The sequence below is a fragment of the Oncorhynchus clarkii genome, chromosome 22 (genome assembly GCF_045791955.1).
Source record: "Oncorhynchus clarkii lewisi isolate Uvic-CL-2024 chromosome 22, UVic_Ocla_1.0, whole genome shotgun sequence".
Lineage (NCBI taxonomy): Eukaryota > Metazoa > Chordata > Actinopteri > Salmoniformes > Salmonidae > Oncorhynchus > Oncorhynchus clarkii.
In genome coordinates this window covers 32,975,254-33,222,183 of record NC_092168.1, presented here as the reverse complement: position 1 = coordinate 33,222,183, position 246,930 = coordinate 32,975,254, and the positions used below count along the sequence as shown (strand labels likewise).

Genomic DNA, 246,930 nt, shown 5'->3' with positions numbered 1-246,930 from the left:
GCTGCTGGCTCAGTGGAGCTCTCTGCGAAACTCCGTGGATTAATCAGGCCTAGAAAACCCAACTCACTCAAACAGGCTCCCTAACAACTTTGCTACGTCCAAATGCCTCGCATTTTGACAATACGAATACGTTTGAAGCTATACCGTGTTTTTAATGTTGTTATCTAGTTCTGCCGAGGTGAGCTCGGTGTTCCCGATCACCGCTACTTCCTTGGGTCCGGAGTCTGCCATCATATCTTCCTGAGTTGTGTGTTGTTGTCAGGGGTATAGCAGCCAGACATAACCTCGCATGCGCACTTTTAACCCTTTTATTTTCCCAACATCAACCAGAGATCTGTGACGAGATGCTAATGTACCCACCCTAACTATGGGAGTCGTTGTGCCAACGGTGGGAAGGCAGGCGACAAGCTTTGGTCCAAATTAAGACCAGATTTTGGACAGATTTTGGCGAAAGTGAATCCTCTCGCTTCATCGCTTCCTCTCTGCCTCAACTCACCTGAGTGTCACGAGAAACATCAGCTGCTGTCCGCCCTGTCCCGTGTCCTTAGCAAAATACATCATCAACTGGAAATACTGGCATTATAACAGTCATGTCAATATTTGACAACAACCAAAATAACAATCACACAAACATTGTGTTATTATATCGGTTTATTACAGAATGATATATAAGCTAAAACCCCTTTATAAGCCATTTGTAAGGTGTTAGCAAAATAACAATATGTTGCATCATAATGCACAGTGAACGTGTAAATTAGGCTGTTATTGCTAGCTCAAAGTGAATAGAATATAATAACTTTTCCCGGAATAGTCTTCGGCTGTGAGACAATAAATAGCCTAACGTTGCACAATAAATGAAACACAGCAAAACACACATGGCAGATATAAAGACAGGGCTGAAGCCTACAACATCTAAACACAAAGACAATTGCACCCTCAATTTTCAAGAATGATCGTTCTGAGCTATTATTGTTATTACTATTTATATTATCCTACTACACATCCCATTTCACCCTGTCACCCCACATTCTACAGATTTTGGATCCGATATTTATCAAGTTCAATTCCTGGGCGGGTCCCTTAACACAGCTGGATGAAAAACATCTGGATCTGCCTACACGGAACTCCAGCCAAAAGCCCCAAGCCCAACCAGTTGTTTCACTGAATACAGCTTCAATAAGTTCACTACTCACATTCTCAAATACATAGAAAGATACAGTTCGACCACGACGTTTTGACCGGGTTTACATTTTTATGTTAAGATTATGGGGTGCTGGAGATTCTCGGCAGTGAATATTGTTCTTCTGTCTTTCTGTAAGTATTTTTTTATTCGTTACTCACTCCGTATTCACTTTTAAGTGTTCAGTGTCCATTGTTTCTTCAATTTCGTGAAGTTGTGAAGGGGGAGGAGGATCAAATGTTTATTCAAAGGAGGATCTGGCGGTGTAAAACAGACTCTCAAAATTACTCTATTTCTGAAATATGACAAGAATACGTTTCTTCAGTGGAAAAGTGACATAGGTGTTATTTTCTCAATATCAGATATGTGATGGAATAGCGGATTTAATGATAATAAACTGTCACGTTATATATTATTTCTTCCTTTCCCTTTGTTCATTTGTTTAAATCTATTTTTGTATTTACCTTAGCTATGCGATTCATTAAACCAGTAGTTTTACAACATGTAACATAGCATTTGTATGTGCTTTAGCAGTTACTGTCCAACTAAAGGATTTCCTGGCAGTCAACTAAACTAAATCAATAGGAATAGTCCTCGGGAACCTCTGGAGGCACATAATCAAATTGAAATGACTGCATTGTAAAACCATGATCCAAGTCATCCAATCTGGTGAAAAACATTTATGACACTTTGACAGTCATTTAGCTATGCCTGTTTGAATTATTATCAGCAGACTTTGAATGTTTAATAGAATTTCACTTGAAATCATGTATTGTTTACTTCGATGTTCAAAGGTTTGCCAATATTAACAGAATCTGAAGTAAACTAAACTAACATTTGTCTCAAACAATTTCCCGCAATAATTTCAGATTTTATTTGAATATGAAGTCAATAAGCTATAACAACAACTCACAAACATTAGGGTTATTTTATTTAAGGACATAAAAATAAACAACCCTGGCTTGATCACTACATCAATGTAACTGTGACACGTTTATTAGACCCGGTCTCAGTAGTTGTGATAGTGAAAAGATACAATAGAACTGTGATGTGATGCGACCACATCAAAAAATGGTACTGCTGCCATCTGTAATGAAAATTTCCAAACAGGAAATTGATTCTGAGACTCAATTATCCCTGCTGCATGCAAATAGGGGCACTTCTCCTCAAGGAATACAAGATTGGAAGCACTGATATAGATTGAGGAGGAGTTTGTAGCTCAAGTACACTCTGTAGGCATTGTTACTGTAGAAGAAGTGGGGAAACTCCTCACTTGACCCATTTTCAGTGTGTCCTTTTGAGGACTTAAAAAGTTGCACAATTACTGCTTACAAGTGATATTGAGAAATCAAAGGGACAAGATGTTGAGGAGGTGTTCGGAGGTCATGTAGCCTACTGTAAGTACTATAGAGGTAATGGTGTTCTACTCGCATCTTATGAAGATTACTCCTGGGCTATATAAGCAACTTAAAACTCATTGATATTCATGATACAGAACTTAGTAAGAGTTGAGCAAGTCTTCTTGTGAATGATGTAACTTCTCACATGACCTATTTTCAGGGTTTGCCTTCTTGGGGACATAAGTTGCATATTTACAAGTGATATTCAGTGATATGGAGGGAGCAAAGTGACACAGAGCACAATGAGTGCCATGACATGATGAGCTTTGTGTTGTGTTCTCTAGCCTGACCTTCCATCATCCCACATCAGCCCACAATGACAAGATTGTGATGACATAAGCAGGCAAAAATAAGATGCAAAAATGCCCCTTCTTCTCCTCCTACCCCCTCCTCCTTCTCTATGTGCCCAGCTTGCGATGGCCACTGGGGACACAAACGGACCCCTGTGTGTTCTGTTAGCCTCTGTATGTGTCCCAAATGGCACCCTATTCCGTATATAGTGCACAACATTTGACCAGAGCGCCATACACCCTGTTCAAAAGCAGTGCACTACATAGTGAATAGGGTGTCATTTAGGACACAAATATTTTTCTACTTTGGTTGGCAAGGGTGGCATTGCACTCATGGAGGAGCAAAGAACGATTCAACCGATTCACAACAGATACAGTGGCTTTTCATTGTTGAGTATGAGAAAAAAGCCTGTAGCTATAACAAGAGAGAATACTATGCCGCCAATTTTACCTCTGGCCACTCCTCTTAATTTAGTGGCTTATTCTCATCCTTTGACTAACCTTTAGGTTACAATAAGATGATTCACTTGGAATCATCTTATGTACAATGCACTCAGAAAGTATTCAGACACCTTTACTTTTTTGTTACGTTACAGCCTTATTCTGGCCTTCTAGGCAGAGTTCCTCTATCCAGTGTTCTTTTGTCCATCTTAATATTTTCTTTTTATTGGCCAGTCTGAGATATGGATTTTTCTTTGCAACTCTGCCTAGAAGGCCAGCATCCTGCCTCTTCACTGTTGACGTTGAGACTGGTGTTTTGCGGCTACTATTTCATGAAGCTGCCAGTTGAGGACTTGTGAGGCGTCTGTGTCTCAAACTAGACATCCTAATATACTTGTCCTCTTGCTCATTTGTGCACCGGGGCCTCCCACTCCTCTTTCTATTCTGGTTAGCGACAGTTTGCGCTGTTCTGTGAAAGGAGTAGTACACAGCGCTGTACGAGATCTTCAGTTTCTTGGATATTTCTCTCATGGAATAGCCTTCATTTCTCAGAACAAGATTAGACTGACGAGTTTCAGAAGAAAGTGCTTTGTTTCTGGCCATTTTGAGCCTGTAATCAAACCCATAAATGCTGATGCTCCATAAATGCTGATGCTCCATAAATGCTGATGCTCAACTAGTCTAAAGAAGGCCCGTTTTATTGCTTCTTTAATCAGTTTTCAGCTGTGCTAACATAATTGCAAAAGGGTTTTCTAATTATAAATTAGCCTTTTAAAATGATAAACTTGGATTAGCTAACACAACGTGCATTGGAACACAGGAGTGGTGGTTGCTGATAATGGGCCTCTGCACGCCTATGTAGATATTCCATTAAAAAAAAAAAAATCAGCCAGTTCCAGCTACAATAGTCATTAACAACATTAACAATGTCTACACTGTATTTCTGATCAATTTGATATTATTTTAATGGACAACAAAATGTGCTTTTCTTTCAAAAACAAGGACATTTCTAAGTGACCACAAACTTTTGAATGGTTGTGTATATTTCTTACATAAGTATTCAGATCCTTTACACAGTACTTTGTTGAAGCACCTTTGGCAGTGATTACAGCCTTGAGTCGTCTTGGGTATGATGCTACAAGCTTGGCACTACTAGGGAGCTTCTCCCATTTTTCTCTGAAAATCCTCCCAAGCTCTGTCAGGTTGGATGTTCGATGATGTTCGATCAGGTTCAAGTCCGGGCTCTGGCTGAGCCACTCAGGACATTCAAAGACTTATTCCGAAGCCACTCCTGCATTGTATTGGCTGTGTGCTTCCTTTTTGAAGTTGAACGTTTGCCCCAATCTGAGGTCCTAAGCACTCTGGAGAAGGTTTTCATCAAGGATCTCTCTGTACTTTGCGCCATTGATCTTTCCCTCAATCCTGACTAGTCTCCTAGTTCCTGCCGCTGAAAAACATCCGCACAGCATGATGCTGCCACCACCATGCTTCATCGTAGAGATGGTGCCAGGTTTCCTCCAGACGCGATTCTGGGCATTCAGGCCAAATAGTTCAATCTTCGTTTCATTAGACCAGATAATCTTGTTTCTCATGGTCTGGGAGTCCATTAGGTGCCTTTTGGCAAACTCCAAGCGGGCTGTCATGTGCCTTTTACTGAGGAGTGGCTTCCATCTGGCCACTCTACCATAAAGGCCTGATTGGTGGAGTGCTGCAGAGATGGTTGTCCTTTTTGAAGGTTCTTCCACCTCCACAAAGGAACTCTGGAGCTCTATCAGAGTCACCTCCCTGACCAAGGCCCTTCTCCTCCAATTGCTCAGTTTGGCCGGGGGGGCAGCTCTAGGAAGAGTCTTGGTGGTTCCAAACTTCTTCCATTTAAGAGTGATGCACTGTCAACTGTGGGACCTCATATAGACATGTGTGTGCCTTTCCAAATCGTGTCCAATCAATTAAATTTAGCACAGTGGACTCCAATCAAGTTGTAGAAACAGCTCAAGTATGATCAATGGAAACAGGATGCACCTGAGCTCAATTTTGAGTCTCAAAGCAAAGGGTCTGAATGCTTATGTAAATAAGTTATTTCTGTTGTTTTTTAATACATTTGCAAAAATGTCTAAAAACTTGTTTTTGCTCTTTCATTATGGGGGTTTTGTGTGTAGATTGATGAGGGAAAAAAATATGTTATACATTTTAGAATAAGGCTGTAATGTAACAAAAAGTGGAAAAATCAAGGGTTCTGAATACTTTCTGAAGGCACTGTATCTAATGCAATCTTCATATCTCATGTTCTTTTAATGTTATGAATATTGACACATTGATTGTGTTATGCTTAAGGTCCAGCTTTAAGACTGGACTAAATCACATCATTTGATTGTTAGAACTAATATCTGGTTGTGTAAAGTTTATTTACATTTGTTAAAACATTTCTTTTGTCATTTAGTAGGCGCTCTTATCCAGAGCGCCTTACAGGAGCAATTAGGGTTAAGTGTCTTACTCAAAGGCACGTCAACAGATTTTTCACCTAGTCGGCTTGGGGATTCAAACCAACGACCTTTCGGTTACTGGCCCAAAGCTCTTAACCACTAGATTTTTTATTTATTTAACCTTTATTTAACTAGGCAAGTCAGTTAAGAACAAATTCTTATTTACAATGATGGCCTACCAAAAGTCAAAGGCCTCCTGTGGGGACGAGGGCTTGGGATTAAAAATACTAAATAAATACAATATAAATATAGGACAAAACACACATCACAACAAGAGAGACAACACAACACTACATAAAGAGAGACCATAGACAACAACATAGCAAAGCAGCAACACATGACAACACTGCATGGTAGCAAAACAACACAACAACAACATGGTAGCAGCACAAAACATGGTACAAACATTATTAGGCACAAACAACAGCACAAAGGGCAAGACGGTAGAGACAACAATACATCACACAAAGCAGTCAGTAAGAGTGTCCATGATTGAGTCTTTAAATGAAGAGATTGAGATTAAACTGTCCAGTTTGAGTGTTTGTTGCAGCTTGTTCCAGTCGCTAGCTGCAGCAAATTGGAAACAGGAGCGACCCAGAAATGTGTGTGCTTTTGGGACCTGGGTGTGGAGGATGAGGGCTGCAGTAGAGATCTCAGATAGGGGGGAGTGAGGCCTAAGATGGTTTTATAAATAAGCATCAATCAGTGGGTCTTGCGACAGATACACAGAGATGACCAGTTTACAGAGGAGTATAGAGGTCAGTGATGTGTCCTATAAGGAGCATTGGTGGCAAATCTGATGGCCGAATGGTAAAGAACATCTAGCCGCGCAAGAGCACCCTTACCTACCAATCTATAAATTATGTCTCTGTAATCTAGCGTGGGTAGGATGGTCATCTGAATCAGAGTTAGTTTGGCAGCTGGGGTGAAAGAGGAGCGATTACGATAAAGGAAACCCTATTTATTGTTTAAGACTAGGCGGGATCGCTCAAAGGGATATATGTGCAGTAGCCCTAGGTCATTTAATTGTGCTCTTGTCTATTTAATCAGGAAATGCTTTCCTTTTGAGTCCTGTGGAGTGGGATTTCAGCATGCTGCATTAATAATGGGGAGATTGGTTGGTGTGGAACGGGCCAACTAATGGCCTGGTTTGGTTACTTTGCTCGATGTGAGGCTCAGTGAGTCTGTCTGTGTTTCCTTAAAACCCACATTATTTATTTGAGAGGGAAATATACATGTATTACAGTATGTACTTGATCTTTTTAGAAACATTAACCTTTCAAGCTCTTCCACTGTGTTGGTGTTTTTTGTGTGGTGAGTATAGTCAGTGTAGTTATAAAAATAGAATCACAGATCCTACCAATTACGATCTACCCATTTTAGACCAACTTGTATTGGGATGCCATCGTAGTGATTCTATTTCTATGGGTAAGCTGATAGGGAACCAGGGAGAGTTAGTTGAGACTTGAGGCTGAAACTGAAAACCAAATAAATGCAGCCAACATCCCTGGGCCTCCCGGTTTTAAGCATGCAGCAGAGCGGTTGGATTTCCCATAAGACACAAAGGGGCCGAGCTTCAAACTTGGCTCAGGCGAAACTTCTGGCTTCAATTTATTTCTGGAGCAGTCACTGCTGATTTTAATTAGTTGAACGTTTGTGGAGGGTGCTTTTTTTTGTTGCTTACCCAGCCTTTTTAGTTGTATTTTTTTCTCTATTTTCTCCCCCCTCTCTTCCTTAGTCTTTGTGTGTGTGTGTGTGTGTGTGTGTGTGTGTGTGTGTGTGTGTGTGTGTGTGTGTGTGTGTGTGTGTGTGTGTGTGTGTGTGTGTGTGTGTGTGTGTGTGTGTGTGTGTGTGTGTGTGTGTGTGTATTTTGATGGTTGGCATTGGCCAACATCTGGAAGCCTTTGTGTAATATGTGTACAGCCTCTTTTAATGTTTGCGTAGTTTTGTTAGATCACCATCCCTCCCGGAGTAATAAAAATCCCTCATCTGGCTTGAATCAGCCATTAATATTGTTGTTATGTGGAAACACAAGCAGGGAGGGAACGGCAGATAAGATGTGTGGGAAGAAACACTCACTATGCCTTCTAGAGCCTGTGTCAAACCACAGCACCACAGCCAAGCCATGCCTGAGCCAAATACATATTCACTGTGTTTCATTTACAATCAAAAACGTATTTGAAAAAGGTTTGGAATCTATTATATACTTTGTACATAAGCAAAAATGTATAATAAAACATAAATATTTTGAATAAGAACCAGTTACTAGTAAAGCTTCCCTGTACGTCAATTGTCTCTACCAAGAGGTCTGGACCGTTATGGCAGAGGAATGGGAATGCTCTACTCTGGCTGTTCATGTTAGACCCACTGCTGGCGGGGAATAAATCATGCATTTCAGTGTCATGCAATTTGGTTTGGAAGCACCCTCATACGCCTACAGTATGAGGCACAGAGTCAAATTGGGCCAATGTCTGCAGACCTTCACACATTATGGATATCCTATCCCAGCCCTTTGCTTATCTAGATAAACCAGGGGTGCGTCCCAAATGGAATCCTATTCCATTTATAGTGCACTACTTTTGTCAGGTTTTGATCAGGACCCATAGGGCTGTGGTCAAAAGTAGTGCATTATCCAGATAATAGGGTGTCATTTGGGATGCACCCCAGAGCTGTGCCTGCTACCTATCTGATGTGGCTTGTCACAATAAAAAGTGTGTGCTCTAAAATGCAGAACATTTGGCAGATCGGTGTGATAACGATATGGTTTTGGAGATATATCAAAACTTGATTTGAAAGTAAACTTTGTCTTCTGAAGAATGTTGTGAAAACCTGTTTAGCCTTGGTTTATAGTCACAGAGCCATGTAAAGTTGTATAGCCTGGCCCTTTGGTTCTGTTTTGTGCCAGCAATTCTATACAGAGCCAGAACTGCTTTCCTCTGATTATTGTGCGTGTGTGTATGTGCTTGCCTGCGCATGTGTATGCACTTACATGCGTGCATGTGTGTGTATTCCACAGGCCTTCCCATCCTCTCCTTCACACACATCAAGACCAGCCTGTGTAAGTGGTGTGACTACTCCAGCCCTATCTGTGAGGACAGTGTGTGTTACACCAACTGTTCCCTCTCCTCCTTCTGTAATCTGAGTGAAGAGATCTGCGTTGCTATATGGTAAGTGTGCAGGTTTCCTAAATTCAAGTTTATTTGAAATAGGCTATATAAAGAATGAGCCTCTCACATTAAAAGCAGCAAGGGCCTCCCGGGTGGCGCAGTGGTTAAGGGCGCTGTACTGCAGCGCCAGCTGTGCCATCAGAGTCCTGGGTTCGCGCCCAGGCTCTGTCGTAACCGGCCGCGACCGGGAGGTCCGTGGGGCGACGCACAATTGGCCTAGCGTCGCCCGGGTTAGGGAGGGCTTGGTCGGTAGGGGTGTCCTTGTCTCATCGCGCACCAGCGACTCCTGTGGCGGGCTGGGCGCAGTGTACGCTAGCCAAGGTGGCCAGGTGCACGGTGTTTCCTCCGGCGCATTGGTGCGGCTGGCTTCCGGGTTGGATGTGCGCTGTGTTAAAGAAGCAGCGACTTGGTTGGTTGTGTATCGGAGGACGCATGACTTTCAACCTTCGTCTCTCCTGAGCCCGTACGGGAGTTGTAGCGATGAGACAAGATAGTAGCTACTACAACAATTGGATACTACAAAATTGGGGAGAAAAAGGGGTAAAATTCAAAAAAAAAAAAAAAAAAAAAAAAAAAAGCAGCAAGAACGTTATAGACAAATACATACAGATATACATACAACAACTAGTAATGTTGATCTGGTTTAGCTTATAAGGGCGGCAGGTAGCCTAGTGGTTAGAGTGTTGGGCCAGTAACTGAAAGGTTGCTGGGTCGAATCCCTGAGTTGACAAGGTAAATGTTTGTTGTTCTCCCCCTGAACATGGCAGTTAACCCACTGTTCCCCGGTAGGCTGTCATTGTAAATAAGAATTTGTTCTTAACTGGCTTGCCTAGTTAAATTTAGAAAAAAACATATAGCTTCCCATTCAAGGTATAGTATATTTATACAATAAGGCCTGAGGAGGTGTGGAATATGGCCAATATCCCACAGCTAAGGGCTGTTCTTATGCAACGTGGAGTGCCTACATACAGCCCTTAGCAGTGGTATATTGGTCATATACCACAATCACCCGAGGTGCCTTATTGCTTTTGTAAATGGTTACCAACGTAATTGGAGCAGTAAAAATACATTTTTCGTCAAACCTGTGATATACGGTCTGATATACCACAGCTGTCAGCCAATCAACATTCAGGGCTCGAACCACCCAGTTTGCTTTCCTATGTTTGCAATGAAGCGGACAAAGTCAATTGTGTCTCTATTTGATTGCTACTCTCAGTCTGGTATGCTGGAACCTGGTGGTCAAACCTCTACAGTAATAAATAAATAGTTTCCTATGGGCCCTGGTCAAAAGTAGTTCATGTTTTAGGGTGTGCATACTTGGTCTTAGTTCCTGCCCTCATAGCCCCTCCTAGCCCAGGGTGGTTGTTTCTGTAAAGTCTATTGGGTGCTCCAATGGCACCCTATGGTCACTGGTCAACAGTAGTGCACTACATAGAGAATATGGTGCCATTTGGGATGCATACGGATTGAAAGAGACTGGTGTTATTGAGACTGGTGTTGTTGGCAGGCAGGATACAAAGCAGATTGGATTGACCATTTGTAAAATAAAAACTTCCAGTCCACTCGAACAAATCATGCATAACAATTCCACACAAAACCACAAAAGTAAAAAGGCAACTTCCAGACCCATTTTCCTATTCTAAAATAGTTCAGCCATTTCCGTTTACTAGTTTTATAAATAACTTTTGTGTGTGTGTGTGTGCCTGCATGTGTGTGTGCCTGCGCGTATGTGTGGGCCTGCACACGTGTGTGTCCGTCTGCCTGCTCACCTGCCTGCCTCTCTGCCTGTCTGCTTGCCTGTGTTTGTGGGTTTCCATGTGACCCAGGCGGAAGGACAACCAGAGTACGAGTGTGAAGACGTTATGCCACCAGCCCCAGCAGCCCCTGGAGAACATCATGTTGTCTAACTACTCCTCCAACGAGTGTGTGATGACTCCTCATCCTTCTGAGGACGGGGTCCTGTTCGTCTGTGGCTGCCTGGGAGAACACGAGTGCAACGATAAGCTCATATTCGACAAGGGCTCCAATGGTAAGAAGTATTTTTTTTTTACCCTGGAACCAGGCGTGGTGTACATGGTGCAACCAGGCATTTCTTACATTGAAAAGTATTTTATTAGGATTATTTAAGTATTTGACGATTAATTAGGATTATTTACAATTTAGTCTATCAATAAAAAGAGGAGAAACATGTATAATGTACAGTGCCTTCAGAAAGTGTTCATACCCCTTGACTTATTCCACATTTTGTAACAGCCTGAATTAAAGATGGATTAAATGTGATAATGTTTTCACCCATCTACACACAATTCCCCATAATGACAAAGTGAAAACATGTTTTTAGAAATGTTTGCAAATTTGTTGAAAATTAAATACAGAAATATCTTATTCACATACAGTACCAGTCAAACATTTGGACACACTTACTCATTCAAGGGTTTTTGTTCATTTTTTCTATTTTGTACATTGTAGAATAATAGCGAAGACATCAAAACTATGAACTAACAAATATGGAATCATGTAGTAACCAAAAAAAAAAGTGTTAAACAAATCAAAATATATATTTATATTTATATATATATTATATTTTTCAAAGTAGCCACCCTCTGCCTTGATGACAGCTGTGCACACTCTTGGCATTCTCTCAACCAGCTTCATGAAGTAGTCACCTGGATTGCATTTCAATTAACAGGTGTGCCTGGTTAAACGTTATTTTGTGGAATTTCTTTCCTCCTTAATGCTTTTGAGACAATCAGTTGTATTGTGACAAAGTAGGGGTGGTATACAGAATATAGTCCTATTTGGTAAAAGACCAAGTCCATATTTTGTATATATTTTATTTATTTCACCAGCCTAGATAAAGCAAGCAGTGCGACAAAAGCAACAACACAGAGTTACACATAAACAAACGCACAGTCAATAACACAATAGAAAGATATATGTACAGTTATGTGCAAATGTAGAAGAGTAGGGAGGTAAGGCAATACGTAGGCCATAGAGGCAAAATAATTACAATTTAGCATTAACACTGGAGTGATAGATGTGCAGATGATGATGTGCAAGTAGAGATACTGGGGTGTAAAAGAGCAAGAGGATAAATAACAATATGGGTATGAGATAGCAGGGTGAGCTATTTACAGATTGGCTGTGTACAGGTACAGTGATCGGTAAGCTGCTCTGACAGCTGATGCTTAAAGTTAGAGAGGGAGATATAAGACTCCAGCTTCAGTGATTTTTGCAATTCGTTACAGTCATTGGCAGCAGAGAACTGGAAGGAAAGGTGACCAAAGGACGTGTTGGCTTTGGGGATGACCAGTGAAATATGGAGCGCGGGCAACGGGTGGGTGTTGCTATGGTGACCTGTGAGCTGAGATAAGGTGGGGCTTTACCTAGCAAAGACTTATAGATGACCTGGAGCCAGTGGGTTTGGCGACGAATATGTAGTGAGGGCCAGCCAACGAGAGCATACAGGTCACAGTGGTGGGTAGAATATGGGGCTTTGGTGACAAAACAGATGGCACTGTGATAGACTACATCCAGTTTGCTGAGTTTAGTGCTGGAGGCTATTTTGTAAATGACATCGCTGAAGTCGAGGATAGGTAGGATAGTCAGTTTTACGAGGGTATGTTTGGAAGCATGAGTGAAGGAGGCTTTGCTGCGAAAAAGGAAGCCGATTTTAGATTTAATTTTGGATCGGAGATGCTTAATGTGATTCTAGAAGGAGAATTTACAGTCTAACCAGACACCTAGGTATTTGTAGTTGTCCACATATTCTGAGTCAGAACCGTCCAGAGTAGTGATGCTATTCGGGCAGGCGGGTGGAGGCAGCAATCGGTTAAAGAGCATGCATTTAGTTTTACTAGCATTTAAAAGCAGTTGGAGGCCACGGAAGTAGAGTTGTATGGCATTGAAGCTCGTTTGGAGGGTTGTTGTCCAAAGAAGGCACCCCATAGATACTGCAGAGGTCCGGACAACATGCCCTCCAATTTGACACACTGAAATCTATCTGAGAAGTAGTTGGTGAACCAGGCGAGGCAGTCATTTGAGAAGCCAAGGCTATTGAGTCTGCCGATAAGAATGAGGTGATTGACAGAGTCGATGCCTTGTCCAGGTCGATGAAGACGGCTGCACAGTACTGTCTTTTATCGATGGCGGTTATGATATTGTTTAGGACCTTGAGCATGGCTAAGGTGCACCCATGACTAGCTCGGAAACCAGATTGCATAGTGGAGAAGGTACGGTGTGATTTCGAAATGGTCGGTGATCTCTTTGTTAACTTGGCGTTCGAAGATTTTAGAAAGACAGGGTAGGATGGATATAGGTCTATAACAGTTTGAGTCTAGAGTGTCTCCCCCTTTGAAGAAGGAGATGACCGCGGCAGCTTTCCAATCTTTGGGGATCTCAGATGATGCAAAAGAGAGGTTAAACAGGCTGGTTGCAACAATTTTGGCGGATCATTTTAAAAAGAGAGGGTCCAGATTGTCTAGCCCAGCTCATATGTAGGGATCCAGATTTTGCAGCTCTTTCAGAACATCAGTTGTCTGGATTTGGGCGAAGGAGAAGTGTGTGTGGGGGGGGGGTGGGGGGGGGGCTTGGACAAGTTGCTGCAGGGGGTGCTGAGCTGTTGGCTGGGGTAGGGGTAGCCAGGTCGAAAGCATGGCCAGCCGTAGAAAAATGCTTATTGAAATTATCGATTATCATAGATAATAATAATTTTTAAAAGTAGAAGCTCAAATAGTTTTGGATAGTATGACAGAACTCTGCAGGCTATCTTTTTTTTTTTTTAGTTTAGTTTATTTTTACAGGGACAGTGCACATTAATCATCGTTTCAGTAAAAGTGCCGGTTTTAGCCAGCCGGCTAATTTTCAACCGCAGTCCCTGGGCAGGTTATTAAAAACAATTACAATATAGACAATAGCAGCATAGAACAAGCAAGACATAGCAACATAGGACAAGCAAGACATAGCATACAGACAGAGCAACATAGGACTAGCAAGACGTAGCATACAGACAGAGCAACATAAAACAAAAAGCAGCAAGACAAAATTCATAAAAGCAACAAAGTGTTTCCACACCTCACAAGCTACAGACAACAGACAACATGGAAAGCGGCAACACACAGCTAGGGACCATGTTCACAAATCTGATTGACCTTTAGCCATGTCTTCAAGCATTTTGTGAAAGTGTGATATGTGGTGCAGTTATGTGTGTCTGATGGCAGTGTATTCCAGACATGGGAAGCTCTCACAGAGAATGCAGATTTACTAAAGGTGCTTTTCCTTAGGGGAACTATACAGTCACCTCTCATGGCAGACCTTGTGGATCTGCTGCCATATGTCTGGGTTTTCTGTTTAACAAAAATATTGAGTGGAGGGGGAGCCAGGCCATTAAGGATCTTGAATACAAGACATGCGTCGGTGTATTGCACAAGATTTTCCCAACTCAAGAGCTCATGCTTTCTAAGGATGTGACAATGATGATGGCTATTGGGCTTCCTATCAAGCACTTTGAGAGCCTGTTTGTAGACAGACTGAATAGGTTTTAATGTTGTACAGCAAGCTTGGGCCCAACTAGTCAAGCAGTATGTTAAGTGGGGGAGTATCATAGATTTGAAGTACAGTTTTGCTACCTCTGTAGTCAAACAATTTCGTATAAATCGGAAATTAGCTAGGTTGAGTTTGGTTATTTGAATTACCTTTTTCACATGCTTTTTAAAAGAGAGGTTGGAATCAAGTATGATGCCAAGGTACTTAAAATCGGATACCACCTGGAGCTTCTCCCCTGACACATAGACATCTGGCTCAGTAGCATCTGTTGCCCTCTTTGTGAAGAACATGCAAACAGTTTTTTTCACATTGAGATGCAAACACGAGTCACTGAGCCACTTTGTAATCTGGACCATTACAGTAGTGAGTTCTTGTGCAGCTTGTTGTTTGCTCTTTGCATGCACATATATCACTGTATCATCTGCATACATTTGAACTTCAGACCCAGTACAGACAGAAGGCAGATCATTAATGTACAGGCTGAACAGGAGGGGCCCCAGTATTGACCCTTGGGGCACGCCCACATCATAGCTACGAGTGGGCGACAGCTCATTGCTCACTCTGACACACTGAGTTCTGCCTTCAAGGTATGATTTCATCCATCTCAAGGCATCAGGGGAAAAGTTGAACTTGGACAATTTTGTGATGAGAATCTCATGGTTAACAGTATCAAAAGCCTTCCTTAGGTCCAGAAACACAGCCCCAACAGCACCCCCTTTGTCCATCTTGGACTTCACATTTTCCAGAAGAAAGCAGTTGGCCGTTTCTGTGGAGTGTTTCGCTCTGAAGCCAAACTGCATGGAGTGTAATGTGAAGGGGCTGTTGTTGAGGTGGGCAATCAGTTGTTCTGCTACACACTTTTCAACAACCTTTGACACCACAGGTAGTATACTAATGGGCCTGTAGTTACTCACGTCAGCAGGGTCGCCTGATTTAAAGATGGCCGTTATTATGGCCGACTTCCATACCCTTGGAAACACACCGAGACCAATAGATGTGTTGGTGACCTTAGTAATGGGGCCAATGAGTGACTCTTTGTAGTTTTTAAGAAAGGTTGAGTCCATCCCAAACACATCTTTGGCTTTAGAGTTCTTTAGTGAGCTAATCACCTTGTTCACCTTTGACTCAGAAACCTCCCTTATGATGAAGACAGGTTGAGTGTCATTCACTAGCACTGAGCCCAAGAAACAAGTGGAGGGGTTCTGTGTCAGTACCCTGACAGAGTCAATAAAGTAGGAATTGAAGGCTATTGCTATTTCGACTGCATCCTGTGTTAGATTGTTATTCACCATGATTTCTAGTCTTTTTGCAGTGTTACTATGGTCTTTCCCTGTTAACTTTTTTAGATTCTCCCATATCAATTTAGAATTTCCCTTTGCTTCACCAATTATGTTAATAAAAAAGTTTGCCTTGGCCTGTCTGATTTCTTTCATCACCTTATTTCTCAACATGGTAAACCTACATCTGTCATGCTCTAATTTAGATTTTAGGGCTATTTTTAGAGCATAATCTCGTTCTTTCATCAATTTCCAGATTTCTCCATTTAGCCAAGGAAGAGTGCTCTTTTGGCCAGGTTTGGATTTGATTTTCTTTAGGAAGCCATTTATTGTAGTCTGGATTGTGGATAGAAAAACCTGACTATCAGCTTCCATCTCTGCAGTAGATTGCAACTCCTCCCCCTTTGGTAGTTATATCATGTCGGAAAATGTTATAGTTAGGGATGGAAATTTCTGGATTTTTGGTGGCCTTCCAAAGCCAGGATTCAGACACGGCTAGGACATCCGGGTTGGCAGAGTGTGCTAAAGCAGTGAATAAAACAAACTTCGGGAGGAGGCTTCTAATGTTAACATGCATGAAACCAAGGCTTTTACGGTTACAGAAGTCAACAAATGAGAATGCCTGGGGAATGGGAGTGGTGCTGGGGGCTAGAGGGCCTGGGTTAGACTCTACATCACCAGAGGAACAGAGGAGGAGTAGGATAAGGGTATGGCTAAAGGCTATAAAAACTGGTAATCTCGTGCGTTCGGAACAGATAGTAAAATGAGCAGATTTCTGGGCATGGTAGAATAGATGAAAGAATAGAGGCACCAGTTTAGCCAGGTGAGGTGACCGCATGTATGGGGGGGGCTAGAGGCTCTACTGTAAAATAAGACAATAATCACAGAGACAAAGACAATATTATGGCAAGAACAGCTCAACAAGCAAAGAGAACTGACAGTCCATCATTACTTTAAGACATGAAGGTCAGTCCATCCGGAAAATGTCAAGAAATCTGGAATGTTTCTTCAGGCACATTCGCAAAAACCAATAAGCGCTATGATGAAACTGGCTCTCATGAGGACCGCCACAGGAAAGGAAGACCACAGAGTTACCTCTGCTGCAGAGGATACATTTATTAGAGTTACAAGCCTCAGAAATTGCAGCCCAAATAATTGCTTCAGAGAGTTCAAGTTACAGACACATCTCAACATCAACTGTTCAGAAGAGACTGCATGAATCAGTTCTTTTTGGTCTATTTGCTGCAAAGAAACCACTTCTAAAGGACACCAATAATAAGAAGAGACTTGCTTGGGCCAAGTAACATAAGTAAGGGACATTAGACCAGTGTAAATCTGTCCATTTGTTTGAGTCCAAATTTGAGATTTTTGGTTCCAACCGCTGTCTTTGCGAGATGCAAAGTAGGTGAACGGATGATCTCCGCATGTGTGGTTCCCACCACGAAGCATGGAGGAGGAAGTGTGATGGTGTGGGGGTGCCTTGCTGTTGACACTGTCTATGATTTATTTAGAATTTAAGGCACACTTAACCAGCATGGCTATCACAGCATTCTGCAGCGATATGCCACCCCTTGTGGTTTGTGCTTAGTGGGACTATAATTTGTTTTTCAACAGGACAATGACCCACAAATTAACGTTTAAAAAGGCACACCTGTTAATTGAAATGCATTCCAGGTGACTAACTCATGAAACTGGTTGAGAGAATGCCAAGAGTGTGCGAAGCTGTCATCAAGGCAAAGGGTGGCTTTTTTTTAAGAATCTAAAATCTAAAATATATTTTGATTTGTCTAACACTTTTTTGGTCACTACATGATTCCATATGTTTTAGTTCATGGTTTTGATGTCTTCACTATTATTCTACAATGTAGAAAATAGTCAAAATAAAGAGAAACCCTTGAATGAGTAAGTGTGTCCAAACTTTTGACTGGTACTGTAAGTATTCACACCCCTGAATCAATACAATGTAGAAGCACTTTGGTGGTGATTACAGCTTTGAGCCATCTTATGTATCAGCTTTGCACATCTGGATTTGAGGATTTTCTCCCAATCTTCCTTGAAGATTTTCTGGAGCTCTGTTAAATTAGATGGGGAGCGGCGGTGAACAGCAATCTTCAAGTATTTCCACAGATTTTCAATGGGATTCAAGTTTGGGCTTTGGCTGGACCATCATGGACTTGCACATTCTTGTTCCAAAGCCATTCCAGCATTGCTTTGGCTGTATGCTTGGGGTCCAGTCTAAGGTCGTTTGCATTCTGAAGCAGGTTCTCATCAAGGAGTTGCCTGTATTTGGCTCCATTCATTGTTCCCTCATCCTTACCAGTGTCCCTGCCGCTGAAAAGCATCCCCATAGCATGATACTGCCACATCCATGCTTCACGGTAGGGATGGCATTAGACAGGTGATGAGCTGTGTCTGGCTTTCTCCAGACATAGCTCCTCATTCAGGCCAAAGTGTTACATTTGTCTCATCAGACCACAGAATGTTTTGCTCTGAGTCTTTCACGTGCCTTTTTGCAAACTCCAGGCATACTGTCATGTGCCTTTTTCTCAGGAGTGGATTCCATTTGGCCACTCTCCTATAAAGTCTAGATTGGTGAAATGCTCTAGAGACTTTTGTCCTTCTGGCAGGCTCTGTCATATCAGCTAAGGAACTCTGTTGTTCTGTCAGAGTAGTCATTGGGTTCTTGGTCACCTCCTTGACCAAGGTCCTTCTTGCCTGGTTGCTACGTTTGGTCAGACGGCCAGCTCTATGCAGAGTGGGTAGTTATATATTTTTTTACATTTCCCAGTGATGGAGACCATTGTGCTTTTGGAAACTTCACTATTATTGAACTTGTTTTATACCCTTCCCCAGATATATGCCACATCACAATCCTAACTCGGAGATCTACGGACAGTTCCTTGGACTTCATGGTATAATTTCTGCTTTGACATCCACTGTCAACTTTGGGACCCTAAATAGACAGGTGTGTTCTTTTCTAAATCTTGTCCAAACAATTGAATTGGCCACAGGTGGACTCCAATCAAGTTGTAGTGACATCTCAAGGAAGATCAAAGGAAATTGGATGCACCTGAGCTCAATTTTGAGTGTCATAGCAAAGGGGTGTGAATACTTATGTAAATGAGATATTTCTGCATTTAATTTTCAATAAATTTGCACAATTAAAAAAAAACATGTTTTCGCTTCATCATTATAGGATATTGTGTGTAGATGGGTGAGAGAAAAAATATATATTTAATCAATTTTGAATTCAGGCTGTTAAACAACAAGATGTGGAATAAGTCAAGGGGTATGAATACTTTCTGAAGGCACTTTAAATACTACAAAATGTAGTAGTAGTAGTAATGTTGTATACTTACCTATGATCAGATTCCATGTTGTCTTCACTGTGTTTTTAACTGTGTCCTCAGGTTTTTCCAAGCTCAAGAGTAAAGATGTGATCCCAGTGGTAGTGATCAGCCTGGTCCCTCCCTTCTTAGTGGCTATCATTGCTTCCATGGCTTTCTACCTGTACCGTACCAAACAGCCCAGCAAGCAGCCCAAAGACTGGGCTCCCAAACGCACACACTACAAGGTGGGTGGAACACTGAAAAATATAATAGCTTTCAATTGGTTATTGTGTGTCCCAACTGGCACCCAACAACATAGTGCACTCCTTTTGACCAGAGCCCATAGGTCCCTGGTCAAAAGTAATGCACTATATAGGGAATAGGGTGCTATTTGGGACACAACCATAACCAACTGGAAGCAATTTATAAAAAGCTGTCAACTAAAATCCCCTATTGGATGGGTTGCTAAAGGCGACTTGATACATAACTACAAATATAGTTAATTCATTCATTCATTCACCAGGCCTTAGACATCCCGGAGGGACTTAGTGGGGACGTCATCACCAGTGGTGAGGACTGCCATGGCAAGCGGTCAGCCATCAATGGCGACACCACCTCTGACATGTGTCCTGTCCCGGCCTATAACTTCAACCACAACATGGAGCAGCTGCCTATCCAGCTGGAAGCCTTGGTGGGGAAGGGTCGCTTCGCTGAGGTGTGGCGGGCCAAGCTCCACCACCAGGCCGCGGGTTCTCTGTACGAGACAGTGGCAGTGAAGGTTCTTACCTCTCCCCTGTTTTGTTTTCCTTCTCCCTAAATGGCACCATATTCCCTATGTAACACACTTCTTTTGACCAGGGCCCATTGGCCTCTGGTCAAAAGTAGTACACTGTGTAGGAAGTAGGTTGTAATTAGGTACACAACATTTGTTTTCCCTCTCCCATTTAAAAAATAAATACTATTCTGTAAAGTGTTCTGGATGAATGAATACCTTGTTGTCCATTTAGGGGAAATTTGTCTATACACAAAAACACAAGACATACAACACTTCACTTATGTGCAACACATATCAAAGGACAAACTTCAGACAGACATACACTGTAGATGAATACTGTAAGTGTGGGTTTGCTTTATAGTCCGTCTGTGTTTAGGAATCTGATGCTGTTTGGAAAAAATGATTTGCGTTCCCGGTTTGTTCTGCAGAGTGGGGTTTTGAGTGTTGGCCGGACTGTACCATTTTATATTGGTCGTTCAGAGGGTGTGTGATGTCTTTATTGATGTGATTTTCATGTGATATAACACTTTGAATACATTTTGATTTGATATTTGATTTGAAGATCTTCCCGTCTGTGGAGTACGTGTCCTGGAGTAAGGAGAGGGCCATTTTCTCTGACGCCAACCTGGAGCACGACAATGTGGTTAAATTCCTGACAGCAGAGGAGCGAGGGCCCTCCGGCTCCCCTCAGAGGCAGTACTGGCTGGTCATGGCCTATCACAGCCTTGGGAACCTGCAGGTATGTTTATCTTTGTCAGTGGTGTAAAGTCCTTAAGTAAAAATACCTTAAACTACTACTTAAGTTGTTTTTTAGGGTATCTGTACATTACTTTACTATTTATATTTTTTATAGGGGGTACATATATTTTAGATATTTTCTACTTTACTCCACTACATTCCTAAAGAAAATCATGTACCATACATTTCCCCTGACACCCAAAAGTACTGGTTACAGATTGAATGCTTAGCAGGACAGAAAAATTGTCCATTTCACACACTTATCAAGAGAACATCCCTGGTCATCCCTCCTGCCTCTGATCTGGCGGACTCACTAAACACAAATGCTTAGTTTGTAAATTATGTGTGAGTGTTGGAGTGTGCCCCTGGCTAGCCGTAAATGTAAAAAATGAGAAAATCGTGCTGTCTGGTGTCAGGGAAAAGTTACATACTTACCTGATTTGTTTGATATTAATAGTAAACGGTTATATTTTAAATTAAGAATAAGACTGGCCTGCTAATACTGAGTTTTATGGTGTCTACTCTAGCTTCCTGCAGTTAGTCTGGGCGTCTGGTTAAGGAAATGGGTTTTACTAGGGATAGCATTAGCTCACAATAAGTTGGTGATAAAAATCTAAAAGCTGGCATTCTATAGACAAGATGTGGTGTGTGTGACCCGAGATAGCCTGGAAGAATTTAGAATGATGCCTCATTGTCTCATCTTCCTGGCATTTGTGAAACTAAGCCGGGTTGGAAGTAAAACAACATCCTGTGCAGATAACCTGGAGGTGGACCAAGGTGGCTTATGGGAACGGTAGAAATGACTGACTGAGCATTTAGGTCCTATATAAGATCTCTGTTTTTTCATTATCAGTTAAGCTCTTGGCAACACAACTTAGTGTGCGGTCAACGGTTTCATTATTGCAATAATTAATCGGTGTTGAATAAATATGATTGTTTGAATAATTGTCCAAGTCTCTCTCAGTAGTGAAATTTCCACTACACTGTTTTTTTTTTTATATAAGGAATTTCAAATTATTTATACTTTTACTTTTGATACTTATATTTTAGCAATTACATGTACTTTTGATACTTAAGTAGATTTAAAACCAAATACTTTTAGACTTTTACTCAAGTAGTATTTTACTGGGTGACTTTCACTTTTACTTGAGTCATTTTCTATTAAGGTATCTTTACTTTTACTCAAGTTTGACAATTGGGTACTTGTTCCACCGCTGGTCTTTGTTGTGGTTATTGCTTAGTTGATTGAGGCCAGGATCCAATCGAAGTGACGTGGTCAACAAGCGTATTGCATTTGACTTCTAAAAGTAATTTACGCTTAAGCCGATATCCGCAGCGTTTGCCACGAATGTGATCTCTGTGAACGTTGGAAAAATTGCCTTTAAAAGGCTAAAGGGCGACTTGACACAAAAATAGATTTCATTTATTCATCCATCCATTCATTTCAGGACTTCCTGGCGGGCCACGTGTTGAGCTGGGCTGAGCTTTGTGCTATGGCTGGGTCAGTGGCTCAAGGATTGGCCCACCTTCATAGTGATACCACCCCCTGTGGGATCCCCAAGGTGCCTGTGGCCCACCGCGATCTGAAGAGCAGCAACATCGTGGTGAAGAGCAGAAGAGAGTGTGCCCTCTGTGACTTTGGTCTGGCTCTGAGGCTGGACCTCTCCCTCACCGTGGATGACTTTGCCAACAGTGGCCAGGTAAGGTGGAACAGGTGTAATGTTCATTGTAGTCGCTAAGGGAACGAGGTATCAGTGTTCTACTCTAGCTACAGCAACTATAAAGTAGGCCTGCATGCTGCCTTCTGACACAACTACTGTATCTGTGAAAATTCTTACAGAAAATAACAATATATTAAATTGTAGAGTCCTGGTTGAATGCCACCTTAAATAAAAACTATGCTATATGAATGAAATTGTATTATAACGCGGTGCTAAAACCAAAATGATGTTTAATGTACAGATGTAGGATCTTAAAGTAAGCCAATTTGTTACAACAGGATAATAATCCTGTAGCAACAGGACATTTGAACTATTATGTGAATTATAAATAATGGACATTTCTGTCGGGGTTGATACATTTTTCAAATGGGAAAATCAAGTCTGAAATTTCACAGAGGAAATTACAAACTTCAGAAGCATTTTTAAACCTCAAATAAACTACACGTTTAAAATGTCCTGCATTGTAGGACAGTTCTCCTGCAACAGGGTGATCAAATTTATATCTACATCTGTAATGTCCCTTTCCCTTGTTGTCCAGGTGGGGACAGCTCGCTACATGGCCCCTGAGGTGTTGGAGTCTAGGGTGAATCTGGAGGATCTGGAGGCCTTTAAACAGATGGATGTCTACTCCATGGCCCTGGTCCTCTGGGAAATGGTTTCCCGCTGCGAAGTCATAGGGGGTACATTAAGCTATTCTACTACGGTGATTCGGGGTAAACGTTTGTAACTCAGACTTTGATCAAAGTAACATAGACTGTGTAGAATATATGATAAATAACAAAGCGTTTACAGTGTTTCCTATATTTTCATAGAGGTGAAGAGTTATGAGCCGCCCTTTGGCTCTAAGGTGTGTGACCAGCCGTGTGTGGACAGCATGAGGGACCTGGTCCTGAGGGACAGGGGCAGACCTGAGATACCCACCAGCTGGACAACACATCAGGTACACTGTGTTGTGTGTGCATGGTGAGGGAACTGGGAAGTCAGCACTCCTCTGCCCATTGAGGCCGGTATTAAATACGAGCGCTCTCGTTGATAATGCGGCTGTTGAAGGAAATGTTACCGTCTTTCCAATTGAGCTGCAGATGTCGGCTCAATTGGAACTGACGTTTAAATATGAAGCGTGCTATAGCGAGGTTTCCAATTGAATCCCGGTCTGCATGATAACCTATGATAACAGTTTACAATCACATCAACTATAATTCACATTGGTTGTCAACAGGTTTGGGGTAAATTATATTCCAATTCACCCAATACAGGAAGTAAACTAATGGAAGTAATATATTACTTCCATCAGTTTACTTCCTGTATAGTACCCATCAAAACACCAGTCTCAACATCAACAGTGAAGAGGCGACTCCGGGATGCTGGCCATCTTGGCAGAGTTCCTCTGTCCAGTGTCTGTGTTCTTTTGCCCATCTTAATCTTTCAACTGGAAAATTATACATTTGGATAACACAACGTGCCATTGGAACACCCGGAGTGATGGTTGCTATGTATATATATAAATATATCTATATATATATATATATATACTACCGTTCAAAAGTTTGGGGTCACAGAAATGTCCTTGTTTTTGAAAGAAAAGCTATTTTTTGTCCATTAAAATAACATCAAATTGCTCAGAAATACAGTGTCCACATTACTAATGCTGTAAATGACCATTGTAGCTGGAAACGGCAGATTTTTAATGGAATATCTACATAGGCGTACAGAGGCCCATTATCAGCAACCATCACTCTGGTGTTCCAATGGCACGTTGTGTTAGCTAATCTAAATGTATAATTTTAAAAGGCTAATTGATCATTAGAAAACCCTTTTGCAATTATGTTAATAACACAGCTGAAAACTGTTGTGCTGATTAAAGAAGCAATAAAACTGTCCTTCTTTAGACTTGTTGAGTATCTGGAGCATCAGCATTTGTGGGTTCGATTACAGGCTCAAAATGGCCAGAAACAAAGCATTTTCTTCTGAAACTCGTCAGCAAAAACACCCGTCTCAACGTCACCAGTAAAGAGGCGACTGCAGGATGCTGGCCTTCTAGGCAGAGTTGCAAAAAAAAGCCATATCTCAGACTGGCCAAAAAAAAGATTAAGATGGGCAAAAGAACACAGACACTGGACAGAGGAACTCTGCCTAGATGGCCAGCATCCCGGAGTCGCCTCTTCACTGTTGATGTTGAGACTGGTGTTTTGATGGGTACTATTTAATGAAGCTGGCAGTTGAGGACTTGTGAGGCATCTGTTTTTCAAACTAGACACTCAAATGTACTTTTCCTCTTGCTCAGTTGTGCCACGAGGCCTCCCACTCCTCTTTCTATTCTGGTTAGCGACAGTTTGCGCTGTTCTGTGAAGGGAGTAGTACACAGTGTTGTACGAGATCTTCAGTTTCTTGGATATTTCTCTCATGGAATAGCCTTTATTTCTCAGAACAAGACTGATGAGTTTCAGAAAAGTTCTTCTGTTTCTCGCCATTTTGAGCCTGTAATCGAACCCACAAATGCTGATGCTCCAGATACTTAACTAGTCTAAAGACCAGTTTTATTCAGAACAACAGTTTTCAGCTGTGCTAACATAATTGCAAAAGGGTTTTCTAATGATTAATTTGTCTATTAAAATGATAAACTTGGATTAGCTAACACAACGTGCCATTAGAACACAGGACTGATGGTTGCCGATAATGGGCCTCTGTACACCTATGTAGATATTCCATTCAAAATCAGCCGTTTCCAGCTACAATAGTCATTTACAACATTAAACATTGTCTACACTGTATTTCTGATCAATTTGATGTTATTTTAATGGACAAATGTGCTTTTCTTTCAAAAACAAGGACATTTCTATGTGAAAACAAACTTTTGAACGGTTGTGTATATATATATTTTTAAAACGTTCTGTATTGACTAAATAGCCAATGAATCAAACCTTCCTGGTCCAACTCTTCCCTACTGTAGGGTATGGATCTTCTGTGTGCCACCATCAATGAGTGTTGGGACCACGACCCAGAGGCCAGGCTCACAGCCCACTGTGTGGTGGAGCGCTTTGGAAGTCTAGAAGAAGAGATGGAGCAGAAGGGGTTAGACACTATCAACAGCCAGAACAACCATCAGGGTCCTCCCTCTGGCGTCTTCCCTGACTGTGACGTGGACCCTTTGACCCCTGAAACAGACACAGAGGGACCCTCATCCCTGGGCCACTGACCGAGATAATATAAGGATCACCAGAAAGAAACATTTCTATATGTAGATTGATGGCACTCTACCCTAACAACAAAAGAAAAGGGACACATTTTTGTATGATATATTGTTTAATTTGAAGGAGCTGGTCTCCTGTTTGAATTGTGTAATATAGCCTTTATGAAGTGTCTTACGAATGCACTTATGAACTTGTGACACTGAAGAGTTCTTTCTGCCCCTTGGAAAGTTTTGTGCACAGGATTCAGGGAAGAGAGCAAACTGGCATACCACTAATTATCATACCAATTTAACGTGTACATTTGACCAATAACTAAAAAAGCAGATCAGTTTCTAAATCTGAAGTACATAAATCCTGTAGTGAATGCTGACATGTATGCGTCACTAATGGCACCCTGTTCCTTACTACTGTTGACCAGAGCCCTATTGCTCTGCTATATACAGGGACTAGGGTGCTGTTTGGGAGGCAACAATGGTTGTTATTTGCTACAGTACAGACAGCACTATATTTTGTGACAATCTCCATTGGTGTTCCAGCTATTCAAATTGGTCCTCTTTCCTATTGGAGAGAATTTACCTTACAAGAATGATTCCTTACCACATGTTTTCTTCTTCTCAAATGAACTGTTCCATTGCCTTCTTACAGTGTGTAGCCTCAAAAGCCCTATTTATACCTGCCGCTTACATGCGTTCTTCGTCCTGATCTTCTCCAGTCTTGCCAGTTTACACTTACAAGATCTGATCAAAATCAGTAAACAACAAGTCTTTTAATAATCTACACGTCTAAAAATGTGGGCACAATCTAAATGAGTCAACATTAGGACAAAGGGCGCATGTTAAAACCAGGTATGAAGTGGCTAAAGAGCAGTGTGGTCCTCGTCCTGCCAGTATGTGTCCCAAATGCCACTATAGACTGGTCAAAAGTAGTGCACTATATAGGGATTAGGGTGCCATTTGTGATGCACAACTAGAGTTATCTCAGAGCTGACAGGTTTGCATTTTTCTTAACCACAAGCTGCGACTGTGAATGGTGAATGTTATATAGACTAGGGACCACAACACACAAACTAGCATGGAGAAATTTTCTTTTTAAGATGAAAGAAAGCCAAAGAGCATTTAATGATTCCTTTGAACTAATAGCTGCACACATACACACGTTTGGGGTCACTTAGAAATGTCCTTGTTTTTGAAAGAAAAGCTATTTTTTGTACATTAAAATAACATCAAATTGATCAGAATTACAGTGTAGACGTTGGTAATGTTGTAAATGACTATTGTAGCTGGAAAAGGCAGATTTGTAATGGAATATCTATATAGGCCCATTATCAGCAACCATCACTCCTGTGTTCCAATGCACGTTGTGTTAGCTAATCCAAGTTTATCATTTTATAGGCTAATTGATCATTAGAAAACCCATTTGCAATCATGTTAGCACAGCTGAAAACAATTGTGCTGTTTAAAAAAGCAATAAAACGGGCCTTCTTTAGACTAGTTGAGTATCTGGAGCATCAGCATTTGTGGGTTCGATTACAAGCTCAAAATGTCCAGGAACAACGTACTTTATTCTGAAATTCATCAGTCTATTCTTGTTCTGAGAAATGAAGGCTATTCTATGAGAGAAATTGCCCAGAAACTGAAGATCTTACATAACTCTGTGTATTACTCCCTTCACAGAACAGCACAAACTGTCTCAAACCAGCATAGAAAGAGGAGTGGGAGGCCCCGGTGCACAACTGAGCAAGAGAACAAGTACATTAGAGTGTCTAGTTTGAGAAACAGATGCCTCACAAGTCCTCAAATGGCAGCGTCATTAAATAGTACCCGCAAAACACTAGTCTCAACGTCAACAGTGAAGAGCCGACTCCGGGATGCTGGCCTGCTTCACTGTTGACGTTGAGACTGGTGTTTTGCGGGTACTATTTAATGAAACTGCCAATTGAGGACTTGTGAGGCATCTGTTTCTCAAACTAGACACTCCAACGTACTTGTCCTCTTACTCAATTGTGCACCGGGGACTCCCACTCCTCTTTCTATTCTGGCTAGAGACAGTTTGCACTGTTCTGTGAAGGGAGTACTACACAGCATTGTTCGAAATATTCAATTTCTTGGCAATTTCTCTCATGGAATAGCCTTCATTTCTCAGAACAAGACTGACGAGTTTCAGAAGAAAGTGCTTTGTTTCTGGACAATTTGAGCCTGTAATCAAACCCACAAATGCTGATGCTCCAGATACTCAACTAGTCTAAAGAAGGCCGTTTCATTCTTTAATCAGAACAACCGTTTTCAGATGTGCTAACATGATTGCAAAAGGGTTTTCTAATGATCAATTAGCCTTATAAAATGATAAACTTGGATTAGCTAACACAACGTGTCATTGGAACACCGGAGTGATGATTGCTGATAATGGGCCTCTGAACGCCTATGTAGATATTCCATTAAAAATCTGCCTTTTCCAGCTACAATAGTAATTTACAACACTAACAATGTCTGCACTGAATTTCTGATCAATTTGATGTTATTTTAATGGACAAAAGAAAATAGCTTTTATTTAAAAAACAAGGACATTTCTAAGTGACCCCAAACCTTCAACGGTAATGTATGTATGTATGTATGTATGTATGTATATATATATATATATATATATATATATATATATATATATATATATATATATATAAAATGTAAAGCTATTGCATACAACTGCATTGATTGTCAAGATGTTTTTATGTGAAGTAGTTGCTGCCTTCATCCATTTACTAAGACAAAATTGTATTTGTTTCAGTCAAATCCTATGTGTGACCATTAATAAGGAGGGTATGACCTATTTTAATGTACAACATTGAACTCACAGTGAGAGGGACTGCTGTCCCAGACAGCCTGGTATGAGATTCTTAGATCTACACCAATTCAATAATTCAATGACTCTCTTGCTTCAAAGGTAACATTAAAGTCTTCCATCACACTAACCATGCGGACTCAATAAACAGGAGTTGGTGTAGATTCTATTAAGCCATTAAGATCAGAAGACTTTCCTCTGAGAAGCAAATGTTTGGGAAAGCAGCTCTCTTATTGTGAGGCATGACACGGACGTCCTCTTCAAATCATGAGCTGGGTCGTGTTCAATAGGTACAAAATGGAAGAAAATGGATTGAAATGTGAAAATACTATCTTAGACTTGTCCAATAAGAAGGGCTTGTTTTTGCTTTCCGTTCAAAAACGTTTTGCTACGGTGTGACTTAATGAACACAACCCAGTTTAACCCTCTTCCCTCGGAATGGTCAAGTTTGGGGATGCACAGAGTAAGAACAAGGCCTGCCTTAACTATATGGCTTTATGTGTCTAACCATGATCTATGCAGATGTTATTTGACTTCTGATAAATGACCACAGATAAATACCAAATGATTGTGAACTGGTTCCACTATCTAACATGTCGCCTATTTGTCTTATAAAATAGTTTGTATCAATCTTTTATTTTCTTCCCATTTGTGATTAAAAAAAACAGTCAAACAGTCAAACTGTCATAAAAACACACATGAAAAAGAACAAACATTCCACTGTCAAGCGGCTTTATTGGTGTGTTGTTCCGGATCCCTTATTTTAAGAGGTTGACATTGTACACGTGTCACAATATTTCAGCAAGGTGCGCAGTATAAGGCCAGGATTCAATCCGATTGTGCTTGGTCAGCTATGCGCCATTTAAAGGCCGATTGAACCAACATATGCAGCATTAACCGTGAATACGAACCTGGGAACATTGCCTATAAAAGGTGCATTGCTGACAAAGTGTGATCAGATTGAATCCTGGCCCCAGAGAGCAGCAATAGTAGGCTGTATGGTGTATCAAGAACTAATGACATGAACAGATGTACGAATACATAAAAGTTTCAGTCATCATTTCTTCTGATTGTTTTAGTTTTGTTGATTCAATTGACAAAGCAGCCCTTTTAGTGAGAAATAAAACACTACAGTAATAAAACATACAATATATTTGATGAGTTAAGTTAACAGGATTTTTTTGCAATCTTTTAATTATGTACAATAGAAAACCTTACATTTCTGGATAGAAATATCTTTGGTCACTGTAAATTAAGCAAAGATTTCAGGTATGTGCATGTTCTTCCTCTTTGTAGTGTTTCAAACAAACATACATTTCTTCATGTTGAGAAAAATTAAATATCATATAAATGTCCTTTTTTTCAAATTCGCTCACACTGACCATCAGAAAACTGCCACCAAGTGAGCTGTAAAACACACCCATCTTTTTTTCAGCTTGGGAAAAATCAACACATTTTCTACACACATATTATACAATTGACTCTCGTACAAGGCTAAACATGATCATAAATAAAAGCACTGTCGTCCTTCACTTCGCTCTTGAATGTAACAAAAAACTAAAGGACAGAAAACAAAAACAAACAAGACATTCTAATGCAGACAACTGCATGGGTACAAACAACAAAAACGGAATAATCTAACGTCTTTTCCCTAAAAACGATTAAACTATCCCCTTAGGCAGCATTCTAGTAGTCATCTCAATTAACAGATAGACCAACATCTCCACTCTTAGCCAATCCACCTCATCAACACATTACTTTTGTTCCTTATCACGAGAAAATACAAATGTTCCCATAATTGATGTAGGCCCTGTTTGCAACCATACAGAAAACCTTTCCCCCCCCCCAGCATGCTCAACTGAAGGTTGTTTTTTTGGAATTGTTTTTAATATCGGTCTTTGCATGTACATTGAATGATTGATTAATCTTTTGCTACACAAAGATAAATAACACATTTTCTAAACTAATCCAAATCATTTAGTTAGATTTATTGCACCCTTTACTAAAATAGTTGTTCTAGTTTAAATGGCTTAGGTATGCTCCTCACACTGTTCCTAACCCTGGCAGTCATTATGAATGGGTGAATAATGTAATTGTTGGATATCAAATAGGAATTACAACTCTCTTTGCAAGCCAGCATGAGGTTAATTGCAGGTAGGGTTGCAAAATGTTAGTAAATTTCCAAAATTTTTCAGAAATCCCGGTTGGAAGACTCGTGAAAATCCTTCAACCAGGAGTTTTGGGGAATTTACCGTCATTTTGCAATTCTACTTGCAGGACTGATTTGGCCTTTAAACCATGAGTTTCAGGCGCTTGCATTAGGGTAAAGCTAGGCCTCAAAATAAGGCCTTATGAGATATGTAATGCATTGTCATAGAGTTTAATTATAATGATAACATGCGCCTATTAACCCACTTGGTGAAGGACACAGGACTGAAAATGAACGATTTCAACAACCATGTCTCTGTCACTAACAAATCTAGTCATGGGTGGTAATGCCACAATTCACTCGAAAAGGCAAGAAACACTGGAAAATAATATTGGAGGCAAGGTTTTTTTCGGGGCGTTACTTAACATTTTCAAGCTGATACAACTCAAGTCTGGACACCCTACAGGATCACAGTGTTTGAGTAATGACTACAAAATCACTAAGTAACTGTACTTGGATATATTAATTGCAAGAGGTTTCCTCAAAAGATTTGAAGTAATGACAGCACATTGGGCTTTACAGTGTACATAGGACCATAGACCATATAAAACAGCATGTCAGTGGCATTTCTTTAACTGTAGTGCAATAAGGTATTTAGTTCATACTCCTGTGTAGACTGTACTGATTACTGTTTGTTGCTTTTAGGCTATGTTAAACTACACCTATAATAGACATGGCAAGGATTTGTTTGTCCTGCCATCTTGTAATCTCTTGTGATTGTTTTGATACCATTTTCAATGTACTGTATGTCAAAATCCAGCCTCTGGCACATAAAATAAATCAAAAATGTAAGATTGCCAAATTGTTTCATACCAAATATATGCTCAAATGAATTAGTCATTATTCTGTATAGTGCTTAAAGAAGAGGGACAATCGAAAGCTGCTAATTGTGTTGTATTTATAAAAGCCATACCCTGCACCATAAAACTTACAAGAATCAAGTTAAAAAGCAAAATGAACTGATGTTACTTCACTTTACTAATCAAGATATGTTGTATTGTCCAGTGCATTTAAGGAATAGAAGAACATTAACATTTGGTAATAGTATACCATATCAACTGAAATAAGACAAAACAAACGTGAAAAATAACAGTCACTCGAGTCATTACAGTGGGCTTACACCAGAGGCAATGAAATGCTACAGGTATAATACCATCATATAGTACTTGTTTGTTATCCCTTTAACTTTAAATTGAATATACAACTGTACGTAATATTGTATAACGGCATGTACAGTGTAAGTACTATATAATTGCATTACTAAATCCAACTATTCCATTATAGTTACTATGGAATAATGCCCTGACCAACTTTGAACCTAAGAGAGTATTTGAAACTGAGAAGTCCCTATTCACTTCAGCAGGTCTACATTATGGCTATTCACAATTAGTTTTTCCACATGGACAGACACACAACATTTACAGTAGGGATCAAGGAGAATTCAACATAATCTCTAGCTCGTCACAGGGGATTTAAAGGCATTAAACGTCATAATAAATTGAACAAAAACATATCTTTACTTTAAATATTCATATTCACTGAGACAATCAATCTTGTTCCCTCCATCACCAGTAAGATGTTCTTTTTTTAGATAATATATTAGTCCTTACTAAAATACATAATTATGAAAATCATCATAAAAGTTAACTACAATCTACATCAAGCATTGTCACTACTAGACCTCCTGTCACTTTACTGTACTGTGAAATAGTCTTAGAGGCATCTTCATTTCAGTCACATCGCATCTACAAAATCATCAACATCTAATATCTCCCCCCCAAAAAAATTAACTGAGGCAAAAAGGTTTAGAGCACCTTGATGTTATCCTCACAAATAATCCTGATAGGTATCAGTCTGGTGGTTTCTTAAATTAACTTAGTGATCACTGTTTTACAGCCTGTGTTCGTAATGGCTGCTCAGTGAAACGACCTGTCCTGATCTGTCATAGACACTTGATAAAAAACTTGAATGAGCAAGCATTCCTCCATGAACTGGCCTCTGTAAAATGGTATAGAATCAGCTTGATCCCCTCTGTCGAAGACGCTTTAATCTTTTTTTATATTTTCAGTGGTATTGTTAAACAAACCCCCATTAAGAAAATTACAATTAAAAACAGGTTCAGCCCCTGGTTCGACCATGATCTTGCAGAGTTACTCCACCTCAAGAACTGCATTTGGCGAAAGGCTCAACACACGCATACTCAGGCTGACCGGCTCTGGTTCAGGCAAATGAGAAAGAAGTGCACTCAAGCTATCTGGAAGGCCAAAGTTTGTTACTTCAAGGAGCAGTTCTCTCTCTATGGGTCTAACTCCAAGAAGTTCTGGAAAATGGTTAAAGACCTGGAGAATAAACCCTCCTCCTCACAGCTGCCCATGTCCCTTAAAGTTGATGATGTGGTTGTTACTGACAAGAAGCACATGGCTGAGCTCTTTAACCACCACTTCATTAAGTCAGGATTCCTATTAGCCCAAGCCATGCCTCCTTGCCCGTCCAACATTTCCTCATCTCCCACCCCTTCTAATGCGACTATCCCCGATGCTTCTCCCTCTTTTCCCCCCGCCCCGCAACAAAGTTTCTCCCTGCAGGCAGTCACTGAGTCCGAGGTGCTAAAGGAGCTCCTGAAACTTGACCCCAAAAAAACATCTGGGTCAGATGGTTTAGACCATTTCTTCTTTAAGGTTTCTGCCCATATCATCGCCAAGCCTGTTTCTCCTTTCTGGGGAGGTTCCCATTGCTTGGAAGGCAGCCAAGGTTCGTCCTTTACTTAAAGGGGGAGATCAAGCTGATCCTAACTGTTATAGGCCTATTTCTATTTTGCTTTGTTTATAGAAAATGTTGGAAAAACGTGTCAATAATTAATGGACTAGCTTTCTTGATGTCTATAGTATTCTCTCAGGTATGCAATCTGGTTTCCGCTCAGGTTATTGATGTGTCACTGCACCCTTAAAAGGTATTTAATGATGTCACTATTGCGCTTGACTCTAAGCAATGTTGTGCTGCTATTTTTATTGACTTGGACAAAGCTTTTGATACGGTAGACCATTCCATTCTTGTGGGCCGGATAAGGAGTATCGGTGTCTCTGAGGGGTCTTTGGCCTGGTTTGTTAACTACCTCAGAGTGAGGTGTATAAAGTCAGAAAATCTGCTGTCTCAGCCACTGCCTGTCACCAAGGGAGTAGCCCAAGGCTCAATCCTAAGCCCCACGTTCTTCTCAATTTACATCAACAACATAGCTCAGGCAGTAGGAAGCTCTCTCATCCATTTATACGCAGATGATACAGCCTTATACTAAGCTGGCCCCTTCCTAGATTTTGTGTCAAATGCTCTACAACAAAGCTTTTTTAGTGTCCAACAAGCTTTCTCTACCGTTAACCTTGTTCTGAACACCTTCAAAACAAAGGTCATGTGGTTTGGTAAGAAGTATGCCCCTCTCCCCACAGGTGTGATTACTACCCCTGAGGGTTTAGAGCTTGAGGTAGTCACCTCATAAAAATACTTGGGAGTATGGCTAGACAGTACACTGTCCTTCTCTCAGCACATTTCAAAGCTGCAGGCTAAAGTTAAATCTAGACTTGGTTTCCTCTCCTCTTTCACCCCAGCTGCCAAACTAACCCTGATTCAGATGACCATCCTACCCATGCTAGATTACGGAGACATAATTTATAGATCGGCAGCTAAGGGTACTCTCAAGTGGCTAGATGTTCTTTACCATTCGGCCATCAGATTTGCCACCAAAGCTCCTTATAAGACACATCGCTGCACCCTATACTCCTCTGTAAACTGGTCATCTCTGTATACCCATCGCAAGACCCACTGGTTGATGCTTATTTATAAAACCCTTTAGGCCTCACTCCCCCTATCTGAGATATCTACTGCAGCCCTCATCCTCCATATACAACATCCGTTCTGCCAGTCACATTCTGTTAAAGGTCCCAAAAGCACACACATCCCTGGGTCGCTCGTCTTTTCAGTTTGCTGCAGCTAGGTACTGGAACGAGCTGCAACAAACACTCAAACTGGACAGCTTTATCTCAATCTCTAAATTTAAAAACTCAATCATGAACACTCTTACTGACAGTTGTGGCTGCTTTGCGTGATTTATTGTGGTCTCTACGTTCTTGCCCTTTGTGCTGTTGTCTGTGCCCAATAATGTTTGTACCATGTTTTGTGCTGCTACCATGTTGTGTTGCTACCATGTTGTTGTTATGTGTCGCTACCATGCTGTTTTGTCATGTGTTGCTGCCTTGCTATGTTGTTGTCTAAGGTCTCTCTTTATGTAGTGTTGTCTCTCTTGTCGTGATGTGTGTTTTGTCCTATATATATATATTTTTTTATGAATCCCAGCCCCCGTCCCCGCAGGAGGCCTTTTGCCTTTTGGTAGGCCGCCATTATAAATAAGAATATGTTCTTAACTGACTTGCCTAGTTAAATAAAATAAAACTTAAAAATCCCACTAGATATGGAGCTTTCACCAGGAAAGAACTACACGTTAACAACAATCTGCTGTAAAAATGAATTGAAATACTGCATTGTTACATTGAATAGTGTTGAATCACTGGACATGTCATAAAATGTTAACTGAAAAAGGGCTTGATGAAAATGTAGGTGATTCATATAATGTAAGGTCTGAGAATGTTGCAAACCTTGCACGACAACACTAGGAAACTGAACATCCTCATTTTACAGTTCTGGTGAGGGGAATAAAGTATTCATTTTAGAATAGGTGGTAATTCATAAAGAAGCACTGGCACCTCACCATGATCAGCTAGCTACTCTTGAGGTATGGCTTCTTCTGATTTTGCTTACAGCTTACTGGCATCTCCTCCATTAATTTGATAAAGAAAAAGTGCAATCAATGGCTTCTTTTCCCCCTTTTCTGATAGTAGCCTGTACTTGGCACACACCTTCCCAGTATTCTGATGGTACTGTCTGGAGTACAGCGGCCCTAAAAGGGCAAAGTAGTGTGTCAGGAGGACATCGAGAACCTAAACTCTTGAGTTCTCCCTGTGTGCATCCCAAATGGCAACCTATTCCCTTTATAGTGCACTATTGGCACCCTATTCCCTTTAAATAGGATGCCACTTGGGACTGTCTTAATGTGCCACAAACCGTGCCATGACTGGGATTGGAGACTGTTCAGAGAGAGGAGAGAAAAAACGTATAGAGAACATTAAGACTTTCCAACTGTAATTTCAATGCCTTTCCTATCCTCAGACTTTCAAAGGACAAAGGTTAGTATTGTTTTCATTGATTATATCTAGCAATTTCATGAACAGTCATTGACAATGGGCCACTGTCTTGTCTGTTTCAAAACTAACATTAAAAGAAGTTCTAGGTTGTAGAAATGTGTTTAAACTAGACAGATAAGGTATTGTGGTTCAAATCCTTCTTTCAGGCATTTATAATACATAGACATTTTTCACTGCATTTTGTTTTAAGAATCAACATAACATTTGTTCAAAAGTATCACACATTTCCCTGACTTTGATGGGGCTAATGTGATTGTTTCCTAAACAACAGTCCTGACGTTTCCTTGATGATTTTCCAAGGATCAAATCCTATTCCCTATAGAGCACTACTTTAGGCCTGGGTAGATACACAGCCCCAGGCAGAGAACCTTTCAGCCAGTCAGTCAGCCACCCACCCACCTACCTAGCCAGTCAGTCAGTCAGTCAGCCACCCACCCACCTACCCAGCCAGTCAGTCAGTCAGCCACCCACCCAACCAGTCAATAGGTCCATCACAAGTAGTGCACCATGTAGGGAATAGGGTGTCATCTGGGCCTCAGCCTCAGGCAAAGAAACTTTCAATCAGTCAGTCAGTCAGTCAGCCAGCCAGCCACCCGCCCAGCCCATCAACAGTAGTGCACTATGTAGGGAATAGGGTGTCATCTGGTCCACTGCCCCAGGCACAGAACCTTGCAGTCAGTAAGTCAGTCACCCAACCAGTCAGTCAGTCACACAGTCAGTCAGTCAGTTCCGCACACACAGGATAAATCCAGCTAGCAGAGGGATGAGGTTTAACAATAGAAGCCACAGAGTTACCACTAAGCTGGAGGAACTGGAGCACGGGTCTGGAAGAGAGGCAAAACACTTCCTTAATACCAAAAGGTTTATATAATGTATCTAGTTATATAAAGTATATATGTGTGCGCATGAATATGGAAGGTAGGAAAGACAGGCAGGGGAACTCACCAATAGGAACTCTCCTGGTACTATTGAGGGGAGGCAGCTGTTGTGGTAGAGGGCAGGCGCTACAGAAGTCTGAGCAGGCAGGACAGACGAGAACCCCGTTGTAGACCCAGTCATTAACACGCACACTAACTCTCAGCAGCTGACCGGTATGCACACACTGAAACTCAGTATCCTGCACCCATACTGTCAGACCCTGGGTAGAGCAAGACATCTGGAAACAACCACAATATAACATTTAATTATTTGTTTTTTGTATGGGTCACTTTAAATATCTGCCTGTCACACATTTATAACAGGGTTACCTATTTGTTAACCCAAAACACATAAATTAGACTGAGAATTTGTGATTCTGTAAGATCATGTGATAAAAGGATGAGACTTAAAGGTGGTAAACATTATTAAGAAGACTCCCACAGTACATAGCTTGCAAAATATGGAAAAGTGACTAAACATAGATTGCAGAGATGCTGAAATGGAGATATCTATTTAATTTTTCTGCATTACCTTATAACAGCCACTTCCCCAGTCAGGGTAGGTCATGCGCCTGGTACACTGCTCCATGATGAAGGATGTCTTCTGGTACAAACAAACAGAGTCTGGACCATACTGCTCAGCGCCATAGTTCCTCCACCAATCTGGAAGCAGTGTCAGGTAACCTACTTGTAAGTAGGGTTGCAAAATGAAGGAACATTTCCCAGAAACACAATTTTCAGGTTTTCCATAAATCCCAGTTGGAAGATTCCCAGAATTAGGAGGGAATAAGCAGAGAGGGAAAATGGAACACTCCAACAGGGAATCATCCAACTGGGAATCCTCTAGCTGGGATTTCTGGAAAACCTGGGAATGTTGTGAATGTTTCCGGAATTTTGCAGACCTTCTAGTGAGTGAACAGTCTCAGAGTACATTGTCCAAGGCCCAGCCGGGTCTGAGGCACCAAGAGGCAAGAACAATGCAAGAAGGAAATGGATATTACCGGGTTGGTTCTCCTGGACCCTGCAGTAGGAGTTGCGTTGGTACTCTCCACTCAGGTGCCAGCTGAATTCCTGGCTGAAGGGACAGTAGTCAGCGATCTCCACGGCTCCACCGTAGGAGGCAATGTCCCTCACAGAGACATCAGGGATATGGTCAAAGTACTGCAGGAGGGGAAGTGGACAAGATTTACTATATGGGGTGTACTATGCAGGTCCCAAGTGGTCAACAACATCTTAAATAAAGACCATTTTAAATGTGTGTTTTGTTTGGTTTTGTTGCCTTTTTTTGTCATATAGGTACAAACTATGCTTGGGTGCAAGTGTTAAGTAAATCGTTGTGTCATACACTTGCAATATTTATGTTTGTCTTCTAATCCTCTGTAGTGGTCCAATAGGTTTCTGACACAGACTCTTGCTAGCATCATGTGGTTATCACTGGGTGTATTGTCATAGCCTCGATTTCTAGAGTTTGTGACTTTGAAGGATGGCATTGTGAGACTAGTATTTTACCTGGTAGTCCAGGGGTATGTCCTGAGGGTACTTCTGCAGGTTGCAGACAGCCACAGCCAGCTGGTCCTGCCTGCAGGTTAGCTGGAGGGGTGTGGCACGCACCGTGTCACAGTAAGGGGTCACCACTTTACGACTGAAAAACAATAACACACCGAGGGTTGGATCAGGTAGAGCCACAGTTTGTAATTTAAATGTTTTTATTGTGTTTACATTTTTTTTTTAAATACAGTTTGTTACAATTTCTAATAGAGTTTCTAAGGCTTGATGTTTGTGTTGACAGAAATGTTGACATATGAGACAGGGTGCATTGTCTGGTGCTACTTTAAATTTGTTTAGGGGCATGCCATGTGCCTAGACATTTAGATGTTTCAGCCTGTTGTGTACAATAAGAAACCTTAACTCTGATTAGACACCTTCTTACCTCTGACGTTGCCTTTCAATCCAGAATTTACAGCTTTTCATCACAAAGTCACAGCCCAGGCCCTTGCCCCAGTCCAGCCTCTCTGCCATGCTGTAGTTGGCTCTGTACCAACTACATAGGAGACAAAGATGACCCGAACACATTGTACATCAAGTCAGGTAAACTCTTAAACTTCAATACAAATCATGTGGCAAAGTCAACAACTTTCAATCACGCCAATGCTCAAGAAAAAAGAGCCAAGTTGTTTAATAGTGAAAGCTCTTGAAATTACATAAAATGTAAAAGTCATTATTTTCTTGTATTCCATATATTTTCTGGAAACAGTCAGCAACCTTACCCTGTGTCTTCCATGATGGCCAAGGTGATCCTAGAAAACACTCTGTTTTGTGTGTGCGATCCAGTCATTGCTTCGTTCTGTTATCAATACAAACAGGAGAATCATCAAAGTATCATATATAGATTAATAATGAACCTATATGAGCATATAAATGCTGACGATGAGTAGTGAACTATAGATAAATAAGAAATACAGAATTCACAATAGTTATACAGACTATGAAACTGAGTGAAAGGGTATGGTGTGGTTAGGTCTATATCAGGAATTCCATTACAGACATCCGTTCTACTAGGCTGAGTAAAGATACACCACAAACGTAGGCTACACATATTGTACAGAAAGGAATCATTTCAGATAACAATAAAAACTAAGCACAGTACAATGCCACCAATCTTCAGCCCTCCTTTTACCTCTAGTAGCCTCTTCTCCCAGTGGTTCAGCTCAGTACCCATCCCTCCCTGGTTCTCCAGCTCCATACCCTCCAGAATGGGACAGCCAAAGTGTCTCCTCGCTTCCTCCTGCCAACACACGCAGGGATACAGGACATAAACATGAACCACATTACAGGACAGTACAGGGCAGCGCAGCACAACATAACAAAATAGCACAACACCACACAGAACAGCCCAGCATAGCCACTACAAAAGGGACATACTGTATCTACCCATGACAAATGCATGTAAATACATAATTCAATGGTGAGGAGGTTAAAACGAGGATTCTTACCACAACACGCGGCGTCACTAGAAGATGCACTTCATGACGGACCATCACTCCACCACGGATGTCCCATAATCGAGTCACTCTACGTATCACAGCATCACTCCATTGATACAGGCCTAAACTATAATAGAAAGCAAAAATAGTCTTAAATGTTAACAAAATGAGTGAGAAAATACAATGCACAACAGAAAAACAATTACAATATCATCTAAGCCTACTGGTTATTACAAACAGCACGATTATAAAAACAAGTCTGACAGCAGAGGAAAATGATCAAGTATACATACCTCTCGTTGAATGCTGGTAGTCCACTTGCAAACCGAGGTGTCAATGGCTTGCCATTATAATCATGATAAAACGCAAACAGCCCTGCTGAAAAACCCTTTTGGACAGATACGTAAAGATTACATTACTCAATCAATAATGCAATCTGTGTTGGACAGGTTTGATTGATTATCGTATTTATTTAGTAATTCATGACAAGCTTTGCCCCAATAGGAATATAAAGTAGATTCCAATGCACCCACCAAGGCATGTATGATTTCGTGTTTGACGGTTGACAGCATGCTCTCAAACTCCTGAGGTTGGGTGGATATCATATTGGGGCACAGGTTGGCATATCCAGCAATGGGCCTGAAAAGGTAAAGAGAGTGAAACTGACATTCATATGATATCATTGGGTTAAAATACCTATTCAGGGGCCAATAACTACCATGTCACCTACAGACCCAATCACTACCTACGGCAATCTGAAATATCCTAAAATGCTGCCATTCTAAAATATATTCTAAGGGTGTATATAACCAGGTGTGTATACACAGTAGGGGTGCAATGGTTCCCCAAACCCACTGTTCAGTTTCTGTACTGCAGGAACATTAAATGCTATTTACAATGTTCAGCATTCACAATGTTCCTTGCATTGTCTATTGTGACCAAATTGTGATGTTGACTCTGATGCTGCGTTTGTAACCATGTGGAAGGTGGGAATTGACCAGTTATGAATTCGTAAATACTACTTGGATTCATTTGCGTGATTTCAACTCGTTGAGAAACGCTGATTGGCTAATGGCCAACAAGCTGTGGCAACGAAAAAACTAAAAGTACAGCTGTCATACTTATAAAACAAATTATAGAGTTAAAAAACAACATTAATAGATTTCTTCTTTTAAATAATGCTTTCTTGTTGCATGTACAGTAATGGCTGAAAATGCTGTTAGAGGACATTTCCTTAGTAGGTGACGTCAGAGGTTACCATGTGGGAGAAGTGGGTGCTCAGGGTGATAGACAAGTTTTCCACTAGTAATTACCAGTTTGAGGGCCGATCAAGTGGATTTTCCCAGTTGTATGTGGTAAATTCCCACTAGGATACGAACGCACCATGACACTGCCTCTTTCAGTGCCAGATGCGCACTTATAAACGGGGGCGTGTCTGTAGCGTGGTACAGCTTCCACTCCGGGGTAATGTGATTGGCCAATTAATTGAAAACTTCAGCTTTGATTGGCTTACATAAAGCGGTTACTACCCGTGTTCTGAAATGGGTGCACTGTCACGAAGTGCTGAAAGAAACCCCTTATTACCAACTACCGAAAATGGGCGTAGATCCGCGACTTTAAACAAAAATATTAACATGGCCTACCTACCGCTCTTGTAATGTCTTTGGCCTGGTCAGAATCAGCTGCCAAGGGCTGCTTGAATGCAGGGGAGACTACGTGTTGTTTCTTTGCATTACCATCTTGCTCCGGTATACTGGGGTGATGTCGGCAAAAATGTGTCAACATATCAGAGGTGTTGGCAGCTGGATATGCTGTTGTCGTTTAGAGTTGGGACATATTGTTAACATTTTATCCACAACTCTCTGTCCATCGCCGTTGTAATCTACTTGGAAGCAAAAATGTTTCCAAACTGGAGATATAAATGGACGACAACTAAACTACATGGAATTGCTTTAATAAGGTCAAGGATAATTTAGCTATTTGATTTGGAATTTTAAGACCCCTTGACGCATCAAAAACATATACAGTACCAGTCAAAAGTTTGGACACACCTACTCATTCAAGGGTTCTCTTTATTTTTACTGTTTGCTACATTGTAGAATAATAGTGAAGACAAAACAATGAAATAACACATATGGAATCATGTAGTAACCATAAAAAAGTTAAATATATTTTATATTCTTCAAAGTAGCCACCCTTTGCCTTGATGACAGCTTTGCACACCTAGCATTCTCGCAACCAGAGGCATGAGGCAGTCACTTGGAATGCATTTCAAGTAACAGGTGTGCCTTGTAACCTCTTACAGCTACCCCCCTACTTTTTTCAATTTCCGCCTGAAGACAAATCTAACTGCCTATAGCTCAGGCCCAGGACCAAGGATATGCATATTCTTGGTTTCATTTGAAAGAAAACACTCTGAAGTTTGTGTAAATGTGAATTGAATGTAGGAGAATATAACGCAATAGATCTGGTTTATATAATTCAATGAAAAAAACATACGTTTTTTCATTTTTTATTGTTGTATCATCATCTTTAAAATGAACAAGACAAAACAAACATTGAGATAGGATGATGGGGACAATTTCAGTGAAACACATAAGAGGGCAACAGTACTTGTGCAAAGTCAGAATGATAACTTCCAAAATGAGTGTGCTACATGACATTTATCATGAAGTCACCCAGGTGTCCCACACAAGTAGCCCAAATGCACCCAAGTGCATACACTTTATACATTTTGTTATACATTTTGAATGGAATAACTATATACAAAATACCAAAATGGTATTTTGCAAAGAACACAGCCGCCCCGTGCTGTGCCCCCCTGAGGCACATCCACCAAAATTTAGAAAAAAACATGAACAAAAATATATATATATTTACAAAATAACACTTTCAATATTTGGAAGACCCTCAGTCCTCTACACAATATTGTGCTGCTCATTGTTGTGGGCCTGCCCTCCCCTCAACAGCCTCAAATAGGCTATTTCATGTGGGGGTGGGGTGGGGCGGCAGACACACGCATCTCACATTTCATTACATAACATTTTTATATATTGCTACATTTTTTTTTTTTAAATCACAAATAATATTTGATATTATTAATTTCAAATAACGACATTAGCATGAGAAGAACTTACCAGTCCAAAACGATGTCCTCTCCGTTCACAAAATATTCCTCCATTTGGGAATCGCTAAATGAATCGTCCTCCAACAATCTCTCTGTCTCACTTTCCCGATCAATTTCTTCTAAAATTGTGTGTACATCTGTATATCTAGACTTAGATTTAGCTTTCCCTGACTTAGTCGCCATACTGATTGATATATAAACAGCTGAAGATGCGCTTTACCAAAACACCACTGTGCGTAACATGCATGGCTCCTTCCGGTATGAATCTTCAATGGCGAATGACCCTCTTATGCCGGAGTTTACAACATGGGTTGGTCTTCCAACCGATAAACATTACATATGGCCATTTACCTCAGCTCATTGGCTATCTACCCAGCTAGATTTCAAGACAATCAGTGGTCATTGGATTAAAATACAGTCAATCAACGAAACAGCGGTCATATCATTGGTGCACAATGATGTCATTACTTGTCTTCGCGGGACGCGAAATGACCCATCAGGTTTGGTTGTGTTGCAATGAAATCAAACATGTTGATTGCAATGAAACCAAACATGACTGGAAAAGTCACGTTCTGTGTGTGTATTTACATCGAATGTGTCGTCGAAAATGGAATGAGACGGAATTCATGACACAAGCGGTTCGCAAAATGTTTCGTGTTAGGCTATAAAAATTTATTTTATCAAACAAAAAGACCATTCATTGTGTAACAATGAGCATTGGGATTGCAAACAGAGGAAGATCGTCAAAGGTAAACAATTTATTTTATTGCAGTTTATGTTTTTGTTACGCCTGTGCTGGTTGAAATAGTTGTTTTTTTATGGGGCTCTATCCTCAGATAATCACATTATATTATTTCGCAGTAGATCCTTTTTAAAATCTGACAAAGCAGTTGGATTAGCAAGATTCTAGGCTTTCGAAACATGAGACACTTGTATTTTCATGAATGTTTAATATGACTATTTATGTAGCGATCACCGTATTTTGTCGAATTTCATTCCGCTAACGGGTTTGGTGCGCAGAGAGGTTAAAAAGTTAATTTGGGGATTTTTTTTCCTTCTTAATGCGTTTGAGCCAATCAATTGTGATGTCGTGATGTGACTAATTAAACGTAGTAGGTAATTATTCGATAAACAGCAGTAATCACATTAATGATCCTCAATTAAATCATGAAACAATTAACTTGGAATTTGGGGCCCCATGGGAAAAGTTGTTTACCGAGTTACTATCTCCCAACTTAAACTCTAAAGATTACCAAAATAGCTCCTCTTACATCAATAAGTCAATTATTATTTCCTCATATCAGTCTTATTCTGAACATCGTTGACCATGTAAAATCTGCACAAACGCTAACTTAAGTGATGAATCAGCGATACACTAATTGGCTTAAATATTTTCTTTACTAACTAACTAAATCACTAACTAAATACATAAAAACACATACACGGTTTGGAAACTACGCTCACAGTAGTCAGAATATTTAGCCCCATAACAACCACTCATTCAGATTTGAAATGCAACATATATTTACGCATAGATGTCTCTCTTTTGAAACCACTCAATCAGTCTATGGCGAGTAGTTCGATGTCAGTTTCTGGATGTCCACCAGAAGTCACAATGTCCTTAGTTGTATTCCAGTTTGTCTTGGAGTGTTCGTTAGAATAGATACATCAGAGGTGTACCACCCGGTGGTGATGGGGATCGATTCTTCTCTCCAGTCTTTGGTCAATTGTCCTAGACTACTTTACATGCAGAGCTGCAGACGGTGCATGTTTTGGTCTAGTCTATCTTCTTCACTCGTCGAGAATTTCAGAGGGTCTTACCATTTTCTGGTCTTGGAGATTTAACCATTTCAACGTGTGGATCATGTCCTCACATTCTCTGGTCAGTATTTAACGTCCTTTTAAGCACTCTGGCCTTGGACGGCGTTCCGTCCTGTTGACACAATGTCTGTGTTCACGTTGGTGTGGTTACTAACTGAGCCCAGGTTTATACGAAAAGCCATCTCATTAAGAAGGCTAAAATCACATTTCTATATTTTCAAAAGTATTCATAATTTATTTTATACAACATTTAGATGTAAACCTGATAAATAGCATGTGTACACTTTCAGAGTCACAGTTATCTTGTTACATAGTCTTTCTGATCATTTTAACGACATCACAAAATATACATTAATTTTGAATATTCCAGCCCTCGTCATCCCCAACGTTTGAATGTTGAAACATATTGTCCCAGTGTCTGTTCGTTAATGTTGAAGTTTTGGCAAGAGTCTCAAGACACAGCACATTCCTCTGTTCAATACAGCAAGGCAAGAGAGAGACACTTTACGACCGGGGTTAAGTCATAAAACCATCCCAACTCCCCCCTTCCTCTCTAGTGGGAGAGAAGGGGGGGGGGGGGGGTCTGGCAATCTGTGCCAAGCTGATCTGGCGCCTTTGATCCTCACCAAGCTAGAGAGAGAGTCATGACAGTGATGTGTAGGGGTCGTACACATAAGTTAGCCCTATTTCGTAAAAGACCAAGTCAATATTACGTCAAGAACAGCTTAAATTAGCAAAGAGAAACAACAGTCCATCATTACTTTAAGACATGAAGGTCAGTCAATCCGGAAAAAGTCAAGAATTCTTCAAGTGCAGTCGCAAAAACCATCAAGCGCTATGATGAATCTAGCTCTCATGAGGACCGCCTCAGGAAAGGAAGACCCAGCGTTACCTCTGCAGAGACTGTTATAGTTTTGGCAAGTCGGTTAGGACATCTACTTTGTGCATGACACAAGTCATTTTTCCAACAATTGTTTACAAATTATTTCACTGTATCACAATTCCAGTGGGTCAGAAGTTTACGTACACTAAGTTGACTGTGCCTTTAAACAGCTCGGAAAATTCCAGAAAATGATGTCATGGCTTTAGAAGCTTCTGATAGGCTAATTGACATAATTTGAGTCAATTGGAAGTGTACATGTGGATGTACTATCAGGCCTACCTTCAAACGCAGTGCCTCTTTGCTTGACATTATGGAATATCAAAAGAATTCAGACAAGACCTCAGAAAAAAATTGTAGACCTCCACAAGTCTGGTTCATCCTTGGAAGCAATTTCCAAACGCCTGAAGGTACCACGTTCATCTGTACAAACAATAGTACGCAGCCATCCGCTCAGGAAGGAGACGCCTTCTATCTCCTAGAGATGAACATAATTTGGTGCGAAAAGTGCAAATCAATCCCAGAACAACAGCAAAGGACCTTGTGAAGATGCTGTTGGAAACAGATACAAAAGTATCTATATCCACAGTAAAACGAGTCCTATATCGACATGACCTGAAAGGCCGCTCAGCAAGGAAGAAGCTCCTGCTCCAAAACCACCATAAAAAAAAGCCAGACTACAGTTTGCAACTGCACATGGGGACAAAGATCGTACTTTTTTGGAGAAATGTCCTCTGGTCTGATGAAACAAAAATAGAACTGTTGGGCCATAATGACCATGGTTATATTTTGAGGAAAAGGGGAACGCTTGCAAGCCGAAGAACACCATCCCAACTGTGAAGCACGGGGGTATCATCATGTTGTGGGGATGCTTTGCTGCAGGAGGGACTGGTGCACTTCACAAAATAGATGGCGGCATGAGGGAGGAAAATTTTGTGGATATAATGAAGCAACATCTCAAGACATCAGTCAGGAAGTTAAATCTTGGTCGCAAATGGCTCTTCCAAATGGACAATGACTCCAAGCATACTTCCAAAGTTGTGGCAAAATGGCTTAAGGACAACAAAGTCAAGGTATTGGAATGGCCATCACATAGCCCTGACCTCACGCCTATAGAAAACGTGCGGGCAGAACTGAAAAAGCATGTGTGAGCAAGGAGGCCTACAAACCTGACTCAGTTACACCAGCTCTGTCAGGAGGAATGGGCCAAAATTCACTCAACTTATTGTGGGAAGCTTGTGGAAGGCTACCTGAAACATTTGACCCAAGTTAAACAATTTAAAAGGTAATGCTACCAAATACTAATTGAGTGTATGTAATCTTCTGACCCACTGGGAATGTGATGAAAGAAATAAAAGCTGAAATAAATCAATCATTCTCTCTACTATTATTCTGACATTTCACAGTCTTAAAATAAAGTGGTGATCCTAGCTGACCTAAGACAGGGCATTTTAATTAGGATTAAATAACAGAAATAGTGAAAAACTAAATGCATTTGGCTAAGGTTTATGTAAACTTATATGTAAACTTCCGACTTCAACTGTATTTCCATATGTGTTATTTCAAGTTCTGATGTCTTCACTGTTATTCCACAACGTATACAGTGGTAAAAATAAAGAAAAACTCTTGAATGAGTAGGTGTACAAACTTTTGACTGGTACTGCATTTAAACTCCGCATAAAAGAAACGTCCTCTCACTGTCAACTGCTTTTATTTTCAGCAAACTTAACATGTGTAAATATTTGTATGAACATAACAAGATTCAACAGACATGAACAAGTTCCACAGACATGTGACGAGCAGAAATTGAATAACGTGTCCCTGAAAAAAAGAGGGGGGAGACACAAAATCAAAAGTAAGTCAGTATCCTGTGTGGCCACCAGCTGCATTAAGTACTGCAGTGCATCTCCTTATGGACTGCACCAGATTTGCCAGTTCTTGCTTTGAGATGTTATCCCACTTCCACAAAGGCACCTGCAAGTTCCCAGACATTTCTGGGGGGGAATGGCCCTAGCCCTCACCCTCCGATCCAACAGGTCCCAGACGTGCTCAATGGGATTGAGATCCGGGCTCTTCGCTGGCCATGGCAGAACACTGACATTCCTGTCTTGCAGGAACGAGCAGTATGGCTGGTGGCATTGTCATGCTGGAGGGTCATGTCAGGATGAGCCTGCAGGAAGGGTACCACATGAGGGAGGAAGATGTCTTCCCTGTAACGCACAGAGTTGAGATTGCCTGCAATGACCACAAGCTCAGTCCGATGATGCTGTGACACACCGCCCCAGACCATACGGACCCTCCACCTCCAAATCGATCCCGCTCCGGAGTACAGGCCTCGGTGTAACGCTCATTCCTTCAACGATGAATGCAAATCCGACCATCACCACTGGTGAGAGAAAACCGCGACTTGTCAGTGAAGAGCACTTTTTGCCAGTCCTGTCTGGTCCAGAGATGGTGAGTTTGTGCCCATAGGCGACGTAGTTGCCGGTGATGTCTGGTGAGGACCTGCCTTACAACAAGCCTACAAGCCCTCAGTCCAGCTTCTCTCAGCCTATTGCAGACAGTCTGCACACTGATGGAGGGATTGTGTGTTCCTGGTGTAACTCAGGCAGTTGTTGTTGCCATCCTGTACCTGTCCAGCTGGTGTGATGTTCGGATGTACTGATCCTGTGCAGGTGTTGTTACACGTGGTCTGCTACTGCGAGGACGAACAGCTGTCCATCCTGTAGTGCTGTCTTGGGAGTCTCACAGTATGGACATTGCCATTTATTGCCCTGGCCACATCTGCATGCCTCCTTGCAGAATGTTCACGCATATGAGCAGGGACCCTGGGCATCTTTCTTTTGGTGTTTTTCCAGAGTCAGTAGAAAGGCCTCTTTGGTGTCCTAAGTTTTCATAACTGTGACCTTAAATGCCTACCGTCTGTAAGCTGTTAGTGTCTTAACGACCGTTCCACAGGTGCATGTTCAGCATACAACAGGTGTAGGTAGACCTTACAGTGAAATGTTTACTTACAGGCTCTAACCAATAGTGTGAAAAAAGGTGTATGTGTGGGTGTGTAGGTAAGTAAAGAAATAAAACAACAGTAAAAAGACATGAAAATAACAGTAGCAAGACTATATACAGACACTGGTTTGTCAGGTTTATTGAGGTAGTATGTACATGTAGGTATGGTTAAAGTGACTATGCATATATGATGAAAAGAGAGTAGCAGTAGTGTAAAAAGAGGGGTTGGCGGGTGGTGGGACACAACGCAGGTAGGCCGGTAAGCCAATGTGCGGGAGCACTGGTTGGTTGGGCCAATTGAGGTAGTATGTACAGTTAAATTGATTATGATAAACAGAGAGTAGGGGGAAGCACACAATGCAAATAGTCCGGGAGTCTTATGGCTTGTAGGTAAAAACTGTTAAGAAGCCTTTTTGTCCTAGACTTGGCACTCCGGTACCGCTTGCCATGCGGTAGTAGAGAGAACGGTCTATGACTGGGGTGGCTGGGGTATTTGACAATTGTTAGGGCCTTCATCTGGTCCTGGATGGCAGGCAGCTTTGCCCCAGTGATGTAGTGGGCCGTAAGCACTACCCTCTGAAGTACCTTGCGGTCGGAGGCCAAGCAATTGCAGTACCAGGTAGTGATGCAACCGGTCAGGATGCGCTCGATGTTGCAACTGTAGAAACTTTTGAGGATCTCAGGACCTATGCCAAATCTTTTTAGTTTCCTGAGGGGAAATAAGCTTTGTCGTGCCCTCTTCATGACTGTCTTGATGGGTTTGGACCATTATAGTTTGTTGTTGATGTAGACACCAAGGAGCTTGAAGCTCTCAACCTGCTCCACTACAGCCCAGTCGATGAGAATGGGGGCATGCTCGGTGCTCCTTTTCCTGTAGTCCACAATCATCTCCTTAGCCTTGGTTACGTTGAGGGACAGGTTGTTATTCTGGCACCACCCGGCCAGGTCTCTGACCTCCTCCCTATAGGCTGTCTCGTCGTTGTCGGTGATCAGGCCTACCACTGTTGTGTCGTCTGCAAACTTAATGTTAATGATGGTGTTGGAGTCGTGCCTGGCCATGCAGTCGGGAGTGAACAGGTAGTACAGGAGGTGACTGAGCACGCACCCCTGGGGAGCTCCAGTATTGACGATCAGCGTGGCAGATGTGTTGCTACCTAACCTATCCTTACCACCTGACGACCCGTCAGGAAGTCCAGGATCCAGTTGCAGAGGTAGGTGTTTAGTCCCAGGTTCCTTAGCTTAATGATGAGCTTTGAGGGTACTATGGTGTTGAACGCTGAGCTGTAGTTAATGAATAGCAATCTCACACAAGTGTTCCTTTTGTCCAGGTGGGAAAGAGCAGTGTGGAGTGCAATAGAGTTTGCATCATCTGTGGATCTGTTTGGGCGGTATGCAAATTGGAGTGGGTCTAGGGTTTCTGGGATAATGGTATTGATGTGAGCCATTACCAGCCTTTCAAAGCACTTCATGGCTATGGACATGAATTCTACAGGTCTGTAGTCATTTAGGCAGGTTGCCTTTGTGTTCTTAGGCACAGGGACTATGGTGGTCTGCTTGAAACATGTTGGTATTACAGACTCAATCAGGGACATGTTGAAAATGTCAGTGAAGACACCTGCCAGTTGGTCAGCACATGCCCGGAGCACACGTCCTGGTAATCCGTCTGGCCCCACAGCCTTGTGTATGTTGACATGTTTAAAGGTCTTACGTCGGCTATGGAGAGCCTCAGTGTTGCTTGCCTCGAAGCGAGAATAGAAGTGATTTAGCTTGTCTGGTAGGCTCGTGTCACTGGGCAGCTCGCAGCTGTGCTTCCCTTTGTAGTCTGTAATAGTTTGCAAGCCCTGCAACATCCGACGAGCGTCAGAGCTGGTGTAGTATGATTCAATCTTAGCCCTGTATTGACGCTTTGCCTGTTTGATGGTTCGTCGCAGGGCATAGCGGGATTTCTTGTAAGCGTCCGGGTTAGAGTCCCGCACCTTGAAACGGCAGCTCTACCCTTTAGCTCAGTGCGAATGTTGCCTGTAATCCATGGCTTCTGGTTGGGGTATGTACGTACAGTCACTGTGGGGACGACGTCCTCGATGCACTTATTGATAAAGCCAGTGACTGATGTGGTGTATTCCTCAATGTCATCGGAAGAATCCCGGAAAATGTTCCAGTCTGTGATAGCAAAACAGTCCTATAGTTTAGCATCTTCATTGAACAAGCAGAGGAGATTTTCATCAAGGATCTCTGTACTTTGCTTGGTTCATCTTTCCCTCAATCCTGACTAGTCTCACAGTCCCTGCTCCTGAAAAAAAAATCTCTGCAGCATGATGCTGCCACCACCATGTTTCACCGTAGGGATGGTGCCAGGTTTCCTCCAGACGTGACACTTGGCATTCAGGCCAAACAGTTCAATCTTGGTTTCATCAGACCAGAGAATCTTGTTTCTCATAGTCAGAGTCCTTTAGGTAAACTCCAAGCGGGTTGTCTGTCATGCTTTTTACTGAGGAGTGGCTTCAGTCTGGCCACTCTACCATAAAGGCCTGATTGATGGAGTGCTGCAGAGATAGTTGTCCTTCAGGAAGGTTCTCCCATCTCCACAGAGGACCTCCAGACCTGTTTTTGCTTTGTCATTATTGCGTATTGTGAAAATGTAATACATTTTAGAATAAGGCTGTAACGTAACAGAATGTCAACAAGTCAATGGGTCTGAATAGGGCACTGTATATGTGAGAGATATCAGAAAGATCTAGGAAACATATTTGACATGTATTTAACCCCTTATTTTTTGTCACTAAAACAGTCTCTATTAATAATTGTATATATTTTTTTGACTGGTACCGGGGGACCTTCAGACGAGTCTTGTGAGCGTCCTAGAGCAAAGCAAGAGTCTCACCTTTACACAGAGGGGTCATACTAGTGTGTAGCCCAAACTGTTGGCACACCACACACAGAAGTTGGCAGATCGGCTGCAGCGACTTCAGACGAGTCCCAAGACACTTGTGGGGTTGTAGAGCAAAACGTGTTCGTGAGAGCCATCTTTCCATAGAGGGGTCATAATAGTTTGTAGACCAAACCGTTCGGACGCTACAGACGATATTTGGGATGTCTCATGATCTGACAAACACTGCTCTTTCAAAGGTGGATGCAAAAAAAGCTGATATCTCTAGTTTAAACTGACAGATTGTTATGGGGATTTTTATTATGCTAATTTGATTTCTGCAGCCTTTGGAGTTAATGTATTTATTCAGGTTCACATTGTGTACCGAACTGAGGTCCCTGTACCGAACAGTTGGGGAACGAATACATGCACCGTTACATACATAAGCATTTCGCTACACTCGCAATAACATCTGCTAACCATGTGTATGTGGCCAATAAAATTTGATTTGACATTCCTAATAAAGATGTACCGTTACACCCCTAATAAAAGGTGTATAGGGTTGCAGGCTTACCTGTCCAGCTCAGACTCCAGCTGACAGTATGCAGCATAGGCCACAATGTTCTCCTGTCCACAGCGTTCTGTAGTCACCCCGCTGACGTAGAGGACAAAATCAGCCCCGTCCACCCCCTTCCCGTCCGGAGCTCCTGCCGAGCCACACGACCTCCCGGTCTCGCTGCACACCTTGCATTGCTGGAAATCCGATACACAGAATACCATTTTTATTTCATTTGAGTTATTTAACCTTTATTTAAACAGGAAAGTCACATTGTGACCCAGGTCTCCTTTACAGGTGAGCCCTGAATCTACAAGTAAAACTTGAAATACCTTGCATTATTGAAAATCACATGGACATAATAATAATAACATCGTCAAAGTACAGTACTTAAGACCAACATCAGCCAACCTTTCTATAGGCCTACCAGTTGAGCATATTTTTTAAAATACATGTTTAATTGATAGGGATAGGTGGAATAAGCAGGGAGAGAGCGGGAAGACCGTGTGAAGAACGGAATTGGATCCCATGCAGGCATGTGCGTCGAGGGCGGTTTCTTATCATTCCATTTAACCTTGGTTAGTCTCATTGAGATAATGTCTTTTGAAGAAAGACCTGTTCAACATAGCAGCAGAACGCAATAATAGCAAGTCAGATGAAAAGATATCCTGTAGAGGAAACCCAGTTGAGCATGTAAGCATAGGTTTTAACTATTAATTTCTTCAGGCCAAGTCAAATAAAACTATTTAAAGTGATTAAATGTACTGTATGTCTAAAAGAATGTCACTGGTTAAAAAGGCCAAGCTTAAAAGGTGAGTAACAAGCAATAGAGGTCGTCCTTTGCGCTCAGTTGGAAGAGATTGGCCCATGTAACGCCAGGGTAGTGTGTTCGATTCCCGGGACCACCCATACATAAAATGTAAGCACACGACTAAGTCGCTTTGGATTAAAGTGACTACTAAAATAAATACAGTGGCAATAAAAAGTATGTGAACCCTTCAGAAATACCTGGATTTACACATAAATTAGTCACAAAATTACATTTGATCTTCATCTAAGTCTCAACAAACAAACCCAGTCTGCTTAAACTAATAACACACAAATTCATGTATTTGTCTTGTCTATATTGAATACATAATTTAAACATTCACAGTGTAGGTTGGAAAAAGTATGTGAACCCCAAGGCTAATGACCTCTCCAAAAGCTCATTGGAGTCAGGTAACCGGGAGTACAATCATTGAGACAAGATTGGAGATGTTGGCAAGAGCTGCCCTGCTCTATAAAAATAAATAAAAAAAAGATTAAGAATTGTTGACTTGCATGAAGCTGGAAAGGGTTACAAAAGTATCTCTAAAAGCCTGGATGTTCATCAGTCCACGGTAAGACAAATGGTCTATAAATGAAGAAAGTTCAGCACTGTTGCAACTCTCTCTAGGAGTGGCCGTCCTGCAAAGATGACTGCAAGAGCACAACGCAGAATGCTCAATAAGGTAAAGAAGAATCTTACAGTGTCAGCTAGACAAAGAAATCTCTGGAACATGCTAACATCTCTGTTGACGAATCAACTATATTCAGCAAAAAAATAAATGTTCCTTTTCAAGACCCTGTCTTTCAAAGATAAGTTATTTGTATTTTAACAAATTAACAGATCTTCAATGTAAAGGGTTTAGACACTGTTTCACATGCTTGTTCAATGAATCATAAACAATTAATGAACATGCACCTCGTTACGACACTAACAGCTTACAGGCAATTAAGGCCACAGTTATGAAAACTTAGGACACTAAAAAGGCCTTTCTACAGACTCTGAAAAACACCAAAAGAAAGATGCCCAGGGTCCCTGCTCATCTGTGTGAACGTGCCTTGGACATGCTGCAAGGAGGCATGAGGACTGCAGATGTATGTGGCCAGGGCAATAAATTGCAATGTCTGTACTGTGAGACGCTTAAGACAGCACTACAGGGTGACAGGACAGACAGCTGATCGCCCTCGCCGTAGCAGACCACGTGTTACAACACCTGCACAGGATCGGTACATCCGAACAGCACACCTGCGGATGGCAGGTACAGGATGGCAACAACTGCCCGAGTTACACCAGGAACACACAATCCCTCCATCAGTGCTCAGACTGTCCGCAATTGGCTGAGAGAGGCTGGACTGAGGGCTTGTAGGCTTGTTGTAAGGCAGGTCTTCACCAGACATCACCTGCAACAACGTCACCTATGGGCACAAACCCACCATCACTGGACCAGACAGGACTGGCAAAAAGTGCTCTTCAATGACGAGTCACGGTTGTGTCTCAGCAGGGGTGATGGTTGGATTCGTGTTTATCGTCGAAGGAATGAGCGTTACACAGAGATCTCTAATCTTGAGCGGGATTGATTTGGAGGTGGAGGGTCACAGCATCATTGGACTGAGCTTGTTGTCATTGCAGGGAATCTCAACGCAGTGTTACAGGGAAGACATCCTCCTCCCTCATGTGGTACTCTTCCTGCAGGCTCATCCTGACATGACCCTCCAGCATGAAAATGCCACCAGCCACACTGCTCGTTCTGTGCGTGATTTCCTGCAAGACAGGAATGTCAGTGTTCTGCCATGGCCAGCAAAGAGCCCGGATCTCAATCCCATTGAGCACCTGGGACCTGTTGGATCAGAGGGTGAGGGCTAGGGCCATTCCCCCAGAAATGTCTGGAAACTTGCAGGTGCTTTGGTGGAAGACTGGGGTAACTTCTCACAGCAAGAACTGGCAAATCTTGTGCAGTCCATGAGGAGGAGATGCACTGTAGTACTTAATGCAGCTGGCGGCCACACCAGATACTGACTGTTACTTTTGATTTTGACCTCCTCTTTGTTCAGGGCCACATTATTCCATTTCTGTTAGTCACATGTCTGTGGAACTTGTTCAGTTTATGTCTCAGTTGTTGAATCTTGTCATGTTCATACAAATATTTACACATGTTAAGTTTGCTGAAAATAAATGCAGTTGACAGTGAGAAGATGTTTATTTTTTGCTGAGTTTATATAAAAAACACTAAGCAAGAATGGTGTTCATGGGAGGACACCATGGACGACGCCCATGAACGAAGCCACTGCCGTCCAAAGAAAACATTGCTGCACATCTGAAGTTCGCAAAAGTGCACCTGGATGTTCCACAGCGCTACTGACAAAGTATTCTGTGGACAGATTAAACTAAAGTGGAGTTGTTTGGAAGGAACACACAACACTGTGTGTGAAGAAAAAAAAAGGCACAGCACACCAACATCAAAACCTCACCCCAACTGTAAAGTATGGTGAAGGGAGCATCATGGTTCAGGGCTGCTTTGCTGCCTCAGGGCCTGGACAGCTTGCTATCAGACGGAAAAATGTATTCCCTAGTTTATAAAGACATTTAGCAGGAGAATGTAAGGCTATCTGTCCGCCAATTGAAGCTCAACAGAAGTTGGGTGATGCAACAGGACAATGACCCAAAACACAGAAATAAATCAACAGAATGGCTTCAACAGAAGAAAATACGCCTTGAGTCCTGACCTCAACCCGATTGAGATGCTGTGGCATTTATGCAGGAGTCCAGGTAATTCCAAAGGGTTCACATACTTTTTCTTGCTATTGTATATTATATTAGTTAAGACAAAAGCTCCTGGAGAGCGGTTTAAATAAATGCGTGCCTCAAATGACCCTTGACTCTGAAGGGCTAATCATGTTTGAGGCTGTCAGGTCAGTGAGTACGCACTCCAACCTAAGCCGTATCATAATCCATATTTTGCTGAACTGGCGTAGGATGCATTAGCTAATCCCATAACTCCAGAATGGTCCAGGGGTGCCCTGGTGGACAACGTATGAGTTATTTTTTAAATGTATTTTTTAAATGTATTTTTTAATAACCCACCCACCCTCTTCGGGGAAGACAAATATTTGTTGTTACAGCTTTTTTGCAACATATACATCAATTGTACATATCACACTTTACATATACTGTACATTTTATACTGTACATACTTGATACTTTTACATACAGCAATCATATTACAATAATACATTACCGAATATGAGCTCTTTATTCCTACCCCTCAGCCACTCTCAGCCCATCCCACCTATCATCCGTAGACCTCCCTCATTTGGTTTCCATGTGCCATATATTTTTCAATTATGCTGTTAAATTCTACATTCAATTTGGAACCTTTTTAAATCACAGTATCCACAGATTGTGAGCTAAAGATGAAAAAAATGTCTATGAGTATTATTATTATTATATTATTGATTGACTGACTATGGCTTTCCAAATCGCCCAAGACTGTTATTTTTAAGGTTCATTTTAAGTGAATGTTTAAGTGAATATATTTTAGATTAGAAACACAAAAGAACTGTCAATCTCCCTCGGCCTGGGGCTCCATGCAAGATCTCACCTCGTGGAGTTGCAATGATCATGAGAACGGTGAGGAATCAACCCAGAACTACACGGGAGGATCTTGTCAATGATCTCAAGGCAGCTGGGACCATAGTCACCAAAAAAATAATTGGTAACACACTACGCTGTGAAGAACTGAAATCCTGCAGCGTTCTTGATGTTCTTGTTGGATCTGGCTCTTAATAGCTAACATTTCGATGGCCTTAATAAATAGATATGGAGACACCGAACCGCCCTGTTTTACTCCTCTTAACAGCTCAATACTTTGAGAAGTAACCATTATTTACTATTTTACACCTGGGGTTGCTGTACATAACTTTAACTCATTGTACGAGATTCACCGAAATTAAAGTAGTCCAAGCATTTATGTATAAATTCTAGTCGTACTTTATCAAACGCCTTTTCAAAATCTGCTATGAAGACCAGGCCTGGCATCTTTGATGTTTCACAATGTTCAATTGTTTCAAGTAATTGTCGTATATTATCTCCAATATATTGTCCATGTAAAAAACCTGTCTGATCAGGATGAACAATATCTGGTAAAACCTTTATTTTATGTGCGTATGAGTTGTCCATTTTCATCAATAATAATTCACCACCAGAAATCACAAGGTAATAACGGCGACCAATAACAGTAACCAACACTGACTAAATAGGATGGTTGATAGACTAGTTATTAGTAATACCTACTCTATCAACCAACCTACCTGGTCACTACACCTCAGTGGCGTAGACAGACCTGCAGATGATGCTCAGGAACAATGACGGGTCCACACTTTGTGATGTCTGCACATGATCCCTGGCAGTAGCGGTGAGGGTCATCTTTCTTCCTCAGATACTGATTGGTCACACATTGTCTGAACAGGAACAGACAATTTTATAATGCAAGAGAAAGATGCTGACCCTCTGATCGAGCCTTGTTTAAGGTCTATTCAATAAAATAGATTATCTTGAACATCTTAAAATGCTACACACCCCAATTGAATTACAAACGTGAAAATATAGTATTTTCTTCTTGAGATTAGAACATGTTATTGGACTGTGTTGGAGGGTGATGGGAGGTGAGCTCTCTACCTGCTGAGTAGTATAGGCCCTGATTTCCGGCGAACCTGAAAAACCTTCTGTAAATAATCAATTGCTTGTGGAAAAAGTTTATCCTGTAGAAAACAAAAAGGGAGTACCTATGATACCAGCAGCCAGCTAGGATACACAAAACATAATATTAGCCTGGTGCAACAAAACTTAAAGGTAAGATTATCATGTAGATGTGATAAACATGACACACATATATACACACACACACACACACACACACACACACACACACAGTTGAAGTCGGAAGTTTACATACACTTAGGTTGGAGTCATAAAAATTTGTTTTTCAACCACACCACAAATTTATTTTCAACAAATTATAGTTTTGGCAAGTTGGTTACGACATCTACTTTGTGCATGACACAAGTCATTTTTCCAACAATTGTTAATAACAGACAGATTATTTCACTGTATCACAATTCCAGTGGGTCTGAAGTTTACATACACTATGTTGACTGTGCCTTTAAACAGCTTTGAAAATTCCAGAAAATTGTCATGGATTTAGAAGCTTCTGATAGGCTAATTGACAGTCAATTGGAGGTGTACCTGTGGATGTATTTCAAGGCCTACCTTCAAACTAAGTGCCTCTTTGCTTGACATCATAGGAAAATCAAAAGAAATCGGCCAAGACCTCAGAAAAAAAAATTGTAGACCTCCACAAGTCTGGTTCATCCTTGGGAGCAATTTCCAAACGCCTGAAGGTACCACGTTCATCTGTACAAACAATAGTACGTAAGTATAAACACCATGGGACCACGCAGCCTTCATAACGCTGCCGAAGGAGGCGCGCTTTGTTTCCTAGAGATTAATGTAATTTGGTGCAAAAAGTGAAAATCAATTCCAGAACAACAGCAAAGGACCTTGTGTTGGAAACAGATACAAAAGATACAATAGTCAACCCGTAAAATAAAGTGATTATCCTAACTGACCTAAGACAGGGAATTTTTACTAGGACTTAATGTCTTAATTGTGAAAAACTGAGTTTAAATGCTTTTGGCTAAGGTGTATGTAAACTTCAGACTTAAACTACACACACACCTGCATGTCAACAGGAAAGAGCTCTGACCTCATTCACACCAACATACCTTCACAAGTCTTCTTTTATCTGAGGTTAACCTTTGGAAAAAGACATAACATGTATACAATAACATTGAGATCAGCTTACGGTAAGGCCAGGAACACACTTATAAACTCTGAGAATAGTAGGACAGAAATAAACTTACTTGTCCACACTTGAATCATAAATTATTTTTATCTTTAATTGTTGATCAGAGCTTCTTTTGGTTAATCTTTCCGACTTCAGATATACTTTATGGACAACCTACAAGAAGAAGCATTGTTGAAAGCAAAGCAGCTACTGTATTATCATCAGTGGTGTAAAGTACTAAAGTACAAAATACAAGTAGTTTTTGGGGGTATCTGTACTCGTTACATTTTGAATACTTAGCAGGACAGGAAAATTGCTTAATTCACACACTTATCAATAGAACATCCCTGGTCGTCCTTCACCAGGCATGCTTTGTTTGTAAATGATGTCGGAGTGTTGGAGCATGCCCCTGGCTATCCGTAAATAAAAAAAACTTTTTTTTAAATGATGCCGTCTGGTTTGCTTTATAAGGAATTTGAAATGTATACTTTTACTTTTAATACTAAATTATATTTAAACCCAAAATACTTTTAGACTTTTACTCAAGTAGCATTTTACTGGTTGACTTTCACTTTTACTTGAGTAATTTTATATTAAGGTATCTTTATTTTCTCTCAAGGTTTAGTATCTACTTTTATGACAATTGGGTACTGATTATCATGTAGAAACACCTTGAGATGAGTGAACCACATGATTAGCATCGTTTTTTTTCATGTAAAGAATACATTTAAGTGCATGCATTAAATGAAACGCTTAATAATTTGAGAGGAAATAGCTAAAATGTTAAGATAATCGACACGGAACGCCCCTATTGACATTGCTCGAGAGCCCTCCTTGGTTAATTGATTCCTTACGACAAAATAGCGATAAAGACACTTACCTCCGACAGAGATGGGACTTGATGTTTACACGTATGACAATGCACAAACAAAAATAGAAGTGAGAAGGTGAAAATACGTCTCAGTGACCCAAACAGCTTCCAAAAGCGTCTCAGCTCCGTCGCCATCATATGTCCAGCGACAGTCGTGATTCAAATCCTGTTTCATTCATCGCTATCTACATAATCACAACTCACATAGATAACTATGCCGCTCCACCACTATGTTATTGATAGGTATGTATCTTATTACTCCTCATTAAGACGGCGAAACCCACTTTACTCGTGTGTTACTTGCTAGCTTTAGCCTTTAGGTTAGCCAAAGATCACTGTTCTATCTGTGACCCTGCTTACATCGCCACTTCCGGGTCGTCAGATTTTTCTGAAAAAAAGCTTCACAACAAAAGTCTTCTATCTGAGCAATACAAGGGCTGCATGCTAAACGGTAAACAATAGTTCTAACCACACCGGTAATGTATCCAAGAATGTCCATGTCATGTGTAAAAATGGAACAAAAAAGGTCCACGAAATGTTATATATTTTCTTAACTTTTCATTGACATATTACATAGTGTGGACATTCAGTGCACTGAGTCAGACAGACATAATATAAATTAGGATGTGAATTTGATTTAATTTTATTCCACAGTAATTCCACATTTAATTTTAAATGGACGGTAGGGGCTTTTTCATTTGTTTTGAGTATTTTTTGGTGTTTTATTGGGATCCCCATTGCAAAAGCAGCAGCTACTCTTCCTGGGGTCCACACAAAACATGAAACATGACATATTACAGAACATGACAACAGACAACAGCTCAAGGACAGAACCACATACTACATGGGGGTGCTTCTTGCAGGAGGGTAGTCACAGAGCAGATGCAGTGGGATGTTTGTTCTGTCCACAACACCAAGAGTGTGTTCATGGAATTGAATAGGAAAACAATCAGATTAGACAAAACATTGTGAAAAAACAGGGGTGTAGCTCAAATGGCACCATATTCCCTATATTGCACTACTTTTGACTAGAGCCCTATGGGGCAGTAGTCCTAGTGTCACAACACCTAGGGACCCTGATCAAAAGTAGTACACTATAGGAAATAGGGTAACATTTGGGATGCAGTCATGGACACTTTTCCAAATGTAGCCTAAGCATGTAAGACGTACTAAAACATCAGTGCATGTTTACCTGAGCCATAACATCAATCCAGTCAGAGCCACTGTAGACGAACAGCATGCGAGTATCTCTCCTCAGGATCATAACATTTTCAGATCTTAACTCCGACATCTCGCTCTCACCATTCACAATGTAAATCTATTGTTCAATTAATAAAAAGGTTAAAAAATGTATTCAATGGAAGGTTCAAAGAGGTTAAAAAATGGATCAAATGATTAAGATGTTTGATATCACCCAAACATCATGATGTTATTCAAGCATAGAACGATTCTTATTATACACTTACAGATACTGCCTTATCAGCATTATATCTTCCTGTGCCAGGGATTGGCTTGAAGGAATTTGCTGAAGAACAATTACAAAAGGCAGAAGGTCCTTTATGCCCTTTCTCCCCTCTGTGTCCTTGAATAACATATACTAGAAGAAAACACAAGAACGTTTTTTAATCATATCAATAGCTGTTGACATAATATATCGTAATACATCATTTATACTCAGAATAATGTATATATAGTGCCGTGAAAAGTATTTGCCCCATTTCTAATTTTCTCTGCTTTTGCATATTTTTTATACTGAATGTTATCAGATCTTTAACCAAAATCTAATATTAGATAAAGGGAACCTGAGTAAACAAATAGCACAACAATTACATACTTATTTCATTTATTTCATAAACAAAGTTATGCAACACCCAATCCCAAAGCAGTTCTACATGCAAGAGTGGGCCAAAATTCCTCCACAGCGATGTGAGAGACTGATCAACAACTACAGGAAGCATTTGGTGACACAACTAGTTATTGAGTGTAAGGGGGAAATTGCTTTTTCACATAGGGGAATTGGGTGTTGCATAACTTTGCTAATTAAATATATCAAATAAGTATATCTTTTGGGTAATTTTAAACTCAGGTTCCCTTTATCTAAATTTAGGTTTTGGTTGAAGATCTGATAACATTCAGTATAAAAAAATATGCAAAAATAGAGAAAATCGGAAAGGGGGCAAATGCTTTTCACGGCACTGTAGGCCTACATAATAATGTATTGATATACACTGAGTATACCAAACATTTGGAACACCTTCCTAATATTGAGTTGCAGTCTCTGTCACGGGAAAGAACAGGTGTTCTTAATGTTTTGTACATTCAGCATACATACGATACATGATATCAATAATATACTTAACCTTCCCCTGGAGCACCAGTTTTTCCTGTTGTGCCCTGTTTGCCCACAACTCCATGATATCCAGTTAACCCATGCGGTCCACGACGACCTTTTATTCCCTAAATACAATATGGAGTAGTGCAGAACAACATCAAAGGAAGTTTGTTTAGTCTAACCTTTTGAAAATGAAAGATAGTTAATCATTATTGCCAAATTCATTATTTTCAGAAAAAAGTGCAGGCTACAGAGACAGCAGAGACACTTTACCATTGTCCCTCTATGCCCGGGACTTCCACTAGGTCCATCCAGTCCTCGTAATCCAGTGTATGCTTTTAGTCCTCGGTCACCCTAAACCATTAAGTATACAACTATATAATCAAAAACGTAACCATTAAAATTGAAATATTTTGGCCACAAAATGCTTCTTCAATTAGACATTTTCAATGATTGCTGTTCATTGGCATTTCTCCAAATCCAGGTTTGCTGGCTAAGGGGTTTGTTTCAGCATCTTTAGTCTTTAATGTAAGAGAATGCTGGCTATTCATTCACCTTCTGTCCATGGAGACCAGGCTTTCCAGTGGAACCCTGTTAAATAACACACAAGTTGAGGGTTGAGTGAAAGTACATGTGACGTTCCAATTGGGATTGAAACTTGATTGACAACTTACCTTTCCACCTTTTTGTCCCGGGTCACCTTTCAGTCCCTTCTCGCCCTGTTTATATCATAAACATCACATTTTCACATGTAATTTTAGTTTACTTGGTGCTAGACATACACTATTATTGTGTTAAGTATATTATTTGTGAAACTATGAATTATTAAAGCAGTAAAAGCTTACTTTTGAACCAGTGCGTCCTTGAGGACCCTGTAAAAACACAAATGTACATTTGTTGTAAAAGCAGTGTGAAATATACTGGTAGAACACAGCATTAGTTATTATGTGGATAATTTACCTCATGTGTTCCAGGTCTGCCAATGTCACCGAATAAACCACGCCAGCCTCTGTCCCCCTTCTCTCCCTAGCGATGAGTAAAGACAGACTAAAACTTATTTTGGATGTAGCACTCTCTATACCGATCCATTATTCAAACTACAGCTTATATACCAGAAAGGGAGCCCAATTGCATTTGAGATTGTGTCACTGACCTTTTGGCCTATGAGTCCTATCACACCAGGGGAGCCATGGGTTCCCTCTTCTCCCTTTTGACCGCGTCGACCCTGCAAGACAATGTCCAGTCACATAACTGTCCCACTACTGAGTGTGTCTTTCTGATGCGTTCCAGTGTCATTATAAAAAGTCTCATATAAATCCTATGTATTATTTTGTATTATAATGTATATATTCATACCATCTGACCCTTTGGTCCTTTGCAGCCCTTTAAAGAGAAACCGTGGAAATTAACTGCATAAATAATAACTTAATAAAAATGATAATTATTATTATCAGTTACAGTATATAGAAATCAAGCGAGTACTACCTTTTCACCCTTTGGTCCCCTGAGATATTCCGTTATATCAACCTGAAACAACAGTCAGCAAGAACATATGACAGACATCTAACTTGCATCTTACACTGTAAACCAACATAGTCTGAATTGTTTATGTGCTGTTTGCTATGTCCATTACCAGTAGGGTAGATGTCCGTGTCGATGGAGGAAACGGAGGAGGAGGAGGAGGAGGAGACAGAAATATTTTGCATTTCGGAACCAACCAGATATTCTTCTTACCTGAATAAGTGAATAAGGTGAGAAAAATAATCAAGTGAACAAGGTAAGCCCCTTTTTTATTTTCTCTCTTTTGAAGAAGTTATTCATCTCATAGTTCCTTATTTGTCTCAGTCCAGCATATTTTTATCGTCTTTTTATATTGAAAACACTACCAACAATCACTACAAACCTGATCGGAAGGATGGTGTAGCTTCTGTGATTATGACAGTACAGCCAATGATAAGATGGAGTATAAAAGCACATTGCTTTGGCATGTTACCTCAAGATCTGAAAGCAAACACTTGCCAGTTAGTTGCAAGTCAACTCGTCAATATGACTACTGTATATCATACGCTGTGGGGCAAAGCCCAACCTTAATAAGGCTAGTTTTCCTGATATCTAGCCTCCAATAACTTGTAGCATAGCCATTAGCCAGCTATTCAGAGCATCAACACAGGAGTGCTGCCAAAGACTGCGAAACCCCCCTACATCATCAACATAGCCTAAGATTTATATCTTAGAACTACTTTCAAATGTAAATATTTCCATACATTTTTTAAAATAACATCTACTGAATGTCTTACCTCTCTGTAAGCTCTGTTCCCGCTGTAGCAATACTGTTGCTTCTCTGATAGTCCTGATTGCAGGGGCCAATACTGTAGTTGGATCTCAAATTGCAAGCTTGCACCATATATCCACTTATCTCAATAAGAATGGAAGTGCAACTCTGGCAGTAGTTGAGTAAAAATAATTAAATAATGAGTAATACTGTTGCAGTGCCAAAGAGATGCAGTTTTTTAGCCTTCAGTTCATCGGGCTAAATTCTCAGAATCTCAAAATGTGTCAGGTTGATGCATTTGCTACATGGCTGATATGGTGGAACAATTGTAATTTATGATTTTTTATTAACTTTTTCTTTTAAAAAACGACATCTCTTATAGTAGATACTATTCCTGCATCTGCATCATCTGCATATGCAATCTGCAGTTCCTACATCCATTTTGACTGTTAAATTAAAAATATATAGCCATTGATTCTTGAAGAATAGAACTTGTACATGTCTTGTGATTGTAGTTCATCTGTCATACCCCATCAGAACCCAAAATACAAGCTTATTTTACTCCAATGTTTGTAAACAATGTCAAATCAAATCAAATCAAATTTATTTATATAGCCCTTCGTACATCAGCTGATATCTCAAAGTGCTGTACAGAAACCCAGCCTAAAACTCATATATCATATATCCTAAAACTCCCTAGAAAGGCCAAAACCTAGGAAGAAACCTAGAGAGGAACCAGGCTATGTGGGGTGGCCAGTCCTCTTCTGGCTGTGCCGGGTGGAGATTATAACAGAACATGGCCAAGATGTTCAAATGTTCATAAATGACCAGCATGGTCGAATAATAGTAAGGCAGAACAGTTGAAACTGGAGCAGCAGCACGGTCAACATAAACATACAATGTATAGCTTCAAAACATGGTTAAAACTATAATTTTGATCTCATAGATGGTCAGTCCTTGCATCCATACTGTAGCTCTTGTTTATGAATTTGAGAGTGGTAACAGCAATTAACCAAAAAAAGTGGTGGGGTGCCAGCTTTGTTATTATTTGAATTGTGGATTGCCCCTTTAACCTGGGTATTGGTCCGTCTGTGTTCAGACAGAGTGCAGCTGATATTTGGCTCAAAGCCCAGCAGGCTGTAAGGTCACTGAAGTTGTGTATGTATGACACAATCAATCACAGTTGTATATGATATTGACCTTTACACCTGGCTACCTTCAGATGTCATGTCATGCTGTGTTGAAGGAATACTGCAACTAAAAACTATCTTTAAGTATTTTATCCATTAGTCCACTGTTAATACAATCCCCCCAAATAATTAATGTCAGCAATCAAGTTTTCAAGATAAAGCAATGTCAGTGGAGATTTTTTTGGTGTTGATATATCATATGTCGCAAAACGCATCATTGAAAGGTTTTTAATTCTTAGTTCTTGGTTTATAGACCAGAGTTAGACCTACACCTGGATTGATTTAAACTGGGTCTGTGAATAAATTCATTAGACCTTAATTTATAGATTTCACATGACTGGGAATACAGATGTGCATCTGTTGGTCACAGATACCGTGGATCAGGAAATTAGTCTGTATCTGGTGTAACCACCATTTGCCTCATACAGCGTCACACATCTCCTTTGCATAGAGTTGATCAGGCTGTTGATTGTGGTCTATGGAATGTTGCCCCACTCCTCTTCAATGGCTGTGTTCGATATTGTTAAATATTGGTGGAAACTGGAACACGCTGTCATACATATCAATCCAGCGCATCCCAAACATGCTCAATGCGTGACATATCTGGTGAGTATACAGGCCTTGGAAGAACTGGAACATTTTAAGCTTCTTTGGTTGTGCAAACCCAGTTTCATCAGTGTCCGTCTAGCCTCTGGAAGCAACGTTAGCACAATAACTGTTCCGGGAGCTTCATGAAATGGGCCAGGCAGCCACACACAAGCTTAATGCACAATGCCAAGTGTCGACTGGAGTGGTGTAAATCTCACCTCCATTGGACTTTGGGGCAGTGGAAATGGGTTCTCTGGAGGGATGAATCACTCTTCACCATCTGGCAGTCTGACGGACAAATCTGGGTTTGGCGGATGCCAAGAGAATTCTACCTGCCCTAATGCATAGCGCCAACTGTAAAGTTTGGTGGAGGAGGAATAATGGTCTGGGGCTGTTTTTCATGGTTTTGGGCTAGGCCCCTTAGTTCCAGTGAAGGGAAATCTTAATGCTACAGCATACATGACATTCTAGACGATTCTGTGCTTCCAACTTTGTGGCAACAGTTTGGTGAAGGCCCTTTCCTGTTTCAGCATGACAATGCCCCCATGCAGCCGTCTGTGACCAGGAGACCCATGGGGGCGGCGCACAATTGGCCCAGCGTCGTCCGGGTTAGGGGAAGGCTTGGTAGGCCGGGATTTCCTTGTCCCATCGCGCTCTAGTGATTCTGGGCCTGGCGCATGCACACTGACACGGTCGCCAGGTGTACGGTGTTTCCTCCGACTCATTGGTGCGGCTGACTTCCGTGTTGAGCAGGAATTGTGTCAAGAAGCAGTGCGGCTTGGCTGGGTCGTGTTTCGGAGGACGCACAGCTCTCGACCTTCGCCTCTTGCAGCGATAGGACAAGACTGTAACGACCAATTGGATACCACGAAATTGAGGAGAAAAAGGGATCAAACATGAAAAGCTAAATAAATAAATGGTTTGTTGAGATCATTGTGGAAGAACAGGACAGACCTGCACAGAGCTCTGACCTCAACCCCATCGAGCACCTTTGAGATGATTTGGAACGCCGACTGTGTGCCAGGCCTAATCATCCAACATCAGTGCCTGACCTCACTAATGCTCTTGTGGTTGAATGAAAGCAAGTCCCTGCAGCAATGTTCCAACATCTAGTAGAAAGCCTTCCCAGAAGAGTAGAGGCTGTTATAGTAGCAAAGGGGGGACCAACTCCATATTAATGCCCATGATTTTGGAATGAGATGATCAACATACTTTTGGTCATATAGTGTATGTAGGCCTACAAAATGTTGATGAACCCTGTTATAGACTTTCAAAATAACAAACAGCCTAAGCTATATAACTTTGACAAAGCGTGGAACAATATGTACTCCAGCCTAAGCTCTCCTGAAATGAGCTACCTAAACAGGTTAATATTCTGTACTGTTCTGTAATATTCTGTATAATCAAATTGTGACTTGTGACTGTGGTATCCATTTAGTTCTTATTTTCCCCTCTACATTAGTGGCTATGTGTTGCATGTGAAAGTGAAGTAAATCATTGATAAGGAAAGGAAACTGAACATCAATACAAGGTTATTGAGATGAATAAAGAAACAGAGTTGTTCACTAGTGCTGAAATCATGCTTTATTAAATCAGTCAAATAAAACTCAAGGAGGATGAATATAGTAGTAATTCTACATCAATAGACTCAGTTAAATCAAAGTGCAGGGCATTATTATTCATGCTTGTTGCTTTCTTTGTTTCACGGTAGATGGTATCACCATGGTACATTCACTTGATGGTTACCCTGACTACTGGCAAGGTGAAATTCTAAAACTAAAACACACTCACACACACAAAATATTACCTAACAATCCTCCAAGAGGTGGCACTGTTTCTGCAACGAAGTACTTGAATTTACTTTTAATGGCCAGGTGATGTTACGTTTTAAAAAGCCAATTCAACTGTCCATTGCCAGAAACAGAGCACATAAAAATAGAGCTCAAAGTGCAGGCCGCTCGCACTTTTAGCATGTCATTAAAATGGTGGGTATGACATAGTCAGTCTGAACACAAGACCTAGTTGTGCTACTTACATGAGGGTTTATGCAAACAGCACTCAGGGTCTTATGATCATGTTACAATTCATATGAGTATTTGTAATATTGCACGCACAGATGCACGGTGCATAACATTGTCTTTCTCTGATTTAGTATAAACTTCAACAGGGAACCTCTCTACCTGTTGAGGAAATCTTAAGACTTCAACTTTTTGTTGAGGCACGGAGTTTAGTTTCAGGTTTTTCAGGGTATTCGTTTCATGTGAAACTTTCTCCTGTTAAACATTTAGTTCCTTTTGTTTCAGTTAATATTGTCATAAATAACAATTCATACATTTTCCATAACCGTTAAATTCGGCTATATACATTATGTACATGTCACAGAAAAGTGGTTCAAAAATCCTAGTCATAATTATCCAATATGGCACATTTTATAACAACTTTAGACTTTAGTCTAGTTTGGCATAAATTTATGTCAAGTTTGGTATAAAAATAGTTCATATTTACAAGAACAGAAATCCAGGTCTTTATCAAGTAAAGATTATTTTTGCTAATTCAATAAATAAAAAGGTACTGGAGGAGGGAAAATGGGGGATAGAAATTATATGTTTACGTGTTGTTGTTTTTTACATTGATCGAATATGAATGTTGACAGTTGCCATGGTAGATCCAAGCTTGTTGGACAGTTTGAGGGTGTACGCTCCGGCATCGTCTTCCTTCACACAGGGGATTACAAGGGTGGTGAGGTCCTCCGTGGTCTCGATGTGGAACCGGTCACTGTCTTCATCACACTGTTTCCCTGTGCGGGTCCACTCAATCTCAGGTGTTGGGTCTCCAGAGAAAGCACAGGACACGCTCAAAGGCCTTCCTGGCTCAATGCTGACATCCTCTGGGAGAAATTCGATTTTGGGAGCTACAGGGCAATGAGAAAAAAATAAATAGGAATTAATTAAGGTGTCCACTTCTTATTGAAAGCAGAGGAACAACATACGATAGTCACTCAGACTATACTACTAATACCACTACTAGATGTATAGGTAAGGGTAATTCATCTCACCTTTACCAACACCATGAGTAAGAGCAGTCATTGAGGATCCATGAGTTGACATTGAACTAGCATGACTTGACGTTATTTCACTTGACATTTTCATCATACTGCTGGAGCTCATGGATACCATTGATTCAGATGTCATGGCGGACATGCTAGCAGCAGACATGCTTTCAAATTGTCTTTGGAAAGAACCTTCATGTGTCATTGATGCTCCAGCCATATGGACTGATGTGGCTGAGAAACTGTCACTGTGCAAGCTGGCAGCAGCAGCTCTTTGCTCCATTATAACCATTTTGGCAGGTTCTTCAACAAGAGCTGTGAGAATAACGCAAATGATGAGGTACATGGCTAAATGGTAATTTCTCGATGGAGATACTCAAATCCATCTGTGTATATTTCTATATGAATATAAACAAAATGGCGTGTCCATTTTGTTAACATTCTATGGAAAATACTGGTAAGGAAAATTAAAGATTAGTCTTTAATTTAAGCTATTAGTACAATTTTGAGACTCAAGTTTCATTTTTCAAAAAAACTTGGGAAGCTTTGCATTATCACACTGTACTGTAAGCTGTTAATTAAACAATGGATTGATGAAGCAATGACAACTTACTGATGACGTTGAGAGATGATGTTGCAGAGCACTGTCCATATTTGTTTTCGGCTTTGATGGTGTATTTGCCGCTGTCTGCAACTGTGGCCTCAATAATCTCCAGAGTGTATACATTTTTGGAACGGCTCAGTTTTGTGTTTGAGGTCATAGATACCTGTACCGAGAGAGCCAAAAGAATAACATATTCGTTTCTGTTTTGTATTAATCAAGTACCTATTCAAGTGATGTTTGTAACCTGACTTGCTTTGTCTGATTGCCCCGGATTGGATGAATACAGTTCTGTCGTATTAAATGTAATTTAATTGAAGAAATGAAATCAAACATTATTTACAAAATCATTGGTAGTCTACTCACCATTATGTTGTCCTTAAACCACTCAATTTCAGGGGCAGGCTCTCCTGCAATCTCACATGTGAACTTGACGTTCTGTCCTTCATTGACATTCTGAGAGCGTGGCTGCACAAGGAATGATGGTGCATCTGATCGTGCTTCAGTGACAGTAGTGTTGAACTGGCACTTGACAAGGCCATGTTCGGTTTTGGCTTCACATGTGATGACCCCCTGCTCGTATTGGCTGACCTTTTTGATGGTCATAGTATGGTTGTTTCCAGACACACCATATCTGTAGTCCTCTGAGTTGGCCAGTTCCATTCCGTTCAGGATCCATCTGATATCTGAAGCTCTGGGGATGTTGGCTCTCAGGGTGAGAGACTGGCCTTCAGTCATGGCCATCTGAGTATGGGATGCCTTGATTTCTGTGTAAGACTCAACCTCTCCGTAGACAATTTCCTTTTTAATAACTTGCTCTGAAATTTCTGTTTTTGTTGCAAGTGCTTTGGATTTGTTTGAGGCTAAGACAGAGAAAAAGAGATACATTGATTAGATATTAGGCCATATGCAGAATTATAAGGTTTATAGATACTGGACTTATCAAGAGATAAGTTGATTGAATAAATAATATAAACATAACAATATCACCAGAACCGGGCCTTAATTATGATAAATAATTCCTACATTGGCAGATAACTTAGCGGTTAGAGCATTGGGCCAGTTACCGAAATGTTTCTGGTTCAAATACCGAAGCCGACAAGGTAATAAATCTGTCAATGTGCCCTTAAGCCAGGCACTTAAACATAATTTACTCCAGGAGCGCTGTACTACTATGACCGACGCTATGTGACAATAAAACATTTATTTATATATATATATATATATATATATATATATATATTAGTATAGAGTATGCATACCTTGAATAGAGACAATGCAGCTTGTGGATGATGACCCAGCACTATTGGTGACTGTGCATTTGTAAACTCCACTGTCAGAGGCCTCAGATTCATAGATTTCAAGGTGTGTCGAATCATGCTCTTCATGAATTTCATATTTTCCACCGTGAATGAGAGTCTGCAAATGAAAAAGAAAGAAAGAAAGTAAAAAAGCATATATTTTAACCTATATTTAATACCTTTGAAATGTCTATTCAAGTGTGACTATTAAATCAAATGTGACTAAATACCTTTCCATCCTTCATCCATGAGATCTCAGCTTTAGGATCTCTAGTCATTTTCACTGTCAGCTTGACGATGGAATCTGCAGATGCGGTCATGTCCTGAAGACCAGATGAGATGGAGGGCTTGGTTTTGAGGGCGACTTTCTCAGTGGGTGACTTCGGTGTAGGGCTGGTAGGGGACTTAACTCTCTTTGGAGAGCTGATTGATTCAGGAGACTTCATCCTTGGTGGAGACGTGACTGGACTAGGGGAATGCATTGGAGGCTCTTCGTATGAGTATGTCACTGTAGAAGAGACCTCCTCTTTGGCTTCCGATCGGCGGATGGTTAGACTGAAGTGCGCCTCTTGGCTGCCCTCAGAGTTTTCCACCATGATTGAGTAGCTGCCTTCATCTGACATCTCAACAGAGGTGATTTCAAAAGTAGACTTGTACTGTTCTGTAGTGACATGGTGGCGAACAGATGATCCGATAATTTGTCCCTCACGCATCCAGGTTACAGTTGCCACTGGTTCACCGTCAACATCACATGCAAATCTTGCAGTCTCTCCCTCATTTAAGGTGAGGGACTGTGGTTTTGTTAGGATAGATGCGGGTAGAGTAGTCTTCTTTCCTTTAAATGTGCTGGACTCCTCCATGTGTGTTTCGTGTGTTTCAACAGTCTTCACCGTCTTGGAGGATATTTGGTAAGCACCTATCTTGGTTGCCACAGGAAGAGCTGGGGGTTCCTCGTCTTCGCGAGGTGCCATATAGCTAGAATACTCTCCCATGCCTGCGACATCCAGAGTGGCATAGTCTGAGCATTCTCCCACTGCATTAGTACAGACAACACGGTAAGTGCCACTGTCCTCTGTGGTGCAGTCAAGAATTTGAAGATACAGAACTCCGCTCAGGTTGGATATACGGTACCTCCTGCTCTCGGTTATCAGTTGTCCGTTATGGTACCACTTCACCTCAGCGGTTGGCTTTGATTGGACGTTCAGTGTAAATTTGGTGTGCTGACCGTATGGCACACGATGGGAACGCATCCTCACAGTGACTCGTGGGGTATGATCGAGGCTGAAGGGCTGCATACTTACAACCTCCTTCCTTTCTACTGATGTCCGCTCGGATCTCAGAACGGCTTTTCTTGACTCATATCTTGCCAGGTGGTCAACTTTTGCCAACTGTACAGTCTCCACCTTGGATCTGGAGGCTGATCTGACAGTAGCAAGAGGACTAGGGGAACGCGGACGGGTTCTTTCGGGGGTGGGTGACCTTCTCCCCTCAGTTTTAGTTGCTATATATGTTGACACATGGGAAGTTGTAGTTCTGTCTTTCTTCACGGTTCTAGTTTTTTCTTCAAACTCCATGTGTTTCAGTTCACTCTTGTAACCGGTTATTCTTTGAGTCGTTTTCACATTTCTCAGCATCTCTCGATCCTCCCTCTCCTCCAACACTCTCTGGTTTTGTCTTGGCGGTCGGAATGTAGCCTTGTCATGGCGCAGGCGAAGGTCAACATAGCTTGGACCAGCCTCATACTTAGAAGGAATACGATAGTTTTCATATAATGGAACCTCTTCACCCTCACCCACACCTTCATAGACTGTGCGTCTTGGTGATGTGTGGCGCAGTGCACCTAATTCAAAGCGTACAGGGCTAAGGCTTAGTGGGGATGCAGAGTAGCCAAGTTCTAGTTCTTCCTCAAGTTGAAGTCTCTCCTCCTCAGTTCTCTTCATTGCCAGATATTCATTAATTGGCAGGAGAAGCTCCTCGTCTGAGAGGTCACCAAGAGACCTTCTTCTGATTCTGTGATATGCTTCTATTTCAGGAGATGGAGTGCGCTGCCTTGAAGGTCTGACAGTCTCCAAATCATCCTGTGAAACTTGTGGAATACGCCACTTTGGCTTGTAAGATTCCTTGATTCTTGGCAGAGGGACTTCGTAGAACTGATCCCACCTGGAGAGACGGATGCGTTTCAGTCTCTTCTGTGAAATCTTGTCCATTGGTTCAGGGAACTCATATTGATCGCGGAGTTTCTTGTACCATTTCATGTCAGAGCAAGGTTTGTAGTGTTTGATTTCCATATCTTCCAAAAGAGCAGTTGGGCCACGTTCACGAGGTTGGGGAACATCATAAGGCATACGCAGTCTCTTCTCCTCTGCTCTCTTTTTCCTTTCTTCTGCCCGTTTCTTATCTTCGGCTTCAGTCTTGTCCTTTTTGGTTGCCTCTACTGGTTGGCACAACAATGTCGCTTCTCTCAAAGCTTGTTGTGCCAAAGTAGGAAGTGGCATGACATCAGTTCCAGACATGATTTGAGATAATCTGACCTTCTTCTCAATTTGTTCTTTCTCTGCTTGTTTCTTTTTGTCTCTTTCACTCTCGTAAACCTTTTTCACATGGGTGATGCGGTCCACCTTGAGAATGGCTTGACAACTGGCAGATCCAGCTGAGTTGGTTGCAGTAACTCTGTAACAGCCAGAATCGTTAAGTAGAGTATCTTTCACATGCAGGACAAAGTAATCCAGGCCCTCATGGACCACTTCAATTTGTGGACCAAATGCCAATGGCATGCCATCTTTCTCCCACTTCAGAGTTGGGAGTCCTGACACTCTGATTTCAAAGCGTGCATTCTGGCCTTCCCTACACTCCACGTTTGCCAGGAGACGTTTGAACATGGGCCTCAAGGTATTGTCTGCTGGTGCTGGGCGAGGTGTCACAGCCAGTTTTGCCTTACAGCTGTCATCACCAAATCTATTACGGGCCACAACTGAGTACTCCGCATCGTCATCAGCATCAACACAGTGAATCACCAATTGATAAAGACCCTTGTCGGTTATGAACGTGTACTTTTTCTCATCATCACCAGGAACAATCTTCTGGCCAGATTTGTACCATGTAACACGAGGCTCAGGGTGCACAGTGATAGTCACACCAAATCGAACATCTTCTCCGATGTAAGCTGCATGGTTGAACAAGGGCAGGGTGAACTCTGGTGGTTTCTGGAGCAGTCTTGCTGTGTCCACTCTACGTTTCACTTTCCTCACCACACGGGCTGTGAAGTACTCGCGGTATGATCTGACTCCGTTTACAAAGAGCTCTCCGTAGGCACTGTCCTCACCATAATCGTTGATGATCTTGCATCTATAGGTGCCGTCATCTGCTTTCGTGACTCCCTTGATACATATAACAGCTAGACCATCCTCATAGTCGATTTCATACTTGTCACTTGCCTCTAGTTGACGCACACCGCAGTACCATGTTACCTCTGTGGCGCTGTCATAGTTTTCAATGTTGCAAGCAAATTTGACATCTGCTCCCACATCCACCACTGTATGATTGATTTGACCACCGACTGGGCCATGTTCAAATGGTGCGATCTTTACTTTGGCAACTGTGACACCTCTCTGGGCTCTGATTGCACCGCCGCTAGCAACTCTTGCTCCTGCAACGACAGTGGCCCATTCTTTCTTTGCCATGGCCTGGTAGTATCTCTTATGCCTTGTGGTCATTATCGCTGTGGCACTGAGTACTTCTGCTTGCATCTTTAGCCAAGGATGTTCTAAAGCTTGGGCAGCAGTCATACGGTGCTTGCGCTCCTTGGTGAGAAGGCGGTTGATAAAGTCTAATGCTTCAACAGTAGGTACTTTGAAGGTTTCGTCATCGTAACTGTATTCAGCATTTGAGATGTTGTCAATCATCTGCTGATGAGTCTCGGCAGTAAATGGATTGAGTCCACTGAGAAGGACATAGACTAGAACACCTACTGGCCACATGTCAGTAACACTGCTGACCATGTCATTCTGGTGGATCTCAGGAGCAGCGTACTCAGCTGTAGTATACTGAACCTTGATCTGGTCGCCAGGAGTCAGGTGTCTTGCCTGTCCTAGCTCAATGATCTTGACTTTACTGCCCTTTCTTGTGGTGTACACAATGTTTTCAGGCCTGATGTCAAAGTGGCCATAAATCTTGTCGTGTAAGAACTCAAGAGCTTCACATACTTGTCTGATGTAGTTGACGATTTCACGCTCATTCAGCTCAAAGTCGGCTGTGCCGAGGCGTTCAAAGATGTCTTGACCTGAGACGAAGTCATAGATAATGACTAATTCCTCAGTGCTGTCGAAGGACTCGTGAAGACACAAGAAGTTGTTGTGTCTGGCCAGGTTAAGTGTAGCAATTTCTTTCTTGATGAATGCTTGATCTGCACCCCTCACCTTGACGAATTTAGCCATGTATGTCCTCTTAGAGCTGGTCTCAACACAACGGTGAACGATACCAAACTGGCCACGGCCCAGCTCCTCAGCAATCATGTACTTGGTATGCACATTCTTGGCACATGAATGTGGAGCCTTTTGCTTGGGAACATCTCTGTCACTAACCTCGCTGTCATAGCCAAGGACTCTTGATTTGTCCTCCTTTGTTGTAACGGGACTACTTGGTTCACATGGTTGACTTTGACCGAATTTGTTCTCGGCTATGACTCTGAACTGGTAGCTGGTTCCTCCGAACAGGTTGATGATGGTGTAGCGAGTATCACGAGACTGGGCAACACGTTCCCATCTGTCAGATGTTGTGGGACACTTCTCCACAACATAGCTGGCTACTCTGCTTCCACCATCATTAGCAGGTACTTGCCAACTCAGAGTGACTGAGTCTCTAGAAACATCACTTGCTTTGATACCACGTGGTGGGTCGGGCACATCGGCAACATCCAGTTCAACTGTCTGTTGGTCAATACCAAATCTGTTCTTGGCACAAACGATGTAGAAACCGGCATCCTTCCTATCAACTCCGTTGGGGAACACGAGCGATGTGAATGACCTTGTGACGATGACTTGGTAGTATCCGTTGTTATCAATGAGGTCTTGTCCCTTCTGCCAGGTGATGACAGGATCAGGTTTGCCACTGAATGGAATCTTGATATTCACAATCTCTCCACGGAGGGCAGGGATAGCCTCTTTGTCCTTCAGATTCTTGGGCAGGTTAATCTTGGCAGGGACTAGATAGAAAATTGTTTTTTTTTACATCATTAGTATAAAAAAATAACTATTAGGAATGTACTAATAATGTTCTTGATATGTGGAACAAATACATGGAATTGTATTCATACTATGTAAGTATTATTGCATACACATTTGTGATCTTACCTTCAACATCCAGAGAGACAGTGGTGCAGATGGATCCGCCCTGGTTGGTTGCTCTGATCTGGTAGACAGTAGAGTCTTCCTCATCAGCAGCGGAGATAACCAGTTGGTGATAGCCTCCCTTGAACTCTTGAATCTTCAGTTTCTTTCCGTCAGATTGGATCTCCTTGCCACGTCTGAACCATTTAATTACAGGCTTGGGTTGTCCTGTGATCTTGCAAACAAAGGTGGCGTTGCTCTTATATTTGACACTCATATTCCTCAGTTCTTCTTTGAAGGCGGGAGCACGGACATCAACAGGCGTCTTTGGAACGACTGGTTCAGATTCCACACTCCAATCACTCACTCCTCCAAGGTTTTCACAGTTCACTCTGAAGATATATTCACATCCTTCAGTGAGGCGTTTGACAGAAAAGACTGTGGATTTGATTTCATCAGTAGTGACAGGTGTCCATTCGCCCTTCTTCTCCTTCTTCTCAAGGCAGTAGCTCTTGATCTTGGAGCCACCATCAATGAGTGGAGGCTTCCAGGACAACACACAGGAAACGTTGGTCACACCAGAAACCACTGGCATCAGTGGTGGTGAAGGTTTATCTGTAAATATAACAGAATAACGTTAGTAAGGATCCAAAGCCTTGAACATCTCATATTTGTACAAATATATGATCATGTAACTATATTGTGAGATACAACTTACCCATTGAACTCTTGATAAGGATGGGAGTAGGGATCTCCAGTGGCTCACTGTTGCCATAACGATTTTGAGCATACACACGGAAGAAGTACCCAGCGTTTACTACGAGGTTGGCAATGCGGCAGTTTGTGCCTGTGATGGACGAGGACACGAGTGTCCAGTCATCAACCTCCTTGTCTTCACGCTTCTCCACGATGTAGTTTGTGATCATTGATCCACCATCATCCTTTGGTGGTTTCCAGCTAATAATCACAGAGTTCTTCAACAGGGCATCAAGTACAATGGGACCTTCAGGCATTGCAGGTTTATCTGAAAACAAGAGGTAAATTAGTCACAATTAGTTTGTAGTCACATTGTAAAAAACATTGTAGATCATAAACAATTGGTAGATTTGTGCTAATTCAATGTTAAAGCACCTTGGATTTCAACGTTGATGAGAGTATCAGCTCTGCCAAAGTGATTGTGCAGTCTGACTCTGTATTTTCCTCCATGTACCCTGCGTTGCACATTCTTGATCACCAGGTGAGTGTAATGCTCTGTGTTTTCAATGCTGATATTCTCAGAAGCCACCACAGTTGTAGCTCCATAAAGCCACATGATCTTAGGCTCAGGGCGTCCAATGTAGGCAACATGTAGACGCAGAGTAGTGCCGCTTTCGGCATAGTAGGTATTCTTCAATGGGAAGTCAGGATTGAACTGTGGAGCAGTTTCCAAAACGAGAATGCCACTGGTCTCTGCTTCACCTGCATCATTGATAGCCTTGCATGTGTATTCTCCTTCATCCTCTTGTTGGTCTGTCATAATGGTCAGTGAATGGTTACGGCCATCAGAGCTCATCTCATATTTACGAGACTCGATTATCTCCTTGCCAGATTTATACCATTTGATATCGGGAAGAGGTCTACCAATAATCTGGCATTTCATAATTCCTGGTTGGTATAATTTAGTCGTAACTTCATCCATTTCTTTCCTCAGGCTTGGTTGAGTTCCAGCTGTTGGAAAAACAACAGTTAAATCATTATTTGAATTGTATCACCTTACTTTCGCAAGGTATTATAAACAAGTAATAATTAAAGGCAATGTAGTGTTCATCCATACAATTATGAAATAATGAATTGCTTCAGTCACTTACTGCTCAGTTTGGTCTTGATGCATGTGGCTGTTCTGCGTGGTCTGCTGATTCCGGTCTCATTCTCAGCCATCACTCTGAACTCATACTCAGTGGCTTCGGCCAGACCAGTTATGGTGAACTTTTTCTCCTTGGTGCGTGTCTTGTTGCATTTCTTCCAGGTAGCCTCTGCAGACTTCCTGTATTCAACCCAGTAACCAAGGACCTCCTTTCCACCATCGCATTCTGGCGCCGCCCACTTGATGGCGACTGCGTCCTTTGTGACAGTTACTGTGTCAATCTCGCCTGGTTGGCTTGGTTTGTCTGGGAGACAGAGCAGGGCAAATGTAAAAACGTAGTAGTTCAATGTATATCCATGTCATCAATCATGACGTAACATTAGACATGGTTATCTAAATTCCTAACTCACCGAATGGATCTTTGCATGTGACTGGTTCGGATGCAGGTCCTGGTTCGCTGTCTCCAATATAATTTTGAGCAATAACACGGAACTGGTATTCAGCATCAGCAGTGAGTCCAGGGATGGTAAACTGGGTTGAAACGACCTTCTTCTCATGACGAACCCATGTCTCAGAGGATACTGCTTTGTACTCAACATAGTATCCGGTAATGGCAGAGCCACCGTCATCCTTAGGTCTTGACCAAGACAGAGAGGCAGAGCTCTTAGTCACATCCATAACCTCTGGTGGGATGCTTGATGTCTCTGGGGGACCTGTTTTAATGAGAGAAAAAGCATCTTTTAGACTAGCATATATTTATACTTTGCAGACTCATGTAATGACTAAGTTCAAAGAGGAATCAATAAAGTAATACTTACAGAGAGGAGTCTTCGGTATGAGGGGTTCTGTTGACTTCAGCGATCCACTGATACCAAATGTATTTTCAGCTGTCACCTTGAAGTGATACTCTTGTCCCTCCTCGAGTCCCTTCACAATGAAAGATGTGTCCACCACCCTGGTTTCTACAGTGTACCAGGCTGTCTTTGGAACCTGCTGTCTCTCAACAATGTATCCAAGGATTTCAGAGCCACCATCATCTGAAGGAGCCTTCCATGTCAACTTAACAGATTGTGCCTGGACGTCTTCGAATCCAAGTGGTCCCTCTGGAGCAGTTGGACGGCCAATAACCTTCACCTTGATGTGAACGTTCTTCTTGCCACACTTGTTCTCAAGCAGTAGGTCATAAGTGCCAGAGTCGTCTCTTTCTGCACCCTTGATTACCAGCTCAGTGCAGTCGTCATTGGAAGCGATCATTGCTCTCTCAGGCACATCAGCACCTTCCTTTGTCCACTTGCATGTAGGAACTGGTTTACCCTTGATGGGCACTGAGAGTTTGACAACACTGCCATATCTGACGACAAAAATATCCTTGTACTTGGCTTCCAGCTCATGATCAGGTTTTTCTGAAATTAAGAATGGTGAAATGGTTAGAAATGCAATAAATTCTTTGTCACGGAACCAGAAAGTAAGCTTTGGAAATGGCAGTGTTTTTGCAGACGACTTTACCAAGCATTTCCTTCACAGTGACTGTTCCAGGGACCTCAGCGGGTTCTCCGGGTCCACCGGCGTTGCAAGCCATCACACGGAACTTGAACTCCTCTCCTTGGGGCATTTTGGTGAGTGTGTATTCACAGATCAGAGAAGGTGTTGTGTTACATTTGATCCAGGTGACTGAGCCTGCTTTCTGCATCTCAATCAGATAACCTGAGACCTTACATCCACCTTCCTCATCAGGAGGACTCCAGGCCAGGGACACGGATGATTTTGTGGTGTCTGTGACTCTTGGGTTCTGGGGTGAGCCAGGTGGATCTGTGAGGGTGAACCAATAAATTAATATCCTTGTCTCTATCTATCTCAATCTCCAATTATGTCAAATATACTGAGTATATCGAACATTAGGAACACCTTCCTAATATTGAGTTGCAACCCCCCTTTTGCCCTCAGAACCCATATAACTATGACAATTCGTCAGGGCATGTACTCTAAAATGCTTCAGAGGGATGCTGACCAATGTTGACTCCAATGCTGCCCACAATTGTGTCAAGTTGGCTGGATGTCCTTTGGTGGTGGACCATTCTTGATACACACGGAAAACTGTTGAGTGTGAAAAACCCAGCAGCGTTGCAGTTCTTGACACAAACCAGTATCCCTGGCACCTACTACCATACCTCGTTCAAAGGCACTTAAATATTTTGTCTTGCCCTTTCACCCTCTAAATGGCACACATACACAATCCATGTCTTAATTGTCTCAAGGTTTAAAAATCATTCTTTAACCTGTCTCCTCCCCTTCATCTACACTGATTGAAGTGGATTTAACAAGTGACATCATTAAGGGGTCATAGCTTTCACCTGTATTCACCTGATCAGTCTATGTCATGGAAAGAGCAGGTGTTCTTAATGTTTTGTATACTGAGTGTATTTAATGTCTTTATCTAATATTTATTCTAAGTATATGCAATTAAATTCAATAAATGATACAAACAGTGATTTAATGGAATTAAATCCAATAAAGAGTACTTACCAACGGGATCAGTTGCCACTGCTGTTAAGGAGACAACACTTGGTTTGCCAACACCTCTAGCGTTGATTGCCGTTACTCTATGTTCATACTCAAGGCCTTCTATCAGACCTGTTGATCTGTATCTGGTCATGGTGACTGGGTTCTTGTTAGAACGCACCCATCTGTCAGATCTGACCTCCTTGCGCTCAATGATGTATCCAGACACCTCAGATCCACCATCATCCTCTGGTTCCAGCCATGCAATGGTCATGCCATCACGAGACATGTCAAATACTGCTGGTCTGCCTGGAGGTCCAGGGATGTCTGTAAACAAAAAAAAACAAGATACATAGGGGGCTCTATTTTCGGCTGGCGTTAAGGCGGCGATAGTGTCAAACGCACGTTAGTTTGCAATTTCGCCATGTAAAAAATGGCACACTGGCATTTTCCAGCCATAACCCCAATTTATCTGTCTTATATCAGCTCGCTTGCGCTCAGATGGACAGGGTGGCAATATTAGAGGTGTGTCCTTAAAAACATGATCCAATGTGCTCATTTCAGGCAGTGCTGATAAGGATATTTAAGATCAACCAAAAGCTGGTTTTAGCGGTAACATAGTTCGCTATGATATGAATTTTGGCAGCGGAAACGGAACAAGAGTAGCCTAATGTGCTTTTGGTGCCTGTATACTTTGTATTTAGAAACATAAAAAACATGTAGACCATGCAATACTTTTGTCGTCAAAAGGGCTGGGATTGGATGCCTGTCGTTGGTTTCATGACTATCTAAAGGATAGAAGTCAGACTGTTAGAGTCGACGGCATCCAGTCGGAGCCATTGGAGTTGGTTAAAGGCGTCCCACAAGGCTCAATACTCGGTCCATTACTGTTCACTCTCTACATAAACAATATCGGTGATGAGATAAGAAAGTGTCAAATTCATTAAAATGTCGATGACACTGTCATGTACTCTATCGCTTCAACGGCTGACCAAGCATTATCACTATTGGAGACAGATTTTAAGATATTACAAATACAGCTAAAACTTGTTTTAAATGCAAAGAAAACACATTTTATGATTTTTAATAGGTTCAAAAAGTTGGTTGAAAATACACTTGCACTTACAAGCTTAGATGGTTCTCGAATTAATCAGGTCTCTGCATATACATACTTGGTATGGTTGATATGGTTGGATGATAAACTGTCTTTTAAAATGCATATTGATGAACTTTGTGAACTGCTAATAATCAAGCTAGGCTTCTTCTATAGAAACAGGACATGTCTGTCCTCTACAAATAGAAGACAAATTGTGCAAGCTACTTTTATGTCTTTTATAGATTATGGGGATATTATCTACATGCATGCTACAGCATCAACACTTAAATCGCTGGATGCTACTTATCATTGCGCACTTAGGTTTATTACGGGTGCTAGGTACAGAACTCACCACTGTGTTTTATATCAAAATGTGGGTTGGACTTCGCTGTCCATGAGACGAGAACAACATGCTCTCGTGTTTGTCTATAAAGCACTTCTGAATGTATCTTCTTATTGACCTTCTTATTTATCATCACTCATCAATATTAGAATTAGAATTCCTAAAACCAGGTCTCAAGCATGGATTACACTTGAGGCCCATGCGATTTCCACAGAGTTGGTTATGGCTGCCTTTTCCTGTTACGCTCCTTGCCTCTGGAATAGCCTGCAGACTAAACTTCAACTTCAGACTCTTGTCCCCCTGTTGCCCATTTTAAATATTTATTGGAGGATTTTAATTTTTGTATTGCTTGTAACTGTTTCGGGTAATGCAAGTTCTTGTGCTGTTAGGGGAATAACCTGTTAGGGGAATAACCTGTTAGGGGAATAACCTGTGTGCAAATGTAACAATCTGCTGCTGTATTATTTTATGTTATCTGTGATGGTTTTGTTTGTCTTGTGTAGTTCCTTAATCATTGTACTTAAACTGTATGTGTAAACATGTATACGAAGGGCCCAGCTGTAAAAGAGACCTCAGTCTGTGTTCCTTGCTGAAATAAAGGTATAATAAAATAATGTTTTTTTTCCATTTTGTTTTATTTAATTTAAAAAAATCAAACATAGCCTCCCCTTTTTTTGTCTGCCCAATGCAAAAGTAGTCAAGCCTATTGATAAAGGTTTTCGCTCCTGAGAGGATTTTTTTAGCTCCTGCTTAGAAATACATCTTTAATCACCAAAGCTTTATTAAAATGTCAGGTTTGAGAGGAGTAAAACAGCTGACATTCCCTTTTCTTCTATGCATTGTAGGCAAGTGCACATTATTTTATCCATGCAAGTCCTGTTTTGGACGTGCGTAAAACCCCTCCATGATGTAGGCTACGTGTCCATGCCCACCATGAAACGAGAGATGAGATCTGTGAATACCAATGTATTTAGAAGTTATCAGTGAAAATTGCTTGCTTTCCATTTAATGTACTCAAAACCCATGGCCTACTATAACGAAGGCTGGTTCAACAGCAATGCGTCTTTTTTATATCTTGCCGTTGTATTTTTATTTTATTTGAACCTTTATTTAACTAGGCAAGTCAGTTAAGAACAAATTCTTATTTACAATGACGGCCAAACCCGGACGACGCTGGGCCAATTGTGCGCAGCCCTATGGGATTCCCAATCACAGCCGGTTGTGATACAGCCTGTTTGGTATGTCCATGCTCAGCCAAAACGCACCATGGAGCAAGTTCTGATTGGCCAGTGAGGGGCCTAGCCTCGACACACCCACAACTTGTTTATTCATCAAAACCTAGCCCTCTCACGCCAACGCCAACAAGTGTGTCGATAATTGTGATAGTGAAAATAGAAAACATATTTCTGACACACCCCTGAACCTATAGCTCGACCACCTGCGCTTAAATTTACCATTGCTTTAGGTTTGTTAAAATAGAGCCCAGGATATTCATTCCTGTTTGCTTCTGTTTTTTAAATAAAGAGCAACGACTCAAGTATGCTACATGATATAGTATAAAAACATGTCTTACTCGTTGCGCTCTTGCACATCACAACTTCAGACTGCAGCCAGTTACCAACACCGTAGCGATTGACTGCTGCGACACGGAACATGTATTCATCTCCTTCTGTCAGTTTGACGAAGGTGAATGTTGGTCTACTGACAGACTCAGATACTGGCAGCCATCCAGGACGGTGGGCTTCACGCTGCTCAACAACATAGCCGCTGACAGGGGCACCTCCGTTTCTCTCTGGAGGATCCCAGCTGATGGTCACTGAGGTGGCATCAACCCCATCAAACCTGGCCGGTCCTTTAGGCTCATCAGGTTTGTCTGAAGAAAAAAAAACAACGGAATGGTACTGTCATTGTCTTATATTCATAACTTACTGTACGTGAAGACCTCAGTTTGTGTTATGATAGAAGTTACATACCAAGAATGATCACTTTAATGATCTCAGATGTCTCTCCTGTGACGTTCTTCACTTCAAGAGTGTAGTTACCGCTGTCATCGATGGAAGTATCAAGCACAGTTAGCTTAGAGAACTTTCCAGTGGTCTGAATCTTCGTACGCTCAGTGATCTTCAGCTTCTGACCACTGAAGTACCATGAGCAAACTGGTGGGGGTCTACCGACTATTGGCAAGTGCAGCTCAAGTGGTTTACCAGCCAACACATTGACAAACTTCTGTGGGATGCTAGACAGATCAACCTTTGGCAGAACTGTAAAACAGAAAGATATGTTATGTAAAAATGTGCTTGAATAGTCGATAGGTTAGTTCAATTGGATATAGATATATATATATATATATATATATATAGATATAGATATATATAGATATATATATATATAGATATATATATAGATATAGATATATATATATATATATATATAGATATATATATAGATATATATATATATATATATAGATATATATATAGATATATATATATATATATATATAGATATAGATATATATATAGATATAGATATATATATATAGATATATATATGAAGCATTTATGAAGTTTACACATTTCAAACCTCTTTGTTCTTGGACTGTTACGGCTGCAACAAGCTCCTTTGGTACACTGGCTCCCCTGCTGTTAACAGCTCTGACTCTGAACATAAACTGATCTTTCTCAGTCAAAGAAGTCATAGTGAACTCAAAGTCAGTCGTCTTCACTGTTGTCACCTTCATCCATTTGTCTGTGCCAAATTTACAAGCTTCAATGATGTAGCCTGTGAGTCTGCTTCCACCGTCATGCTCTGGTTTCTCCCATCCAAGTGTCACTGTGGTCTTGGTGATATCCAGAACCTCCAGTGTCGCAGGGGGCAAAGGCACCTCGCACACCAAAATGACATCAGGGGTTTCACATGGCTCTCCCACACCGTACAGGTTTTCTGGGAGGACTCTGAAGTAATACAGCATTCCCTCGAAGAGTCCGTCGATTTTGTATGATGTCTTGCTGCATTTGGATGTCACAGTTTTGTAAGCTCTCATTGATGCTTCGCGTCTCTCAATGATGTAATTATTCACTGGTGCTCCACCATCAACAGTAGGAGGATCCCATGCAATGGTAATGGAGTCCTTCTCAAGTTCCTTGACCTTAATTGGGCCAGTTGGACCAGGAGTATCTGAAAAGAGGAAGTACATTTAAGGTTAAAAACATATATACCTATGACAGCATTCTATAACAACTGGGTAAAGACTTATATTCAAAAAATGTACATAACATCATCAAATCTTACCATAGACCTTGACAATAATGGTAGCTGTCTTTTCGCCAGATTCATTCTTTGCCTCAATGGTATATTTGCCAGCATCATAGCGGTGCACTTTGTCAATAATGATTTGTGTGGAAGTTTTAGTGACTTCAATGAAGCCACGGTTGTTGAGGTCGACACCAGGTTTGCTCCAGGTAACTGCAGGGATTGGTCGTCCAATGACTGTGGCAAAGAGACGAAGAGAACCTCCGGCTCTCAGGCAGATGGTCTTGGTCATATCATCATGAAGCTCAATATCAGGAGTTTCTGTGTTAAAAGATAGGTAATTATTAATAAACTATCAAACTGAATCAAAACGAATGAAGGAAAAATCACAATGTGTAGGCTACAATTTTATTTGTTTGTTTGTGGGAGGAATTTTTAACTCATGGTTCATGGATTTAAGTTCTACAGTGGTAATGCTGAATCATTTCTATTCCTTAGGCTTGGCTAGTGATCCTAACTCACCAATTTTCTCGATAACCTCGACTGCTGCGCAGGCTCTACTAAATTCACCGACTCCATTGAAGTTAACTGCAGCCACTCTGAAGCGGTACATCTTGCCAGTTGTAAGGCCAGTCACAACGTGTTCTGTGAGTCTCAGGTTCTTCTCATGGGCCTTAACCCACACACCTGTACCTTCCTCTTCCTCCTCCTCCTCCTCTTCTTCCTCATCGCCTTCCTCCTCCGACTCTTCCTCCACAAACACAACTGTTTTCTTGGCTCCTAGACTAGCTCCCTTCGAAACGACTTTCTCAGGTACCTTCTCAGGTTTTGGCTCAGGCAGCTTCTCAGCTCCCTCCTCCTGTTCTTGCTTCTCCAGAACGTATCCGATGATATCAGAACCTCCGTCCTCCAAGGGTCTGGTCCAAGCAAGGCTGACACTGTCCTTGGTAGTATCAATAATACGTGGAATTGTGGGAGGTGGAGGAGTACCTGAGGGACATACAATATTAACAGTCAGTAACTTAACTTTTTTTTAACATACAATCCAACTGTTGTAAAGCCACTCAACATTTACATTACATTCCAGTCATTTAACAAACACTCCCATCCAGAGAGACCCACAAGTGCAATCAGGGTCAAGCGCCCTGCTCAAGGGCACATTGACAGATCCCCCACCCAGCCCACTCTGGGACCCAAACCAGCGACCTCTCGGCCACCGGCCCAATGCTCCCAACTGCCAGGCCACCTGCCGACCCCAACCATCCAAGAGCTAACATAGAATATTGTGCAATAGATGAATTGTAGGACACGTACTTGTTGGCGTTCTGCAGACAGCATAGAGAGACAGCTCACTGGGTTCACTCTCACCAGCCTTGTTGACAGCTGATACACGGAACTGGTAGATGTTGCCCTCCACGAGGCCAGTTATCTTGAAGCTTGTGTCCATAAGTGTGGCATCTCTGTTCACCTTGATCCATCTGGCACTCTTCTTTTCATGTTTCTCAATCAGATAGCCAGTTATAGGACTGCCACCGTCGCTCTCTGGTTTTAACCATTCAATGCTAGCAAAATCTTTTCCTACAGCAAGAATCTCTGGTGTGCCAGGAGCAGATGGGACAGCTGTAATATGACATAATCATTTATTGTTAGATTATCATCTCAATATCAATAATTTATTTGTATTTATTTATCCTTTATTTATTCAGGAGAGCATATTGAGATTACAACTCTATTTTCCAAATGACACTTGAGTATATCATAGAAAGCAATTAAACATCATGTTGCAAGATAATATGGAAGATGTTATACTTACTGAACATGTTTCTGGCAATGATAGGACCAGATTGCAGTGGAACGCCGGATCCATACTTGTTGACACCTCTCACGCGGAAGAGGTACTCAGTGTTTTTGAACAGTCTGGTGATCTCACAGGTGTGTTCCTTGCACTCAGCTTCCATGATCACCCAGTTGAGTCTGTTGGTGTCGCGTCTCTCAACAATGTAATGTGTCACCGGGTCACCACCACTCTCCAGAGAGGGTTTCCAAGACACAGTGCATTTCTCTTCAGAAATATGGCTGATGGTGATTTTGCCGTCAGGAGCACCAGGTGTATCTGAAAGGAACACATTAATTTATGGTATGAGATCATGGTAAGCCCCATTTGTTTCAAACTTTGTCATTTCATTTCTTTATTTACTTTTTTTTACACTTACCAAGTACTTGCACGTTAACTTCGGCTGACTTGATGCCACTGGCATTCTTTACTGTGAGAACGTACTTCCCGGTATCATCTCTGTCACAGAATTTGATAATGGCCATGGCACGTGTGCTGGTGTACTGCAGGGAGTACTTTTCACACAGCTCCAGTTCCTTATCTCCCTTGGCCCAGAACACTTTGGGGTCAGGTTTACCACCAACAGCAGCATCCAGAACAAGGTCTGAGCCGGCTCTGATTGTAACCGTGTCAACCAGAAGTTTGCTGTCAAGGTCTGCCTTTGGAGGAGCTACGAATGAAAAAAAGAGAAAATCCGACTTAATAAATGACAATATAATTTAAAGTCAATATATTTAAAAGTATATATATCTTACTGTATTCTGCTTTGCATGTGACTGCGCCAGTTGACTCTGAAGGCATACTGAAAACTTGGTTGGAGTTCTTGGCAATGACTCGGAACTCGTAGACCTCTCCTTCACCAAGTGCAGTGATTGAGAAGTTATTTTCTGTGACATTGGTGTAGTTACACTTCAGCCAGCGACCTTCGCCAGTGATGGTGTATGGCTTGCGCTCAACAATGTAACCCACAATGGGGAAGCCACCATCGTCAAGTGGTGTAGACCATTTGATGGACACTGTAGATCTGCCCACCTCAGTTACTTCTGGTCTACCAGGAGGATCTAGACACAAGATTAATGGGAATCAGGAGTATGCTTTCCTTAAACACATGTATTATGGACCTGTAATAGTATCCCAAAGTTTTTGGGGGAAATCAGTACTCACCAACTGGATTTTGAGCCACCATAGGCTTGGATGCCTCGCTAGCTTTGCCGAGGCCACCGCTGTTCATTGCAAAGACACGGAACTGGTACGAAAGGCCTTCAATAAGTCCCTCCACTCTGTAGTCACATTCAAAGCATGGGATCTTGTTCTCCCTCACCCAAAGGATGTTGTTTCGTTCTTTCTTTTCAATCCAGTATCCAGTCACCTTGCTGCCGCCATCGTGGTATGGCTCCTCCCAGCGAATGTAGCAGGTGGTGGAAGCCACGTTGTATACAGAAGGTCTGGTTGGTGCACCAGAAGGACCTATTGTCAACACAAACAATATCACTCAATTTCAGTTGATACTTTTGACTCTTAACAATTAACGTGTGAAAAAACGAAACATGTAAAACATAGATTTCTCTTAACTTATACTCACCGAATGGATTCTCAGCAACAATGGTCTCAGATTCAGTTGATTTGCTTGTGCCAAATCTGTTCTCAGCACTGACGCGAAAGGTGTATTGCATGTACTTTGTCAGATGTCCCACACTGAGGTTGGTGCGTTTCACACTGGAGTTGATGAGTGTCCAGGCAGTGGAGCCAGATTCACGCTTCTCAACGATGTAGTTGGTGATATCTGTTCCACCGTCATCCTCTGGTGCTTCCCAAGCAATCTCACATGATTCCGATGTTATGGATGAAACTTCAACGGGTCCAACGGGGGGACCAGGTCTTCCAATGACATTGACAGTAACAAAGAACGTCTTGGATCCAGCAGAATTTTCAAGACTGAGGAAGTATCTGCCACCATCGCCCCTCATGGCGTCTCTGATAGACAGAGTTGTCCTGTTTTTGACCGTCTTGATTGCAACCCTTTCACTGTCCTTCAGCCTCATCTCCTCCAGTTTCCAGATTACCTTCGGTGCTGGTCTACCAGTGATGGGAACATCGATGACGAAGGTATTACCCACTTTACAGATGACCTCCTGGTTAGATATTTCACTGAGATCTGCAGTTGGTTCTATCTGTGGCTCTTTGATTAACACTGAGGATAGTGCTTCTCTTGGTAAGCTGTTGCCTGCATCGTTCTTTGCCTTAACACGGAACTCATACTCTGCAGTCCTACATAATTCTAGAGTGATGCTCTCGTTCTTGGTCTCACCACCAACGACCCATTTATCTGTGGTCTTTGCCTTATGCTCAATGATGTAGCCTGTGATACGACTACCACCGTCGTGCTCGGGTTTGACCCAGGAGAGTGTTGCTGTAGTGTCTGTGACGTCCACAACATCCAATCTCATTGGTGAAGAAGGCTCTGCAGTAGCAATAATGGGATCTATCATCTCAAAAGGTTCACCAATACCGTACTGGTTCTCTCCTGAAACTCTGAAAAAGTATGGAACACCTTCCAGAAGATCCTGGATATGTAAGGATAGCGCAGTGACCTTGCCACCAGATTGGTTCCAGGTACGACGACTTGCCTCACGCCTCTCTACAATGTAATGTTGAACGTGAGCTCCACCTTCATTAGCTGGAGGTTCCCAAACCAGTGTCAGTGCTCCTCTGGACACTTCTGCAAAGGCAATAGGTCCTGGAGGTCCAGGTGTATCCAACACCTTTACAATGAAATCAACTTCCCTTACGCCACTGCTGTTCTCCAGAGTAAGAGTGTATCTTCCAGAATCGTATCTGGTACACTTTTCTATCGTCAGAGCAGTGTAGGTCTCTGTAGTAGTAATATCTGTCATGACACCAAGTTCTTCTTCATCTTCTTTACTCCATTTAACTGAAGGAATTGGTTTTCCTTTGTAGGCGATACGGAGACAGACGGTGCCTCCCTTCTTCACAATGTGTGTATGTTTGAAGGTAGCGTCAATATCAACGTCAGGTTTTACGTGTCTGTCCACAGCCTGTACTGGCTCAGGAATCTCTTGCTCCTCTCCCTTTCCAATACTATTCTGGGCAGAAACACGAAGCAAGTAGTATGAACCAGTTTCCAAACCAGTTGCAACGTATTTTGTATCATTGACCAGATCCTCATTGATTCTGATCCATTCTCTGGTGTCCTCTTCTTTCTCTTCCTCCTCCTCCTCCTCTTCCTCTTCTGAGCTGTCTACCACCTTCTTAGGTTTCGCTAGTATTTCTTTTAGTTCTTCCTTAGATACCTTGTGCAACTCAATGACGTATCCATGGATGGAACTGCCACCATCGTCTCTAGGCTTTGTCCATTCCAAACTGATAGTTGTATCTGTAGAGTCGGTTACATGAACCACAGATGAAGCGCATGCAATATCTTTTGGCTCACTGGCTTTAATGGCCATTGAGATGTTACTGGGTGCTCCAATACCGGCGTTGTTTACTGCCATCACACGGAACTCATACTCCATATCTTCAGTGAGATGATCCACCCTGTGAGCAGGCTCCACAATGGGCTTCTTTGACCTCACCTTGTCCCAGCGGACAGTCTTCTTCTCACGTTTTTCAACAATGTAGTACTGAATAGGATTGCCTCCATCAGATGTGGGTGCTTCCCATGCCAGTGTGATACTGTCTCCAGAAACTGCAGTGGAATCAGGTGTGCCAGGTGCATCAGGAGTAGCTGTAGGAAAAGGGGGTCAAAAATTATCAAGACATTTTGGTAAAGTGAACTGTTAAATTCTAAAATCATATTCAGACTTGGGGCTCTGTTTTCAGCTGGCATTGAAGCGGCGCTAGTATCAAACGCATGTTAGTTTGCAATTTCGTCATGTAAAAACTGGCGCACTGGCATTTTCCAAGCCTAACACCAGGTTCAGCAATTGACCTGTTTTATTTCAGCTCCCTTGTGCTCAGAGGGGCCGGCTGAAAATATCAGAGGTGTGTCCTTAAAAACATGAATCAAAGTACTAATTTCAGGCAGCACTGATAAGACTATTTAAAGACCAACCAAAAGCTTATTTTAGCAGTAATGCAGTTGGTTATGGCATGAATTTTGACAGCGGAAACATAGCCTATCCAGCCATGACGCACACTGCCCATATGCGCATGGAACAAGAGTAGCCTAATGTGCTTTTGGTGTCTGTATACTTTGTATTTAGAAACATAATTTTTTCCCATTTTGTCTTATTTGAGCATAGTCTCCCCTTCTCTCAATTAAGGCTTTTTTTTATCTGCCCAATGCAAGAATGAAGTAGTCAAGACTGTGAATAAAGGGCTTGGTGCCTGATACCGCTTGGAAATAAATCTTAATCACCAAAGCTTTATTCAAATATAACGTTTGAGAGGAGTTAAACAGTGAGCTGACATTCCCTTTTTATCTATGCATTGTAGGCAGGCCCACATTATTTTGGACGTGCTTAAAACCGGCTCCATGATGTAGGCTACGTGTCCATGCCCATCATGAAATGAGAGATGAGAGCCTCTGTGAATACTGGTGAACCTCATATTTAGAAGTTACCTGTAATTTGTAAAAATGGCTTATTTTTCGTTTTATACCCTGTATGTTCAAAACTCACTTAGGCCTACTATAACAAAGGCTGGTTCAACAGCAATGGGTGTCTTTTTCATCCTGGCGGTTTTATATGATATAATGACATTTATTTGTGTTACATTTTATTACAACCAAACTGATTCATCTTCCTGGTTTTATGGTAAAAACGTCCTTGGCGCACTTGCAATGCAACTTCTTGAGATGTGTGAATGCGATCTGATCTGTAAGATGGGTCTGATTATGTTCATAAAATATAGGCCTATTTGGGAGCAGTATAAGGATGAGTGGACATTCTCCCTCTCTATTTATATTAGATCTTTGTTCAGCTACTGTGAAAAGTTGGAATGTGCGTTGTTTTAATATTTTATGCCCATGAGGAGAAATTATGGTGGCTGTAATTTAAAACAAGTTGTTGTTTCGTTTTATTTAGAATTTGATTATAATTATTTGTTCTCTTTTTAGGCCTTTTCAATAATTAATTTAATCTTGCTTATTGACAATGTTTGGCATGTCCTTGCTCAGCCATAATGCAATTTACATTAGGCCTAGCCCCTATATCAGTGTGAATGCTATTGAAGCTATTGAACCCTTGGACTTACTGTATTGCATTTGTGCAATGATGGGACTTGAATCCAATGGTCGGCCGGTACCAAACCTGTTGACAGCAGAAACACGGAACTGGTACTCATTGGTCTTCATCAGCTTGGTGGCGTGGTATACTGTTTCTTTACAGCAATCCGAGACAAGTGCCCATGAGATCTTAGAGGTCTCACGCTTCTCAACAATGTAGTGAGAGATGTCAGAGCAGCCGTCGTTCTCCGGTGTATTCCATGTGAGGGTCACTTTTCCTTCAGAGATATCACTGAAAATGATAGGTCCCACCGGCTCTCCAGGAGTATCTAGATTAGAATAGAGGATCATTAACATTTGACATGTACAGTACAAGACCGATCCACCATCTACAATGATGTCAAACAAGATAAATCACAGTGCTTTGAATGTTGTGAGAATAAAATTAAACCAACCATGGACTTGGACAATGATGTCCTCCTTCTTGGTTCCTTGGCTATTGGTGGCTTCCACTGTGTAAGTTCCTTTGTGACTGCGGTCAGCATCACGTACAAAGAGCATGCTTGACCCAGCAACTGTGGTGGTGTCCATCATCGACTTGGTGATTTGCACGCCGTCTCTGAACCACACAACCTTGGGCTGTGGTCGTCCACTGATCGATACCTTTAGTCTCATATTGTCTCCTGCCTTGATTGTGAGTCCCTCAAAATACTCCGGGCCAAACTCAATGTTTGGAGAAGCTGGAAAGACAAAAGGTGAACAAGTACACCATTAGTGTTTTGTATATTAAAAAGCAAAACATATTGCATATTCATATTATCATGTCAAACGTATTAATATTATTTCAATATATTATGCACCCTTACCACTTTCATCTCTGACCACGATGTGTCCAGATGAGTTAGATGGGGGACTCACTACGCCAATAGCATTTCTTGCAATAATTCTGAACTCATAGCGTTCATTGCAAGCAAGACCAGTGACAGTAAACTGGGTGTCGTGGACATCAGTGAAGTTGCTCTTCAGCCAGCGGCCCTGTCCTTGGCGTTTTTCAACATTGTAAGCCACAATCTTGCTGCCTCCATCACGTTTGGGTGCGTCCCATTTCAGTGCGACAGAATTGCTGGTCACATCAGTGTAGTCAGGTTGACCAGGTGGATCTAAAAAAGGAACACATTTTTTATCATTCACGTTCACATGTTTGAATCACACATGGACTAAGTCTGGGAACGTGCTTATATCACTTGGTTTATACTTCCATATTACATAAGATATTCATGGTACTTGCACTTTCAAAGGCATTGGATTTCATACCATCATTGTGTTGATTGTAAGAATCTGTACATTAAAGTCGCAATCAGCAGTTGCTACATTAATTTTTGGACTTATAAATTAAAGATTTGTACCTATTGATTCTTGAAGAATATAACATATTCATATAACATACATGCCTCATGAGCTAGGTTCCCCACCAGAACCTAAAATATAAGCTTGTTTTACTCCAATGTTTGTAAACAAATAAAATGTTAACAAACACTAATTATACTCAAAACATGGTTCAACATATCATTTTGATATCATGGATAATCAGTCTTTGCATCCATAGCTCTGTCTATGAATTTGATTGTGGTTACATTTCTCCAGCCCCATCCCTCAGCTTCTTTACAAAACCAGGGGCGGGTCATTCACTTTGTTTTTGTTTCTACTGCTGATTGCCACTTTAATGAAAAGGTATGCTGCACCCATCGCTGACCTGAAACTCACTGCCTTGTTCAGCCTGGGGATTAATAACAGTTTACCATTATTAACAGAAAACCATGATTGGTTTCCATTTGAATAAGGACTTACCAACTGGAGAAACTGCCATGGTGGTGTTGCTTTCGTCACTCTTGCGGCTGAATCCGGCATCATTCTGAGCGTAGACTCTGAATTGATATTCCAGTCCTTCAATAAGGCCAAGGATTCTGTAGTCTGTTCCAGGGATAGCCACAGTGTTGACCTTCTGCCACATGACACTGTTCTTCTCCTTCTTCTCAACATGGTAGCCCTTGACTGGACAGCCACCATTGAAGACGGGCAGCTCCCACTGAATGGTCATTCCGTCGTTGGTGACGTTGTACACAACAGGCTTTCCTGGTGGACCTGCCGGCCTGAACTGATGTTTAGCGACAACGCTTGGTGACACCAGTGGCTCACTGACTCCATATATGTTCTCAGCACGCACTCTGAACTGGTACCCTATTCCCTTGATCAAGTTGGGCACCTTGAATGTTGTGTCAGTGACACTAGAGCATGCCATCTTCCAGTCATTCTGAGATGTGTCGCGCTTCTCTACAGAGTAGCAAGTGATTTCTCCACCTCCGTAATCATTTGGCTCCTCCCAGGATATTGTGACACTGTCTGCTCTGACCTCATCAAAGTTGATGGGTGCGACAGGCTTTGATGGTGGTCCGCGAGTTATGACAAAAACGTTGAAGGATTTCCTGTACACCCTGTTATCAAGAGTAAGTGTGTATTTCCCACCATGCTCTGGTCTCACATTCTTGATCATGAGAACAACTTTGTTGTCTGTTTTCCTGAAGCGTACTAGTTCGCTCTCCTTCAGTGGCATATTGTCCTTAAGCCAATACGTGGCAGGTTTGGGTTTACCCTTATAGGGCAACTCAATGTGTACATTATGGCCCACACGGACACTGATTTCCCCACCTGGATACTCATCCAGGTTGGCCTCTGGTGGGATGACAAAGTCCTTCACTTCAATTGGTCCAATTTCAGTGAAGTCACCCTTCCCCTTTTCATTTCTGGCGGCAACTCTGAAATTCATTTGTGAGGTTTCTTTGAGTTTTGGTACTTCGTGTTCACATTGTTTGCTGCAGCCGGCAGCTGCCCAGTCCTCTTCATCCTTGAGTCTCTTCTCAATGACGTAGTCAGATATGATGCTTCCACCATCATAATCAGGCTTCACCCACTGCAGTGTTACAGAGGTCTTTGAGGAATCCTTCATAGCAACTTCTTTGACTGGACCAGGAGTTTCTGTAGCTTTTACAGGTTCAACTGTGCTGCAAGGATCACTTATTCCAAATTCATTCTCTGCTGATACACGGAAGAAGAAGGATGTTTTCTCTGAGAGATCTTCAATGGTATAAAATTGTTCTGTGCATTTGGTTGTCACACTAGAGTAGGATCTCTTGGATGAGTCTCTCTTTTCAATGATGTAATTGGTAATATCAGCACCACCATCAAGTTCAGGTTCTTCCCAGCACATGGTTACTTTACCACGAGTGACATCCTTCAATACCAGGTTCGTGCAGACAGCTGGTGAGTCTTGAACCTTCACAGACAGTGTCATTGACTTTGGCTCGCCTACACCGTTTTCAATCTTCACAGTGTACCTACCAGTGTCATTACGGCTGACTTCTGGAATAACAAGGGTTGATGTAGTATCTGTGTGGTGGATTTCATATTTTGTATTATTGTCGATGTTCTCGTCTCCGAACATCCAAGTAGCACTAGGTGCAGGTCTGCCCTTGAGGGGCACTGTGATCTCCACATCCTGCTTGGCTTTTACGATGTAGTGTGTTCTCATGGCAACATCTGGATCGAAGATAGCTTCCTCTGTAAAAATCATTAAAAGATACATACTTTATTTACTGACTTTTCAATACTAGGAAAAGGGACAAAATCTTATGAAACAAAATGTCAATGTATATGCAATGAAACCATGAGGTGTTTTAACTTACCCAGAATATCCTTAGCATGAACAGGCTCTTTCATCTTAATGGCCTCTCCACGCCCTGCGATGTTGACTGCAGATACACGGAAGTAGTAGTCAACATCTGGTGTTAGGCCGGACACAACGTACTCTGCTGTCCTCACTTCTCCCTTCTGGCTGATTACAACCCATTCTCCATTGTCTGCTTCTTCTTCCTCCTCTTCTTCTCCTTCTGATTCAGATGATTCTTCTTTGGGTGGTTTGCGTCGTAGACCCTCCACGTCCGTCAGCTGTTCAACAACGTAGCTGAGGATCTCACTGCCTCCGTCCCACTCTGGCTTGGCCCATCCAAGTGTGATAGATGTCTTGGTTGAGTCAACCACTTTGAGCTTGGTAGGTTCATATGGTGGTTCTAATAAAGAGAATTCACATAATGTAGATATAGTTTTCATAGAGAAGTAAAGGATATGACTTTTACTTATTACATAAGTTAGATGGATGTTAAAGTTTTTTGCTTACCAACTGGATCAGCTGCTTTGTAGTAGTCAGACACATCTGAGAAGGGGCCCTCTCCGGCTTTGTTTATGGCACACACACGGTATTGATATTCATTGCCTTCTGTTAGGTTAAAGATAGTCGTAGTGTTGTTGTTAATCGGATCTTTCAAGACCTTTATCCAGCGAAGGCTCTTCTTGTCACGTCTCTCAAGGTAGTAGCCAGTTACTTGACTACCGCCATCCACACCTGGTTTGTCCCATACAACTACCATTGTTGATTTGGTTGTAGTTGTTACCTCTGGTGTGGCAGGCTGTCCTGGGGTAACTGTGGAATTAATATAAAGAGTAGGTTAAGTTCTAAAAATAAATCCAAAAACAGAGGGGTAACTGTCTTTTATGTCTTTTATAATAAAGACTTAATATGCAAGTCAAGTTGATCATTTTGGGGAATGCCTGCTTTATATTCCATCAGATACAACTTCCGTTTGTGTGTTTCAAAATAGTGTTTTTTACTTTGTATGCTACAATGCTATGTCCTGTTTTGTTTTATACTTACCAAATAAATTTTTGGCAACAACAGGCTCAGAGTCCAAGGGCTCTCCATTTCCGAACTTGTTGACACCCCTCACACGGAAAATGTACTCATTTCCTCGTACCAACTTCATGACACCTATGTAGCACTCTTCTAGTCTCTCAGACACGGTAGACCATACCACTCTGCTGGTTTCACGTTTCTCCACAACGTAATGGCTGACCTTAGCACCACCCTCATCAGTGATTGGCTCCCACTTAAGAATGATCTTGTCTGCTGTGACTAGCATAAACTGAATCAAGCCAGGAGGTGGTCCAGGTTTGTCTGGTGAAAATGAGAAAACATTGAGTGCATTAATACATTATTTAACTCATAACAACATGTCTGTTGCAAATGAAAGTATGACACAATTACATGACATAGGCTAAATTTACATGTACAATTTTTTTTACCTAGAACTTCTATCCTGATGGTGGCAGATGCCGAACCCAGAGCGTTTTTGATCTTTATTTCATATGTGCCAGTGTGGCTACGAGTTGCGTCCTTGATGAGAAGACTAGAGGAATCAGTAGTGCTCTCGATGGAGAGTGTAGTGCTTGACACCATTTCTTTTCCATCCTTGTACCACTCAATTGTTGGCAGAGGCTTAGCAAGAATCCCCACTCTGATCTTAACCATGGATCCGGCTTTGTATTTCACAACATCTAAATACTCTGGAGGAAGATCAATCGCAGGGGCACCTGAACACGAGAAAAACAAAATATTAGCAACAAAATAATAAATCAAATATCAAGCAAATGACAGTTTCTTTAACTGAAAAGTAAAATGAGCTCAACTCACCACATGAATCGACACAAGTGATTGGACCGACAACATCAGATGGATTGCTGATAGAACCGATTGCGTTCTTTGCGTAAACTCTGAACTCATAGGATTCATTCTGGGTCAAGCCTGACATTGTGAAGTTCATCTCAATCACGTTAGTGAAGTTTGCCCTTGTCCATCTGCCATCTGGGCAGTCCTTCCTCTCCACCATGTATCCAATGACCTTGCTGCCACCATCATAAGGCGGCCTAACCCAGGCCAGACTGATGGAGTTCTTTGTGATCTCGGAGACTCTTACAGCTGCCGGGGGCTCTGAAATACAAAATCAAATTGATCAAGAACAGTTGATGAAAAATACCAACACTATCCACAACAAATTCAGTGACCAAAAAAACAAAAATAATCCATAAGACATTTACCGCAGTTATCAATGGCGAGCACCTCTTCTGATGTTTTGCTGATTTTTCCAATACCAGCTGCATTTTCTGCTATCACCTTGAATTCGTAGATGAGGCCAGGGCAGATGTTTGTTACTCTCTGCTGTGTTCCAATGATTGCTACTTTGTTGACCTTTTGCCACAGAATACTGCTTCTCTCTTTCATCTGCAGGTGGTAGCCCGTGACAGTGTTTCCTCCATCTGTGACAGGCTCGTTCCAATTGACTGTAATGCTCTCTCTTGAAACCATGGTTACCCATGGTGTTGATGGAGGACCAGGGAATGCTAGAATAAACAATGTAATCCTGTAAATTTCAGTCTAATTCAAAGACAAATTTAGATAGTTATTATGGTAGTGGGAATGGATGGTATACTAATAAATGATAGAGACACTTACTGTATGGAAGTTTCACTGTGATTGGTGGGGTGTCAATGTGGTCACTGATACCAAAGCGATTCTCTGCCTTGATTCTGAACTGATATTCCTCTCCTTTGGTAAGCTTGCCGGCCTTTATGGCACTTCTCGCAACCTGAGAAGACACTTCAGTCCAAGCAGGTGTGCTTGTTTCACGTCTCAGTACAACGTAGTTGGTAACTGGGCTGCCACCATCATACACAGGAGGAGCCCATTTGAGAGCCACTGTGGATTCAGTCACTTCGCCAACCTCAATAGGACCAGTTGGAGGACCAGGTCTATCCAACACAACGATGTTGATGAACATCTTGGTGATACCACTTGTATTGGAGGCGCTGATGTCATATCTGCCAGCATCACTTGCAATGCTCTCATTCAGTTTGATGATCAGGCTTTCAGCAGTAACTTGAGTGACCAATCTCTTGGACGGTTTCAGAATAACAGTGTTTCTTGACAGAATAACCTTTGCCAAAGGTTTGCTGGTCATAGGAAGCTCAAAGGTCAGATTTGATCCTGATCTCACATAGACAGTATTGCTGGGGTAGTTTTTCATGTCAAAATCTGGGGCCTCTGTAAAACAAACAGTCACAGCATATATGATTTAGCTAATTATCAGTTAACGTACACGATTAGCCATGACAGATATGCTGACAATATTTATATAATGAACAATTCTAAATTAGAAGAGGTGAGTTGAAAACCTACCCAGTTGGTCTTTCACTACAACAGGAACGATCATCTCTTTGGGTTCGCCGAGTCCAGCATGATTCTGAGCACTAACTCTAAAGAAGTATTCAGCATTTTCCTTCAAGTTTTTGATTTGGAAGGATGTTGTGTTCACAAGAGTAACCTTCGACCATTTGGGTTGTCCTTTCTCAAGTGCTTCAATGAAGTACTGAGTTACTCTGCTTCCACCATCGTGTTCTGGTCTAATCCATCCGATTGTAACACTGTCCTTGGTTACTGCAATAGCCCCAAGCTTTTGAGGTGGACTTGGTTTTTCTGCAAATATTAAGAACAAAAGTTATAAACCAACAAGATTGTATGGGGTAATTTCTTCATGCAAGTATCAAACAGCAAAATAACATACAAAGTAAAGAAATGTCAAACCTGTAATCTTTGTTCCATTCTTGGGGATAGCAGCTACACCCACTCCAAATTCGTTTTCTCCCATGACTCTGAAGTAATAGAAGGCTCCCTCTTGTAAATCTTCCACTTTGTAGGACAACGCGTGGCAGTTGTTGGTCACACCCACCCATGCCTTTTTGCTGGCTTCACGTTTCTCAACATGGTAGGCCTTCACAGCATCACCTCCATCATTTTCTGGAGCTTCCCATGTAACGGTAGCAGTGTCTTTGGTGACATCCTTAACAACTACATTAAGTGGTGGTCCAGGAGAGTCAAGAACCTTTACAACTATTGGTAATGTTACTGGGTCTCCAATGCCATTCTCTAATGTTACATTGTACTGTCCAGAGTCATTTCTTGTTGCTGTTTCAATTGTTAGTGAAGTGCAGCTGTGATTTGTTTCAATGGTTGCTCTTGCCTTGAGGTCTACTTCCTCCTTGCTCCATTCTACTGATGGTGCAGGTTTTCCCTTATAAGGTACAGTCAGAGTGAATGCGTTGCCATGCTTGACAATCAATGTCTTGCGCATTTCTATGTCAACATCAAACATAGGCTCCACAGTTCTATCCATTGCTGCGATAGGCTCAGAAATTGGACTTTGCTCGCTTTCACCAATCTTGTTTATTGCCTTAACAGCAAACTCATATTCTTCATCTGCTGTAAGTCCAGAGACGGTGAACTCCATGCTCTTTATGTTCTGAATGGCCACTGTCCATTCCTCGTCCTTAAGTTTCTTATACTCCACACAGTATCCAAGGATTGGAGCTCCACCATCTTCTAGTGGCTTGTTCCAAATGATGGAGATTGAACTCTTGGTTGAATCAACAACCTTTGGTTTACTTGGTGGGTCTGGCTCGACCTGTTCATCTTCAGCCCTAAACGATGGGCATGCTTCACTTGGAGGACTCAAACCAGCAGCGTTTTCAGCAAACACGCGGAACACATATTCATATCCTTTTCGTAGTTTAGTTGCTATGGTTGTCAATTCAGTCACAAGCTCTCTGTTCACACGGACCCAGAGTATACCTGCCGTGTCGCGCCTTTCAATGACATATCCAGTAATTTCACTGCCTCCATCTGAAACAGGTTTCTGCCAGACAAGTTTCATCTCCTCACTGGATACCTCCGTGATCTCACAATTTGTGGGAGCAGATGGTTTTGTGAATGGATCAGCCACTTTGACGACCTCACTCTCAAGGGTTTCGCCAAGTCCATACTTATTGACCGCCATGACCCTGAAGATGTATTCATTACCTTTGAGGAGATTTGTGACCTTGTAATGTGTCTTGTTCAGATCTGCATTCACCACTGTCCAAGCAAGACGGCTTGTTTCACGTTTCTCAACAACGTAGTGTGTGATATCTGCGCCGCCTGCTTCTTGAGGAGGACCCCATGCTAAGGTGACATCTTCTGCTGTAATGCCTGTAGTCGCCAGGGGGCCAGCGGGAGGTCCTGGCTTATCCAGGATCACAACGTCCACTGGTGTAGATACTGTTCCGGCAACATTTTGCAGAGTCAAAGTATATTGTCCAGAATCACGCCTTATGCAGTCCTTCACAATTACTGAGGTGCTGGTATCTGTTGCAAGAATCTGAATTCTGGCCCTGAGCTCGATCTCTTTGCCATCTTTTTTCCATGATGCTACTGGCAGTGGACGACCAGCGATATCTGCATTGATTTTAAGAACATCTCCGGCTTTCACAACTACAACAGCTCTGTACTTCACGTCCATCATGATACGTGGTGGATCCACATCATCCTTGACTGTGATTGAACCAGTGGAATCAGATGGGTCACTGAAGCATCCAGCAGCATTCTTTGCAATGACACGGAAGTCATACTGCTGGTCCTTGGTAAGGCCTGTGACATCATAGTAGGTTTCCACCACGTTGGTGAAGTTACACCTCATCCAGCGGCCTTCTGGGAGATCTCTGCGTTCAATAATGTAACCAGTAACCTTGGCTCCACCATCGTACTCTGGCTTCGTCCAAGCGAGGGATACCGATGTTCTTGTGATACCTGTCACTGTTGGCTCGCCAGGGGGATCGCATGGATCTCTTGCAGAAACAGCCTCACTAGCTTTGCTGCATTTTCCAATTCCAGCAATGTTTTCAGCGTAAACGCGGTATTCATACCCCATGCCCTCTTCAATGCCAGTCACTTTGTATTCTGTATCTTTGATGAGACCTCTGTTCATCTTGTTCCAGATGATGCTGGTTCTCTCCTTTCGCTCCAAATGATATCCAAGAACTGTGCTGCCTCCGTCGTTGACTGGCTCATTCCATGTGACAAGCATGTAAATCTTGGTTGCATGCATCACTTTAGGAGTCGATGGTGGGCCAGGTAGCTTGAAGTTATACTGGGCTGTAATTCCACGGGAATCTGTATGTTGACTCTTTCCATAACGATTTACAGCATAGATACGGAACTGGTATTCAGCACCCTTTGTCAATCGGGAGGCTTTAATTGCTGTTGTTGCAACATTTGCTGAGACCATTTGCCAATCTGTTGCGTTTGTATCTCTCTTCTCTACAATGTAGTTGTTGATGCAGCAACCACCATCATACTCTGGTGGAGCCCATGACAATGAAATACTGTCTGAAGTTACAGCAGTTGGTTTGATAGCAGTGGGTGGACCAGGTTTGTCAAGGACAATAATTCCAATCTCTGCTATTTTCAATCCACCTGGGTTTGCGGCAGTGATTTCATATTTTCCGACATGTTCTCTGCCCGCCTCCTTTATAATAATTTTGGATGAGGTCTTGGTATTCAGAATTGTCAATGAGCTTGTTTGCTTCAAAGGAAGGCCATGATGTTTCCATGCAATAACAGGTTTAGGTCGGCCCCTAACTGGGATTTCAACTGTAAGATCACCTCCAGCCTTCACACTGTAAGTGTTGAATAACACCTCAATTGAGGGTTCAATAGCAATATCTTTTGTTGTCACAGGTAGACCAAGTTCCTTTGGTACACTCTTTCCCTTCTCGTTGATTGCAATGACTCTGAATGAATATGCGTCACCTGCTACTAGGTTTGCAATAGTTGTTTCCAGGATTTTGACTGTGCATGAAGGATTCCACTTCTGGGTACCCTTATCATCCTTACCTTGCACCTCAACGTTAAAGCACATTACTTTGCTTCCACCATCATGAGCTGGCTTTTCCCAGGCAAGTGATACACTGTTTTTCGTGAGATCTGTAACTCTGACATTCCGTGGTGGCATAGGCACTTCAGAAACTTTAATTGGGTTTTTGGTTTCAGACATCAACCCAATGCCATACTCATTTACAGCACATACACGGAAGTAGAAAATGCATCCCTCTGGCAACTCATCAATCTTGAAGGAATTAGATAAGCAGTTAGTTGTCACGGCAGTGTAAGCCTTTCTGGTGGATTCTCGCTTCTCCACAATGTAATTGGTTATTTTTGATCCACCGTCTGTGAGTGGTGTTTCCCAAACAAGATTTACAGAATCTTTTTTGATATCTTTGACTGCAAAGGCCTGTGGAGCACTTGGTGTGTCCAACACTCTGACGTTGATAAGTGCAGATTTTTCACCAGTGTTATTCTCAAGGTTCAATGTGTATTTGCCACTGTCGAATCGGTTTACATTGTCAATTACAAGCATAGTATATGAGCTTGTGGATTCTATCATGACACGTTCTGTCAGCTCGCCGTCCAACTTTGCCCATTTAACTTCAGGTTCAGGTCTTCCTCTGATTGTGACAAACAGACGCAGAGATCCACCTGCACGGACAGAGACAACCTTCCTGAGGTTGGCATCCAGTTCAATCTCTGGTGCCTCAACTCTTTCTGCAGCAATCACAGTGCCATGTATATCTGCAGGCTCACCAACTCCCTCTGAATTGATAGCACAGACACGAAATTTGTATTCTAGTCCTGCCTTCAAGTCCTTAATAGTTAGGCGTGTCGCCTGGATGCCAGTTGGAGGTGTACAAATGGTCCATTGATACTCCTTAGGAGGTTCTTTCACCCCTTCTACTGCTGCTGTTTCCACTTCCTCCTCTTCTTCCAAATACTCTTCTTCTGCTGCTGCTGCTTCTTTCCTTTTCTTTTCCTCTTCCATTGCTTTCCTCTCCTCTTCTGTCACCTCTCTCATTTCAACAATGTACCCTTTGATGTATGCTCCACCGTCAGAAGCGGGTTTGCCCCAAGTCAAGGACACAGTCGAGCTGGTGTGATCTGCCACCTTAGGATGGTGTGGTGGTCCAGGTGCTGTTGTAGCATTGCATGCTCTGTAGAACAGGGAGAGTTCGCTCAGATCTCCCACTCCAGCTTCATTCTCTGCAGAAACACGATATTCATAGAAATGACCATCCAAAAGCCCAGTGACTTTGAAGTGTAGATCAGTCAATGGCTGCCGGTTGCATTTGGTCCACCTTACACCATCCTTGTCACGTTTCTCAAGATGGTAGCAGTCGATTTCTGCTCCACCATTGTTCTCTGGCTTTGACCATGATAGGACCATAGAATCCTTTGTTATTTTACTTGCTTCAGGTGTTCCGGGTGCACTTGGAGGCTTGTATGGATTGCGTGCAGTTACTGCCTCACACTCCAAAGGATCACCAATGCCATATTTGTTCACAGCCCTAACCCTGAAGATATATTCATTCAATTCCAGTAGGTTGATCACTTTGAAATTTGTAGCTTGAATATTTGCGTTAACCACAGTCCAGGATAACCGACTGGTCTCTCTCTTTTCCAGAATATAGTGACTTATAGCTGCACCACCATCCAGAGAGGGATCAGTCCAAGATAGGAAGCATCTGTCGGCAGTCAGTCCAGTGACTCTCAGTGGTCCAGTGGGTGCACCTGGTTTATCAAGGACCTTCACAGTGATTGGGATTGTCTTTACCCCACCGATATTGGTGAGACTGAGGTCATAGTTTCCACTATCTAACCTTGTGCAGTCCTTGATATGCATAGCTGCACGTTTCTGTGTAGTTTTCACTTCAATTCGAAGAGCTTTGTCCATTTGCTTTCCTTCCTTCAACCATAAGACCTCAGGAGCGGGTTTGCCATAGATGTCAGCATCCAAAACTAAGTTGTCCCCAGCATTAACAACAATGACATCCTTGTATTTAGGATCCATTGAGGCTCTTGGTGCTTCAATCTCATCTGTGGCAGTAATGGGTCCAGTGCTGTCAGAAGGCTCACTGAAAATACCAGCGGCATTTCTTGCAATCACTCTGAACTCATATTTTTCATTTTCTGTCAAGCCAGAGATGGCAAATTCTGTCTCAATGACATTTGTGAAGTTGGCTCTCATCCAGCGACCCTCAATGTTGGCTAGATCTCTCCGCTCCACAATATATCCAGTGATCTTACTGCCTCCATCATACAGTGGCTTAGTCCATTGAATCACAATGTGATTCTTGGAGATAACAGTAGCCTCAGGGGTACCTGGTAGATCAACTGGATCTCGAGCAACGAATGATTCTGATATTTTGGATGCTCTGCCAATGCCAACAATGTTTTCAGCATAGACCCTGTATTCATATCCAATGTCCTCCTCAAGATTACATATCTTGAAAGAGGTATCAGCGATGAGGGCTTTGTTGAGTTTCGTCCACATAATGCTGGTTCTTTCTTTAGATTCAAGATGGTATCCAATAACCGTACTACCACCATCATTGACTGGCTCATTCCATTCAATAATCATTTGATCCTTTGTTGCAGATTTGATGTATGGAGTTCCAGGTGGTCCTGGGGATTTGTATGGATATTGCACCACAATTGATTTTGTGTCCAAAGGAGCGCCCTTTCCATATCTATTCTCAGCACAGATTCTGAAACAGTACTCTGCGCCAGTTTTCAGCTTGGTTATTTTGATAGCTGTTCTAGCTAGCTGTGCATTCACACTTTGCCATGCTGTTTGTGTTGTATCTCGTCTTTCCACATTGTAATGCTTTACTTGACATCCGCCTGTGTACTCCGGGGCTCCCCATGAAAGACTGACAGAGTTATTGCTTACTTCAAGGACTTTAATGGGTCCGGTTGGAGGACCGGGTTTGTCAAGGATTGTGATTCCTATGTCTTCAGAGAATAAGCCAGCTGTGTTAGTTGCCATAATGGTATACTTTCCAAAGTCGTCCTTACATGCCTCAGTAATTTTAATGGTAGCAGTTGTTGCTGTGTTTATCACATTCACTCTTGTTGTCATTTTCAATGGCATACCCTCTTTCTTCCAAACAATTTGGGGTTTCGGCCTACCAAACACTGGGATTTCTACTATCAGATCGTCACCAGCTTTGACGGTGTAGGTGTTGAACATGAGTTTTAAGCTTGGTTCAATAGTCATGTCATTAGCAACAACTGGCATAGCCAATGCTTTAGGCTCACTCTTTCCCTTCTCATTGTAAGCTACAATACGGATCAGATACTCCTGTCCAGCAGTAAGTCCAGTGACTGTGCCATGACAATCACCCTTTGTGGATGTTGCAACACCCCATTTGTCCCCTCCCTTTTGCTGCATCTCAACTAGGTAACCAGTAATTCTGCTTCCACCATCATGCTCTGGTTTTTCCCATCTGAACGATGCGCTGACTTTAGTAACATCAGTCAAGAAGATCTTTCCGACTGGAAGAGGCACCTCAGAGGCCTTTGTTGCAAGCTTTGTTTCAGTCGACGATCCAACTCCATATTCGTTCTCAGCCATAACTCTGAAGTAATACATAGCCCCCTCAACAAGGTTTTCAACCTTGTAGGTTGTTTTGTTGACCTTGGTTGTTACATTTGCAAAAGCTTTCCTGATTGATTCACGTTTGTCAACAACATAATTCTTGATTTTTGCTCCGCCATCAGTAAGAGGGGCATCCCAAACAAGAGTTATGGAGTCTTTCTTGATCTCTGTCAGTTTGAGATTCAGAGGGGCACCTGGTGTATCTAGCACTTTCACAGTTACAAATTCAGAAACGGTACCACTGCTGTTCTTCACAGTCATATTGTACTTTCCAGAATCACTTCTGTCACAAGAGTCAATGGAAAGCTGAGTATAGTTGAGACCTTTATCAACCACTGCTTTCTCTTGCAATTCTTGTTCTTCTTCCACTTCTTCAACCTTCTTCAGCTTACACCACTTAATCTCTGGCGTTGGTCTGCCTTTGAATGGTACATTGATTCTCACAGATCCTCCAGCACGCACCACAATTCCTTTCCTCAATTCCGAGTCCAGTTGAATTTCTGGATCCTCTACCTTCTCCTCTGGTTTAGATGTTCCAGATACAGCAGCTAGTTCACCAACACCCAGTTTATTGATAGCACAGACCTGGATCTGATATTCCTGACCCTCAGTAAGTTTTGTGATTTCAAATTTATTGACCCGCAGGCCTGTTGGTGGTGTGCACATTGTCCATTCCTCCTCCTCAGCTTTGCAAATCTCTACAATGTATCCCTGGATAGGACTGCCACCATCATTGAGAGGCTTTCCCCATGCGACTGTGATTGAGCTCTTTGTGGTATCAATCACATGTGCATGTGTGGGTGCCCCAGGTTTGTACTTGGGATCACTGGCCTTAAAGTATGATGTTGGTAGACTTGGCTCACCAACACCAGCTGCATTTTCAGCAGATACTCTAAACTCATATTCATGATCTGATGTCAGACCTGTTACTCTGAAAGATAGGTCTGTGACCTTTTGCCTGTTGCATTTGGTCCATTTAACTCCAGCTCTGTCTTTCTTCTCAATGATGTAAGTAGTAATGTTACTTCCCCCATCAGTCTCTGGTGCAGAATAGCAGACAGTCATGGAATCCCGGGCAATATTCGTTACATCATTAACATGTGGTGCACCAGGGACAACAAATGGATTTTTCATTATTACTGCTGAAGACTCCACATGTTCACCAATGCCATAACTGTTGATAGCCATGACACGGAAAATATACTCATTGCCCTCCAGGAGACTAGTTACTTTATACACTGTGGTCTCACAGCTGTTAGAAACCATAGTCCAAGCAAGACGACTGGTTTCACGCCTCTCAATGAGGTAGTGTGTGATGTTGCTGCCTCCATCATGTAGTGGAGCACGCCATGACAGAGTACATTTGTCACAAGCGACTCCAGTGACATGGAGGGAACCTACAGGTGGTCCTGGTCTGTCTAGTACATTCACCTTGAATGGAACTGACTCTGATCCAGCAACATTTGTCAGGACAAGTTTGTAATTTCCACCGTCAACTCTGACAGAATCCTTCACAACTATCATTGCGACGCTTTCTGTATTTTTGACCTCCAATCTCATTGTATTCTTTTCAATTTCCACATCATCCTTGAACCACTGGATTGTGGGTACTGGCTTTCCATGTACATCAGCATCAAGTTTGAATGTGTCTCCTGCATTGATAATGATCGTTTTGGTGAACGCAGGATCAATAGAATATCTTGGCGCTTCCACCTCATCGTTTGCTGTTATAGGTCCACTGTTATAAGATGGCTTGCTGAATGTTCCAACTGCATTCTTAGCAATGACTCTGAAGTCATACTGTGCATCAGCAGTTAGTCCAGTAGCAGTAAACCTGGTCTCAATAACGTTGGTAAAGTTTGCCTTCATCCAGCGTCCCTCTGGAAGGTCACGTTTCTCAACAACATAACCAGTAATCACACTTCCTCCATCATATTCTGGCTTTGTCCATTCAATGGTGATGGACTCTTTGTTTACAATGATAGCCTCTGGGGTGCCAGGAGGATCACAAGGATCACGTGCAACACAACCCTCTGAGATTTTGCTGCATCTGCCAATACCAACAATATTTTCAGCATAAACTCTGAATTCATATTCAACAGCCTCCTCTAAGGGACCGGTTTTGTAAATGGTGTCTTTAACGAGTGATTTGTTAAGCTTAGTCCAGAGGATGCTGTTTCTCTCTTTCCTTTCAAGGTGATAGCCTAGAACAGAACTACCTCCATCTGCGACTGGTTCATGCCACTCTACAACCATATATTCCTTGGAGAGAGATGCAATGAATGGAGTGCCGGGTGGGCCAGGTTCTTTGTAAGGGTACTTTATAGTCAAAGGATGTGAGTCCAAACCGTAACTCTTGCCATATCGATTTTGAGCAATGATTCTGAATTGATATTCAGCCCCAGTTTTCAGCCTTTGCACCTTGAGCGTAGTTCTTGCCACGGAGGCAGCAACATTCTCCCAAGTTGTGGTGGTTGTGTCTCTTTTCTGAACAATGTAATTTGAAATCTGGCAGCCACCAGAATGCTTTGGTGGACCCCAAGAAATAGTTGCAGTGTTAATAGTAACTTCATCAAACTTTACAGGTCCACTTGGTGGGCCAGGTTTATCAAGAGCAATGATTTCAATTGTTGCGTTCTTTTCCCCAACTACATTAGTAACATTAATGCCATACATTCCGCCATCTTCTCCTGTAACCTCTGTGATACTTAGAGTTGTGCTATCTGGTGTGTTAGTGATTTTAACCCTTGAGGTGTGGAGTAGGATTGATCCATCCTTTGTCCATTTAACTGCTGGTTTAGGACGTCCTGCGATCGGGATTTCAACCTTGAAGTCTTTACCAACCCGAACACTGTAATTGCTAAATGCAGGTCTAACATCAGGTTCGATAACAAGGTCCTTTGCTGTCACTGGAAGTGCAAGTTCTCTTGGGTCACTCTTTCCTTTGTCATTGATAGCAAACACTCTGAAAATATATTCTTCACCCGGATTTAGATTGTTGACAACAGACTCCATTGCTCTGACAGTTGCAACACCTGACCATTTCTCAGAGCCTTTAGGTTGTATCTCTAGCAGGTAATGAATGATTCTACTTCCACCATCATGCTCAGGCTTCTCCCAGGCAAGAGAGATGCTTGTCTTGGTTTGGTCAACAACACTCAGTTTTCGTGGGATTTGGGGTACTTCTGAGGCTTTGATGGGATCAACGGTTGCTGTAGGCAAGCCAACACCATGTTCGTTTTCAGCAAGGACTCTGAAATAATAATTGCAACCCTCTTGAAGGTTCTCAACCTTGTATGATAATTTGTGGCAGTTTGTCACCACAGCTGCATAGGCTTTCCTGGTGCTTTCCCGCTTCTCAACAATATAGTTTCTGATTTTAGCTCCTCCATCCAACACAGGGGCATCCCATGTAAGTGTCACTGATTCACCAGTGATATCTTTCACTTTGAGGTTGACTGGGGCACTAGGTGTGTCAAGAACTCTAACGGTAATTAAAGCAGATTTTTCACCACTGGCGTTCTCTGCAGAAACAGTGTATTTTCCACTGTCAAATCTGTTGACATTATCAATCACAAGGGACGTGTAACTACTTGTCACTTCAACTTGTGCATTCTCCTTAATAGGACCTTCATCCTTTCCCCATTTGACTTCAGGTTGAGGTCGCCCTCTGATAGGAATGAACAGTCTGAGGGAACATCCAGCCTTAATGTTCACAACCTTTCTCAGGTCTGGGTCAATGTCCAGATCTGGTTCCTCAATCCTCTCCTCGACAAGAATGATTCCAGAGACATCTGAATGGTCTCCAACACCAAGCTTGTTGACAGCACAAACTCTGAACTTGTACAAATGCATTTCCTCCAATTTTCTAACTTCAAATCTTGTTTGTTTGATGCCACTTGGTGGAGTACAGATTGTCCACACCTCAGCAGGTTTTTCCTCTGTAGCTCCTTCTGCACTTCCTTTTTCTGCGGGTTCTGCCTTGGAAGGTGCTGCGTCTGCAGGTGCAGGTGCTGCTTCGGCGGGTGTTGCCTCAGCAGGTGTTGCCTCAGCTGCTCCTTTTTCAGCGGGTGCTTCCTCTCCCTCAGCAGCTGGTGCCTTAGTGGCCGGTTCCACAACGATGGATTGCTTAGTGAGAGATGCAGGAGATGGCACTTCGCATTTCTCCACAATGTATCCTTGAATCTCACATCCTCCGTCATATATAGGTTTGCCCCATGACAGGAAAACTGAAGTTTTGCTTATGTCAGTTACTTTAGGATTAATTGGTGCACCTGGTCTGAAGATTGGATCCAAAGCCTTGTAGAAAACTGTTGGGGAGCTTGGCTCTCCAACTCCAGAGACATTCTCAGCCAGAACTCTAAATTCATAAATATGACTTTCCATAAGTCCGGTGACTTTGTAGGTTAAGTCAGTAACTGTCTTCCTATTGCATCTGGTCCATCTCACACCCTCCTTATCGTGCTTCTCAATAATGTATCCAATAATATTACTGCCACCATCATATCCAGGTGCCTCCCAGGTAATCACCATTGAATCCTTTTTGACATCGGAAACCTCCAACCTACTTGGTGAATCTGGGGGAACGAATGGGTCTTTGACAGTCACAGCAATTGATTCCAGACCCATACTAAGTCCAAATTTGTTTACTGCCTGGACTTTGAAAATGTACTCATTTCCCTCCAAGAGTTTTGTAACCTTCAGATAATTTGACTCACACTTATTATCAACAACAGTCCAAATTAATCTGCTTGTCTCCCTTCTCTCTACAATGTAATGAGTGATTTTACTGCCGCCATCATAGAGTGGGGATTTCCAAGCAAGGCAACATTGATCATTTGTGATGCCAGTAACAGAGATAGGACCTTGTGGTGCCCCAGGTTTATCCAGAACAACCACATTGATCTTCACTGACTTCTCGCCTCCTGGATTTTTTAGAAGTAAAGTGTACTTGCCTCCATCTTCAAGTTTAGCCTCTTTGACAGTCAACAAAGTGGTGCTGTCTGTATTTTTTATGTCTCTGGTGATAGTGTTTGCAAGGGGTGCCTCGTGGCCACTCTTCATCCAGAGGATTTCGGGTATTGGACTACCATGAACATCGGCATCGATTTTGAAGCCATCTCCAGCATTAACATAAACAGTTTGTGTGAACTGTGGGTCAATGCTAATACGAGGAGGGTCAATTTCATCTTTAGCAGTAATTGGTCCAGTGCTGTATGAGGGAAGGCTGAAAACACCTGCTGCGTTTCTTGCAATAACACGGAACTCATATTTCTGGTTCTCCACAAGGCTGGTTGCCACATACTCTGTTTCAATGATATTTGTGAAGTTGGTTTTGTTCCAGCGGCCCTCTGGCAACTCTTTCTTCTCTACAATATAGCCGGTGACATTGGCACCACCATCATACTCTGGCTTTGTCCATGTGATTGTTACAGAATCCTTTGTTATCTTAGTAGCCTCAGGATCTCCGGGGGGATCGCAAGGATCCCTAGAAATGTGACCTTCGGAAAGTTTGCTAACTTTTCCAATTCCCACAATGTTTTCAGCGTAAACTCTGAATTCATATTCCTGTCCTGGTTCCAGACCAGTGGTCTTGTAAGATGTATCCTGGATGAGAGACTTATTGAGTTTCACCCAGAGAATACTGTTTCTCTCTTTGCGCTCAAGATGATATCCCAGCACAGTGCTTCCACCATCATTAACAGGCTCATTCCACACAACTACCATGCTATCCTTTGTTGAAGACTGTACAGATGGTGTTCCTGGAGGGCCTGGTAATTTGAATGGATACTCAGCAACAACAGACCCTGAGGTCAGAGATGGGCCCTTTCCATACCTGTTCTGAGCTGTCACCCTGAACTGGTACTCTGAACCGTTTTTCAGCCTCGAAGCTTTAATCGTTGTTCTTGCATGATTTGGAGACACGACCAACCAAGTTTGTGTGGACGTGTCTCTCTTTTCTACAAGGTAGCTGTTGATTGTTGCACCACCATCATACTCTGGAGGAGTCCAGGAGAAAAGCACACTGTCAGTAGTAACAGCCTCAACTTTAATTGGGCCCTTTGGTGGTCCAGGTTTGTCAAGAACAACTACTGAGATGTATAAAGATGTATCCCCAGCGGTGTTTGCGAGTATGATTCGGTACTGACCAACATCTTCTCTGCATGCCTCTTTGATTTGAAGATTGATCAGTTTATCTGATCCTCCAAAGTTAACTCTGGTGGTACGCTTCATAGGTAGATTGTCCTTTATGAATGAAATAGTTGCTCGGGGACGAGCAATAAACGGAATCTGTACTGTCAAATCCTCTCCTGCTAGAACACTGAATGTGTTGAACAACATTTTAGCTGATGGGACAATCACAAGATCTTTAGCAATCACTGGCACACCAATTTGACGTGGATCACTTGTTCCTTTTTCATTTCTTGCTGCTACACGGAACATGTACTCTTCACCTGGTGTCAGTCCAGGGACAACTGCTTCTAATGTTTTGACAATGGAAGACTGGACCCATTTCTCGGCACCTTTGCTCAGCATCTCAATAACATAGCATACCACTCTACTTCCTCCGTCATGCTCTGGTTTCTCCCAAGACAGGGTGGCACTAGTCTTGGTAACATCGGCGAGGGTGATTTTGGCAGGAGGCTGTGGTTTTTCAGAAACTTTAACTGATTCACGGGTTTCAATTGGTAGGCCAATTCCATATTCATTTTCAGCTAAAACTCTGAAGTAGTAGTTACACCCCTCCTGCAGCTGGTCAACTTTCCAGGTGTTCTTATGACAGTTAGAATTTACAGTGGCATATGCTTTCCTTGTTGATTCACGTTTTTCAACAATGTAGTTCTTAATCTTTGCTCCACCGTCATTTACTGGAGCATCCCAGATAAGAGTGACAGATTCTTTAGTGACGCTGTTGATCTTGAGATTTTGCGGGGCACCTGGGGTATCTAGCACTCTGACATTCACAGCAGCTGTATTGGATCCAGAACTGTTTTCTATTGTGAGCACGTACTTGCCACTGTCAAATCGGTTGACATTTTCCACCACCAGTGATGTGTAAGAAGTTGTGCTTTCAATGGTTGCTCTCGTAATAGGTTCACCATCTTCTTTGGTCCATTTTGCCTCGGGTGATGGTCTTCCTCTGATAGGTACAAAAAGTCTCAATGTGTTACAGGCTCTGATATTCACAACCTTCTTTAGCTCTGCATCCAGGTCAAATTCCGGTGGAAGCAGCCTGTCTTGAGCTTTCGGTGTGCCAGGAATAGTTGCTTCCTCTCCAATACCCTCACTGTTTACGGCAGAAACTTGAATCATGTACTCTTTGTCCTCCTCTAAGTTCATAAGGGTAAACGATGTACCCATTAGTCCTCCTGGCGGAGTAACAATTGTCCATTCCTCCTCCCCAGGAATGCAGGTCTCCACAATGTATCCTGTGATTTCAGAACCACCATCATAATTTGGCTTGTTCCATGCAATCGTAATGGACGACTTGTTTGTGTCCACGACTCTTGGGTTTCCTGGAGGGCCTGGTTCGTAGAGGGTGTCAGTAGCCTTGTAGAAAGGACTTGAATTGCTTGGTAAGCTTAATCCAGCTGCATTCTCTGCAAGAATTCTGAATTCATATTCATGTGTTACTAGAAGCCCAGTTACCTTGAACTGCAAGTCTTTTACTTTCTTCTTGTTGCATTTTACCCAGCGAAGACCAATCTTGTCTTTCCTTTCAATATTATAGTTTGTGATTGGAGTTCCACCATCATACTCAGGAGCCTTCCACATAAGAATCATTGAATCCTTAGTGATTATTGTTACTTCAGGATCCTTTGGAGGATCTGCTGGCACCCATGGATTGTTTGCAATAGTTGGAGCAGATTCTAGAGGCTCTCCAACTCCATATTTGTTGACTGCCATTACTCTGAATATGTACTCATTTCCTTTGAGTAACTTGTTCACCTTAAATTGGGTATCAGTTAAGCCTGAGGCCGAATTTGTCCATGCAAGCCTGCTTGATTCACGCTTTTCAATCACGTAATGGTCAATCTCTGCACCACCATCATCTGCGGGTGGAGCCCATTCCAAAATACAGTTGTCAGATGTGATATCTGACACCACCAGGGGTCCTCCAGGTGGACCTGGCCTGTCAAGGACTTTGACATTAAAGATATGCTTGGCAAACCCTCCAACATTTGTCGCAGTCAGAACAAATTCACCTCCATCTCTTCTTAACGAGTCTTTGTTAATCAGAGTTGTTGTTAAGTCAGTCATTTTAATTGTCAATTTCATCGTATTTTCAATGTCCTTTCCACCCTTGGTCCACACCATGGATGGTAGTGGTTGGCCTGCAACATCTGCCTCAAGTTTGAAGTTTTCACCTGCTTTCAGTAGAATCACATCCTTGAATTTGGCATCAACCATGATTCGTGGTTCCACAATATCATCTGTGCAGGTGATGGGATCCGATGGATCAGATGGTTCACTTACTGAACCAGCTGCATTTTTGGCAAGTACACGGAATTCATAGGCCTCATTCTGAGTTAACCCACTTACAGTGAAAGTGGTCTCAATGATGTTTGTGAAGTTGGCCCTCATCCAACGACCAGCTGGTAAGTCTCTCTTTTCCACTACGTAGCCAGTAATCTTGAACCCACCATCATATTCAGGCTTTGTCCATTGAATTGTTACTATATTCTTGGAAACAAAGATTGGCTCTGGTTGACCTGGTGGATCCACTGGATCAAGGGCTAGCATTGCTTCTGAAGCCTTGCTTGGTTTACCAATTCCCGCCATGTTTTCAGCAGTGACGCGGAATTCATATGCAACTCCATCTTCCAGTCCACTTGATTTGAATTGATTATCTTTCACCGTGGATTTGCTGATCTTTTGCCAAAGGATGCTGCTCCTCTCTTTCCTCTCAATGTGATATCCAATGACTTCACTTCCACCATCGTAAACAGGTTCATTCCAGCCAATTGTCATTGTGTCTTTGGTAAAGGCCACAACCTTTGGAGTACTAGGTGGCCCAGGGGGTTTGAATGGATATGCAGCAACCACTGACTCTGAGATGATTGGTTGACCAGCACCATATCTGTTTCTAGCTTTGACTCTGAACTGGTATTCCGCACCAGTCTTCAGACGAGTAGCTTTAAATATTGTACGGATTACCGATGATGTCAATTCTATCCATGACGTTCCTGTAGTTTCCCTTAATTCAACAATGTAATTGTTGATTGGTACACCTCCATCATTCTCAGGCGTTCCCCAAGAGATGACAGCATAGGTACGGGAGATTTCATCAATTTTTATTGGTCCCTTTGGAGGTCCAGGGACATCGTGCACTTTTACTATGATGGTATCTGTCACTGAGCCAACTATGTTCTTCCCTGTCATGCCATAATGTCCTGTGTCACTCCTTATGCATTCTGTTATATTCAGGATACTTGTGGTTGCAGTACGTTCAGTGATTATTCTTGGGGTTATCTTGAGGTGCTGACCATCTTTCGTCCATGAAACAGTTGGTTTTGGACGTCCCATAACTGGTATCTCAACTTTAATCTCATCTCCTGCCCTGGCAATGACAATTTTCTGGCATATTCCACGCAGGTCAAATTCTGGCATTGTTATTGTTTCCTTGATAGTAACAGGCTTGCTGTCACAAGGACCACTTCTTCCAGAGTGGTTTACAGCCATGACACGGAATATATACTGTTCATTTTCATTCAGGTTCTTCACTATGAAGTCCATTGTCTTGACAGTTGTCACATGGGACCACTGGTCACCTCCCTTCTTTTGCGCTTCAAGGACATATCCAGTAACTCTACTACCACCGTCATGTTTTGGCTTTGTCCATGCAAGACTGACAGAGGTCTTGGTGACATCTGTAGCATAAACGCTCTCAGGGGGTGTTGGTGCTTGAGATGCTCGAATTGGATCTGTAGTCTCAACCGACTCGCCAATTCCGTACTCATTTTCAGCCGACACTCTGAAGTAATATTCTGACCCTTCTGCTAGATCAGGAATTCTAACTGTGCTATTTGGACACACTGATATTATGGTGGAATATGCTTTGCGTGTTGACTCTCTCTTTTCAATTATATAATTTGTTATCTTTGAACCACCATCGATAAGCGGCAGTTCCCATTGAAGAGTGATGCTCTCTTTGTCAATGTGCTTTGGCTTCAGATTAATTGGTGGTCCAGGTGAATCCAGAACTCTCACATTGACATGAGCAGTCTTCTCTCCTGCAGCATTCGTAAGGATCAAGTTGTATCTTCCTGCATCATTTCTTGTGCAGTCAGGGATGACAAGCATAGTGTATGACTCTGTGCTGTCAATGTTAGCACGTCCTTTGAGTGGTGTGTCTTCGCCCTTCGTCCAAGCTACTTCAGGAGCTGGGCGACCTTTAATGGGCACAAATATGCGGATGGAACATCCCGCCCTTACAACAAGGGTTCTTCTCAGCTCAACATCCAGTTCAAGGTCTGGCTCTTCTTCACGTTCAATAATTTCAACCAGTTCTTCAGTTTGAGCTGGTTCACCAACTCCCTCTGCATTCATTGCACTGACTCTGAAGTGGTACTTTGCTCCCACTTTCAAGTTAGGAACAACAAATTCTGTAATTCTCAGTGGAGCAGTTGGTGTGTCCTTGAACCATTCCTCTTCTCCATCTTTTTTATGCTCAACAAAGTACCCTGTGACTTCAAGCCCACCATCTTCATGTGGTTTCCCCCAGAAGAATGTTGCAGAAGTCTTTGTTGTATCTGTAATTCTTGGGTTGATTGGAGGTCCAGGTGCATCTAAAATAGTAATAGAAGTGATCAGTATATGATTAAAAGATAACATTAAGGCAAATCCCTATATATAATGATTCAATATTACAACAATGACAGAGATTATATATCTAAAAGTGAGGTAAGTAAAGCGGAATGACTACGTAAATATGACTACATAAAAGCAACGTATATGGATAGATGCAGATTTTTTAACTCACATTTAACAGTTTTGGTCGTAACAGACAATGATGGTTCACTTGGCTCTCCGAAGCCTGCTTTGTTCTCTGCAACCACCCTGAATTCATATTCGACTTTCTCTGTGAGTCCTGTTACTTCATATGAGAGTTCAGCAATGGACTTCTTCGCTGCCCTAACCCATCTCATGCCCTTTCTTTCTTTCTTTTCAACCATGTAGCCTGTGATGTCGCTACCACCATCATCAATCGGTCTTTTCCAGTTGATTTTGACATGGTGTCCTCCAATCTCTTCAATCTCTGGTTTTGATGGAGGACCAGGGGGACCTGCAAACAAAGTATATCACAGTATTTAGGATGCATTAGTGAACATTTACATAACCATTATTCAATCCAACTAAATGAAACAAGTCAGTTTTACATACCAAATTGGTCCACCATCTTAGCTGGCCCAGACACTGCTGCTTCTCCAGGACCATAGTGATTAACTGCCTTCACACGGAAGATGTATTCATTTCCCTGGATTAGCTTCTTGGCAATATAGTGGCAGTCAAGTACTTTTTCTGACAGAATGGTCCAAAGGAGGCGGCTTGTTTCTCTCTTCTCCAGGGTGTAATATTTAACTGGACATCCACCATCTTCAGCTGGTGGTGTCCATGTCAGTGTGACCTTCTCAGACGAAACTCCACTGACCTCAATAGGACCCGGAGCTGCGGGTACATCCAAAACCTTCACTTTCACAACTTCTTCTGTGACACCAAATGGATTGCTGGCTGTAATTGTGTATTCTCCAGAATCCGATCTCCCGGCGTATTTGACCGTCAATGTCGAGGACGTTGCAGTGGACTCAATCTGGCAGATATCTGAAGGCTTGAAGTATTTTCCACCCTTAGACCACACTGATGTTGGTGGAGGTTTGCCTACAATACTTGTTGCAGTTATGACGATGTGGTCACCCGCTCTGACTGTGAGTCCCTCCTTTACAGTGGAATCAATAGTGATGGTTGGTGCCTCTGTTGAATAAATCAATATAGTAATTACCTTCATGGTAGTAAACACACCACATTCTGTTACTTCATTTCATGATTAATAATACAATCATCAATATAAATACATATCTTACCGTATTCATCCTTGCACACAAGTGTATCTGTTTGTTCAGAGGGAGGGCTCAATGCTCCAGCGGCATTTTTTGCCCTGATTCTGAACTCAAACTTGCATCCCTCTTGCAGCTCTTTCACAGTGTATGCTGTGTCCACAACATTCACATTGTTAGCCTTTTGCCAGATCTTGGAAGGCAAATCACGTTTTTCCACGATGTAGCCTGTCAGTCTGTGTCCACCATCGTACTTGGGCTCAGTCCACTGAAGTGTTACAGTACTTCTTGTGATGCTGATCACATCAGGTTTTCCAGGGGCATCTGAAATACAAACAAGAAGGATGCTCAATGTGATTGTAAGACAAAACCTCCCACATTTATGTAATTGTTCACCGTTTTCTGGTCTCATGATTATTCCAGTGAAAATATTACAAAAACCAATTGCCAAGGGGACAAACAAGACACAATCCAATCTGGCCTATGGATGCCATGGAACACCTGAATGAACAATGAACCTTGAAAAAATATTCCACTTACCAATTGGATCCAAGGCAACATGCGCCTCAGTTGGTGGACTTGCTCTGCCAACACCGGCCAGATTCGTGGCCATGACTCTGAATTCATATTCCAGTCCTTCAGTTAAGCCGGTGACCTTGTGTTCCTTCATCTTAATGGCTCCCCCTGACCTCTTCCACAGCATGCTGTTTCTCTCCTTGAACTCAACATGGTAGCCTGAAATCACAAGGGTTCATAGATTGTTATGATTGTTAAGCAGAATAATTTTTATTCGCCAAGTACATGGACCAGGAATATGACCTGGTGATGTTGTGCTGATGTCCCCTTTCAATTAACCGAACACACTGACAGAATTTAGACAAATATACACAAAAACATTCACTTGACAACTCCCACAAGCATCAACTCAGAAAACATAGAGTTGCTACTGTATGCTAAAAAAGACACTTGTACTCTACCAGTAATTGGAGAGCCTCCGGTCTTCCTTGGGTCAGACCAGGCCAAGAATGATGAATCATGACGCATACTCATGATCACAGGTGCAGGTGGTGCCTCAGGTACATCTGGAAAGGAGCAATAACATTACAATCAGTCAAGAATATCCAAATTACATCTAATGACAAAAAATGATCTATACAATTTAGAAGAAAACTTAACTTACTGAATGGATGCTTGGCAACAATAGGCTCGGATTTGAGTCCTTCACTAGCACCATGCTTGTTCTGTGCACAGACTCTGAAGATGTATTCCGTCTCCTCATGAAGACCTGTCACTCTGAAGGTGGTAGTATTGGAAACTGCTTCAATATCGGTAGCAATGCTAACCCACATATTGGTTACAGAATCCCTCTTCTCAAGAGTATAGTTGGTTATCTCTGATCCACCATCATCCTTAGGTGCAGTCCATCTCAGGGTGCACCCATCTGCAGTGACATCCTTAAACTTCATTGGTGCGACAGGCATTCCTGGTTTGCCAACCACCCTAATGAAAATGGTGGATTCCTTTACTCCAGAAATGTTTTTCAGTGTGACTGTGTACTTAGAGGCATCGCTCCTCTGGCAGTCACGGATCAGGAGGGTAGTGTTGACTGCTGTCGATTCTGCACACACTCTTCCAGTATCGGTCAAATCCTCATCCTCGCCCTTCTTCCAGGAGCATTTAGGAGTAGGTTTGCCGTAGAGTGGGAGCTTGATGCGGACTATACTTCCCTCCTTTGCAATGTAGCACAGATTGGGAATGCCCCGCAAGTCAACTCCAGGATGAACTAGAAAAGACAGAGGACAAGAATATGGTTAACATCTGCCGGTGAAAAACAATGGTAGTGAGATAAATCACAGATAGTTAATGAGGAGGAATTCCTTATGGGCCCTGGTCAAAAGTAGCGCACTATATAGGGAAAGGGGTGCCATTTGGGATGCAGATAAAGACTTACTGATCTGGTCTTTCGCCACCACATCCAGCTCCTTGTACGGACTGTCACCAGAGTCATTTACAGCTTTGACTCTGTACTTATATTCTTTTCCTTCCACCAGATCCTTGGCACTGTACTGCATGTTCTTGGAACTCATTAGCTCCTTCCAGTTATCGTCTCCATTCATAACCTCAAGCACATACACAATGATGCGGCTACCGCCATCACTGAGAGGTTTCTTCCATCCAAGGGTGCATCCTTGCTTTGTGATCAACAAGGGCTTGAAGTCCATGACCGGCCCAGGTTCCTCTGTAATATCAAATGAGATTAGAAGAACATTCTCTCCACACAAAACAATGTAGATTATATTAGATGTAATGCATGATCACTCACCAGACGCTCTAACTGAATCTGCAGTTTCACATGCCTCGCCAACACCATATTCATTCACAGCCTTGACTCTAAAACAGTAAGATCTACCAGCCTCCAAATCAGGGATCTTGAGAGTGTTTTTGGCATAGTTATCTTTAACTAGAGACCAAGCTTTTCTCTCTGCATCACGCTTTTCAATAATGTAACTGGTCACTTCGCTTCCACCATCAATAAGAGGAGTATCCCAAAGGATCTTTGCACTGTCCTTTGTTGTCCCCTTTACCATGAGATTGACTGGTGGCCCAGGGGTATCTGTATGTCAGATAGATAAATACATTAAGGATTACAGATTAAGCCATATTTATTTAAGATCTCATGAATCGAGTCTTAAATACAATCATTTCTGCTTACCGTAAACCTTGACAACAATTGTATACATCTTCATTCCGCTGCGACTTTCAAGACTCAGGATATATTTGCCCGCATCATATCTGTTGCAACTCTGGACTAACACCACAGTGTCAGTGTCGGTGCTCTTGATAACGATGCCTTGTCTTTCCTTGATGTTGCTGTTCATTTTTGCCCAGATCACCTTGGGAGTGGGACGACCCTTTATTGTGGCGAAAAGTCTCATTTGGGACCCAGCACGGAGCTCCAGAACCTCCTTCAGGTCAGCACTGAGTTCTGCCTCAGGAGCAACTGAAATCAAAGCAAGAAAACTTGTTTCAATCTACACAATGTTGGGTGTGTACATAGACTTAATTGTAAGCTCATTATAAACTTGAATACTTGAAAAACAAAGTTAATAAATCTACATGGTGATAGAGGTGAGTTTCCTCCCTTACCTTGTAAAGCATTTTGTGCACCAGAAAGGCTATGTATAAATCCAAATCAATTACTATTATTATTATTATTCTTCTTCTTACATATGATCCTAGTTAGCCTACAGTATACTCATTCAATCGGGTTAGTATTCAAAATGTTAGCATACCCAAAATGTCCTTTGCTACATGTTTGTCTGGCACTTCGCATGTTTCACTGAAGCCCACTTTGTTCACGGCAGACACACGCAGTTGATATTCAGATTTATCAATGAGGTTCTGAACAAGGTAGAATGTGTCTTGGAGGTTCTTGGGCACGTTGCATCTGATCCAGTCTGTTGCGTCTGTTCTCTTGCATTCAACAAGGTATCCCAGGATGTCACTGCCTCCGTTATTGGCTGGTTTAGTCCAGGTCAGGCTAATCGTGCTGCGGCTGACGTCAGTGACCATCGGGTTCACAGGGGGTCCAGGAGGATCTATTGAGGAGCACATTTATGTTATATAAAAGGTCATTATAAATAAATATATATTTGAACATAATATAAAATCTACAGAGGGCAACATTACTGTAAAAGGTACATATTACATAAGCCATTTAACAGAAGCTTTTATCTAAAGTTACTTATATGTGCACATATTTTACATATGGGTGGTCCTGGGAATTGAACCCACTACTCTGGTGTTAAAATTGCCATGCTCAACCAATTGAGCTACAAAGGACCATTAAAATTAAGTATAAAAATGTATTTAATCTATATACACTGGGTGTACTTTAAGAAAGCCTTCCTAATATTGAGTTGCACCCCTTTTTGCCCTCAGAACAGCCTCAGTTCATCGGGGCTCGGACTCTACAAGGAGTCGAAAGCGTTCCACAGGGATGCTGGCCCATGTTGACGCCAATGCTTCCCACAGTTGTGTCAAATTGGCTGGATGGGTGGTGGACCATTCTTAATACACACAGGAAACTGTTGAGCGTGAAAAACCCAGCAGCATTGCAGATCTTAACACAAACCTGTGCGCCTGGCACCTACTACCATACCCCGTTCAAAGACACTTACATTTTTGTCTTGCCCATTAACCCTCTGATTGGCACACATACATAATCCACGTCTTCATTATCTCAAGGCTTCTTTATTTAACCTGTTTCCTCCCATTCATCTACAGTGATTGAAGTGGATTTAACAAGTGACATCAATAAGGGACCATAGCTTTCACCTGGATTAATCTGGTCAGTCTATGTCATGGAAAGAGTTCTTAATGTTTTGTACACTCAGTGAATATATTAAAAGTATATTAAATAAATATCAAGTATACATTTTTATATTAAAAGTAAATATAAATGTACATATTATAGGTAGATATCAAGCTACATTTTATAGGTGCATTGTCATCCAGAATGATTGTCATCCAGAATGATGTTGGGTAAATTGTTTTAATAAGTTTGGATACTTACTGATAGGATCGTGGGCTAAAGCCACAGTGGATGGCTCACTGGGTTTGCCAAGGCCAGCGTTGTTCAGGGCAATTACTCTGAATTCATACTCTGCTCCCTCTGACAGACCAGCAACTTCCAGGGTTCTCTCTATCAAGGCTTTCCTGTTCAGTTTAGTCCAGTTGACTTCCTTGGTTCCCTTCTTCTCCACTATGTATCCTAAGATGGTTGACTTGCCATCATCGGCAGGTTCCTTCCAGCTAACGGTCATGTGCTCTTTGGTGATGTTTGTGATGACTGGTGCCTCACATGCCCCAGGGACAGCTAAAAATAATGATTCAAGTATTAAACCAACAGTCTGTTAAAGTATTTACTGTATTAAAACTACTGCATTAAAGTATATGAAAAAAGTAAATAGAAATCTTACTGAATGGATTCCTGGCATAGACGGGATCAGTCAAGATGGCTTCTCCAACCCCAAATCTATTCTCTGCGCGGACGCGGAACTGGTACTCTCGTCCCTCAATCAGTTTCTTTGTGGTGAGTTCAAACACGTCACCCTGAATATGGGCTGCGACCTGAGCCCATTCAGCTCTACTGGTCTCACGTTTGTCAACAATGTAGTTTGTGATGTCCGAGCCTCCATCGGCAAGAGGCGCCTCCCAACTAATCTGGACACTATTGGCAAACACATCACCAAACTTGACAGAGACTGGTGGACCGGGGACATCTAAGAAGAAGAATATGTTTATGTTTCTTGATTATAATAAATGTAATATGTTTCTAGTTGAAAAAACCAAATATCTTGAAATATATCTTTGTCTGTCTTTATACTTACCGAAAACAGTTAACTTAATTTCTCCAGTTTTGGATCCACTTGCATTTTCTGCCAAAATAGTATACTCTCCTGTGTGTTCCTTTGTTACTCCAAGAAGCTCTATGCTGAAGAGATGTCTCAACTGGGACATCTTCAACGTCTCAGAAGCTCTCAATACTTCCTCTCCCCTCTTCCATGTAACCTTGGGCATCGGTTTTCCAAACACCTCTGCCTCAAGATGTACATTTGCCCCAGCCTTCACTGGCTTAAGCCTCTTCATTGGGATTCCAATTTCTACTCTTGGTGGCACTGAAATGATCATTGAGACATGGTCAAAACTGCACTAAAATCCAATCAAATCCATGGTATATACATATATGTACTTAATTTAGAGGAAACAAATGTCAATGCACTATTCCTACCCTTCTCTGCAGAGACCAGAACTGGGTCTGTGATGTCTGATGCCCGGCTCATGTTGACAGCGGTCTTTGCGATGACTCTGAACTGGTACTCCATGTCTTCCTCCAGTCCAGTTGCAGTGTACTCTTCTCTGGGTACATTCTGGCTGCTGGTGTTGCAACGGACCCATTTGTCTCCAGGGAGCCTCAGGGCCTCAACATAATATCCAATGATCTTGCTTCCACCGTCATTCTTTGGTCTAGTCCAGACCAAGGTGACTGCATTCTTGGTAACATCAAGAACCTCTGGTTTTCCTGGTGTGTCTGTGCAGGAATAAATCAAGTACACAATGTTTGAGGAAGAAGTCGTACGATTTATGTATCATAATAGGAAAAAAGGAATAAAAAATACACATACCAACTGGTGTCCTTGCTGTGACGAAGTCAGACTTCTTGCTTGGCTTACTCTGTCCAGCACGATTGATGGCAGATACTCTGAAGTTGTATTCCAAGCCCTCAATAAGGCCTGCACAGGGATATTCCATTGATCTGACAACTGAGTCGTTAGCTTTGACCCAAAGGAGACTGTTCCTCTCTTTGCGTTCAATGTAGAAGCCAGTAATAGGGCTGCCACCATCGCTCTCAGGTCTGTCCCAGGCTACAAACATACAGTCCTTGTTGACCTTGGTGATGTGGCAGTTTAAAGGCTCACTGGGCACATCTATTGATAAAATACATCAAATAAAAACAAGTTTTAGATTAAGTGAACGATACAACAATACAACAGAGTTTAGTAGATTTTTTGTGTGAAACCCACCGAAGGGGAATTTGGCAATCATCCTGTCCGATGTTAGGGGGTCTGAGATTCCATAGCGATTCTCAGAACGGACACGGAAGATGTATTCCTTTCCAGGGATGAGCTTTCCCAGTCTGCAGCCAGTCTTGCCACAGGACGATACAGCGTTTACCCAGTCGCCTCTGATCACGTCACACTTCTCCACTACGTAGTTTGTAATCTGGCTTCCGCCATCTTCAATTGGTGCTTTCCAAGAGAGTGTGCAGGCATCAGCGTCAATGTCACTGATCTCAAATGGAGGCTCAGGCGCTCCGGGGATATCTGAAACATTAACATACAGTCATTATCAGCATTCATATCTAACACAATTTTCATTCGAATAGTTTGAAAATAGAACCGACTAATTATTTTATGCAATTAAGATACAAACCTCTGATGATGATTTTAATATGCTGATCTACTTTAGCACAGCTGTTCTCAGCAACCAAACTGTATATTCCACTGTCGGTTCTGGACACGTCTTTGATGATGAGCACACACATGTTTGCAGATTTGTGCACAGCAAGACGACTAGAGGAAACAACATTGTCATCTCCTCGCATCCATGTGCAGGTTGGTGCTGGCTTTCCAGACACAAGAGCTTCCACTCTGAGTTTAGCTCCTGCTTTGGCAGACACAGCCTCCGCCATCATAATCTTGGGTTCCACTGAAAACCAAATAAAAAGGAATTTTTTGTTAACTTGATTTGATGAAAAATAATCCCTCATCACACACAAAAATCACAATTCTATTATGTGTAGATATGTTGTGAATAACATTGGTTGCAAAAAAAAGAAAACTTACGCATCTGTTCCTTGATCTCATAAGCGTCCCTAGTTTCAGTGTACGAACTGCGACCCATGATATTTTTTGCTGCCACCCGGAATCTATACTTCATACCCTCCTTGAGTCCACTAACTGAAAGGGTTAAATTTTTAACAGTTGTGTATGCCATCCATTGTGGTTCTGGCTTCTCTTCCGCTGGTTCTTCCACAACCACAGGTGCAGGTACAGGTTCCAGAGGATGAGCAGCTTCCTCTCCTTCTACTGGTTCTGCTGGTTCTGGTTTTGGTTTGGGTGGGATGAGCCCCATGTATTCAACTATGTAACCATCTATCTTAGCTCCCCCATCACCCAATGGTTTCAGCCATCCCAGAAGTGCACTGTTCTTTGTAATTTCCAATACATCAATCTTCGGGCATGGTTCAGGTTTGCCTGAGGAGAAGAAAACCAGCAAAATGTTGTCAAACTTCAGACTTAAATAATTGAAGGCTAGGCTTCTAATGCATCTAATGAATGGTCCTTAGATCATTAATGAAACGGTCAACCAAAAGGGTACTTACTGACAGGATCAGATGCCATGTAGGACTTTGGCGAGACCTTCGCAACTCCAGGACCATATTCATTCACAGCAGTGACTCTAAAGAAATACTCTGTGCCTGAAACAAGTTTCTTGACGTTGGTTTCAGTCTGTTCAATATTGTTTGCGACTGGTCCCCAGGTCTTGCGATCGATTTCACGCTTCTCAATAATGTAATGAGTGACTGCACTGCCACCATCGTTCTCAGGGGGTGACCATGCCAGTTTGGCGGACGTCTGTTTAATATCTGTGGCATCTAGACCCACTACAGGCCCTGGGGTATCTGTTGAGGGGAAAAACATGTAATCACATAGACATGTTTATGTAGTACAACATATTATAAGATTATGGGCAGATATTCAAAATATAAGCAAAATGTAAGCAGCAATAGAGCAATGCAGCAGTTCTGAGATGAGCGAAAACACACTACTTACCCAGTACTTTGACATTGACAAACACTGCCTTCTCCCCAGCTGGGCTGGACAGGGTCAGGGAGTATTTGCCTGAATCATTACGTGTACTTTCAGGGATAACCAAGAAGGTCATTGTGTCAATGATGTCCACATGGCCCTTCCTGACAACGTTATCGACACCCATTCTTCTCCAGCAGACTTTGGGAGGTGGTCTTCCCTTGATGGTTGCCACCAGTCGGATGGGACATCCGGCCCTGACTGTCAGACCGTCCTTCAGACTAGCATCCATGTCAATTTCAGGTGCCTCTGTTGGTCGAAGAAGGTGTAGATAGATGTATTAGTGTGATGATACACTAATGATCTTTCACACAATGTAATTCAACTGAAATATGCCACATTAAACAAACTCTAGTACTATTTACTATTCACTGACTAAGTCACTTGGGATAAGCCCATCTGCTAAATTACAAAAATGTGAATGGAAAATGTAAATGTATTTTAGGACTCACCAAGGATATCCTTGGGTTGCACGGGCATCGTAAGATCCGCCGTTAAGCTCATACCGCATTGATTTTGAGCAGAAACGCGGAATTCATACCATTCATGATCATCCAGACTGGAGACAGTGAATTCACATACAATTAGCTGGGCTGCGACATTACACCTCTTCCATGCCGCATCCTTGTTTCCCTTGATCCTCATTTCCACCACATAACCAATGATAGGAGCTCCACCATCAGAAACAGGCTTTGTCCACTTCAGTGCTACAGAGGTCCTTGTACTGTCACCAACCTTCAGATTTGTTGGAGGGGCTGGGACATCTGAAAATATCAAAACGAAATAAACAAACTGCATATTAACACAGATACTTTGGATATGCAAAGGCTAAAGCAAAACCATTGTGAATGTATGATTTTATCATATTTAGAACTGCTGTACTATACATACCAAGAGAATCCCTGGCGGCGAGTGATCTTGAGGGTTTGCTTGGTTCACCAAGTCCTATTTCATTCTCAGCCCTGACGCGGAACTGATATTCATGATCACGCAGCAAACCAGTGACAGTCAGTTGGGTCGAATCAATGGAATGCTTTGTGCAAGGAGACCATCGTACTCCGAATTCTTCCTTTTTCTCCAGAATGTAACCAGAGATTTCCTTTCCACCGTTATTCTCAGGAGGGTTCCATGTAACGGTCATCTCCTCCTTGGAGATCTTGACAACTTCTGGTGCTTCTGGAATGCCAGGTTTACTGAATTCGGTCCTTGCCACAATAGGTGCGCTCTCCACTGCAGGACCTGCCCCCATCTTGTTTTCTGCACGCACCCTGAATATATATTCATTTCCTTCTACAAGGCGGGTTACTTTAGCAGAGTTGGTGATCACAGCAGAAGAATGTATGGACCACACCATTCTCTTCTTCTCACACTTTTCTATGATGTAGTTATAAATTTCACATCCACCATCATCATCTGGCATATCCCATGTCAACATGCACCTATCCACTGTAACACCATTTACAACTAGGTTGCTGATAGGACCAGGTCTATCAAGCACACACACATTCGCCCATCCAGTGGCTGTTCCAGCACTATTGGTAGCAGTGATGTTATATTTTCCAGTATCTCCACGTCTTGAGTTTGTCAACAGGAATTTAGAGAATTCTACACCGGCTTCTATTTGGAGCCTTGGGCTCTTGGTGATGTCCCCTGTGTCTTTCTCCTTTGTCCACTTTACTTCTGGAGCTGGTTTTCCCTTGACATCAGCTTCAATTGGAATGGCGTCACCGGCATTAACCACTAGAGTCCATTGCAACTTCATCTTGATCTCTGGCACCACTAACTGTTCTTTAACCTCAACCTCAGCAGTTGTCACCCAGTTGCTCTCACCTCCTTCATTCTTTGTCTGTACCCTGAACTGGTAAATTTCGTTTTCAATGCACTTGTCTGCCATGAAGTAAGTTTCCTTAATCGCACCCTTGTGCAGTCTCTCCCATTCCTCTGCCACTTTAGGTTTCTTTTCAACATGGTAGCCCAGGTTACGGCTGCCACCATCATAGTCTGGTCTCTTCCATTTCAGGAAGACGAATGTCTTGCCGATCTCAGAGATAATGAAGTCAATAGGGTCACCAGGCTTCTCAATGGGATCAACAGCAAGGATGGCTGTTTTGGTCTCTGTTGAAGGTCCAGCACCAATTTTGTTCTCTGCACTCACACGGAAGAAGTATTCACAACCCTCATGGAGTGGTGCCTTCATAAGGCGTTTGGTGCAATCATTTGATACCACTGTCCAATTCCTTTGACTAGGTTGACGGCTCTCAATAATGTACTGTGTTATTTCAGTTCCTCCATTATCCTCTGGGTTCTCCCAGGAAACCATGCAGGATTCTTTTGTCACGTAAGTGGTCTTCAGATTCTGACAGACGCCTGGAGTGTCAAGCACATTCACAATAATGGTAGCCTGTGCTTGACCACTGCTGTTTTTAGCAAGGATAGCATACTTTCCATAATCTTGCCTTACTGCATCTGAAATCACCAGCTCAACCAGAGGGAAGTTGTTGTTCATCTCAGTACGCCTGTCTATGCCTAGAATCTTGGCATCCTTAGACCAAGTGATATCAGGATCAGGTCTACCTTTAACTCTAGTAACAAGATTGATACTCTGTCCCACCCTAACTGTCAGAAGGTCACGGCAAGCAACATCAACTGTCAGCTCTGGGGGAACCAGAATGTCCTTGGCAAGGACTGTTTCTGAGAGCTCTGTAGGTTTTCCATCTCCAATAATATTGGAAGCGCTAATGCGGAACCTGTATTCCATGCCCTCAGTAAGTCCCATTGCTCTAAATGCGCACATCGGAATGAGATCCTTATGAACTTTCTCCCATTTGGCGCTGGCTGATTTCTGACATTCAACTATATAACCTAAGATGGGGCTGCCTCCATCTCTTGTTGGCTTGGTCCACACCAAGTCAGCATATGACTTGCTCCAGTCCCTCAGCTTAGGGTTTAATGGGGGTCCTGGCTTAGTAATAGGACGGGTGCACTTCACTGGATCTGATACAGGAGAGGGCTCGCTGACGCCAGCAACGTTCTCAGCAAAGATTCTGAACTCGTAGCTGTTGTTCTCAAACAGACCTGATGCTCTGTATCGGAGATCCAATATAGGTGTCTTGTTGACGCGGATCCATTTCCCTGTCATTTCTCTGCGCTCTACTACATAGCCACTGACTGGACTGCCACCATCAAATTCAGGCAGAGTCCATTCTATGGTCACAGCATTCTCTGTGATATCAGAGCAGGTTGGCTGGCCTGGAGGGCCAGGTGGATCAAACATATGTTTGGCAATAGTGGGAGGACTCTCAAGTCCAGCACCAATGCCCACCTTGTTTTCTGCACGGACACGCAGAATATATTCACGACCTTTCTCCAATCGAGAAATTTTAGCCTTTGTACCAGTGCATCCTGAGCACACAACTGACCATGGTTCCCATGCCTTTTTGGTATCCTTCTTTTCAACAATATAACACGTCAAAGGAGTGCCACCGTCATCTTTAGGTGGTCTCCAGTTGATGACCATGTGGTCAGGGGTAACTTCAAGGATGTTGATCGGGCCAATGGGGGCACCTGGGACATCGAGCACAGTGACGTGCAGAGCAACAGTCTTGCTTCCAGCAGGGTTTGCCACGGTGAGGAGATACTCTCCAGTGTCACCTCTGACACATCCAGTGATGGTGAGAGATGTGTTCATGCCCTCAGTGTCAATCTTGACGTTGCCCTTTGTTGCCAGTTCCTTTCCGTCACTCACCCACTTGGCTGTGGGAGTAGGAATTCCTTTCATGACTGCTGGGAGTACGATAGTGCTTCCAGCCTTGACAATCAAACCCTCAATAAGCTTCACATCCACTGAAATAGTTGGTGGCACTGAAAAAAGAAACATCAATGTTAGACTTTGAGGCATGTGGGCTGTTATTTATTCTTATTGTTGATCAAAGAAGTCTTACAGAGTTTCTCCTGGCAGGTTACAGGGACACTGGTGTCAGGACGGCTCACGCCAACAGCATTCTGGGACTTCACACGGAACCTGTATGTCTTTCCCTCCTCCAGTCCAGTGACATGGCTATGAGGATTGGTGACAGTCTTGAAGGTGACCCAGTCTTTTCCCTCTCCCTCCTGGTGCTCAACGATGAATCCAGTGATCTCACTTCCTCCGTCGCGGTCTGGCCAATCCCATTGGAGCCAGACTTCAGTCTTATCTACGTCGATGTGGTGTAGATTCTTTGGTGGACCGGGTGGATCTGAAAGTCATTCAATTTTGAAAATCAAACGATGAATCGTAATAGATGGTTGGTAAACATTTGGGAAATTGTCACCGAAGTGTTCAAAAACATATAGAATATAACTTTATTATCCATCTGAGGATGGCAAATATTTTTCTACCATCCTCCGATGGGCAATAACATTCTAATTGATTTTATCCCTTACAGAAAAACACATGATTTCACATGTGGAAAATCATATGATTTCATGTGAAATTTCTCATGTGAAATCATGTGAAAACAAGTGTTTTTGGAACACTTCCGTAAGGGTATTACATTCTATTCCATTCTTGTTATCATCAGTACTCACAAAGAGGATCAACAGCCTTGATCGGCGTCTTAGTCATGATGTAGGAACCTCTGCCAAACTGGTTCTCAGCAGCAACACGGAACAGATACTGGACTCCTTCCATAAGATACAGAGCCATCAGACTAGGCTTCTTGTTTGATGCAGCAACGGGCACCCATTTCTCAGCCGCCACGTCTTTCTTTTCCACAACATAGTGAGAGATGACAGCCCCTCCATCATCCTCAGGAACCTTCCAGGTCAGGTAGGCTGACTCACTGGTGATCTCAGAGATTTTCAGATCCCGAGGAGGTCCAGGTTTATCTAGATAAACACGCAAATATTAATGAATTAATCAACACATGTTCTTTTTTACTTAAATAAATGATATGTCCCAACAAACAAGCCGAAAATAAACAGCATACAGTACATTGCATTTTGTGTTAACTATGCATAATTAGAGCAACTATTTGTTGGGATTTTTCTCAAATAAACAAACTTCTTATTAATTGTTCTCAGTTAAATGTAACATACCTAAGGTGAGCACTGTGCATGTAGCGGACTTCTTTCCAGCTGCATTTTCAATAGTGAGTGTGTAGTTGCCGCTGTCTGAGCGGACACAGTTGAGCATAACAAGTTTGCTGCCATTGGCAGTGGCAGCAATGGTACAACGATCTGCGGGAACCTCTTCTCCGTTCTTCTGCCATGCTACAGTGGGAGGTGGCATGCCCTTGATCACTGAACTGAGAGTAATATTAGTTCCTACCATCGCAAGATGGTCACGGGACATATTGGCATCAAGCAGCAACTCTGGTTTCTCTGTATAGGGATACAACAAAAATATATTATTGTACAAGTTGTACATAGAATTATTGATGATAATTTCCACATTGATATAAAGTTAATAATAAATAAAAATGAACTACTTACCCAGTCTGTCATGTACTTTCACTGTTTGCTTACAAGGGGCAGGCTCAGAGCGTCCAGCAGCATTCACAGTGAAGACCCTGATGTTGTACTCTGCTCCGTCTTCCAGGCCCTTTAGAACATAGTTGCATTCTGGGCACTCTTCAGGAGTCTCATTGCCCTGTGACCATTCTACTGCACCAACCTTCTGGTACTCAACAAGGTAACCAAAGATTTTGCCTTTGCCATCATGGCGAGGTAGCTGCCATTTCAGGCTTACGGTATCCTTGGTCTTGTCGATTGCCTCTGGCAGTACAGGGGGGCTGGGAGGAACTATACAGAGAGAAAATGCATCAGTTACCAATCCTAACTTCATATCAATAATTTACAATAGACCAAATAGCTTATTAGGCTTTTTAAAATAGTTAATAGACTTACCAATTGGATCTTTGGCAAGAATTGTGTTTGATGGGGGACTAGGGTCACCAGTGCCGATTTCATTCTCTGCCATAACCCGGAATTGATATTGACAGCCTTCAATAAGGTCAAGCACCCTGAACTGAGTAGTTGGGTAGAGGGGTTCTCTGGTGGCACGAGACCATCTCTTTGCAGCTGGCTCCTTCTTCTCCAATATGTAGTTAGTGATGGGCTTGCCGCCATCACGAGGTCTGCTCCAAAGCACAAGGCAGTTGTCAGCATACACCTCCCTCACGTTGGGCATCTCTGGTGCCTCAGGCACTCCTGTAAAACACAGGATAACAAGTCACATTAGGAACAGCAACAACGGCACTCAAGTGGACAAAAAATAAGTAAATAATGGTTTTTATCCCAAATGGCAACCTATTCCCTGTATAGTGCATTACTTTTAGCCAAGGCCCATAGGGCTCTGGTCAAAAGTAGTGCACTATATAGGGAATAAGGTGCCATTTGAGACACAACCTAAATAATTTAAATCTATTGCAGTGATTACGTACTGAAGAGATCTTTGGCTCTCATCTCCTCTGAATCCAGTGGGTCACTGATTCCATACATGTTCTCAGCACAGATTCTCATGATGTACTCTCTTCCCTCAATCAACCTGGGGATTTTGCACGTCAACTTCGTCGAAGCAGATGTTACATTCCTCCAGATGTCACTATTGACGTCTCTCTGGTCAATGATGTAGTTGGACACGTCCACTCCGCCAGAATCAATAGGAGGTTTCCAAGAGATCACCATAAACTCTCTGTGAACTTCATCAAAGATGACTGGACCCACTGGTGGTGTTGGGCGATCTGGATAGGAAACCATAATGTGTTGGTCACTTTGGTTCATAATTTATGATAATGGTTTGTTCACTTTGGTTCAAAACTTTAACTTTGGTTCATCTATGTTTTTTTGTTTTGTTTTTTTTACATCAATTTAACAAATAATATTAGAGGCCATTGATGTGAGATTTTCAGCTTGACTGAATAACAACTTACCTACAACAGTCACATTGCAAATGCCCTTTCGAGAGCCGGTGCTGTTTTCAACCAGCACGCAGTATCTGCCGCTGTGCTCGCGCTTGGCTTTCATAAGGCCTAAAGTCATGGTGGTCAGTGAGTTTTTGAACTTGATGTGCTGATCTGCTTTCAGCTCTTCGTCATCTCTGTACCACATGATAGATGGAGAGGGCTTTCCGGTGTAGCGACCCTGGAGAGCCATGCTCTCCCCAACATGGATGATGATCTTGTCACGGAAGTCAAGCTCAATGGTTGGTGGTTCTGAAAAAGGACATTCAACATCATTACTATATTTCAAGATAAGATTTCAATTCAAAACATCCTCTGTTTTCGGTATTCTACAATCAAGTTTAATCAAAGTGATTTGGTAGAATCAAAGTAGAAAACGGCGACCATCTCACCAAGTTCATCTTTGCAGGTGATTGGTTTGGTGCAAAACGATGGCTTGCTGGGCCCAATTTCATTCACAGCGCTAACTCTGAACTCATAGGTGTCCCCATCTCTCAGACCGTCGTAGGTGAATCTCCTCTCCATCAGTTTCTCCTTTGTCAGACGTGTGAACTTGTCCTTTCCGATCATACGGGCCTCCAGGATGTACTTGGTGACCTCTGACCCTCCGTCAGACACAGGAGGTTTCCATGTTAAGCTGATATAGTCTTTATGAACTGCTGTTACTTCAAGGTCCTCTGGGCGGTCTGGAACGGCTGGGTAACACAACACAATAGATTACTCATCAAATCACATTTTTTAAATGTCATAATAAGAAAGGACATTTTTTTATATATTTTTTTAAAGGAGTGGGGCAGTTAGGAGAGAGTGCTGAAAGAACCCATATGGGCAGTGGTATAATGTACTGTACATTTGCTTGAGAGGCAGTGGGTTATACCGCTTGACCACTCCAGGCCAAGAAAAAGTAATCTTGATATAGTTATGTATGTAGACCAGACTTACTGATGGGATCCTTTATGATGATTTCACATGCGGTGTTAACAAAAGGTCCAACTCCAATGGAGTTCTCAGCTGCGATTCTAAAGAAGTAAGCTTTTCCATTCTGCAGTCCGTGGGCCACAGCATTGTGTCTGGTGACTGTGTAGGACAGGGCAGTCCAGGCCTTCCTCTCCGCATCACGCTTCTCAATGATGTAGTTGGTGATGGCAGAACCACCATCATCCTCAGGACAAAACCAGTTCAGCTTGCAGGAGTCGCTAGTGAGGTTCTCGGAGGTGAAGGGTACGCCAACTGGACCAGGGACATCTGAGGAAGAACATGAAAGATTGTGAGACCTCTGTTCTATTTGTGGTAACATGCATGGTTGTTATTGAGCTGCTACAGGGACAGCGGAGAAAAAATACAAATCAATTGTGTACAAGAGATAATAACTTGTGGACACAAGATTGTTTTTCCACATTACAATCTAATTAGAGTATCTCAACTTGAGTATCACACACACTTCTTTAAGTGTCGTCCTGGTTCTGCATGTGTATGAGTTCCTATCTTATTTATTGATTCTTTCCTGTAATTTCTACACACTTACCCAGGACATCAACAATGATAGATCTCTTCTTTTCTCCTCCTGAGTTAGCAGCAGTCAGAGTATAGACTCCTTGGTGTCTTCTGGTGCAGGGCTTGATGACCAGCGATGAGCTGATGGCGGTGGTCTCAACTGCACTTTCTGGTGGTAGAGCACCGTCATCACGGCTCCATGTGATCTTTGGAGCAGGCTGGCCAGACACAAAGGCCAGGATGCGGATCACACCACCGGCATGGACCACCATCCTTTCCTTCACTGTGGCATCAAGGTCAACCTCAGGAGCAACTGTGATAGGCATAAAAAAATTATGTTATCATTCCATTTATCCCAAACAGATCAACTAGATCACAATTTCAGGGAGCAGATGAAGAATTTAAAAGCATGATATTATCATATGCGGATGTAAACAGGTCAATAAAGAAAAGCAGGAAAAGTCAAGAAGATTAGGACATTGCTTTGTCGGTAGGTACATTTCAATGAAGTATGAATAGAGGATAATGATTCATCTATCTATTTCTCCTAAAACAAGAGATCATCATTTCAAGAAGGAGAAATGTAAGAAGTTAACCCACTTGTCCTGTCTTCAACCTTAATAGCGTCTGGGACTTCACCGGGTTCGCTGGGGCCTGCAGCATTCAACGCTGTCACTCTAAACTTGTAGAATCCACCGGTCTTCAATCCAGTAATGACCAACTTGGTGCTTCTGTGCTCCTTGTCTTTAGCCTGAAACAAAAACATATGTTATGTAAAACTTGTGCACATACAGGTTAAAACATTCAAATGACAAAAACAATCATTATACTTACTTTAACCCATTTGTCTGTTCCATCCTCTGAGTATTCAACAATGTATCCCGTGATCTTAGATCCACCATCCTTCAGAGGTGGGATCCAGACTAGATCCACTGATGACTTGGTCCAGTCTGTGACCTTTGGTGTTGGAGGTCCAGGGACAGCTACACAATCAAATTCAAACCATGTTTAAAACACTGAAATATGGTTGAAAAATCTGTGCAATAAGCTATTAAAAACAAAAAACTACAAGTAGGCATTGGTCTGAAGCCGAAAAAGAAAGGAAATTCACATGAGCACCACAATGACTACTCCACCCATGCCTTCCAGCACACAGCTTTGAACTACTACAGTAGATATGTTGGTCTATTCAAATAATGGCTGAATATCAAACCGAACACTTCAAACCTACTGGGCACAGAATGATTTTATTTTTTATATATTAACTTTATTTAACTAGGCAAGTCAGTTAAGAACAAATTCTTATTTACAATGACGACCTACTCCGGGCCAATTCTGCACCGCCCTATGGACGTGATCCAGCCTGGATTTGAACCAGGGACTGAAGTGCACTCTTGCACTGAGATGCAGTGCCTTAAACCACTGCGCCACTCGGGAGCACAGATGTCAATTTAATGGATATTCTATGTTGGTTCAACGTAATTTCATTGAAATTACGTGGAAACAAGTTTGATTCAACCAGTGTGTGCCCAGTGTGAACACTCGATCACTTGATATGCGCGTTCACGATCAAGTACAAACAAGTACATTTCAAAAATAATCTGAATAAGTCAACATAAATCAAGAAATCTTAAAACATCTAAAAGTATTTGCAGAGCTGGTCTTAGTCGCACATCTAGCAAAGGACTGTAGTGCTTGAAGGGGTGGTAATTTCTGACGTTTCATAATGTACATGAAAGCTAGCTAGCTAATGGACAAGTTATCTAGCTAGCTTAGCCTGAGTCAGCCACTTCATATGAAATGAAATTGCAGCTAACCACTGCTAGCTAGCAGCAGGCAGTCTACAACAAGCCAAATCAGCTGATGCAATCACTGGCGACCGATAGACTTGCACATATTCTGTGCGGAAGTAGAGAGATGTAATTTTATTTTTACAACTCTGTTGTCACTCCCTGAGTGCACTGCCAATGTTTCATAGCAAGTCATGTTAGCTACTACAAGACCGCTCCCAGGAGAATGTGCACAAATAGATTTTCTAATGTGGAATATTGGTGGCATTTGGGATGTCGAGTGTGCATCGTCTCAATGCTCATTTTGGCCAAAACACTTGCAGACACGATTGATCACTATCGAACACATCAGCAAGTGGCCACTCGATAAAGGGCTTAAGGGCGATTCAGCCAATGTGTATGCAGGTTGATTAGGCTTCAAACCTTCTCAAACACTTATTCTAATTCCTAATTATATGGCAGCAGCTGTGTTGTTGCCAAGCAACTGAGTTGTTTGACCCGTTGCTAGAACTCTGAGCTTCGGCTGAAAAATATGTTAGCATTGTCAGAAATGCTACAAAAAGGTAGCATATCATTGGTTCTTAATGGACAGAAATGGGCACGTGAGAGCAATAAATTATACATTTAATAAAAATTGTTGCACCCACAAACTTAGTCAATCCAATGGATGCTATAGTCACTTTATGGATGCTATAAGTCCAATGTATGCTATAAGTCCAATGTATGCTGTAGTCACTTTATGGATGCTATAAGTCCAATGGATGCTATAGTCACTTTATGGATGCTATAAGTCCAATGGATGCTATAGTCACTTTATGAATGCTATAGTCACTTTATGGATGCTATATGTCCAATGGATGCTATAGTCACTTTATGGATGCTATAAGTCCAATGGATGCTATAGTCACTTTATGGATGCTATAAGTCCAATGGATGCTATAGTCACTTTATGGATGCTATATGTCCAATGGATGCTATAGTCACTTTATTAATGCTATAAGTCCAATGGATGCTGTAGTCACTTTATGGATGCTATAGTCACTTTATGGATGCTATGGTCACTTTATGGATGCTGTAGTCACTTTATGGATGCTGTAGTCACTTTATGGATGCTATAGTCACTTTATGGATGCTATAAGTCCAATGGATGCTATAGTCACTTTATGAATGCTATAGTCACTTTATGGATGCTATATGTCCAATGGATGCTATAGTCACTTTATGGATGCTATAAGTCCAATGGATGCTATAGTCACTTCATGGATGCTATAAGTCCAATGGATGCTATAGTCACTTCATGGATGCTATAAGTCCAATGGATGCTGTAGTCACTTTATGGATGCTATCGTCACTTTATGGATGCTATAAGTCCAATGGATGATGTAGTCACTTTATGGATGCTATCGTCACTTTATGGATGCTATAAGTCCAATGGATGCTGTAGTCACTTTATGGATGCTATCGTCACTTTATGGATGCTATATGTCCAATGGATGCTATAGTCACTTAATGGATGCTATAAGTCCAAGGGATGATATAGTCACTTTATGGATGCTATAGTTTCGTTTTAAACTAGGTGTTTGCAGAAAATGCTATGTAAACTCAATTCCTAACGATCCTGTTATCATTTCGGTTTGTGGTTCTCAGCCGGACGGGTCATGACGAGCAGCAGGGAGTGTGTTGTGTACCTCTAAGTGAATTTGAGAATTTTCATCAACATTAGTGTCATATTCACTAAGATATGATGGTTGAGAGATGTATATTTAACATTGAGCTTCAACCAATGCCGTACTTAAGTATCGTACTGTCAACCGGTGCAACCTTTACAAACTTGCCTTAAGCCAAGTGAGATGGAGGACATTCGTCAAGGGCCTGTGCTATTTTAAACAGCCAAGGGCAGGAGTAAAATCAAGTATCATACAATACTTACAGATAGGATCTCTGGCGAAGATGGGGTCGGTGCACGCGCTAGGAGGTCCACATCCTGCTGCGTTGATAGCTGTGACCCGGAAGAGGTACTGTGACCCCTCAATGAGTCCAGTCACATTATGGGACACCCCGAAAGCCATGGCCCGGATGGGGTCGCGCGTCACCCTGTTCCAGCGCTTAGAGGTGGTTTCCTTACGCTCCAGCCAATAGCCAGTCACTGGACTGCCTCCATCGTCTTCTGGCTCTTCCCAGTTGACCATCATGGAATCATGGTCAACAGCTGAAATGGTTGGCTTTTCACATTGGCCGGGAACAGCTTTATAAAAAACAAACAAACATGAATTCTGTTAATCTTGACTTCAACATTCTCAGGTTTTTCATCAGACTTGTGTATTATGATGTGAATGGTCACTGTAAAGCACTTTATGACAACTATGAATGAAAAAAGTGCTTTCTACATACATCTGATTGATTGATGCAAATCCTTTCATGAAAACATGATATTTTGCTCTCTACGCTTACCATAGAGTTTCCTGGCTTCTTCAGGTTCACTGTCCAGAGGCTCTCCAATTCCATATTTGTTCTGAGCACAAATTCGGAACACATACTCATGCCCTTCCATCAGGCCCTCCACCGTCCAGATACGCTCCTTGGGTTCATTGGTCACAGGGATCCATGTCTTCCTGTTGGCTACACGCCTCTCAATGACGTAGTTGGTCACTTTGGAGCCACCGTCATCCTTAGGTGGCAGCCATGACAGGGTGATCTTCTCAGCGTCGACCTCCTCAAACTTCACAGGACCGGATGGTGGTCCAGGACGTCCTGAAGAAAGGAAGCGATACCATTTGTTAAGTGAAAAGAAAACTTTTAATAATGTAATTTGTTGATTTTCTTGGCTGTGAAAATATGATAATAAAGCATGTTGAATTTCAACGTTGATATGTAAGTCAGCCTAGATAAGAGCATCTGCTAAATTACTAAAATGTAAAGAAGTTTACCCAAGACGTTGAGTCTCATCTCCTTGGAGGCCTTTCCTAGGCTGTTACTGGCTGTGATAGTGTAGAGGCCTGTATCTGAGCGCTTTCCCTGCTGGATCAGCAGTACACAGCTATCATCAGACACAATCTTGTTGATGTGCTCGTCATATGCAACCTCAACCTTGTCGTCACCCTTGTGGGCTGGAGCCTTGAGCCAGGTGAGAGTGGGGAATGGACAGCCCCTGATCTTTGCCTTGATGCTGATATCAGCTCCTTGTTCAACCTCCATGAACTCCTCCAGGTCAATAGCAGGAGCACCTGAGAGACAAACAATGGCAACCAATTTACTTATTTTCTTTTAGACACTAAACACCTTTTAACACCTAACTCCAGAGGCGTCATGCTTCAGATTTGTCCTCTTAATATATATATTAATATATATATATATATACTGTATATATATTGTTCTCTATCTCTGTAATACCACTAGCCACCTAGTAATTTTATGAAGTTGGCTTTAGCTATCCCAAATAAGTTCCCAAACTCGTAACTAGCTACCAAGAAGCGATTTCAGGTAATCGATCAAGTTAGAGTAGATAGCTTGTCTAACTATCTTAGCTGGCATGCCTGCTGGCAAGGTTGGTAGATTTTAGAAATGCAAGCAATAACTAAATGTACTGAATAAGACTCATTCCTTTCAATTTTACCCAGATTTCAGCAGATATGCAGAGAAGCATATTTAGTTGAAGAAAGTAACCCCCAGTCAGGAGGATATAGACAGGTCAAGAGGTATGCTTAGATATGCAGGAAAATACTTATATATTTTTCACATAGAATTATCCATCATTATTATGTTTGAAAAATGCTAAATTCTCCAATTCACGGACGGGGCCTAGCCCCCCTCTGGACCACCCCCCTCTGGACCAGCATAACGCTCTAACACTTAACACTTTAACACCATAGAACAACGCATTTGTTTAAATGAAGCAACCATCTATACATCTTTATATCAACTTACGTGTCTGGTCTTGGATGACAACTGGTCCAACAGTAGATGATGGTCTGCTGGGGCCGGCTTCGTTCACGGCCTTGACACGGAACTCATACTCTTCTCCTTCAGTCAGATCCTCAACCTTGAAGGTGAGGTCTTCAATATCACGTCTGTTGCACTGTCTCCAGGACTGCTTCTGAGATCCACTACTGTCCCAGCACAGACGTTCAACAGTGTAGTGTGTCACTGGAGCTCCACCGTCATTCCTGGGTGGCTTCCAAGTCAGGGTGGCTGTGCCCTTAGTCACTTCTTGAATCTTTACCCTTGTGGGAGCATCGGGAGGATCTGAACAAAAATAATACAAGGAATGATTAGAAACTGCTGGCACAATAGAACAGGTGTGTGTTCTATAGAACAGGTTGGTTCTGTGAATTAAGTGAATGTTGTTCACTTACGGATAGGATCTCTAGCCTTTGAACATTCAATGGTCTCAACTAGTGGTCCAAATCCAAAGCGGTTCTCCGCCCGGATACGGAACAGGTAATCCTGTCCCTCAATGAGATCGGGCACAATAAAGGACTGGGCGGCACAGGCTGGGTTGCACTTGGTCCAAGCTTTTCCTTCCACAGTCTTCTTCTCAATGAAGTAACTCTTGATCCTCTCACCACCGTCACTATCTGGAGCCTTCCATGTAAGTCTACATGTGCCTCTTGTGATGTCTGTGACTTTGAGGTCTTTGGGTGGGCCAGGCAGATCTGAAAATAAGGTTTTGCCAATGATTAGGAATCTTGTAAAAGACTTGGCCCATTTGTTTATCCACCTGTGTTATTTTGTTTTTACTTACCAAGGACATTGACTCTGACTTTCATGTTCTTGTGTCCAGCTGCGTTTTCCGCTGTGATGATGTAACGTCCGGCATGTTTGAGGTGGCTCTCAGGGATGGTAATGACTGATGTTGTATCAGTTGACACGATCTGAGTAGAGACATTTACAAAATACATAACGATTATTACATGAGACTTGAAAACATAAAAAATGGTTTGGATCGTACAAAAGTAGAAAATAACTATCCCTTTAAAAAAGAACAAAGCTTGGATTTCTATAGATTTCTCTATTGTATTTATATAGATTCATTACCTTTGAATCGATTGGAAGGATATGGATGTCATTCTTCTTCTCGGTCTCTGCTGTTCCATCCTTGAACTCCCATGTAACTTTAGGAGTGGGACGGCCAGTGATGAGAGCTGGTATTTTAATGGTAGTTCCAGCTCTGCAGGACAACAGCTCATGGGCGCTGACCTCCAGAGTAATGTTTGGTTCAGCTGTGAAATTAAAAAGTACATTAGTATAGTAAAAAGCATAGTATAGTACATCAGTAAAACTCAAATCAACAAGCCAAACTCACACATAATTAAGTGATAATGCCAGAGAAGCTGGTGTTTGGTGGATATATTGGCACGAGTCTCGTGCTGGTAAACCGTGGAAAAAATGTCCTCCAAACACCGGCTTCGAGGGCATTATCACCTTTATACAACGGGTTACCAACATATTCAAATAATGATTCATATATTTTAATTAAAAACATTATTTTTATGTATTTATTCATACTATTTCATCCTTCTACAAGATATAGTCCCGACACAAATCTAGGGTTGCTACCCAAGCCAGCTGGTTGTTCGTTCTATCGGTTTGATTGCCAGAGCCATGACCCAGTCATTCAGTCTTTTTGTTCTGTATCTATGGACACGACCTAATTGTTCATTCTAAGTGTTCTATTGCCATACTGGCTGGCTTGCTAACTAGCCAAATATGGCTAACTTACAATCAAGTCGAAAAGGTGCAGCCAGAATAACAGCAAAGTAGCTGAATATTCATTTGTTAAAGCTGTTTTCTAGTGACATTTATTTAGATGCATCCATAATGATGAGCTAATGAAAATGTGCTCACTTGTCAGGACACTGTTGTTCAGAGGAGCTAGCCAACAACACAGCTAATACAATCGCTTCACACTGAAGCTGGAAAGACTGCAAACTAGCTGCACTTTGTTTTGTTTGACATTTTTCTAATTGTCTATTCTTTGTATATATCCATAAAAATGATGCCACCTGATTCATGATTTTCGACTGTCTGAGAAACGCTACCTGTCTGTCCGTCTGGTCCAGACTCGTTCATTACTATGGGACAGCTGGGGATCGAATTTGATATTGAAACAATGTTTCAAATGTCGGAGAGACAAACAGCAAGGTTTATACAAATCTCCTCTGTTGAAAACTACATTTTTGTCTAAAAAATGTGAGATAATGTCTAGATGCTTTTTATAGTGCCAGTTCAGTTTGTGGTGTGACAATGGCATATAAGTTGGAAAGGCAACAGAGCTGAGACTTACTTAAGATGTCCTGGACAGTGATGTCAGCAGAACGTGCGCTTGGTTCAGATTTGCCAGCAGCGTTGACAGCAGTGACTCTGAATCTGATCTTCTGGCCTTCTTTCAGGTCTGGAACAGTGATCTCAGTGGTAGGGTGCAGCTTCTCAGGGTCACTGACTCTCTTCCAATCCAGGGAGTCTGTGTCCTGAACCTCAACGATGTAGCCCTTGACTGGGCTGCCACCATCTTTCTCTGGTGGGGTCCAGGTGAGAGTGACACTGGTCTTGGTCTTGTCCTTAACAACTGGCATTCCCGGTGCACTAGGGGGATCTGAAAAAAAGTAAATGCAAGTTTTACTCAAATGTAATTATGCATGCATTTAATCCTTATTCAAACAGAGAGTCCCGCTGAGGTCAGAAGATCTTTCCAAAGGGGAATCTGCCATAATAATGAATTATGATAGTCTTCTTGACATACAGTGCATTCCGAAAGTCATCAGACCTCTTGACTTTTTCCACATTTTGTTACGTTACAGCCTTATTCTAAAATGGATTAAATTGTTTTTTTCCCTTCATCAATCTACACACAATACCCCGTAATGACATAGCAAAAACAGGTTTAAAAATCTTTGCAAATTTTACAAATATCACATTTGGCAGCATTTACAGCCTCGATTCTTCTTGGGTATGACGCTACAAGCTTGGCACACCTGTATTTGGGGAGTTTCTCCCATTCTTCTCTGCAGATCCTCTCAAGCTCTGTCAGGTTGGATGGGGAGCGCCGCTGCACAGATATTTTCAGGGCTCTCCAGAGATGTTCGATCGGGATCAAGTCCGGGCTCTGGTTGGGCCACTCAAGGACATTCAGACACCTCTCCCGAAGCCACTCCTGTATTGTCTTGTCTGTGTGCTTAGGGTTGTTGTCCTGTTGGAAGGTGAACCTTCGGCCCAATCATGAGCACTCTAGAGCAGGTTTTCATTAAGGATCTCTCTGTACTGCTCCGTGCATCTTTCCCTCAATCCTGACTAGTCTCCCAGTCCCTGCCACTGAAAAACATCCCACAGCATGATGCTGCCACCATCACGCTTCACCGTAGGGATAGTGCCAGGTTTCCTCCTGACGTGACGCTTGGCATTCAGGCCAGAGAATCTTGTTACTCATAGTCTGAGAGTCCTTTAGGTGCCTTTTGGCAAACTCTATGCGGACTGTCTTGTGCCTTTTACTGAGGAGTGGCTTCCGTCTGCACACAACCATAAAGGCCTAATTGTTAGAGTGCTGCAGAGATGATTGTCCTCCTGGAAGGTTCTCCCATCTCCACAGAGGAACTCTGGAGCTCTGTCAGAGGGACCATCGGGTTCTTGGTCCTGACCAAGGCCCTTCTCCCCTGATTGCTCACTTTGGCCGGGCCACTGTGTTCTTGAGGAACTTCAATGCTGCAGAGATTTGTTGGTACCCTTCCCCAGATCTGTGCCTCGACACAATCCTGTCTAGGAGCTCTACGGACAATTACCTTCGACCTCATGGCTTGGTACTGTCAACTGTGGGACTTTATATAGGCAGGTGTGTGTCTTTCCAAATCATGTCCATTCAATTGAATTTACCACAGGTGGACTTCAAGTTGTAGAAACATCTCAAGGATGATCAATGGAAACAGGATGCACCTGAGCTCAATTTTGAGTCTCATAGCAAAGGTTCTGAATACTTATGTAAATAATGTTTCAGTTTTTATTTTGAATAAATGTGTAAGAAATTCTAAAAACACGTTTTCGCTTTGTCATTATGAGGTATTGTGTGTAGATTGATGAGGAAATGTTTTTATTGAATCCATTTTTCGAATAAGGCTGTAATGTAGCAAAATGTGGAAAAAGGGAAAGGGTCTGAATACTTTCCGAGTGCACTGTAGCTATTCTACAACATCAAAGAAAGAGTACTGTACTTACTGCGTGGATCAACAGCGAATTGACATGGAGATGCTTCACTGGGAGGTCCGATTCCAGCAGCATTCTGAGCCCTAATTCTGAACTGGTACTCAGCCCCTTCGTTAAGGCGGAGGACTGTGTATTCCAAACCCTTCACTGCAGGCTTGGTGACTGGAGCTCTGTTCACACGACCCCAGATCCCAGCTCCTCTCTCTCTTTTCTCCAGCCAGTATCCCTGAATGGAGGAGCCACCGTTCTGCAGTGGAGGCTCCCAGGTGATCGTCATAGTAGTGGAAGTTGCTGCGATGACCTTTGGTTTGCGAGGTGGACCAGGAAGACCGAATGGATCCTTGAGAACGACCTTCTCGGATTCACAACCGTCACTGATTCCGAACTTGTTCTCAGCTTTGATTTTGAATTGGTACTGGCCCATTCTGTCCATTTTGTACACCTAGAAGGAGTGATATCAATGCATTAGTAATCATCACCATCATATAAGTTAACTAACCATCCTATTGAAGGTGTAAAATGAAGTTGACCCTAGATACTGATCTTGGGCCAGTTTTGCACTTTTCCCCACTAGCTAATGGTTAAGGTTAGGATTGGGGGAGGGGATGTTGCTCTGTACCAAGGTGAAACTTAACCCCAGACCCCACATTAAAGCAGTATTTGACTAGTTTTGACCTTTAACAGGAGTTTGGACTAACCCCATATCTCCTATCAATGATATTGCAGGTGAGCTGCTCAAAGTCAGACTTCTTCCTGCTGGCGTCCCTCCTTTCGATGATGTAGTTGGTGATCTCACTTCCCCCGTCGTCCTCTGGGACCGCCCAAGTCAGATAGCAAGACTCAGCCTGGATGTCAGACACCACAATGTCACGTGGTGGCAGAGGGCGGTCTATGAAGGCAAATAAAGCATTATGAGAATATTGCGGCTATTTAAAAAAAAAAATACTAGCTTCATTTTTACTTATTTGAAAGACTCAAAATACTTATTTGATAGTATCTATAATGACAATAGATAGATAAGTACCACAGTTTCTTTAAACTAGCAATCAACAGTAGAAACAATAACAAAGCAAACTCCCCACCCCTGTTTTGGTAAAAAACTAAGGGATTGGGCTAGAAAGTGTAACCACTCTCAAATTCATATACGGAGCTATGGATGCAAGGACTGATGATCCATGATATTAAAATTATAGTTTTAACCACGTTTTGAGGCCATGTTGTGTTTACATTTACTTTGTTGACAAACATTGGAGTAAACCATGTTTATATTTGGGTTATGATGAGATAGGATAGTTGAACTAAGGTCATGAGGCATTTATAAGTTCAATTCTTCAAAAATCATACACTGAGTGCACAAAACATTAAGAACACCTTCCTAATATTGAGTTGCATTCCCCCTTGCCCTCAAAATAGCCTCAATTTGTCAGGGCATGGACTCTACAAGGTGTCGAAAGGGTTCCATAGGGATGCTTGCCCATATTGACTCCAATGCTTCCCACAGTTGTGTCAAGTTGGCTGGATGTCCTTTAGGTGGTGGACCATTCTTGATACACACGGGAAACTGTTGAGCATGAAAAACCCAGCAGTGTTGCAGTTCTTGACACAAACCAGTATCTCTGGCACCTACTACTATACCCCGTTCAAAGGTACCTAAATATTTTGTCTTGCCCATTCACCCTCTAAATGGCACACATACACAATCCATGTCTTAATTGTCTCAAGGCTTAAAAATCCTTCTTTAACCTGTCTCCTCACCTTCATCTACAGTGATTGAAGTGGATTTAACAGGTGACATCAATAAGGGATCATAGCTTTCACCTGTATTCACCTGGTCAATCTATATCACGGAAAGAGCAGGTGCTCTTTATGTTTTGTATACTTAGTGTATAACTAATTTAGTTTATTAGGTACACCACCACATTCACGAAAATGGTTCACTCCTACAGACAGTGAGTCATGTGGCCATGGCTTGCGATATAAAGCGGGCAGACAGGCATTGAGGCATTCTGTTACTGTTTGATTGAACATTAGAATGGGCAAAACTAGTGACCTTTGCGACATTGAGCGTGGTATTATCGCCGGTGCCAGGCGTTCAGGTTCCAGTATCTCAGAAACAGCATTTTTACGCACGACAGTGTCTAGGGTTTACAAAGAATGGTGTGACAACAAAAACATCAGTCAGCGGCAGTCCTGTGGGCGATAACAGCTCATTGATGAGAGAGGTCGAAGGAGAATGGCAAGAATCGTGCAATCGAACAGGCGGGCCACAAACAATCAAATAATTGCGCAGGACAACAGTGGTGTGCAGAAAGGCATCTCGGAGCACACAACTCATCAGTCCTTGTCTTGGGCTATTGCAGCTGACGACCACTCCGGGTTCCACTACTATCAGCTAAAAACAAGAAGAAGCGGCTCCAGTGGGCACGAGATCACCAACACTGGACAATTGAGGCGTGGGAAAACATTGCCTGATCCGACAATTCCCGGTTCCGGTTGTGTCATACTGATGGCAGAATCAGGATTTGACATAAGCAGCAGTAGTCCATGGCCCCATCTTGCCTTGTGTCAATGGTACAGGCTGTTGGCGGTGGTGTAATGGTGTGAGGAATGTTTTCCTGGCACACATTGGCTCCCTTGATGCCAAGTGAGCCACATTTGAATGTCACACCTTGTAGAATCAATCCCCCAAAGAATCCAGGCTATTCTGGAGGCAAAGGGGGGTCCGACCTGGCACTAGATGGACGTACCTAATGAACTGCCTCTGAGTGTAAGTCCAGAAATTGATGTAGCAACTGCTGATTGCCCCATTAAGACATTTTGTAGCGCTTACACACCTACATACGATTATACTAATATTATAATTGTATGGTTATCACAGATCTGTTTGCTGAAAATGTTAATGATCACTGAAAATGTTTACCTAGAACCTCCACATGGATGATGCGGTGTGCTTTGCCATGGCAGTTGGTGGCAGCCAGTTTGTAGTCTCCCTTGTCTCCTCTGATAGTCTCAGGGATGCTGATCTTGGTGGTGCATTTGGTGCGGGCCACCTCCTCGAACTCCATCAACAGTGTCTCAGTAGCCATGGGGATGACGACGTCATCCTTAGACCACTGAACCTCTGGCATTGGCAGACCCACCACCTCAGCAGGGATCTCAATTGCTGCTCCCTTCCTCACAATGATTGTATCTCTCTTGAAATGCTCCAAGATTGAGATTTCGGGGGGAACTATGATAACAGACCACACAAGGCATTTCGTTAAGATGAATACAAAAAAAGCAGTTTACTGTGGTTGCTTTATTATCCAAGGCAAATATATTGTTTATGGTAGGGTTTATAGAAGAGTGTAACATTACTTACTTTCATCATCCTGAATGTTAGCACTGATTGGTTTGGAGCGTTCGCCCTCTCCCACCTCAGTCACGGCAAACACACGGAACTGATACACGTGGTTCTCTGATAGGTTCTCCAATTTGATGTGTAAGTCTTTGCAGAGCTTGCGATTGGCCACGTCAAACTCAGTTCCATCTGCTCTCATCTTCTCAACATAGTAACCCGTGATTGGGCTACCTCCATCGCTGCGAGGTGGCTCCCAAGCAAGAGCAATAGCAGTAGTCCACCTTTCGGTGTAGTGCAGTTTCAATGGTGGAGATGGAACAGCTGGAAGAGAGGAGTTCAATTTCAGAATCATTTTTAGATATTAAAATCTGTATATAAAAAGAAAGACACTCCAGCACATTGTGATTGTAGATTCTCCACAAACAATGTTTGGGATGGACTCTACCTTTCTTAAAAACTACAAAGAGTCACTCATTGGCCCCATTACTAAGGTCACCAACACATCTATTGGTCTCGGTGTGTTTCCAAGGGTATGGAAGTCGGCCATAATAACGGCCATCTTTAAATCAGGCGACCCTGCTGACGTGAGTAACTACAGGCCCATTAGTATACTACCTGTGGTGTCAAAGGTTGTTGAAAAGTGTGTAGCAGAACAACTGATTGCCCACCTCAACAACAGCCCCTTCACATTACATTCCATGCAGTTTGGCTTCAGAGCGAAACACTCCACAGAAACGGCCAACTGCTTTCTTCTGGAAAATGTGAAGTCCAAGATGGACAAAGGGGGTGTTGTGGGGGCTGTGTTTCTGGACCTAAGGAAGGCTTTTGATACTGTTAACCATGAGATTCTCATCACAAAATTGTCCAAGTTAAACTTTTCCCCTGATGCCTTGAGATGGATGAAATCATACCTTGAAGGCAGAACTCAGTGTGTCAGAGTGAGCAATGAGCTGTCGCCCACTCGTAGCTATGATGTGGGCGTGCCCCAAGGGTCAATACTGGGGCCCCTTCTGTTCAGCCTGTACATTAATGATCTGCCTTCTGTCTGTACTGGGTCTGAAGTTCAAATGTATGCAGATGATACAGTGATATATGTGCATGCAAAGAGCAAACAACAAGCTGCACAAGAACTCACTACTGTAATGGTCCAGGTTACAAAGTGGCTCAGTGACTCGTGTTTGCATCTCAATGTGAAAAAAACTGTTTGCATGTTCTTCACAAAGAGGGCAACAGATGCTACTGAGCCAGATGTCTATGTGTCAGGGGAGAAGCTTCAGGTGGTATCTGATTTTAAGTACCTTGGCATCATACTTGATTCCAACCTCTCTTTTAAAAAGCATGTGAAAAAAGTAATTCAAATAACCAAATTCAACCTAGCTAATTTCCGATTTGTACGAAATTGTTTGACTACAGAGGTAGCAAAACTGTACTTCGAAACTATGATACTCCCCCACTTAACATACTGCTTGACTAGTTGGGCCCAAGCTTGCTGTACAACATTAAAACCTATTCAGTCTGTCTACAAACAGGCTCTCAAAGTGCTTGATAGGAAGCCCAATAGCCATCATCATTGTCACATTCTTAGAAAGCATGAGCTCTTGAGTTGGGAAAATCTTGTGCAATACACCGACACATGTCTTGTATTCAAGATCCTTAATGGCCTGGCTCCTCCTCCACTCAATATTTTTGTTAAACAGAAAACCCAGACATATGGCAGCAGATCCACAAGGTCTGCCATGAGAGGTGACTGTATAGTTCCCCTAAGGAAAAGCACCTTTAGTAAATCTGCATTCTCTGTGAGAGCTTCCCATGTCTGGAATACACTGCCATCAGACACACATAACTGCACCACATATCACACTTTCACAAAATGCTTGAAGACATGGCTAAAGGTCAATCAGATTTGTGAACATGGTCCCTAGCTGTGTGTTGCCGCTTTCCATGTTGTCTGTTGTCTGTAGCTTGTGAGGTGTGGAAACACTTTGTTGCTTTTATGAATTTTGTCTTGCTGCTTTTTGTTTTATGTTGCTCTGTCTGTATGCTACGTCTTGCTTGTCCTATGTTGCTCTGTATGCTATGTCTTGCTTGTCCTATGTTGCTATGTCTTGCTTGTTCTATGCTGCTATTGTCTATATTGTAATTTTTTTTAATAACCTGCCCAGGGACTGCGGTTGAAAATTAGCCGGCTGGCTAAAACCGGCACTTTTACTGAAACGTTGATTAATGTGCACTGTCCCTGTAAAAATAAAAATAAACTCAAACTCAATGTAATGGATCTTAGAACCAGATAAAATTCTAACATCTTTGAATTAGCTTTTTTCTTCACTCTTCACCTTTGGGATCCGAAGCCAGAATAGGCCCAATGTCCGTTGGGGCGCCATCACCGTACTTGTTCCTTGCAAAAACACGGAAATCGTACTCTTCCTCTGAAAGCAAACCCTGAATGTCACACTTGCATGAAGCAATCTCGATAGGTTGTCTGAATAGCTTCATTTTTGCATCCTTTTTCTCCACTATGTAGCCGATGACATCGCTGCCACCGTTATCTAGAGGATCTGCCCAGCTCAAGCTGATGTTCTTCTTGGTGACATGAGTAGTCTTCAGATTAACCACAGGCCCAGGGACATCTAGTCACAACCACACAAAAGGGTAAAAATTAAGAGGATGAGAAAACTCATGATAGGAGAACTATGGCCTGTATTCATAAAAAGTCTCAGAATAGTAGTGCTGATCTAGGATCAGTTTAGCCTTTTAGATTATAATGAACAAGATTATATGGACAGTGGGGACATGATCCTAGATCAGCACTTCTCCTCTGAGATGGGGCCTATATGAGCAATTGATTGCTTGCACACTTACCCATGACGTCAACTCTAGTGACAGCAGATTTGGTTCCACTGCTGTTGGTTCCAGAGATCTGGTACTTTCCGTGATCAGTTCTCTTGGCGTACTTGATGAACAGAAGGCTGTTCTTTCCTTCTGTTTCGATCACAACATGCTCTTTGTCAGTTTCAGCCTCATCCTTCATCCATTTCACTTCCGGTTGTGGTCTGCCGATGGCGAACGCTGGCAGTCTCAGTGCCTCGCCGGCTTTGATGATGACTCCGTTCTTCACAGAGGCATCAAAGTCAACTACTGGGGGCTCTGGGGACATAGACATAGAAATGTTTGTTTAATGAGTACACTTTAGGCCAATAATTTTTTTTAATAAATATTATATGGTAGTATGATATCATTAGCTCGGTGACATATTTGCGCTATATGAGCTGACTGGTTGAGCTAAATGGGGAAGCTGAATGATTTCACGATATGAGTTAACTGGCTTGTTCTCTGGGGTCAACGCAAGGTTATTTATTGTAAAGCACTATGAGACAACTGCTGATATAAAAAGGACTTTATAAATACATTTGATTGTTTGATTGATTGATAGATACCTTGAGGCTCCTTCACAGTGACTGGTTCAGTCATGCCAGGTGCACCCGGTCCGGCATCATTGACAGCAATAACCCGGATGTAATAGTCAGCGCCCTCTGTCAGCCCAGTCACTGTATACTTCAGCTCCTTGCATCTGAACTCTGTACTACGTTTCCATTCCTTCTCTCCAGCCAGAACACTCTCAACATGGTAGCCAAGTATATCTCCTCCTCCATTGTACAGGGGGGGAACCCAGGCGATATCAACTGTTGTCGCAGATGTATCAATAACTCTTGGAGTGGGTGGGCCAGGTGGCACTGTAGAGGCAGAAAGAGATAACTTGAGCCAATGCTTATAATATTGATGATAGTGTGTCAACTAAGACATATAGGGGTGAATCCTAACTTCCACTTATAACACATTTTCACATAAACTCCCATTGACATCAATGTTTGACTAAGTAATAAAGAAAAAAAACTGTTGGTATCTATTCTCAGATAAACTTACAGATTGGATCCATAGCAATCTGGGGATCAGTTGGGACACTGAAGGGTCCGGGGCCAGCCAGATTCTCTGCACAGACTCTGAATATGTATACCAGGCCTTCCATAAGACCCTCAATCTTCACAGAGAGGGTATTGAGCAGGAATCGGTTCACCCTAGTCCAGTGTTTGCTGTTCATTTCCTTCCTCTCGATCCAGTAGCCCAGGATGGGACTACCGTTGTCCTTGGGCTCATGCCAGGAGATGAACACACTGTTGGCAGTCACCTCTCCAATTCTGGGTGTGTTTGGAGCATCGGGTGGATCTTGAAAGAATAGAAGGGGAAAAGTAGAATGTTGTAATTGGCAGTTATTGACAAAAACAAACACTTATACCAGTGATAGTAAAGGGAAAATACACATTTCAACAAACGTTTATAACTGATAGTAAAGGAAAAACAGAAATGTCATTGTAGATATTTACCGAATTGGTTCTTGGCAACGACTGGCTCAGAGAGACATGAAGGTCCGCAGCCAAACTTGTTCTCAGCGGTAATACGGAAGATGTACTCCTTTCCTTCAATCAGTTTGGTAACAGGATAGTTGCAAACCTTGAGGGTTGAAGTTACCGTGATCCATCCAATATCTTCATTCTTGTTGTCTTTCTTTTCAAGGATGTAGTTCAGGATCTCACTACCACCATCGTCAAGAGGAGGGTCGAACTTGCAGATGACAGAGGTGTCCCTGATCTCCTCAAAGACAAAGTTCACTGGAGGTCCAGGCTTATCTGTACAAATCATAGAAAAGAGAATGTTGAAACTCTTGTTGATGGGTTATGCTCCAGGAGGAGTAAAATGACTAAGTAAGTAAGTAAAGTTCTGAAAAATGACTGAAAATAGTTTGTGATGAGGATCATTGGCTTACCAAGGACGTTGACGTCACAGTATGCAGTTGCAACACCATGAGAGTTCTCGGCCTGGATGCAGAAGTGACCGTGGTCAGCTCTGATGGAGTCTCGCACCATGATTGCGGTCTCGCCCTTCTTTACAGCATAAGAAAGACGCTCATGAAGAGGGGTTACAAACACCTCAGGTTCTTCAGGTTCAACCTTGGCCCCCTTCTTCTTCAGAATAGGCAGTACTGGCTTCTTCTCTGGTACATGCTTGACGTCTTCGTTGTTCCTGAGCCAGGTGACAGTTGGGTATGGAGCGCCAGAGATGTAGGCGTCCAGGCGGATCTCTTCACCCTTCCTGATGCACAGGCCGTGCTGCAGGCGAGCATGGAGGGACACCTTGGGTTTTTCTGAAAGAATTGACAACACAAAGAATAAACCATAGAAATAGAATGAGGTGTCCCCATTCAAGTCAATAATGGCATAATGGAAAGACTGGTAGCCATTGTGAGTGTATCCATGCCAGAAGTAAAAGCAGGAAGTGTACCCTTCAATCTGATTGCATGAGCTGCATCATTTCAATGAACATTCTACATTACCATGGCAATCAAGCATCAGTTGATAGAACATTCCAAATCACCATGGAAGTTATTGCATCACAAGACCAGGCAGCCATTGCGAGTGTACAATACATTTTCCAGTAACATTGCTAGGGTTAAAGATTCCAAGCCTGTTCTATTCATTCTATTTGTATGGGTTAAACTACATGTTATTATTCGACATACACTTCAGCCTCGATTCAATCAGATATAGCGTCAACTGCATTGGCCAACATCCACATAGTGTGTTGGAGGTGTAGCTGTGGTATGAGCTGACCAATCGGTGAGCGGCTGCTCGTGTGTCACGAACCACTCCCTTCCTTATTATCCCTATACTGTGTTAGAAGTTCAAAACGGCAATATCATATAAGCTCTATCGATTATAGAAATAGTGACAGGCTAATGCATGTTTTCATGTTAATTTGGATGGGGGGATTTATAGCCTATCAGTCTAATCAAAGTGTAGACAATAGTGTAGACAAGAAAACATCACGCATTCGAGTGTTTGAACTTGTAACGTGGCTGCATGAACTTCTAACGCGGCTGCATGGGATTTGTCAGAAATAAAGTTGGGTGTGGTTTCGTTGCATCCAATGGCAGTTTTCACAACAAGGTAGCACAAGGAGCTGCTTGTGGATTTAACAGCTCTAACACAGTTGTATCTCCGACACCGGCAAAACATGCGCGTGTCGGCTAGCACGGATCTGATAGAATCTAGCACTTGATCTTTCGAATTGGTGTACATCAGACGCCATCAGAGTCCATTTGGAGCGCTTTTAAAGGACCCAAAGGCTTTTACAAACAGAACAAGTAACAAACAAAAATGAAACAATGTCAAAAGGGTAGCCATACCAACGGGAGCAGCGATCATGGTCAGTGGAGTGCTGCGAGACGGCTCGCTGACTCCAGCAGCGTTCTCAGCGCGAACACGGAACTGATACTCTTTGCCTTCTGTCATATCTTTCACCACATAGGTGAAACCAGGCACCAGGGATGGGTTGATTCTCTGGAATCTATCACCATCCTTCTCAATGCATTCCAGGATGTAGCCAGTGATGGCGCAACCACCGTCAGACACTGGTGGTTTCCAGGTCAGTGTGATAGAGTTGGCGGTTGGATCATGAGCCTCAACATCAATGGGTGGATCTGGTTTCTCTGTAAATAACAAAGCAGGAAAAATAACATCAATACATTTCTCTGCAATCCATAATCCATGGAGCCGGGAAAGGTTCATACATCCAACACATTCTCCTATATAATGCGTTCCTGCTCCTTCAAAAATGGTGGTGAAGAAACTATCAAGCAATTCTAACCAACTGTGAAAAGTTGGAAAGTGCTCCAGAACACTTACGTTTCACTTCCATAGTGATGACAGGGTTGCGGAGCTCCAGGAATGGCCCAGAGCCGACCTTGTTGACAGCCTTGACCCGGAAGTGATATTCTTCGTTCAGCTTGAGATCGTTGACCTGGTAGGTCAGGATGTTTTCTCCTGACATCAGAGGCCTGAAAGTCTTATTAGAAGCCCCTCTACGCTCCAGAACGTAGTGGAGAATTGGAGTACCACCATCACTCTCTGGAGCCTCCCATGTCAGCTTGCAGGAGTTCTTAGTGATCTCATCTGCATTGATGTCCTTGCATTGGCCGGGCAGACCTGTGAATATAACGCAGAATATGCTATACAGTCTGTTTTCTGCATTTGAAGTAATAAATATCTTGACTTAACACCAAATATTTTCACAGTGAAGAATTCAAGTGAATACTATTCGTGAATCTTACCAATAACTTTAACGTTGATGATTCTGGTGGCTGTTCCAATCGCATTCTCCAGAGTGACGGAGTATTCTCCAGCATCATCATGCACACACTTCATCACTTCCAGGTGAACACTGTTGAGCTCACAAGTCATCAACCGTCTGTCGTCATTCTGTAACTTTGTGTCAGAGGCAGTATCTGTGTGGATGATTTTGCTCCAGACCATCTCTGGTTTGGGGACGGCATTGTATGGGATGTTGATATGCAGCTTGTCACCCTCAACCACCACAATGTCTAGGGCCTCCATATCCATAGTAGGAATACCTGAGAGAGTGGATAAAGAGATGTATATGTTACTTCCCATTTATTTTCAATAAGTGGCATAAGATTTATTTCCATTTGACACTTATGGTAAGTATGCTTACTGTCTGGATCCTTGGCAAAGACCTTCTCAGAAATGGCAGAAGGATCGCTGACACCAACAGAGTTGATGGCACGGACTCTCAGAACATATTGTTTCTCTGGCTTGATGCTTTCCTCTGCTTTGTATTTGAGCTCCTTGACTGGGCGAGTGTTGATTCTCATCCACTTCTCAGCTTTAGCCTCTCGGAGCTCAACATGGTATCCTGTGATGGGGCTACCTCCATTCTTCAATGGTACCTTCCAGGTAATGTTGATATGCTCTCTACTGGCATCAACTATGACCAAGTCAACAGGAGGAGATGGTGGACCTGGGAAGAAGAAAAAACACATTATTCACATTGGTTGCTTTTGAAAAGTAGTGGAAGGCACTCTACCAATGGAAGAAGAGGTGTCTCGTGGGGTGTGAGCGAGAGTTGCACCTTTTCCTTCCTAATATTGATTGCCTTTGCCATGCCAAGACAAAGTTATATTAAATAATCATACTACAGTATAATATGAATATACATTGAGAATGTAACAGACAACTCACTTGTAGCATCCTCAATGGTGACTACTTCTGTTGGTTCACTAGGGTGCCCAACACCAGCCTCATTCTCAGCACGGACCTGGAACTGAACCTCAGTGCCCTCATCCACGTCTGTGACTTTGTAGGTGCACAGAGCGTCAGGGGTCTTTCCAGACTTCACCCAGCGGGTTCCAAGTTTCTCTTTCTTCTCAATGACATACCTAAAAAGCAAATGGTATGTATTATTTTAAAACTGTTTAAAATTACTTTAATACAAATACTGTCATGACAAACATATAGACAATTACAAGTTTGTTATTCACTTACTTTGTAATGGGTCTCCCACCATCACTCTTTGGAGCTTCCCATTTCAGTTCAACGTGTCTCTTGGACACCTCCACAATAGTCAAGGCATAGGGTGGCCCAGGAGTGGCTGGAAAGAAAAAGATAAAAGCAAAGTTCATACGTTGTAAGAACTACTCCACTGACTTTAACTCTCCATCAACAACAGAATGACTGAAGCGGGACCGGATAGAAACGTACTGAAAGTATCTTTAGCTAGAACAGAGTCTTCCAGTTCACAGTAATCACTCTGTCCGACTGCGTTCTCAGCAGCCACACGGAACACATAGAGAGAGCCCTCATTCAGTGGAGTGACAGTGTACTTCAGCTCCTTCACAGTGGTGTCCACCGCAGTCCAGGTCTTACGCCTGACATCCCTCTTCTCAACAACGTAGTTGGTGATTGGAGAGCCACCGTCGTTGTCAGGAGCCTGCCACTTCAGCTCAGCGTTGATCTTTGTGATGTTGGCCACCTCAAGCCATTGAGGAGGTGATGGAGGATCTGTTGAATAGAAAAGGCAAAATTAAGCTCATATAATTTCCAATTCCAAATAGTCATCCAACTGGTATTGTCTCTCATAGCCAGGGATCATCAACTGGATTCAGCTGAGGGACAATTTTTTGTTGAGCAGATGGTCAGGGGGCCGGAACATAATTACAAATAATTTGTAGACTGCAATGTGACCGCAAGAAGACCAAACATATATAATATTTCACAAAAACATCATTTCAAATCTTGCTTACATTTGTATACAATCACATATACCTCCATATTATGCATGGGAATACTTTGGAACAGATTTCCAAAATTCAAATCACTTGGAGCTGATTTGCTGGTGTTTTTACAGTCTATTATGTATAACAATAAAAATATTACAAATTTATCAACTTTATTTTTTCATCAAGCTTGGGGGGCCAAATAAAATCACCCACAATCAAATTTGGCCAGCGAGCCGCCAGTTGGGGATCCCTGCTCTCAGCCTAATTGTCGGAGTTAACATAATGACTTACAGAGTCTTTCCTTGCAGACCACAGGATCGCTTGGGTCACTGGGCTCACTCTCTCCTGCGCAGTTGACGGCCTTGACTCTGAATGAGTACTCCTGTTTCTCCATCAAACCCTTCAGGAAGTGCTCAGTCTGGGGCACGTCCTCTGCTGCTCTGATCCATGCTTCGGTACCAGTCTTCAGGAACTCAATGATGTAACCCTCGATCTTGGCACCGCCGTCGTGCTCTGGCCTGGTCCATTGCAGGGAGGCAGATGTCTTAGCTATTTCTCTGATGAAGGGTTTGCCAGGAGCCCATGGAGGATCTGGAAAACAAGTAACATAACAGGTTTATGACAGGTCTTATTTTGCTGATGATACTTGTTTTCTTTAAATGATATAGCTATCTGAAAATAATATAACTAAATGATCAATATAACACAACATACCAATTGGATCCTTGACCAAGACTGGATCAGTCTCGGTGCTTGGTTTTCCTGGTCCTGCAAGATTCTCAGCCAAGACACGGAACTTGTACTTCTTCTTGGTAGGCAGGCCCTTCACCCTGAAATTAATATATAGACATATTTGATACGACTGTGGATATACACATTCAAAATGACAAAATGTAAAATAATAGTTAACTATAGTATAGTATAATTATAGAACCTAAACAGGCCAACTGTACCTAAAGGTGATGTCCTTGATGGGCAGCTTGTTGCATCTGATCCATTTGTCATTTTCTGGGTCGAACCTCTCGATCCAGTACCCAGTGATAGGACTGCCACCATCCTCATCAGGCTCGTACCATGTCAGAGTCAAAGAGTCCTTAGCAATATCAGAAGGCTGCAATCTGGATGGAGCACCAGGAGGATCTAAAAGACAACAGCAACACATATATAATGCAATAATAGAACAGAGGACTATGTTTAATGAATTTCAGTGTATAAAGTATATTACATTGACAACATAAATATAAGATAGTAGATAACGTACCAAAGGAGTATTTGGCGATGATTGGCACATGCTCATTAGGGGCGCCGATGCCGTACTGGTTCTCAGCTTGTACTCTGAAGACGTATTCCTTTTCAGGGGTGAGTTTGGTGGCATTGAAGGTGGTTTGTTTCACAGTGGATGACAGTTTGGTCCACTCCTCTTTGTCGAAGGGTCTGAGCTCCACAATGTAGTTGGTGACGACAGAACCTCCATCATCTCTGGGAGGGTTCCAGGCCAGGTAGCAGGAGTGGTTGGTGATCTCAGAGATATCAAACGCAGCTGGAGGACCAGGCTTATCTGTAGGGTGACATTAAAATATTGTTATAAACATGAAAAATGTGTTGTTCCAAAGTTGTAAATTGACATTTATTGACATTGACATTTAGGGGGAAAAAAATATATATCGTATAGGGTAAAAAATATATCGTACCAAGAATGTTGACATCAACAGTTGCGGTAGCACGACCACTGCTGTTGACTGCCTCAATGATGTAGGTAGATGTGTCTTCTCTGACAGTTTTGGCGATAGACAAAGTGGAGTTTCCCGTCTTGGTATCGATGGTGATGCGATCATCTCCCTTCAGGACCAGGTCAGCCTTGGTCCATTTTACCTTGGGTTCTGGCTTTCCGACAATATCAGCTGGAAGCTCAATCTTGGTTCCGGCTCTGGCGGTCAAACCAGCCAGCAACTTCACGTCCAGTTGAATTTCTGGAGGCTCTGTTGGGATCAATTGGAAACAGAGTGACATTTCTGCAACAAACCACTGAGAGTTTAACTCAGAGTACGTGTCTTTAGGATTCAGAAAAGAGCTATGTAAATCCTAGGTATTATTATCATGATTATATACATTTCCTATACATCAACACCATTATCCTAGAAACCCTAGACCCACTCCAATTTGCATACCGCCCCAACAGATCCACAGATGATGCAATCTCTATTGCACTCCACACTGCTCTTTCCCACCTGGACAAAAGGAACACCTATGTGAGAATGCTATTCATAGACTACAGCTCTGCGTTCAACACCATAGTGCCCTCAAAGTTCCTGGACTTCCTGACAGGCCACCCCCAGGTAGTAAGGGTAGGTAACAACACATCCGCCACGCTGATCCTCAACACAGGGGCCCCTCAGGGGTTCGTGATCAGCCCCCTCCTGTACTCCCTGTTCACTCCTGAACCCACAGCCAGGCACGACTCCAACACCATCATTAAGTTTGTTGATGACACAACACTGACAACGACGAGACAGCCTATAGGGAGGAGGTCAGAGACCTGGCCGTGTGGTACCAGGAAAACAACCTCTCCAATAACGTAAGCAAGACTAAGGAGATGATTGTGGACTACAGGGAAAAGAGGACAGGGCACACCCCCATTCTCATCGACGGGGCTGCAGTGGAGCAGGTTGAGAGCTTCAAGTTCCTTGGTGTCCACACCACCCAACAAACTAACATGGTCCAAGCACACCAAGACAGTCGTGAAGAGGGCACGACAAAACGTATTCCCCCTCAGGAGGCTGACATTTTTTTTGCATGGGTCCTCAGATCCTCAAAAGGTTCTATAGCTGCACCATCAAGAGCATCCTGACGGGTTGCATCACTGCCTGGTATGGCAACTGCTCGACCTCCGATGGCAAGGCACTACAGAGGGTAGTGTGAATGGCCCAGTACATCATTGTGGCCAAGTTCTCTGCCATCCAGGACCTCTATACCAGGCGGTGTCAGAGGAAGGGCCTAAAAATTGTCAAAGACACCCGTCACCCTAGTCATACACTGTTCTCTCTGCTACCGGAGCGCCAAGTCTAGGTCCAAGAGGCTTCTAAACAGTTTCTACCCCCAAGTCATAAGCCTCCTGAACACCTAATCAAATGGCTACCCAGACTATTTGCATTGTTCCCCCTCCCCCTCTTTTACACCGCTGCTACTCTCTGTTGTTATCATCTATGCATAGTCACTTTAACAACTCTACCCACATGTACATATCACCTCAAATAACCGGTGCCCCCGCACATCGACTCTGTACCGGTACCCCCTGTATATAGTCTCGCTATTGTTATTTTACTGCTGCTCTTTAATTACTTCTACTTAAATTTCTTATCTGTATTTTGTTTTAACTGCATTGTTGGTTAGGGGCTCGTAAGTAAGCATTTCACTATAAGTAAGCATTTCACTATACTATAAGTAAGCATTTCACTATAAATAAGCATTTCACTATAAGTAAGCATTTCAATATAAGTAAGCATTTCACTATACACCTGTTGTATTCGGCGCATGTGACTAATACAATTTGATTTGATTTGATTACCTTTGGGATCAACAGCCAGGATCTCATCTGTAGCCCTGCAGGGTTTGCCTGCTCCCAGCCTGTTGATGGCCCTCACACGGTAGGCATACCACTGTCCCTCAATCAGACCTGTCACCTGGAATCTAAAGGGAACCAACAATCTGGTTAAACTTAGAAAATAAGTATTCTCCCTTTCATTGTTAATAGAACATGATCAACTGTCAGTTTTAGTATTATTTAGTCACCCCCCAGCATGGGGTTTGATCATTTGCAAATTAAACATACTTCTGAAAGTATGCTAAACTATCAGGAAATGCACCGCTATCCAAAAATCTAAATCTGATTGAACCTCAGGCTGTGTACAACACTAATTTAGAGTAACAGTGATAGAGATTAGGATCTTACTTCAGCTCAGGCAGTGGGTCTCCACATGGCTCCCACTTGTCTGTGCCACGCTGGCATTTGTCTACAACGTAGCTCTTGATTGAAGCTCCGCCGTCGTACTTGGGTGGCTCCCAGTACAGGAAGATGCCCTTTCCTGACTTGTCTCTCCATTTCAGGTTCTCAGGTGGATCCGGCACAGCTTGGAATAAACACATGGTTTACATTTTCAAATCGTGGTAGAACTTGTGTATGATTTAGTTGAAGTGTACAAATAAATATGTTACTGCAATCAGTTTTTAAGAAGGATAAGTACTCACTGGCAGGCGAGGACACATTGACTGGCTCGTCAATGTAGGCAGGCTCTCCTGGGCCACACTTGTTGATTGCAGTAACACTGAACAAATACTCTTTGCCTTCAATGACATCTGCCACAGTGAACTCCAGGTCCTGTACACCCATGCAAACCTGAAAAGCAATCACAATATAAATTAGTATTAGGATGAATGGGGAGCATATACATATAGACACATTTATTCCTTAGCGGTTATGGTTATAGGAACACGAATTTGTCATTCAAAGTGTACTCATAAGATATACCTTGACCCAGGTCTTGCGGGACACTTCCTTCTTTTCGATTTGGTAGCCAATAACTGGGCTTCCTCCATCATGCTCTGGTGCCTCCCACATCAGGTGGACATGGTGTCTTGTCACCTCGGAAACCTTGAAGTCTTTGGGTGCACTTGGTGATGCTAAACACAAATTGTAAATAATGAGCAAATACTGCCAGTACTACTACACGGTGAGAGGGCTGTAACATATTAATTAAGTTGGTAACATGAAGACTAGTTGTTTTTTCATCACAAGGGTATAACTTACCAATAACATTGACTTCAATCTCTCCAAAGGCACTGGTCACATCATTCTCCAGGTGCAGAGTGTATGTGCCTTTGTCTGGACGCACACTTGGAGCCACTGTCAGTTCTGTGTAGGTGCTCCTTGTAACCATGGACACACGGTCACCAGCAGTGAGCTCTTTATCACCACAGCTCCACTTGGCGGTGGGTGTGGGATATCCAAGAAGAGGGACGCGGATAACAAGTGGATGAGGAACAATGACCTCCAGGCCATCCTTAAATCCACTGAGATCCATGGAAGGTCCAACTAAAATGAAAAAACAACATTATGTTAACAACCACATTAAATATTTGCATTTTGTATTTATTTAAAAAAGCCAAATTATGTTCTAGTATCTATTTTCTCTGTTTTAAGTTAACGTTGAATAACAACACACCATGACAATCGTCTGCCAAGAGAGGTCCAAGCTTATCAGCTGGATCTGAAACTCCGGCTGCGTTCTCTGCACACACTCTGTAGTGGTACTGCATCCCCTGCTTCAGTCCAGATACCTAGGACAACAACAAAAGTCAATCAGTACAATGTAATAAGGGGTGGAATCAATACAAATGACAGTACAAATTGAACAAACTGGCAACAAGCATATTTCACTGCTTGAAAAAAGAAAGTGGCAATTACCTTGTAGTTAAGGTCCTGACAGAGCCTGGCATTGCATCTGAGCCACTTGTCTGTTCCATCCTCACACTTCTGAATAATGTAGCCAGTGATCATGCTTCCTCCATTGCTGGCGGGGGTCTCCCATGTCAGCTGGACAGAGTTCTTTGTCTGGTCAGTGTAGTTGAAGTTCAATGGTGGGCTTGGTTTCTCTGTAATAGATTTGAAAGTGTTCAACTGTTATCTATGCCACATAAACATTGGGGTCAGTTGGTCAGAACAACATTATCTTGACTCACCAATGGGGTCCATGATCTTAACTGGATCGGTGGCAGCACTTGGTTTGCCAACGCCAGCCTTGTTTTCGGCTTTGACACGGAAGATGTATTCCTTGTTCTCAACGACATCAGTGAGAGTGGCTGTGCGGTCCAGAGCCTTGGCGATCATAGCTACCTCCCAGCTCACAGAGGTCCTGTCACGGAACTCAATGATGTAGGAGGTGATCTCAGATCCACCATCAGACTTTGGTTTTTCCCAGGAGACTGTGGCTCCAAACCTGTTCACGATGCCAACCACAACATCCTCAGGTGCCTCTGGCACATCTGAAGTAAAAACAGAGAGAAAGATTTTTAAAGATGATTATTTGTTTAGCTTTTCTTTCACCCCCCTTTTCTCCCCAATTTCATGGTATCCAATTGTTAGTTGTTACTGTCTTGTCTCATCGCTACAACTCCCATACGGGCTCAGGAGAGATGAAGGTTAAGAGCCATGCGTGCCTTAGACCACTGCACCACCCGGGAGGCCCTATTTGTTTAGCTTTTGATGCTATAATGGTACAGTTGTACTTAATATTGGTAAAATTCATGCATTTGTATTCTACAGTAGTCAAGTATTGCTTACCAAACTTATTCTTGGCCTGGACAGCTTCGTCTGTCTCCACAGTGGGTCCACTGCCCACTCTGTTGCGAGCACATACTCTGAAGAGGTACTTGTTGTCCCTCTGGAGACCGCTAACAGAGTATTCTGGAGCGTCAGCACGGTCAGTGGCAAGGGTCCATGTCTTGCGCTTGATATCACGCCTCTCCACCACATATGCAATGATCTTGCTGCCACCATCACTCTCTGGCTCTTCCCAGGCCAGGCTGACCTCACCGTCGGCGGTGTCAACCACTTTGAGGTTCTTCACAGGTCCAGGGACATCTGGAGATCACAAAACATTAATGACCAACTTTTCAAGCATCCTGAACTATCTTAGTACTGTAATCCATTAGATGATATTCAAAAAGAGTAGAACCATGACAGTCCTAGACTTACCAATAACATCCAGATTGATGAATGCCTCTCCCTGTCCATGTTTGTTCTTGATGACAATCTTGTACCTGCCCTGATCTGTCTTTTTGGGGCTCTTCAGCCTGTATTCTGTCTTGTCTGCGGAGGTGTCAATGTTCTGCACAGGCAGGCTAACTATGTCGAAGAACCACTCAGCCTCTGCACGAGGATAGGCATCGTAGGGGATCGCCATGACAAAAGGCTTTCCAGCGTCTGTGACCAGGTTCTGATCAGTTGTCTTGATCTTTGGCACAGCTGTGATGGAAAATTACAAGTGTGAATACAAAACAACCGTTAAAACCGAGAAGTGTTCAAGAGTTCAGGATGGTGACTCTGACATACCTGCCAGTTCCAGCTTGGCTCTGGCATCCTTCTCCTTGGCAACGACTCTGTACTCTCCTTGGTCCCGAGGCCTGACCTCACACACCTGGAGTCTGTGGACCTTGCCCTCGCTCATCATCTGGTACTTGTCACCCTGGACGATGATCATGTTGTTCCTCATCCATTTGACCTCAACTCTGTCTTTGTTGAGCTCCACCTCAAACACAATATCTGAGCCTGGAGGCTCAAACACATCCTGAGGTGGTCTGACGATCTCAACTGGGGTCTCTGTGAGAAAGAACAACATAATACATCAGGATAACGAATCTCCCAAAGCGTGATTGTGTATTAGAAAGCATTAGAAAATGAACAACTTACCTTCAACAAAGAGGCGTGCCCTGGATCGCCTGTCTTCCACGCCGCAGGCATATTCACACTCATCGTCAGGTCTGCACTTCTTGATCTTGAGTTTGCAAATCCTGCCATCTTTCTCAAATGAGTATCTGTCAAAACACAAGCAAGACAACTTTTTCAGACCTTTCTATTCAATACTCATAACGTTATCAACACACAACCAACCATTCAATCAATGGGAAATTTGTACCTGGGTCCCTCTCTGATCTCACGACCATTCCTGTACCATTTCACAACAGCCTTCTCTTTAGACAGCTTGCAAGAAAACTCAGCATCCTCAAACTCAGTGATGGTCTGGTCTTTGAGTGGTGTGGAGAAGTCAGTGGGAGCTTCGTTGAGGATCAGCTCAGCAGTGCACTTGTCATCACCAGCCATGGCGGTGTATTCACCCTCATCGTCCATGACACAGTCCTTGATGGTCAGTGTGTGCTTATCTTTCTCCACACGGTACAGGATTCGTTTGCTCATGGTGATCTCCTGACCAGCCTTCATCCATTTGATGGTGATATCAGGTCTGTTCACCTTGCAAGTGAAGCTGATGGTCTTCTTCTCTTGTGTCTCACAGTCCTCAAGAGGCTCAATAATCTTGAGCTTCTCCTCTGTGAATTCACATGATAGACAAGTTAGTTCCTCAATAACATCCTACAGTATTTGTATCCAGCAAAATGAAATAAGTTACTGTATTTACCTTGTACTTTGGCATTGGCATCGCTCTTGGCATGTTCACCACGATGATTTGTCAATGTAATAGTATACGTGGCTTCGTCTGCCTTCTGAGCACCCTTGATCCTCAGAGAGAACACGTTGTCTTTCTGGATCATGACAAACTTGCTGCTCTCAAACATGGTCTCCTCGTTCTTCAGCCACTTAGCTTTAGCTCCCTCAGTGTTCACCTCACAGTTGAAAATGATCTCCTGTCCTTCCTTCACTTGCATATCCTTGATGGGTGTGATGATTCTGAGTTTCTCTGTTGAGAGAAAAAAACAGTGTCAGCAAAACTATAGTTTTCTATTAGACACAGAAGACAGCAATAAACAAATTATGCAGTATTTGTACAAGTACCCACCAATGACAAACAAGTCAGCTGAGGCTTTGGTAGTCCCAATGAAGGCGACATAGCCTCCTTCATCATGTGGTGTACAATTCTTCACTATCAGTGCTCTTCTCTTGCCATCACAGACAACGTCATACTTATCTCCGGATACAATCTCCTTGTCACCCTTGAGCCATTTGACTTCATAGGTGTCTTTAGAGACTGAGCAGACAAATTCAGCCTTTTCTCCCTCAACCACCTCAAGACTCTGAGGCCTGGCAATGAACTCCGCAGCCAGTTCTAGAAGAACAAAAAAGCAAGATGAGTGGAGATGCATATCATTTGTATCAGCAGCTTAACCTGCAATCAAATATATGCACATCATTTATATCATTTTTAAGAATGTATATGTTTTCAATTTACAGCTCATATCTGATTTCTTTACCATTCAGTGTTAATGTTGCAGATGTCTTGGCGTTATGCAGTCTGCAGTTAAACTCTCCAGCGTCCTCCATCTTGAGATCTTGAATAATGAAGATTCTCTTCCTTCCATCCGTGACCTGTTCATATCTTCCTCCTTCTGGCAGTTCCTGGTCTCCCTTCCACCAGGTGACCTCAGCACTGGCCTTCGACACTTCACAAATCATCTTCACACTGTCTGTTTCTGTTCCCTCCACATTAGACAGGTTCTTGGTAAACTTAGCCTCTTCCTCTGCAAGGAGAAGATATTGTAATCAGTCAAATATGTGGTTGATGGTATAGATATGAATCTCGTAGTAACTGAGAATGAAAACAAAGCCTTACCAATAACTGTCAGCATGCCAGAGGACTTGGAGGTCTTAGCGTCACATTCGTACTCTGCTTCATCATCGAAGACCGTCTTGGTGACCACAAGGATACGCTTGACACCATTGGCAATGATCTCGTATTTCTTTCCCTTTCTGATCTCGCTGCCGTCCTTGTACCATTTGACCTGTTTGAACAGACAACAATATATCATCAGAATTATTGTGCGTGTAAACCAATGATAATTGATTCCTCTGTTTTCATTTAGGTAGAGCTGATTATTTTAAAGTATTTTCATTCATAATCACTTACCTTGGCATTCTCACGAGACACCTCACACTCAAATCTGGCATTTTCCTTTTCTTTGACCTCAACATCATGGAGTGGCTTAGAGAACTCAACATGTGGAGCTGTAAGCAAAAATATATATTATATACTCTCTAAAACTCTGCTTGCGAATTCTGTTCATTTGCAATATTTACTTTTGTTGAAGCATCATTTTACTTACGTTCAACATTCAGGAAAGCAGAGGTTTTGAATTCTTTAGCATCACATGTATATGTCTTTGAGTCATCTAGAGTACAGCCATGAATGATGAGTCTTCTCTTTCGGCCATCAACAATAAGGTCATATTTCTTAGTTTTGCGGATCTCCTGTGTGTCTCTGAACCACCTGACCTCAGCGTTCTCCCTGGAGACTTCACACTCCAATGAAGCAGTGGCCTCTTCCTCAACTGTCTGGTCCTCCAGAGGTTTGGTAAACTCAACTGGTGGCTCTGTAAAGCAGGAGACCATTATATTAGTTGCAATATAGATATACAGTGCCCTCAGAAAGTATTCATACTCCTTTACTTATTCCACATATTGTTGTGTTATAAACTGAATTCAAAATGGATTAAATATGTTTTTCTCACCCATCTACACACAATACCCCATAATGACAAAGTGAAAACATGTTTTTAGAATTCTTTGCAAATGTATTGAAAATAAAATACAGAATTATCTCATTTACATAAGTATTCACACATTTGGCCTTGATCTGGGAAAGTCTCTAAGAGCTTTGCACACCTCGATTGTATACTATTTGCACATTATTATTTGTAAAAAAATCCTCAAACTCTGTCAAGTTGGTTGATCATTGGTAGACAGCCATTTTCAAGTCTTACCATAGATTTTCAAGCCGATTTAAGTCAGATCTGAAACTAGGCCACTCAGGAACATTCAATGTTATCTTGGTAAGCAACTCCAGTGTATATTTGGCCTTGTGTTTTAGGCTATTGTCCTGCTGAAAGGTGAATTTGTCTCCCAGTGTCTGTTGGAAAGCAGACTGAGACAGGTTTTCCTCTAGGATTTTACCTGTGCTTAGCTATATTCCTTTTTATCCCGAAAAGCTCCCTAGTCCTTGCTGATGACAAGCATACCCATACCATGATGCAGCCACCACCATGCTTGAAAATATGAAGAGTGGTACTCAGTTATGTGTTGTGTTGGATTGGCCCCAAACATAACGCGTTGTATTCAGGACATAAAGTGTATTTCTTTGCCACATTTTTTGCAGTTTCACTTTAGTGCCTTGTTGCATGTTTTGGAATATTTATATTCTGTATAGGATTCCTTCTTTTCACTCTGACATTTAGGTTAGTATTGTGGAGTAACTACAATGTTGTTGATCCAACTTAAATTTTCTCCTATCACAGCCATTTAACTCTGTTTTAAAGTCACCATTGGCCTCATGGTGAAATCCATGAGCGGTTTCCTTCCTCTCCGGCAACTGAGTGAGGAAGGACGCCTGTATCTGTATAGTGACTGGGTGCATTGATACACCATCCAAAGTGTAATTCAATGTCAGATTTTTTTATTTTGACCCATTTACCAATAGGTCCCCTTCTTTGCATAACGCCCTGATCTGGTTCACCTGTCTTGTGCTTGTCTCCACCCCCTCCAGGTGTCGCCCATCTTCCCCATTATCCCCTGTGTATTTATACCCGTGTTTTCTGTCTGTCAGTGCCAGTTCGTCTTGTTTGTCAAGCTTACCAGCGTTTTGTCCTGTCAGCTCCTGTCTTTTCCCAGCCTCTCTATTTCTCGCCCTCCTGGTTAGTGACCCTTGCGCGTCCTGACCCTGAACCCACTCGCCTGACCACTCTGCCTGCCCCTGTGCCTGCCTGCCGTCCGGTACCTCTGCCCCTATCTGGATTTCCGAACTCTGCCTGACCTGACCCTGCCTGCCGCCTTGTACCTTTGCCTCTGTTTGCTGCAATTAACATTGTAACTTCGACAAGGTCTGCACTTGGGTCCTACCTGATTCCTGATATTTTGCGAGACATTGGAAAACCTCCCTGGTCTTTGTGATTGAATCTGTGTTTGAAATTCAATGCTTAAGTGAGGGACCTTACAGATAATTGTATGGGTGGGGTACAGAGATGCGGTAGTCATTAAAAAAGAATGTTACACTATTATTGCACACAGAGTGAGTTCATGCAATTTATTATGTGACTTGTTAAGCACATTTTTACTCCTGAACTTATTTAGGCTTGCCATAACAAAGGGGTTGAATACTTATTAACTTAAGACATTTCAGCTTTTCATTTTGAATTCATTTGTAATGATTTTCAAAAAATATATAATTCCACTTTGACATTATGGTGTATTGTGTGTAGGCCAGTGACACAACATCTCAATTTAAAACATTTTAAATTCAGTCTGTAACTGTCACGGATCCCTCCGGAACTTTCATCACGCACACCTGTCCCCTATTCCCACTGATTAGTATTTGTATATATGTGCCCTTTGGTTTCCATGGTCTTGTCAATTATTGTTACAATGTCCGTTGGTGCGTCTGAGTATCTGTGCTGTGTGTTTTGGGCTTTCGTGCCCTTGTGGATTGCGCAGATGATTCCGGGTGTAGTCCCGTGTGTTAATCATCATGCGCGCATGTGTATTTATTCGAGGTACTCCTCGCTCTTTTGTTTGGGTTTCAACCCTGTGTTTTTGTTACGTGTTTGTTTGGTCTTCGCCCCCGTGCCTTTATACGGCACTTCGGAATTTGGGCTTAATAAAAAAACTATTACGCATTCCTGCGCCTGTCTCCCGATCCTTCATGCCAACGTGACAGTAACAGAACAAAATGCTGAAAGAATCAAGGGGTGTGAATACTTTCTGAAGGCACTGTAGATAAATGAACTGCACCCACACTTATGTAGTTGATCTTCTTCCATTTGAAAATATCTGCATGCCATGCTTAACTAGACAAACAAATGTGTGCTAACATGTTTAATAACAAGGACCTCTCAGTTTCAGCAAGGGAGCTCTAGTGGTATGTCAGATAATCTCCATAATGATTTAACAAATATAACCTACCCCTGACAATGAGTTTGGCCTGGGTCTTGAAGTCCTTTGCAGTGAGCCTGACTTCCCCAGCCTCTGTCAGCTTGACATTTCTGATAGTTAGGCTGTGTCCTTTGCCTTCTGCTCTGGTGACCACCTGAGGAAATGAAACAGTTTAATATGTATCTAAGCCTTGTCTGAGCCAGAACGGCCCATAGGGCAGCAGTCTTTCTCCTGTATCTGTAGAGTAAAGCAGCTTTAAAAAATATATATATATATATTTTATTTTTGCATTTTCCAATTAAGAACATTCCATCTAGCGATGGTATCTTCAAGTGTGCTAATGCGCAACTCTGCCTCAGTCGTTCTCAAAAGGAGATAATTCATGGAGGATTTCAGGTCGTCAATGGAAGAATGGAGTTCAGCCGATTTCTTATTAATTTTCAGAGAAAGATCTCTGTTACCATCCTGAATTTCCCGGAGGAGAGTAGCCAGCATGTCGGCAGGCTCGCAAGATGCTGCTGAGAGCAACAGTCTGGAACTGTCGTCTGAGTTATGAGGGCTAATGCTAATCTTGCTATCTGTAGCATTATCGTTATCTTGGGAATCAACAACGTTTTGGTCGTCCTTCTTGCCTCTCGGTCGGAGGTCCATGGCTCTTTGGGAAGGTAAGTACTTGACAATTTATCAGCCAATGTTAGAATATTGTTTCAACGTTGTTATTTAGGTAAATATAGAATAACTTTGAAGTGCTTGGTTTGTCAACGTCTGCTCAGCCCCGCTGCATCACGTGCTCCCCGTAAAGCAGCTTTAAGTACACCACATGGACGCCAGTCAAACAGATTGATAAAGCCTGATTAATTGTCTTGATTACAAAAATGTAAGGCGTTGTTAATGACCTATTTTACATTTTAAACTAAATATTACAGCAAAAGTACAACACTTGGGTGGCTCACCAACACTTGAGTCGCTCACCAACACTTGGGTGGCTCACCAGCCCTTGAAGCTGTTAAAAATAACTCAAGCAATGCTCACAGGAATGAACAGTCAAATGTTATCTTGACACAGATAATGCTGCACAATGACCTGAAGTGTCGATGTCCTTATATGTTTAAAATATGTTGGTGACAAAAATATGTATTTTATTTCACTTCTCATTATTATGACTGAGGTAGGTGGGGTAGGTGGGTTGTGAAGATATGTTTTATATTATAATAACATAACATTTGAAGAGCACATTTCCCACACTCAATGCGCCTAAGGTAGAAACAAAACAAAGACTGTCAACAATACATTAAAATATAGATAAACAATCACAATACATCAAAACATGACCTACTAATGCAAAACATAGACATTAAGCAGATTAAGCAAATACAAATGTAAAGCTATCTTGGTCTTTAGCTTGGTAGGTATTTAGTTGCATTTTAAAGGAAGAAATGGAAGCTGCCTCCACGACATGTGCAGGTACAAAGTCAATTATTAAGTATTGTAAAGTATTATAGTGTAGTTTATGTGAATGCAAGTTGTACTGTACTTACCCTATCACTTTGCTCTAAAGATGTGGAAAACATTTACTTAAAGTGATTGTAATGACTGAGGTAGTCATATAAATTATTTGTAAAGCCAACAAAGAGCTGAATACTATTGACATTTGTAAAGTCAATTATAAAGTATTAGTTGAATTTGCATACATCAATTCATAAAGAATATCTGCTTATGGCTATACAGCAGTTTATGTGAATGTAAATTCTGCAGTACTTACCCTTTCACCTAGCTCCATCTTGGTGCTTCCCAAGAACCATTCTACAACGATTCCTTCATAAGTAAGTTCACAGTCGAAAGTGGCGGTCTCCCCGGCAGTAACAGTAACATCCTTGAGAGGCCGCATAAGCCCTATACTCCGCGCTTCAGATCGAGGAGAAGACATGGTTAGTTGACTGACTCATAAGAAACAAGTCCTTCTTTTACCAGACATATTTGTATCCCAATTCTTAACAGGCATATTCTCCTTGGTCCCTAAACTACCAGGACAACTAAGGGCTAGAGGGAAAATCGGGTTATCATGGACTGTCCTAGTTATTTGCATTTAGAGTGTCTTCTCACTGTGAATGTTGTAGCTCTACCAATCATAACCACTGACCACCCACTCCAGATAAGGCATGAGGCTTCTAAAATAGCCACAACACCTGATTGGACAACAGCTCTCCCTTGCTGAGCTTTAGTATCTTTTGCCGTCAGTCAACTAGCAAAATGGTGGAGTACAACTTGCACTACCAAAATGTACTACTTGCCGTACAAAAAGTTACTTGTCAGAGGAAAGCCATAATATTTAGTCAAAATTAAAATGTGTGTATGTATGTTGTGTCATAGGATTCTCACCTTTAACTCTGAGCTGAGCATTGGATTTAGCATTGGCAGCCTGGAAGTCGACACCTCCGGCCTGATCCATGCGAACGTTGTACAGGATAAGGACATGCTTTGTACCCTCCTCCTTAATCTCACAGTCCTGAAAACACAGATCACAGAAACATCAGTCACTACATAATACAACCAAATAAATGGTCTTGTTCACATGGGCTATTTCAAATAAATCAAATAAATCAGTCAATACCACTTACAGGAGACTGATGAAGGGCCTCTCCTTTGAGTTTCCAGTGACCGTGGACATCATCGGCAGAGATCTCAGTCTCAAACTTGGCGATTTCAGTTTCTGTCACTTCCACGCTGTACAGTGGACGAACAACCTTAATGTCACGCTCCTCAATGTCCAGCCTGGCTGTGGTTTTATCAGAACCACAATCGCAAGTGTACTCTCCAATGTTGCCCTTCTCTGCTTTCTTCACTGTCAGCAAACGCCTCTTTCCATCGGTTTTAATGATCAGATTCTTGCTAGGCATGATCTCCTGGCCGTCCTTGAACCATTTCACCTCAGCAGAGGTCTTGCTAAGTTCACAAACCAGCATCACTTCGTCCTTCTCAACGGCAGTGTAGTCTTGCAGTTTTGTGACAAAGTAAGGTTCTCCCTCTGTCAAGTACAAAGAGGAAATTATGAGGAAATGTAAAGTTATGTTTAACTGCAGGCTTTATGTGAATTAAATGACTCAAACTAAATGACACCACAGTTCAATCAATAGCTTACCAAGAACAGTGAGCATGGCCTCAGAGCTCTTGCCCAAGGCTTCTACTTTGATCATGGATGTGTCATCAATGGACACCTGCTTGAAAGTCAAGGTGTGCATTTTGCCATTGTCTGACATGTGCACAACCTTGCTGGGGTGCAGACGGACGTCGTTCTTGTACCAGACGACAGAGATTTTGTCATGTGACAGTTCAATACTGAACTCTGCTGTTTCACGCTCCTTCACTGTGACATCCTTGATGGGCTTGACAAACTCAAGGCGTATACCTTATCACAAAAAAAATCACAATTTTATTAATACAATCTCAAATATTTTCTTTATTTATTATTTGATTCTTTCAAAACATCCATGATCTCAATAATTACCTTGGATAACTAGTTTTCCTGTGGTCCTCTTGTCCTCAGCCTCAAATATGTATTTAGCTTCATCCTCATATGCAGCCTTTTTGACCACCAGAGTGTGTATCTTTCCTTCATGGATAATCTCAAACTTGTCATCATTTTCCAACTCCTGAGATCCCTTGAGCCAACGGAAGGTCTTGGTTGGTCTTGAAATCTCAACCTCAAATCTTCCCTCATCTTTCTCATAAACTTGCACATCACTCAAAGGTGTGATAAAGGTCAGTGGCAGTTCTGGAATAAAACCAATAGGCAACATATTATAGTAGATTGAATATCCGTCGTTCTACTATTTCAATTGTGAAAAAAGGTGAATACAGAGTAGAAATGAGAAAATAGATCAGAAATAGAAATCTTACCTTTCACTTTCAGGTTGGCTGTACACTTAGCATTGGCAGCTGTGAATCCAACCTCTCCTGTCTGGGAGACCTTGCAGTTGTATAATGTGAAAGTGTGCTTGGCACCATCCTCAATGATTTCAATATCTGGGGAAGGTGAAAGGGTTTCTCCCTTCAGTTTCCACTGGCCATGGACATCATCTTCAGAGATTTCCACTTCAAAACGAGCGGTCTCGCCATCGAAGAGCTCAACACCATACATTGGGCGAGATACCTTGATATCACGAGCTGCAATTGAACAGGGGAAAGAGGGCAATTATTTGAACCAAGAAAACAAAAACAATCTTTACTATTAGATTTTATGATTGTAAAAATGAATTGACTTACCTTCAATGCTAATGGTTGCCATGGTCTTGTCCGTATCACAATCACATAGGTATTGTCCCTTGTCTTTTCCTTCCACTTTCTTGATAGACAACGTTCTTTTGTTGCCCTCAGCCCTTATGGTTACCATCTTAGAGGCCTTAATTTCAGTCTCATTATGGTACCACCTCACAGGGACATCTTTGCTGAGTTCACAGTCCAGAGTGACCTCGTCCTTCTCGACTGCGGTGTAATCCTGCAACTTCACTGTGAAGTATGCGTCACCCTCTGGAACAGGAAAATGTTTTATCAATTGCTGCAGATCAAATAACAATAACACTCTCGAATGATGCCTTCTCTCCATGTTGCATAGCATAGAAGAACAATGTAGAAAACAAGAGATGAACAAAGAGCCATAAAGAGGACAAAGAGAATGAAAGAAAGAGGTACAGAGTAGGGGTTACCTAGCACCGTCAAGTTTGCCGTTGAGGGAATTCCTTTAGCCTCTGCCTTAATCTGGCAGGTATCATCTAGAGTCAACTCCTTGATTTCTAAGGTGTGTTTCTTTCCTTCAAAATGGATGAGCACGGTCCTGCTCACATGGAGTTTGATTTCATTTTTGTACCATGTCAGGGGTACCTTCTCATGAGAGAGCTCAACCTCAAACCGAGCTGTTTGACCTTCCTTGGCAGTTTGGTCCTTTAGTGGTGTTATGAATTTGAGCCTCATACCTACAATATATTAGTTGAGTGCATAACAGTGTTACTGTCTTTGCCCAATAAACAGTCTTGTTGCCCAGTAAGATAATGAATCAATAAAGAATTAAGATGACAACATACTAAAAGCAGCTCATATCTAACACAAAGCCAGATCAAAGATTCAGCGCCATGTAAAACAGAAGAGTTAACTGAGAATCGTTTCAGCCAGTACTTACCCTCCACAGTCAACTGGGCTGTTGACTTTTTGCCCAAGACTTCAATAGTGTATTGTCCCTCATCATCAAATTCACTGTTGTTTATGACCAATATATGTTTCTTTCCATCATCAATAATGTCATATTTATCGCCTGTCGACAGGATGTCTGACCCCTTTAACCACATGACTTTAGGCACATCCTTTGTGATAGTACACTCAAACATAGCCTGTTTCTTTTCAGGTACAGACACGTCCTTCAAGGGGACTGTGAAGTCCATTTCCAGTTCTGTGAGGTATGAATAATGATTAAGTATGAATGACGCATTATCGATCTTCCTTTGGATCACAGAGACTTTACAAACACATACAGCATATGACAGTATATATTGTTCATTTTTGACACTTTCTTACCTGTGACTGTGAGCACCCCACTCGTGATAGCGTTCAGAGCTTGATAAGACACTTCGCCACACTGGTCAAGCTGAGCATTTTTCAGAGTGAGGAAACGTTTCTGGCCCTCAGATTTGATTTCAACCATCTAAAAAAGTAAATAGAATTTGAACAAAAGTGTAAATACATCAACATTTAAACAACATGTACGGTACATATTTCCAATCATTGTGGTTAGACTCCAGAAATATATTAAAGTCAAATTATATGTCTTACCGGTGATCTTTGCAGGACTTGCCCTTTAAGTTTCCATTCTCCAGCCACATCCTCTTCAGATATTTCAGTTTCAAACGTAACCTCCTCTTTCTCAACAACCTCCATACTGGAGAGAGGCTTCAAGATCTGAGCTTCACGTTCTGTAAAAGTATCAAAAATATTTTAAAGGATTCACTTCATGTTTATTTGATTTAAAACCTTATTTTACCAGGTAAGTTGACTGAGAACACATTCTCATTTACAGCAACGACCTGGGGTATAATTACAGGGGAGATGAATGAGCCAATTGTAAACGGGATGATCAGGTGACCGAGATGGTATGAGTGACAGATTGGGAATTTAGCCAGGACATTGGGGTTAACACCCCTAGTCTTACGATAAGTGCCATGGGATCTTTAGTGACCACAGAGAGTTAGGACACCTGTTTAACATCCCATCCAAAAGACAGCACCCTACACAGGGCAATTTCCCCAATCACTGCCCTGGGGGATTTATTATTATTTATTTTTTTTACACCAGAGGAAAGGGTGCCCTCCAACACCACTTCCAGCAGCATCTGGTTTCCCATCCAGGACCAACCCTACTTAGCTTCAGAAGCAAACCAGCAGTGGGATGCAGGGTGGTATGCTGCTGGCAAAGGCTATCATGTAGATAGCGTTAGTGGACAACATAACATGCAATTGCAGACCGTAACATAACATACAAGTAATATAACATAGAATGTGCAACCAACCTCCAAGAGTCAGGTTAGCTGTGTATCTGCGGCCTTCAACCTCCATGGCATATTGCCCAATATCATCAGGTGATACTTTCTTAACTATGAGAGTCAGTTGTTTTCCTTCTTTCTTGACCTCAGTCTTGTCAGTGGGATCATTAGGAATCTCCTTGTCGCCATGGAACCACTTCCAGTTGGGGGTTTCTTTGAAGAGCTCACATTTGAAAGTGGCAGTGGCCTTGGGTTTCACATGCTGATCTCTCAATGGTTTCTGCAACCAGTCTCTGATAATTTCTGTAAAATAAAATAAAAATGTATATTGAAAAAATGGCTCCTTTTCATGTAGCCAAGACACAACAAACATGAGAAGACAGGCACAGGACTACAATCCACATATAAAAACAAAGCAGGGAAAGTCAAAGACCAACTAGAGACGATCCACAGGAACTGAGTAAAATGGGGGTCTCCTGGCAAGAGGCAAAAGCCCTCACACAGAAAAGAGTGAGGTGGTTTTCCTATTATGTTGCATTACAACCTGTAATTTAAAAAGATTTTTATTTGGATTTCATGTAATGGACATACACAAAATAGTCCAAATTGGTGAAGTGAAATGGAAAAAAATTACTTGTTTCAAAAAATTCAAAAAAATAAAAAACGGAAAAGTGGTCCGTGCATATGTATTCACCCCCTTTGCTATGAAGCCCCTAAATAAGATCTGGTGCAACACATTACCTTTAGAAGTCACATAATTACTTAAATAAAGTCCACCTGTGTGCAATCTAAGTGTCATATGATCTGTCACATGATCTCAGTGTATATATACACATGTATATAAAAGGCCCCAGAGTCTGCAACACCACTAAGCATGGGGCATCACCAAGCAAGTGGCACCATGAAGACCAAGGAGCTCTCCAAACAGGTCAGGGACAAAGTTGTGGAGAAGTACAGATCAGGGTCGGGTTAAAACAAAAATCTGAAACTTTGAACATCCCACGGAGTACCATTAAATCCATTATTAAAAAATGGAAAGAATATGGCACCACAACAAACCTGCCAGAGAGGTTCGCCCACCGGAACTCACGGACCAGGCAAGGAGGGCATTAATCAGAGAGGCAACATTGAGACCAAAGACAACCCCGAAGGAGCTGCAAAGCTCTGCAGCGGAGATTGGAGTATCTGTCCATAGGACCACTTTAAGCCGTACACTCCACAGAACTGGGCTTTACGGAAGAGTGTCCAGAAAAAAAGCCATTGCTTAAAGAAAAACATAAGCAAACATGTTTGGTGTTCACCAAAAGGCATGTGGAAGACTCCCCAAACATATGGAAGGTGGCACTGGTCAGATGAAAATTTAGCTTTTTGGCCATCAAGGAAAATGTCTGGCGCAAACCCAACACCACTCATCACCCCGAGAACATCCCCAACACCACACCATCATGCTGTGGGGACGTTTTTCATCCTCAGGGACTGGGAAACTGGTCAGAATTGAAGGAATGATGGATGGCACCTTCTAGCAGGACAATAACCCTAAGAATACTGCTAAAGCAACACTCGAGTGGTTTAAGGGGAAACATTTAAATGTCTTGGAATGGCCTAGTCAAGGCCCAGACCTCAATCCAGTTGAGAATCTGTGGTATGACTTAAAAAATGCTGTACACCAGCGGATCCCATCCAACTTGAAGGAGCTGGAGCAGTTTTGCCTTGAAGAATGGGCAAAGATCCCAGTGGCTAGATGTGCCAAGCTTATAGAGGCATACCCAAAGAGACTTGCAGCTGTAATTGCTGCCAAAGGTGGCTCTACAAATATTGACTTTGGGGGAGGGTGAATAGTAATGCACACTCAAGTTCTTTTTTTTGTCTTATTTCTTGTTTGTTTCACAATAAAAAATATTTTGCATCCTCAAAGTGCATGTTGTGTAAATTAAATGATACAAACCCCAAAAATCTATTTTAATTCCAGGTTGTAAGGCAACAAAATAGGAAAAATGCCAAGGGGGTGAATACTTTCGCAAGCCACTGTATGCTTCCAAAGGGGAGTCAAGTATGTCAAGCTATGTAGCAATTACACAATGTTTTTCCCGTGCTTATGAATAGGCTAGTAATGCATTATTTAGATTGGTTAAATGAATTGCTCCTAAAATGATTAGTGCATTTGTTTAGTTACAAATATAGATATTCTCCTGTACATACCAATGATTTTGACATCTGTTTTAGTCCTGATGTCATCACACTCGCAAGCGTAAATGCCAGCGTCGTCATCTCCTGTGTCCTGGATTGTAATGGCATGCTGCATCCCAATGACATTGATAGCCACTTTTCCAGGGATGTTTTTAAGAGGGACACCACTCTTCTTCCAGACCACATCTCTCTCTTTGTTCAACTCACAGGTCAGGTACATAGGCTGACTCTTGAGGACCGACATACCATCCTCTTCCAGAGTCTTTACCCACTTCACAGGCAATTCTATGAGGAAAGAAAGTCATATTCCAAAGCATACATCAAATATGACTTATCTTTAAGTAATCAGAGAGGTTGAAAAGAAGTAAAGAAGTTTGTTACACAGAACAAATATGTATGGACTTAGAATAAGTACCTTCTACTATTAGTTTGGCGGTTGTTGTCTTTTCCTTGTTGCCCAGCTTGGCAACACAAGTATATTCTCCAGTGTCAGAAACTTGCACATCAATGATGAGCAGTTTGCGATCTTTGCCATCCGAGTAGTACTTGTGTTTTGGGCTCTCTCTTATGTTGGCGTCATCTTTCATCCATGTAGTAATTGCAGTAGAAGGCGAAACCTCGCACTCAAACGTAGCAGAAGCACCGACTGATTCAGCCTCCTGTAACACTATGTCTTTGAGTGGTCTCGTAAACTTCAGTGGAACTGCTTTGAGCTGGAATCCAAAAGGATTAGCATCTGGGGGTTTGTCTCCTCCAGCACCGGGCTTCAGTCCTCTACCCCGACCACCACCAGGTGAGGGGGTTTGCTTAGCTGAAATTGGAAAAATGTAAATGCATGATAAGTTCAACAACACTACCTTTGCTAAGACGTTTTGTTTTATTTCATTTTTAAGAACTGTATTTTTACAGTACATGAACGTCAACATAAAACCTCAGAGAGAAACCTCTCTTGGACATGTCGCCAAGGGCAACAAACAAGTGGCATTACCGTATTTCCCAAAGAGGATGAAGAGTATTAAGCAAGTTAACAACACAATAAAACACTACTATACGGACTATAAGGAAGTAATATACGGACTCAAACATTCAAACACATTTAACATTTAAACAAAATACATAGTTTTCATAGTAAATAAGACAAGATAGGTATGATTACAAACACCTATAAGGGGAAACCCATATAAGGATATAGGTTAAAGTCATGATATTTCTGAGCACTTTAAGTTTCTATATCTTTATCACACCCATATTACCAACATGCATGTTTTTGTTTATTCTCACCTTGAATGCCTCTACCTCTACCTCTACCGGCAGCATCCTCTTTTGGTTTCCCATCTGAGTAAAGACAATTGTATGACTTTCTCATTAAGAAATCAAATATATGACTACAACTGGCAAAATGGTTGGACATTACACAGAAAACTGTGAAAGATGGGAAAGATGAATGGATACAAAATGAAGCACCAAGGGCAAGATTATTGGACATGAGAAGATGGCATGGACATAGAGAATTGAAAAAATGCTTGACACACGCTGTAATGGATGTGTACAAGACAATGGAGACAAATATTAGTACAGCTAGACAGTGGACAAAAATGACTGACGTTGATACTTGGACTGCACAAAATGTAGACATTAAGATGAGAAGATGAAAACATTAAGATGGACATGGTTGGAAAACACAGTGTGGACATGGACATGGTTGGTCTACATAGAATGAGGACAAGACGTGAGACAAAAAAGATGGACATGGATGGAGGTAATGAAAGATGGATGTCTAGCTCGACGATAACTGGACAGATAGATTAATGGATGAATGGAGGATGGATCAGGTGAGACACTTCCTGAGCCACCAGTGGTAAGTTTCAGCAGCCATAATCTCACCTCTGCTGGCACCTGGCATTCCAGGGGTCTCACGTGCATCACCTTCCAAAGGTTCCTCTCCCCAGTCTTCTGTGGACCCAGAACTATCTCGAGGGACAAGTTCCCATCCCCAACCTTCATTGTCAGATTCCAGCTCCTTCTCTGGCTCCTCCTCAAAGACTTCCTCCTCCAACTGAGTTGAAATCTTTCGTAACTGTACAGGGGACAGTTCCTTCATTGCTGGCACCTTCTCTTTAACAGTTTTATGTGGTGCTTCCTCTTCTGGTGATATTTTCTTTGGAACCTTTTTTAGGGTAACACCTTCAAATGAATCTTTAGGTGAAACCTGTCTAGGCAGCTTTTTGGTGCGTTCTGCACTGGGCTTCCTCTCCATAATAATTTTTTCAATTTCTTTTGGCTTTGGTTTTTCAACCTTAGGCGAAGGAGTCTTTTTCAGTTCCACCTTTTTCTTAAGTGTCTCTTCATGCTTTAAGGGTTTGTCTTTTTCTTTTTCTTCTGGTTCTTTAGGCACAAGCTCCACCTTTTTTAACTGTGTTGGTTTTTCCTCTTGAGGACTCTTTTCAATTTTCTTTACAGGTACTGGTTTTGGAGGACTTGGCTTTTGATAAAGAGGTTTTTCAGCCTCTTTCTTCTTCTCAGGCTCCTTCTCAGGCTTCACAGCTTCAGCTTTTGGTGACTTAGAAAATGGCTTCAATTTAACTTCTTCCTTCTCTTGCTCCTGCGAAGGAATTGTCTTCACCTTTGTCAGTGGTTTGTCAAACTCTTCGACGTGTTCATCTTCAGGAGCTTTGGCCACTGGTTTAAATTTGGCTGCCTGTGGCTCTTTCGTATCCTTTGAGATGGTTTCAGATTTCTTCATAGGAGCAGAAACGGATTCTTTAACTGCTTCATCTCTTTGTGGTCTCTCACTTATATCATAAGCAGCTCTGGATTCAGTGTCTTTTTTGTCTTTCTCTTGCTCAACAGTTCCCGGTTTAGCAGGTTTTTCAAATGGTTTAAGCTTGACAGTTTCTTGCTCTTTCTCGTCTGATGGCAATTTCGATACCTTCTTCAGAGATAAACTAGGTTGGCCAGGTGATTCTTCTTTCAGCAACTTTGGTGTTTTCTTCAAACCCATTTTCTCCTCTACTTGGACATCTTTCAGAACCTTTTGGGATTTTTTCAGGTGAACCAAAGATTCCTCAGTAGAATCTTTTGATGCAACTTCTTTAGGTTTGTGAAATTCCACCTGTTCAATTGGCTTCTTAACGTATACTGAGGTTCTCTCAGCTATTTCTGTTGTTTCAAACATATACTCCTCTCTCTCGTAACTTTCAACAACTATGGTCCTTGAGGCTTCCTGGGTCGGAACCTCCGGTTCAACTGTCTCTTCTTCTGAGGGTATCTGTGGCACCCTTTTCAGCTTAATGATATCCTGCTCTTCCTCAGTGTCCTTTGAAATTCTGGTCACTTTCTTCAAAGTTGGCATTTCAAGTTTTTCTTCCTTCAGAACAGGAATTCTACACTTTTTCTTAATAATCGTTGGCACCGCAGTTGTTTTTGCTGAATCTTTTGTAAGATTTTGTTTAAGACAGAGAGCAACGACCAACAATTATTCATTTGCATCACAAAACAACAAAGGACTCCAATATTAAACATTTTACAGCAATACTGTGCACTCCACATTCACTCGGCAACAAAAGATTTAGGACAGTTCACGGGACATATTTTCAAACAGACAAGTTAAACAGACATTTTCCCAAGTAAAGTAAACTGGTATCTATCATGTATTTAAATGAGTAATTCATTGATCAAATGATAAAGCTATCTTTTAATGTTTGATCTCTTAATCTGTTTACTATCTATGTTTTGCATTACTAGGTTAAAAATAATGCTTTGATATATTGTTATTGTGTTCTACCCTTTGATATATTGTTATTGTGTTCTACCCTTTGATATATTGTTATTGTGTTCTACCCTTTGATATATTGTTATTGTGTTCTACCCTTTGATATCTTGTTATTGTGTTCTACCCTTTGATATATTGTTATTGTGTTCTACACTTTGATATATTGTTATTGTGTTCTACCCTTTGATATATTGTTATTGTGTTCTACCCTTTGATATCTTGTTATTGTGTTCTACCCTTTGATATATTGTTGCAATCTTACCTTTGCCAGCTCCCCCGGGTGCTGTTACAGGGCCCTTATCTGTAGGAATGTAGGAATGTAAGATTCCAGTTAAGGTATAGGATGAAAATATATTGTAAGGGATTCGGGAAAGCACCCATACGTTTGTGGCTAATCACTAGGATAGGATGTGATAAACTGTCTTATAAGAGGGGAAAATGTACTTCGACACACAGTATAGCTGTATACAATTAACACTGTACATTACACACTCAACATATACACTATACATACATTGGACGTTACCCATGTCATAAAGATTATACACATCTCTTACAGCCATATACATCAAACATGTACTATGTACATATATACACTACAAGAAGCAGGGGTATCAATATTTGGGTTAGAGGAAGAAGTGTGTCATGCAATATGTTGACTTTTGATGATTTGAGCAATGTATTCCTTTTCACATTGGTGAAGACTTTTTGAAATGTAATGGCTCTGTAGCAGGTGTGTAAGTACAGGCAGTTGCATGCGACTTACCCCTATTGCCAATATTTTCTGAGAAAAGAGTATTGCATGTACTTACTAGCCTGTACAGGGTAACTACTGTTAGTTATTACACCAGTAGAGTGTAGAAGTGTCTTTATTCTAAGCAAGCAGTATCAAGCATGCACATTTTGTTAGAAGTACACACTTCAAGTGAGTAGGTATCACAAGATAAAGACAAACAGATAAACCTCTAACAAGGTTTAAAAGTATGCTGTAGAGTAGACAGACAAACGAAGCAACATAAAATTTGGTTTCTAAGTGCCAGTGTAAAATGCAAGTATACATGTTGTATACATACAGGTGTGTTCACTCATACTACTTAAGTGCAGCATGTGTGAGGCTCACATGCTCTTAGGAACCTGTCAATTAGAGCAAACAGACATTTGAAGAACACACCATGAATGACAGAAACAAAAAAGACTACCTTCAGGGGGTGAAGCACTAGGTGAAACAGGTGAAGGCGTTTTCATCGGTGGGGAGGATCTCTTTTCAGCTGGTGACATTTTAAATACAAATATGCCAAAGGTCATAATCAGGACAATCAAGAGGGTTTGAGCTAAAATTTGCTCACCAACTACAAACATTTAATAGAGCAGATAGGCATTAAGAAAAAACTACATTGAAACAAACATCAGAAACACTACCTTCAGTAGGAGACACTGTTTCTACAAGAGGAGCAGGTGAAGGCTTTGGTATCTGAGGTGGTGGGGGGGAGGCTTTCTTCTGCACTGGTTTCACTTTAAATACAAGTATTCTAAGGTCACATTCAAGAACTGACAACTTGAGCTAAGAGTTGTTAAACAAACACTTAAGAACTGACAGCTTGAGCTAAGAGTTGTTAAACAAACACAAACAGTGACAGAACATAACATGAATGACAAAAACATAAGAGACTACCTTCAGGGGGAGAAGCTTTCTCCACATGGGGGGCATCTGAAGGCTTTGGCTTCGGTGCAGAGATTTTCTTGTCTGGTGTCGCTTTAAATACAAGTACCCCAAGGTCACAATCAAGAACTGACCACTTTGGCCAAAGACTCATTAAAGAAACACTGAAAGAGCAGACTATCATTTGAGGAAAACAACATGCATGACACAAACACACTACCTTCAGGGGATGATACTTTTTCTACATAGGGAGCAGGTGAAGGCTTTGGTGTTGGAGGAGAGATTTTCTTCTCCTCTGGTGGTTCTTTAAATACAAGTACACCAATGTCACATTCAAGAAAAAACTATTGTGGTTTGTTTAAGATTTGTAAACAAACACTGACACAATGAAACAGATTGAAGAAGATTGAGACATGAAACATTAAGGACAACACTTAGGAAAACACAATACAACAAGAAGATGTAAGAGTTTAGTTTTTGATGAAGACGTAAGAGTCCCTTTAGTACCTTGTGGACGAGTGGTATCTGTAATTGAAACAGGGACCACTTCAGGGGCGACCCTTTGGTCTGGACAAGAAAAAGTATTATGCAATATTTAGACAACACAAAGATTTAGTCATGACAATATACAGTCCAACAATGAAAGACGTAAGAAGAATACACAAAGACAGACAGACAATATATAAGAATGAGGCCCTCAGATTAAATACCTTTGTGAGGTGTTGGAGGCTGAACTCTCTCTTCTTCTTCTTTTTCCTTTTGTTTGATTGTCTTCTGTGATATTTTAGTTTTATACGGGATGTCATCTTCATTAGGTGAAACAGCTTTCTTAGGTGGAATGACATCTACTTTAGGTGAAACAGCTTTCTTAGGTGGAATGACATCTACTTTAGGTGAAACAGCTTTCTTAGGTGGAATGACATCTACTTGAGGTGAAACAGCTTTCTTAGGTGGAATGACATCTACTTTAGGTGAAACAGCTTTCTTATATGCATTGGCTTCTTCCTCAGATAAGACAGCTTTCTTAGAAGGAATGGCTTCTTCCTCAGATAAGACAGCTTTCTTAGAAGGAATGGCTTCTACCTTAGGTGAGACAACTTTCCTTTGAGGAATAACCTTTATACTTAAGATAGCTTCTTTCTTAGTGGTAGGAGTAGCTGATTTCTTTGGTGGAACCACTGTCGCTGGGTCAATGTGTCTAATACTATCTCTTTGGGTTGCATCTTCCTCTTTCTTTGCAACAATGGCTTGAATTGGTTGATCATCTATTTTCTTTATTGGAACTTCTTGCCTTACTATCTCAGTTTGTTGTATATCTTCCTCTTCTAAAGAAATATCATCCCTTACGTTTATCTGAGTCAATTCCTTTTCTCTCTCATATATCATAGCTTTGTCTCCATATGATACCTCTTCTCTGAAACTAACTTCCTCTGCCAGGGAAATTTTCTCAATGAAACCTGTTCTCTGTGAAACTTGCCCTGCTTCAGTCACAAGATCCCTCATCACTGAAACGTCTTGCCTTACTTCAGTTACTGAAGCCTTCTTCACTGCAACTACTTGCCGTGCTTCGGTCACTGAATCTCTCTTCACTGAAACTTCTCTCTTCACTGAAACTTCTGGCCTCTTTTCAGCCACTGAATCCACCTTCACTGAAACTTTTTGTGGCACTTCAGTCACAGAATCCCTCTGCACTGGAACTTGTTGCCATGTTTCAGTCACGGAATCCCTCTTAACTGAAACTTCTTGTCTCATTTCAGTTACTGAAGTCTTCTTCACTGAAAGTTCTTGCCACACTTCAGAAGCTGAATTAAGGTTTGGTGAAACTTCTTTCAGCTGTTCAGTTACTGAATCCCTCTTCACTGAAACATCTTTCCTTGCTTCAGTCTCTGTTGTTACAGTTAGCTCAGTTGTTGAAGGAACTGTGATGGCTTTAAAGACAACACAAATTCAAGATTTGCACAAGAAGAGAATATGAATTCAAGATTTGCACCATACAACGGTGACTAAGAAGATGACAGTAAAACACAGAGACACTTTTACATAAAAGGTTGCCTGGAAGATGTGAATGTGTTTGAATAACATTCGGAAAGTATTCAGACCCCTTGACTTTTTCCACATTTTGTTACGTTACAGCCTTATTCTAAAATGGATTGAATATTTTTTTCTCTCAAATCAATCTACACACAATACCCCATAATGACAAAGTGAAAACAGGTTTTTTGAATTGTGCTATGACACTGGAAATTGAGCTCAGGTGCATCCTGTTTCCATTGATCATCCTTGACATGTTTCTACAACTTGATCGGAGTCCACCTGTGGTAAATTCAATTGATTGGAAATTATTTGGAAAGGCACACACCTGTCTATAAAAGGTCCCACATTTGACAGTGCATGTCAGAGCAAAAACCAAGCAATGAGGTTGAAGGAATTGTCCATAGAACTCCGAGATAGGATTGTGTCGAGGCACAGATCTGGGGAAGGGTACCAAAAAATGTCTGCAGCATTGAAGGTCCCCAAGAACACAGTGGCCTTCATCATTCTTAAATGGAATAAGTTTGGAACCACCAAGACCCTTCCTAGAGCTGGCCGCCCGGCTAAACTGAGCAATCGGAGGGGAAGGGCCTTGGTCAGGGTGGTGACCAAGATCCCGATGGTCACTTTAACAGAGCTCTAGAGTTCCTCTGTGGAGTTGGGAGAACCTTCCAGAAGGACAACCATCTCTGCAGCACTCCACCAATCAGGCTTTTATGAAGCCACTCCTCAGTAAAAGGCACATGACAGCCCGCTATGAGTTTGCCAAAAGGCACCTAAAGGACTCTCAGACCATGAGAAACAAGATGCTCTGGTCTGATGAAACCAAGGTTGAACTCTTTGGCCTGAATGCCAAGCGTCACGTCTGGAGGAAACCCGGCACCATCTCTACGGTGAAGCATGGTGGTGGCAGCATCATGTCTGGAGGAAACCCGGCACCATCTCTACGGTGAAGCATGGTGGTGGCAGCATCATGTATGGAGGAAACCCGGCACCATCTCTACGGTGAAGCATGGTGGTGGCAGCATCATGTCTGGAGGAAACCCGGCACCATCCCTACGGTGAAGCATGGTGGTGGCGGCATCATGCTGTGGGGATGAACGGTGCAAAGTACAGTGAGATCATTCACGAAAACCTGCTCCAGAGCGCTCAGGACCTCAGACTGGGGTGAAAGTTCATCTTCCAACAGGACAATGACCCTAAGCACACAACCAAGACAATACAGGAGTGGCCATTCAATGTCCTTGAGTGGCCCAGTCAGAAGCCGGAATTGAACCCGATCTAACATCTCTGGAGAGACCTGAAAATATCTGTGCAGCGATGCTCCCCATCCAACCTGACAGAGCTTGAGAGGATCTGCAGAGAAGAATGGGAGAAACTCCCCAAATACAGGTGTGCCAAGCCCGTAGCATCATACCCAAGAAGACTCAAGGCTGTAATCGCTGCCAAAGGTACTTCAACAAAGTACTGAGTAAAGGGTCTGAATATTTATGTGAATGTGAATTATTATTATTATTATTTTTTTTTAATTTGCAAAGATTTCTAAACCTGATTTTGCTTTGTCATTATAGGGTATTGTGTGTAGATTGATGAATACAATTTTAGAATAAGCCTGTAGAGTAGCAAAATTTGGAAAAGGTCAAGAGGTCTGAATACTTTCCGAATGCAATGTATATCAAAATGTGACTTTCAAATGATCTGTAATGACTGCATTTTAGAATGTAGAGTTGTAGAACACATGTAATGCAGTACAATACCTTTTACTTCAGGGGTTTCTTTGGGCTTAGGTGTGACTTCTAATTTTGCAGCTGGAGTAACTTTCTCTGGTTTCTGGGGGACTTCTATTCAAACAAGTTAATAATAAAAGCAATCACTAAAAGGAGCTCAAAGTTACTGAGAATCATGTATGTACCAACGTGTGCTTTAGGAGAAGTCATGGTTTCTAGCATACCTTTTGTGACAGCAACTTCATCCTCCTTTTTAGGTTTAGTTACTGGTGTTCTCACAGGCGGCTCATCCTTCTGTTTAACTTTTTTAAGACACACATGACATTACCAAACAAATCGCAATACAGTACAAGCATGACAGCACAAACACAATATAAACAGAATCTTCTGGAATTCATTCTGTTCAAAAGACTACCAAGAGTTTTGAAGATGAAAGAAGAGTTCAAAATGGAAAGGAAACCATTTTTTAACAACATCAGCATTTTCAATATCCAAAGACGTTGAAATATATACCTTTCTCTGTGTGGATTTCCTTTGGTGCAACTGGCTCTGCCGTGCTTGTTGCTTGCTGTGGCTTTTTAACTGCCTCTTCCTTTGGTGCTGCAACTGGCTCTGATTTGCTCATTGCTGTTTTTTTAGCTGCCTCTGTTGGTGTTGGTGCAGTTGGTGCTGCAACTGGCCTAGGCTTGCTAGTTTCCAGCTTTTTATCGGCATCTGTTGGTGTTGGTGCAGTTGGTGCTGCAACTGGCCTAGGCTTGCTAGTTTCCAGCTTTTTATCGGCATCTGTCTTTGGCCTCTCCGTTGTTTTAACATCCGTGATAACTTAAAAGGACATTCGTCAGTTGTTTTTTGCTACTTAAATCATCGATGGATGAAGAAGAGAAACCAGTATGTGCTAATCACACTCTAACGAGTGCTTTGCACATTTACAAAGAGCATGCTAAGTCAAGAAATAACCACAAAAAGACAACAACTTATAGAAAACAAGTTCTGACAAACAAACCTTCAACATACTGGCAAACAACACATTATTTAAATCAAGAAACAATCAGATTTGTGGATTGCATAAGAAGAGTACATATACCCTCAAGGATATATGACTTTCAAGTACCTTTTGTTGGAGTAGTGTCTGTCTTTTTGGGAACATCTTTAGGTTTAGGTGGTGGAATCGCAGATTCTTCTTTCTTTGTGATCTCTGGTACTTTTTTGGGAACAACCTTAGCTGCAGGTGGTTGAGGTGTGGGTTCTTCTTTCTTGAGGATTATTTCTGGCACTTTTTAAGAACATTATGATTAAATGGATGATTCACCCAAATCACAAATTGCCAGCACATATTCTATGGACCTATTGAGTCAGCAATCCAATATTTGGGTTTGTTTAAGCTGTGGCTAAGGAAACCAAACAAATCTTGGATTGCTGACTCTACAGATTTGAATATTGCTTGCTAATTATCCATACGATTATTTAAGAATTGTAATTTGGGAGAATTTGGAACAGTAAAAAAACACAGCTAAAGAGGTTAGCATAAATAAGAATGAAGAGATAGCTTGTTCACAACACTTAGAAGACATGTACATACAACACAGCTTAAGATGTATAGTATATTTCAACGAGTTAACATTATTGCTAAACTGGAAGCTTTACCTTTTTTGGAAATTTCCTCTTGTGGAGGTGACTCTGGCTTTCTAATGGGCTCGGCTTTGGGGTATTCCTCAGGAACTTTAAAGAACATTTGTTTTGTTTTAATGCTCAATAATTAATTCAGAGTGAAGCAAACAAAACAAACGAATGCATACATATCTCATTACAAACATCAATAAACACAGGTAGACATAAAGACATTGTGTTTGACTTGGACAAAAATAGTGCATACATGTCATAAAAGGACAAGAGTAGGAAAGAGCAATAAAGACAATATATAACAGTACCTTTGGGGTGAGGAGCTTCTGGTGTCTTTGTGGGAATGGGTTTTGGCTTTGGTTGAGCTTCAACCCTAGCTGCAGGTGCCATTTTTGTCTCAGGGGCCACTTTGGGCTCAGTAGCCATATGAGGTATGGGTGTAGGCACATCTTTCAGGTAATACAGAAACACTACCATTAGCAAATGTAAAGAATATACTTATAAAAGATGTAAGACTAAGAGAAAGCAAGAATACACACATGACAGTAAACAGTTCAATAAGAAATGATCCAATGCTCTCAAGTGAATTACTTCACAGGCATTGATGAGACTAACAGTGAGTATGTTTCACCACTGTCAAACCACAAACAATGACAAGCCACAGACACATTAAAAAATATGCTATAAAACCACATAGAAAAGACACATTGAACACGCACAGAAAATGAGACGAATCAAAAACAGTTTATATAAAGCATTGGCTGACAAAAAAAGGTGTAATACCTTTGCTGGGTTCTGGTCGTGAAATGGGCCGCTTTGGTTCAACATATTCTTCTAAGATAAATGAAAAAGGTACTAGACTTATCTGATAAAAGTAAACACATTTAAAATGCTAAGAATCCAATCAGCGTGCTATTCGCATTAAGAGATCAACAGACAAAGACACAAAGGACAGACAGAGAAAAGAGCGAGGGACAGATAAAGTAACACAAACACACAACATTACTGTACCTGTAGGGGTGGGACAGGGCTTTTCATGTTCAACCAGTGGAGTGATCTTTTCTTCATGAGGCCTCCTTGCTTCAGGTACTTAAAAACATTGTGACTCTGTTTAAATGTCTCTCTCTGCACATACAGTACGCTGTACATTGTAGATCTTACATCCTACATAACTGATGACATCAAACATACTTGACATAAACCAAAAATGTTTTACACAAATGAACAGTCATTAAGAATGGTTGACAAACAACATAGAATTAAAGAGAAAGGAAAGAATGACCTTAGAAGCAGGGGGTCATGTGAATACCTTTGGTCGGAGCTGGAGCTGATGGCCTTTCCTCAGGTTTCTTGTATGCTTCAGGAACTTCAAAGATAATTCCTTCATTAGAATACTAACTACTGCACAAATACTACTGCCATATGTGCCAGTAGACACAAAGGGGATAAGTTAGTAAGTAGGCTAATACTATTGCACAAGCTCTACTGCCTTACATGCCAATAGACAAAAACACAGTAACTTAGTAAGTAGGCTAATACTACTGCAAAGCTTTGTCTGCAGTAATTTGGTGTTGCATTAATACTGTGTTAATGAAGCACTTTACATTTAAATTGATGTTTATACAAATAGATATTGCCGCACATTGGCAGACTCACAGACGACAGCTGGTATGTACAGTAGTTGGACAGACAAAAGAGTTTGGTTGGACAACATGTAGACCCAATGGCCATTTTTCAAGAGAAGTTACAAAGTAACATTGGTTTTGGCATGTTTATAAGTTTAATTCACAGCCATAAGCGTACAGTCATAAGCTGTCTTATGTGTCAATACCTTTAGGTACTCCTTCTCTTGTTCCCACTTGAGTTTTGGAAACACTTTCATCAACGGGTATCCTTTCTCCTGATGAAAAACAAGGAAAAAACTTAGCTAAGGGCATTTAAAGAAGTTAAAATTAACAAATGTAGGACTGACATAACATATCCTAAAAAAACGAATCATCAAATAGGATAGAAGAAACAACAATGTCATACAACATTTAAATAGATGTAATGGTGATATTAGGGATTAATCAATGATCCTGTATTTACAGTACAACAACTGAAGAAACACAAAAAGAGGGATAAAATGAAAGTGTTAGTACAAGAAAACTAGGGAACATTGACATGACATACATAAAGTACACACACACACACACACACACACACACAACCTTTGAACCTATTACAGTTGACAAACAGAGAGATTTCTTGCCATATGCAGATATTTAGTAATTATTGTTATTTTATCGACTGATACATGTTATCTCCAGAATACTATTATTATACCTGTGTATGAAGAGAACTGAAGTTCTATCTTTTCTTCTTGCATTTCCCAACTCTCTTGCATTTCTCGCTCAAATTCTAGTTAGTATATCAAATGATAATAATCAATTGCAATAATACATTGTTGGAATGAGAGAATAAACACATAATCTTACTAGTGACACTAAAAACAATTAAACTACAATGAATAAACAAAAACAATGAAATAAAGAATGAATGATAAGGAAGTGATGATGGATTGTTAGATTTTTTGTGATGAGTTTAAGTGCCCAAACAACAGGCCCAACTAAAGGATGATAAGTATTTAATATTAGGGATGAGGTATTGATGAGGGATGAGGTATTTATTAGGGATGAAGGATTTAAGTAAGTATTAGAAGTCGCATGTGGGATTAAGATAAATCACAAGGTATTGTACCTCTCATTTCTGTCCTCTCTTCATAATAGTATTCAGCTGATTCTTCTTTGGGTTAAAAACGGAAGAAATTCTTAATTGTACCATAAAAGATTCCAGTTTTAGTTTATGTAAATGTTCAACTTAACAATTAACATGAGCCAATCTTACCTTTGTATGCTTGTATTGATGAATCTGGGACATCTAAGGGTGTTGTAATAAATAAGTATACATATAATCTGACAATATACACATGGTTAATGTTTACAGAATATTAGATTGGGGTGGTTATTTGCTATGGCAGTAAAACCTCACATATCCAACAAAGCCTGTCCAATAATATACCTTACATTTCATGTTGATATTCATGTCATAAAGACAGAAAATTACTAAATATTTTGTCACAGTGATTATTTTCAGTTGTTTTCTATTGCAATGACCAACCTATAAACTCTGGTTCAAACAAGGTTGACGTGCGGTTTTACTGTACTTTAAAAGATCTTTGGGAATTTTTGAAATTTGGTCCTACATTTGTTAATTTGGCATTTGGTTAATTTGAAAATAATACTCACCAAAAGGAACCCTTCCTAATTCAATTTCTGTGAAAGGAGGAAGTAAAGGTATTATAACACGAGAATAATAATTGATGTATTTAAATGCCTATAGGCATGTCTAGCTAGTAAATGTACAGACCTTTGCCTGAAAGGTAAAGTTCAGCTGTGCTTTTAGCTTCACCGTTGGTTTCCAACCGCGCAATCACCGAGTAAACGCCTACAGGATTCGTAATGAAGATGGCTGAGTTTCTCATGATTGTATTTTTATTTGTACGACTATAAAGTACATTTGCTTGACTCAAATCTACACACCTTCATCATCAGAGGTTATATTGCGGATGGTCATAAAGTGTCGTCGGCCTTCACTTCTGAAGTTATACTTTGGGCTCTCTTTAAGTCCCCAAGTGTCTTTGTACCATGTAACGATAGCATTGTCGAAGGACAACTCGCATTCGAAGGTAGCAGATTGGTTCTCATTCACTTCAATGCTCCGGATGCGTTTGGTGAAGTGAATTATGCCAGCTAAAAGCAGATCATGGGAATCACTCTTAGCGTTGGCAGTTTGGTTTTGTTTAAAACTATGAGTAAAATTTTTTATCTTAAGTGTTACAGCCTTTCTTAAAATCATTTATTACAAATATAATTGTGATTCTTAAGTTGGATCTTAAATATCGATATCTATGTTAAATGCAGTAAAACATAAAGAAGTCAAACATAAAGAACAAGAACAATCTAACAAACAAAGACATGTACAATACGAGCAGCAAAGAGGTTAGTAAGTGATATCCTGGAGGCAAACTAAATTATATCCTAAATCCAAACTATTTGTTCAAACTATGGTCCCTTACCTTGTTGATCTCCATCTGTAAATTAGTATGGGATTAAGAAATAGATCAATTCCCAGTATAAACAATTCCGTACATCTCTTTCATCAGGACTCAAAAAACATAAATGAGTACCTACCCTCAACGGTCAATTTGGCGCTGGAGATATGTGGGCCACATACAACACGGTAGTTGCCCTGGTCTTTGGTTTGACACTGCTTGATCTTCAAGATGTGACGGTCACCAACAATGCTGATTTCATATTTGTCATTGTTGTCAAGCTTCTGAGTTCCCTTGTACCAGGACAGGGTGATCTCAGGGTAGTTGATCTTGATGTCACACTCAAAGGTTGCTGTGCTTAATGGAGTGGTATCTTGGTCTTCGATGTCGCTCACCAGAGTGACAGGCTGTAGATAAAAAGTATTATTATCAGTGGATATTTTGTCTAACCTAACACATTTTAGTGGACGTATTCAGATAGTTCCAACACTTAATATTTTAGGAACATTTAGTACCTCAGCCTGCATTCTTGATTGCAACTCAGCCATAAACCTGGCCGTATCCTTAGATTCTCCTCCATGCTCAGTTTCCTGGATCAGAAAAATGTATAGTTATAATAATATATCATACTCACAATAAAGAGTTATTTACAGCAGGGATCAACATTATGATAAATCCATAAAAGCAGAGTAGTTTTTGCTGCCCCAAGAACAGCTTATGAAAAAGCTGTGGTGGGCAGCAAGTTATCCTGGATGACTTACTTCCCTGTAGGGTGAAATCTTTCCTGGGCCAGTGCCAATGTCGAGCCATGCTTAGTCCTAGATAGGCCATTTCAATGATTTATTATCTTACCGGTTTTCCACTTTCCGCTTCTTTCTCCCTCTTCAGCTGCTCAATGGCCTGAAGAAGACAACGGTAGTCAGTGATTCCGTATTCTCTAACAACTTTTTCATAGTCTTTGGGGTCCACACCCCTAAGAATCTCCACGAGGTCAATCTCTCCCTCCTTCTTTGGACTTTTCTGTTTGGATGGTGTCCTGTGTGTGAAGAGAGGGATATATATAGTAGTTAAAATAATTTCAAGTGTCTCTCATTAGATGTTAAAGTTATTGGTGGCATTACAAATTTCTTTACAACTACACATACTTCTTCAGTTTTGCTCTGAAGTCTCCATCTACTCCCCCGGTGTCTTTCCTTTCGTCAACATTCAGGTCAGTGCTGCATTCTACTTCTCCTGCTTTGTTAGTTGCGACACATCTGTACTGTCCGGAGTCAGATTTGGTTATTTCTCTGATCTCCAACTTGGCATCTGGGCCTTTCTGCTCAATAGTGATGCGACCACCATGAGTGATCTGTCTCCACTTGCCCTTCATCCATTTCACGTTAGGAATAGGATCACCTCCAACTTTGGCAATGAAAGTTGCAGTGCCCTCTGTGAGTCAGAAACAACATAAAGTTGGCATCATGCACAAGCACAGTAAAGTATTTTCTAAGGATGTTGAGGTAAATGTTTAGATGTAATTGAGAATAAGTTAATCATACTTACTCTCTGTTACATTGACACTCTGGGGCTCATCTACAAAGAACAAGTTGTCAAATCTCTTTGTTGGAGTCTTTGCTGGAGCTGGGGCAGCAGCAGTGGCCTCAGGTTTGACTTCTTTTTCTGAAATCAAACAGAATTTCAGTCAAGCAGCTGCCCAGAGGGAAAATCACAATGACATGTCAAATTGCAGTAACAGTATACAAAAGAGGAATGTCAAGTAAATACTTTTGCACAATATGACCTTGTTACCTCTAATTGTCACTCTGGACCTTGCAAATTCACTTCCAACATCGTTGGTAGCCTTGCAGAGATAGTCCCCTGCATCTGTTTTCGATGTGCGGAGGACCTCCAAAGAGGCAGTGCCATCAGAAAAAACAACTCTACAGTTTGTGGAAGATTTTATCTCCTTCCTTTCCTTCAACCAATTAATCTTCAGAGGAGGGGCTCCATGGACATGGCAGCTAAGCTTCAGGTTCTCACCCTCGTTTACAGTCACAGGTTTGAGAGGGATGTCGAATACTGGGCCCTTCTTGTGTTCTGGTGATGTTTAGTGAACAACAAAGATTTTTTCATAGAAGCATGCACAAAAATGTTGACTAGTGATGCAACATAATGCATACAAATATAATATGACAATACACACAAAGATACGTACCTGAAATGTTAAGTGACACTTGGTAGGAGGCACTACCAGCTTCATTGGTGGCTGTGCAGGTATAAGCACCACTGTCTGAGAGTTGGGAGCTCTTGATATGCAGCATGGCCACGTTGCTCTTGAATTCCATTTCGTACTTATCAGAGGCGTGAATTTCACTATGATTCTTGGACCAAACGATGTCAATGGGTTGAGATCCAGATAAACGACCCTCAATCTTCACCAAATGACCCTCTGTATCTTCCATTGTCTCTGCAGGCTTCTTGGTGAAGTTGGGGGAGATTTTGCGCTCTAGTGACAAAATAAATTATACATCAATTAGGTTGAATTATGAAAATGATGTCCTTGAATCAAAGTATAAGGTGCACTATAGCAAGATGTAGATAACAAATATTATTTGTAAGCATTCAGGCATATTATTTCTGGAACCGTACTGAAATAACATGAAATACAAAAATATTGCAAGGTAATGGTAACCATATATACAACAAATTACAAAAATGTGTAATGGTAACCATACAGCCTACTGGTGTTTACTGTACCTTGCACAACTAGTAATCAAATACTGTACCTGAAACATGTATAAGAAATACATGTAAGAAGATTTTTTAAAGATTTTTACCTATTTTTACTTGACAATGACAGATATCAGTTCCGGCTCCATTGGTAACTTCGCAAGAGTATTTCCCAGCTGCCTCAAAACTGTCACTGTCAAGGACGTCCAACATAGAGTAGGTGTCTGTGGTTGTCACAGTATACTGATAAGAGGCATAGAGTTGTTTCCCATCCTTCAGCCAGGTGACAAATATGCTGGGCGTTCCAGAGTATGTGCATTCGAGTTTCAAATGTTTGCCCTTGACAACTGAAATGTCTGCCAGCTTCTTGATGAAGTGTACTGGTTCTGAGAGGAGCAATAGTGAAATTATGTTACATCACTGTTATTAGGATAGTTTGTGCATGAAAAAAAGACTATTTCAACACAAACACAGTGGTAGTATTTGCTGTAGCTTATCGAAGCCATACTTTTAACGATGAAAGACTTTAGCAAGAACAGGAAATCTGTAAAAAAATCAACCAACCTTGAATTTGAAGCTCGAGTTTAGCTTTACAAGATGCAGTTCCAACACTATTTGTAGCTATACAAGTGTATTCCCCAGAGTGTTTCATTTCACCTCGTGCAATTTTTAGGGCAGCAGTGTTATCATCATAAGACATGAAGTATTCTCCATCATTTTTTAAAGATCCATTGTCTTTTAGCCAGGAGACTTCTAAAGGAGAGGATCCTACAACACGACACTCAAATATGACTGGCTGTCCCACAGCCTGTTCAAGACTAGTAAGTTTCTTGGGGAAGGAAGGTGGTGTTTTGACATCTAGAATGGAGCAATTAAACAGAAGGCATGTTTACACTTGTTACCATGCATAACATTTGTGAAGGTAAAAATGAAGCAAGCAAAGAAAACTAAGACGAGCATCACCTTTCACTGATAAGCGGCAGCTGTTTGAGGCAGATCCAATTCTGTTCTCTGCTTTGCATGTGTATTCACCAGTATCAACCTTTGACGGTTTGCTTAGTATCAAAGTCGCAATGCCATTTGAAAATGCCATTTGGCAAGTATTGGTAGCGCAAAGCTTTCCGTCAGCTTTGAACCAGGACACACTAATATCAGGGGTTCCTCCAATGCAGCATTTCAAGCAAACTGGATCACCAGAAGTGACTTCCATTGGTTCCAGTTCCTCAACAAAGAATGGTCGTTCTAAAGTGACAGATAAAAATGGTTAAATAAAAAAAGTATCAAATGGATATAATTGAATGCATATGAATGAATTGAGATGCTTTTACCTAATAAGGTCACTTGAGCATGGCAGATATCAGTTCCAACTCCATTGGTAACTTCGCAAGAGTATTTCCCACTTGCAGTCATGCTATCGCTATTGAGTACTTCCAAGACGCAGGAAGTCTCTGTGGTCAACACGTTATACTGATAAGAGGCATAGAGCTGTTTCCCATCTTTCAACCAAGTAACAAATATTTTGGGAGTTCCATTGTATGTGCATTCAAGTTTCAAAGGTTTCCCCTTTTCAGAAGACATGTCCTTCAGCTTCTTCACAAACTGTACTGGTTCTGGGAGGAGCAATAGTCAAATCAGTAACATCGCTGTAGTTTCAGTATGTTAGGATATGCATTAAAAAAAATTGTCATTTCAGAATTCATTACCGTGTTAACTAACCTTTCATGAACAGATTAACTGGGCAACTTTCCTTCCCAGCATCATTAATAATCTGGCATGTATACTCTCCAGCATCTGATTTGGCCACTTTGTATAGCTCCAAAGTAGCTGCATTGCCCTGGAGAGCAATTTCACAGCCCTTTCCAGACACAATTTCCCTGGTGCCCTTGAACCATTTAAGTTTCAGTGGGGCACTTCCATGGACTGTTGCTGAAAATGTTACATTTGCACCAGGCAGAGCTTCCTTTGCCTGAGGTTTTTCCACAAAGGATGGAGGTTCTTAATAAGAAAAAAGAAATGTTGTATAGCGTAAGTATTCTCTTTCGGAAACACATCACTTCTCATGTTGGATTTATTTTTCTCCATAGGATAAAAATCCATGCTGACAAGTCTACATATCTACTGACCTTGTACAATCATAGAAGCACTTGTTTCACTGGCTCCTGCTGTGTTAACGGCTTTGCATGTGTATTTTCCAGAGTCTGACAACTTAAGAGTTGGCAGTTTAACTTTGCAGGTGTTGTCACTGCAAATAATCTCGTGATTTGGTCCACTCTTGATCTCCTGACCATTGTGGTGCCAAGAGATAGTGAAAGGTGGAGAACCTGCAACTTTGCATTCCATTTCACCAGGTTTACCAACAATAGTATGAGTGTCTCTCAGTTTCCTGATGAATGTGGGTGGAATCTTTTTATCTGTTTAAAAAATAATAAGTAATGACGGATTGTAAATGTAATAAAATGGCAATGGATTGTAAATATCAAATTCAATTAATCGGAAGGTATGATACTAGTGGTACCAACCTAGGACAGTGAGGGTTGTCTTGCAGGAAACACTGCCAACCTCATTTTTGACCTCACATTTGTATTCTCCTGTATCAACTCTCTCTGTCGACAGGACTTTCAGGCTGGAGATATTCTTTGAGAAGGTTATCTTATGCTTGGTGCCAGAGGAGAGCTCGACACCGTCCTTGAACCACTTAGATTTCAATTCTGGTGTTCCGGCTACGGTGACTTCAAGAGTTGCTGAATCACCTGCCTTGACATTGAATGACTCTGGGCTATCCACAATGGTAGCCGGTTCTGAAAATTAAGTAGGACCACACTTCATATTTAGAAAACAGAAAATTACCAAATGTATGTCAATGTAATCTTCATTGAGTGACATGGAGTCCTACAAACCTAAGACAGTGAGGTTGGAAACACATTCCACAACTCCAGAATCATTTTTGAGTTGGCAGGTATATTTGCCACCTGTGGTTTGGTCAGCCTTAAAGACCTTCAGGGTGACCACGCTGTTCTCAAATGTGATTTTCCGGTTGTCTCCATCCCTAAGAACATGATCCTTATCTTGCACCCAAGAAACAGTTATAGGCTGAGAGCCTTTGACGGTGGCCATCAGAGTGACTTCGTCACCCAATTTGACTGACTGGTTTACCAGTTTCTTCACGAAAACAGGTGCTTCTGAATAGTGAGAAAGGATTGATTGTGGTGAGGAGAAGCAATCATATTGGTAATGTTGTATGTATGAATATAACTAAGATATGTTGAATATCCATTGAAGATATAGTTTACTGACCTCTGAGCGTAACTGTTGTATGGCATGTTTCATATCCTACTTTGTTTGTGACCCCGCACTCATATTCACCAACATCTGAGGGGTCCACTGCAAGAATATGGAGAGTGGCAGAGCTACTCTCATTCATCATCTTATATTTCCTGCTTTCCTTAAGTGGCTTTTTGTCTTTGTACCAGATTATCTTAAAGGGTTCTGTGCCATTCAGTTCACAGTATAGCATAGCATCTTTTCCTTTGATCCCCTCTACAGGTTTCGGTACTTTCATGAAACTTGGTGGATCTAAAAACAACACAATTGGCCGATCAGTTTCATTAAAGTTAAATATTCCAGGGCAAGCAGGTTTCAAGATTCCAGGGCAAACAAGTTGCATCTACCCAAGCAAGTGGACATTGGCAATCATAAGAGAAAAGAGGGCTTCAAAGGATCATGCTTTTTAGTCCATGCTAACTGTGATTGGTGTAAGTAATGACCATTAAACACAATCAATGGAATTTAAAAAGGGTGGGAAAGTCAAGGAATAATTTATACATTGAGGTTCATGCTGCAACTATTTTAAAGGAAAACCTGACATCATAACACAGACAATAAACTGCAAAAGGCAATGTCAAAAATAAGTCACTGTCAGTGAAAGGGAGGAGGAATCATACATTCAGGTTCATGCTATAGAGAATGAATTAACTGCAAAAGGCAATGTCCCTTTACAGTGGCTGACCTTGCACTGTGATGATGGTGCTGCAGTTTACAGCCCCAGCATCATTCTGTGCCTCACAGGTGTATACTCCATCATCAGCAGATCTTGTGGAGCACAGCTCAAGGACTGCCATTGAGTCAACAAATGAAGTTCTACAGTTGTCACCATCTGTTATCTTATTGTCATTTTTGTACCACTGCATTCGCAGAGAGGGCGCACTTGTAACTTTGCATTCAAGATGGAGTGGCTCGCCCTGCTTCACGAACGTTGTATGTGGCAATTTCAGTACGAATTCAGGAGGTTCTGCAAAGCCCAAGAATATGAAGTTAGAATTTGGAGAACTTCAAGGATTTGAAAATTTATCAGCAACAAAGAATGGGATGATGATGGGAGGAAGCCAATGGTTCGCTACATGGGAGAATACATTTGTTATATTACATAGAAAGACAACCCTGAAAAAAATTTGTTATGCATGGGTTATAGGCAGAGTGATGAAGGAGCGATGAAAATGAAAAAAAGAGATGTAATTAAATAAATGAAGGGTGGCAAAAAAGAGTATAATCCAACCTTTCACCAATAAATTGGTTGTACACTTCACGGTGCCAGCATCATTGCTAACTTGGCAAGAGTACGTTCCACTTTGCAAAAATCCAACTGAGTAAAGATCTAAGAAGCAAGATAATCCTTCCAGTCCAACTGAACATGATGGTCCAGTTATCAGTTCAGTGTCATCCTTGAACCATTTGACTGTAAAAGGAGGTGTTCCTTGAAATACACCCTGGAAGTGTACAGTGGCTTTGGGAATGACAGCCTGGGACTCAGGTTCAGATACAAAGCTTGGTGGCACTAAAAACCATTGGAAGAAAGATTAAATGAGAGACGAGTTCATCAACTGGTGCCTAGAGAAATGTAAGAGTAAGATTTAAGAGTAAAAGTAAAAACTAAAAGTATGACTCTGACCTTTTGCTTTTAATGCACCACTGCAATCACTACTTCCAGCTTTGTTTGTGATTTTACACAAGTACTCCCCTGTATCCTCTTCCTCAAAATTCTTAATTTCCAAAGACACAGTGTTGTCTTTCTGCTCTAACTGATACTTGGTTTTATTTGCAAGGACACTGCCGTCTTTGGTCCATTGCACTGATATTGGCAAAGAACCAGCGACTTTGCATTCCATATAAACTACAGAGCCCAAAACCTCCTGAGTCTCCATTAATTTCTTGATGAATGTAGGCGCAATGACTTGTTCTGTTTCAAAACAACAACAAAAATCCATTAGCAATGGAGAGTAAAATCAACTTTTGTTTTCCAAATGTTTTTGGAACTGAGAAATTCAAAGTAATTTTGCACTGACCTACGACAATCAATTTAACCTTGCAGCTGCAGGTATCAACAGAGTTTGTAGCCTCAAACAGGTAATCCCCTGCATCTTCCAGTTGTGTAGACTGAATCTTCAAACTACTGAGGTTATTCTCAAAGTTAAGTTTATTTTGCCTGCTGGGTGTGAGTTCTAGTCCATCTTTTGTCCACTTTACTTTGATCTCAGGGGTGCCAGAGACCTTGCACTCCAAACTGACTGCATCACCTAGAGTGACATTTATCACCTCTGGTTTTTCTATAATCTTAGGTGGTTCTAAAATACAAACAAGCAGACATGAGGATTAGCTACAAACTTAACGATCAACTTCAAAACTTTAAACTTGATCATCATTTAAATCAAGCAAAGACACACCTTGCACCATCAGGGTTGCAAAGCACTTGTCCTGTCCAGCCTCATTTGCAACCTGGCAGGTATATTTTCCGCTGTGACAGGCCTCACAGATCGGAATCCTTAGAGTTGCCACATTATTTTCAAAGATCCTTTCAGTTTTAGGATCTACCAAGATCCAGTTCTCATCTTTTTTCCATTGTACAGACAGAGATGGCGATCCCATCACAACACACTGAAATGTAGCGACACTCCCCAAAACAGAGGAAGCATTTTCCATCTTCTTTACAAAAGACGGTCGCACTAATGTGAAGAAAACATTTCATCAGAATAATACATTGAAAATGCTGACATTTTCAATGTGAAAATTGACTTAGAGAAATAATGATCATCATAAGTGACTAACCTTTCATAGACATTGTGGTGCTACACGAACAGCTTCCCACCTCATTTGAAACTGTGCACTGATATCCACCAACATCTAAAGCATCACATTCCTGTATTTTCAGGCTCATGACATTACCATATTCATAAATTGCATGCTTCTTATTGGTTTTGATCTGCTTTTTATCTTTGTGCCATGTAACCTCAAATGGACCAGTTCCTGCCACTTGGCATTCAAAGACACTCATCGAGCCCTTCACGACTTCAACAGGCGTTAACTCTCCAATAAATGCTGGGGGCTCTGAAATAAGGAAGCAGGTTTAAATGAGTGGGAGGATTGTGTCAATAAACATCTGAGTAAAATGTTGAATTACTGGCTCAAAAGACTGGAAGTAGGCTAAACCAACCTTTCACGGCTAACTCCATGCTGCAGCTCTCACTGCCTGCCTCATTACGGGCCTCACAGAAGTATACTCCACTGTCATTGGCATCAGCACCAATTATCTCTAAGCTCGCCACAGACTTAACGAAGAACATTTTGTATTTGTCACTACGACTTATCTCCTTCCCATCTCTGAACCAGTGCACTTGTATTTCTGGAGTGCCACCAACATGGCACTCAAAGTGTTTATTTTCTCTAAGTTTCACAACTGATAATTTGTCAGGTTTTTCAAGGAAACTGGGAGGTTCTGCAAAAAAGATTAACTATTCGTAAATACATATTAACGTCAATAAAAATTCCCAAATATATTGACAAAGGTAAGTTGAAGGTCAATGCCAACCTTTGACAAAGAGCGTTGCCTGGCAAACATCAGAGCCGACGTCATTATGTATTTCACAAACATAGTTTCCACAGTCTGTCGTTTTGGCAAAGAAGAGCTCCAGTGAAGTAGAGTTGTAATCTTTAATCACAGAGCAATCCGAGCTTGATAAGATCTCCTTCTTGTCTTTAAACCATTTCATGGTCAAGGGTGGCGTGCCAGACGAAAGGACATTAAACTGAACCTTTGATCCAGGCAAAACATCCATTGATTCAGGTTTTTCTAGAATAGATGGCGGTTCTGTTGATGAAAGGGGAAGATGTGCATTGTCAAAGTTGCTGTTACCTTCCAATATACTGGATATACACTGTATCTAACATCAAAAGACAATCCAAAGCTAACAAACCTTTCACAAGCAAGGCACCAGAACACTGGTCTTTGCCTGCCTTATTACTAGCAATGCAGGTATAGCCGCCACTGTCAGCACTATCAAGACGACTAATTTCTAGAAATGCCGAGTTCTCAAAGAATGTGCATTTGTGTTTCTCATCGCTCTTGATCTCCTTCTCATCTTTGTACCAGAGTACAGATATTGGCAGGGATCCAGACACAAGACACTCCAAGTGGGCAAAAGATCCTTTGATACTCTCCATTTTCTCCAGTCTTCTTGTGAAAGATGGTTTAATAGTTTGATCTATCATAAAAGTAAATAGTATACGGTGAGTAGTTGTACACTGTAAGATGGCGGGGTATACATACATTTAAGATTGATTCAAATAAAAATGATCCACTGATCAACAAACCTAGAACAGTGATTGAAGCCTCACAGGTGCTGCTTCCAACATCATTTGAAACCTCAAAGGTGTATTCACCACTATCACTTTTCTCTGTAGAGAGTATCTTCAGTACAGAGCTCTTATCTCTGCTCTGTACTTTGTATCTTTGACCTGATGTCAGCTCTCTTCCATCCTTCAGCCACATGGCTTTGAGGACTTTAGATCCTGAGAACCTGCATTCAAGAGTAGCTGGATCTCCTGTTGTTACACTGATAGACTTGGCTTGCTCAGTAATATTTGCAGGTTCTGTGATAAACAAAATATTAAATGAACAATCCACTATTTAATAGTACAATACTGTGATAAAAATAAAATATAAATTGCAAAAGTTAAAGACCTAAATATCCAACCAACCTTTGACTGTAAGCGTGGCAAGACATTTCTGACTTCCAGCCTCATTCTGTGCCTGACAAATATATTTTCCACCATGTTTCATCTGAGTGTTTCTTAAAGTTAACACTGCCGTTCTGGTCTCATAAGATATCTTTATATGTTCGCCTTCTTTAACTTCATGATCCTCCTTTATCCATGATACAGTCATGGGCAGTGATCCCTTTAAAGTGCACTGCATAGAAATCTCTGAGCCAACTAAAGAACTGATGTTCTCTATTTTCTGTACAAACGAGGGTGGTTCTATTGAAGGAAGACCATACATGTCAAGGTATAATTCAATAATAACAACAGGTCACAGTCTATAAAATACAGATAGGTACAGTATATTTATATAATGTAGAATTTTAACCAACCTTTTAATGTAATTTGGCAATCACATGTTGTCTTCCCAACTTCATTTTCTATGTTACATTGGTATTTTCCAGCATCCCCAGACTCACATTTAAGAATCTGAAGAGTGACTACACCATCTTGTATATTTATCTTATGCCTTTTGTCATTTCTGATCTGCTTGGTGTCCTGATAACAAGATATTTCAAATGGAGCTGAGCCTGAAATAACTCCTTCGAATATAACATCAGACCCTTTCACAACTTCTTTGGACTCAAAAGCTGTCACAAACATGGGAGGTTCTACAACAAAGATAAAATAAAGTTATTATTCTACACAGACAATAACATAGTACAGATAAACTGTAAAAGTGAATACTGAATACACACCTTTGACTGTAACTGTGCTGCCGCAGTGGTCACTACCAGCATCACTTGATGCCACACAAACATAATCTCCACTATCATCAACAGAGCAGTTCACAATATCAAGTGAAGCAACTGAGTCAGTGAAGGACAGTCTGCATTTATCATTTGAAGTGATTTCAGTCTCATTCTTAAGCCACTTAACATTGATCACAGGACTGCCAGTGACTTTGCACGTCAATGTAAGTGGTTGTCCATTTTTCACCAGTTTTAATGGCTCAAGCCTCATTGAAAACTGAGGAGGTTCTGGAAATAATTGATGATAACAATTACTCCAAAAGACAGTAACATCAAGAAAAGCTGTAGAGAAAATATACATAATTGATCAAAGAAAAGGCACCTTTCACAAACAAGACTGCAGAGTGTGCCACCTTCCCGGCATCATTGGCCACTTGGCAAGTGTAGTTAGCCGAGTCACTGGGTTTCACTGAGTGAAGTTCCAAGAAACTTGAAGAAGCGTCTTTCTTGATAAAACTTGCGCCTCTAGTGGTTATCTCCTTGTCCTCTCTGAACCACTTAATCGTAAAAGGAGCTGATCCAGTGAAAGCAGACTTCAAGACAACAGTAGATCCTGGTACGACATCTTGGTTGTCAGGTTTTAATGTGAAGATTGGAGGTTCTAAAATCAGGTTGGAAGAGACAAAATGTGAATGTGTTCGTTCAGCTTCATTATGGCCAAAATAATGTAACACTATTATACTACTATTAAACTATGTTACTCTAATAAGTATAGTTATTCTAACCTTTAACACATAAGGTTCCACTGCTCTCTTTAAATCCAGCAGAATTTGTTGCCCGACATGTATATACTCCCTCATCACACTTTTCTATTTGGGTTATTCCCAATGTAGCCGTGGTTTCTTTCATTTCAAGTTGATATTTCTGTCCAGACGTTATTTCTTTATCATCTTTGTACCAAGAGATGGACATGGGCTGAGATCCAGATACTTTGCTCTCCATAGTAATGTTGTTACCAATATTTCCATCAACTTTCTTAAGATTTTTTGTGAAAGATGGTGGAAGAACACGATCTGTTGAGGGGAATATAACTTTTTTCATTATAACAATCTTGTGGTTCCTCAAGTCGTAATTATGGAAAAAGCATAAACTACTAAACAAACCTAGCACTGTGACTGAACAAGAGCACTGATCTTTTCCGACGCGGTTGGACACTTCCATCGTGTATTCACATGTGCCTCCTTTCTCTGCCGCAACAATCTTTAAGATGGCTACATTGTCTTTAAGAGTGATTTTATATTTTCGACCTCCTGTAATCTCCTTTCCATCTTGGAGCCATTTCACTTTAAGATCCGGGCTTCCTGCAATTCTGCATTCCAAGGTTGCTGATTCCCCTGAAGTCACGTTGATGGATGCGGCTTTCTCTAAGATTCTAGCGGGTTCTAAAATGTAATTATACAAAGATTTTTAGATTTGAAACATCAACAGTGGCCCAAAATAATATACTTGTGTGAAATATTCTGAATCTAACCTTGAACTGCTAAAGAGGTTTCACATTTTTGTTGACCAGCCTCATTCTCTGCTTGGCAAGTATACTTTCCACCATGGCAAATGTCAACAGCTGCTATTGTCAAAATGGCGATATTATTCTGAAATGCCATGGTGATATTAGGGTCATCATCCCTAAGCCATTCAGCATCCTTCATCCACTTGACAGTAATAGGGGCAGAGCCTTTTATAGTACCCTGCAGTTTAACAGCATTGCCCAAAACTGCTGTAGTGTTCTCAATCTTCTTTGCGAATGATGGTGGTTCTAAAAAAAATTACAATTATAGCAATAATAGTCATTATAATTTAGAGGAATACATAGGTAAGAGGAATAAGAAGAAGAAGAATATCCTCCATGAATGTTTGTTTTGTTTTAACTAACCTTTCTGTTTGGCAATTGTCTTTGCAGTGATTGAACCAACATCATTTGACACAACACATTGATATTCCCCAACATCTGCACTTTCAAATGAGCAGATCTCCAAAGAAGCAATCGAGTCCTGAGAAACAATCTTGTATTTCCTATCGGAAGTGAGTGATTTCTTACTCCTAGACCAATTGAATTCAAATGGGGCAGTGCCTGCAACTTCACATTGGAAGAGAGCAACAGTGCCCCTGACTGCTTCAACCATTTGCAATTCCTTTTTGAAGGATGGTGGTTCTGAGAAGAGATATTTGATACAATTTCACAATAACATAATATTCAGAAGACAATATCAAAGATCGTAATTATCTACATAACTGACACAACAAACCTTTTATAGTTAACTTGGTGCTACAGCTCTCACAGCCAGCTTCATTCAGGACTTCACATGTGTAATTTCCACTGTCTAACAAAGCAATTTCACTGATCTCCAAAGTAGCAAAACCGTCCTTGAAAGTGATTTTGTATTTCTCGCCAGCCGAGAGCTCTTTGTCATTCAGAAACCAGGTGACATGGAGTTCAGGTGACCCTTTGATTGTGCACTGCAAACGTGCACTTATGCCTTGCTTCCAAACCAAGTTGGGTTCCAGTCTCTTTACAAAGACTGGGGGTTCTGCAGGATGTATGCATTGAACAATTCAAAACAATGTTTTAAGGAGTCATTGCTAATGAACAAAACTCAGAAAAAGAGGAGCAAATACAAGTTAAAAGTATGAGATTTTGTCAAAAGGCAGTTGAAGATGCAGCCAAAAGATACAGATGGGTGAAGATATTGCAAAATCTATAAATCTATCTGATCATAATCCAAAGATGTTAATTTCCATAACTGCATATATAGTGTGCCACAAATACTGCAGAAAGCTTGAAAATGAACTGATTAGCCTTACCTTGAACCTTTATTGAAGTGGAGCAACTTGTGCTTCCAGCATCATTGGCAGCTGTACAGACATAGTTCCCAGTGTCTTTAAGTTTTCCTTTTGGGATATCAAGAGTGACCATCTTATCTTCAAAAGACTGTTTACAATCCATTGTTTGATGGAGCTTTTTGCCATCCTTTATCCAGGTGATGGACACTCCGGTATCCTCATCCAACTGACACTCAAGGTGCAGTGGATTTCCAACAGCGACTGACACTGATTCAAGTGTTTTCACAAAATAGGGTTTGTTGATGACCTTCATCTCCATGCTGCACACAGCAGTTCCAACACTGTTGAACGCTTTACACAGGTAAACACCTTGATCCGTAAGTTCAAGTTTTGATATTTCAAGAATATATTTATTCTTTTCTGAGGAGATTTTGTAGTTTCCCCCCGAAGAAATGGCATTGTTGTCTTTATGCCAGACAATAGTCATCGGTGAAGATCCAGTGACTACACACTGAATGTTTGCCTTTTTCCCAACATACAATGTCAATGGATCAGGCTTAGTAATAAAGGCAGGTGGGAAAAGTTCTATGAAATTTGAAAATAAGAAAGGGAAAATACATAATAAAACATAATAATTAACAACATATTAAGATTTATTTCAAAACCTGACAAAATCCAATAACTTGACAAATCACAAGGGAGATCATTTGTTTGAGCTTTTTTAGCGAGTATAGATGACCATAACTAGATTTGTGGAGGGAAGAAGCACATCATATTACTAAAACCATAACCTTTGGTACAACAACCTGTTGAAATAAATTAAGTAAAAGTTCAGTTCACTCACCAGTTACGTTGAGTTTGGCGGCACAGGTGTCACTGCCATTCTGGTTTGTAGCCTTGCAAGTATATTCACCACTGTCAGCTTTGGTTGGGCTCAGAAGCTCCAATGAAGATGTCAGTTGCCGACTGATGATCCTGCAATTTGAACTCTCTTTGATAGGAGTGCCAGACTTGAACCACTTGAACTGCACATTTGGTGCATCTTCAATCTCACATTCGAACTTGGCTCCGCTGCCAACATTGATCTCCAGGGGCTGGATTTTGTACCTGAAAACCGGTGGCACTATAATGTGCAGGGAAAGGGAAGAAAATAGTACAATTAGCACACTGGCTATGATTCTGGTTGATGTAGTTAAAAGTGGTGAAATGGTGAACCTAGGATGGAAGGTTGCAAAACAGGACTGACCAGGAGGGACTGTGGAGGGAAATGATGTTAGGTTTGGATCAAAACACTTCAATGAAGAAAATGAGACCAAGATTAAATGTCCAAGAAGGCATGCAAAAAGAGGGTTTCAGGACTCAATGGGGAAGACGAGAGTGATGTGGAGTCAAAGAGGATGACGGGGAATGGACCAGAGGTGGATTTTTAAGAGAGTGATATGGGTAAAAAGAAGATACCTTGGAACAAGAAAGCAGGAGGATATGGGGGTGGTATCAATGAAAATATTACTGTTAATTTATAGTGATTTTAAAGTAAAGTGAATGCATGCTAGGAATCACCAATGGAAGTTTATGTCGCGTTAGTCACTATTTTTATGAAAATATGAAAATATCCCCATTATCCAACCTCTCGAGACAACAGTGAGTCTTGATGTTGTTGTAGCCTTGCCAGCTTCATTCTCAGCCTCACAGACATATTCTCCTTCGTGCTTCTCCTTGACAATCTTGCAGATTACTAGTGTGTATGTGTCATGGTCTTTTGAACACTTAAATTCTTTGCCAGATTTGACCAACTTTCCATTGAAAAGCCAGTTAACTTTTGTGACACACATTATGGTCACACTAAAAGTAACCATGCTATTGTTCTCTGAACAAATATCCTCCAGGGGAGTTACAATAATGGGATAAGCTTTAGTGAATTGCTCAGGAAGTTTACTAACCATAACTGCCTCTGACAGAAACTCCTCCATCGTTTCTCTCTGTATAAACACATGAGACTGTTCGACAGGGACAGAGGCGAAGGGTACTGCTGTGGTTAAATCTGCAGCACCTACATCTCTCTCATCATGTTTTTTTACTGTCACAGATCTGGTCTCCTGCCTAGTAGTCTGCCTGGATTCATGCACCACAGTGCGATCCTGAGCTGTTATGCTTTGGAACGAAGCCATCGTTTCAGTCTTCTGAGCAGCAGACTGGGTTACAGGGGATTCGAAACCCGCTGCACTCTCTGTTACTCTGACAGTTTCCACCACCGATGACAGCATTTCTTTGGATTTTGCACTGCTAACATTTGTTTTCTGAGGCTTGACTATTTGCATTGTGCCAGGTTGGTCCAAAATGAGGGTCTGTTGTTCTCTATAAACTATAGCATGGAAAGCTGCTTGGAGTTCTGTCCTCAGATCAGCAGTCTGAGGGTATTCTCCTTCAAAAGCAATTGTTATTTCCATGGAGGCACCTGGTGTTGTGATAAGGTAGGTGAACATTGCACCCTTAGTTTCCCTGCCTACCTTCACTTCCTGTACCTCGACAGCCTCCAATCTCTCAACAACGTCTGCTAGTATAAGTGGCTGGTCACAAGCCACAGCAGACTGAAGCGCAGTTTTCAACTGATGTCTGACGCCCAAACTTGTTGGTTTTGGCATTGGGATCACAAAGGTAAGTTCCTTTGGAAGAACTTGGCTCTCCTGAGACTCGTGCACAAATAATACCCCTTTAGGCTGAGTCTTTACACTGACAACCAATCCAGCAGATTTTCCAATTTCACTTGATTGCTCACCAACAATGATGTGTTTCTCCTCCAATAATATTGATTGTCTCACTGACTGACCTTCGTGGATCTGAACAGCAAAATCCTGTTCAGCTGCATGTAAAATGGCACAACCTTCAGTTGCTATTGCCTTCTCTTCAATATAGACAGGCTTTGTCGGGATCTTTGGTTCAATTTTCACTACAGGTTTGAATGCATCATTTGCTTTCAAATGTATGGTATGCCCCTCTTCTATACTTTGAGTGTCAACCACAGTTACTGAGTGCATAATGTTCCAGCGATCCTCCTTTTCGATTAATGCACGCTGCTGTTTGACATCACTAGTAAATGGTGTTTCTTTGGATATCTGCATGGGCATTGATGTGACCTGAAGAATGTTCTGAGGTCTGTGTTCTGTTCTAAGCTCTGACTGAACTCCTGTCACGGACACATCAAGATCTTTGGAATAATCTGCACTAAACTCCCTTTTATCCTCTGAGGTTGCTGCATGTTTGCGGGCTCTTTCCTGTTTCTGTACTGCAGTCTGCTGATCTGGCTTCTCAGGACTAAGTATACCTTCTTTAGGTAATACACTTTCTGACTGAATAGACTGAAGATGTAAAGGAGCTTTGGCCTCTTTTCTTGGTTCAATTGAAATTGTGTCCAGCTGAGCTGAAAACTCAGATATCTTCTCACAAGTGACAGATTTCCATTCATTGTGGGTGACTGTGTGCAACAAAGTAGGGCTTTTTCTTGCATCTGCACTCTCTGGCAATGGCTTCTCGCAAGTAAATCTACCTTCAGACTGCAATATATCTGGCTTACTAATCGTCTGTAGATGTAAGAGCTGTTCCTCTTCTTTTTCAAATTGCAAAGACATCGCGCTTTCCAAACCTGGAATAGCTTTTGAGTGTTCAGTCTGGAGCAGATGTTTTTCTTCAGCACTCATGGCTGATTTCAATAACCTATCTTTACTTACCAAAGCGCTCTCTTGTTTAGGTTTGTGTATTTCAAATCTCTGCTCTTTGGATAAAGTATGTTGAGTCTCACTGACCGGTGCGACCACTGGGTTAGGACGTTCCTTCTCTAGCAGGGACTGAGTGGGTTTATCCGATGTTGATAGCGTATCACAATGGCGCTCTGATAGTGGCAGTTGCCCAGTCAATGTAGCGGTATATAAAATCTTAACACCCTCTGTAACTCTGAAGCTTCTCTCTTCCTCAGGCCTAGTGGTTATACCTAATTTCTCTTTCAGAATTGGTATCCTGGTTTCAACTAGATGACTACTGACAACCTGTTTTGGTTCCTTAGATGACTTAATCTGTTCTGGTTTTCTGTCTCCTAAAACCTCAGTTCTCACTGTGATTAGAGGAATGACCTCTTCTGATGTGGCAGACATTATGTTTGAATGATGTTCCCTTGCAGGCTCAAGCTCTAAGATTTCCGGACTTTGGATACGGTCAGAATGTTGCTCTATGAGCTTTTGGCTCTCTTGGACAGCAGATGTAAAAGCGGCCATATGCAGTTGTTTAATAGGCGCAGCTGAGGCTGGAGGTGGTCTGGTGGGAGTCACAGACACTCTCTCTTCTACCTCATGTGACTGCAGCACTGCAGCCTGGTGGGTGACTCGCTCTCTATGAAGGGTAGCAGCAGAGATATCCAACTCTCTAAGGGTGTCCACTTGCTCGCTGGAAATAACCTGTCTGTCTTCAGTACCTATGGTGTACACCATCTGATCTCTGGCCCTGGCTTCTCCAGGAAGGTTGACCATGTACAAGCGTGACTCTGTAGCCTGTTCAGTCATGGATACTTTATAACCTTTTTGTTTCTGAACAACCACATGTTGTTCCTGGTGCTGAGATATAGAGACAGACTCTCTGAACACGATTAGCTCAGCACTACAAGAGGCCTCCCCAGATGGGTTGGAAGCCCTACAAGTGTAGAGGCCACTGTCCTCCTTTTGGATGCCCTTCATGTTGATGAAGCCAGAGCCATTTGGGTTGTTCACCACAATACAATACTTACTGGGCTGAATGTGATAACTACCTTTAAGCCACTGAACCTCTGGAAGAGGATTCCCAGTGACAATATACTTGAAGAGAGCTAGACCACCTTCAGAGCATTGTACAGGCTCAATAGTTTTAATAAATTCAGGTGGTTGGCCAGTGGGTTTGAACATTTTCTCAACCTGCCTCTCTGGTTTCTTTGTGTCACTTATTTGGATGTTCAAGAAAGTAGTACAGGTTGATTGGCCAAACCTGTTGCTTGCAGTACATGAGTATTCTCCTTCAAATTCCTTCTCTACTTTGTTAATGACGAGGGTATATTCGTCTCGCTCTTGAACAAATGTGTAAACTGATGAACTTGTTATAACCTGACCATTGTGGAACCACTGGACATTAGGCTTTGGAAGACAAGATATTGTGACAGTAAATCTAGCTATGTCCCCAATAGTGACAGCTACTGGTGAGAGTTGGGTCACAAAAACTGGCTTTTCTTTTTTCTTCTCTGTTGTACTAGAATAAAGTTTGGACTCTGGCTTGAGTTCAAGTGTTTTGCTTTTGCCTAATTGTAGACCAGTGAAGTAAGACTCCTGTTTTTCCTCTTCAGCTGAGACAGTGAAGCTAGAGAAAGCTGAGTAAAATAATTACATTATGTTATCACTTACAATAATGTATAAATATTAAGATAAAAAAAACAACAAAGCAATAAATAAAGGAATGTATTTTAACGATAACACCTCTTGAATTTGAAATCAGCAAGACAAAAAACATGCATTATTTTAATTTCACATAAAAGCCATGTAGGTTTCACCTATTGCATTACAATTCAAGGTAAATATTATGACCGTTCAAGATAGTCACATGCCCAACATATAGTTTTACAAAGGGACATTATACATGATCATATTGCTCCAGACATTTTTTTTTAAATCTGGAGGATATGGGCCTGTGCAAAAAAAAAGATGAAGGGCCTGTTTCCCAGTTCCAGATCAAGCCGACTCATGGTCTGCAAAGCACCTCCAACTCTGAAAGTGATTTTTAGTCCAGGAATAGGCTTAATCTGAGTCCAGGAATCTGACATTCAATCACATGTTAATGATAAAGAAAATATATTTACCTTTGACTTCCTTTTCCTTTTTCTCCACCTCCTTTTCAACCACTGTCAATAGACAAACATTTATAAATTAGTGATTTTTATCAAATATATATATATATATATATATATAGTACTTACTGCTAGAACCAGGTAACATAGGTTACATCCATATTGTCAACATCTATTTTGCAATGATGAAAACAATCTGACATGCTTTGGTTTTGATGTGATCATACAGTGAATTCCGTCTCTTGGAAAGCATGTTATAAATTGAGCACATCTCTCTCTCTTTTCACATTTAAGTCAGTGTACTTGACAACCTGTTTCTTAGCACATTTGTCCATGAGCTATCATTTTATAATCTATTTTTCTTGTTGTATAGGGCAGTATGGGAGCTGTGTGAAATGTGGAGTTGACAAGAACGGCCAATAGTTGAAAGCAGTCTGAAATGTGGAGTTGACAAGAACGGCCAATAGTTTGGAACAGTGTGAAATGTGGAATTGACAAGAACGGCCAATAACGGCCAAGAGTGCATATTGGTGGTAAGGACCAAAGCATGCAGTTGCCAACCTTTCATCACTGTGCTGCATTCAGCGTCTCCGGCTGAATTGACAATTTTGCAAGTGTAAACGCCCCCTTGCTTAGGACCAACGTTCATAACATTTAAGCAGCACAAGGGCCCCTTGTGTTTCAGAGAGTAAGAAATGGACTCTTCGACAATCAACCGATTGTGTAGCCAGATAACAAACGGAGTAGGAATTCCCTTTATAACGCAAAAGAGAGACACGGTGTCTCTAGGTTTGGCAAGGATTTCTGGGGGCAGTGTCACAAGGAACTCTGGGTAGGTGGCACCAATGTAATCACATTCGTATTCTCCATAGGGTATAACATCAGGGTAATACTCATGGCTTATCTGCCTTTGAGTTCTTTGTGAGAATGGCGGTAGAGGTCCAAGACTCTGTAAGGACTCCTGCTTGTCTTGGTCAGAGGGCTTTTTAGACGACTCCCTGTCTGTCTTAGAGTCTTTATTGACAGAATCGGAAGGGATGGGTGTTTCGGCTTTGGGATTCACTTCTTTGGCTGGGTGAGAATAAAGTTAAGGGAGATTTATTAGGTATTAAGAACATCAGTCAGAGGACATCAGTAAGAGGGTATCTTAGATCTAAACACTGGGAGTTAGTAAGATGGCGAGATGGTATTAGGGGCATGCTTTGAATGGGGAAAAAAAACTATACTTACAAAATAAATATGTTATTACATTATATTCCAATCGGTTACAATCTAAAGGAAATATTAAAAGTTTTAAAGGTTTTACAAAAGAATCAAGCGGAATGGAGGTGAAATGGACCAGAGAGTGGAAATATTAAATAGAAACTGTATCCACCTTCAACTGTGAGTTGTGCCGAAGTTCTGCTCTCTCCGTGTTTATTTTTTGTGGTACAGAGGTATGTCCCTTGGTCACCAAGCTGAACATTGAGTATGACAAGCAACAGCACATCTCCATTTTGGGTACGTTTAACCCTCTCTGTGTCTGTGAGGTTCCTTCCATTATGATCCCACACTATTTCAGTAAAGGGTTGCCCGTGGAACGAGCAGTTGAACTGAGCCATCTCACCACTTTTGACTTTGACGTCATTCATTTTCAAGAGCAACTTAGGGCTTCTAGGGATGCTCATTTCAGAATTCTCAACAGTGGTCACCTCAACCATCTTTACTGATGAAGATGACGTCCTCATTGTGGACATCTCAGACACAGTCTCATAGGTCTGTACACTGTGTGATCCACTGACATCCACTGACTGGTACCCTTCTGAATACATTTCCATTTTATGACTGATCATTGTTCCCCCAGTGCTTGACACACTTTGCCTAGCTACAGATTTCATATTTTGATCTGGGAGAATTAGAAGAGTGTAATTTGGTCAACAATCAACTGCTATCAAAATGAACCTATACTACGAGTAAAGAAAAGTTTAATAACTTTGGAAACAGATTATCCACCACACCAGGGCAATATGAAGATAAGGAGAAAGATCAATTGAATCATACAAGTACACGCATAGAGCAAAAATAAGTTCTAGGACAAATAGTATCTATTCTCAACCTTTAACAATACAGAAGCACACTTAAATTGGACATACAGAACCAACTATGTTCAATAAGACTTTTACTCACCTTCAAGTGCCAGATATCCTGCGCAAGTGACCATTCCTGCCGAGTTTCTGGCAACACAGGTGTATTCCCCTTCATCCTCGGGGTACACTCTAGAAATCTCCAGCTGGCAGGTGTCATCGAACTGAGACATCCTGAAGGCATCGGACTGTCCGATCTCTTTCTTATGGACGTACCAAGAGATCTTTAGATCTAGCAAGAGAAAAGTTTGGTTAATGTCCATAGTATTAATAATGCAAGATTATTAATGCTGCTTTTTATGAATAATGCAATACTATTATTATTTTAATTGAACAGTTTAGAGAACAAAGTAAGAGATAGGCCTAGTGGAAGTCGAGATAGATACCTTCACCAGAGATTCTGCACTGGAACCTAGCAGCCTCTCCCTCATTGACTGAGGTGTTGTTCATTGGTGTTATGATCACAGGCTTGGACATTGGAGATCCAGTGTCAGGAGAAACGACTTCTGAAACTGAAATAAAATCAATCTTATTTTTTTCCCCTTTTTTCATTAAGAGGTTATTTCAGTACTTTATATGTGATTGTTTTTCCACTTTACCTTCCACATTGAGTGGTGCTGAGCTGGTGGCAAGCCCAACGTCATTCTTGGCCTCGCAGTTGTACAAGGCTGCGTCCTCTGGGAACACTTCGATGAGAAGCAGAGTGTGCTCATTTCCTTCACGCAGGAACTTGCACTTGAAGCCAGGGGAGAGAGCCTGGGAGTTCTTGTACCATAACACCTGGGGCTGGGGGACGCCAGTCACTTCCACAGAAAATCTAGCAGGTTTGCCAGCCTCCACAGACAGGGCCTGCATGCCGCAAATTATCTGAGGTGGCTCAGGGACTAAATTATGGGAACAAACAAAGACATTTGATGAGAAGAAAGGAAGGAACACCAAGCTTAGGGAAAACTGGGTAGTTTAAATTTTTTGAAGAAGAAAAAACCCATATGTTTTCCCTGTGATTTAGTTGTTTAAATACATCCTTGTAAAAACATAATTGAAATTTGCATTATTTGAAAATTGCATTATTATTTCAGTGTGACTTTTGTTATTGGGAGTTAAAAGAGAGCAAACACTTACTATTGACATGTAGAGTCACCACGACCCTGTTCTTGCCAGCGATGAAGGTGTACTCCCCTGCATCACTTCTATAGGTTTCAGAGATGGTCATGCGATGGACCTTTCTAATGGCAATGTAGTGGAGCCTATCGTCAAGGTTGAACTGGATCTCAGCACCGTTCCTCAGCCAGCGACCTTCAACGTCGTCCTCACTGACTTCAAACTCAAACGACGCTTTTTGTTTCTCAACAACCTGAAAATAAATAATACAAATGTTCATATTAACACTGATCATTTTTTAACTATTCAGTTTTAAACTGTCCTCCTTCAATGTAATGTTATCCGTATTCACCGTGAATTCTTTCTCCTCGGGTTCTGTGATGTGGATGTCACGCCCCTCCACGGTGAGATGAGCCTTTGACATGCTTGCACCAGCGACCACAGAGTACTCTGCAGCATCAGACAGGCGGACTGACTGGATCATTAGACGGTGCAAGAATTTCTCAGTGGAGACCTTGTATCTGTCAAGGCATTTTAGAAATAACTCTTAAGATACAGAGGAATCGTTCAAATGTAGCATTTCACAGGAATCTCACAGGAATAATATACAAATAAATGAATGAGACGTACCTTTCAGACATTTCCAGTTCCTGTCCATCTTTCATCCACGTCACCTGAGCATTAGGCTCAGAGATCTCACATTCAAAAGTGGCCCTCTTCTTCTCTGTGATCTTGATATCTTTGATGTGCTTGGTGAATTCAATAACGCGTGCTGTGAGAGAGCAAATACATTAATGAACAACAGAAAAATTACTTTCATGATTAATATTTAGAAAGGGTCTGGATAAAAAAAAACATACCATCAACATATAGGCTGGCTGTAGTTGCAGCAGAGCCAGCAGCAAACTTGTACTCTGCACCATCACCAAAATGAACATTTCGGATGGTGAGAGAGTGAGTTAGGTGTTTGGTGCGGCTCTGACATCTGTCAGTGGAGCGAATCTCAACACCATTCTTCAGCCACTTGTAGGTGATGCCCTCATAGTTGACATTCACTTCAAATGTGATGGTGTCTTTCTCCTGTGCATTGAGGTCTTCCAGCATGGAGGTGATCAAAATGGCTAAGGAAAAAACAATGTCATTAGAGAAAAAGACCTATGTGATACAAATTATTTCAAGTACAGATTAGTTGAAAACTTACGGCTAACTTTCAGAGTTGCAGAGACTCTGTCATTTCCACAGACAAAGGTGTATTCTGCAGAGTCTTCACTGCCAGTGTTCATGATCTTGAGCTGGTGAAGTTTGCCCTGCACCACAATCCTGAACTTGTCACTCATTTCTATCTCCACTCCATTCTTCAGCCAGGTGGATGGGACATTGAAATGTGACACTTCGCATTCAAAAGTGGCCACCTGGGTCTCTGGGACTTCAATGTTCTTGATGGGTTTTGTGACACGCAGAGCTGGAGAGAACGAACAATAATGAATATATTGAAAATACATTTGAGTGGGTTAAGTCATCTATTTGTTCACGTGTCAACACTTACATTCAACATATAAATGAGTACTGCACTGCACATGTCCGACCATAGCAGTGTACTCTCCTGCCTTGTGGTCATCCACATTCTGGATGATCAGCTTGTGAGATTTTCTCTCAGACAGCATTTTGATGTTTTCACTTGGTTTAAGCTCGACGTTATTGAACATCCATTTGATAGGGATGTCATCATGAGACAGGCTCAGCTCAAAAGAGGCAGTGGCATCCAATAGTGATGTCACATCTTTAGGCTTCTTCGTTATAGTAATTGCTGAAAAAAAGATTGAGAGTCAAAACTTTAAAAATCTTAAGTAAACAAACATTTGCAATTTGTGACCATAAAAATATGAACTTACCCTCAACGTTCAGTCTGGCATTAGCAGATAGTTTTCCAAGTTTGAATCCATAAACTGATTCATCGTGTATGGTGCAGTTTTTGATCTTCAAGGTGTGGATCATGCCATCAACGGTGACTTCATATTTCTCACTAGGTTGGATCTCTACACCATTCTTAATCCATTGTGAGCCCTTCACATTCTCATGGGTGAGCTCCAGAATGAATGCTGCTTCTTGTGTCTCAGTGACAGTTTGGTTCTTCAGGGTCTTCTTGACTTTCACAGCTATGAAATCAAACACAAACATGACATAACAGCAGGCATATAGTAATAATATAATAGTCATATATTAATGCTAACACCAGTTGAAAATAAGTTAACATTTCTACTCAGGAGGTAACACCTACCTTCAACTCTCAGGTTGGCTGTTGTCTTGGAGTTTGCAATCTGGTAGGTGTATTCACCAATGTCATTGGGTCTGGTGATGACAATAACAAGACGTCTGACAGCTCCATTTTTCTCACTCCTGACATTTTCACCAAAGTCACAAGGTTGTCCATCCTTCAGCCACTTGCCCTCAGCAGTTGGGTTGGCCACCTCACACTCAAATTCAGCTGTCTGAGAGTCAGCCACAATGATGTCATGCAGCGGTCTGGATATAGCGCCACCTGGGAACACAAAACATTTGGATTTATTTCCTCCAATTAGGTAACTGTCCTAAAAAGTTTTTAGATTTGGCAGGTGAATGGTTGTTGTAATATCCAACTGAACTTTTACACCATAACGTGTATATGTTTACAGTGTAATGCACTTTTTTGACAAGAGTTATCTTACCTGACACAGTAAGCTTTGCGCTGGATATCTGTTCACCAGCAGCGAATGTGTATTGCCCCTCTTCATCCTTCATGGCATTAATGACAGTCATACTGTGGTTCTTGCCCTTGGTCACTATCTTGTACTTGGAATCATTTTTCAGATGTTGTTTCTTGAAGGTCCAGATACCATCAATGCCAGGGTGGGACACCTCCACATTAAATGTGACGTGCTGTGTCTCTGTGCAAACTTGATCCTCCATTTGCTTCACAATTGAAATTTCTGTAAAAAAAAAGTGAAGTATGTTTTAGTTGGATAATATCTGTAACTGACAAAATGTATTGTATGAAGTTATGTTGCATTTAATCACTTGTGCAAAAGCTTACTTTGGACTATCAGTTTACAGCTAGAGTCAGCTTTGCCAACACATAGCTTGTAGGTTCCTTCATCAGAGGCGAAGGTCCTATTGAACACCAGACGCTGTTTGGATCCCTTTGGAACAATCTGGATTCTCTCACTGGGCATCACAAGCTTGTCATTGTGGAACCACTTAATTGAGCTAATATCTGCAGCAGAGATTTTAGCCTCCATAACAGCCTTGGTGCCCTCAACTGATGTAATATCCTTGAGTGGGGTCAAGATGCTAATCGCTGTAATACACACAGAAAAAGACAAAACGATAAGGCCTAGTAAATAAAGAAATACTCAAAATCAGTATGGACAGTATGAAATCAAATCACTTACTTTGAACAGTCAGCTTTGCAGTGGTGGAAATGTCCTGAGCAGGAACTACAAAGGAGTACATTCCACCATCAAGCCTGCCTGTATCCTCTATGAGAAGTTTATGGATGAGCTTGTCAATAACAATGTGGATGCGATCTGAAGCTTCAATGACAACACCATTCTTCATCCAAGTGCCCTCAACATCTTCTTGAGAGAATCGCACCTCAAACTGGCTTATGTCACCCTCACAGATTGTCATATCAGAGAGGGGGTGCAACAGGGTCACAGGGCGCACTAAAGGAGAAGAGATTGAAGTAAGACTTGATTTCATGCAACTACACATGTTAATAGGTCATGAAAAAACAATCTGCAAGCATATTTTTTTGTTGTCTTTCATCTAGATAGAAATCCTCATCCTTAGAACACTCACGTTTCATTTTCAGGGAGGCACTAGTCTTGAATTCACCCGTGGTGAATGTATATTTTCCCTGGTCTTCTTTCTTTACATCTTTCACAGATAAACTGTGGCGTCCTCGGCGGGAGGAGATGGCATGCTTGCTGCTGGGAGTGAGCTCCTTGTTCTCAAAATGCCATACACCTTCGACATCCTCTCGAGACACTTCACACTCAAACTCCCCAGAGTAGGTCTCAGGCACCTCAATGTTCTCCAGCCTCTTTACAATTGACAGTGGGGCACCTGAATAATGAGAGCACTGTTAGTATATCTATTCCAGAAAACAAAGAGTACATTTACTGATGAAAAAGGACAAGTTTCCCACAGATTAAACTTAGTTCTTCTCCATTGAACCTGCTTTTTAGTCTAGGACTAGGCTTAATCTGTATCTGAGAACCCAGTCATTAAAGTTCTACTTGTACACCAGTGGTAAGAAAAACGACCAACCTTCCACATTGAGTCTGGCAGTGGTCCTGATGTGGTCATCTTCAACAACAGCACAACTGTATTCTGCATCGTCCTTCATGTTGATGGTCAGTACAGAAAGGAAATGAACCTTTCTGTCTGAGTGCATCCTGTATTTGTCTCCAGAGAAAATCTCTGCATTGTTCATCAGCCATTTGACTTTAACAAAAGGCTCATTGGTCTCACACTCAAAGGTCGCCATGGTGTCTTTCTCTTTCACGTTGGTTTCTTCTAGCTCTTGTGTGAAGGTGATGACTGTCTTTGCTAAAAGGATGAAGATGGTATAATGTATCAGGGATGCCGTGATTCATACAGAATATCAATTACACAGATTTAAATAAGGTTTGATATCTAGGTTTCAGATTGCAATAACTTAATAATTTCCACTGAATGATGATCAATGGCAGCTTATTTTATTTTTTTGCTTACAGCACCTGGTACTAACGAGGACCGGCCCTGAACCCTTACTACTGTGCATCTTGTGTCACAACCTCAGACAATAGGCTACTAATGCTATGAACAATGTAGAAAAATTACTGAAATTATTACTTTACCTTGCACCAATAAGAATGCATGGCTTGAAGTCTCTCCAGCAATGTTCATGGCTTTGACCATGATGCTAGCAGAGTCTTCTGCTGTGACCTTTTTGATTACCAATTCACATACATTGTCTTCAGGCCAGAACGAGTAAATGCGATCTGTTTTCTCCAGCAGAATTCCATTCTTGAACCACTGGCACTCAGGGTCTGGTCTACCGGTAACTCTGACTCTGAAGTGAACTTCTTCCATCTGAGACACGGTCTGACTAGCAATGCGTTCAATGATCTTTGGAGCTTCCATGCTGGGAGAGAGCTTTACTCTCTCTGGTTTAATTGAGGGAACATGAACCTTGCGTTCCTCCTCTTTTTTCTTATCAGCCTCAGACAACATTTTCTGATGGTGAAGCAGTTCTTCCTTCCTCTTCCTAAGCATGTCCTCATAGGACTCATCCTTCTTACGAGACTTGAGCTCCACAGCAGTGATGGCTTCATAATAACCTTCCTCTGTCCTGCGCTTAAATTTGCCCTTCAACTCATCTGTCTCCTCTGTGGCTTTTGAATGGATGACTCTTTCGGTCTTCTTTAGTTGCACTACCTCTTTGGTGTCTTTGATGGCAGTTGGTTTTTCAACCTTAACCACATCAAAGGAAACTCTGCCATGTTCAGCCATGGTGCTAGGCTCTGGGGCCTTATGCTCTGGTGCACGACGAAGAACAGATCTGAAGTCCTCTTTCTGCGTGATCTCCAGCTTCACCAGATGCTCAGCTGTGCCCTCAGGGTTCTCTGCTAACACTTTGACATCTCCTGCATCGTATGACTTGATATCGATAATCTCAAGATAGTAAATGCCATCATAGCGAAGTCTCATTCTCTTGCTCTTGCGAATGAGCTGCCCATTGAGGTACCAGTTGACCTTAGGTGTAGGATAACCAGTTACTCTGCAACGGAACCTTGCAATTTCACCTTCCTGCACATTTGCATTCTCAGGAAGAAGGACAATTTCAGGCTTTGTCTTCTCAGCCCCTTCATCTGCAGTGACTCCAGAAGGACCTCCTTCGTGAGCCATGCGCTCCATCTCATCAATTTTGTGTAGTCCCCTCCTGCCCTCAGGTAACTGAGTTTCCTCAACCATGCTCTTCTCCTCCTTTACAATAAGTGTAGCCGAGGTCTGATCGGCACCAAACGTGTTAGTGGCTCTGCAGGTGATGACACCACTGTCTCTGGCATAGGCAACTTCAAAGTCAAGGCTACAGTAGCCAAATTCATTAACCATGCGCAATCTGTTAGCAGCTGCAAGGGGTTTGCCATCAAGTAACCACTCAACAACCATAGTGGGATCACCAATAGGGGTCAGTCTGCATTCAAAGTGGACAGCACCAGAATGCTTCAGCCTGACGGAAGTCAGCTTCTTCTTGAACTGTGGTTTCTGCTGCTTGTCCTTGTCATATAGGTCAGCCTCCTCCCACTGCTCTTGGCCATAACGTAGATGCAGGGATTCCAACTCTGGAGCTGCAATTTCCTTGGCCTTGTATGTTCCCTTGGGAATAATGAGTCTCCTCTCTGGTGCAGGTTCAGCAGTTTCCACCTCAATGTTGACCCTGCAGCGAGTGGTATCTCTTCCAGCTTTGTTAATGGCTGTGGCTGTGTACCAAGCACTATCAGTGCCTACTGTTTGGGGGATCTGGAATTTGGCCTCTCCTTTGGTGCCTTCAATCCTGAAATATATACATTTGTATTACATTTTAGTCATTTAGCAGACACTATTATTCAGAGCAACTAGGGTTAAGTGCCTTGCTCAAGGGCAAATCAACTGCTTTTTAACCTAGTCGGCTCAGGGATTCGAAGCAGTGACCTTTTGGTTTCTGGCCCAATGCTCTTAACTGCTAGGCTACTGTAATGTATCTGAATAGACTCAGAATATTCAACATGTGAGGTCAACATACTAACTGTATTTTAACTCATGATATGGACAAGACACTTACTTGATATTTGGGTGCTTCATTGGGGAGACGATGTCACTGTTTTTCAGCCAAACAATATCAGGCAGGGGGTTTCCGATGGCTTTGACAGCCAACTCAACCAGAGTGCCTTGCTTAACACTGATGTTCTTCAGCTTCTCAATAAACTGGGGTCTGATCAAGTTTTCTTTGGCTGTAAATGTAACAAAGATCAAGCACATACAAATGAATGGAATAAAAATAAATAACAAATAAACAATAGATTCATGTCCTGAAATATTCACTGGAGCACAAATCAAAATGTTTCCCTTTTTCCTGAGTCAGTCACATATTTCAAATGGAGCCTTACCATCAACTGTAAGTGTCATGGAGACAGAGGTCCTTCCAGCTCTGTTCTGAGCGACCACGGTCCACTCTCCAGAGTCATGGGGCATGGCTGGAACCACAATCAATGACGTAGTTCCATCTTCCTTCACCACTATCTTGTGGGTGTAATCATTGACAACTTGTTGTCCTGAAAATAACAAAGAAAGGAATAATAGTTTTAATATTTTTTTAATAAAACATATCCTAGACGATGTATCATGTTTTCACATCACTTACCATTGTGGAACCAGAAAGTGTCAGGCATGGGTCTACCAACTACTTTCAGGTCAAATCTGGCAGTCTGCCCTTCAGCACACTTGAATGACTGTGGCTTCAAGACAAACACAGGCTTGTATAGTCTCTCCAGCTGACTCTCATCAGTGTCATCAAGTCTGCGAGCAGGAGAGCGTCCGGGAGAACGACCGGGAGAGCGGCTTGTAGAGCGTGGGGATGTGGACCTGAGAAATGAACACAGAAATGAAAAGTTCTTATGATGGCTTTATGATTAGGCTATTAAGCAGCTACATCACTTACATGTGGGATTCATAGCATAACCTCTCACCTCATTCTCTGCATTGCCGGTGACTCAGGCATCTGTGGAGCTTCTGCTCCTGCAGTTGGCACCACATACAGTTTCCCAGAGCTTACAGAGTTGCCCTTCATGTTGCTGGCTAATGCTGTGTAAACACCTTCATCCTCTGGCAGCACCACAGGAAGACGCAGGCTGGCTCTACCATCCTGAAGACTCTCCATCTGGTAACGGCCGCCATGATGGATACGCTTGCCATCTTTGTACCATACGATCTTTTGAGAGACAAGAAATTATGGATAAATGTTTCATAAATAAATGTACATTTATATGAAGTAGAATGGACACAAAATATAAAAATACATGTTTTCTGACTACCTTGGGCAATGGAGTTCCTGTCATTTTGCAGTGGAAAGTGACCCCCATGCCTTCCATGATTCTGTAGTTTTTAACTGGAGTGGCAAAGGCTGACTGTACAGCCTCACGGTCTGCACAAGTCACCATCTCTTCCCGATCCTCAGTCACAATTTGTTGGTATGTAATCTGCATGATGCGGACCTCAATCTCATGGATAATCCTCTCCTCAACGACAGTAATCTTGAGTTCCTGTAAACATTTTTTTTTAAAGTAAAGCTATTGAGTGAATTATTGGATTTCCATTGTAGTGTAAAAAGACCACAAAAACAAAAATATGTGAAATAACATCTGATGTAGGGTTTAGTGTGAGGTTGATGTAGTGTTTAGTGTGAAGTTGATGTAGTATTTAGTGTGAGGTTGATGTAATGTTTAGTGTGACGTTGATGTAGTGTTTAGTGTGAGGTTGATGTAGGGTTTAGTGTGAGGTTGATGTAGTGTTTAGTGTGAAGTTGATGTAGGGTTTAGTGTGAGGTTGATGTAGTGTTTAGTGTGAGGTTGATGTAGTGTTTAGTGTGAGGTTGATGTAGTGTTTAGTGTGAGGTTGATGTAGGGTTTAGTGTGAAGTTGATGTAGTGTTTAGTGTGAAGTTGATGTAGTATTTAGTGTGAGGTTGATGTAATGTTTAGTGTGAAGTTGATGTAGTGTTTAGTGTGAGGTTGATGTAGGGTTTAGCGTGAGGTTGATGTAGTGTTTAGTGTGAGGTTGATGTAGTGTTTAGTGTGAAGTTGATGTAGTGTTTAGTGTGAAGTTGATGTAGGGTTTAGTGTGAGGTTGATGTAGTGTTTAGTGTGAGGTTGATGTAGTGTTTAGTGTGAGGTTGATGTAGTGTTTAGTGTGAGGTTGATGTAGTGTTTAGTGTGAGGTTGATGTAGTGTTTAGTGTGAGGTTGATGTAGTGTTTAGTGTGAGGTTGATGTAGTGTTTAGTGTGAGGTTGATGTAGGGTTTAGTGTGAGGTTGATGTAGTGTTTAGTGTGAGGTTGATGTAGTGTTTAGTGTGAGGTTGATGTAGGGTTTAGTGTGAAGTTGATGTAGTGTTTAGTGTGAGGTTGATGTAGTGTTTAGTGTGAAGTGTATGTAGTGTTTAGTGTGAGGTTGATGTAGGGTTTAGTGTGAAGTTGATGTAGTGTTTAGTGTGAGGTTGATGTAGTGTTTAGTGTGAAGTTGATGTAGGGTTTAGTGTGAGGTTGATGTAGTGTTTAGTGTGAGGTTGATGTAGTGTTTAGTGTGAGGTTGATGTAGTGTTTAGTGTGAGGTTGATGTAGTGTTTAGTGTGAGGTTGATGTAGTGTTTAGTGTGAGGTTGATGTAGTGTTTAGTGTGAGGTTGATGTAGTGTTTAGTGTGAGGTTGATGTAGGGTTTAGTGTGAGGTTGATGTAGTGTTTAGTGTGAGGTTGATGTAGGGTTTAGTGTGAAGTTGATGTAGTGTTTAGTGTGAGGTTGATGTAGTGTTTAGTGTGAAGTTGATGTAGTGTTTAGTGTGAGGTTGATGTAGTGTTTAGTGTGAAGTTGATGTAGTGTTTAGTGTGAGGTTGATGTAGTGTTTAGTGTGAGGTTGATGTAGTGTTTAGTGTGAGGTTGATGTAGGGTTTAGTGTGAAGTTGATGTAGTGTTTAGTGTGAGGTTGATGTAGTGTTTAGTGTGAAGTTGATGTAGTGTTTAGTGTGAGGTTGATGTAGTGTTTAGTGTGAGGTTGATGTAGTGTTTAGTGTGAGGTTGATGTAGGGTTTAGTGTGAGGTTGATGTAGTGTTTAGTGTGAGGTTGATGTAGTGTTTAGTGTGAGGTTGATGTAGGGTTTAGTGTGAAGTTGATGTAGTGTTTAGTGTGAGGTTGATGTAGTGTTTAGTGTGAGGTTGATGTAGTGTTTAGTGTGAAGTTGATGTAGTGTTTAGTGTGAAGTTGATGTAGTGTTTAGTGTGGGGTTGATGTAGTGTTTAGTGTGAGGTTGATGTAGTGTTTAGTGTGAGGTTGATGTAGGGTTTAGTGTGAAGTTGATGTAGTGTTTAGTGTGAGGTTGATGTAGTGTTTAGTGTGAGGTTGATGTAGTGTTTAGTGTGAGGTTGATGTAGTGTTTAGTGTGAGGTTGATGTAGTGTTTAGTGTGAGGTTGATGTAGTGTTTAGTGTGAGGTTGATGTAGTGTTTAGTGTGAGGTTGATGTAGTGTTTAGTGTGAGGTTGATGTAGTGTTTAGTGTGAGGTTGATGTAGTGTTTAGTGTGAGGTTGATGTAGTGTTTAGTGTGAGGTTGATGTAGGGTTTAGTGTGAGGTTGATGTAGTGTTTAGTGTGAGGTTGATGTAGTGTTTAGTGTGAGGTTGATGTAGGGTTTAGTGTGAGGTTGATGTAGTGTTTAGTGTGAGGTTGATGTAGTGTTTAGTGTCAGGATGATGTAGTGTTTAGTGTGAGGTTGATGTAGTGTTTAGTGTGAGGTTGATGTAGTGTTTAGTGTGAGGTTGATGTAGTGTTTAGTGTCAGGATGATGTAGTGTTTAGTGTGAGGTTGATGTAGTGTTTAGTGTGAAGTTGATGTAGTGTTTAGTGTGAGGTTGATGTAGTGGTTAGTGTGAGGTTGATGTAGGGTTTAGTGTGAGGTTGATGTAGTGTTTAGTGTGAAGTTGATGTAGTGTTTAGTGTGAGGTTGATGTAGTGTTTAGTGTGAGGTTGATGTAGGGTTTAGTGTGAGGTTGATGTAGGGTTTAGTGTGAGGTTGATGTAGTGTTTAGTGTGAGGTTGATGTAGGGTTTAGTGTGAGGTTGATGTAGTGTTTAGTGTGAGGTTGATGTAGTGTTTAGTGTGAGGTTGATGTAGGGTTTAGTGTGAAGTTGATGTAGTGTTTAGTGTGAGGTTGATGTAGTGTTTAGTGTGAAGTTGATGTAGTGTTTAGTGTGAGGTTGATGTAGTGTTTAGTGTGAAGTTGATGTAGTGTTTAGTGTGAGGTTGATGTAGTGTTTAGTGTGAGGTTGATGTAGTGTTTAGTGTGAGGTTGATGTAGTGTTTAGTGTGAGGTTGATGTAGTGTTTAGTGTGAGGTTGATGTAGTGTTTAGTGTGAGGTTGATGTAGTGTTTAGTGTGAGGTTGATGTAGTGTTTAGTGTGAGGTTGATGTAGTGTTTAGTGTGAGGTTGATGTAGTGTTTAGTGTGAGGTTGATGTAGTGTTTAGTGTGAGGTTGATGTAGTGTTTAGTGTGAGGTTGATGTAGGGTTTAGTGTGAGGTTGATGTAGTGTTTAGTGTGAGGTTGATGTAGTGTTTAGTGTGAGGTTGATGTAGGGTTTAGTGTGAGGTTGATGTAGTGTTTAGTGTGAGGTTGATGTAGTGTTTAGTGTGAGGTTGATGTAGGGTTTAGTGTGAGGTTGATGTAGTGTTTAGTGTGAGGTTGATGTAGTGTTTAGTGTCAGGATGATGTAGTGTTTAGTGTGAGGTTGATGTAGTGTTTAGTGTGAGGTTGATGTAGTGTTTAGTGTGAGGTTGATGTAGTGTTTAGTGTCAGGATGATGTAGTGTTTAGTGTGAGGTTGATGTAGTGTTTAGTGTGAAGTTGATGTAGTGTTTAGTGTGAGGTTGATGTAGTGGTTAGTGTGAGGTTGATGTAGGGTTTAGTGTGAGGTTGATGTAGGGTTTAGTGTGAGGTTGATGTAGTGTTTAGTGTGAGGTTGATGTAGTGTTTAGTGTGAAGTTGATGTAGTGTTTAGTGTGAGGTTGATGTAGTGTTTAGTGTGAGGTTGATGTAGTGTTTAGTGTCAGGATGATGTAGTGTTTAGTGTGAAGTTGATGTAGTGTTTAGTGTGAGGTTGATGTAGTGTTTAGTGTGAGGTTGATGTAGTGTTTAGTGTGAAGTTGATGTAGTGTTTAGTGTGAGGTTGATGTAGGGTTTAGTGTGAGGTTGATGTAGTGTTTAGTGTCAGGATGATGTAGTGTTTAGTGTGAAGTTGATGTAGTGTTTAGTGTGAGGTTGATGTAGTGTTTAGTGTGAGGTTGATGTAGGGTTTAGTGTGAGGTTGATGTAGTGTTTAGTGTGAGGTTGATGTAGTGTTTAGTGGAAGGTTGATGTAGTGTTTAGTGTGAGGTTGATGTAGGGTTTAGTGTGAGGTTGATGTAGTGTTTAGTGTCAGGATGATGTAGTGTTTAGTGTGAGGTTGATGTAGTGTTTAGTGTCAGGATGATGTAGTGTTTAGTGTGAAGTTGATGTAGTGTTTAGTGTGAAGTTGATGTAGTGTTTAGTGTGAGGTTGATGTAGTGTTTAGTGTGAGGTTGATGTAGTGTTTAGTGTGAGGTTGATGTAGTGTTTAGTGTGAGGTTGATGTAGTGTTTAGTGTGAAGTTGATGTAGTGTTTAGTGTGAAGTTGATGTAGTGTTTAGTGTGAGGTTGATGTGGTGTTTAGTGTGAAGTTGATGTAGTGTTTAGTGTGAGGTTGATGTAGGGTTTAGTGTGAGGTTGATGTAGTGTTTAGTGTGAGGTTGATGTAGTGTTTAGTGTGAGGTTGATGTAGGGTTTAGTGTGAAGTTGATGTAGTGTTTAGTGTGAGGTTGATGTAGTGTTTAGTGTGAGGTTGATGTAGGGTTTAGTGTGTAGTTGATGTAGGGTTTAGTGTGAGGTTGATGTAGTGTTTAGTGTGAAGTTGATGTAGTGTTTAGTGTGAGGTTGATGTAGGGTTTAGTGTGAGGTTGATGTAGGGTTTAGTGTGAGGTTGATGTAGGGTTTAGTGTGAAGTTGATGTAGGGTTTAGTGTGAGGTTGATGTAGGTTTTTAGTGTGAAGTTGATGTAGTGTTTAGTGTGAGGTTGATGTAGGGTTTAGTGTGAGGTTGATGTAGTGTTTAGTGTGAGGTTGATGTAGTGTTTAGTGTGAGGTTGATGTAGGGTTTAGTGTGAAGTTGATGTAGTGTTTAGTGTGAAGTTGATGTAGTATTTAGTGTGAGGTTGATGTAATGTTTAGTGTGAAGTTGATGTAGTGTTTAGTGTGAGGTTGATGTAGGGTTTAGTGTGAGGTTGATGTAGTGTTTAGTGTGAGGTTGATGTAGTGTTTAGTGTGAAGTTGATGTAGTGTTTAGTGTGAAGTTGATGTAGGGTTTAGTGTGAGGTTGATGTAGTGTTTAGTGTGAGGTTGATGTAGTGTTTAGTGTGAGGTTGATGTAGTGTTTAGTGTGAGGTTGATGTAGTGTTTAGTGTGAGGTTGATGTAGTGTTTAGTGTGAGGTTGATGTAGTGTTTAGTGTGAGGTTGATTTAGTGTTTAGTGTGAGGTTGATGTAGTGTTTAGTGTGAGGTTGATGTAGGGTTTAGTGTGAGGTTGATGTAGTGTTTAGTGTGAGGTTGATGTAGTGTTTAGTGTGAGGTTGATGTAGGGTTTAGTGTGAAGTTGATGTAGTGTTTAGTGTGAGGTTGATGTAGTGTTTAGTGTGAAGTTGATGTAGTGTTTAGTGTGAGGTTGATGTAGTGTTTAGTGTGAAGTTGATGTAGTGTTTAGTGTGAGGTTGATGTAGTGTTTAGTGTGAGGTTGATGTAGTGTTTAGTGTGAGGTTGATGTAGGGTTTAGTGTGAAGTTGATGTAGTGTTTAGTGTGAGGTTGATGTAGTGTTTAGTGTGAAGTTGATGTAGTGTTTAGTGTGAGGTTGATGTAGTGTTTAGTGTGAGGTTGATGTAGGGTTTAGTGTGAGGTTGATGTAGTGTTTAGTGTGAGGTTGATGTAGTGTTTAGTGTGAGGTTGATGTAGGGTTTAGTGTGAAGTTGATGTAGTGTTTAGTGTGAGGTTGATGTAGTGTTTAGTGTGAAGTTGATGTAGTGTTTAGTGTGAAGTTGATGTAGTGTTTAGTGTGAAGTTGATGTAGTGTTTAGTGTGAGGTTGATGTAGTGTTTAGTGTGAGGTTGATGTAGTGTTTAGTGTGAGGTTGATGTAGGGTTTAGTGTGAAGTTGATGTAGTGTTTAGTGTGAGGTTGATGTAGTGTTTAGTGTGAAGATGATGTAGTGTTTAGTGTGAGGTTGATGTAGTGTTTAGTGTGAGGTTGATGTAGTGTTTAGTGTGAAGTTGATGTAGGGTTTAGTGTGAGGTTGATGTAGGGTTTAGTGTGAGGTTGATGTAGTGTTTAGTGTGAGGTTGATGTAGGGTTTAGTGTGAGGTTGATGTAGTGTTTAGTGTGAGGTTGATGTAGGGTTTAGTGTGAGGTTGATGTAGTGTTTAGTGTGAGGTTGATGTAGTGTTTAGTGTGAAGTTGATGTAGTGTTTAGTGTGAGGTTGATGTAGTGTTTAGTGTGAGGTTGATGTAGTGTTTAGTGTCAGGATGATGTAGTGTTTAGTGTGAAGTTGATGTAGTGTTTAGTGTGAGGTTGATGTAGTGTTTAGTGTGAGGTTGATGTAGTGTTTAGTGTGAAGTTGATGTAGTGTTTAGTGTGAAGTTGATGTAGTGTTTAGTGTGAGGTTGATGTAGTGTTTAGTGTCAGGATGATGTAGTGTTTAGTGTGAAGTTGATGTAGTGTTTAGTGTGAGGTTGATGTAGTGTTTAGTGTGAGGTTGATGTAGGGTTTAGTGTGAGGTTGATGTAGTGTTTAGTGTGAGGTTGATGTAGTGTTTAGTGTGAGGTTGATGTAGTGTTTAGTGTGAGGTTGATGTAGGGTTTAGTGTGAGGTTGATGTAGTGTTTAGTGTGAAGTTGATGTAGTGTTTAATGTGAGGTTGATGTAGTGTTTAGTGTGAGGTTGATGTAGTGTTTAGTGTGAGGTTGATGTAGTGTTTAGTGTCAGGATGATGTAGTGTTTAGTGTGAAGTTGATGTAGTGTTTAGTGTGAGGTTGATGTAGTGTTTAGTGTGAGGTTGATGTAGTGTTTAGTGTGAGGTTGATGTAGTGTTTAGTGTGAAGTTGATGTAGTGTTTAGTGTGAGGTTGATGTAGTGTTTAGTGTGAGGTTGATGTAGTGTTTAGTGTCAGGATGATGTAGTGTTTAGTGTGAAGTTGATGTAGTGTTTAGTGTGAGGTTGATGTAGTGTTTAGTGTGAGGTTGATGTAGTGTTTAGTGTGAGGTTGATGTAGTGTTTAGTGTGAAGTTGATGTAGTGTTTAGTGTCAGGATGATGTAGTGTTTAGTGTGAAGTTGATGTAGTGTTTAGTGTGAAGTTGATGTAGTGTTTAGTGTGAGGTTGATGTAGTGTTTAGTGTGAGGTTGATGTAGTGTTTAGTGTGAGGTTGATGTAGTGTTTAGTGTGAGGTTGATGTAGTGTTTAGTGTGAGGTTGATGTAGTGTTTAGTGTGAGGTTGATGTAGTGTTTAGTGTGAGGTTGATGTAGGGTTTAGTGTGAGGTTGATGTAGGGTTTAGTGTGAAGTTGATGTAGTGTTTAGTGTGAAGTTGATGTAGTGTTTAGTGTGAGGTTGATGTAGGGTTTAGTGTGAGGTTGATGTAGTGTTTAGTGTGAGCTTGATGTAGTGTTTTGTGTGAGGTGCCTCAGCTGATCACTATACCTGCTCGGAGATGAAGGTGCGTGTCGCTTGGGCCTGCTGAGCCATTCTGTTTTGCATGTACATCCTCTGTTCTGTCTCATAGCCACTAACAGCAACAGTTGGTACTTCTGCCACTTTAGACTCCTGCACCATTGTAGTCACTTCAGTCTTATATGTCACTTCATGTTTCTTCATGTATTCTTCATATTCCTCTGTAATAAGGGATATACCAACTTTAATAGGAAATACCAATTTAGTGTAAGGCTATAACTCAACCCCGCAAACATTTTCTAATAAAAATTCAACCGACTGACCTTCCTCAAGCAGACTGGCTGAGGCAGACTCTTCTCCAAGAGGGTTCTTGACAAAGATGGAGTACTCTCCAGCATCGTCAGCAAACGTCATGGAGATCTCCAATTTACACACTCCACTCTCCTTATTGTAGTGCACTTTATATCTAATGGATGGAAATATAATGTAATGTAGAAAGCACAATAAAAAAAAATCTAAATTCAATATTGTGATTGACTAGGAATGTGTCACCTGTATCCTGTAGTAAGGGGCACTCCAGTCTTCTTCCAGATAATGTTGGGCTTGTGGCTGCCTCCGATCTGGCACTCAAAGACAACTCTTCCACCCTCCACCAACTTCTGCACAGTTGGCTTCTTGACAAAGAAGGGAGCTGCTTCCACAGTCTCTGCAACAGCGCTCACCTCCGACATGGTCTCCTCCTTGGCTCCAATGCTAATCCTAAAAGGAAGGTTTAATGATTTAACTATCTAATATCTTGAGCAAGAAATTGTCTACAGTCTTAAGCGAGAAACTATCAATTTGTATGCTTTCAATGCAAACTCGTAAATAACACATTTGTTAATAGTTCATGCTGTTTTCTACTCACTGATGCTCTGCAGAAGTTTCAACATATTCAGACACAGTAGTGTCCTCTCTGCTCTCAATCTCCTCTGACACTGCAATATAAAGTCAGGTTTAATCAAAGTCAGGTTTAATCATTCCAATAAGGTATAGGTAGACATACATAACATTGTCTTTATGCTGTTTACCTTTGACAAGCAGGTAGCAGGATGTACTGATGGTTCCAGCCTCGCTAGTAGCAGTGCAAGTGAAGCGACCGCTGTCTTCTGCGAAGGCCTCGCGGATGACCAGACGGGCACATTTACTCTCATAAGTGATCTGGAAGTCAATGGAGCTCTCAATTCTGTAGTCCTCTCTGAACCACATGATGCCAGGGGCAGGGTGACCAGTGATCTGACATTCCAGAGTCACAGATTCACCCTCAGTCACAGTCACGTTGTTCAAGCCCTGAAAACAACACACACATGATCAGTAAAATGCTAATCTATAGGTAAAAGTAATGAACATTTTTTTTAATTTTTTTTTTAAGAATGAAGAATGAAAAATATTAAAATACTTACAGCCACAAGAGTAGGTGGCACAGTTGGCTCCTCCATTGGTGATGGAACAACTGCTGTTTCAACAACCTAGGGAATAGACACATCTCTGTTAATGTCATACTATTTCTAGCACCGTGTGTGTGTGTGTGTGTGTGTGTGTGTGTGTGTGTGTGTGTGTGTGTGTGTGTGTGTGTGTGTGTGTGTGTGTGTGTGTGTGTGTGTGTGTGTGTGCGCGCATTTTTTTTGCAGTGGACAAAAATGTACTTGGACGACAAAAGACAAATGGACTGGTTTAGTTAGGGGGTGTCGTAGGAGGGGAGGTATACAAGGCTAATGTTAAGATTAGTAGCAACTAAGGAGAACTGTTAAGACACTGGAGAGGAGAGGTTCTAACACATGGGGACTAGTATCTGAAAAACACCTGGGTTACAAACCTGTTGTTCCCAGTCCTCATAAATTTGCTCCATGCCCCCTGAAAACGAAGTGCCTATCTGTTTCTGCTGTGACTGAGTGTCGAAATGTGTCTGATATCTGTCTGCGATATCTTTAAACGGAGGCGGGGTCGGCTCTGGCGTCACTCTTGTCGCCACCACAACCTTATGAGATGGAGGCTTCACTGGCTTGATGATCTTTTGAGCAACATGTGAAGAGGTAGAGGATAACTCTTTCTGCAGTGTGGCAATAGCAGAACCTGCTACTGAAACCTGACCAAACCAAGGAGAATACCATTATCATCACGAATCAGAACAAAGCATTATGAACGTCTTGGGTTTGTTTTGTTTAGCCACAAGATGGGGAATCTAAGTTAGTTTGATTAAAGCCTATATGAATGGAGGGGTTTTAAATAAAGTCTAAACTACAGTATGTTAGAGGATTATTCAAATGAATATTACATTATTAGTATCATTATTGATTAATGGTAATAGGACGGGAGTGATTAAGACCAAAATCAAATATATCAAATCATTATTGTTTAGATTACATTTTGTATTAAGTTCTCATCTGAATGATTGCTACAAAGATAGAAAGTTGCATCTCAGGCAAGCAGGAACCACGTTTACATATGTATAAATATCTACCCCTATATAAGATAGACAATTATTGATTTATTTTCTTGTTTCTGTTATGTTGCACTGCTTGCCTGATTTGACCTATGCTTACCTCATAGCTATGGTCAGGTTTAGGAACCATAACTTTTGAAACTGTGAAATGTGGAATTGGGGATGGTGCAAGGCCAGTATCCACTTGAGTGGTAGTTCTTTGCATCTAAAATAACCAATGGAGTTGAGATTGAGTGATTACAACCCCAAAAATATAACAAATGACTCATTTTTAAATGTTTTTCTTTCTTCTTCTATTGTCTACTTAAAAGTCACATCTAACCTGGGAGACATGAATACTCTGTTCAGGAGCAAGTGTTTGAATTGTTGTTTGCATTTGCCCAGCCTCAGTCCTCGTTGAGAATTGTTGCTCAGTAGTAGACAGCATCGACTGCTGTTTTATATCAGAATCTATGGTTTCCTCTTCAGCATGACCCCTCTCTCCATGCATTGGCTTCCGAACACGTGCTAGGTCAACAGCAGCAACAACTGTAGCCTTTGCCTCCGCTTTTTTCCCACCCTCAACCTTTGAGACAACAAGCAGTGCATGTAACACATACAGCACATAGATCATACACATCATCCATGGCAGTAGTAACAACAAAAAGTTGACATAACATAACAAAACACAACATACAAATGAATGTAACAAAACATCTACAAAGAACATTTTGTGTAATTGAACATATCATTGCATCATACCGTGCATTCACAGCAATATTATGAAGTGGGTTAGTCACATAATGATGAGGACTATAAAGAGAAAGGGATGTGACAAAAGAAATGGGGAAAGTGAGAGAGTAAAATGGAAGAAATGTTTATGTTATTTATATATATATATATATATATATATATATATATTGTATGTATTTAGTATTTTCTTGTTTATACCTGTGTTTTGTTTTGTTAGACATGTTTGATGTAGAGATGTAAGTTGTTGATAATTTTGTGTAATGAATAAAAACAAAGGCGGAAATGGGGAGTGATCACTGGTGTGTCATCATCACACCTCAGCTACCTGCTCCTCAGTAGTCACCATCACACCTCAGCTACCTGCTCCTCAGTAGTCATCATCACACCTCAGCTACCTGCTCCTCAGTAGTCATCATCACACCTCAGCTACCTGCTCCTCAGTAGTCATCATCACACATCAGCTACCTGCTCCTCAGTAGTCATCATCACACCTCAGCTACCTGCTCCTCAGTAGTCATCATCACACCTCAGCTACCTGCTCCTCAGTAGTCACCATCACACCTCAGCTACCTGCTCCTCAGTAGTCACCATCACACCTCAGCTACCTGCTCCTCAGTAGTCACCATCACACCTCAGCTACCTGCTCCTCAGTAGTCACCATCACACCTCAGCTACCTGCTCCTCAGTAGTCACCATCACACCTCAGCTACCTGCTCCTCAGTAGTCACCATCACACCTCAGCTACCTGCTCCTCAGTAGTCATCATCACACATCAGCTACCTGCTCCTCAGTAGTCATCATCACACATCAGCTACCTGCTCCTCAGTAGTCATCATCACACCTCAGCTACCTGCTCCTCAGTAGTCATCATCACACCTCAGCTACCTGCTCCTCAGTAGTCACCATCACACCTCAGCTACCTGCTCCTCAGTAGTCATCATCACACCTCAGCTACCTGCTCCTCAGTAGTCATCATCACACATCAGCTACCTGCTCCTCAGTAGTCATCATCACACCTCAGCTACCTGCTCCTCAGTAGTCATCATCACACCTCAGCTACCTGCTCCTCAGTAGTCATCATCACACCTCAGCTACCAACTCCTCAGTAGTCATCATCACACATCAGCTACCTGCTCCTCAGTAGTCATCATCACACCTCAGCTACCTGCTCCTCAGTATTCATCATCACACATCAGCTACCTGCTCCTCAGTAGTCATCATCACACCTCAGCTACCTGCTCTTCAGTAGTCATCATCACACATCAGCTACCTGCTCCTCAGTAGTCATCATCACACCTCAGCTACCTGCTCCTCAGTAGTCATCATCACACCTCAGCTACCTGCTCCTCAGTAGTCATCATCACACCTCAGCTACCTGCTCCTCAGTAGTCATCATCACACCTCAGCTACCTGCTCCTCAGTAGTCATCATCACACCTCAGCTACCTGCTCCTCAGTAGTCACCATCACACCTCAGCTACCTGCTCCTCAGTAGTCACCATCACACCTCAGCTACCTGCTCCTCAGTAGTCATCATCACACATCAGCTACCTGCTCCTCAGTAGTCATCATCACACCTCAGCTACCTGCTCCTCAGTAGTCATCATCACACCTCAGCTACCTGCTCCTCAGTAGTCATCATCACACCTCAGCTACCTGCTCCTCAGTAGTCATCATCACACCTCAGCTACCTGCTCCTCAGTAGTCACCATCACACCTCAGCTACCTGCTCCTCAGTAGTCATCATCACACCTCAGCTACCTGCTCCTCAGTAGTCATCATCACAGCTCAGCTACCTGCTCCTCAGTAGTCATCATCACACCTCAGCTACCTGCTCCTCAGTAGTCACCATCACACTTGAAGCAGTGAAGCTTCCCATATTATCTCCATGTTGGATCTCAGTGCCGACAGTTTCTCCCTCTGCTTCACTAGCCATTTTGACAACTGCTGCCACCACTAATGCCTTGGTTGCTGTTGTTATTTTCATGATGTCTGGTGTAAGCTAAATGTTGCCAAACAGCAATGAAAGGTTGAAACGGTTTGTTTCCTCATCAGCATTCATATTACGTGGGGGAAATGTGCATATCTGGGATGGATATGGACAAGGAGTTGTGCAAGGACAGAAGGTAGAAAATTGCAAAGAGTTGCAATTTTTTTATGCAGCATGAGATTGATGGGGAAAGTCAGTAGGGACACTCAAAATATGAAGGGGAAACTTTGACTAGGTGGATATCAGAGGAGGCTGGAGCTTTAGGAGGACAGGCTTATTGTAATGGCTGGAATGGAATGGATGGAAAGGTATCAAACACATTAATCTTATGGAAACCACATGATTGACTGTTCCACTCCAGCATTACAACGAGTCTGTACTGCTGTAGCTCCTTCCACCAGCCTCTTGGTGGATATGGAGGGGAGAGGGTTTTATTTCTAAACTACCTGCTCCTGTATTGGTGCTATAAACACAGCAGCAGAGCTTGTCTGTGTGCAGGATCCGTCTACAGACTGGGAGTTGCAGCTACGTGCCTGGTCCACCGCTGCTACCACGGTAACTACAGCAATCACTTTATCATCCGTATCATGATGCTGGCGCTTCCATTAGTGTGATTAGGAAGCAGTCCAATGCATGAACATCATATAAGAATATTGAACAAGGAAAACGTATCACATGTACAGTGCCTTGCGAAAGTATTCGGCCCCCTTGAACTTTGCGACCTTTTGCCACATTTCAGGCTTCAAACATAAAGATATAAAACTGTATTTTTTTGTGAAGAATCAACAACAAGTGGGACACAATCATGAAGTGGAACGACATTTATTGGATATTTCAAACTTTTTTAACAAACCAAAAACTGAAAAATTGGGCGTGCAAAATTATTCAGCCCCTTTACTTTCAGTGCAGCAAACTCTCTCCAGAAGTTCAGTGAGGATCGCTGAATGATCCAATGTTGACCTAAATGACTAATGATGATAAATACAATCCACCTGTGTGTAATCAAGTCTCCGTATAAATGCACCTGCACTGTGATAGTCTCAGAGGTCCGTTAAAAGCGCAGAGAGCATCATGAAGAACAAGGAACACACCAGGCAGGTCCGAGATACTGTTGTGAAGAAGTTTAAAGCCGGATTTGGATACAAAAATATTTCCCAAGCTTTAAACATCCCAAGGAGCACTGTGCAAGCGATAATATTGAAATGGAAGGAGTATCAGACCACTGCAAATCTACCAAGACCTGGCCGTCCCTCTAAACTTTCAGCTCATACAAGGAGAAGACTGATCAGAGATGCAGCCAAGAGGCCCATGATCACTCTGGATGAACTGCAGAGATCTACAGCTGAGGTGGGAGACTCTGTCCATAGGACAATAATCAGTCGTATATTGCACAAATCTGGCCTTTATGGAAGAGTGGCAAGAAGAAAGCCATATCTTAAAGATATCCATAAAAAGTGTCGTTTAAAGTTTGCCACAAGCCACCTGGGAGACACACCAAACATGTGGAAGAAGGTGCTCTGGTCAGATGAAACCAAAATTGAACTTTTTGGCAACAATGCAAAACGTTATGTTTGGCGTAAAAGCAACACAGCTCATCACCCTGAACACACCATCACCACTGTCAAACATGGTGGTGGCAGCATCATGGTTTGGGCCTGCTTTTTTTCAGCAGGGACAGGGAAGATGGTTAAAATTGATGGGAAGATGGATGGAGCCAAATACAGGACCATTCTGGAAGAAAACCTGATGGAGTCTGCAAAAGACCTGAGACTGGGACGGAGATTTGTCTTCCAACAAGACAATGATCCAAAACATAAAGCAAAATCTACAATGGAATGGTTCAAAAATAAACATATCCAGGTGTTAGAATGGCCAAGTCAAAGTCCAGACCTGAATCCAATCGAGAATCTGTGGAAAGAACTGAAAACTGCTGTTCACAAATGCTCTCCATCCAACCTCACTGAGCTTGAGCTGTTTTGCAAGGAGGAATGGGAAAAAATGTCAGTCTCTCGATGAAAAACTGATAGAGACATACCCCAAGCGACTTACAGCTGTAATCGCAGCAAAAGGTGGCGCTACAAAGTATTTAACTTAAGGGGGCTGAATAATTTTGCACGCCCAATTTTTCAGTTTTTGAGTTGTTAAAAAAGTTTGAAATATCCAATAAATGTCGTTCCACTTCATGATTGTGTCCCACTTGTTGTTGATTCTTCACAAAAAAATACAGTTTTATATCTTTATGTTTGAAGCCTGAAATGTGGCAAAAGGTCGCAAAGTTCAAGGGGGCCGAATACTTTCGCAAGGCACTGTATGACTATCAGTAATATCTGTGTAGTAATTTGCTCCTATTGAAACCTCCTGTTATGGATCACGGTAATAACATTGAACAAGGAAAACATCACACTGATGACAAAAAGTCAACATATCCGTGTAGTTATTTGCTCATTGAAACATTCTGTTGTGTGTAACCATTCAACTTGCCATATTCACATCTATTGAGGCTCTTTTCTCCCCCCGTGCACATTTAGTTTCTTGCCCTAGCCCTAGCACTACACAAATCATTTGATTCAATTAATCAACGAATCATCAAGCTGGAGGGGCAGAGGGAGTTTGGAAACCCTGCAGTAGACCACTAGATGGATCCACTCCCACAGAGTTGAGCAGCCCAGATGGTGATCTCCTTACCTCTCTCACAGCGACACCAGATACAGCGGCACCAGTCGTTTTCAATCCATAAGAGCCCTCCCAGTGCTGCTCCATGTGAGCATGGGTGGCAGAAGACTGGACATGACTGGCACTAGAGGCAGTGGTCATGCTGTAGCTGGACTCCGCCACAAATCCCTCTCCCTGCTTCCATGGTGGAGGCACATCTGGACTATGGGATACTTGTTTGCGTGTGGTCAGTGGGGATTTGACTGGTCTGATTGGTGACACAGACAGTCTTGAGGCAGAAGTGGGAGAGGCAGACCTGAAAATGTAAAACAGGCACACAGAAGTTACTTCAGAATAGACACAAATGTAAGAGTTTGAAGTCTACTACAATAGCAATGTGAGTCGGTTTCCCAGACCTAGACTAAGCCTAGTCCAGGACTACAAAGATCTTTGAACGGAGAATCCCCATTGAGCATGCTTTTTGTAGATCAGTAGTAGACTTAATCTGAGTCCAGGAAACCAGCCCTGTGTTTTCCAATAGGATGAAGATCAACCTTACCTGACAGGGGCCGGAGTGGGCGCCTTGACATGTCTCACAGGTGATGGTGACTGATGACGTCCGCCTGCAACCCTGGCTGCAAGAGATGGTGGTGTTGGGGACTTGGAGGTTGAGGTTGGCTTTGGAGGCACACGTGGCGGGGTCTTGTGTGCCAATGTCTGTGTCACTACACCACCTTCAACGCGCATTTCCATCATAGAGCTGGACTGGAAATGTGACTCCACTCTCTGAAATGAAACAGAAGAACATTAGTTGGAGTAAGCAAGGTTTCATATCTTTTATAGCATTTTCTATTGTTAAAGGTATACTTCCCAGTGAGCAACACTGGTTGAAAAGATGTCATTTCAATGGCAAAACTGATTGAAATTATGTCTTTTCAATGGCGAAACTGATTGAAATTATGTCTTTTCAATGGCGAAACTGATTGAAATTATGTCTTTTCAATGGCGAAACTGATTGAAATTATGTCTTTTCAATGGCAAAACTGATTGAAATTATGTCTTTTCAATGGCGAAACTGATTGAAATTATGTCTTTTCAATGGCGAAACTGATTGAAATTATGTCTTTTCAATGGAGAATGTAGTTTTTCTCACTGGGTTGAATTTTTATTTAAGCTTATATACTTTGGACTAAGACTACAGTAGAATCTTACTCTGGTCTCTCTGGTCTGGCGGGTCTGAGAAGACGTCATCTGAGAAGATGTTGACATAATAGTCTTTGTCTTCTTAGCAGGGACTGCTACCTCTTCACCTGTACATTGGAAAATAATTATATCTAGAATTAACATAAATACTTGACATCTATATATATATATATAACTATATATATATATATGAGCCTTTAATCTATTGATACAGCATGAATTCAAAATACAGAAATACTAAATTACATTAGTTTACATGTTTTCTTAAATGTTTTTTACTAATGTAATTTAGTTCCAACCAGAAATACCAATATGAGTAAACTTTGGCTCATTCTCTGCTCATCTACCCACATGATTCCTGTTTCCCATCATTAATGATTAAAGGAAAAGGAGTAATGCAGTCTTACCTTGAACCTGTAGTTCAGCAGTGGAGGTAGCCCGTCCACTGCTGTTTGAAGCATTTACAGAGTAAGTTCCAGAATCCTCTGGGAAGGCTTCGGCAATCAACAAACTGTAAAGGTCTCCTTCTTGAACAATCTGAAAGTCAGCAGAGCTCTGTATCTCAGCTCCCTCTCTGTAGAACTTTACCACAGGTGTAGGGATTCCTGCAACACGAACATCCAGTCTCACTTGGCTTCCTTGTCTCACGGTCATACTCTGAAGTCTCTGAATAAAGTTGGGTGGTGCGGTCTCCACTGTAAGAGAACGTTTGTGTTAGTTAGAGTCACACAATAACTGAACCACCAATTAAAACAGGTCTCAGGTCAAATAAATACAAGGTGTCACCTGTAACAAGAAGTTCAGCGGTGCTAGTGGCTTGTCCAGCACCATTGGTGGCTCTCACAGAAAATCTTCCACTGTGTGCGGCTGTCACAGCAGGGATCATCAGAACAGCACGGCCATCGCTGAACGAGATCTGTGCGCCGGGCAGAGCGGCAGCGGAAAGAACCTGGCCATCACGGAACCAGCTCACCTCAGGAACTGGATTACCTGGAGGTAAAGTTTGTCATTTGTTTTATTAATGATACTGTTGACAAATGTTAATATGTATTCATCTAGAATATCTGACGTTTGTTAAGATTCATGTTGCTTGCTTGAATCAATTAACAATTGACTCAGATTATCAATTGGTAGCTAAAGTTCTAGAAACAAGGTCGGTGGATAGGTCAACATGTGTGATGTGAATAGAATTGCAGATAACTGGAACTTCGTGATAAGAACAAAAAAAAGATGTCTTACCACTAACTTGCGCCTCGAACGTTGCGGCACTACCCTCTAGTGCCACAACGCTCTGCAGCGGCTGTGTAAATGTTGGCGCCTGTGTTGACATTGTGGACGGCACCCTGGAAGAAAGACACAACATGAAATCACAGAGTTAAACTACTAATTCAAAATAGCCTACATCCAATAGGACTACATGTTTATTTATATCATTTAGGCTATTTAACAGGGACATATTATATATTTATATTATTAGGCCGACACAATAATCAACAATTTAGACAATACTGAGGTGTATTAGTGCCCGATTTAGCTAAACAGCACATTTTCATCTGCAGTCTATACTTTGGCCTCACAACAATACCCATTTGATATCTAGCTGAGTGATATGGTTTTACTTAATACAGTATATGAAGGGTCCGAAACAATCTGAGAGCAGCGCAACAGGATATTTTTAGCAGCAGAGAAATGAGGCTGAGGGACTCGTCAGAAATGCTCCCTCCACCTGGCCCAAAGCAGCTTGTCTGTCTGTCAGTTCCGGAAATCAGAGGCTCCATGGGGTCTGCATGTTAGGGACAAACCCTGGCCAAACCCTGGGACACAGTACCTAGTGTCAGCCCAAAGACAAGACAATAACAACTGGAGGCTGACAATCAGCAGAACTCAATGGCAGTTAACATGTGGCCTACAATGCTTAGGCCTACAGGCAATTTACAGTGCCACTCTAAACGTAAAAATCTATGTAATTACACAACAGAAATGGCCAAGAGAAATGTATGCCTACTTTTTGGGTTGATTATTAAATTAACAGACCAAACAATTGGAAGTTAACCTATATTATAGAGCTCTCACTAACACAAGTCTGCAATCCATGAAGTTTTATATTTCACTAGAATGTTTCAAATAGATCATAAAAAGTTCAGAATTGCAATGGGCAGGTTCAGAAATGCATTACCATGCATGTAACCATATGAGCAAGATTGGACGTAAATAGCTAGGCTTATTTCATGACATTCACAGGCACCAGTCCTACATTCTAGAAGAATCAGGCCTGGGCTTACATTACAAGTACCAAGTTTCTGCCTACATTATACAATTTACAAGATATCAATATCCAACTTAACCAATTAGACCAAAGTTCAGTTGTCACATTCATTTTTTCATTATAATAACAAAATACTATTATTTGTTCGGGAATCTAGTGACCTAAACCTCCCTATGTAGGCCTATGTTGTTTGACAATAAATTAGGATGTAACCATGTTATTCTACAATAGCACAGAGAACATAGGCTACATTTTATAACATTTAAACCAATTTACTTCACCATAGTCACAATACACAAAATGTTTAGTAAATTCAGTCTGTATGTTTTATAAATTACTCAAGTTAAAATCTGCCCTGGTTTAACAACTTTCTCCATCAGCTCTTATTCAGAAGCAGTCATATATCCAATATGGAAATGTAATATTCCTCTTTAGAAACAGTCTCTGAGACACCTGTGTAGGCCTACTTCCATGCAACAGTGAAATGTCAACATCAATATACTAATTAATTATCCCAATTGAATGTCAATGGATAGGCTATTATCAGCCTGGGATTAAAACACACTGGAGAAAAATGAATGTTTTATGTCAAGCAAATGACAAAGGCCAGGTGCACACAAATGTCCCTGTCCACAGTAATCTGAGACATTTCTGATCATGACATTGCATCCGTATACTACATCAACAAAATGAATCAAAAACTCCAACAGAATATCTCTTTAAACATCAAATTGAGGGCAATGTATTTCTTCTATCACAGGCAGCCCTTCTGTAAACTCACTTCGATACCATGGCCTTGCTATAACTGAAGTGACACTACCAGACTGTCCCTGTCAGTCAAAATCTCAATCAACTCTGTCACTGGGGAGGAACTTTACCTATATCAAAACATTATCCAAAAACAAATATCTTCCTTATTTTACATTTACACAATAGGCTATAAGAATTGCTTTGAGAGTATCATAATGTCATGGATTTAAACGTAGGATAATCCAAGTGATAATGCAAAACTATTTGACTCCTGTGAATTCCTATGGGAGGGCCTGCTCAAATCCCCTGTTTTAGGGGGTTTATGACCACCATAAATACATGTTTTTCCAATACATCAAAAGACTTGGACCATCATGTCAAATGTCATCAGACGTTAGCATTCAATAAAAACCTGTACAAAACTGAATTAACTTCAGATATTTCAAGATTGGAATCTGAGCGACAGATATGGCAGTCTCCAAAAATAATCTGTCCCCCGCTTGCTTGATTGACAGTCACCATGTGGCACATAACTGGAGGTGCAACTGATAGCCCTGCTGCTGATTCCCTTAAAAAGACATTGCTCCGCAGCTGGGACACCACTCTAATGCTATCAGGGGCTATTCTTGGCTTTCTGAATCATAGCACCAATCCAAATGCACCATAAAGTAACCTTGAGGGATCCAAAACAGCAGTTATCAGCAACAGCGTTTTTAATGTAAAGATATTCAATTAACAGTAAGTGACAAAGTATTATAAATATTTACAATCAAATATAACAATGTCCATACTGTGGAACCATTCTTGCTAAAACTATTGTTTAGCAACAAACAATGTAAACAACGATTAAGGAAATAAGACATGTTGCATAATTGATTACCAAGTAAAAATGACTTACTTGTATCCACAAGGGTGCCTTGAACAGATGGGACAGTGCCCAGATGGCTGTAGCCTCAGCAGCTATCTCTTTATCCAGAAATGTTTCCAGAAAATCCAAGGTGAGAACGGTTGAGCCTCCAAAATAACCACCCAAAAACAAAACCACACAGTTTCTTAGCTGTGTAGTTCTGTTTTTCTCCTTGCAAATCCCTACACCTGAGGCAAGGCTGGGAATGCTCCAACTGCTCAGAAGTACCAATATGGTTGTTTAACTTTATATACTTGGGGACAAAACAGCATCATCACTTCACTGCCACTCCCCATTGGCCACCCTGTCAGAGGCATCATGGGAAAAGGAGCCATTTATGCAAGCTCACACCTGTCACTCACTCCACACTGGTAGGAGATCAGCGTTTCATTGCTCTTTGTTTGGGTACTAATATTTACTCTTTCATAAAAGGTGATAATTAATATGGAGTTAACTTAAATCAACTTAACACTACAGAAACTAATATTATAATTAATGTACAAAAAATAAGTAACTCTGACTCATTAAATAGCTGGTGACCAAAAGGAGAGAGTGGCTGTCCCTGTCACTCAAACTAAAGACGAACCCCTTTACAAGAGGAACAAATGCAATATTTACACTATTAGTCACCATGCTAGTTACATCCCATAGATTTAAACAAATTAAAATATAAACTGTTGGCAATATTTTGGTGTACTGTACCAACATGTACAGTAGACTTAGTGCAGGTTATATGTGTTGATAATTAGTGCCAAGTTAGTTAGTAAGACTTGAGTGTTAGATAACTCTAGGTTTTGTAACCTGCTTTGGTAACAACATTGCTTGAAGATGTTCAACATCCTTCCTCTGGGAAACGTTAAATGCCTTGACCAGTAAGGTTTGGTATGCCAATCATGTTCATA

General features: G+C 41.7%; 6 protein-coding genes across 32 annotated transcripts in view; 1 reads left to right on the top strand and 5 right to left on the bottom strand.

The window, feature by feature from the left end:
- Positions 1-506, bottom strand: part of LOC139380810 (sorting nexin-4-like) — a 16,539-nt gene extending 16,033 nt beyond the window's left edge. The window contains exon 1 of one of the 2 annotated variants that reach the window (XM_071123872.1): positions 145-506. In XM_071123872.1, the coding sequence (XP_070979973.1) occupies positions 145-234 (90 nt within the window). In that variant the 5' untranslated portion in view covers positions 235-506. The remainder of the gene's footprint in view (positions 1-144) is intronic. The other variant, XM_071123871.1, reaches the window with a different exon arrangement.
- Positions 507-1,177: 671 nt separating this feature from the next.
- On the top strand, positions 1,178-26,782 carry LOC139380809 (TGF-beta receptor type-2-like). Its single transcript, XM_071123869.1, has 10 exons — positions 1,178-1,314; positions 8,808-8,958; positions 10,785-10,987; positions 19,190-19,353; positions 19,632-19,886; positions 20,446-20,622; positions 22,070-22,321; positions 22,881-23,022; positions 23,155-23,282; positions 25,293-26,782. Exons 1-10 carry the CDS (start codon positions 1,266-1,268, stop codon positions 25,536-25,538), a joined length of 1,767 nt encoding a protein of 588 aa, XP_070979970.1. The 5' UTR covers positions 1,178-1,265; the 3' UTR covers positions 25,539-26,782.
- A 2,295-nt stretch (positions 26,783-29,077) lies between these two features.
- On the bottom strand, positions 29,078-59,844 carry LOC139380808 (leishmanolysin-like peptidase). 3 transcript variants are annotated; one of them, XM_071123866.1, is made up of 17 exons: positions 59,511-59,844; positions 58,707-58,804; positions 58,569-58,599; positions 57,463-57,545; positions 57,128-57,245; positions 52,002-52,180; positions 40,261-40,366; positions 40,021-40,115; positions 39,737-39,854; positions 39,421-39,528; positions 39,011-39,087; positions 38,674-38,784; positions 38,253-38,385; positions 37,745-37,904; positions 37,276-37,406; positions 36,772-36,982; positions 29,078-36,650 (listed from the first exon to the last, which is right to left on the bottom strand). In XM_071123866.1, the coding sequence occupies exons 1-17, from the start codon at positions 59,637-59,639 to the stop codon at positions 36,550-36,552; spliced, it is 1,989 nt and encodes a 662-aa protein (XP_070979967.1). In that variant the 5' UTR covers positions 59,640-59,844; the 3' UTR covers positions 29,078-36,549. The 3 variants fall into 3 exon arrangements, with proteins under 3 accessions (XP_070979967.1, XP_070979968.1, XP_070979969.1); XM_071123867.1 differs by having other exon boundaries at positions 57,463-57,509; XM_071123868.1 differs by lacking the exons at positions 58,569-58,599; positions 58,707-58,804; positions 59,511-59,844 and adding an exon at positions 58,054-58,497.
- Positions 59,845-60,372: 528 nt separating this feature from the next.
- Positions 60,373-63,821, bottom strand: LOC139380071 (acetylcholinesterase collagenic tail peptide-like). Its single transcript, XM_071122534.1, has 14 exons — positions 63,737-63,821; positions 63,467-63,567; positions 63,319-63,360; positions 63,190-63,216; positions 62,987-63,058; positions 62,794-62,859; positions 62,679-62,705; positions 62,508-62,552; positions 62,389-62,424; positions 62,107-62,187; positions 61,862-61,958; positions 60,968-61,098; positions 60,694-60,819; positions 60,373-60,402 (listed from the first exon to the last, which is right to left on the bottom strand). Exons 1-14 carry the CDS (start codon positions 63,819-63,821, stop codon positions 60,373-60,375), a joined length of 966 nt encoding a protein of 321 aa, XP_070978635.1.
- A 3,628-nt stretch (positions 63,822-67,449) lies between these two features.
- Positions 67,450-246,298, bottom strand: LOC139380804 (titin-like). 24 transcript variants are annotated; one of them, XM_071123839.1, is made up of 233 exons: positions 246,020-246,270; positions 243,345-243,448; positions 242,892-243,095; positions 242,513-242,800; positions 242,115-242,212; positions 241,462-241,688; positions 240,936-241,218; positions 235,852-236,094; positions 235,630-235,734; positions 234,903-235,172; positions 234,490-234,555; positions 234,118-234,376; positions 233,955-234,024; positions 233,600-233,806; positions 233,371-233,513; positions 233,078-233,268; positions 225,599-225,826; positions 225,254-225,495; positions 224,929-225,149; positions 224,675-224,839; positions 224,350-224,518; positions 222,383-224,082; positions 221,811-222,092; positions 221,340-221,606; positions 220,931-221,203; positions 220,573-220,836; positions 220,208-220,468; positions 219,781-220,041; positions 219,395-219,658; positions 219,049-219,309; positions 218,704-218,964; positions 218,363-218,623; positions 218,133-218,274; positions 217,855-218,023; positions 217,524-217,755; positions 217,001-217,285; positions 216,788-216,913; positions 216,445-216,633; positions 214,291-214,332; positions 209,269-209,547; positions 208,446-209,009; positions 207,890-208,171; positions 207,517-207,795; positions 207,118-207,399; positions 206,750-207,028; positions 206,372-206,659; positions 205,969-206,247; positions 205,593-205,874; positions 205,227-205,505; positions 204,835-205,113; positions 204,448-204,726; positions 204,051-204,338; positions 203,666-203,944; positions 203,291-203,572; positions 202,906-203,184; positions 202,524-202,802; positions 202,146-202,424; positions 201,752-202,039; positions 201,359-201,637; positions 200,813-201,094; positions 200,101-200,379; positions 199,704-199,985; positions 199,326-199,604; positions 198,930-199,217; positions 198,523-198,801; positions 198,135-198,416; positions 197,770-198,048; positions 197,371-197,664; positions 196,914-197,192; positions 196,292-196,582; positions 195,886-196,173; positions 195,640-195,756; positions 195,240-195,525; positions 194,947-195,130; positions 194,610-194,684; positions 194,234-194,501; positions 193,289-193,315; positions 192,888-192,920; positions 192,741-192,785; positions 192,327-192,401; positions 191,833-191,901; positions 191,311-191,367; positions 191,013-191,090; positions 190,785-190,835; positions 190,310-190,450; positions 190,026-190,100; positions 189,493-189,654; positions 188,895-189,203; positions 188,606-188,683; positions 188,412-188,495; positions 184,844-184,927; positions 184,636-184,716; positions 184,383-184,475; positions 184,163-184,231; positions 183,226-183,264; positions 181,076-182,617; positions 180,473-180,526; positions 179,607-180,002; positions 179,204-179,476; positions 177,032-177,307; positions 176,299-176,438; positions 176,044-176,170; positions 175,652-175,918; positions 175,182-175,448; positions 174,742-175,005; positions 174,376-174,642; positions 173,984-174,250; positions 173,618-173,884; positions 173,097-173,503; positions 172,858-172,984; positions 172,241-172,383; positions 170,509-170,632; positions 167,661-167,927; positions 167,465-167,562; positions 167,171-167,339; positions 166,812-167,078; positions 166,400-166,666; positions 166,022-166,300; positions 165,524-165,932; positions 165,298-165,422; positions 164,941-165,207; positions 164,584-164,853; positions 164,170-164,469; positions 163,569-163,871; positions 163,294-163,481; positions 163,052-163,166; positions 162,637-162,921; positions 162,358-162,509; positions 162,078-162,225; positions 161,782-161,959; positions 161,398-161,519; positions 159,524-159,811; positions 159,094-159,390; positions 158,786-158,972; positions 158,547-158,662; positions 158,124-158,423; positions 157,315-157,614; positions 157,099-157,204; positions 156,796-156,992; positions 156,269-156,574; positions 155,868-156,167; positions 155,443-155,742; positions 154,944-155,246; positions 153,525-153,902; positions 153,085-153,387; positions 152,627-152,926; positions 152,140-152,436; positions 151,565-151,849; positions 151,039-151,332; positions 148,727-149,026; positions 148,286-148,594; positions 146,064-146,254; positions 145,378-145,807; positions 143,459-143,767; positions 142,210-142,394; positions 141,917-142,046; positions 141,528-141,827; positions 141,100-141,417; positions 140,103-140,399; positions 139,627-139,926; positions 139,106-139,420; positions 136,220-136,368; positions 135,986-136,136; positions 135,417-135,698; positions 134,834-135,136; positions 134,284-134,586; positions 133,862-134,143; positions 133,373-133,672; positions 132,837-133,139; positions 132,423-132,731; positions 132,027-132,311; positions 131,517-131,816; positions 130,892-131,185; positions 127,842-130,811; positions 127,403-127,714; positions 126,915-127,199; positions 126,464-126,763; positions 125,925-126,335; positions 125,512-125,787; positions 125,103-125,402; positions 124,704-125,006; positions 124,310-124,609; positions 123,909-124,196; positions 123,498-123,800; positions 123,092-123,394; positions 121,809-122,114; positions 121,229-121,516; positions 120,839-121,129; positions 120,467-120,754; positions 119,696-120,298; positions 119,493-119,597; positions 119,056-119,250; positions 118,543-118,839; positions 117,845-118,432; positions 117,444-117,746; positions 99,739-117,249; positions 99,334-99,630; positions 98,611-99,198; positions 98,196-98,498; positions 97,792-98,088; positions 97,404-97,691; positions 96,976-97,275; positions 96,442-96,744; positions 95,951-96,334; positions 94,059-95,825; positions 93,077-93,370; positions 92,666-92,950; positions 92,240-92,539; positions 88,608-90,770; positions 88,190-88,492; positions 87,781-88,086; positions 87,405-87,695; positions 87,005-87,304; positions 86,506-86,811; positions 85,714-86,181; positions 85,231-85,512; positions 84,523-85,116; positions 83,913-84,200; positions 83,513-83,812; positions 80,525-80,827; positions 79,508-79,810; positions 78,820-79,404; positions 78,412-78,714; positions 78,006-78,305; positions 77,290-77,865; positions 76,877-77,182; positions 76,183-76,773; positions 71,065-76,034; positions 70,796-70,952; positions 69,900-70,396; positions 69,546-69,699; positions 68,939-69,247; positions 67,450-68,794 (listed from the first exon to the last, which is right to left on the bottom strand). In XM_071123839.1, exons 2-233 carry the CDS (start codon positions 243,433-243,435, stop codon positions 68,508-68,510), a joined length of 89,889 nt encoding a protein of 29,962 aa, XP_070979940.1. In that variant the 5' UTR covers positions 243,436-243,448; positions 246,020-246,270; the 3' UTR covers positions 67,450-68,507. The 24 variants fall into 24 exon arrangements, with proteins under 24 accessions (XP_070979940.1, XP_070979941.1, XP_070979942.1 ...); XM_071123840.1 differs by lacking the exons at positions 192,327-192,401; positions 192,741-192,785; positions 192,888-192,920; ... (28 more) ...; positions 207,890-208,171; positions 208,446-209,009; XM_071123841.1 differs by lacking the exons at positions 192,327-192,401; positions 192,741-192,785; positions 192,888-192,920; ... (28 more) ...; positions 207,890-208,171; positions 208,446-209,009 and having other exon boundaries at positions 190,785-190,832.
- Positions 214,573-216,241, bottom strand: LOC139380943 (myosin-binding protein H-like). Its single transcript, XM_071124132.1, has 3 exons — positions 215,654-216,241; positions 214,840-215,349; positions 214,573-214,589 (listed from the first exon to the last, which is right to left on the bottom strand). Exons 1-3 carry the CDS (start codon positions 216,153-216,155, stop codon positions 214,573-214,575), a joined length of 1,029 nt encoding a protein of 342 aa, XP_070980233.1. The 5' UTR covers positions 216,156-216,241.
- Positions 246,299-246,930: the final 632 nt, after the last annotated feature.

Bases quoted from the DNA above. Each gene is read 5' to 3' on its own strand.
- LOC139380809 (XM_071123869.1), top strand. From the start codon at position 1,266: ATGGGGTGCTGGAGATTCTCGGCAGTGAATATTGTTCTTCTGTCTTTC. The intron at 10,988-19,189 runs GTAAGAAGTATT...CTGTGTCCTCAG, and splicing joins ATTCGACAAGGGCTCCAATG to GTTTTTCCAAGCTCAAGAGT. The intron at 20,623-22,069 runs GTATGTTTATCT...CATTCATTTCAG, and splicing joins ACAGCCTTGGGAACCTGCAG to GACTTCCTGGCGGGCCACGT.
- LOC139380071 (XM_071122534.1), bottom strand. From the start codon at position 63,821: ATGCCAAAGCAATGTGCTTTTATACTCCATCTTATCATTGGCTGTACT. The intron at 62,425-62,507 runs GTAAGTTGTCAA...GTTATTTAACAG, and splicing joins CGGGACAAAAAGGTGGAAAG to GGTTCCACTGGAAAGCCTGG. The intron at 60,403-60,693 runs GTAAACATGCAC...TGTTGTGGACAG, and splicing joins GGATTGATGTTATGGCTCAG to AACAAACATCCCACTGCATC.
- LOC139380804 (XM_071123839.1), bottom strand. From the start codon at position 243,435: ATGTCAACACAGGCGCCAACATTTACACAGCCGCTGCAGAGCGTTGTG. The intron at 136,369-139,105 runs GTAAGTATTGTA...TTGATTGTGTAG, and splicing joins CTTCGCCAGAGATCCTATCT to CTGTCCCTGGACCTCCAACA. The intron at 97,276-97,403 runs GTAAAAAAAATT...CATTTTCACCAG, and splicing joins CATCAGGATAGAAGTTCTAG to ACAAACCTGGACCACCTCCT.
- LOC139380808 (XM_071123866.1), bottom strand. From the start codon at position 59,639: ATGATGGCGACGGAGCTGAGACGCTTTTGGAAGCTGTTTGGGTCACTG. The intron at 57,546-58,568 runs GTATGTTGGTGT...TGTTTTCTACAG, and splicing joins ATAAAAGAAGACTTGTGAAG to GATAAACTTTTTCCACAAGC. The intron at 39,088-39,420 runs GTAAAAGGAGGG...TATTGATAACAG, and splicing joins GGGAGAAGAGGCTACTAGAG to AACGAAGCAATGACTGGATC.
- LOC139380943 (XM_071124132.1), bottom strand. From the start codon at position 216,155: ATGAAATCTGTAGCTAGGCAAAGTGTGTCAAGCACTGGGGGAACAATG. The intron at 215,350-215,653 runs GTGGATACAGTT...ATTCTCACCCAG, and splicing joins GGCACAACTCACAGTTGAAG to CCAAAGAAGTGAATCCCAAA.